Here is a 288358-nt window from a genome sequence, read left to right as displayed (position 1 = left end):
ATACTATGAACGCATATATTTGTTTTTTTGTTTCTCACCTCGATCGAAAATTCGCACCGCGTAGGCCGCGCAATGGCGGATCCAGAATTTTCACTGACAGGGTTCGAAAAATAAAAATGTAGTTACGGGATTTGAACATGACACCGCAAGGTGAATTTAGAACCACCTAAACCGGTGAACCAACCTCTTCTCTTGTGTTTAGGGTGTTCAAAACCTATATATGTGCATAAAAAAAATAAAAAATACCTTATATATACAGTGTTTTTTTGCTGAAGGTGACCGCCCTCGGCTGGCCCTAGATCTGCCCTTGTGGCCGTGCCTATTAAAAGAGGAAAGCATTCGTTGCAAAAAAAAAAAAAAAATCATTCTTAGGGTTTGAATCCAAAACTTCCATGATTAATTAAAGCAAAGAAATCTTACACATCCCACCACAAACTCTCAAATGCACGGATGGAGCAAATGATAAAGCTAGAGGTTCATCTAAGCCCAGTAATTTAGACTTAGGCCTTATATATGTATTAAAATTCCAACTAAATAAGTGCAAAAGATAAACTTTGAACCCACTGAATTAGATGTGATATAGTTGAAGAACTTCGATCTGAATTCATAAAGTTTAAATTTTGAATTCAAGGATAAAACGCATATAAAGTCAAAAATATAATAATAATGCTATGATGCTTTTGTAAGTGTCTTATTTCACGTAATGTAATAGTTTGTTTTTTAGCAGTAGGGTTGATTAGGTTACAACAGTGCTTTGGATTCGGCATTTTTGACCTTTTACCAATCTTACAAGTCTCTGTAGGAGAATTAAATACTGACTCTCACTTGTAATACGTAATAACACTGCAGTACGTACAGGCCCGGCATGCATATATAATTCTTCTAAATAATAATACTGTAAATTATTAGTACTGTTTATAACTTATTGGCTTCCTTTGATTGGCTTTTAATTTTATTCCAAAGCTACTACTACCCACTACATTCATTTTGTTCACCTAACAGTACTCTTCCGATAGAGTTGTGGGGTTAATTATGCAAACAAAATTCTTCTAAATTATTGTACTCCATTCCAAAGGTATAATAGTTCTGTTACGTCAGTTTTTCACCAAGTAAATATATTTAAGTAGGTAAATGGAAAGGAATTTGATGATATTTGAAAAAGTAGTATGTGGAGTTGAGCGAAAAAAGAGTGTTTGAAAATAGAAGTTGTGCACTACTTCGATGCATTTCACTTCAAAAAGTTGAAGTTTTGTGATGGTAAAAAAAAAAAAAAAAAATTACGTGAGAAACTCAACTTCAAGTTAGGGTGAAAAATTAACTACAATATATAATCTAATAATTTCTTGAAAGAAAAAAAATTGCATGTCTAAACTGGCTCTAAGAAGTTATGCAGAGTTTAAGAAATACTTGAGCATTCGGTTACTCTCTAATTTTTTAAAAAAATTTAAAACAATTTTATCATTTAGTTATTATAATATGTTATTCAAATTTCACTGTTTGTTAGGGACCTTTCCCTTTTAATTTTAATACCATTGGAAAGTTCCCCTTTTAGACCAACTTTAGTTCAACTTGGTCTTGAGGAAAAGGTGTTGCGTGTTTTCTGAGAATTTAAATATGCATCCAAGATATAAAAAATATTTACATAATCGAATAATTGTAAAAGTAATAGCCGGTAACTATAGTTGATATTATTAATTAGTAACCAAAATAAATGGTAAATAACCTGCTATGATAAATAAAACTAGTTTATTAAGTAAAATACAATTATCGCACTCTTCGTATATATATTTTAAAATTCAAGGGAACATTAGTAACTCAGTTGGTTGGCTATCGAAATTTTCACTTTGTTGGTGAGAGTTCGATTCCCCACCTTATAATCCTCTCCCTCATTTTCTCCTTCTTCTAGCCCCAATTTTTTTTTTTTGATAAAGTATACAATTTAAATTCATTCTCTAAAATAACTCAAGGAAAATAGATAAATAAAATTCTTTGAATATACATAATAGTGTGGATTCGTTAGCTTGACAACTTTTAAATCAAAAAGTGGGCAGCCACACTGTTAGCTTAATAATGAAAAGGATGTTTTACCTTTGAGATTTGACCAACGGTGTATACATACTACATAGTACTGTCCTTTTTAATTTCTTTTCTGTTTCTTTTGAGACAAAGTTAATACTACTATCTTGTAAGTAATACAGTATAAAAATTAGATGAAAAACACACCAATTAAAGAAAACATTTAGCATTCAAGATATCTAGTCTAGTTTCTAGGTATCAATCAAAAAATTGCATTTGTGTTGTCCTTAAGTACAGTAATAATATAGGATTACTAGTGAAAGATATAGCTAAAATTTCTTAGTGTTGTATTTCTACCAGCCACACATTCTTTTTTTGTTCCCTTCATCCACTAACAATATATTATTAAACTTTAAGTTGAATAACAGAAACAGATGGTGAGTGTTTGATCGAATTAATTGTATCACGTAGGAATAAAGTTCAAGTCCATTTGTTGATTCTTCAAAACGTTAATTGGTTCGAATCTCCACTTTGTTTCGTCCCAGTTTCTACACTATCATTGAAACTTAATCCATTATAGTTATATAATCAGTAGCATGGTATAATTTTTGCTAAGGTAATTCAAAATATAAAGAAGTAAGCACATGAAGAAGCCATAGAGATTTAACACTATTATCTATATATGAAATAATAATTTGATCTTGTATATACCGTATAATCTTCCAGCGAAAGACCGAATTTGAATAAACCTCTTGCTTCCCTTAGATCCGCCCCGATTATGATAGCATTGGTTTGAATTTATTACCATATAATTGAAACATTAAGCCATATATATATATATAGACACACACACTTTCTTCTTGTATGTGGAAACTATTTGAGTGATGACATTTCTTTTTTAATTATGTCATATTTTCTGTTCAATTTTTCCAATCATTTCACCTACTTCTGCCTCAAGTATTATTTCATAACAAGTATATCAAATTATTAATTCAAATATATTGTAGCTTAATATAGTCTATTCTACATTTGATAACTCTTTTTCTTTTTGAATTATGACAGAAGAGAGGTTCCTGCTCCTAACTTTCTTCTCGAGAAGTAAGAAATTGTGGTATATTACGAAAAAGGAAAATGATTAGAAGGGTCAATGAAATGATGAAACACATCTTAATGCAGGCATACAGTAATCTGTCCTTTTGCCTTTGTCGAATTCCTATTCATATAATGTCATGTCAAAAACTCTTATTCCGTCAAGTTCATGTTTGAAATTTTGATGAATTCAATATTCAAAAAAATTATCGATGTAATGCGCTAATGATATTATAAGTTTGGACTTAAACATTTATTTAAGTATTGTATTAAGATTTGAATATTAAATAATTAAAATAAGTTATTTTCTCAACATCTGATTTTATAAATTTTTTTATTTATAGTTTAATTAAAGTATAAATTTAAATAAATCCTAAATATTTTTAAAGTGGTGATAAGTGACGGTGGTGGTTGTTGGTGTCGACTAAGCGTACGTGATGGTTGATCAGCGGCAAATTTACGGCCCAAATTATGGTGCACATGAACTCATGGTCTCTCCGCAAAATTAGATATTATATGAACGTATTTTTTATAATTGATCTAATATTATTTGCTGGTCGTCATTGCTACGAAAAGGTTGGATGATGCACTTGGTTTAATGTTGAGTTATTGCTAGTAACAAGGAACGATTCTCACTTAATACTTTCGTTTTTCTCCTTTCTTTAGTGGTGCATCCATATTTTAGAAATTCTAAATTCTGACTCTGCGGTTGATGGTGGTGTTGACTGATTGTGGTGGTTGTTGGTAGTAGTTAGTTGTGATGGTAACTGACATTACTAGCTGTTAACAAGGGCGTTTGATGGTGGAAGTTGGTAACAACGACTAATGATTATGGTGTATCGTAGTGATAGTTTAAAGATGATGGTGATTGTTAGTGTAGTTGATGATATATAGTGGTGGTTGATGGTGATAATTGTAAATGTTGGCTAGTAGTGGTGACAGCTGACTATGATGATTGGTAACGACAGTGATGTGGCTAATAGTGATGATTATGAATGCAAGATGGATGGTGGTTGTTGATAATGGTGTACAACAAAAGCGATAACAATAGTAGTTAAATGAATAGTAGTTAAATGTCATCTTTGCAAAATTCCTGAATAAATAGTATCTTAATGACTTTAATATTTTCTACATATTTTAATCATTCAGACCTATTTATACACATTAAATAAAACACTTAATTTTGAGATCTACTTAGGAGTCGTTTGGACATGATTTGAAATCATGATATGAAATCATAATGATTTAAAGTAGAAGTTTTGTTTGGACAAGCAATTTGGATTTCTTAAGTTGTATGTTTTCTTATAGACATAAGAACCTTACAAGTTGTGAAAACCATCAAAACATTCACAATTCTTATTCAATCTTACCAAATGAGCAAATCATAGTTCATAACAAAATTAATACATTATTAGAAAGCCTTTCTAGAAGATATAACATTAATTGATCGAACTTTATAGTTCAATAAAAAAGAAAATTGAGCATGAATTGTAGTGTAATTATTCTTTAATATAATCTTCTCACATGGTATGGACAATCTCTTAATATACTACCAACTTGCAGATCTTTTAATATTTGATATAAATTGTTGGTAAATATATCTACCAAATTATGGATCTTTTTTACAAAATATAAACTTATGGGTCAAATTTTACGTTTAAAATTTTTTTAACTCATGATTTGGAATCCCAACTCACACCTTTTTAGAGAATTTGGGATTTGAAATCATGATATGAAGTTAAAGTTGAAATTTTGTGCAAATTGCATAAACAAATGCTGATTTGAAATTAAAATATAAAACTTATGAAATCATGATTTCATATCGCATGGCCAAACACCTACTTAACTAAAGATATTTCAGAAGAAGATACAACCACAAATCCGTTCAAAGGAGATAAATAGACTTTATACTTTTGATTCCTTGATGAAGCTTATGTACATAGGGTTATCCCTCTATTTTGTGAGGTTATATGGAAATCCTACCAATTATGTGATGAATGGAGCTTGTTCCGTTCAGGTAGGTGAGAACTGTTTCTGTACAACTTTTCTTTTTTGTGTACTTTAATGTTTATTCAATAAAGAGCATAATAACTGAAATCTGTATAATTTAAATTTAAATTTTCATTAAGTGTAAATCATGAATAAGGTCTTGGTATGTCTTTTGATCGCAAACATGCTGCTAATTAAGTGTACTATTTATGGGCACTCATACTTGACAGCTTTTATTGTCCCCCAAATCACCATATTGTTTAAACATATTTTCAAGAAAGCAAAGTACATGATATGTGGCCGTACTAGACATACATTAAATTTAACTCATCAAAAGAATTTCTTTTAAAGGCATTACATTATGAAAAGACAATATTTTCTGATATTTCATTGTGGTGAAACTCATCAAAAGAATTTCTTTCATTTTGGCAAAAATCATCAAAAGAATTTCCATATTTGGGTTGCTCATCATCATTAGCCATATGCTTCAATGATTACGAGAGGCAAACCGCAGTTTTTTCTGCATTAAAGTAGCAGATTTGTATCATCTCATTATATGTTAGTTAGAACTTCTTTCATATTTTCTTGACAGCAACGGTGTTCGAATTAATTTTCACGTATCATTTCATTTAAATTAAAAGTCAAAGTTATTATATAAGTCATACTTTAGCAACTTAATTATACATGTCTCAACAAGTTTTCTCACATGTGAACCTAATTTTTTTTTTATGGACTAATAAAAGATTTGAACCTAGGACCTTTTGCTTGCTTTGAACCCATGTTGAGATGTATGAACATCTTATCTAAAAGATTTAATTAGTAGGGAGAGCATACATTACGGTCAGAAAATTGCTAAATTTCAGACAAAATATCTCGTTGAAAACATTACCGATGAGCGAAATTCTGACAGGTTATCTGTAAAAAATTAGCTATTTCTGGTCGTGATACTTTAATTACTCAATCAATCATGTCTCAAACATTGATCATTGGGGTCCCTCATGAAAATCTTATAATTAGTCTTGCAACATTACCAAATTTGAGAAAGTTTCCTTAAAAAGAAATATTGGGAAAATAATTTCCAATATTATTATTCATGGCTTTCCTATGTTAGCTGGAGACTGTTGTGGTCAAAGAAAGACAATTAATTATGTTAATGTCTTGAAAATATGTGCCTTCTTCATAGTAGCAAATAGCTATAGGTTCTTAACCCTTTTGATTTTAAATTATTTTGCTAACATTTTTTATTTTGCCAATTGCAGGTGCTCACCATAACCAATTATTGTTTGCTTGAATTGAAACAAGAAACAGTTAAATTTGTCTTCAACGTCATTCGATATTGTATAAAAGGAAAAAATCCTAAATACATGCAGTACTAGCTAGAATAATTAAAGATGGCCTATGGAACAAGTAGACTTGCTGTTAATCTTATTTCATTCGAGACCAAGCTATTTGATTAAGAACAATTGTCTTTATGTCTATATTAACGAGAAACATATTGCTCAATTGAATAATTAAACACAGGGGTCAATGTAAAATGTATTAAGAAATCAATAAAAATATATATAAATATTAAATTTTGAACTCAATTATTAATATTTAAAGTCATTGACCTAAAGTCCAAAACTCATAAAATTCAAATCCTAAATTCGCCTCAAATAAAACACAACATATAAATGCCTATTAGAGGAAAGTAGGAGCATACGCACTATGTGTTCAAGTTATGGGCTCATCCAGACGTAATAATTTGGTTGCGATCTTGTAAATGTGTATTAAGCACAAATTATAGATTTCGAACTCAATAAATGTTTTGCTCTAAATCGATCTGATCATTACTAAGAAAATTATATACATATTTTCAGAATTGATCTAAATATTATCTACCAACCTCATATTCCAAAAAATAGGAAATCAATTCTCACTTAATACGTTCATTTTTTTTTTTTTTAATGATACACCTGTTCAAGAAATCCTGAATTCTCCTTTCAAAGACTAAACAAAAAGGGACATGCATACTAGCTAGGTACCACCAAACTAGACAAGTCAATAATTGTAAGATTTTGTCATGGCCTCATTTTTTTTTCTCTACTAGTGTATCATAACCACCATCACATAATTATCAGTCCACGTGATACAAAAATATAAAAGTACTTTTTTGTTACTCTTTATCTATGCATTGGTACGTCAACTGATCTCTTCCTCTTAAACCTTTGCACCAACGGGGCTGCTACTACTTTCTGCTTCTCTCCCTCTCTTTTTTTTTTTTCTTTTTTTAAACTTCTCTCTTTTTTCTGTTCTTTTATTTTTGTTTTTATTTCTATTTTAATTCACTTCCTTTGTCAATCTATAAAGTTTTTGTTTAAGCCCTCTTTGTATATTGGTGTCACAATTCAAGCCAATGATATTGGTGTCCGTTTATTAGCCAACTGACCTCATAAATTGCTCATTTTGACTACGCTGTCATCGAGCTCAAAAGCATGTATGCTATTTGAATTTGTGCTATTTTTTTCCTTTCCGATGTGAGATTTTCCAAAAATATCATGTGCACATATCTCCTTTGAAAGTTTGCCAACTTAAAAGTTTGCCAACTTAAAAGTTTACCGATCTTTCTTTTGATTAATCCTCATTAATTTGTCAGCTCAACTATAATCCCATCCCACTTTATCTATTGATGGGCCAAAAACGACCCATTTTGGGTCCGACCCGGCACTAATTAGGTACGCAAATATAGGTGAGTATCATTGAAGTTGAGGTAGGCTCATCATTCTTCAAAATTGCCAGAATATATATTGGTGCCTACCAAATGGATCCAAAATAAGAACAAAAAGATGTTAGATACTAATGTCATTGTCACAGAATCATTCAAGGAGGAAGCAGGATTTGAACTTAATGACTTTGAGTTGAGATTTTGCCAAAATTTATTTGATTATTATGTTCCAAATCAATTTTTTGTACTAGTTTAATCAAGGTTTAACATATATGCAGAGTTAGAGATATTGTTATAACTTACCAAGGGACCCATAACTTGCACTCTACATCCGCCCGTGGATATAATAGGCATTATAGCTTCACCGATCGACCATCACCAAAATTTGTGGTGGGGCGGTAAGAATCATATATTTTTAACTTCAGGTCTCGGATTGGAAATTTGGGATTGATGTCACCTTTGGTATGGATTGTTTTACTCTAAAATGGAATTTCGTCGCGAATGCAAATTAATCGGGCCATGAAACGAAAAAAGAAAGACTCAACCGGTCACTCCACATCCAAACAAAACCAAAAGGTAGGAGAGATCAGACTACTATAGCAAAACAGTAAAAGTTAGCCCTACAAACTGTCAACAGAAAGGAAGAAGAAATAATGTCCAGTTTCTTACACAAGAATCCAAATTGAAGTACCCCCATTTCTATGGCAAATCACAAGTACCCAATAGCTAAGAGTTACTATTGAAATTTCAGCTACGTACCACTGCATCTTTTTTCAGTTGAACAGTAAGAGGGAAATTGGATAAAAGAGAATGTTAATTAGCTAGAGAAAGTATTAAAGGAGATCATGCCCTAAATAACAGAGTTGGATTTATATAGAAGGAGCAATATACACCATCGACTACTTTGTGTTCAATTTTATATAAATACATAGTGGATCAATTTTAGCAAATACTTGCTTATATTAAGTTTGCATTTATTATCAATGAATATTACGTATTGTTTCTGTTCCAGTTTATGTGATATACTTTTCCTTTTTAGTCTGCTTAAAAAAGAATGACACGTTTTTGAATTTGAAATCATTATTTACGCTTCTCATTTTACCCTTAATGAGAAGCTTTTATAACCGTTACACAAATGTTAATTACACGTTTAAAGTACAAGTTTCAAAAGTTCTATCACCACACAAATATTATGACATAATTTTAAAAGTCTTCATTATTTTGTTAAACTGCTTGTCAATTCAAACTATGTCACACTACCTAACAACTACACCAAAGCTTCATGTCCTATTTGTAAGATATTAATCGATAGTCATAACCGAGATTAAGACAAAATATACAGAGATACAAACACATAATCTTGAGCTAAAATTAAACCAACATACCGTTAATTAATTCAACCATTGATATCAATCAGTTGTTAAGCCTGAAATTAACTTTCATGAACAACTAGCTATTAGGCTCTCACATTCCGGAGAATTTAATTGATGAGACGTCAATTTTTATCACCACCTATTCAAGAACAAATGCGCTAGAGTTTTTCTGATAGCTAGGAAAAGAAGGGTTGGTATATATTTATAGAGTCTACTCATCACAAGTGAATAATTATTGAACCTAGCTTATTCACAATAAAATACTCCGGCCACTTTGAGTCAAACCATTATCTTTTTCCGGTTATAACCAATTTACATAAGTCAAAATTTCAACACTATTAGTTTAAGAGAATTTAAAATTATATTCTGTACGTAATTAAGAGGGTAAGCTGACAACAACGAATTGTGACAATTGCAGCTAGGGGCCTATTGCCTCCCAGAGAGAAACAAAAACAAAAACTGCATCTGAGTGTGTGTCGGCTTATCAGATCAGATCAGATCAGAAAGAAGGTGCAGACTAGATATAACACAACACATACACTGATGGCTTGTAATTGAAGAGAAAGTGTTACATCCATGCACGTATAGTAGAAGTAAATTAATGTAATACACATACACATCTAGCTTCGAAGGTCAGTCAGTTTGCAGAAGGGATAGAGAGCCTATTAATTAGCTATAAAGCTAGCTAGACATGAGGGGCAAAGAGTAGTAGTAGTACTGAGTTTGAGTGGCCCATAATACACGCTGATTTAATTTCAGGTTCCATCTGCCCCTACTACTGCCTTTACCTGTCTGCTATTTTTATTTTTTGAATTTAATCTGATATTTGTTTTGGAGCTGAATTCATATCGGGAAGTCCTTTTTTTGGGTAAAGTACTCCTACCAAATATGAATTCATTCCCATAGGTGGAACACGAGCTGATTATAGAAGGACACTATTAGAAGTTCGCCTATTTCCCACTGCCAGAATCATTGGAATGTAGTCGGAAATCACTTTTTTCCAAGGTCATTTGGAGGGTTTTGCTTCCGTCCGAAATTAGCTAGTCACTTTAGATCGGTCAACAAAAAAATTGACTTTAGATCGATGATCTGGGCGGCGGAATCAGTTAGAATAGTGGTTCGAGGATTTTTGCGTGAAACTTTCCGATTACATCAATCGTAGTTGAATTTCTTAAAAAAGTAAAATAAAATTAAAAATTCTGAATCCGCCTCTGTCAATCAAGCATGCATAACCTTTGGTGGCATTTGTCTGTTGTGTGTGTATATATATATATATATACACACGCATTCTTCTTCCTTCTTCTGCATGGCATGCATGCATGGGTCTGATAACTGATGATCTTCATTTATTTGCTACTTGTACAATTTTGACTTGCCTTGCCCTGCCCTGCCCTCTCTGTTTTCTTATTCAACTTTTGCTGAGTTTCGAAATTTTAAACTGACCTATATAATTTCTTCTACATAACTTAGTCCCTAACAAGACAAATACACCATATTGCTATTTTGTACTAATTAATAGACACTTGTGGTCCGGCCCTTCTCCGGATCCCTCACATAGCGGGAGCTGAGTGCACCGGGCTGCCCTTTTTTATAATTTCCCACTCTTCTGAACAATGTTAATGAGCACTTGACTAAGTGCCATGTGACCAATACAAGTGACAGTTAAAATTCTTTTTCACATAATTTTCGACAGATCGAGTCAGTAATTAAAGGCTTGGCAAAAGTTTTTAAAAAGTCAACGTATGTTGAAGGATGGTCAATCAAACACTTTTTGTCAAAATTCTTGAACACGTTTGACAAAATTTCTTACTTAGCTACTGGTGTAAAACGCTACAATTCTAATGATCATGTAACAAACTAACAATTACTCCTAGGCTTTTTCCTTAGGAAGAAAACTAGAGTACATGATGAAAAAGAATTTCCTCTAGATCTCAAGATGAAGTGATTTTAACACTGAGGTACAATTTTGGTACAATAATTAAAATGAGTTGCATAATTGAGGGACCTACCAATCAGAATTACTTGTATAGAATTGTTTCATAGATCGTAAAAAGGCAAGATGGTGGAGATCTCTATGCTTTTTATTAGAGGTATCAGGAAAAAATTATTGGGTCGCATCCATCCATAAAAGGTGTTGATTAACCCATTAGCTTCTCCTTTTTTTTAGGACGGAGCTTCTCTCCATTTTTTCCAAGTTCTTATTTGGATGAGAGACACGTATGTTGCCTAAAAATTTGATAATCCCACATTTATTTTAGCTATATCTTTTTTTTTCATCAATAAATATATTAGTGAATTTTTTATCTCTCTTCCCCGGCTTCTTATTTTCTTAAGTTCTAACCATTCCATTAATTATATGTTCCACTATCTCCCTTCTCTTGCTAAAATTATCATTTGTTAGGAGAATTTTAAGTATCAATACTGCACTGGATCGAATTTGCTTAGATTTAATTAAATATATGGGGAGTTTTTCGTTGGTAGAATCAAATACAAAAAGTTGTACTCAAATTCCATAAGCTATACCATTACTAATATCTTGATTAAAGCAAAGAACTGGGATAATACTATGCGTTCGATTAAGTGCCAGAAGATGCACAACGTAAAAATTAAATCAAGATAGAGGAAAGAGATGGAATAAAATTATATGGAAATAGGAGTAATTATGGAAAAACTCAAAAATTTGTTATGAAAATATTTGTTATAAATCATGGTCAAGATTAGGGCTGGGCAAAAAATACCGAAAACCGAATTACCGAACCGAACCGGCTATTTCGGTATTCGGTAATTCGGTATTCGGTTCGGTATTCGGTACTGAAATATAAATTTTAAAATTTCGGTTTCGGTATTCGGTATTTACACTTATACCGTTCGGTACTTCGGGAAATACCGAATACCGAAATTAATACCAATATATACTATACAGTGTACACCCTAAACCTGAAGGAGTAAAGGGCTAAAGGCCCATTGTAAAAACATTTAAGTCTAGCCCAAATCCGTAAAAATCCCAATACTTCACCTTCACCTTCACCTTCACTCCTTCAGTTCACTGTAATCCCTATTCCCTAAGACCCTAACACTTCACCTTCATCGTCAGTTCACTTCACCTTCATCCCTAACACTTCACCCATCAGTTCTACTTCACACAATCTACCAAATCCAACTATTTTCACTCAAATGAACTCATTTTCTCACCTAAAAATCTAAGAAAATAGGGAAAAAGTAGACTACCATCACGCTTGAGAGTTTTACAGTGAACGACGCCGTATTGGATCAAGGATAAAGTGAAGATCAACAGAAATACTGAAGGTAGATGATGTCCATATCGAGCCATTTAAATAGGTAATCAATCACCTATAGTGAATATCGAATTTTCAATCACCGGAAGAAAAAAAAAAGTACAATCCGAAGAGCTAAACGTACATTATACAGAGGTGTATATAGTGAGATTTGAGAGAGATGATGAAGTGAAGAAGAAGATCTGTGTGAGAAAACAATGGTGAGATTCACTAATTTAAGCTTCTTTAATAGCTTCCCCTTGGAATTGGTTGATTAGAGGGTATACAATAATGGGTCGTTTTGATCTTGCAATTTTGTTGTTCTTTAAAATGTTGGTTTTTGGTACTTGCCCTGATAAATACACTTTTCCTTATGTGGCTAAAGCTTGTGCTGGTTTAAATTCTGTTAATTTAGGTAAATGGTTACATGGGATGGTACAAAGTTTAGGTTTTGAGGATGATGTGTTTGTGGGCAGTGGTTTTATTAAGTTTTATGCTGAGAATGGTTGTTTGGATGACGCTCGTCTTTTGTTCGATAAAATGACTCAGAGAGATAGTGTTTTATGGAATGTGATGCTTAATAGCTATGCTAAAGATGAAGAGTCAGTAAATGATATGGTTAGGTTATTTAGGGAAATGAGGAAAAGTGAAACTAAGCCTAATTCAGTAACATATGATTGAATAGAGTGGATTTATATCATAGGATTCATATTATTGATTGCAACTAATTTGGGATTGAGGCATAATTGATTGATTAATCACTTTAAGGGAGCTCTTCCGTGTAATGGTGTTCAAGATGTCTTCTATGTCTTTTTGTTCTAACCTGCTGTATATCTGTCTTACTTTCTCTTCGCGTACTAGAAGGCCTCAACTGGAGATGCGAGTTGTAACTTAGCCTGGCCAGTAGAGTGGGACGTATTCTTTCTTGTTCTTACTGATTCTTTTGAGCGATCTTATCATGCAGACATTTGATGCATATGTAATTGGAAAAGATGATGCCCCTGGAATAGTTGTGCTTCAGGAGTGGTGGGGTGTTGATTTTGAGATAAAAAACCATGCTGAGAAAATTTCTCAATTTGATTCTGGCTATAAGGCACTTATCCCTGAGTAAGACCCCTTTTAATGAACTTCAAGTTGATGAACATCATATCTCTCACGATGTAAGTTATTTCTTTTACTGAGAAAATATGCTTGTGTGGAAATGAGGAAAAGTGAAACTAAGCCTAATTCAGTAAATCCACTCTGTTGGCCTGTTGTTACTAATTACATTGACCCCTTACATAGTATACTTGCATTCTAATAGACTAATACAGTGGACTTCGACTTCAATATGGTATTACCGAATACCGTACCGAACCGAAGTTTGATTTACCGATTACCGAATTACCGAACCGAAGTTTGAAAGTTCGGTATTTGGTATATACTTTGAATTACCGAATACCGAATTACCGAACCCGAACTTTGAAAATACCGAACCGAATACCGAACGCCCAGCCCTAGTCAAGATCTTCATTTAATTAATAAGATATAAACCCTTAATTTTAACATAGGACATGTGTCTCTCGTCCAAGTAAGAACTTGGGAAATTGGAGAGAAAGGAAATTGAGATGAGCTCCATCCCTTTTTTAAACCCTACGTTTAACATTTCTTCTTACTATGTGTAACATATAAATGCATCATTAATATGGATACTCGGAAGAAGAAAAAAAGGTTTCCACCACAATATGGTGACTGAGGTTTTACAAAGAAAACGTTCTACATCTTTTAAAGAATATCTAGGTTGTGAACAAAAAGAATTCATCCGTAATTCGTAAGATTCTCGATAATCAGTGACTCAAGTCGTGGTTTTTGCAAACCCGCTTCCACAAGGAGAAGCCTGTAACTCTCCTAAATTAATATTTACAGTTAAATACTACAAGAGGTCGCGGGTTCATGCTCTTGGAATGAAAAAAATCCTGACAGGAAGCAGTTTTTTCCTTTAATGAATCTTCTGCCCATACCAGTTGATACAGGGGTGTTTTTTTCAACTTCACCACTGCACGACAGTCAGCGTCTCAGCCAACTTCAGCCTTCGCACACACGCTCACTTTTATAACACTTAGATTTAATTTCGGATCAAACACAATGAAAGGCACACACAGAGTTTACGAGCAATGCCCAACCTTTTTATTATCTCGCAGATATACAAAAGGACTCACGAATTTGGAGGCTTACAAAACTGATTCTTGCCTTAGCCAAATTCCTACAACTTATAGAACCTGCCAGGGGCAGCTACCAACAGTTACAAGGGGGGGGGGGGGGTGTGCATGGCATGTGCCAGCATTTACATTGGGATAATGACATATAGATTCTAGGCCTAGAATTTCGCCCCCATGCGGGCAGAGCTTCCAAAAATCATGCACAGCATTCGCGCATGCGCGCACCTAGACGCCCGTGCCGCGCATGGCCCTTCTGCATGTGCCGCGCGCGTGCCTCGCTCGTGTGCCATGCACCTGCCTCGCTCATGTGCCTCGCGCGTGCCTTAGCCTGATTTTCGCCTCACAGCTTCGCCCAACACTTAGAATCTTTTCCGCCCATCTTCATGCCAATGTCAGTCATGCCAACACCATGCCAACCCTTTTCCTTGCTCGTTTGCCTTGGCCCCAGCCAGCCCATGTCAATGCCCATGTCCGCTGGTGCCAACCCACTGCACGCATGCCCGCCTGGTGCCATGCGCCTGTCCGTGCCACTGACATTCATCAAGCTGCTTTGCCAACACCCAAGCACCTTGACTTAGCTGCATACCATGCCATCGGCATGCAACCCCGCACATTGCTTCAATACCCACATAGGCCACTGTCAAGGGGCAATGTACAAGCCCTTGACACCGCCCTCGCCTGCATGCATCTAGGTTCGAACTTGGGGGTCTAACAAACCACCCCCACCAGTTGAACTCGACGCCCTCGTCGAGGCTGTTTTCAAGTAGTCCTCCAATTGCTTGTCGAACTGCCAAAGTGACTTAGTCTTCTCCCAAGTAGCATCAGCTTCTTGCCTACCCTTCCATTGAATCAGAAATTCTGTCTGCCTATTCTTCTTGACACCAAGTATCTAATGATCCAGTATGTTTTCAATCTCAGCATCAAACTGTGTGCGCACCACAGCCGGCGCTCTCTTTGACTGGTTCCTGTCCGGATCAGCATCTTCGAAATAAGGCTTTAGAAAACTCACATGGAAGGTTGGGTGTAATTTCAACCTTTCAGGCAGTTTCAACCTATAAGCAACTTCACCAACTTTCTGAACCACTTAAAATGGTCCATCATATTTTGGAATCAACCCGCGGTGCCTAAACTTACTTGTAATCTGTTTCCAGATTTGGGGAGTAAGCTTGAGCAGCACCCGATCACCAACATTAAATTCCAACGCTCTTCTACGCTGGTCTGCATACTTTTTCATCCGCTTCTGGGCCTTGCGCAAACTGTCTTGCGCTTCTGCAAGCACTTCTTGCTTGTCCCTAACAAAACGATAGGCAGCAGGGCATTTCCCTTGAGTCTTCTGCTTGGCAACATCAAGCGGGGTCATAGGCTGTCTGCCTAGGACCAACTCAAATGGGCTCATCTCCGTGGCTGACGACTTGTGCAAATTATAGCAAAATTGCGCACTGTCCAATAAGTCCACCCAATTCCGCTGACTTGCTGTCACAAAGTGCCTCAGATATTCTTCCAACAAGTGATTAATTCTTTCAGTTTGCCCATCAGTTTGAGGATGGTTCGCCGTGGAGAACTTCAAATCAGTTCCCATCATATTGAACAATGCAGTCCAAAATCGACCTGTGAACCGAGTATCCCTATCACTGATGATATCAGCTGGCACACCAAAGAACTTAACCACATTTTTGTAAAACAAATCTGCAGCAATATCTGACGAACACACCACTGGGGCAGCAATAAAAACAGCATACTTTGAGAACCTGTCCACCACCACCATGACCGATGCCATACCGTTTACCTTCAGAAACCCACTAATGAAGTCCATCGAAACAGACATCCAAGGCCTTTCAGGAATAGGAAGAGGCTGCAGCAAACCTGCTTCCTTCTTACGCTCCGTTTTATCTAGTTGACAAACCAGACAAGTTTTTACATAAGCTTCCACATCATCTTCCATATTTGGCCAGTAATACACTCTAGACAGTAATGCCATCATCTGCTCAACACCCGGATGTCCGGCCCAAGTAGTGTCGTGCGTCTCTTTCAATAGTTCTTTGCGCAGTCCACCACCTTGAGGTACCACGATCCTCCCCCCTTTGAAATAGAGCAGATCGTCCTCGATCCAGTACCTCCTCACTGTCCCCTCTTGAACTTGACTCATTAATTTAGTGTATAATGAATCATTTGCAGCACATAGTCTAATTTTATCAATAAAATCAGACTCCAACCGCGAAATTGAATATATGGCAGCAAATACCTCCTTTCTACTCAAAGCATCAGCAACCTGGTTGTGCTTCCCTGGCTTATGCTCCCACATGAAGTCATACTCCGCCAAGAACTCTTGCCAACGGGCCTGCTTTGGACTCAGCTTGCGTTGCGTTTTGAAATAAGTATTGGCAACGTTATCTGTCCGCACCACAAACTTAGTCCCTAGCAGATATACTCGCCAAGTCTGCAAGCAATGCACCACAGCAACCATTTCCTTCTCATGAGTAGAGTATCGTGGTATCAAAGCGTAAATGGATCTACTCTATACCGACGTGTTTGACAACACGTGGTATCAGAGCCTAGATAAGCAAAGAGCTAAAGAAATCTGAATGTCAGTGCGGAGATCATGTCAAAGCCTAGATTGATGTTCTATGCTCAACGAATCGGTGGAACCCGATACTACTGTCTAAAGGAGATTGGTTGTGGGCAGTGATGCTAGAATTAGCTATGTCAGCCATGACCCATGACTTTCAGAATCATTCGCAGTCGTTGATTCCGCCTTCATCTATGTGGAGTGGTTCATTTTTGAAGCATCCATAAGTGATTGGAATATCTTTAGGGGATGTCTTCCATCAGCGAGTGTCCGTCAAGACGGAGGGACTTGAGCACTGCCTGAGGGCGTTGGAGTGTGTCCAACCTAGATGGAGCTTGTCCTTACCCGAGGGTGTTGGAAAGCGTCTGTGTTGAGGGGGTGGACGTTAAGCTGGGTAGCCAAAGATATGCAGGACAAATAGGCTTGGAGCCTATAGCATGGAGCAAGTGGGCTTCCAGTTAAGAGTGTTACGCAAGGTGAGAACCGAGCTAGTACAATATGTACCAAGGTGAGGAATCAGATCAAAGTGGGATTAGCGAAGGCCACTGAGTTGGACAGGGGTTCCCAAACTTGAGAAGGTAGTCTTTCAAAAGCTTGAACGTACCGAGGTACGCCGGACCGGAGCCGCGAGATGGTAGAACTAGAGAGAGTTCTAGCCATAGGCCATGAGTATTGAGATACTGCCGGGAGTCGGAGGACGGCAAGAGAGAGACGCAGTTTTGGGTGAAGAGCCTGGTTCAGAATTGTTGGCAAAGCCGGCATTTTGAGATGAGAAAGTACTTACCGAAGGTATGCCAAATGGGAAAAGGACCATGAGAGTATGGTTGACAAGAGGATGTCACATCGAGGGATGCCAACCTAGGGATGGTCATGAGGACCAAAGCGCCGAGTAGCGAATCCTGAAGGGATTGATTGTCTTCCAAAGTGGTATTCGGATCCTTGACCTAGCTAAAGATGCGAAGGGCAAACTGCGGTTGTGCGCCAATGCTTTAGTCTAATGTGGTTAGAAGGAGTTTCCAGGAGGAAATAGAATCCTAAAAGGTTGAAGGCCATGAGGGCCGTGGTGTGGTTGACTTGAGGGTCACCACGAGTTAGACACCAAGAGGGTGCAAGTGCGGAGGCACTTTCCAAGTGAACAGCGGAGCTGAAGTGCAGGAGGCACACTTGGAAGAAACTTGGGAGGAGGAGTGCGAGGGGCATGACTCCATTTTAAGAAGAGCTCAGGAGAAGGGTTCCGACCCACAGGATTAGGGAACCGCGATGTAAACCCCTAAGGGTGCAGACTTCGGGTATTCGTCGGTGTTGTATGTCATCGAGGACGATGACGATTTCGAGTGGGTGAGGGTGTTACGCCCTAGAGTTTGGGGCATGGCATCGCGCAGTCCTGATGGGCTGCATGAGTGTCAGCAGTGCAGGCGGCTAGGCTGACATTGGGCAAGGTAGGCAAGATTGGGCAAAGGGGCATGGCAAGAGGCAACAACCTTCTAGAGATGTTGCATGACATGGCCCATGAGTGCCAAAAATGTTTGACAAGGACTTGGGAGAAGCCCAAGGGCTTGACCATTGAAGGTCGGCCACGTGCGGTGACGAATGTCAGTGCCGTGCGTTCTAGAGCTAAAGATGAAGTCTAGGGATTTCGGGTGAAAGCCTTATTCCTAGAAGGGACTTATATATGCTTACCAAGTTTGGGGTCGTTTGGAGTTGTTCTACCTTAGGGCTTGACTTAGCCAAGGAAGCAGTGGCATTGTCGTAATTAGACAAAGCTTCCGAAGGCCAGAACTCGTTCCGTGATTGTGGGAATGAGATAAAACTTCATGGAAGTGTGAAGGAAGTCAAGAGGAGTAATTGAGAACAAACGGCACCTCATTTGGAGTTCGGATGACTGAGAAAGACTCATTGTGATTCTCTGGCAAAATCATATCTACTGGAGCCAGTTGGGTTTTTTTATTTTAAGCATATATAAGGGGGGTATACATGGTGACAGCCTACCAGCCCTCCCCGGGCGTGTCTCAAATTATTCAAAGTCCAAAAACAAATATCAAACACTGAGCAAAAAACACAATAAATTGTCTATGCATGATTGAATGGATGGATGGATGGATTTGATTTTTGACTCTCTATATTGACTGGCTGTTCCTTGTTGTATATAAAGAGACAACTGCAGCTGATAGTACTACTTGACTTCTCCTAGACCTCTCAATTGATATAATTTGTGAAACTCTTGATATATCAATCCACACAACTCAATAACCAAGTTCTCCTTACTATTCAAAATATTTAGCTTAGCAATATTTCTTAATTTTATTTCTATCCATTCCCAAGAAAAAAAAAAGAATGGGGTATGAAGTGCAACAAGAAAAATTGTGTGTTCCAACAGAAAATTATATTTTATGCCTTCTTAGAAAAAACACAATTAGCTTAGAAAATGTTTTTAATCAAATGCCTTCTTAATGTTGTTCTTTAATCAAATGCTTGTTTAGTTCAAATACACAATTCTTGCCCCAGATCAGGTGATGGAGAAAGAGTTCACTGCATTTGATTAAAAATATAAGACTTTACTTAATTTCTCCAGGATTATAAATTTATGAGAAAAACTAGTTAATTAACCCACGCGTCGCGCTGTCTTTTAGTTTTAAATTTCATTTTAACAAAGAAATAATCTAAGACTTGCATAAGCAAAAATAAAAAGTAAAAAGTATAAGGGAAAATACATATATGAAAAAAATAGAACAAAAGGCAAATCCAAATGGATAAAGCATTGCATGCCTCTACCTTTGTATAGTTTTGTAAAGTTGTGGAAGAACAATTGTCTTAATTGGGGAGAGAAGTTAAGCATTATTTTAAAGGAAAAAAAAATATATAGGTAAGAGAGAAGTTAAATATTATTTTAAAGGGAAAAAATATATAGGTAAGCTTCCTCGTTTTCTTTCCTATTTATGTTGTTCACAAATAATATATAAGATTATGCAAATACAGCATTACAAATATCTCTCATTAGTTAATTTCTTTGATAGAAATTTGATAAATTATTAATTCTTAATTATACTTTTTAATAACTGGACAAATAATGGGTAACTTTGCATTAAATATTTATAGGTGCTTCAAATTCATACTGAAAAGTCTCTTTAGAAGCATATTTTTTTGTTTCATTTCCTCTTTGTAGAGAGAAAAAGTGATGGTATGTAAGAGGCAAATCAAAATACTTTCTATGTATTTAGTAAATTACATGAACATAATATAATTAGAATTTTGACTATGCATGATTAAGCTCTTATGATGAAGGCATTGTTTCCAGTGAGAAACTTTAACAAAATTCCCACAAAATCAATTTAATCAGAGAAAGCGTTCAGCGTTGGTTCTGCTTATTTTCAAAAAACCCCTCAAGATGTGAGAAATCTTTGATCGGATTTAAGTTTCAAGTTGAAAAAATTAGAGATTTGGGTATGCTAACAGTTTGATAACATGAAGTACAAAAAGAAGATAAAAACGATCAGTGAAGAAAGGAAAAAATAGTGTATAACCTCGGTAATTGTGTTGCTAAAGCCTTTACAGAGAAATCATCAAAATAAACATACAATGGACCGACCCACTTTTGAACAATTGCCATCACAAAAATATTTTTAAAATATTTTTAGTGACAAAGCTACGCTAATGAGAGTAATTATGAATGGGGAGAAATTGATTGCTTCAGGAACGCTAGATGCCCTTGGAATTATTGGCATATGGGAGAAAGATGAAGTAATTAAAGGACATGACTTTAAAAAAAAACGGCTTTTAGAATTTTAAAAACAACAGATAAATTGGATAATAGAATAAAAAACAGAAATTTGATAGAAAAGATAAATACAAATACTGTTTTATATGATTAAAGAACCCCTCTTCCTCTTTTCTTTTTTAAAACTCATTATTACGTTAATTAAAAGGCCTAATTCGATAATAAGTAACTACTTGTAAAAAAATTAAGCAAAAGATAATAAAAAATAAATACAAATGACGGTCTAAGATGCTAGTACATCACTTGACAATGGTGTAACGACTCATCTTTATTAGGTGTTTACACCAAATCAATACAATCTACCATAATTAGATGATTTTTTGATGAAGTGGATATATATATTATTAAACATAATCAAGTAATAATCATACATATTTCAACACATGTGAGTGGCGGAGCCAGGATTTTCACCTAGAGGGTTCAAAAATATGAAGAAGTAAATACACAAAGAAGCCAAGGGGGTTCAACATCTACCATATATACATAAAAAAAAAAAAAAAAAAATCTTGTATATATGCTATAATTTTTCACCGAGAGGGTTCAGATGAACCCCTCGAGCCTAGCTAGTTTCGCCCCTGCACATGTCATGTATTTTAAATTCTAATCAATGAGAACACTCCTAGCCTCTTGGTGTGTGTATGGAGTAAAGGGAACAGAACGGTCCAAAGTTTTTGCCAAAGGAATTTGATTTTAAATGAAAGATGTACATAGGTATTTTTTTAAAAAAAATGTTTAATTGCTTTAAAAAAAAAAAAGAAATTTCATTATAAATAAACATAAATTCTATAGATTGAAGATGTAAAAAAAAAATTTACTCTATAAGGTCATTTAAAATGCAACTGTAAATAATCTTTTTATAAGAAAAAATAGAAAATAACCTTTTATAGAGGTTAAATATAGCGATAATGTAAGGAAATCTTTGTATTATCAATGAAAATAACTTACATAAATTTTGTTATATTTATATTTGTATACTTATAATAAAATGTTACATTCGTCTCCAACAACTTTCCACTCTAAGAAGGCTTACATTGTTAGCGTCCATTGGTTTGATAAGTCTTCTACATTCCCTCCTAATCCCGTCAGAAACAATCTCATTTGAAAAAGGTATATTAAACCCTCAAGAGTCTGACATAATATTAGCCATAATTTCTTTCTGCCAAGTCATATAATTAACATGGCTCATTTCTATTTGACTTTGAAACTTTTATTGCATGATAATCTGTCAAACAATTATGCAAAAAAAAAAAAAGGCAGCACGGGAAGCCAGCGTTAGTAGGGTCGGAGGAAGGGTTGTTAGTAGGGTCGGGGGAAGGGCCGCACCCCAAGAAATGTGATGTAGACAACTGCATTAGTGGTTGCTTCCACGACTAGAACCCATGACCTATATGTCAAACAATAAAGAACAAAATTAATTAAAATCCATCAGTAACAACAATACTAAACTCAATATAAACAGATGACGTTATCGGGAAATAACTATATTCAAACTCAGTATACAATCACATATCTATGGCAACAATAGTTAAATCAGATGAGGACAAGAAGAAATGTTGAAGGAATGACTGTAAGAAAAAGAACCAAGAATATTTATAAATTCATGAGGACAAAAAGAAACATGGAAGGAGACTTTTGGGCTTTCTAGTTGATAGGAGAATTTATGGATCGTTTCAGTTTATAGTGAACAGTTGTGTTGTTAATAATGTCTTTCCGTTGTAGACGTGTAGCATATAAGGTGACTTTTAAGTTCTTTCTAGATGAAGGAACTTTTAAGAAGTGTTGTTTCGTTTTTTTTTTTTTTTAATATAACACATATATGTTGGTTGGGGCGGGGGGGGGGGGGGAGGAAAATGTTAAAAATTTGAGGAAAAAAAATGCAAATGCTGGTTTTTTAGAACGCCACGTCATCGGGTCTTTATCCTGCAATTATATATATATATATATATCCTAGAAGCTTGCAGCTGTATGCCATCTAGAACTTCCTCTAGACCCTTTTCTTTCATAATAACATAAAGCTAATTACATTTTCACCTGTGATTTTACAAGTATTTAAGAATATTAAAACATGGAAAATGGTTCATTCATTCATTTCAAGCCATCAAGGTATGAGCTTCGTCAAGACCCTCGTCCTATTTTATTTAATATAAAATAATGAGAGGGAATATTGGACAAACAAAAAAGATTAATCCTCCATTGCCGATATTTTTACCAATTATTATAGCACAATATAAGAATATTTTATAGTAGAAACAAGTCAATTATCATATTTACTTTCTATTTCATATGAAGTCTAAATTCATCTGAATCTCAATTTTCCTAAATACAATCATTAAGTTGTTGTCAGTCCAATCGTAAATTAGAAAACGTTTCTCTATCTGACTAAAAATGATCTGGAACAAGCGGTCTATGGATGATTTGAGTTTATCAAGATTATTTGTAGGACCCTAAAAACATAGAATATATATAAGGCCCCATATAATGAATTGATGCCTTTTTTTTCTTCTCATTTATTTCAACAAGAAAGCTAAAGAATTATTACCAAAATAACAGAGAGGTCATAGTCATTACTAATGACTAGTGTGAAGTGCCACTTTGTGATGAGAAATTTTGTCTTTGTTGAAGAATTAATGTGCAATTAAGAATGGGAGAAGAATGTATCCGTACTTAGTAACAGAATGATTTGATTTGTTGGCTGAAAAATTATATAAGAAAATAGAATTAGCAACGAATAATATATATCGTTGGAAAACGAAAATTTGTCTATATATCTTATTTAATGACGGGTTATCAAATTTTTTTTGGCTATCACTAGCAACATACTAACAACGAATTTGTTCGTTAATTTTTTTTTTCTTATTGGAATTAGAGGCTGCCAAGTGACAACCAGACTATATCTATCAAATTTCTTATAATGGATTGCATTTAAAAGTTGTCTTATCGTTATATGTGAGAGTGAGTTGTCAACCCTAAGAAAAAGAAAAAGGTATAATCATTATACTTAAGAAAGCTATAAGCTTTTGCTTAAGTTGTTATAGAAAAGTAAGCACCTTTTAGTGGAAAATTCTGATATTTGAATTAATAAAACGCGCGCAAACTTGACACATGTCGATTAAGCGGTGGCTAGGGGCGAATTTAGTAACTAAATGGTGCACTTGGTTAATGGTTGAGTTATTTACCAAGAGGACTAGGGATCAATTTCCACTAAACTCACTTTTTTCCTTTTTTTTTTTTTTTTTTTTGGTGGTGAACCCATATTCTAAAAATCCTAGATACGCCTCTGGCAGTGGCCAGCAATCCGGCCGAGTACGTATATATTTTCACTCCTAATTCAGTAAATACTTACCCCCATCTAGGGGTGTTCATGATTCGGTTTGGGTCGGTTATTGATTAAAATCATAAGCAAACCGATTTAATCGGTTTTTAAATGTATAAAATCATAATCAAACCAAATAAAATAATAACCACCGGTTTGGTTTGATTTCGGTTTATAACTAGCAACCACGAGACTTATCAGTAAAACATTAAAAAGTTGAAAAAGACATGTCTTTTTTTTTTGTTCAAACGATAACTTTTATTTATAGTTTAAAGTGGAACATACATCGTAGAAACATTTTCACTATTAGTGATAGTGTAGTACTCAAGTTACCCAAAGTTGCTGAACTATTACATATAGAGCTATAAACTAACTTAGTAGTGGTTGCACCATTTTTGTCATCTTAATACACATACCTGTAAATAAAGTAGAGCATAGGAGCTTTTAGTTGTTACAAATATACATATTAATTAAACATAAAGACTACCTAAAATTAAAATGAAAATATATGAAATAAAAAAACTTTGTGTAATGATCCCAAACTTTGGGGCAGTACTTGCATTTTGCCCTCAATTCTCCCAGTTTATTAAAAAAACTTTGTGTAATGATCCCAAATTTCAGATGTTTTTCTATCATTATCCCCAAGGCTGAGTTGTTCTTTTCTGCTTTTTAGGAGGATTACCCACAGAATAAGTATTAGGGCATTACCATGTGCTTGAGTTGCAACAAATGTTGATGTTACTGAAGTATCTTCTATAGGAACCTCCAAATCTACAACCTCTGTCCTTTTCATATGAAAAATATTAGAAGTTTAGGACTCATTCAGATAAGAAAAAAGAAAGGTATAAATTCAAAAAAAAAAAAAAAACAACCTAAAATCAAATAGCTAACAAAGAAAGGCTAAAAATTTAAGTTAAAGACATTAGACTCTAATGTGAGCTTCTGTTAGTAGGTTTATACTTATCACTTAAAAGAGTTAAAAGACTTAAAGACATGGGCTTGGACATATTCTTAAAACCATGGGCCTTAAACAATCATGTGAAATAAGTAGACCAAAAATCAAATTAATGATTAAAAGGTATAAAATATTTATAATTATTTATGAAAAACTAATATTATACATATAAATAATTATAAAATTTATGTATATAATTTATCGGTTTGATTCGGCTATTTATTCGGTTATTTTTTAATAGAACCATAACCAAACCAAATATTATCAGTTTTTAAAATTTAAAACCAAACCAAACCAAATGTCGATTTTTTTATTCGATTTGATTAAATTTTCGGTTTGATTTTGGTTTTAACCAAAACCTTGAACAGCCCTACCCCCATCTATATTATCAGTAAATCAATAAATGAAAGACTCTTATCTTTTATATAAATACCCCAGACCTTGTTGTTGTTGTGCAAAAGTTAAATATATATCTTTCCTTTTCTCAGCAAGGGCCGTGTGAACGTTGACCCTAGCTACCACAAATTATGACACAAGCTCGATCACTTAGGTCGACTTTAGGCGGGCACCCTTCGAAGTGTAATGGAGATCACCAGACCTAGACTATGCATCTTCTTGATCTCCAATTGACATCGTCCAATTAAGTAAAGTGATATATATTTTCACACTTTAATTTAACAGTAACTTCCCAGATTAAATTTTTTGATCTGACATTTACTAAAAAATGTACTCCGTACCCCAAAAACTAGTTGAAAATGTATATATTATTAAACAAAATTGAGAAATAATTAAGCATAAATTTGTGGAAATTTTGTGGAGCTGAAAGATGAACTGCATTTTGCTCTGTTGCTTTTTGCATTACCACGCATGGAAAAAAAATCAAAAATAAAGTATAGACTTTAAAAAAAAAAAAATGGAAGTTCTATTTCTAAAAGTATGTTAAGGAACTTGAGTTCTTAACGCCATTTAAAACACGATTAGTATAAGCCCATTCTTATTGGGCCTTAATGTTCTTTACGTCTATGTCCAGCCAGTATGGGCTAATATACATAACTTGAGGCCCATTTCCTCACAATCATACAAGGTATATTGACAGGCTTATACATTCAATCGCTATTGATATATTTTTTGCCAAAAAATAGATGGGAAAAGGGTTAAATTTACCCTCTAAGTATGATTTATAGTTTAAATTTATCCTCCGTCAAAGTTCGGGATCAAATTTGCCCTCCTCGTTAGGATACTTGATAAATTTGCCCTTATATGGATGGAAGCATGACTTGGACTTCACAACACAAAAACATTAGCCACGTAGACTACACGTAAGCTCTCAACCCCAATTATTTTAACCCGTAACTCATTTCCCCATCCCATAACCCTAGTTCATTTTATTTTAAAAAGAGAAGAAATCACCCCCATTTGGGTCTTCTAAATGCACAAACCAATATCCCACCCGTTTCCCCATCTCATAATGCACAAGCCAGTATCCCACCAGCAAAAAGAGTAAACTTGAAGGTAAGACCCATATAACTCTGAACTAAATGAGTATCCCCACAACAAAAGAGGTAAAGCAGCTCCAAAAGCAAAGAAACTCGAACACCTAAACATACTTGCTTGTAAGAATCACCACCCTTTTAAGTTTGCTGCCAAATGCATGGAGTTAGTATTGCACTGCATGATACAGAGGTACTATGAGTACACCTAAAAGAGCAGCTTAACCCGATTTTTAGTGCAAATATGGCATGATACAGAGGTAATATCATTATATAGCATTGTGCAATCCAAATTATAAGATGTTGGATCATGATCACTTAATAATACAGCCATATTAAGTGATACTGGTTTACGCATTAAGAAGACCCTAATGGGGTGATTTCCTCTCTTTCTAAAATAAAATGAACTAGGGTTGTATGATTTTATGGGATGGGAAAACGGATTACGGGTTAAAATAATTGGGGTTGGGAGCTTACGTGGAGCCTATGTGCATCTGATGCGGCTAATTTTTTTTGTGTTGTGGAGTCCAAGTCATACTTCCATCCATATAAGGGCAAATTTATCAAGTATCTTAACGGCGAAGGCAAATTTGATCCCAAACTTTGACGGAGGGCAAATTTAAATTATAAATCATACTTGGAGGGTAAATTTGAACCTTTTCCCAAAGTAGATTCTTTTTTTTTTTTTTTTGCGGACACCAGCTCAGTTAAAAAAAAAAAAGAATTTCGCAAGGCAGAGGTTTGGATTCGCAAGGCTGCTTGAGGCAGAGTTTTGCATTCAAAACTTTGCCTAAGGCCTAACTTTGCTACGAAACTCTATCTTGCGATTTTTTATTTTTTTTACTGCGCTAGGATTCGAATCCCAAACCTCATGGTATTAGGCAAACACAAAAATTAAAGACCACCAATTTGAGGGACAAAAATTAAAGACCAGTGCCTTTGAACGACAGTTATGCTAAAAAAAAAATTGAGACAAGGACCGTCCAGACCAAGCCCATATTGGCATCCCAGCCCGTTGAGACAAATGTATTTAATGGGTTTTCTTGCTGAAGTTTAGATTTGGACCCAACTATTTCAATTTTAGCCAGTATCCGCAGCAGTCCAACAAAACCTACAGCAAAAATTTCCTTAATCATCATATTTTAGAAAATTTAACCAGTAAACAATATATAATTTAATGCATAATCTCCGTGAGTTCAACTAACCTGTTCACACGATCCGAATTATGTTTACATACAATGGAAAAAAAATTAAAATATATCAAGATTACACTCATTCCGAATGCACAATCCAAATTTTCTGCTACATAAGCCCACATAATGAACAATCCAAATTTTCTGCTACACAAGCTCACATAATGAAATTAGAAACCGAGAGATTTTGATGTGTCATTTAGGTATTTAGTGATCTACGACACATTTTTTTTCTTGATAATGGTTATATCTGAATCAATTTGGACACACCTCATTTATTTCATTGAATACATGTTACTTCTCGCTCACTGGATAACTATGTCTATTATTAGGCAAACATGAGAATATGAACATGAAATCTCATAGTTCTCCACCATTTTCATCAATTAACCACTAGATCATACCCTTAGCTACAACAAAACTCCTTTTTCATAAGATGATTTTCAAGACCACCTAGCAAAAAGAAATGCATTACTTGGAAAAGCGGTTTTAATTCGTGCACATCCACCAACCCACGAAGGATCACATGATAGACAAGCTGTCACTCTATGCTAATGAAAAGCAGTCAAATGTTAGTAGCAGATATAAGGGACCACAGCCAAAAATACGGTTAGGTAGCAAACAGCCCCACATCTAGAAAAGTAGAAAGCTACACTTTAACATATCAAAACAATGTTGGGACCAATTTTCAGATTTCAATACAAAAAAACAAACCGTTGACAATGGTATTTATAAGTTCACATTCCCCTTATCGATTAATGTCATTTTGAAACCAAGAATTTAGTTTTACACAAGGAAGCAACATACACATTAGAACCAAGGCCACCTACACAACCATCCATTCAATCGGAAGTATGGATAACGAGACCACCTTCTCCCTTCTATTCCTATGATGGAATAAGGTTGATCAATCCTCTCCATCCATTCAACCGGAGGCATACATTTACAACCATTCATTCAATCAGGAGTAAGAATAACGAGACCACCTTCACAACCATTTCCCTCCTATCCACGAGGCCACCTTCACAAGGTGGTTCGCTTGAGAATCATAAGAGTTCAAGACATGAAACATTCAAAACATAAAAGTCAGAAGGGAATGCATCAAGAATCACACAAAATTTATGTCAATCATATACCAATAGAAATGATTCTGCAGCCAATTTAACCAAGTTCAGAGATTTTAAAACACAACAATAATAACATAGCCTTAATAGGGATATAACATAAAGAGTCGGTTCATAATGCAAAATATATTTTTCATTTGATAAGCCAACCCCAAAAACAGTTACATAGATGTCACAAAGCCAATATTGTTACTCAAAAGTTCTTATTAAACTGAAAAGAAAAGCCTTACACATTATGTCCACTGCTAGACACTTATGTAAAACCCGTACTTGTCATCTCATTTTCAAAATGGAAATCAACAAAAACATAATCCGAAAACCAAAAACCAAAAACTTTGATCTAGTACTTGTAGTCCTTGACATGAAGGCTCTCGGAAGCACCCTCACTCAAGCTGGAAGCTCCGGCGTACTTTCCGAGTGTAGCCTCGGAGTTAGCCTTGCACCGGGTAAGGAATGCAGCTTGTGCCTTCTGAACATTCTCCTCTTTTCCACCCCACGCCTTTAGGGTGCTCTGTTGAAGAGCACGTCCAAAGGAAAAGGAAAGAGACCATGGCTTCTTGGTCTGGAGCTTGTTCATTGCGTTGAGGTTGACAGTGGCCTCCTCTTCGCTCTGACCGCCGGACAAGAACACCACAGCAGGAACAGCAGCAGGCATTGTGCGCTGCAAAGCACGGACGGTGCATTCGGCAATAACCTCAGGTGCAACCTTAGCGGAGTCCGAACCAGGAGTGACCATGTTAGGCTTCAACAAGGTACCTTCAAGGAGGACGTGGTGGTCATTGAGAGCCTTGTAGCAAGCAGCAAGAACACGCTCGGTGACATCAGCACACTTGTTAATGTCGTGGGATCCGTCAACAAGGATCTCAGGCTCAACAATGGGTACAAGACCGTTTTGTTGGCAGATAATGGCGTATCTGGCAAGGCCATTGGCGTTTTCATTGATGGCGAGCTGAGATGGCTCGTTCTCACCAATCTTGAGCACGGCACGCCATTTGGCGAACCTAGCACCAGCCTCATAGTACTTTGCGCAGCGGTCTGCGAGGCCGTCAAGACCTTGGGTGGTGGTCTCGCCATTGGTTCCAGGGAGCTCAACGGTACCCTTGTCAACCTTAATACCGGGAAGGACTCCGCCTTCCTTCATGACATCAACAAAAGGCTTGCCTGCCACCAATATCAGATCATTAGTATATGCAATACAAGGCTGTTTAAGCAACTTAAATGAAACAATAACTACTACTACTATACCTCAGTCCTACATAAATTGGGGTCGAGGACTACTAGGGCTGAAAAAGTGGATTAAAAAAAACAATTAACCATCCAATCCGACCCATTAGACATGGGTTAAATAACTGATTCTTTAAAAAAGGATCAAATATGAATATTATCCACTAAAAAGGATATCAAGATGGATAATATGGATATCCATATTATCAATACCCTTTAGTTCGCTTGTTTTATCAATATCAGATCATTAGTATAATGCAATACAAAACTGCTCAAGCAACTTAAATGAAACAATAACAGCCACTAGTACTACTACTACATACCTCAGTCCTAAACAAATTGGGATTTCTTCATTTTTGGCCCGTCAACCGGAATTAATTACTGGCAGTAGCCAAAATATACATAACATTTGCACTGGTGGTGTATACATTATGTATATTACATGTATTTTTATGTATACAATATGTATATTTATACATTTGTCGGCTAATTGTTTTTTTGAGCAGTCCAAAAATGTAACTATCCGTAAACAAATTGGGGTCGGCGACTACTATGTCTCAGTCCTAAACGAGTTGCATTTAAATTCAACAATAAGGTAAAATGCAGATCAATGCTAACAAATTAAGTTCAACAAAACGTACCTGCGGCAGTCTTCTGGTAAAGCGTTTCCTCGAACAAGATAACACCACTAAGGTACTGAAGACAACCGGGGGTACAGAAGAGAAGCTCACGGAGAGCCCTCCTGTTTGATTCTACGTTCTCGACATTGATGCTCGAGAGACGCTTTCCAATTGTTCCAGTGGATTCATCAGCAGCAAGGATACCCTTTCCAGGGGTTCCAATGTATGCAGCATTCTTGATAAGCTCATCTGCAAGTAAGTATTCAACATTTATTAACCTCTTAGCAAAATTGACAGAATTAATCATATAGCCACATTAGTCAAAAACAGTGTGTAGGCATTCAGATCCTAATCCTAATTTTCAACGTATGCAGCATTCTTAATAAGCTCATCTACAAATAATCACCACCATTTATTACCTCTTTGCAAAAATAACCAAATTGACATATTTAATCATATAGCCACGCTAATCAAAAGCATGAAGGCATTCGGATCCCATTATCCTAAGCCTAACCATTCTTAATAAGCTCATCTGCAAGTATTAAGCATTTATTACCCCTTAGCAAAAATACCCAAACTGACAGATTTAATAATATAGCCACACTAATCAGCTTTAACCAATAATAGCAAAAATATCCAAATTGAAAGATTTAATCATATAGCCACATTAATCAATAGCAGAGTGGAATCATTTGTTAAAAAAGATTTAAACTTTAACTAATTATTAGATCCAGAAACTATAATAAAATTAAATCTGGTCATGTTAAAAAGAAATTTAAGATTTACACAAATTAAACTAAAATATGAATAAACTACAACCTAATAAATCAGATCCAGCAACAAAACTCAAAATATTATTTAACAAAAACATAATTAATATAATTATTAAACAATAAATGAAGCATGTTAGAAACAAATAAATATAAATATGGGATCTTTACACAAATAGCCGATCAAAGAAAATGACCCAACAAGCAAGATCTAAACAAGAAGTAAAAAAAACAAATACCCATATGAAAAAACAAGTAGATCTATATAAAGAAACAAATTTTGGTTGAAACAAGGCAAGATTTGAGTAATTACCAGCGTACTTTCCCTTGTAGCAAGACATGATTAAGAAGGATTAATGAAGAAAAAAAAAGGTTATTAATGAATAAACTGAGGGGAAGAGGCTAGGTTTATATAATAGGGGAATAGTTGGTGGGGTTATTGAATACCATCGATGTTATCGAAAACTGCGGTTTTCTATTTTGACACTTTTGTCCTCTTACCTTTTTTATCTCCAAACCTTTGATTTTATTTTTGTTTCTCATTTAATGTATTTAGGCCCTGTTTGAAGTTGGAGTTGGAGTTGTGTTTGGCCGTAGTTTTTGATGAAATGTAATTGTAAAAAAGTGAAAAAGTGAAATTTTTTTGAAAAATAAGTTTTTTGAGTTTTTGGTATTCCGGAATACAACTTCAAGTTGTATTCGGAATTCTCATGGTCAAACGCTGATTCCGGAAAAAAGTGAAAAAAAAAAATCGGAATAAAGTGAGTAATTCTTATGGCCAAACGGGGGCTTAAATTCGGGCTTAGAAATTTTACTTTGAAGGGTAAAATACTTAGGGGAAAGATCACGGATTCTCCCTTAAACAAAAAAATTACCCACTCATACCCCCATTACTTTTGTACCCCAGAAAAAATTAAAAATAGTTACCCGAAATGCTCCCGAGTTACCCCAGTTATGATACCAAAATGTTATATAAATATATCGAGATGGTATCATGGAAGATTGTTCGGTCCTTCTCTTAATCCTCCATGATACCATCGTGGTATATAAATAAACTGAGACGGTATTATGGATGATCATGTTCGTATACCGTGATGGTATCATGAAGAACTGCTTCAGTCCTTCAATGAAACACTCCTCTATGATACAGTCGTCTAATGTACATATACCGTGATGGTATTGTGAAGGACTGATTGAGTTCTTCAATGAGACACTCCTCAAGACCATGATACCATCATGATATATAAATATACTGAAATGGTATCATGGAGGACTGTTTCAGTCCTTCAATTAGTCTTCCATGATACCATCATGATATATAAATATAATGTGATGGTATCACGAAGAGAAAGGGTTTGGCCGAGGGGTATGCCGGATAAATAATTTCAAGCGGTAGGGGGTAGAAGCGAAAATAGTTTGGAAGGGGATATGGGCGGGTAAATATTTTATATTTTGGGAGCAATTTGTGATGTTTTCCCAAATACTTACTAACAAAGAAGATTTATCCGGCCCGAACAAGATATTTTCAATTGAAGTACTTATCTTAGGACGAATGTACAAGCTAAGGTATAGTTTCAATCGAATTCAGTAACTTTTGCTAAATACCATATATGTGTTAAGAAATTCAAGTGATATATTTAATATTTGTGAAACCATTAACTCAAATAATCTGTGAATTCAATGGCATTCAAACTTATAAAATTTAATTTTTAAATTCGCATCTATACTTACCACTTACTAGAGTCTTTAGTACGTGAATTGGGATTTTTTATTAATCATTTTATTGTTTTCTTCTTGTCAACTCTTTTGAAGGAAAAAAGAGCAGATGTGTTACGAAATACTTTCTCCGTCTCAATTTATGTGATGTAGTTTAATTAAGCATGAAGTTTAAGAAATAAAGGAATGATTTTTGAATTTTGTGGTCCAAAATAAGTCAAAAATATTTATGTGGTATAAATCATCTCATTAAGCATAAAAGATAAAATTTAAAGTTAAATAATTGTCAAATAAAGAAATACTTATGTCATTCTATTTGGAAGTACTAAAATAAAAAGTCCGTCAATAAATTGGGATAGAGAGAATATAGTGAAATATTGTTATAAAGAATAGTACTCTAGTCGTTATTTAACTAAAATGGCATATAAATAGAATCTAAAGGAGTAGCACGGAAGAATATGCTAAAATCAACACCTAATGAAGCATGGACGTCTAACGTATTCATTTAAGATCGTATGAGGTAATAAAACAAAAACTAGTTATTTGATCAGGCAATTACATTTAGGGTTGTTCACAGTTTTGGTTAAAACCAAAATCAAACTGAAAATTTAACCAAACCGAATAAAATAACCGACATTTGGTTTAGTTTGGTTTGGTTTGGTTTTAAATTTTAAAAATCGATAATATTTGGTTTGGTTATGGTTATAGTAAAAAATAACCGAATAAATAACCGAACCAAACCGATAATTATATACATAAAATTTATAATTATTTATATGTATAATATTAACTTTTCACAAATAATTAAAGATATTTTATACCTTTTAATTATTAATTTAATTTTGGTCTACTTATTTTTAAGGCCCATGTCTTAAAAGAATATGTCCAACAATCCAAGCCCAACTCTAATAAGTCGTAAGCATAAGGGTTGTTTGTATTTTGAAACCTCTATTTGACTTGTTCTTTTGAATCTAAACTGCGTTGCAAGTTTGGTCCACCTGATTTGCCAACAGCGTGTCTTTCCCTCAATATGCAGCAAAGTTCACCCTTGTGGGCTATGAGGAAAAAAGAGTTTCATAAGAAATTTGAAGAATGTAGAGAGAGAATATTTGAATTGTCACGGCTAGTCATAAACCGAAAAACCGAACCAAACCGAACCAAACTGACAATAACCAAACCGGTGGTTATTATTTTACTTGGTTTGGTTATGGTTTTAGACATTTAAAAACCGACTAAATTGGTTTGGTTATGATTTTAACCAATAACCGACCCAAACCGAACCATGAACACCCCTAATTACATTAGCTTTAAAACCCAATTATGTCATAAAGTCATTTAATAAGAGGTAATTCATTACCTTTTTTCTTTTTGAATTCAAACTATCATTTCACTATTTATTTTTAAGTTTGTTTAGAATAGTTAATATTAAAAGATGCCCGTGAATTCGCATTGATTGGTATTCCTCGAGAATCTTACCAGTCCAGTTGATTAGTTATTCAAACTTTTACTTGTTAGTGAAGTTTCGATTTACTACTCACCCAACCCCACCCTGAAATCCCAAACATATAATGAAATTTAATATTTTTTTTTTTTTTAAAAAAAAGGTATCCCCTCTTCCAAGAAAAGCAAAGTAAGTAATTAATGACAAAATCAAGGGGTAAAACATAGGTTCTTTCCACAAATTAAACAGTGAAGTGGAGATAAAAACAATGGGCACGAGACAAATAGCTGGTGTTTTTGAGTGAAAACAACTTAAGCCCACAAAAATCTTGTGAAGAGGGGAACGACTTTTGCCATGAATTTTGTACTTTTTGTCGTAAAACGAAAAAAAGGGCTATGGTAATTTGTGGATTTTGATGGTAAGTAGAAACCAAGTGCTTACACCTAAAACGGGGGTTTAGGTCACTTCTATTTTCAAACTTTATGGTTGTGACAAGCTTGTTTTATAATTCTGATGTTCGAGTTAATTCGATTCAATTGTATCATTATAAATATCGGGTAATTTTATTCATTAAAATTTGGACATCACCTAATTTTTTTGTGTTCATTAAAATTTGGATTTGAAATCTCATGATTCACTACTAATTTTGTTGAGGATTAGGACTCACCTTTAAATAATTAAGGGACAAATCTTCATTGATCTAATTAGGAAAAAATTTCAAAAGAGTTTAAGTTTTATTAGTAATATAATTACATCAGTTAAAAAATAACTATAAGTAATTTTAATTAAAACTAACATTGACTGATAACTAGAATAAAACGTAAAATAATTTATTAGAATATGTTAAATTATACATATGATATGAAAAGTAAATATATTGTCAATCTGTATAATTTAAATTATTTTCGAAATGGTGTTTAACGATGTGTTTACGTTCTTTGAACTGACAGTGTATATATTTTTAACGTTGCTTAAAACAACAGATAACTTTTCATAGCAAGAAGGATATGGTAACTTGAAAATAGCATAATAATCTGTTACAGCCAGTTCACCTTAAAAACTCCGCCTGTGTGAGCTCGCTCACATTGCCGGTCCCAAGCCCGGATAAAGGAGGAGGGTTGCTGAGGGTCAATCGGAAACAGCCTCCCGACCCAGGTAGGGGTAAGGCTGCATACATTTTATCCTCCCCAGACCCCACTATTGTGGGATTACACTGGGTAGTGACCAAGACCAAGCCAGTTCACCTTAAAGATCAGGTAACAAATATAAGTACGCGATCAACATAAAGCCACAAGAGCTAAATCATAGAATTATTCAAGGCCGGTTTCTCATAACTAGCAATACTAACTAAGGCTGTATTTTATATACTTTCAGTAGCATTTGAAATTTCAGTATTCAGACAATCATGCTGTGGCATATAATTGAATAAAAAAACTAAAGTATCATTAGTAACGAATGGAGGAGATGTACTTACGTTTTTAATGTTTAATCACAGAGCTCACCTTTGTGTATTAGGTCTAAAGTTAGCAAGTCTAAATCAGATGATGACATGATGTGCACCAACAAGAATAAAGTGAAGCAATAATAGTAAACCTTTAATTTTCTAAATGCAAATAATATACTCAATTAGGAAAAATATTATTATTAATTAACAGACTTAAAGACAACAATAAAGCCCCTGATGCCTCAGTTCTCACCAACCAAAACAAATAAAAAAATAAAACTAAAAGGAAAAGACCGTTAGGAGAGGGGGGACCAAAGCATGATACATGAAAAAGGGTTATACTTTAAAGAAAACTATTTTTTTAATAATTGTCAAATTAGGCATTAGGCTTAACTCACACCCAAAAGCTAGCTCAAACGGGAGAGGATTGCTCAAGTCTTATAAGGAGCCCAGAGTTCTCATCCGTTACCGATGTGGTATATTCTCTTCACCTCCTCACGCCCAGACCCGAACATTTTTTTTTATCCTGGGTTCACTGTCTGGTCTGGAGCATGCACATTCATGGACCTGGAGCATTTTCACCCCAATCGCTCCGGGACCGGTCAATTGGTCTGGAGGCATTTTGCTCCCTCTTTTTCCGGGGGCTCACATCGAATCGAGTCTGGGCCTGGTTCTGATACCATGTCAAATTAGGCATTGGGCTTAACTCACACCCCAAAAGTCAGCTCAAACGGAGGAGGATTGCTCAAGCCTTATAAGGAGCTTAGGGTTTTCATCCGTCACCGATGTGGTATATTCTCAATAATCATTCATTATTCATACTCATTGACCCGATTAATTCAAACTTATTTCGCATAAGGTTTCATTAATTAAATGGAAAAGTGTTTCTAAATAGGAATTATTTCATTCTCAAGGCTCGAACCTGAAACCTTTAACTAATGGCACAAAGATATCATTTGTCTTACGACATATCTTGGTAGCAGAGGCGGAGCTACAAGCTTGTCTATAATTCGGCAAAATCCAATATCTTTGGTCCAGACTATATGTGTTTGTGTTTAAAGATTCATTTAATATTTATAAATAATTTATTCAGAACCCTGTAAGTTGTCTTTTTTAAAACTCAGAACTCATAAACTTAGAATTCTGGCTTCGCCTCTACTGGGATGGCTAACAGAAACTAATTATTAAGACTTAGATGATGTTGTTTCGAAAAAAAGAATATAATGCATACCGGATATTTACTTCAAGTAAATAAATTCATTTTACGGATTAAAAGTTTTATCGATTAATGATAATTAAGTGAGATGTATACCTCACTTAAATTTGTACTTTTTTGTGATTAAATTGATTGACAGATAATTAATGTTATATTTAAGAGTGAAAAAGCACAGAGCATGTTGGATCTTATAACTGATGCTTCGTCATTCTCCATGTTTCTGCATATGGGGCTACTACTCACTTTGATTTATTTTTTGAAAATAATTGAAGTTAGAGCAAAGTCAGAAGATGCACTAAATAATACAATAAATGATAAGTCCAATTGCTGATTGATAAGCGAATTTTAATAAGAAAATGAACAAGCATGAATAGTGACACACCTTTGTTTAATGGAAGTCTCCTAACACCTTTTTTAAGGGACAAAATTCACAATGATTGGTATTTAATATAAATTTTACAATTGCATTTATTTTCATCCGTCTTTCATGCGGGTTGCCTTAAGCGAAGCATTGCCAGGAGCACCTTCAAAGATTGTCATAGGATAAATAAGATTTTTTCACGCTCAACTAGAGGTTTCATATTTCAGTTTTAGAAATGAAAATATTATGAAATGTAGCGCTTCTCTCGTAATAGGTCTATCGTTGTGTGATTCAAGATTAATCGGGGCCCCATAACGAATACCAAATACCGAGTCAAAAACAAAAGAAAAATACTGCCAAAACAGTTGACAGGCGGATTCAACTTTTTAACTTGATAGGTTCGGTCTTTAGAGTTATTAATACCGTGCTCATTGTATTTTAAAATTAAGGGTTCAAATATACTTTAATATTTATTGAAGTTTTAGCAAGTATTCGCATATTTATTATGCTCCGCATCAAAAATATTGGTTTCGAATAAACCTGTAGCTACAGCTCTAGCTCTACCCCTGTCTATTTTAGAGGTCTCGGGTTCAAGCACTGGAAATGGAAACACATTCGATAGAGAGAGCATTACACCCAAACTACAATTTTTCGATGCAAATCCGGATTAATTAGGCCTCAAGCGAATATCACATACCGGGTGAAAAATAAAACTATATAAACAAATGGAGACATCGTATTTCAACACAAAATAGAGGCATCAAAAAGTGAAAAAGGGGGACATGTTCTCATTTTCATTTTTTTTTAGTTCTCATGCCCTCTTCAAATATTATGCAAAGTATAATCCTTCTATTTCCGTTGTTGTCTCGACATGTTGAGTATCATTCGCTTAAGATCTTGTTAACTTTGCCACTGGCGTCGAACTCAACACGTGAAAGCATAGGTATTAGCACTAGATTCAGATCTCTCACATTTTTTCTCTTTTTTTTGTTTGGTTTGTCCTTATAGTAAGCATTAATTTGGATTTGGGTTTTTCACGTCAGGGTGCTTCATTCTTGTTATGAAACGAGAATAAATAATATTTTCTTAAGTGGGGTGCGCCAGGCCAAGGCAATATTGCAACGCGAAGACAATGCATGAAGGACGCGGTAGCAACCTATTGAGATGGACATTTTCCCTAAAAAAAATTGAGTTAATATCGTATGAATCAATGACCCACATCTCATACATTAAATGGATAAAAATAGATAGCCAAAAGGTCGAGAAAGATATAGTAATATTTTGTCATTTGATTAATCAATTAATTACACAGAATTGCACTTTCACTTCCAAGGTATACTTGTAACTCAATTTACTTTCCCCTGAAGACCTTTGAACCCTCAGCTCCTCACACTTCCCTCAATATCAGTTAATAGGTCTCTTTCATGGCTTGTTGCAAGCAAGGCTCTGTCTTGAGTAGAAAACCAATGAGGAAGGCAGACCTCCTTTCATTTTTAGACATCGGTTACGCCAACTTCAGACATTTGGTATGAAATTTAAACTGCACAAGTGATGCGCAACTTCAAACTTGTATGTCTGAAAATTTTAACTTCAGGACCGGGTTTTTCAACTTTAGTCTCGTCGATTTGAAGTTGATTTTAAAGCAGCTAAACATTAAATACTTTGTAATTTTCGGCTATGCTTAAATAGCGGTCCTTTGAGAAACTATTTATGGACTTCGGCTGGATTTCAACCTCTATCTACAGCCTTCAATTGAAAATGTTTTTGACTCTAGAAATGTGGCCAAAAGGGCAAGGATTAGGCCATTTGTGAGCATCAAATTAAGGGTGGAGCAAAAACACTAATTTAATACAAGAATTGCAGGCATGAGGCAACAAGAAGGAAATTACACTCAATGATCTTGAAAACGGGTGGTCTTGAACTTTTGACACCCACTTGCGCAATGACAAACTTTCAAGGTCAGAAGTCAAAACTTGTTAAATTTAAAATAATGCCCATGAGACAAGCGAGGTCAAAAGTTCAAGACCACTCATCTTCAAGACCATTCTTGTAAGAGGGATAGGCAAGGCCTACATTCCAAAAAGAAAGAAAATCAAAACAAAATGGAATAATGTATCAACCGTGGCATAGCAGTAGAATCAGTATTGACATCAAAGTATTCAGGAACACAATTCAGGATCTAGTGAATTAAGTAAATGGTAAAGCAAGTGCACAACAAGTGAATCAAACAATGAAAACAATTTTTTTTTACTTATTCAACTGTATCAAGTCACACACTGAAAACCAAGAAAATGAAAAACTCAACAGGGAGGCATTCTTGAACAATGAAAAGTGTCGCAAGAGCTGCAAAGGTGAACTAACAAAATTGCACAACAACAACAACATACCCAGTGCAATTCCATAAGCGGAGACTGGGGACTGATGAGGATAGGATGTACGCAGACTTTACCCCTACCTCTGTGACGTAGAGAGGTTGTTTCCGGTAGACTCTACTCTAAAAAAAAAAAAAAAAAAAAGCAAAATCAAAGCATGATTTGAAAAGAAAAATATGACAACAACATAAAGATGAACAAAGCAAAAGAAGCTAACATGTAATAGTAAAAATTGAAGAATAAGATCCTACGATGTCAGAATTGAAAAGTGTCGGAGATTGAAAAGGAGGATGACGAGAATGAAGAGAGTCAGAAAGATTCTCCATTGGTAATTCAAAAATAGAAAGAATATAATAATCGCCATACGCGGAACCCCATCCCGCCCTTCCCCCCCTAAACCACTACTTCTTCATTCAGGTGGGAGGGGCTGGGGGTTGGGGGGGACTAGATTTATTACTTACCACTGGACGAGATTATTTTGGGGTGAGTGCACAAATAGGCTGCTTGGAGGATTATTGTTTAAATAATAGCCGAGAGGTTTATAAAACTTTTAAAATTTAGTCGTCTCATAATCAAATTCAAACGTACGAGACTAAAGTCCAAATTACGGGTCAAAAGTTTCAAATATTATATACGGATCTAAAATTGATCTTGCTGAAAATTAACTTCATACCCGTATGTCTAAAGTTAGGATTGACAAAGCTTAAGTTCATACCTAAAATATCTGAAATTAAGTTGGTATATCCATTTAAACTTTGCATTACTAACCCGTCTGTATGAACGTTGTACATAAAAAGATTTAACAATTACATATAAGACATTCCTAGCATGCTTAAAAGTGGAGCCCGGAGCCTAAAGGGTATAAAAATACACGGTTTTTACCAAAAGCGAACGTTAAAAATTTATTATACCAAAACGGGTATATCGTGGGCTGATCCACGATATACCCCAATTTTTTTTTTTTTTTTTAAATTATCAGAAAACGGAAAAGAAAAAAAAAATATTTACAAGTATAACGTGGACGGATCCACGTTATACAATATAAATTGTATAACGTGGATCAGTCCACGTTATACAATTAAAACTTGTATAACGTGGATCAGTCCACGTTATACAATTAAAACTTGTATAACGTGGACTGATCCACGTTATACAATTTATATTGTATAACGTGGATCCGTCCACGTTATACTTGTAAATATTTTTTTTTCCGTTTACCAAATAACGTTGTCTAGATTTAAATCATATTCGGTTATGTTATCAATAAAAAAAATTTATTGATTTTTTAAATTTTTAAAGCATGATTAACTCAAATAAATATTTTAACACATGCAAATAATTAAATGTGTTATATATGCGAACAGAAATAAAAAATTAAATATAAGTTAAATAAACGTCACACATTAACTAAATGGTAAATGTTAAATTACATACTAACTATTAAACTGCACAAGACATGTTATATATTCTTGAAAGAGTACATAAAGAAACAACAATTGTGCAAGTTAAGAAAAAACATAAAAACCAACAAGCAACAACAACTACTGATTTCTATCGGGACAGCGATTCTTGTTATGACCTGTTTGCTTGCACGTACTACATTTTCTAGCCATGCGAGCAGGAGCTATATCCATTTCATTCCTCCTTCTAGTTGTACTCCGCGCTCCTGAAGTTCGCTCGTATTCAGTGTTTGCAATTAAACTGAAGGGAGAAGGTGGCCAATATGCCTCATCACCCAACGGTGAAAAATTTTCACTGTACGTTTGCTTATAAAACATGCAACTGTAGTACTTGCTAACATAGGTCTTTGGTTGAATTCCGCGAATATCACAAAATTTAATTGCATGTGAACATGGCATATGATAGTTTCTCCACTTTCCACACGAACATTTTTTCCCTTCGGCAGAGACTTTATGTATATTTCCGCCCTTACCTTCGTGTGCAAATGTTAGAATCTCAAAGACCCCTTCAGTTGCATTGTATTGCTGCATGTCAGTATGCTTTAGGGACCTCTCCCAGTATTCATCAAACTTCTTTTCAACAGCGCGCGGCCAAATTTTTTTATCCGCAATCAACAAATCAGCAAGGGTGCTTCTCTCAACAAACCGATCAACAAGATTTTTAAACGTATAACGGACCATGGCAGTAACTGGCAATCCACGAGCTTTCTTCAATAAACCGTTATAAGATTCGGAGACATTCGTTGTCATAGCCCCCCACCTATGACCGTTGTCCTTATGCAATGTCCATTTTTCCTCCGGAAGAGCTTTTAACCACAAATACGCTAGAGATGACATTGTTTTGATTTGTTTCATCCTCATTTTATACTTCTTCTTCTGGCGCTCTGTAGCCGCCAACCACATTAGCTTCTCAAGGTCAGTATTGAGGAACTTTTTATTGAAGTTGCTTTTCAAATGCCGAACGCAAAACCTATGGTGTGTGGATGGTGGTTGTAACCAATCATGTGTTTGGACACATTGCAAGATTCCTTGATGACGGTCAGAAATAAGTCCAATTCCTTGTCTCTCACGAACAATATGTCTCCACAACAACACAAGGAACCACGTCCAGGACTCAAAGCTCTCACGTGCAACAATAGCATATGCAAGTGGAAAAATGTTATTGTTTGCATCAATTCCAACAGCAATTAGCAGTTTCATCTCATACTTACCGTACAGATGAGTACCGTCTATTGAGATGACAGGCCTGCAACTTTTGAATCCATCGATGCTTGGTTTATAAGCCCAGAACAGAAACTTGAAGATGTGTTCACCTTGCATTGTAGTTGATTGGTGCTCCCACTCAACAACGGTCCCCGGATTGAAATATTTTAAGGCAGCCATGTATCGGGGCAATGTGTTGAAAGAGGTTTCAAAATCACCAAATACCATTTCAATAGCTTTCTTACGCCCCTTTTGTGCTTTTCTATAACTAGGAGTAAAAAAATGCAATCCTTTTATTTTTTGCTGAACAGACTTAATACTGATGTATGGATCGACCATAATATATGGTATCAACGTAGTAGCAATTAGGTGACTGTTCAAATTGGAATGATCCTTTCTGTAATCATCCGTCAAACAACTGTGGCGGAGATCCGCTTTGCCTGCCTTCCACATACCACTTGAAATTTCTCTAAAACGGATCATCCACTCACACCCCAACATATGACGCTTGCAAATAACCCTCCAAAATTTACCTTTGGATTGATCACAAATGAACTCTTTCTTTTCTTTGAGACAATATAGTCTCACTGCGCCTTTCATTTCCTGCTTGTTCTGAAATAACATACCTAATTGCATAGTACAAGAAAAATTATCAACCCCTTAAAAATGGTCCAATAAATAAAAAGAATATTCATTGTCACCATACTAACCTGATCTGATAAATTCAGGTTTATTACAATCCCAAAGTGCAGATCGAATTGGACCGTCATCTCTCATGAAGGCAAAATCATCCGGGCCTTCTTCTGTGTTGTCCAAATATGGAATCGCATTAGAATGGTAGCTAACGTTACCATCACTCGGAGTAGTAATGTCTTCATCAGAATGACCATCACCATCAGATGAGTGATCATCGTCTGTTTCTGTTTGATCTAATGGAATATCACTATCTGACTTATCGGAGTGATCATTAGCTACGTCGTTATTGCTCACAATTTGTGTGAGCTGAGTCAACACGGGGTTTTCTTCAAAATCGTTACACCTACATAAATAAATAAAATTAAAATTTAAAAAGATTATATTAACCCCAAGGACAAATTAAAAAATAAAAAATAATCAAAATAACATGCCGATTACAAAATGAAAAATAAAAATAAAGTTATATTATAAAAATAGTGCATGAGAACAAAATAACATGTTGTATTCTTTTTATTTTCCATGAATGAACAATGAAAGACGTTAGTTAGAATTTGCAGTATAATAATTTACATAGTTATCCTGAAAGTTATATTATAAAATAGTACATGAGAACTAAATAATATGTTGTATTCTTGTGATGGTTAAACGCACAAAGACATTTAATAGAACGTAAATGAGAAAGTTTTCATAAAACATCATTATATTTACCTTTCTGTAAATGACTCTACTTGAGTAGGGTGATATCGAACTATACTCCCGCCATCTAATTCAGTTGTATCTGGAGCACTACTCGGTCCAGGAATATCATAGCTCTGCATAGTCCAACCAAAGTTATGTGACTGGCTACCAACTCGTACCATTGTTTCTTGTTGAAGTGTACCTCTTTGAAGCCCAATATTCATAGCGGGAAGATACGTAGTACCCCGAATATCAAACTCATCGTCAGTGGGTGCTCCAACATTAGTAGAGCGTTCAACAGTTGCATACATGTCAAGTGTGGCTATACTGATATGATTGCTAAATATGTCAGGACTTCGAAGAAATAACGATAAGGAGTCATCGTCCGAAATAAGAGTTTCCTCGTAAATGGGAAATCCCCTAGCTGTAATTGATGTTGGATATCGTCCAGTGATAACCACCGAAAGATTTGGATCAGATATGGCCATTTTGCTTATGAAAACATGTTGTAGACGATCGTATTTGAGGGAAATTGGAAAGCGCTGTACGGCTTCCGGACGACGGTTATATCTAACTGAACCTTCTTCATACACAACTTCCCCACCCCAATATAAATTAACTCTTACATAATTTTCCGCCATATGTTTTTCAAGAGAATACAGAAGTAGAAATTAATGGAGAGTGCAAAAGAGAAGTTGAGAGTTCTTAAAAATGAAGTCTACAATAGAGAAGTGTAGAATTTAGTGAGGAAAAACTAATGATTCACGGATTTTATATAAAACTAATGATTCACGGATTTTACTATTCGATTTTACGCAAAACACGCTTGATTTGACGATTACATGGCAGATTAGATGATTTTATATTTTGTAAAACGTTAATGATTCACGGATTTTACTATTTAATTTTACGTGATTTGACGTAAAAATAATTTGTCGAATCAATTACCAATCAATAATATGTTCATATTTTGTAAAACGTTAATGATTCACGGATTTTACTATTTAATTTTACGCAAAACACGCTTCATTTGACGATTGCATGGACGACTGCATGTATTGTGCGATTTTATAGGGAAAAATATCGTTGCAAATCGTTGGCTGGCCAAATTCATATGAATTGTAAAACGTTGGCTGGCCAACGTTTTGCAATTCATAAATTGTAAAACGTTGGCCAGCCAACGTTTTGCAATAATATGAATGGCAAAACGTTGGTTAGCCAACGATTTGCAATTGGCCAACAAAATTACAGCCAACGTTTTCAATTCATATTTGGCCAACAAAATTACTCCAACGTTTTCCAGCCAACGTTTTGCAATAATATGAATTGCAAAACGTTGCCAACGATTTGCAATTCATATTTGGCCAACAAAATTACACTCCAACTTTTTTCAATTCCATTTTGTTGCAAACTTTACACACATTAAATATGCAGAAACGAGGTGAACCAGAATTGAATAAAAATAGACAGAAATTGGCAAATAAAAATAGTAATTTTTCCCAACTTGAAGTTACCCACTATATAATAAAAATTTAATTTTTACAGTGTCCCTTTTTCCCCCCCGTGCCACACCGAGTTTGACGACGTTCTCGTTTTGATCTACGTTGGTGATCGTCCTCTTGTATCACACCTGTATCCTGTAAATGCCATAAAAAACATTGATTGTCTACGTAAAATCGGACAGCATCTCCCCTGTAACAAGGAGTTCCTCCAATACCATATACCAACACAAACAACCAAAGCAACCAAGACAAAACACCACATAACAACCACAAGTCTCAAAAAAATTTGAATTAAAAGCTAACCTGTGGCTCTAAAGTCTGTACATCCGGCACAAGAATGTGTGAGGATCCAACATCAAATTCCATGGGAGACTATGCAAAATAAATAATATTTTTTACGATTAAAGTAGCCATTACTTTAAACAAGATACAAGCTATTTGAGTGGTTAGAATACTCACATCGGTAAAACTCAGTCTCCTCCCAATTGAAGAGCTCTGTCCAGTGAATGCAGGTAAAGGCCCCTCAGTCATCCCATAAGAGCTGCTTGTCTGACCACTAAACTGTTGGGCCATAACTGCCAGGCTAATAGGCCCAGACGATGCGAATGCCTGAAAAGGCCCCTCACTTCTGATTACTGCTGGTGATTGAACCTCGGGAGCTAACGTCGATGAGCTGGACATAAAATCTATTATTGGGTGATATGCATCATCATCTGTATGCATCGTTGAGCTGGGCATATCTTGATCAAAACGAACCTCTTCCTCATCAACCAACTGGTGATCCACGGGAGTTCGACCCCGTCTGTTACCTGATTGGCGTCCTCTACCACGCGCCGCAGGTCTTGGTACATTAGGACGTTGATGACGAGGCACTTGCATAGTAGGCGGCTCAACATACTCTGCCGGTGGTGTATAATATGGAGCGAAACTCAACATCGTCCCCAGAGAGGCAGCAGCCATGGACTCTGTATTAATGTGGCTAAACATCTCTGCTATTTCCTTCACTTCATTAGACTTGGTTGGATCTTGGATAGTCTGCTGAGCCAACCTGTATGATTCTTGATGTCCTAAAGCCTAAAAAAAAATCGATATTTGATAGTGGTCTAAGACACATATAAAGACATCAAACATCTAATGGAATGTAATGTACGTACCAGTGCCTCATGTCTGCCTGCCATGTGTTGGTATCCTCTATCCACTTTATGCGCAGGATTTCCTATGAAAGTGCGCGAGTGACGTCGATACCAACAAAAATACTCTGATAGTGACTGTGGATCTTGAGTTTCATACTCGGCCTGAATTAAACTATCTCGACGATTTCCCCACAAAAAGTCTGTTTCTGTAAAATATTCTTGATCCTCCACTTTTATAGCATACCGCTTGTCACGTTTGTAATGAAAAGGATCAATCTCTGCACATGGACCCGGAATATGTTGCTTCCTACCAAATTGTCTGAGAACGCGGTCTACCATGTGCCACTCTCGATAGATCCCACAAATAAGGGGAACTTTCGCCATCCAAATATCTCGGCCACGCAGACACCACTCAGGGAGTCTGTTGATGATGGCCTCTGAATAAGGCTGCCACACAAACTACGATAGAAAGAACATAAATTACACATAAGCATAACTATTCTATCAAAACGCCATTAACAACCATAATTATGATAAAATACCTGGCCATCTATTAGGTTGTCCAATACATCCCTACATATGGGTAAAACATCGCGTGCCTCATTTTCGTGGGATTTACGATGAGTCCACCTTCGTGCAAGAGCCGTGTGTGGCGGAAGAGCCCTGCATGGTGGCTGCATCGGTATAATGCGCTCCCAAGCCCAAACCTATATTAAAAAATAAAAATAAATACATAAAAACCTTATAACTATCAAATAGGACAACCAAATAAAATTATATAATTTTAAAGGTCACGTACCTGCAATAAGGAAATGAATCCACACACATCCTTCGCTTTCCTCAACGAAGCACGGCATAAACAAGTATACAAATATGACAATGCAGCCGCTCCCCAAGCTTGTTCATTCATTGCTCTAAGGTCACGCATGTCAAGCAAATAATCTAAATTCAGTAAGTCACCGGACTTATCCGGAAATATCGTGCCGCCACAAAGCCATAGCAAGTACAACCTAACCCGCTGTTGCACATCAATTTCTGGGGTCTGATCTGTAATATCATCTAAGCCTCTAATATATTCAATTAATTTATGTACTTCTAACCTACTAACACCATTAAAACAATCCAGACCGGGTGCCCAACCAGTAAGCTCATGGATCAATTGTTGCCACCCACCAATATCGATATATCTAGCATTAAGATTATTCAAGGGATAACCATCAACAACCAAGCCAAACATGACCTCGATATCTTGTAATGTGATGGTCGCCTCACCTGTACGCAGATGAAAGGTGTGCGTCTCAGGACGCCATCTCTCTATAAGTGCAGTGATGACTGCCCAATCATATGATACACATCCTACCTCTATTACTCCCCTAAATCCACACAGGCCAAAGTAGTCAAGGATGCGAGGATGAAAAGGATGACGCCTCACATGCTTCCAAAATTCAGTATCCGCGCGGCGAGGAAACAGGCATCCAGTCGGTCCTCTCAAGGAACCATCCCACACAGCCTCTGAACGATGCTTCTCCTGGAGTGTTAACACATCGTACACTTCTGGCCCCGGATGTACGCATACCTGTGGAAACTCCATACCTTATACAAAAAAAAAAATAGGAAATCCAGATCAAGTTATTTGGAGTAACTCACTATTAAAAAATATATTGTATAACAATCCATAACAAAATATATTGTATAAAAATCCATAACAAAATATATTGAAGAAATTACAGGTTCTGCGGTCATAAATTACTATGGTAATGCATAAATACATCAAACAAAGCAACATTCACAAAAAGAGAGGAAAAAATTCGATTCTTTGACACATTTCACAATTCTTTTTTCCTGTACCGAAAATGTCATCATCGGTCTATTATTGGCAATATCCAGTTCCACAATGTTTCAACTTGTAAAATGTGGATTGATCCACGTTATACACTTATATTTTGTATAACGTGGATCAGTCCACGTTTTACGAACATCCACAATACTAACAAAAATAACAGCAACATAACAATTCCTAACAAAATATATTATTTAGTTATTCAGATCTTTTATATAAGAATTCACAAAAATAACAGTAACATAACAACAAATTTCTTCAAAAGTGCTACTAAACAAATAGGACCTTTTATATAATAATGCTTCTAACAATCATATTTTAAGTTCAAATTAAAATAACACAAAATAACAGAAACGTATTAAATAACACAAATAAAAAATAACAATTAAGATATATAAGAAAAACAGATCTATATCTATTATAAATATACAATATTATATGAGTTAGAAAAAATACCTCAATTTAAATAGCAATAATAGATGAATACGCTGGAGATGCTACTTCAAAAATTAGATTGTTTTGCAGGGTTTAAAAAAAATAGAGGAGAAGGAAAAGTAGAAGAAAATAGAGCTTCTGTAATTAATGGAGGAGAATTGAAGATTTTAGCAAGGGAATGAAGAAGACAACGAAGGGAATGAAGAAGCGGCGGAAGATTTTAGGGGGATGGGAACGAAGGTAAATAAATTAGGGCAAAAGGATCAGTCCAAATATACAAAATAAATTGTATAACGTGGACTGATCCACGTTATACAAAATAAATTGTATAACGTGGATCAGTCCACGTTATACAATTAAAACTTGTATAACGTGGACTGATCCACGTTATACAATTTATTTTGTATAACGTGGATCAGTCCACGTTATACTTGTAATTTTTTTTATTTTTTTTTTCGTTTTCGTTTTCTGATAATTTAAAAAAAAATAAAAAATTTGGGGTATATCGTGGATCAGCCCACGATATACCCGTTTTGGTATAATAAATTTTTAACGTTCCCTTTTGGTAAAAACCGTGTATTTTTATACCCTTTAGGCTCCGGACTCCTTAAAAGTGTTTTACAATATGTTAATGTCTGATTTTCGTGTTTAAAGTTCACCAAGAAGAAAAAGAAGCGAAGAAGAAGGTTGGAGTTTGCAAACGCTAGCTAAATTTTAAATCTTATAATTCTCAAAAATTGGATAGAACTTAGGACCCATTTGGCCATGAGAATTTTCACTTTTTTTTGAAAAATTATTTCACTTTATTTGGAAATCAACGTTTGGCCATGAAAGACACCTAAAATCTTGTTTTCACTTTCAATACATTCAAACAACCAAATATTCTTTGCAAAAACTATAACCAACACAACTCCATCTTCAACTACAACTCCAATTCCGACTTCAAAATTCCAAATAAAGTGAAAAATATTTGATTTTCATGGCCAAACGCCTACTTAAATAGAGATGCTCAAAGCAGATATTCAGTGCGACTTCTACTTGCAAAATGCAACTCTTATTTGGGCTGTCGAGTGGGTCATTTGCACTTTTATCCCTACTTTGTGCTGGTCTTTAATTTTGCCCTCCGGGAAAACAACTTTTTTATGGGGCATAAATTTAGATTTTCGCATCATAATATCTCATATTTTATGTCCCGCGCTTAGGGGTGTACAAAGGAAACCGCACCAAACGGAGAAAAAAACCTGACTAGTAGTTTAGTTTTAAAAAGAAAAACCCGATTACTATTGGTATGGTTTGGTTTTGACTAAAAAAAGTCAGACCGAATCAAACCAACCCGACATTACATGTATAAAATTTCAAAAATACTTTATACTTAAAAATATTTATTTATAATGTAATTTATAAATAATTCTTAAATCTTTTCATAGTTTTTGTCTTTTAACATATCATTTCAAGCTTGAAATTAGAATTTTGAATGGTGCAATAAATTTTATAGCTCATAGATATTAGTGACTCAAATCCCAACAATAATCAAATCAATACTAATGCTAACAAACGAAATTCAATTTTAACACTAGGAATGACAACAATGTTGGATATGTATTCTTTAGTTTTATATTGGTTAATACAATGAAAATACATAACTTAACTTTATTTTTTTCTTTAATATTTAGTCATGTAATTATTATTTATTAGTCGTGCTTATTTTAGCATGATTTAGTAATTTTAGATTATGATCGTTTTCTATATGCCTAATAAATTAGTCGTATTTATTGCAGCACGACTTAGTACTTTTAGATTATGATCATTTTATTTTATGCAATGTTATTACTTTTTTTGTAGAGAATTTTAGTACAATGTCATCTCTCATATCACAATTTGTGTTATTTTCTTAAAAAGTATCTTAATTAGATAGTCGTATCTTACTAGGACTAAAGAAATATTTGAAGTACAAATTATAAGCTTTGTATGAAGACTCTACCGAAAAAATTTTCAAAAAAACCCGAGCGACCCGAAGAAACCTAGAAAACCCGACTTTTGTTTGTTTGGTTTGATTTATGGATTTAAAAACCCAATGCAATTGGTTTTTTTTTGGTATTTAGAAAACCCAAACCTACCCATTCCATATACACCCCTACCGGCGCTCTTAAAGAACTTATGTCCCGCTAGCCATAAGTTCGATTTTGAAAGATAAAAATTACATACCAGCGCATTTGAAGGCCAAACCGTGCAATTTCTTCCTGTTGAGTTGAGTTGTTAGCCCAAATGAAACCTAATAAAGATGGCCCAACCACACATGAGTTTCACTCATTTCTTGGACCTTTTTGTACTTCGATCTCTACATCAGTAGCCTTTGATCTGCTTTTCGCGTAGAGAATAGTCATAATCTAGGATCAACTGTATCAATCTCTTTTTGCAATGAATATTTAATAAAATGTTATCGGAAAGGATTATTATTGTTTTTACCAAATGGTAGAAATATGGATAGGCTTCGCAAATTTCAATTTACGGCTTATTGAGGCTAATGTCTATAATTAAAAGAGGAGACATATTTTGAGTGGTTAACTTATTTACGTAATGGGGTTTGAGGACAAGCGCGGAAATATTTTCAAAATTTTAATCAAAGTTTCTAATAAAAACACTTTATTCTCGTGTGTTCATATGCTAAATCAAAACAAGTCATAGTTCAAGCGTCTAAATAAAATACATTGACAAAATTAAGAGGCCGTGTGTTTAGCCTCAAGAAAATTTACAAGATAAATGAAGCCCATATTATCCAATTTTAAGGTTCAACTATAATTGTATTTTGTCTTTCTAAACTGCTTATTAGTTTTTAATAGGTCTTTAATCATTCCAGACTGTTCGAAAATGCAGTTTTCCACCCTAGTTATTGAAGTTTTCAGCCATGTGTTCTGCTTTGATATGTTTTTTCGTGGGCGAGGTTTTTTTCTGAATCAGTCTCTCTACCTCCCAAGGTATGAATAAGGTTTGCGTACACTCTACCCTCCCCAACCCATTTGGTATGTTGTTATTATTCTCAAGCGTTTTAATTCCACTTCAAACAAGTCCAGAAGCCCACAAACATTTGATGTGTAGTTAGCAAATGAGGACAAGTTAAGGGGAAAATATTTATTCTCTCATTAATTAACCATAATTAGCTGATAAAAGTGTAAAATACACACAAGTCATATATTCATAAGATTTTGTGTATATATAGAGTGTGGATAAGTTTTGTCTGTGAAGAAATTTCGTACTACACCCTTCTGAAGTAGAATTTTGTAACTTTAGAGAACCATGTCATAAATTTGGTTAGAAAAATCTACACAGATAACTGAAGCCCATATTCTCCACCTTTTAGGTTCACATTAAAGAATCCTTTTTGCCCATCTCATGTCATATGCAGTTATTTTTTGTAACTTCAACTCCTACTTTATAGGGAAAGTTTACATCATATCTTTCAGCAATAAATTATCTTTAAACCCTTCTGACACAAGAATTTTCCATGAAACTGCTCTAAGATGTATTGCCAGATATGCCTACCTATTCAAATAAAAAGTTAATGCTAAAAATGCAAAAGAAAGGAAAATACTAAGGCCCCATTTGGACATGGTTTGAAATCATGTTTGGACATGCAATTTGAATATTTTAAGGAGTATTTTCTCTTATAGACATAAAAATCTCACAAGCTGTGAAAACTATCGAAACATTCTCAATTCTTATACAATCTTACCAAATGAGCAAGTCATAGTTCATAACAAAATTAATACACTAATTCATAACAACCGGCTCAAAATTAATACTAGAAGACCTTTCTAAAAATACAACATCAATTGATCAAATTTTAGCTCAATAAATAAAATTAAACTATGGGTCTTTTTTTTTACAAAATTAAAAGGTTGGAAAACATAAATAAAATTTGGTGGAAGTTAATGAGATTAGTAAATGATTGATGGGGGTAATTGTTAAAAATATCTACCAACTTATGGATCTTTTTTTACAAAATATAAACTTATGGTTAAATTTTATATTTAAAAAAAATGAAACCATGGTTTCAAACCATGCCTAAAAACACATGTTCAAACGCTGGTTTGAAACTATGGTTTCAAAACTCATGGCCAAACGCCTACTAAAGCATATATGTCATTTGCTCCATCTTGGGGGCCAAAGCATATCCACAACACAAAAATTTAAGAAAAACAGGGGAATTTTTTTTTTTTTTCTTTTCTAGCACCGGTAACTGTCAAAAATTCGATGTGTACATAATAGTCCTAAGTAATACTATTGAATTAGTTTGCTCAACTATGTTTATCCATAGATGGATAAAAGAAGAAATAGTGTAGAACGCAAACGGACAATGTTGCTCGGACTCTCCAAAAATATTGTCGCACTTGTATCGGATTTTTTTGCTTGTCCTTATGGCGAGGGTCTACCGCAAACAGCTTCTCTACCTCCTGAGGTAGGGTAAGGTCTGAGTATATTTTACCCTCCTCAGACCCCATTTTGTGGGATTCAACCAGGTATGTTGTTGTACTTGTATTGCATTCTTAAAAAAAATAAAAAAATTGACTAACTTTTAGAGGATTCAACTGCACCATCGACAAAAGAACAGTTGCAAAAAATATAGAAGACATGAAAACTAAAAATGCATTTACAGTTCCATATATGGATAATCAAACACCTTAATAATAACCAAGACCATTCCTTTCTTTCTTCAACAAAAAAGAAGAAAAATAAGATAAACAAGAAGCAAAGAACTAAAATGAAAACTAAAATATGGTCTCTTTTTTCTTTTTTGTTCTGAATTAATTAAGATTCTTACTAGCACATATCAACAAAGAACTCAAAAAGATGAAATCGAAAAGTAAAATTTCATTTACAATTCCATAATCTGCATAATCAAACACCTTATAATAATCATAACCATGTTGCTCGGACTCTCCAAATTGATGCCGCACCCGTGTCAGATTCTCCAAAAATGCACTACTCTTGGAGAATCCGACACGCGCCCGGCGGTATTTTTGAAAAGTCCAAGCGAAGATGAACAAGAAACAGAGAACTAAAAATGAAAACTAAAAACATAAGTCTTTTTTTTTCCTTCTCAATTAATCAGGATTCTTACTAGCATAAATCAACAAAGAAAATCCAACTTTTTCTTCTTCATTTTTCTCCAAATTCTTCTCTTCAAGCCACAACCTACTATCCAATCCACTCCTTGTCCTAAACATAAAAATTGCACATCCATTTTTTGGATTAAACAACCAGTCATGAACATCCCACATCATATCTACAACCAATGCATCCAAAAATATCGTCTGATTCCCTCGAAAATTCCACTTTAATCTCTTCACCTCTATGACACACTTCCTATCGATCGAGACAAACAATACTGCTGATGAATTCTTGAATCCCTTTTCTTCTGTGCTGCATTTGATCACTATGTCATGATATTTTCCAGCGTCACAAAACTTAGCCTTAGTAGAATAAACAGAACTGCCTGAAAAATGTTCACTTCTTGAAACCAATACAAATCTTGATTTTTTATCATCAAGATTTGATTTTCTTTGCTCAGTATCATGCTCCATGTCACCAAGAATCAACCCCACCTCTGAATTCACTAGTACTTTAACAAAAAACCCGTTGACCGGTTCAGGCCCCACTTCATATGTTGCACTTGAAAGATCCCAAAAAATTTTGAATCTTGAATTTAAGGATTCAGTAATTTTGGAACCTTTTGACTTGTCTGTTGTTAATATTTGCTTGTAATTCTTGGTGAATTTGTCACTTATACTGATTGAGAATAATCCTTGTTGTAATAGGCTGCACCATGTGATTTTGATCAAGAATTGCTTCTCTGTTGAAATTTTGACTTTGTAAATACAAGTAACAAGATTTTGCACTGAAGGAATATGATATAGTACTTGATTTGATGGATTTGAACAATATGAATCTGTTACTTTTATAGCATGTTCATTGTAACAACTTGCTATATTTCTCATTCTTGATGAAAAATTCCCAAAAAAAGAGTGGTAATATATTTGATTCTTGAGAACTAAAGGTAGAAAGAAAGAAGAAAAGGGGTAGTTTTAAAGTAATTTTTAGGATTATCCTTTGCTGTTGCAGAAAGGAAAATGGAAGAAGGAAAGATATTTTTGTAGGTTCTTTTCTTCTACAAACAGTTTGTTTCTTACTTGAAAGGGTGGTTTTAGTATGTAACTGAAAAATACCAATAGAGAGAAAATTCAGGTTTTTGGCCAGGTCATATGGTCATTTAATGAGGATTCTCTGACCTGAACAAATTGTAATATTTATAGGGATTTAAGTTATATATAATTATAAGGTCATTACTCATTCATATCGGGTGTTTACAAATAATAAAAAATGCAAATTTATCGTAGTTAAGTGATTTAGTGAAATGGAAATATACATTAATAATCGTGGTTAAAGAATAGTTATGTATGTTGCAACACCTGTTAGGCGTTCATTGATTTGGTGTAACCGCTCGGTTTGTGTAAGTGTATACCTATAGCGTAATGATTTTTTACAATGTCCATGTAACTTGTCACTTATCATTATTATAGATTCGAGTTAGTTTATATGCAATGTCACTATAAAGAATTCTTGTACCAACAGATTATTTTTATTTGTTATAGCAGGTAACATGTCTTAGTTTCAAAATTACAAATGTCATATTTTAGGAAAACTTATCTTTAGATTTCAGTTGAGTGACTTGACACTATAAAAAAATATTTTATGTTAGACGGTGTATATAATTTAACTCTAATAATTATCAAACACTACTATGAGATAGAGTTACCCACAAAACCTAAAACTTTGTATTTATATTAAAAGTCAGAAGAATAGCAGGACCTTATTAATTTCATAAATGGTTTCTTTAATGGAGTACTACTACAAATTCAGTGACAGTTCATCTGTTTAGTCTAAATAATTTTGTTTTCTGGTTTGACCTGATCTGATTCTACAGAAGTAGAGAAGAAAATGCTGGGGTGTTGTACTTTGTTTTTTAATTATTATTATTGTGCTTAATTTGTCCTTTTCTGTGACCGGGACTTACTATTTAATTTATAAGCTAATGTCAACTTATAAAAGAAACTAAAAATTAGAAAAGACAGATGGTTTAACAGAAATCTTTATTGATTACATGTGATCATCTTTTTTTTTTTTTAATTTTATTTTTGCGATTATCTAAAAGTAAAGACTTGAGCTTGAGACATATCCTGCGTGTCATATGAACAAGACTTAATTATATAAGCTAATTTTATTCCCATACCATAGTGTAGAGCTGTTGATAATAAAAAGAAAAAAATGTGATGTTGAGAGATGGGTCCTGTAATTAAAATTAGTGAGAAGGAACAACCAACTACAAATCAAGTAGGATATATATATATATATATATATATATATATATCAAGAAACTCCTTTCTCTGCTGACTAATTTTTATATTTTTAGTCTAGAATTTTATGCCTCGATCATAGAACAAGTATTTATATTATGAGATTATTAATAAAGTAATTGCAAGTAAATTTCTATGATTAATGTAGTTGGTAACTTGATAAAATATTAACTATTAACTAACATGTTATTATAGTCTAAATTAGGCTGATATCAATATGAAAAATCTATAATGTGGCAATTCATGTACTCTCTATATTCCAAAATAAGTGTCGCTTTTTCTTTTTGAGAGTTAATATGACTAATTATCGAGTAAATTTTCATCATATTATATCTGAATCCGTAATTCAGAAGTGCAATAAAAAATTGAATCCATCAAAGTTAATTTTGAATCCACCTTTTGTGATCGATGAAAGGGATGGAGGATTTCTTTATCACTCTATCAATATCAAAACTCAATTACTAAGAGCCTGTTTGGATGGGCTTATGCCTATAAGCTGCAAACAGCTTATAAGCTAAAAAAAATAAGTTGGGTAGTCTAACTTATTTTTTTTGGCTTATAAGCAGTTTTCAGCTTATAAGCTGCTTTAGATAAGCTAAGTCAAATGGGCCCAATTATTTTTTTGAGCTTATTTTAAGCACAAAATGACTTTAAGCTGACCAGTCAAACACTCAAAAAAACTAAAAACAGCTTATAAGCAACTTATAAGCCACTTATAAGCCAATCCAAACGGGCTCTAAGATGGTCCATTCTAAGCAAAACTGAATTATCAAATTTGATATCACAAATGGAAGATATAAAGATAAAAAGGAACTTTGGATTTATTTTTTTCTTTTGATCCAATTAAGATGTGCCTATCCAATTGCAGTTGAGAACATTAAATTTAGTGAAAATGAAAGAACATTGAGAAGTGGACTAAAGAATGGCTCCCTAGAGCTTGTGGCTTTTCCAACTAACTTCCACATATCTATTAAAAACGGATATACAACTAATATAATGTCATATGTTAGATGTTATGCCAATATTTTTTTATTGCAGGAGGATATATTAATTGGTTCATGAAAATACGGTAACTTGTCCCTGTTTCAACTTATATTATATGACGTAATTTGACTGGGCATGAATTTTATTTGATATGACGTATATTTAGCTAATGGACATAGTTATTTATTTTACTTTCTTTTTTTCCCCTCAATCAAAGATCAAACCAAAAGTGAATCGTGAACTGCCAATGGAGGCGGCAAATTTAATACTACACTAATGATATGTCCCATTGTTGAGAAGTAGAATGTTTCATTGCAACAGTATTAAGAAGGGACAATTTTAGAGGACCACCAACGTGGTATTCATTATTACAATTTATAACATTTTTTGCATTTCAGAAACACAACAATCACTTGTGAAACCTATTGCTCACAAGGAATATTATTTGCACGCTTCAACAAAAAAAAAAAGAAAAAAGAACCACAGTTCCCATGGTTATGCAGGGAAATTCTAGTGGTCAAGAGGCCATAATTTGAATCTTAGTATTACGAGTTCAAACTTTAGTAGCCTTCACTTGTTACTATGCAGATATCTTTAATTACGTTACAAATAACAACAACAACAACCACGATTCAATTCAAAGCTTGTTGGGATCGATTGTATAAAATCAATATTATTGTAAATGCTCCGTTTGACTCCATGATATTTCAATACGACTTGCTTCAAGATTCTGTAATACTAAGGATTCTCTAATCTACTTTACTAGTTGTATCTCTAATATGCTTACAATGAGATCTATATTATGAGGATTCAATTTCAGAAATAATAATATAATAAAGAAAAATCGTTCCCATGGCTAGTGGTCAAGAGACCAAAATCTAAATTCTGGTGTCACAAGTTCAAATTTCAGTAGCATCCTGCTTGATACAACATAGATAGATTTAATTATGTTACAATGATAATAATCACGACTCAATTCCGAGTTATTTGTGATCGACGGTATGAATCATCATTATCATAAATGCTATATTTTGGTCCATCATATTTCAATACTATGTAGACTTAGGATTATCTGACATTAGGGATACACTTTATACTTTAGTGGTCATGTCTCTAAAATATTACGAGTGAAACATATTATGAGGATTCATTATGGAATGACAAGTTTTAAGATAGCTTCAATTTCCTGCAATTTTCTTCTTTTATTCGGGTTTGGAATCGGCAACGTGAGCAGAGCAGAGCTATTCTTGTTCAAGAGGAGTTAATTGACACCCCTTCGTCAGAAAATTACATACACTGCGTAGATAGGTGAATTTTTATATTATATTTTTTGTTAAATTTCTTGGCTTCTTCGAATGTTTACTTCTTTATATTTTGAATTCCCTTAATGAAAATCTTGGTTCCGTCAATGCACAAGCAGAGTTATATATTAAAATGAAAAAACAAAATACACTAGAAAATTTTTGAACAAGGAATCAGTTATCTTGAAAAATAAACCGGAGACCAAAGTGGCAACCATCACTTAAACTTGAAGAATGAGTAGGACAAATAGAGAGAATATACAAAACTGGCATATATCAAATTTCCATGTAGTCAAATATCTAATTAGTCTTTGCTTGTTTCATGTCCAAAATGCAGTCCACTTGCCAAATATTTAAATGGCCTTGATTTATTAGATGTTTATGAGGGTTAGAGCAGAAAACAGACAGCCCTCTACTGCCAACTCACAAATTTCAGTCTATACTCTTAAAATAACTCAATTTGAAATTAATTAGAAACAAAACAATGCAGAAAAAGGAAAGATTAAATTCTTTGGCATCTTGTTTTGATATGATACAAGAACCGAGACTTTAGATGTCAAACTACTATAAATAGAAATACTCGTCGCAAACGTTTTCGACAGACTTTCAATCGAAAATTTGTGTGTTTCTAGTAATGATTACCCGTTAGGGAAAGCATTTTTTCTAGAAAAAATAAACAAAAACAAGGTGAATACAAACTAGCTCGAACATCATCATAAGTTCTGCTATCATGTTTGTTATCATCCAAATACAAAGATCATGATGGACAAACCTCTAATTTACTATGACATGATTTTTTTTTTCTAATCAATAAACTTCTGATTTACCGTGACATGATTTCATCATGCTTATATTTGTGTAGTACAAACACTTGGTAAGTTACTTACTCGACTAGTGAACCCACTTTAATAGAAGCAAAGAAGAAATCAAAAGATAAAAACAGTTTCTAAATACACAACTGAAATTCAAAATACAAAAAAAGCACTGAATGTATCCAAGAATTTTAATATATACTAGTCTAGGAGCATCTAAATCGAGTCTGAATACAAGGATAAGTCATAAATCTGAAACGAAAAAATAAAGAAAAGATAGATCATCCACCATCACGAATAGACTGCGGTTAGTTCACCACCGCCTCAAACTGAAATTATCTGCATAGAGCAGTAAGTGTCACATACAAAAAGAATCTAACCTGACCAAAATTTATTGATATTTTCAATATTAAATCTGGAACAATCATCAAGGTACCCTATAAGGAAAAAAAATGATTGGCAACTACTAATTATGCAAAAAGAGAAAAAAATAGTCTGAGTTTGTTACACAGCCAACTATAGTCCTGCAAGATAATTAAGATCCATGTGCTTAGTAAACATCATTAATTAGATTCCTACCTCTTTGTTGCTTGTAGTATCCAATTTTGCAAGTATCACCAATAGTTGGCCATAAAATATTGGATAGAGTAATGACAGTAATAAAACCTAACTAATTCATCATTCCTTCTTTTTTTTCAACTAATTTATTATATTCACAGGTTGGGTTGACTAACTAAATGCACTAAGATTCTTTTTCATCAACCAACAAGTAGGTCTAGGTCTCTAGTTAGTCAAGTTATTACTAATTAGTTATTGATTAACGGCAACGATATCTATGGCATAAGCAACAACGTCATACAACTTGGGGATAAAGAAATTAAGAAGTCACTACCAGTGGAATATTCATTTTCAGCTAGAAAAAAATTCAGAAATTTCTTCCAAAATGTCCGTGTTGTAAGAATTCATCGTGAAATTGGCTAGTTTATGATGGTTGTGAGCCTACTGTAACTTTTCTTCTTTATTCAGGCTTGGGACCAGTAATTAGTGAGCAAGCTCACACGGGCAGAGTTAAAAGGAGCAATACAACACGTACGATAACTTCTCAAGGGTCACCCAACCTAGCTAGTCTGTAACTCTCATCCTGATTTATTTGGGCTCGGGACAGACAATTTTTAGCAAGCGCATATAGCTGTAACTAAAAGTAGGGATGCAACTCAAGGATAACTTCCGCGGGGGTCACCCATCCTAGAACTACTCTCGTTTAAACACACTTAATTATTTTGTAGTTTTGATGGGTTACAGTGCGTTAGCCTTTAAGAGATTTTTATATCAGATAGAAAATATGGAGAACTTATAGTACTTTTTATTTTAATTTTGTACAGTATTGACATGAGATGAGTTTATAAACTGGGTGATATCAGAGGCGGATTCAGAATTTAATTTTTATAGGTTCAATCTTAAGATTTTTAGCATTGAACCCATTATATTTTTAAAGTTAAGGGTTCATATCTACTATTTATTACAATTTTAATGATTTTTTAAACATAAATTTAAGCTCCGTGTCGAAAGTTTGGGGTTCAATTGAACCCCAAACTTATAGGCTAGATACGCCTCTGGGTGATATGGTCCCAAATCAGGTCCATAGAGTTTCTTTTTTGACTCTTGGGCTGAAAGACTGTTAACCGGAAGACGAAGGATTTTACCGTTTCTCGTGAATTAATTAAGGTACACTTTAGCATCTAGTTATTTCCTCTTGATGAAATAATTTATAGCGTATAAAAATGTTTATGGCTTGTTTTAGATCACAATTTAAAAAAAAAATCTTTCTTTTTTAAACTTCGCATGAAATCAAACGCCCTAACCTGATAATTTTAGAAGAAGCAACCTCTCACTAATGGTCCAAATAACAAAATGGGCAACACTTTGCTTTCAAAATAATTTTTCTTCAATTCATCAGTATGAGAAATTAAATTTGGTCCATTTGCAGTTGTCTTTACACTTTTGGAAAAAAAACAAAGCACTGCAGTGAAGCCTTATATATCAAAAAGAGTTCTTGATTATGACTTGTACTATATATTCATAGCATGCATCTAACAGAATTATAATCATGCTAACAAAGCATGAACCAACTGGAGTAACTGCCAAGATATCAAAATCATTTGTCTCAACATCACCATTCCATTTACATGGTATGTTGCTTAGATCTTTCAAAATCTTTGTCGCACCCATATTGATCCGATATAATTTGGGTGTGGATATGGGATCCGATACTGAACGTGATTAACCTTACTTGGGTGATTTGACTGCACCTATGATCAAGAAGTATAAGTTGATTAGGTATTTGATTTAATTGTAAGTTTACATTATGATTTAAAATTGATGTAATCCTCCAACTAAACTAAACCACGAGAATTTGGAGGAACAAATTACGTGCATGCATCTATTTATTACAGCAACATCCCAATTTGTTCCATCCAATACGCATTTAGTTTGGAACTCTTATGTCCCAAATTTAATATTGAAATAATTAATTTCATAGGTTTCCTTGACTTTATGCATGTTAGAAGTGTGCAAATTTGATTTTGGAACTGATGTTTAAGCTATAGGCAAAGTTAATTTTTTTTTTTTTTTTTTTTTTTTTTGGAGTATACCTACTTAATTTGGAACTACTTCGGACATAAGGAATTGTAATTGCAAAAAATTGTGTTTGAAGTTTGACAAACTTTGCACATTTTTTGCCTGAAGTATGGCCTTGTACAGACATTTTTGTCTGGCTTGCCAAGGCCAACTTTAGACACATTTTTATTGAAGTTGTGAGCTCGGCAAGTCTAAACTTCAGACTTATAATGTCTACACTTCAAATATTTTGGCATAAAATTCAGGTATTTTGGCTGCACTTTTAGTCATTTCGACATGAAGTTTGGGTGAGCAATTCTTTTCCCACAAATAACAACTTCTTCTTCGAATTACAATAATACCACACGCCAATATCCAAATAGGTTAACCAAATAGTAAACAGTTAATTCGTCAGACTATTTGTGTAAAAATCCCCCAAAAAAGTTGGGGGAAAAAAGAGAGAAAGAAAATGCTAGTCTTGGGGCAAAAAGCGTATATGTACAGAGTAAGAGGTTATATTTACAGAACATGACGATACTCTTTAGTTTATAAAATATATCGATAGATTTCTTACAAAATCTATACGAATCAAGTAAATTAAAAAAAAGAAAATAAAACACAATAAATAATGCAAGGAAACTTCCCTTATTTTATCCATTTTTCTCTACCATTCAAAATTAAGAGATATTGTTCTCTGATTTTCTCCAACTTTTGCTCCCTTATTTTATCCACTTTTCTACTCATTCAAAATAAAGAGATATTATTCCCTAATTTTCTCCAACTTTTGCCTGAAAAGTCCATTCTAATCGGTTATTCTCTCATTCAAAATTCACCCATAATCAATTTCTCGGTATGAATCAGATTCATACAAAGTTCATACACCAGAAACACAAATATGTATAAATTTTGTATGCAATATGTCTAACTGTATAAATTCGTTATAATTTTTTATGTATGAATTATGTATAAAAGTTGTATGTTTATCTTGATTATGATAAAGTACATAAATTTTGTATAAAATCTTATCAAAGTGTGTATAAATAATGAGAAAGTATGTATAATAAATCTATAATTGATACAAACCAGATTTCATACAAAGTTCATATACCAGAAAATAAATATGCATAAATTTTTGTAATGATGGGAGATCGAGTGAAATAAAGCTTTGGCATGCCTCTATCTTCATCAATTGGGACCATTAGAAGATTAGAATAAAGTCTCCTGTATGGCCTTGCCTCCATTTTTTATTGGATAATTCCAAAAAGAAGGGATATTTATTATATAACTGCAAAGGGGATATATGAGTATTAATAAGGGCAAAAAACATATATGAAATGTTAAAATTGGTAGAGAATTGTTCATCGATGAAGCTGAAATCGTATCATACTAGGAGAGAAGATGAATTTTAGGTTTGAAAATGGTGTCTATTGTAGAGGGAGAGAAAGAGAGAGAGAGAGAGAAATCTTTTTGAAAAGAAGAAGAAGTTGATTGGTTACTATCTTAAAATTAAGCCCACATTTAAATATCAGATTCTCTTCCTTAAAAAAGAACCCAACATTCTAATTTTAAGCCCAAAGCTGATATACTTTTGTAATTTTATTGATATGTTTTGTAAATAAAAAAAATATCCTTATGTTTTGTAATATAGAATCTTAAATATTATTATTATTATTATTATTAAGTCATTTTCCCTTTATGGATCCTTGAGAGTGAAACATATATGGGCTATCACAGCCCAAATGGATGAAGCCCAGAGGGCTGAATTGATGGACTGCATAATCTTCACGGCATGCTGCTTTCCATAACGAGAAATCACACCATAAGACTATTTAATGCCCTTTATTACAAAACATATAATCATTTTTCCTATTTACTAAACATAGCAATAGTTTACCTAATTGTAGCAAATTTGAAAAAAAACGTGACCCTCTTGGCAGCCTTTAGTTTTTCTCAAAAAATAATTTTCGTTTATATAGGAAATTTCCCGAATAAATTATTCAAGCTCTTGTTCATATATCACTCAACTTTACAAATAAAACATTATATTGTTGTCTAAGTTTATAATAATTTGCAAAATTTAGACTGTCGTTTAACGTTATCTCATTAAATATTCAGTTTGTTCAGAATGAAATTTTAAACCATCGTTTAAAAGGTCTATAAATTGTAAAATAATTATTAAAAGAAAAGGTCATATATAAACAATTGTCCACTGAATTTTACGAGTGAAACATACATGGGCTTTCACAGCCCAAATGGATGAAGCCCATTAGACCGCTTTCAATCCATTGTTTTTGCGCGGAATGGCCTTCAAAAGCACTGGTCTTTAATTTTGACCCTCAAATTGTTAGTCTTTAATTTTTGTCCTTCGACTAAAAATAGGTTTCGGGTTTGAATTCCCGCGCAGTAAAAAATTAAAAGAAAATTCACAAGATAAAGTTTTCGATTCGCCAAGTAGAATTTTGGATTCAAACTCTACCTTAAGGTGGAGTTTGCGCTTTTTCTTAAGGCAAACTTTGTCCAAACAGACCTAATTTTGGCTAAAAATTTGTCATAAGGCAAATCTCTGCCTTAAGGCCTAATATTTATTCGAAATAAGCCTAATTTTGCTAAAAACGTCTGTGTTGTGAAATTCTTTTTTTTTTAATTAAGTCTGAATTTGAACCCAAAACCTCGGGATATTAAGAAAAATGCAAAAATTAAAGATCAACAATGTGAGGGACAAAAAGTAAAGACCAGTGCCTTTGAAGCCAATCGTGCAAATGTTTTTTTTTTTTTTTTTTTTTTTTTTTGTGTGTGGATTGTCCTTCATTTGGGGTGATCTTTAATTTTTGTCCTTCAAATTAGTGGTTTTAAGTTTTGTTCTTCGCCTAATATTCAAGATAAACAAAATTCGCAAGGCAGAATTTGAATAGGGAGAGACAAAATTTCTACCTCCTGTGTATGTAAATTCTGCTTTAAGGCGCAAAAGTTAAAAGACCAACAAATTTGAGGGCTAAAAGCGAAGGACTATCCTGCAAATGACCCCTTTCAATCACATAAATGATAATCCTATCTGAGTAGCCCATTACAGAAACCTCTTTTAACTGTTCGATAAAATGCCTCAAAGAGACTAAAAATTATCCAAACTTGTGTTCAATCCATGGGTATCTTCAGTTTGCTATTATAGTTTAACCTCAACATTAAAATAATGGCGTTGCAGTATAATTCAACTTGTCCATTTACACAGCTATGTCCAACTACAACTACAGCTATTATTATTCCAACACCTTCTACTGTTAATGTCATTTCTTTCAGATTTCAAAGAAGAATTAATTTGGGTTTTCTTTCTTTTCAAAATTTTCCTAAAAAGATTAGTTTAGTCAAGTTAAGTAAAAATAATTTTTGGGAAGATCCTGATGATGGTAGTCATAGTGAAGATGATTATGAACAAGAAGAAGAAGATATGGAAAATGGAGCAGAAAATGAAGTAAATGCTAATTCTACAAATGGGTTGTCTAGCAGCAATTATGAAGAGGAGTTTGTGAAACGTAAGGTTTTTTTTTTTTTTTTTTTTTTTTTTTTTGTGCTGTTTCCAATTGGGCACTTACTTGTTTAGATGGTTGTTACATATCGTTTCGTATGTTATTGTACTGTATTGTTTTGATTTAATACAATGTTTAGATAGAATGTATAGTTTCATAATGACGGGCATCAACAATCTGAAGAATAAACTTATGATATTACTATAAATAAAAAGTAGGGTAGGAGGTAGAGGTATTAGTAAAAAGGTATTGTAAAGGATTTAATAGGATTATTAAATAGTAATAATAAGTAAGAATAAGATAAGAAAAAAAAAAAAAAAAAAAAGGCAAAGGCCTGATCACACCAAGTCGGTCGTTACGTTAAATGACATTTTAATGGATTGACAATAAGATCCAACAAAATTTAAGTAACAATACGATGCAATACAATAGGTAACAATCATCCAAACAAGGTGTAGAACCGTTCATTTTCTTTGGCAAATTCTTGAAAAGTGATCGTTTATTCGGATTGTCCAAAGACAAGAAGGAAATTACAAACGAGGCAACTGAATCCTAAAGTTGAAAAATGGATAGTTCCAGCAAATGATGTTAATAAGTTATGTTGTATAATTTCTTCCAAATTTGGTTTTGTACCCAGGCCTCAGTTGGCAGAAGCTCTAGGATTGTCATTCTAGGGAAATAGTTTTTCTTTTTCCTTGTATCTGATATATTTTGAATCTCTAGTATCTGTGCTAGTAGTCTGGAAACTGGGGCGGATGTAGTGTATATGTTATAGTTTCATCCGAACCAGTAGCTTTGGTTCAACGCTGTATATGTGTGGGGAAAAAAAAACAAATTTTAAGTACAAATATTTAATTTTGGACCTTATGGTTGTTAACCTACTTCTAGCATTTGTTCTAGTAGTCTCAAAATGTTTCAGATTAAGTTATCTTATATCTTTTGAATCTCTTGTATCTGAAACTAGCATCTTCTTTTGTTTTCAGAGGTCGAACAGCTTTTGAGCCCAGAGGAAAGGGCAATTTTGTATCAAAATCAAACTCCAGAGCTGGATAAGATATCAACTGTAAGTTCCAAGGAGCTTCATTTGCCTCTGTATACTAACATCTTCCCTGATAAGTAAATTAGTATTCTTTTGTGCAAGCCAGGGACTTTCTATCCTTAGGGGTCGTTTGGATCAAATTAAGGCTATCCCAAGACTATAATGCTGGGATTGTTTTTTTGATCGATCCTATATGGGATATAATGCCAAGATTTTGGTATAAAATTCATACCAGTATTAGCTTATACCAATAATCAAACGGTGGATAAATGTGATCCCATATTTAATACCAGGAATAGTATCCTAGTATCCTATTCCCGTTAACCAAATGACCCCTTACTGTCTTAGATACTACCGACTAACTTTAGAGCTGAAGCCACATTATTGAAAAGAGATCTATGGATATGAATATATGATAATTAACTCACACTTTTGCTGGTTTCTGGAAAAATCCTGATACTCTTGGATGTGTGCCTAATCCAGGCAAAATGGAACCCTCTTCACACTTTTGCATTAGCAGGGCAGATACGATTTATGGATAGACTTCTAGAGGAAGGTATCGATATTGATGTTGTTGACAAGGTAAGATTCGTTGTATCCCTAATGTAGATAGTGTTGATTGACGTTTAGTACTTGTTCGTTCGTTGTGTTTTTAAGTAGTCATTGAGTTAATTTCGGTGACAGGAAGGGCAAACAGCTCTTCACCATGCCGTTTTTGGTAAAAAAGAGGCTGTCATTAGTCATCTTCTACGAAAAGGTGCAAACCCTCAAGTCACGGATATGGTGAGACAACACGTATTTGCTTTTCACTTTTTAAACAACTTGCTTAAAGTTTGATTGCATTTAGTCATATTTATATCTTTTTCACTATGTTAACAGGACGGTGTTACCCCGCTTCACTACGCAGTTCAAGTAGGAGCCATGCAAACTGTTAAAATGTTAATCAAATACAAGGTTGATGTGAATGCTACTGATAATGTAAGTGGATGCGCTTTATTCTATTTTCTGACATTTTCACCCCCCTGTTAGCTTAGGTTTAGTAATTCCTTCTTACAGGAGGGCTGGACGCCACTGCACGTGGCCATGCAAAGCAGAAACAGAGACATAGCCAAGATTCTTCTAGTCAATGGAGCAGATAAGTACAGGAAGAATAAGGTAAAATTGTAGGTGCTGGTGCAATCTCTACGGCTTAAGATGTTTGCACTTAAAAATCTTTCAGTACTAAAGTTATTCCAACATCATGATCATAGTATTCAGCAAAGATTGCCCCCACCCCACAAGAAATGCATTTGTACCGATGTGCTTATCAACGATAAAATATCCTGATTACAGCACAATTTTTGTAAACTACTTTGAGAAAAGATGGCAAAAGTTATTCAAAACCTATGTTGCTTGGACTCTTCAATAATACTGACAGGTGCGTGTTGAATCCTTCAAAGTAGTGTACTATTGGAGGATCCCACACAAGTGGGACTATATTTTTGGAGAGTCCGAACAACATAAAATTTCAACCGGTTTGGTCATCAGAATTTTTCACTTTTTCCGGAAAGTTATTTCACTATATTTGGAAATCAACGTTTTGGCCATGAAAATTTTAAATACAACTTGAAGTTATGGTATTTGAAATTTGAAAAACACCTAAAACCTTGTTTTCACTTTTTTCAATTTCAATAAACCAAAAAATTTTCACTTTATTTGGAGTTTGAAGTTGAAGATGGAGTTGTGTTTGGTTTAGTGATAAATATATGTATAAAAGACATGTATCTTGCATTCTTTCCCCTCGATGCTTTTTTTTTTTTCCCTTGCGTATGCATGTGAATATTTAATAACCCTTGATCATTTACGTTTCACAGGATCGAAAGACACCCCTTGATATTAGCCTTTGTTATGGCAAAGATTTCAAGTCTTATGATTTGGCAAAGTTACTGAAGCTCGTTCCTGCTAATAGAGAATTGTAATTGGCTGTTCTCTTGGAACGGTTCTTCCAAATTCTCAAGAAGATCAGAACCTATCTTGACATCAACGTCTCAACACATATTATCAAATTCTTGTGCATTTCTGCTTCCAACAAAGAAGAAACAGTCATTTCTAGCCAAAAAGGAAGTTCATTAAACTTGTCAAGGGGATACAGCGAAGCACGATCTACAAGTCAGATCAACTATCAGACATGCAATCACTGGAACTGTAAAATATTTGCGCAATCGAGTAGTCAAGTCTTGTAACAGATTCGTAAAACATAAATTTCCTTATGGTATACATATCTCAAAACTGATTTTAGCACACTCTAGCATCAAGGAATTGGAAAGTCGTAGATTTCCCAGTTAGGTTTAAGAAAATCGGGCAATTTGCAGGATTGCCCTTCGCTGGGGCTGGTCTATAATTTTTACCCCTCAAAATCCCGTGCAAATTCTGCCTTAAAGGCAGAAATTCTACCTTCATACAGAATTTGCATGGGCAGAAATTCTGCCTGTACAGCCCAAACTTTGCTGGATAGATTTGTCAGAATTAATTTTGCAAAGTCTGCCTTGCAATTTATTTTTTTAAACTGAACTGGAGTTCGAACGCACAACCTTGGAGTGTTAGGCGGGGGGTAAAATTTAAAGACCACCAATTTCAAGGGCAAAAATTAAAGACCACCCCAAATAAAGGGCAATCCGCACAAAAAAATAAAAGAAAATCTCCTGTTTCATAAACGTAAAGCCCAACAGGAATTATCTGCAGCAGTTTGTTCCCATTCACAATGCTAATATGGACGTAACTCATGGTTTACTTGCGACCAACCAACCATATCATAGTTACAAGGCAAGTTAAGTGTTTGCGATAAATAGATTACACAGGTTATAGTAGATACTGCAGAGCCACAATTGTTATCTCATCAAACACGGCCTATAGCATTGAACTGGCTGTGATGTGCTACACATCGTTTGATCAGTGCTTTGAATAAAAGGAGGTTCACTACAAGTACAAAACATCTAAGGCGAAGCATTAGTTGATTATAAAGAAGGGGTCAATCTCCGCTTGCACAACCTTTACAGCCGCAATGGACACATTCTATAACCTTCTCCTCCCTTAGATGCTTTGGAACACGGCAGACACAGGTTGTTTGAAAGTTGTGATCACGCGGTTGCATGCACCTCAAACAGCAGAGCCGTTCATAACCAGGCTGTAATTCAGAGACAAAACAATGAGAATTGACAACAAAGTCATTATATACACAACAGCAGAAAGGGTCACCCCAAGACCCTTGCATCCCCCCACCGACCCCCCCCAAACACTGGAGAAAAGTACTAAACAAAAATCAAAACAGAAACACAATCAGAAAGAAGAGAGATATACATTGGGATATGTTACATGAACAAGAGTTCCCCACAAAATGAAAATGATGTCAGTGCAACAAGAAAAACAAGAAAAGCAAATGTGGCACACAAAAACTGAAGCAGAGAGGCTTACCTTTTTCCATTTTGCAATCAAATTGCGATCCGCATATCCTTGATCCATGCAGAACTCGTATAATTCCTTGGATATCTCTTTCCTCCTGTGATAGAGATCAAAGATATACCGGCTCTTCTGATGAGCAATTTTGAAAATAGGCCACAAAGCCTCACATTTTCTTTTCCCATCATGAGGATCATTCTCAGCTGTAGCAGCAGTCAAAATATCGAAGTTAAGGAGATGAACATCATTTTGGCTACACAGAAAACAACAAACACTAAAATAGATTCATTAATTGAAGTGACAATACCTTCCCTCATTTTTGCTTGTAGTTCACTAAGAGTAGGTTCAATCAACTCCCATCCTTCTGGATATTTGACACGGTTTGTTTTTACTTTAGGCATGACCTTAACTGCACCAAATGCATGTAAATGTAAGACTTGCTGATAAATGACCTGAACTGCAGCAAATGCATGTAACTGTAGAACTTACTGACAAATTTACTATTCATCTCAACTTCTTATTTTATTAACTAGGATTGAGTCAGTCAGAGAAACACAGCACATAATAATTTTGGTAAATGGTAGAAGATGCTCGCATAATTGAGTTCCAAAGCATCGTTTGGCCAACAAAACCAAACTGATATTCTTATGTGATCATGAAACGCTGCTCAATCCATAATCTAGTAAAATTACATGAATAGGCTTTCAGTTTCAGTATTTCATGCATAAAATTCAAGTCCAGTCATGCTGAATTCTGTGTTACAAATTCAAGCAAATTACAATTGAAGGGGAACTTGTTCCAAACGGGAAAGGAGAAACAAGTGATAATTATTGCAGCCGACATGATAGAAGAAATATATGCTGGCTGATATTCGTTTCATTTTTCTTTTGTTTCTTTCCCTTGTTACCAAATACACAAAGCAAAGTCGTTTAACAACTGAGAAAAGAGGCTACAGGGGAGTACATACAAAAAAAATTGTGATCTGCTAGTCATCACTGCTCATAATTAACACGACAATAAGGCAAATTAAAGATAAAAGTTTTGTTTGTTATGACATCCCTAAGGCATAGATGATAATAAGATAAATAAGCATGCCTCATAAAGTATGTAATGTCACTGTACTTTCTGGATTTCTCCGCAAATTAGCACTATTACAAGGTAATAGGTCATAATAAGAAAGTCATCAGTTGCACCATTACCAAAATTAACATGTCATACTAAGAAAGTTGAGTGCAGGGCGAACAACCTAGCAATGATACAAAGATTTACTATCATTTGGCTTATTAGCTGTGCACATGCCCAGTTATAGTTTTTGAGACAATTCACCTCAGAGTATCTGCATGCAAAGTCAACAAAGAAAATGTCGGGTTTTGTAACTAAGACAAATCAAATGCAAATAGGATATTAGGGGTGGGGTCAGTTGGTTTCGTTTGGTTTTCCAGAAGTTCGGTTCCTGAAGTTAATTTGGTTTCAGATTGTTCGATTTTTAAATGTTCGGTTCGGTTCTGTTTTTCAGTTTCCCGGTTTGCATAAGAAAATCAGCAGAAAATAAGGTAGGCGGTTCAGCGAGTTGTGAAGTGAAAAAATGGTGATCTGAAGACTGAGACACAAAATGAAAAGACCATAAAGCAATTCAACGTAGGAATAAGTATTGAATGGATCAGACTATCAGAAAAGTAATAATAGTAACAATAGCAGTCTTAAGGAGGAGACTGGTTCACACTTAATCAAAAAAAAAAAATGGTTTCCTAGTTGCTTTATCTCCGTTTCCACACTTGACTTATTGTTAATGAATCAGACTACGAGAAAGTAATAATAGGTAGTTGGGAATGCAAGGATGACGGATGGCAGCAAGCAGCTATCGGCAATCAGCAGCAGCAAAAGCGAAAATGGTTCTTGGGATTGGAAGAACAAGAACCCTAGTGTAACAGTGTAATACTAATCTAAAAGGCCTCAGCAAATTTAGCTTACTTTAGGCTTAGGTCACCCAAGCTTGGGCTTCAGATCTGAGGCTGGGGAAATTGGGTTTGGCTAATAGAATTTTAAAAATTAAAGACTAACCCTAGAGGAGCCAAGCAGAAGCTCTTTACGCACTTTGGTTAAAAACGAACTGGGAAACAGAATTCTTGAAACTGACAACTAAATTGAAATAACAAAATTTTAACCGTGAACCGACCAAATAAACTGAAAACCAAAGTTTTCAGTTTGGCTGATCGTTTCGGGGTTTTTTCAGGTTTAACCCACCCCATTCATATCAAGGTAAGACTTGAAAATTAGCAGAGCAGCTTGTGATTTACTAGAACTTGGCACGGTATTACGAACTTACAGATCCTTTCTATTTTTCTTCTCTTAATTATTTTTTTATGCCCTGCAAATATAATCTAAAAAGCAACGGATATTTTGAAATTCAGCCTCTTCCTAACCTTCTACCCTAATTCACGACCTCCATAACCAGTGACGGATCCAGGATTTTCACTCAAGGTGTTCGACAAAAACAACAAAAGCTAATTATAAAAAATGATGTTGTCCCTGAAAATCGAACCTAGGATGCTCGAGACAATTTTGAATACCCTGGACCACTTGAGCTAACCATTTGCATTTGTTCAGGGTATTCAAAAGTTAATATATGTACATTGGGTCTATTATACAAGGAGATGGGGATATCGACGAGGATGTTTTACATCGTATTGGTGCAGGGTGGATGAAATGGAGGCTCGCCTCCGGAGTGCTGTGTGACAAAGTGCCACCAAAACTTAAAGGCAAGTTCTACAAAGTGATGGTTAGACCGACTTTATTGTACGGGGCGGAGTGTTGGCTAGTCAAGAACTTTCATGTTCAAAAGATGAAAGTCGGGGAAATGCGAATGCCGCGATGGATGTGTGGGCACACTAGGAAGGATAGCATTAGGAATGAAGATATCCGGGACAAGGTGGGAGTGGCATCGGTGGAGGACAAGATTCGGAAGCGAGGCTGAGATGGTTTGGGCATGTGAAGAGGAGACGCTCCAGTGCGGAGGTGTGAGAGGTTGGCTATGGACGGTTTTAGGAGAGATAAAGGGAGGCCTAAGAAGTATTGGGGAGAGGTGATTAGACAGGATATGGCACAGTTTCAGCTTACTGAGGACATGACCTTAGATAGGAGGTTTTGGAGGACTCAGATTAGGATAGAAGGCTAGGTTGCTTATCCTTTCACCATAGTAGTTGTAGTTTTGCTCATTCGTTTATTGCCATTTGATTTCTGCATTTGATTTCTGCTTATATTTGTTAGGCCTTTGTACTTTGTTTATCTTATTTATCTATGGTAATTAATGCTCCTTTCTATCATGACTTTCTCGCTTTTGTTATTCCTCGTTTTCATATTGTTTTTGATATGCTTGGTCCTATCTGACCTTTTGTCTTGTTTTCCTCTCTTGAGCCGAGGGCCTTTCGAAAACAGTCGCCCTACCTTTCAAGGTGGGAGTTAGGTCTGTGTACACTCTACCCTCCCCAGACCCCACAAGGTGAGATTCTACGAGGCTTGTTGTTGTTGTAAACACAGAAAATCTACCCTATATATACACTGTAATTTTATGTCCTCAGTGAATCCTCTTGCATACTATATATACACTGTAATTTGTCTCTTATGGAAAATTAGGGTTTCCCTCGGTGCTTCAACATAACCATAATCATGTCTTATCTCATAAACCAAATTACCTAAAATTGCGATTAACTTTTTTACTGCGATAAAGCCGGCACTAACTTTTCCTCCTTTACATTACAAGTGCATAATTTATCAAAATCCACAGGCCAAAATCGAAATGCAGAAAAATAGTAGTAAAATGTTACTACTTCCAAATTTCAGAATATTTAAGTTTTAACTTCCTACAAATCTCAAAATTCACCAAACAAACATTGTGACCTAAGTCTGTTCCAACTTCCAAAAAAGGAAACTTCTGATTCACACAAAAATAGCAAAATTCCACACGCAAATTGTTCAAACAAAACAAAAGCAACTTACCGGTGTCGAATAATAACTTCCGATCAAACTTAACGACAGTGACGGGAAACTTCGATTTCTTACAGAGGGGAAAGGAACGTTAAGTTTGGGGAAAGGCTAGCTATAAACATTGCAAATTCAAGTCGGATCTGGAGGGTAACCCGAATCCGGATACTATTTGACCCGTTATCCTTTTATCTTTTGGTCATTGGCCTCTATTTTTGGGCTGGTCTTTTCACTTTTGACCCTTACGGATTATTTGTTACGCGGATTAAATTATTACAGGATTATAATTTCTGGATTAATATATCTTACCTGGGAGGTAGAATAAAATAATACTAAGCTTGATTAGATTAGATGAGATATCCAAGACTAAGATTGGGATAAATTTTAGGGAAAACAACACAAAACATCCCTAAAATGTGAAATATTTACCCGTCCATGGCTCCTCTTAAACTAATTTTGTTTCTTACTCGACCGACTGAAATAGTCCTCCATGATGTCATCTTAGTATATTTTTGTTTCACGATGGTGTCATGGAGGAATGAGGAGTGTCTCACTGATGGACTGAAGCAGTCCTCCACGATGGTCTCATAGACGGTTTTTTGAGAAAAGTGCGTCTTTTGAATAAATGGATATGATACCATCTCAGTATATTTATATACCACGTTGATATCATAATTTTGGGGCATTTCGGGTAAATAGTTTTAGGGGCATGAAAGTAAGAGGGTTATGGACGGGTAATTATGTTGTTTTCAAGGGGCAACGACGTTCTTTCCCCTAAATTTTATACCTTATTTGGTTGAAGTAAATTTATACCCTTCAACGAAACAAGGTATAAAATTTATCCCAAACTTATTCTTGGGATATCCACCTTATTCAGGTATAAAATTTATCCCAAACTTAGTCTTAGGATATTCACCTTATCCTGCATACTAACCGACTCCTTATAACAGATAATTTTTTCACAGGATGTAAGTTTATATTTTTGTATCATAATATCCGTCAAGTTATGTTCCGCATGACTTTTACCCTTAAAGAACTTATGTCCCACTAGACCTAAGCTTGATTGCTAAATCGCACAAATTAAAATCGGTAAAAATTAAAGACCAGTCAATTTGAAGGACAATTCGTGCAATTTCAACTTTCTCTTTTCTTTTGGGGGCTTTCATATAGAGTCACCTTCTCATCGAGGCGAAAGGAACGTTGGGTTTTAGGGAAAGGCTAGTTAATTGCTTTGTTTATAAACACTGCAAATTCAAGTCGGATCTGCAGCTAAATAGATGGTTAACCCAAATCAGGATACTATTTGACCCGTTATCCTTGAAGAAATTGCACGGTTCTCCCTTCAAATGTGCTGGTCTTTCACTTTTGCCCTTCAAATGGGCTGGTTGGTCTTTAACTTTTGCTTTTGAAAATGGATTTATGTCTATCGGGCATAAGTCCTTTTTGGCGCGATGCATAACTTATTGAATATTATGATGCAAAAATATAAATTTATGTCACACGAAAAAGTTATTTGCGTTGACCGGCAAAAATTAAAGACCAACAAACACAAAAATAGGGCCAAAAGTGCAAATAACCCTATTTGCACAACTTCATTTAAGGGGAAAAATTGACGTTGGCAAGCCAGACTGTTTGAGGTAAACTTTTGTAACTTCCACCGTGCATGCCTGATAGACTCCGAAATGGCTAGACTTATAAATTTATCCATTATTATTACTGCTTACATAGTGTTCCCAAAATCAGACGTATAAATATTTATCCGTTATCATATTTTTATTTTATTTCACAAAATTCGATTTATAAGTTTTTATCCATTATCATATTTCCATTTTATTTCACACAACTTTCACTATTCTCTCTGCCTCCTCTCAAAGTCTCAATATTTCTCTCAATTTGCAATCTCTAAAATACTTATCTCTCAATCTGTATTACCGTACTTTGAATCCGTTCTAATGATAGAATAATACTCCATATATATGACCAAGTCAGTCTTACATAGAGCTAAAGCTATGCATTGCAACTGTTAATTTAAATAAATCAACCAAAATGCCTCTGGTGGCTGTGAGACTTGCAAAACCAGTTTAAGTAAACTTACCAACAATTTAGACTAACCAGTATGTTACCCACATTTTACCTGTGAATACCTATATTCCTACGGTTTGAATATGGGTTGAGGCTCAAATTTTACCCATTTATAATATCACCCATACGACCCATAAAAATATGAGCGGATTGGGCAGGTTGACAAAATATGGGCTCATTCTGCAGCACTACACTGGATAAAGGAAAAGGTAATTCCGCAATCTGACTGAAGAATATACCGCATTGGAAGAAACATAACCATGTCGCTTAGTTCACTAGAGCAAATGCATGTTCAAAATTGGATTAGATTTGGAAGCCAACTGTACCTGTAAACTGTAAAGAAACAAGACCTACTCCTCAAAGTAATACAAAGCCGCTGGAATTAAAACCGAAAATACTATGCGACTTACTAGTGTATATTTACAACTCGCTACGCAAATTCAGTCATCATAATCAACATCCCTGAATGGAACAAATGGTATCAGAAGTTCCAGCTACGGTCATCTCCTTAAAGAACCGTAATTCCTAGTTACCTGCAAAGAACATTAGTCATGCACACCATGTTTCAAATTAGAAAACTTTGCTTTGTAAGGTGAGGTAAAATGCACAACTTTTTGAATGCTCAGTGAAGAAGAGACGCTTAAGCGTGTTACTTATCACTTGTCATGTGCAATTTCCCTAATTAATTTGCACCTTTTGTCAACATCAGAATTTCTTGAATATTTATCAATAACTAAATGGGCCCGACATCTGATATTTAAGTTCGGGCAATTTGCAGGATTGCCCTTCGCTGGAGGTGGTCTGTAATTTTTACCCCTCAAAATGGTGGTCTTTAAATTCTGCCTGTGCCCATGCAAATTCTGCCTTAAGGCCCAAATAGGCAGAATTTTGCAACCTCTGCCTCGCGAAAATTCTGCCTTTCGATTTTTTTTACTGAGCTGAGGTTCGAACCCACAACCTCAGGGTGTTAGGCGAGGGGCAACACTTAAAGACCACCAATTTGAAGGGCAAAAATTAAAGACCACCCCAAATGAAGGGCAATCCGCGCAAAAAAAAGTTTAAGTTCCAGCCTCCTGTACCTCAAAAGGAGGAAAACTGCACAAGTTTATGAAATCTTTGATCTCTCATCAATTCTCCCTATAACACAATTTAGATTTTATTTCTTCAAAAATGAGCCACTGGAATCTGATTAGAAACTTCATTTGAAGTAACTGAATGTATTCAGGTAATCATGCCTAATGATGAGATAAACTCAAGCCCCTATATTAGACTACAGAAGCATAATTATAAAGACATAACTATAAGCACACTCAAGAAGAAGCAAACAGCAAAATTCAACTTAAACGGGATAACATTTTCCATGGAGAAGAATATTTTACAAAGTTTTATTTGTCAAAACAGTATAAGCATTGCCTTTTAAAACAGCTAAATTCAATCCATATATACTTTCTGATACATCACTTACCCGAGGTCGAGGTCGAGGTCTAGTTTCTTTCTTTGCCATGTCATCATCATCATCATCATCTTCATCTGCATCCATGAGCATCCTTTGAAGTGAAGATGAGGAGCTATCTGATCTTTTTCCCCTTTTAGCCGCTGTTGCTGAAGCTCTGCCCCTTCCCCTTGGAGCAGCCCTTTTGCGTCCTTTCCCCTGGACTGTCTTATCATCATCCTAGCAATGGGAGACAGCATATAAAGGCGCAATTATGTAGCATACAGCAAAAGGATGTGAGACAAAAAAATTATGATAAATCCAAGAAATACTTTTCACCAACCAGTATTTGCAATTTTGATGCACACTATCCAACAAAAAATCACAGGGGAAAACAGATTCAAACTAAAGTGGTTATCTTTATTATAACGGCACTGGTTGTTCAGTAGTTCAAAGCAACTGGAACTCCTCCTTACTCTAAATGCAAATGTAATCACCACATAACTGGCAGCTGAGAAGCACAGCGGTTAAGTGGGCAAATGTGGACTGAAGAGTGAGTCGGAGTCTCCACGGATCATCAATAGATAGAATAGGCATCTGTTGTCTTCCTTCTTTCTCGAATATAAGTTCTTTTATTCATGTTATTAATTTCTAACTTCAATTCTCAGGCAACGAGAGGAGAGCCAGAACTTTGCAGTTATCAACTTGTGCTAAGGTTTTTCGTTGCCATTTCTAACACTTCCAATCTTTTGCTTTCTATTTTTCAACAGTGTGAGTAATGCTGGCGTTGATGGTATAAAATGCAATGTAATGCTCATATAGGACCGCAATTAAACCGTGTGCAAGTTAAGTCCCTTTACTTGTTTCCAATATTCTTTTTTTTTTTTTTTTTTTTGAATCTTCCCTAACACAGCTTTCTAGACCAGGAAGAGAAGTGATTGGGGCAAGAAATGTATTCAATAAGGAAGATAGGACATACTGAGCTTTCGTCAATAGCATTAGTGTCCTGCTTGGCATCTTCATCACTTGAAGGAGATTCCACATTCTCATCATCTTCGGCAATACTTCGCACTGACGCAGATGCAGCAATTGATGCAGACCTGCAGCAGCAAACTTTATGTAAAGGACTTGTATGACATGGAGTAATTGCAAAAAATGCTAACATTACCTAGAATTGTAGCAAATTCTAAAGCAGATGCAAACTGCTATCAGCTATTTTGACTGTGTAAAATTTTATTTGTAAACATTGACCCTACAAAATGTTGAAGACGGTGCTTCTTTTCTTTCATATGAAGATCCTTTGTTTTATGCAAACATTTAAAAGATGACAACTTAATCAGTCTTTCAAAAAGAGATGACAGCTATTTGACTGCTCTTGATGTGATTTCATATTCAGTAAATAATTCCTACTTTTAGGAAGTGTTAAAACTCCACAACAATTAAGTTATAGAGTAAGAAATGAAAATAGATCAAACTTCTAAGTAATTACAAGTTTCTAAAGAAGCAAAATCGAAAAAAGCAGAATTGTTATCCATATATCGTAAATTATTGATGAAAGTTTAAGTTTATATAGGAATTAAAAAAAATGAATGAAAAAAAAAAAAACAATAAAACATGAAAATGCTAAACTATCAAAACTTTCGTAAGAAGTAACCGTAACTGCTTATTTGCACTGATCAAAGCAAAAATATTATTATTGATTCGCTTATTTAATAAAAGCAGCAAAGAATTTTATCTGCTTCTGCAACTCAAAGAGCGTGAAGCATCTTTATGATGGGTATTCTTTTGTCGTACTATTAGGCAGCTTTTGTGTGACCAATGGCACCCCTATTTGCCCAAGGCGAGTGTATTCAGATTCGATCCTGCTTTCTAATTCTTAGTAAGGTACATGTAGTTTTTAGATCAGAAATATAATGAAACTTCTATCAATGCTTGATGCTTACAACAGCAACTAGCCACATAGGAACCCTTTTGATGCCAAAGACAGCAAGAGACAAGCACAACAAAGAAAAAACCTCTGCATGTGGAATATTTGTAAAGAAGACTGGATGCAGTACGTTAAACTGGAGCATCACTACTAGGAACCCAGGACAAACCTCTGTGACTGACGGAATCCCAGAGATGCATCAAGGGTTGTCTGCTTCAAGCTATTGGAAGCCCTTCCTCTGCCTCTACCTCTACCCCTTCCCCTTGAAGAGGTCTTGCCAACTTCAGAAGTATCACGAGAGGATCTAAAAGATTGAGATGACTCTTTCCTTCCTTTTCCGGCAGTAGACTTTGAGGCGGAGGGCATAGTGGCATCCTCATCATCACTAAATGAAACTGCTGATCCTACTCCAGTACTTTTGCCTCTAATATCCTGAGAACCAGTACAATATCCTTAAACATTATGGATCAGATGCCTTTGGATTATACGTCTATTGGACAAAAAAAAAATGGACACCGACTCTATAAGATCATCCTCAGCTAAAAAATACAAGGAATACCTCCAAAGACTGTCCACTAAAGGAGAAAGGTTGATCATCTTTATTTCGTGCAGCTCTTTGTTTGACACGTTCCTACAAAAGCCATATAATAATATAATGCTTCAGACCATTACATACCGGTAATGATATTGTGCAACTCACAAGCCCAAAAGAAGCTCACAATGATCAGTACAATCAAGAAAAATAGATGTCAATATGTAAAATTATGCAAAATAGTGAATCGCAATCATAGAATGTTTGGAAGAACTTTTCCACCCGTCTATTCCAAGCAAAAAGCAGTACAGCTCTATTCATCATCCCAAGACTGACGAATTCCATCTTTGGCTAATTTTTAACAAGCAATACATGTACTATTTAAGTTGACTGGACGTGACCAAGCACATGCAAATTGTTCATGTCATTATGAACTGTGTAGTGAACAATCATGAATGGATCTTAAGGGCCAGACTTGAAGGCCATCTTTAACTGTGTTAACCTAGATTGCAATGTCTCCCTTTTTTTTTTCCGATCAAGTAAAGTATTTCATTAATAATAACAAGGCCGAGATGGCCATATACAAGATATATACCCAAAAAGGGAGAAACCTACAAAATATGGTTCTCTCCAAAAGATACCCAATCCTCTATACAACTAGGAACTACATGGGTGCATCAAAAGAAAATAGGGAAACGAAGGCTACTCCTCTATTGAGAAAAGCTCATCCCCACCCCTTCAAAAGCTCTCCTATTTCTCTCTCCCCAAATGACCCACATTAAGGCAAAAAGGGTAACATTCCAAGCCTTTTGGCTTCTTCTCCAAGCTCCAGTCTTCCAACTGAACATCAACTCCTTCACGGATCTCGACATCACCCATGAAACGCCGAACCATCTAAAGATATCCCACCATAGCCTTGTTGCTAGATTGCAATGCAACAAAATGTGATTTACGTCCTCACCTGTCTCCTTACCTATGTTACTCGGACTCTTCAGAAATATAGACGGATGCGTATTGGATCCTCCAAAAGTAGTGTATTTTTGGAGGATCCGACACAAGTGCGGCAACATTTTTAGAGAGTCCAAGCAACTTAGCTCCTTACAAAGAAAACACCAACTGATGCAGACAACCTTCCGTTTCCTAAGATTCTCTGCCGTTAAAATCATCACCCCACTAGCAGATAACCAAGTGAAGAAGCACACCTTCCTCAGCACCCTAGGAATCCACACCGAATCAAAAGGAAAACTGTCTTCCATCCTAACCAACAACTTTTCGTAGAAAGACTTGACAGAAAACAATTTGTTGCTCCCCACCTCCCAGCACATAGCATGGGGTCTATCAACTGGCCCGCATCGCTTATGAAGTACGTCTAGCAATCTCTGAAACTTATTCACCTCCCAATCCTGGAAATCCCTCTTGAACCTCAAATCCCAAAAAGTCCCATCCCCTTGTGCTCCCCTAACTTGTTGAACGGTCATCTCCCTTTGACAAGAGACTCTATACAACATCGAGAATTCATCTTTTAGCACTAAACCTCCACACCACTTATGCCCCCAAAAATCTAACTCTACTCCCATCCCCAACCTTAAAAGTAATGTTATCGATAAAAGCACCCCACCCCTTCATTATATTCTAAGATACTGAATGGGTGCCCAACCTATCTTTCCCCAATTGAAACTGTGAACCAAGAATAAAGGGAAGAAAATTGAGAAGGTACAGGCTCTTCTTTAAGGGAATCTTGATATGTAGACGACTTAATAGAGTCCCAAGTATCAGTTCCCACCATGCAACCAAGGGTGTGCCTAGTGCTCAGTGAAGTGGGTACAATCCTTGGAGACCAGGGTTCACATCCCAACAATGACAAAAAAGACTAGGTGATTTCTTCTTATCTGCCTCAACCTTGTGGGTAGAGTTACCCATATTTGTACTGGTGGAAGGTATCAGGTGGAGTAGTCGAGGTGCATGCAAGTTGGCCTGTACACCACCGTTAAAAGAAGAAGTATTTGTCCCCGCCACTACAAAAGCAGCACATATTATCTCAAGGTAAAAGAGATAAGATTCTTACCTCTAAGCACTCTCCAACTTTTAAAATTATATCATCTTCTTCAAACTTCACGTCATCTGAATCACGAGCTATTTTGTTCTGTTAAGAAATCCTTCAGACTTAGTAACGCACAATTAAAGTAACAAATCTGTAGGAGTAGAAGAAAATGGAACGTAGCAACATCCCTGATTATAGCGACTACCACATAACAAATTGAAATACTCACTCGAGTTTCCTCAAGGTTGTATTTTATACAAGAATGAAAAGCCATTTTGTCATCCTTGTTTACAAAATTGTGCAGCGCAACATCCAGATCGCTGACTGGAAGTACCTCCATTTTCTGTAGCAAAAAGTCATTATTAGATAGCTCCACAATATTGATAACAAATGAGGACTTTGATGTGCTGTTCTCAGCATCAAAATGCTGTGCACTTGTGCTTGTTCTTATCAAATCTTCTGTTTATACACTGATTGCGAGAGTTGAATTGTTTTACTGTTACATACATGCTTTTCTTTAACTGCTAATTGGATATATTATGTGGTAAACAAGGAAAACCACATTTAATAGACTAGAACTGGGTGAACAGGGGGTGGGGTGGACAAAGAGAGAAAATTTCATGATAATTGATAAAAATGCCCAATTGGAAACTTCGCCGTGCTGCCAAGAGAACATTCTCTTTTACTTTAAGGAAACTGGTTTCCAAAGAAAACTCTTGTGAACTCAAAATATAAAAGCATTATATGCTTCTGTTTTGGATATAAGACAATGAAAAACCCAAATGCTGAACTATTAAAAAGGTGATTAGGGACATCCGAATGAGAAGTTTTCAAACTTCGACTTGATACCCACCAAATTGCTCTCAGCAACTAAAGCTTCAATGTTTTGCTGATTCAATTCTTCAGGGCGAAGCCGCTCAGAATCGTCAAATTTAGCTACAAGAAATAAAGAAATGTTCATAAAGGTGGTAATGAAAACTACGGTAGATCACGATATCATTAAACAAAAAAGAATCAAATGTAGAAGCTTGGACAAGAAGAATCAGGGTATCCAAAATGATAGATGAATTATCTTTTAGCATTACAAGTACCGCATCTGCATTACAGATGGTCAAATAATTTAGAAAGCCCAGAAGGGCAGCCCGGTGCACTAAGCTCCCGCTATGCGCGGGGTCCGGAGAAGGGCCGGATCACAAGGGTCTATTGTACGCAGCCTTACCTTGCATTTCTGCAAGAGGCTGTTTCCACGGCTCGAACCCGTGACCTCCTGGTCACATGGCAGCAACTTTACTAGTTAAATTTAGAAAGCCCAAAATGGTAAAAATATCTTGAGCAACTATAAGATAATCTATACCAATCTCCTAAGATGAATTGTAAAATTTCCTCTGGATAAAATGAATGTTCCATTTCAACTCGGAATAAGCACTGATACAAAATTGGAAGTGTAAATGGTCCTGTTCAACATGGAATAACCACTGATACGAAAAGTTGAAAATGTCTATTATTTAATATCAAGCAAGGGGGGACTTTCGAGCCGCAAGATACTGTTTGTTCTCTAAAAATCTAGGGAAAAAGAAGTTGAATTTAGAAGCTTATAACGGTTTTGTGAAGAATTTCAACATCCAACCCGAAACCTTAATGCAATGGATGGAGTAGTCCAAGACCTTTTACACCCCATTAAATTCCCTTACATACCCAGTGTGACATTATATGATTCAACAGTATATAGATGGTATAAGTTTCCTTCATGACAAATTGGAGATTATCTTATGACAGTCTAAGATGGATAACTGAAGATTCGTTTCAGTAGAGCTAATGTTGATAGGGCATCAAAGCCCAGATGTGCAGAGTCTCCATGACATGAATGAATTAAATTTGGTCAAGTTATGAGCAATATTTAGATTGCGCCGTAAAAATGATCATACGGTCACTTAGGCAGAACTAAACCATTAAATTGTGAAACACAAAATACAGTCATCAATGAAAAGCCATGGAAAGGGCGAGACTACTGACCCAAACTTGCATGGGGAGAAAATGTAAATAGATTCGTCACTCCCAAGAAAACAGTAAATTACCTTCCTTGCCAACCCTTTTTGAAGATTTTGAGAATATGAGAATATCCTGTGGATTGGCAACCTATAAATTTGAAAATGTCATGAACAGTCTTGAATGCATCTCTCTAGAGAAAAGACAGGATTCGCAAAAAGCGATTAGAACCCTGATCTAGGAATAAGTATAAGAAGTACCTTTCCCACATATTTTTGTCCAAACCTTTGAGGATTTATAGTCATAAACCCAGAGTAGTCTACCTGTCAGATTAGTCATCCAAAAAGGAACATGAATTTGGCACTAAAATAAAAGAAGGGAGAGGGGCAACAAATAAAAAGTGAAACACGTCACATGAGAAACCCACCTTTACTCGAACTAAGGGTAGCTTTACAGCAGATCCATTATTAGCCTTTTGACTAGATCTTTCTATCAGCTTTCTGACCTATCGCAATCAGAAGTGGTTAAAATGCAATCATGGTCATAAACTTCTCAATAAAAAGAACAGAAGATAACAAGCGTACAAAAGGTTTTTCATATAATATCCTGGACAAAGACAACGGATTGAAGGAGGAATATACATACTACTTTATCCAAATGTTCAAGAATCGAACTCTGATCGTTAGGATCAATATCAGGTTCATCCTTCAGCACAACCTGTACCATGCATCATAACAAAAAAGGAATTTGAAATAAATCCTTTGTGTAGGGATGTAGTTACAAAATGAAGCTACCTCAGTATAGAGGATCTGGTGGATAAAAGAAGCTACCTCAGTATATTCAAAAGGACGCACTGAGTTCAGAGGTATCTTTGTTGGACGATATTGATTTCCCTAGGTAAAGTAGAAACTATTACTCAAATATAAAAGCATGGCCAACACAGAAAAAAAGAGTTAAAGATGGAACTCATGAAGTACAACCTTAATTTCTAATAGGAGTACATGTTTTTGCTTTGATTCACCCTCAATAAGTGATGTCGCAACAGAAGAACCTGGCTGAGTAATGTGAAAACCCATACCTGGAACCTCCTGTAAAAAAGATAAGCTTCAATTGGACCATACTTCACAGGAAGCGGAAGTAATATAAAGAGCGAGTACAGAAATTGAGAAGCTTCAGAATTACTAGCACCTGAGGATCCACCAAACATTCATGTTCGTGACCCCATACAATAAAATCCAGAAACCGAGGCAGGAAATGCTCATTTATTGCATTTTTTGGATTTGCCTTTACTCTGGAAAATGTGGCGAGAAAACAGAAGAACATTATTGCTCAAACAAAATTGTCAATCGTTCTACTAAAACTTGGCACAGATCTTCAGCAGGTAAAGAAAAGAGATTTTCAATTATTATCATCAGTATCTTAACTAACCTGTTTTGGTGAAGTACCAAAATGTTGAACCAGTCTGACACTTGACACCCTTCCTGAGCCTCAGGTCGCATCCATTGAACGGCATGTGGTGTCTTCAAGTAACAAAAGAAACACAATTAGAATCTATTCTTATTAAAGAGGCCAGACAGATCTGAAAAGGAACTAGAAACAATACTTGAAACATTCTATTCAACCGTTCATCTCTGATATTCCCAAGACCATAAAGAGCTATTGTTGTTAAACCCTGCAAAGCATGTAGTTAGAACTAAAATCATGCTTCAAACTCAGCAACCTCTTATTGAATATATGCACAAGCGGACCTTCCTCATAAGAATAGGGTAGAGAGCAATCTCCCCAACACCAGAACCACCAAGATCCATTTTACCAAAATAGTTAACAAGATTGCATGCGGAAAGGATATCAACGGCAGATAGGTTGTCCTGTAACATAAGTGGACCAGATCAGCACGTACGAAAGAAGATAGTAACTCAATTTTTTTTATAAAGTTTTTTGGCCAATTGATCCATAAGAATAATTTTAAAATGCTAGTCCAATCAGTAACGTTGGTGTCCACCTCCGCATTAGCTTTATCTTGAAACAGCACAATAAGAGTTGTTTTAGTTCATTACCACAAAGATGCAGACAAGTACAATCTCCAAATAATCAATAGTAAATCTTCCCTGCAAAATCAGATATCCATCCTCCCTTTTTTACTCCATCCCAAAACAATGTTGAATTTCCTAAACAAGGATCGTCAGTAAATATTCTACATAGTACAAAGTCATGCCCACTTTGACGCTTTTCCATGCACCTATTTTCACTTCTCCGTATCCAATTAAAGTTTTTCTTTTAAGCCTTAACAATGTTCATAATGACATTCAATTAAGAATTAGAAAAATGGAGAAACATGGTCAGTGAGGATTCATATAATCTCCAACTTGTTTGGGACTGAAGCGTAGTTGTTGTTGTAGAATCAATACGAGAGGTGTGTTATTGCAAGGATCCAAACCACCTCCTAAGGGTCAGAACCCAATTTCTAATAAGAGAAAAAATGTGAAGTCTAAAGCACCCATATGAAAATTAGAGACAGAAAAGAATAAGGTTCGCAACTCAAAATGATGAATCTCTTTTACATGTAAGCTACTTGTTAGTAACTTTCAAGAACCCGAGTTATTTCCATTGTAACATTTCAACAAATTCATTTCCTGCAACAGGAGTAACTGAGGCCCATAGATGTTGTCCATCTTAAATACATGAAAAGATAGGATTCTTAGACAAAAATAAACAAAATCCATTTCTGTAGTTATTGTCTCTAGTTGTTTTGTGTACATTCTTATTCGTTTTTGCACAAAATTAGCATCTCGCTTTTCAGCAATACATGGTTTCCCCTGCAAAGGAGGATGAATAGCTACAAGCCATCTTTCGAGCAAGGTTGATTTGGCTATCTCATAATTAATTTTTAAAACAACCACATTGCACACCAACAGGCAAAGGTATGATCACAAATAGTCCTGCTGGTCAATGAATAAAAAAAGTAAAGAAACATTCACAGAGTCCATACCACACCAGCTGGATCGTCATGATTGCCATGAATGCTGAAAACAGGCAACCCCACATTAAAGTGAGGATCTTCATAATTTACATGACCAAATCTGAATAAGACCCACAAAAGATTAAAAATGAAGAAGAAGAGAAATTTACTTATGCTAACAAAGAAGTAAATGTGAAGGAACTTAAAGGGAAACATTAAATGTAAATCACATTTTCAGATGAACTTTGCAGGAAAATCCTCTGATAGAACATAGAAAAGGAGAAGCAGAGGTTAAAGAAGAAGACGAGAAGAATTTCAGATAAACTAACTTTGCAGCAGAATCCTCTGGTAGAACGTAGAAAAGGAGGATGAAGAAGAAGAAAGCATATAAGGACTTTTCATACTTATCAAAAGGAAACGAAAATGAACAAAAAGAGGCAAAGCATGACAATTAGAGGAAGAATAGAGATTACAAGTTAGCAGAGTTCAGATAAATGGTTATTACAGGTTAGCAAAGTTCACTGTCTGGTCACTAACAACTTGGAATTGCACTGGTCGATCATTGAGACAATAACGGCGAAGAATCTCAATGGCTTTCACCAGTGTTGACCTGGATGGCTTATTCTCGTGAAATAGATCACCACCGAGAAGCACAAAGTCCACCTAGAGCAAAAGTAAAGTCAATATAAGTGATACGAATACATGTATACAGAATAACTGAAATGAAATTTGCATTTAGAGATCTTCTTAACTATATTTCAATGTAGACATTAACACTAATCTATGTCCAACAGAACATAATCCACTGGCAAGACGCGGGCTATTTTTTAGAAAACCATTTTCCTAAATTCATGCCTTAGTTATCTAAAATTAAGGAAAACATTCTAAAATTAAGGAAAACATTCTCCTATTAGAAAAGACAGTACAACAGAACATGCAATAGTATTTAGGTCTTTCAAAAGGACAAGTCATTTTATACTACTTCCTCCAACCACCATTGCTTGGCTCATACTGCTACTTAAAACAATCCTCAGCGACAGATCACAGTCGCTTGTTGCCCACAACTGTCACTACTCGCGGCCAATTTTAGCCACCACCCAATCACTTATTACAATGTGCCACCATCTTATCTCCGCCACCTATCATTGCAATCAGAAACAACCAATACGATCTCGCCTGCCCTCGAAAAAGCACAAAGTGCAGTTCACTCATGGCCACCAAAATACTTTGAACATAACAGGGGGAACAATACAGTTAAGGATGGAATTGAAAAGCATTAGTGATCCTAAATTTCCCTATATCAGTTTGATCGATACGTTACATTTCTAGAGCATGGGAAAGATGAAGAAACAAAATGGTGAAAACACTCGCCATTCAAAGTTACCCTATCGGTCTGACTTGCATGCTTTTGTGTTTCTCCGCAACAGCAATTCACGGGAAGAAACGGTCAAGTATTTACTAGATTCCAACAAAATCTTATAATTAGTTTTCACTCCTTTATGGTAAACAGACCACAGATAATTTGCACAAATAAAGAAAAAAATGACTGGGGAGTGGAATGTTAATTCCACCAACAAATACAAGCGAAATTGTCAAACCGAGTGACGAAGAGAAATCTGTTTGCCTGCTTTTTCTCCGCGATTGAACATATCTCTTCAAATGCCTGAAATGAATCATGCCTACGTACTTCATCCTTCTCCATATAGCCCAAATGACAATCTGTAGCAACCAGGATCCTAATGGTGTCACTCGCCTCATCCCTGAAAAAAATTTCCATTTTGTTGCAAATTAAAATTCAGATACTAAAATACTCAAGTAAATTCCTACAAACTCAAAGGAAAACAAAATCCAAAATATCATATACTCAGAAATCAGGCATTTTTAAAACAAACTGATCAATTAAACTCGAAATTACTTTTAGAAAATGCTTAATTTCATAGATTGCAATTAACAGAACATACTAAAAATTGCTATAAACTACTTAACACGCATTATATTATTTTTCCTTCCATTTTTGTCCATAAATTCACACTGCATATACTAAAAAACTTAAGTAAATTCCTATAAATTCAAACGGAAACAAAATCTAAAATATCATAAACACAGAAAACCAGGCACTAGTAAAACAATTGATCAATTCAACTCGAAAATGCTTAATTTCATATACTACAATTAACATAACATACTAAAAAATGTTGTAAACTACTTAACATGCATTATATTATTTTTCCTTCCAATTTTTTCATTCACATTAATATACTTAAGCTAGCGTTTGGCCATAGATTTTGGATCAGATTTTGAAATTTATCTACAAATATCTGTTTGGCCATAAAATTTGATCAGATTGAGAAAAAATATTTTCAAGTTCCTAATTTCACTTCCACTCACAAATTCAAAAAATTTCCAAGTAAAATGCATGTCCAAACACAGCTTTAAGTTCCAAAAATCAGAACCTCATAAACTCAAATTTTCAAGTTTCAACTTCAAAATCTATGGCCAAACGGAGCCTAAAAAACTCAAGTAAATTTCTACAAAATCCAAAATATCATAAACTGAGAAACCAGACGCTTGTAAAACAAACTGATCAATTTAACTCGAAATCACTTCTAGAAAATGCATAATTTCATATACTACAATTAACTGAACATACTACAAATTGCTACAAACTACTTAACGCGCATTATATTATTTTTCCTTCCAATTTTTTCAGTAAATTAACATTGCATATACTAAAAAATGCTTAACGTTTCAGTATATATCAGAAACCAGGCATTTGTAAAACAACTGATCAATTCAAAATGCTTAATTTCATAGATTTCAATTAACATAATATATTAAAAATTCCAATAAACTACTTAACACGCATTATATTATTTTTCCTTCCAATTTTTTTCACATTGTTACTACAAATTCAAAGCCAAACAAATTGATCAATTCAACTCAAAATCACTTATAAAAATGCTTAATTTCATATACTACAATTAACATAACATACTAAAAATTGCTACAACCTACTTAACATACTTTATATTATTTTTCCTTCCAAATTTTACTTAACACACTTTATACTATATGCTTAATTTCATACTACAATTAACAGAACATACTAAAAAAATTGATATAAACTATTTAAAACTTAATTTTGCTTTTTTTTTTTTTTACCTTGAAGAATCGTCCACTTGATCGAAGATTAACTCTTATATTCAACTCGAAATTACTTTAAGAAATGCTTAATTTCGTATACTGCAATTAACAGAACATACTAGAAATCACTTAAAATGATTAATTTTATACATTGCAATTAACAGAACATACTAAAAACGGTTACAAACTACTTAACAGTTAACACACATTATGTTAATTTTTCCTTCATTTATTTTGCTTTGTTTTTTTACCTTGAAGAATCGTCCATTTGCTTGAAGATTAACTGTTAACCTGCAGTAAAAAAAGGAAATTATAGAAGAAACCCTGGCTATACGTAAAAGGAAATGTAAAACATGTATTAGTAGCAAATTTACTTTGATGTATTTAAGTAAGAATTAGAGAGTTCAGGTTTGAGAAAGAGTTGCTCTTTGTCGAAGAATAGCAGAAAGGTCAAGTTTATATATTGTTTTTTCAAAAGCTAAATGCAATTTATAATTAAAAACGTAATTAGTGAGCAATTTACAACTAAAAATGTAATTAGTAAATTACTTCTTTAAAAAGTATTTTTTTGTTAAAAGTAGTTTGTATTTGATCAATTAATTTAAAAAGTACTTTTAAGTAGCAATTAGTGTTTGGCTAAGCTTTTTAAAAAGTGCTTCTAAGTGTATTTTTTTCAAAAGTATTTTTCAAAAAAATGCTTTTGGGCAAAAGCTATTTTTTTAGATTATGAAAAAACTGCTTCTGCTACTTCCCAAAAGCACTTATTTTCTCCAAAAAGCTTGGCTAAAACACCTTATTTTTAAAAAAATAAGCATTTATTGAAAAAATAAATACTTTTGGAAGAAAAATAAGCTTGGCCAAACAGGCTATTAGTTGCACCTGAGAAAAATGTTAAATATCACACACGATAAATGTTGTATTGTTTTTTTTTCTTTTTTCTTTTTGTTTTTAGAAAAATGCTACTATTTTTTATTTATTTTTTGAAAACTTTATAAATTTTTTGGTTTATATGGTAAATCAAGTTGAAAAATCATATCCTTAAAATGAAAGTAATATCAATAGAAAATTATTCCATAATAGTGAATCCACTTGCAAATTAAAACAAAATTTAAAGTATTATGGTAAAGTTAGCTGGAAACTCGTAACCTTGAGATAGCAATAACACAAGAACAACATAGAGACAAAAAACAAATTAAAAACTTTTAGGTGATAATAAACCTAATTTATCAAAAAACTTATAAAGTTTAAAAAGAAAATTCATCCTGTCAACCAATCTGATCCTTGAAATTCGCTTATGACATGAATTTAGTTTTATTTATTTTGTTCTAATTAATTTTTTAGGTTTTTTTTTTATGTAATTATAACAAAAAATAGAAGATTGAAGAGGTGATAGAAATATCAAAAATAATGTAGGTGTACAAATTGCAAATATTGTCAAATTTGGGGGGTTTGTTTTCGAGAAAAATATTTCGTGTCATGCCACGTGGCTTGACGCAATTATGGCGCATAAAATTCACACACTGACCAATTTCATTCGGGTGATTTTAAATAAGGAATATTGTAGTTAAAGGATGCAGTTACATACCTAGAATTTTATAAATTAAGTATTTCTCAAGACTTAACAATATAGACCAATTAATATGGGTATTAATACTTTTTTTTTTTGTAACCAACTTGTATTATTTACCAAAAGTGGACGTTACATCTCAAACAAAGAACAAACAACAACATACCCACTGTAATCCACAAGTGGGTATGAGGAGGGTAGAGTTTACGTAGACCTTACCCCCATCTTGAGGCAGAGATGTTTTTTGATATATACTTGGCTCAGAATAAAGCAATAACAAAGCAGGTCAAATAGAAAAAAGGAACAATGACTACAACAAAACAGTATGCTAAACGAAGAACAAGAAACAGTAAACAGTAACAGAAATCGAAGGACAAGAAACTACGAAAGAAATACTACGACTACTAGTAAGGAAGAGTAAGCGAGACTGTTATATCCCGCATTTTTGCATGTTCGGAAAAATTCGAAATGAATTCGACTTGTAAGAAATAAGGCCATAATTTGATTTTTTTTTTCAATATATGGGTGTTGTTCATGAAATGTTGATGTGGAAACATGGAGGAAGGTCAAGGGCAAAATGAGAATTTTAGAAATTAGTTTCGGGAATTACAAATCAAGACCCATAACTAATTGGGCTCAAAAACAAAAAAAGGAAAACAACAGGCACAAACAAAAAGGGGTGGCCGGCCATGGCAATGGGAAAAAGGCCCAAGCCCATTATCAAGAAAGACCAATTAAAATAAATAGAATGGGCCATTCTTTCTTCAACACAATAGAAGTTTCAAGAACAAAAAAAAAAAAAAAAAAAAAAAAAAGAGAGAGAGAGAGCACCAAAGAGGCATTCGGCCACTTCAAGAAAAAAATAATTGTGGAGCTCAAATCTTTGGTTCAAAACTCACCTCTTTTGAATTCCTATTAAGTTGGAAACCCTCTTCAATGTGATACAAATTTGGAGGCAAGAAAGTACTTTTTTTATCAAGTGAAAATTCTTGAAAAAGGTAAGAATTCTACTATTTTTATCTTGGAAGAATTTTATATATATGTTGTAGTATATGGAAGTGAATGTAAAGTATGAGAATTTTGTGTTATGGGTATGTGGGTGTGTGGCCGAAAATGGGTAAATGGAAAGGGATGATCAAAATTTTATTTATTATGTTAATTGTGTTGTAATAGCCTTTTTATGCAAATGGAAGAATTCTAGTTCTAGTTGGCATGAAAAATTTGTTGTTAAGTTGTTGTCGGAAAGCATGTGATGTTATTATAGATTATGTAATTATGAGAATGGAATTGTTAAAGTGCAAATTTCGGTTGTTGTTGAGGAAATTGGAAGATGAAAAATGTGTAGTGAATGTTGTGTCGAAAGTTGGAGATTTCGGATGAATTCTAGTCTTGGTAGGATTTTTGTATATTTTATAGAATGGTATGAAATGCCTTGAAATGCTTTTGAATGATCTTGAATTGGTAATGAATGTGTAAGTGTCGATATTGGCTTGAAAAATTCGTAGTTGAATTGAATGTCGATGAATTATGTTGAAAGGAAGGTTACTAGTGTTGGAATGCATTTTAAATTGGTTTTTGATTGTTATATCCCGTATTTTCACATATTCGGGAAATTCGAAATAATTTTGACTTGTAAGAAATAAGGCCATAAATTGATTTCTATTTAAAATGTGTGTGTTGACCATGAAATGTTGATGTGGAAATATCGAGGAAGGCTAAGGGTAAAAATTGAAATTTTGAAAATTAGTTTCGTGAACTACAAATTATTTAATCAAGCAATTGGGCTAGAAAAAAAAATCATAAATGGAGGCCCATTTAAGGGGCTTGGCCGGCCAAGGCAAGAGAAATGAGCCAATCCCATGTATTAAATTAAATTCAAGATTTGTGAATAAAAGGGAAGGGTCATGAAACTTCTACACATTTGATCATTCAAGAAAACAATTGAGAGACAAAAAAAAAAAAAAAAAAAAAAAAAGGGCCATTCAACCGTGAGAAAGAGAAAAGAAAAAAAAAATGGAGCTCAAATCATTAGTCCAAAAATTCATCACTTGTTGAATTAATACTAAGCTCAAGGTCCTCTTCCATGTGATACCAATTTGGAAGCAAAATAGTGCTTTTGTTTTCAAAGAAGAGAATTTGGAAAAAGGTAATAATTCTACTCTTTTTAGCTTTGAAGAATTATATATATATATATATATATGTTGTAGTATATGGAAGTGAATGTAAAGTATGAGAATTTTGTGCTATGAATATATGGGTGTGTGGCCGAAAATGGGTAAATGGAAAGGGATGATCAAAATTTTATTTATTATGTTAATTGTGTTGTAATAGCCTTTTTATGCAAATGGAAGAATTCTAGTTCTAGTTGGCATGAAAAATTTGTTGTTAAGTTGTTGTCGGAAAGCATGTGATGTTATTATAGATTATGTAATTGTGAGAATGGAATTGTTAAAGTGCAAATTTCGGTTGTTGTTGAGGAAATTGGAAGATGAAAAATGTGTAGTGAATGTTGTGTCGAAAGTTGGAGATTTCGGATGAATTCTAGTCTTGGTAGGATTTTTGTATATTTTATAGAATGGTATGAAATGCCTTGAAATGCTTTTGAATGATCTTGAATTGGTAATGAATGTGTATGTGTCGATAGTGGCTTGAAAAATTTGTAGTTGAATTGAATGTCGATGAATTATGTTGAAAGGAAGGTTACTAGTGTTGGAATGCATTTTAAATGGTTTTTGATGTTATTGGTTTGGTTGTTGGTATGGTTGTTGATGAATTTGGCCGAGTTTAATTCTCGGGGATGTTGAATTTACAGGGGAGGTGCTGCCGAAATTTCGGTAGACAAATACTAATTAGAATTAAAAATTCTAAGTACTAGTAATTTTTGGAAATTGGTAATATTATTGTAGATATTGGAGAGCCCGAGACTTGAGTCGGGATTTGTTTGGCAAGTGATCGAGATTTGGTAGTGAGCGATCGAGGTATGTAAAGCTTATCGTTCTCCCTTTTTGGCATGACCCTTATGAAATAACTGAATGACATATATGTATGCTCCAAAGAAATATTCGACTCTTAGAGCCACTAGGATGGCCTATGTCTTTGATTTCCATGAAACCATTCCATATGACTTGCCACATACCTATGATGTTTGAAATATTAGTCGGTACGCTTCGGACATGGTTTGGAAAATATTTGATACGGCCTAAGTTTGAATATGTATATTTTGAATATGTGCATATGATTTGAGGCTCCGTTTTGAAGCACTCGATAATGTTATTTGAAAGCTCCTTAATGTAAATGATACTAAATTTTCAGAAAATGACCTATGATGTGTTTTTCGAAAGTTTTGTAATCTGAAAGTTCGTAACTTTTGTATACTAATTCTGATGGACTCGATGTTTATCTTGAGCCTCCTAATATCAGTATGAATATGTAATTAATTGTCGAGTCTTGGAATTCATTTAAATATGTATATGCATACGATTTCCGCACTACTCCGCTCGTGCCCATTACTATGATGTCGTTCGCCGGATCCCGGACCGGTTTTGTGATCGTGCGCACTATGTGATATTCGGTAGTATGATGTGTTACGGTTCCTGAGACCTCGCTATAGGGCCGGGTACCGCTGATATACGGCGTTATGATGTGATATGGCATACGGTGTGTTCGGATGATATGATATGTTCGGAGATTTATACGGGGATTTGAAACTTTCTGGAGTATGATGTGTTGTGGCGCCAACGTCGGAGTGGCGGCCACGTTCCTGAACCTTATGCATGATTTTTATTTGCATGATATATATATACACATACTTTCTGTACAGATTTTGGATATACCCATTCTGTATCCGTACTCTGTACTCCCCACTTTGGTTATGATTCGGATTTCTGTATTTCATGCTTTGCATACTCAGTACATATTTCGTACTGACCCCCCCCTTTTTCCTCGGGGGGCTGCGTTTCATGCCCGCAGGTACGGACGATCGTTTTGGTGATCCTCCAGTATTCTGCCACTCGGATTACTTCTTTTGATCTGGAGCTCATACTATTGGTACATACCTTCTGTTATATACATTCTGTATATATGACTATTTGGGTACGGCGGGGCCCTGTCCCGTCATATGTTCTGATATGTTTTGTAGAGGCCTGTAGTCATATTTGTGGGTCACGAGTCACGTTTGTTTGTTTGTGATTATGATCTGCGTCTTAATGCAGCCCCGTTTACTATTATGGCCAAAACGGCCCAATCTGTTTGTATGTGTGTGTATATCTGGGCGATGTCTATTCCGCCAGCTTACTGGATTTGATATGATGTTTTCGTACGGGCGACCGCTTACGACGACATTTGTTTTCAGTATTTGCTTAAAATGACGTATGTTAAGTTTGACTAAGTCTTTGATATGTTGATCTGGCACGTAAGTCTGTTTGGGTGTCCAAATAGGGAGCCAGTTGCGGCCCACGAGGCTGGGTCGTGACATTGATGTTATTGGTTTGGTTGTTGGTATTGTTGGTATGGTTGTTGATAAATTTGGCCGAGTTTAATTCTCGGGGATGTTGAATTTACAGGGGAGGTGCTGCCGAAATTTCGGTAGACAAATACTATTAGAATTAAAATTCTAAGTACTTGTAGCTAATTTTTGGAATTGATAATATTAATGTAGATGTTGGAGAGCCCGAGACTTGAGTCGGGATTTGTTTGGCGAGTGATTGAGATTTGGTAGTGAGCGATCGAGGTATGTAAAGCTTACCGTTCTTCCTTTTTTTGGCATGATCTTTATGAAATAAATGAATGACACATATGTATGCTCCAAAGAAAAATTCTACTCCTAGAGCCGCTAGGATGGCCTATGTCTTTGATTTCCATAAACTATTCCATACGACTTGTCACATGCCTATGATGTTTGAAGTATTAGTCGACACGTTTCCGGATCTGGTTTGAAAAATAATTGATATGGCCTAGGTTTGGACATGTATATTTCGAATATGTGCAAATGCTTCTAAGACTCCGTTTGAAGTGCCCTATAATGTTATTTGAAAGTTCCTCAATATGAATGGTACTAAATTTTCAGAAAATGACCTATGATGTGTTTTCGAAAGTTTTGTAATTTGGAAGTCCGTAACTTTTGTATATTAATTTCCGATGGACTCGATGCCTACCTTAAGCCTTTTAATATCAGTATGTATATGTATTTATCCGTCGAGTCTTGGAATTTATTTAAATATGTGTATGCATATGGTTTCCGCACTACTCTGCTCGTGCCTACTACTATGATATCGTTCGCCAGATCCCGGGCCGGTTTTGAGATCGTGCGCACTATGTTATATTCGGGAGTATGATGTGTTACGGTTCCCGAGGCCTCGCCATAGGGTCGGGTTCTGCTTATATACGGCGTTATGATGTGATATGATATATGACATGTTCTGATATTGTGATGTGATATGATGATACGATATGTTCGGAGATTGTACGGAGATTTGAAACCTTCTGGAGCATGATGTGTTGTGGCGCCAGCGTCGGAGTGGTGACCACGTTCCTGAGCCTTATGCATGATTTTTATTGCATGATATATACATATACTTTATGTACAAATTTTGATATACCCATTCTGTATCCATATTCTGTACTCCTCACTTCGGTTATGATTCGAATTTCTGTATTTCATGCTTTGCATACTCAGTACATATTTCGTACTGACCCCCTTTCCTCGAGGGGTTGCGTTTCATGCCCGCAGGTGCAGACGTTCGTTTTGGTGATCCTCCAGTATAGGATACATATTCTGCCACTTGGATTACTCTTTTTGATTCGGAGCTCATATTTTTGGTACATATCTTCTGTTATATACACTCTGTATGTATGACTATTTGGGTACGGCGGGGCCTTGTCCCGTCATATGTTCTGTTATGTTTTGTAGAGGCCTGTAGTCATATATGTGGGTCATGGGTCATGTTTGTTCGTTTGTGATTATGATTTACGTCTTAATGCGGCCCCGTTTACTATTATGGCCAAAACGGCCCATTTGTCTGTATATGTGTATATATCTGGCGATGTGTATCCCGCCAATCTATTGGGTTTGGATATGATGTTTCTGTACGGGCGACTGCTTAAGATGATATTTGCTTTCCGTATTTGCTTAAAATGACGTATGTTAAGTTTGAATGAATTTTGATATGTCGATCTGGTACGTAAGTCTGTTTGGGTGTCCAAATAGGGCACCAGTCGCGGCCCATGGGGCTGGGTCGTGACAGAGACAACGCTCTACTATCCACTAACTTTCTACCATAATTCGCATCCTCCACGACCTCTTCTCTAAGATCATGTCCTCATTAAGCTGCAACTGCGCCATGTCCTATCTAATCACCACTCTCCAATACTTCTCCAGCCTGCTTCTACCTCTCTTGAAGCCATCCATCGCTAACCTCTCACACCTCTGCACTGGGCTATCCGCGCATCTTCTCTTAATATATCTGAACCATCTCAGCCTCGCTTCCAGCATCTTGTCCTCTATCAAGGTCACTCCCGCCTTATTCCAGATATCTTCATTTCTAATCTTATATCACCTAGTATGCCCACACATCTACCGCAACATCCTCATTCCCGCAACTTTCATCTTCTGAACATGAGAGTTCTTGAATGGTCAATACTCTACCCTATACAACATAGTTGGTTCCCCCACTCTGTGTAACTTGCCTTTGAGTTTTTGTGGCACCTTCCTATCACACAAGACTCCGAATGCAAGCCTCCATTTCATCCATCCCCGTACCAATACGATGTGTGACATCATCGTCAATCTCTGCATTACCTTAGATAATGGACCCAAGATACTTGAAACTTCCTTTCTTTTAGATGACATGTGTACCAAGCCTTACTTCCAGGACCGTCTCCCGTGTCACGCACCGGGCTTACACTCCAAAAGAAGAAAAAAACTGAGTTGTGGCTACTCTACACAATATCTACTATCTATGATCCCATTCACTATTTCTAAGGATAAAAATTCACATTCCTTCGTATACTTCGTATTCTGGCCATGTTGCTGGATTTTAAGTGGATCTCTTGAATCATCATTCTGCTCACATGATCAGGAATCCTCAGCTGCTCGTTGAAAATTCTGCGATTTCGTTCATGCCAAATATAATATAAAGCACCTTCCAGTTTCATGCTATAAACATCCACCTTAGCACTTCTACCTTTCATTCAATGAAGTGTTCACTATAGTTTTTTGTCACTCATGAGTCCTCATTTGTAGAGCCTATCTCTCGTGTGGGTTACCAGTGTCAAGTTGATCATTCATTTAGGGGGTCCAGAATTATTGCATACAACTTGCTTTCGTCCACATTTGGGAAGTTACCCCTGAACTTCTTATAGAGCAGTTTGATGGAACAATGTGGCGTGCTGAGTAACACCAATCTTATCAAAATACTAGTGTCGTCCGGCCCGTGCTAATCCCGGGCCCAACCTAACGTATATTTGTAGATATTTTTATAATTTTTCTAGGGAAAAGGACATGTATGGCCGGTCGGCCATAAATAATCACACCCTCTAGCCCAATTTTTCCCAAGCCCAAAATGTAGCAATTAAACTAATCTCATCCATTAGCCAAAACTTAAATAAGACAATTTTCAAATAAAAACTCAGACACAAAAATGTTTGATGTGTCATTTGTGTATAAAACATGTATCAGTACCTATCTGTAATGTATAGAAACTGTATAAAATATGAATCACTAAGGTATGTATTATTTTTGTATATAATATGTATCATTTGTGTATATAATGTGTATCAGCACAGTGCAACTGCCCTGTAAAGAATAGAAAATTGTATCATTTTTGTATATAATATGTATCATTTTTGTATAGCAAGTGTATATATAATTCCAGCATGTGTATATAAACTGTACCAGTCTTGTATAAAAAGTGTACCATACGTATAAAAAATGTATTATAGAAATCGAATCATTGTGGTATATAATATGTATCACTATTGTATATGTTAAAAATAAATATCATATCATTATTGTATAATATGTGTATAATAAATGTATAATTAACGTATAATATATTTATAATAAATGTATGATTAATTCCAGCATATGTATATATAATGTATAATTCTTGTATATAAAGTGTATATATAATTCCAACATATGTATATATGCTGTAGCATCCCTTTAGTCGTGACTTTTACAAAAAGTCTTTTTTTTTTAAGCGCCTGGGCTGTTGGGTCGGTCAGCCTTGGCATTATTTTGGGCAGACCGGCCATTTTTTGGCATTATTTTGGGCCGAACGGACATCTAGTGGAATTAAGCCCAAACAGTAATTAAATGTGGGATTAATTTGGCTAAATGGACACACAGTGTCTTTTTACCATTTTTCTACTCTTGCTTATTTGTTTTTGTAACATCAGTTTGATACTTTCTAAATACTTTTAAAATATTAAAGTACTAAAAGGTATCTGAAAGTAAAGGAGAACATTTTCTTAGATTATACATTATATTTTTAAATAAAAACAAACAAATGCATGCATAAAACCTCTTCTAATTTCTATTTTACTGAAATTTTTTGATATTGTAGTTTCTGATGATCCAAATCGAGCTCACTTTTTTCTTCCAAAACTAGTCTAGTGAAGCTCGTGCTGAGCCCGGGCCCAAGATCAAGATAATAATGCACTTTATAATGTTTTTAATTAAAAAAAAAGAAGTTGTGTACGTTTCTTAGACATAACTCTTTTAAAATGATCACTTCTTAATCATGTATTATTCATTAGTTAAGTTTTTTGACCATATAATTAGATAATTTACTAAAGAATTGTTATAAGAAAGCAAAGCAAGTTTGCTTGGGTTAAACAGATATCAAAGAGACATAGATATATATAAAAAAAAAAAAATTAGAGACATAGATAACTTGATGTTTAGTAATATAATTTAAAGTATGCGTAATGATTTCAATTTGACTATAGTCATAAATTGAAAAGGACATTTTTATATTTTATGAATTTGTGAGCATATAATTTTTAATTAGAGGTAGAGTTTTGCTATTCATTGATTAACTACTCATAATTTCATGTGACGATGGTTTATGCTAAAACAAATATGGTGATTAAAGTCTAGGTTTAGATGAAATTCAAAATAAATTGAATTCTTTGAAACAAAATTTAAGAATTGATTTAGTTTGTCATTAACTCATTGATGTTTTATTCTTAAAAGAAAACTTCCTTACTCAACCAATTAAAGATTACATGATTTCTGACAAATTAAATTGTTTGCAAGAAAAGAAAGATGCGATTATCAATATTTAATAAATATGGGATTGAGGAGTTAATCACTTGGTAAGCATCTTTTCTCTTTTCTATCCCACTTAATAAAAGCAAATTGAATAAAATTTAAAGGTTTTTTTCTTTTTATTTTCCAAGATTTTAATCTATTAATTGTTAAAAAGTTTTAAAATATATTTTCTATTGTATAGCTGTGTTAAATCATTAAATTTAACTTTCTATTTTTAGAATAACCTTTTTTTTTTTTTACTAAAAATAAGATCAAGAGAAATTTAATGGTAATTTAAGAATTACTAAAGAAAATTTGATCGATAGAGTACTCTTCTGGTGCCAAGTGAGTTCTTCAAAGTTATTATCAACACTATTTTATATTATCTTTGTGCATAATTATTTTTATTAGATGACATCATCATTATTAACGAAATTTTTAGCATTTTTAAAGGGCTCAAAATTGATTATATTGACCAAATTGATTGTGTCAACCTAAGTAAAAATGGAATAAAATAGGGACAAAAATAAGACATAGAAAAAAGATATGCTATCAAAAAGGGTTTCAAAGTATCTTGATTTATTGGAATATACTTTCATACATGAAGTAATAAATAACAACTCTAAGGACAATTTGAAAGAGCAAATCAATTTGGTTGGGCCAACCAAATAGTTACAATGTAACTAAGTACTACAAAATTCATTACATTGCCCCTTATATATAGTAGTAATATGCATGTTAATAAGTACTTTCATGTTTTCCTCTTTTTTTCCCTTCATTTAATGAACTTTTTATGGAATCCACATGTAGTAATAGAATTTTCATGTTGAACTTAACAGTTTTGTTCTAAATTATATAAAATATTGATTATCCCTATTTAGCAAAATATTTTAATATTAAAAAGTAAAAGATATATGTTTTGCAATTGTTAAGTATTATTATTGTTTAGAGATCAAATTGTATTTTCGTTCACTATAGTTTTTTTCAAACATTTTCATAACATATATATAAATTAACGTTTTATAGTTACTCTTTTTATATAGTTATTTATTAGATAAATTTTATGTTAACAGTGTGCGCACGTAAAATTAGATTAATTAACTATCATACCTTGGAATATATTTTTCTATTGAGACGGAAGGACCATAATTTACGTTATTGATACCTTTTTAAAGTATTTAACAATGATATAAGTTATTTCCATTTACTCTTTTAATTTAAAACTTAATCCTTGATACGCTCAAATTACACCTATTAATGGCGTAAAGCGGACGTTGTCAAATATAGTAACCCAACAAGGTTGGGGTCGAATCCCACAGGGAATATGGAGAGAAAAGAGTACTAATCGTATGCGATACCGGTCTTTAAATGCTTTAATCCTATTCCGAATAGTTTGAATTGATTTTTGAATAATGTAATTTAATACTTTGACTTAAAATGTAATTAATGTGAGAGAGAGAGAGACTAAGGTTGTGTTCCCCAATTTGATTAGATATTATGCTTCAGGTTTCAAGGTGATATACTTCTAATGGTTGTTCTATGAATATGCACTTGGTCTCTTAAAGACTTCTTAATGTTTCCCAACAGTTAAGCAGTATTTCCTCTTTATGATTCTTCCGAATATAAAAGAGTTACAATCGAAGAGCGACCAATAATGCCAATTTAGACTTATTCTTATTCCTAAGTTAGTCTATTAAACGAGGGTTAACGCCTCGAGTCATTGTTATTCAATCTTACCAATATTGACTCTCTTTCCCACGAAAAGTCAATATAATGGCTTCGGCTAATGCTTGCAATCATTACCCAACGTTACAACTCAAAGATAGAATAAATAACAACAACCATTATGCATATATCATAAATAGAAACCCATTCACATAATACCCATCATGGGATTCACAACCTTAGAATTGAAATTAGCTACTCATAATGTTTCTTGACAGAAAAAGCTTAAAGATTAACATAATACACTTACAATACTAATACAAGATGGAATGACAGTGAAGTTGTTGCCTTAAATGCTCCAACCACTTCAAGATTAAAAACCTAGGGTTTATGCCTCTAAAATAAAATCTGAATTATGAATTAAAACCCTACATTATGTATTTATAGAGCCAAAAATCGCGCCAAGTTTCTGGACAAAAATGCCCTTACGCCGCATTGTTACGGACCGTAACTCAGGTTACGGTCCGTCCTTCATTTCGTCATTTGACCACTTTGACGTTACGGCCACCATGCGACGGACCGTACCCTGTGTTACGGTCCGTCCTTCTGAAGCGTAAGTGGTGACAATTACTTGGCAACTCTCTGGAATTTTGGATGATGTTACGGTGAAGGGTTACGGACCGTAACACTAAACCGTAACACTGAAGGTTTTATTGAAACTCTCTGGAAATTTAGCTCATGTTACGGTGACATGTTACGGACCGTAACACTCCACCGTAACACTGATGGTTTCAATGAAAACTTTCTGGAAATTCAGGCCCTGTTACGGTTCAAAGGTACGGACCGTAACATGAGTTACGGACCTTGTTACGGTCCGTAACATGAGTTACGGAGCGTCGCTTAGCTCCAATTTGTCCGTTTTTTCAGCATTACTTCTCATTTCCGATCCTTAGTTAATCAACCCTATAAAACACAAAAATAACATAAGAAACAATGTAAAAACACTTAAAATCAAGCAACATGTCTAGTTACAAAGGCATAAAATATGCTAAAATTCACGGCACATCAACACCCCAACTTAAGCTTTTGCTTGTCCTCAAGCAACTACAACAATACTCGCTATTAACACACGACATCTTAGCAAAATAAGAGTGACTACGGTGGGTTTGGCATGTGTTTCTAGCACGGACTCTTCGATCCAAGAAAAATATTTAGGCTCTTATCCATCTCCTGTTTGTGACACAAAACGCACATTTCAGAAAATTTTCAATTAACTATGCAACCTCAATTAATGACACAATCATAGTACGGGGGTCTCTATGCACATGAATTTCAACTTCCGGAAAGCCAGTTACTTTGAAACCTACAATCCTTATGCCCTCACATAGACCAAAGAATGTCCCAACACACATTTACGACATAAATGGGACAGAAGACTAAAGAGACAGAAGAACACTCACACTCACAAAGAAATTTGCATACCATGCGTGCACAAACCATAAGCTTGCCTTTATTTTTCATGCATTCAACTCTGAACAATTTGATCGTGATCACATTAGGACTTTTTGCGCTTGTAACGTTGGCTTAGGGACGGGTAGGATGAATATTTGGGTATCGGTGACTCACTCTCCTCGACACTTCTTTTTGACTTCATTCATCATTCTTCCTATCATTTCCGACCCTCCATCTTTAGCGTGGATTTATTTAGAACTTATATACCTATATATATATATTTTTTATTTTTTTTTATATCCACGCTGAATTATGTCCCTTTATATTCGTGATCGCCCCCAACAGGCCTTTGGCCTCATTTTCCGCATCTTGACTTATCACCCCCAACTTAGGCTTTTAGCCTCATTTTCCGCACTTTTGACTTGTCACCCCCAACTTAGGCTTTTAGCCTCATTTGTCATTCTTCCGTGTCAAGGAGGGACTTGGTGCCAAATGGGATTATTCACAGAAGGGAAATAGGTTAGTTCATGGTTAATCGAAGAAAAAGTCTATAGGCTCAAAAATGGGAGACTAGGGATCATTTTCTGTACGGGCCAGGATCATTTAAGATACTTGAGGGTTAATACAAAGAAAGCCTAAGATCACTTCACAATCAAATTCTCCTTAGAATTCACGCACGACCAACCGGGCAAGTTCTAGATTGTAAGCATCATATGCAAATAGAAGCTAAAAACTCACCACACAATGGTATCAGGATTGTTTAAATATTCCGACTTCATTTCCGTTTGAAGATTTCATATGCATAAACACCAGTTCTTTGCAATGTCATTAAAAGAACCATACATGTCAATATCAACAACTCATTTTTGATGTATATCACAAATTATTTTTCGGAGGGATATCATTGAACTTGTAAAAACCATTTATATCTATGCTAGAAACACGGACCACTACCACTTAAGTCATCATTACTTTACTTCTATATTAAACATCCTAAACATGCTAGGTTTAACATACACATAGCATTCTTTGGGAATAGAAACACATAGCAAAGAACAGCCGAAGAACGTCCTAACACATACTTGCTAATAAAAATAATACCAACAAAACAAAACAATAACAATTGTCTTAAACACATGCTTATTATCACAATTTTGGGATAAAATACCCATCAAAACAAAAATACTAAAAACAATCTCCAGTATACTAAAACAGCAATCCCAACAACCAATCAGTAAATACTACACCCCCAACTTAAAAGCATGCATTGCCCTCAAAGCATCAATATAACGCATTAAAAAAATGGAGGGCCTCCCTGGAGCGCACTAGGCACTCGGATCTGTCGCAGCATCATGGGGTGGAGCAGTGGGTGGGGGAGAAATACGGTGAGCCGGCTCAATGGGCTGAGCTGAGCTAGAAGTAGCTCCTGCGGTGTCGGAACTTAACCGGGACTCCTGGCGGATTCTTTTCAAAGTACGCCACTCCTCTTCCTCATTCTGTGGGCGCAACTCAGCATATGGATCAAGACTTTGGAGAATGGGCTCGAGATCTGGCGATGCTCTGTTTCGCTTCCCTTTGTCCACAGAGGGGATATCCTTCTCCAACTCCTCGTCGTGCTGTTCCTCAACCGTGTCTTCGTTGTCATCATCCCCTAGCAGGCTCTGAACCGGTTGGTATAGGCTCTGTACCAACTCCGTGTGTACTTTAGGAACCTGGTCTGTCGCCACAGCCATTTCCTGGGCCTTCAATTTCTGCATATCATCCTTGGCAGACCGCAACTCACTCCGAATAGCGCCCAATTCCAATGTAGGGTGTGTCCTAGTCAGCTCAGTCATCCTGCATTCAATACCATCTATTCGGGAGTGGATTTGTAGGTGGTCCGCAGCCATTTGTTCTTTTATCGGTCGCAGCGCTGCATCAATAGCCCTTTTTGTGTATAATTTTAGCTCAGTCATGATCTGCTTGACCTGCCTATCTGTGCGATCCGCTTGCAGGACCACTGCCCCAAAATTGTCCCGGTTGAACATCATTTTTCTCGCAAGCTCGGGTGGGACTCCTGGTATTGCCTGCGGTGGTGCTGGGCTTGCTCCAGTGGAAGAGGTAGGACCACCCGAAGTAGGTGCGGCTGGAGGTGGCATAGGCTGTGTAGCATGATCAGCCGGTGGAGCCTCAGAATCTGTGGGCTGATCCGCAGCAGCTCCCTCTTCACCCATGATAGCCAAGGGTATAACATCTGACCCCGTAGGCCCCTCCGGCACCTCAGAAACCGATGCAGAGGGAAACGAACCCTGGCTCAACACCTCATCTTTCCCCTTTGTGATGTCATAAATATGGCTGGCAATCACACTGTGATCGATATAGGGTAGGGGTTCTGGTTCTGCACGCAAGCATAGTAGCGTAAGCAGGCATGGATGAATGAGGGAAGTGGCCGGCTGGGTGGCTCTCTCTCGGAGGTCTTCGGCTATCAGTCGTCCGAAGTTGATCTTATATCGCGACATTATGGAAGCCACAAGAACAGCCATGTCTGGAGTCAAATAATTATCTGATTGGGTAGGACGGATGCGGAACAGAACAATTTGCCACCAAAACTTTGCCTCTGGCGTTAGGGTGTTTTTCCAAATCCGCGTGGTGGCTGTCAACTTTGGCACTATGGCCCATTCAGGACCTGTTGTCCGTGCAATAACAGAAGCTACCCATTTTCGGACGGGGATTGTATCCTTCTGTTCAATTTTGTAGGCAAACTCCCCTTCTTCCGCTGCTGTAGGCTCTATATAATCTTCCCCGAATAGTGTTTTATTTATAGCCGATGGAGAGACATCTATCTTCTTTGTCCGGAATACAACCTCATTCATTGCCGGTACTTGAGTTGCTCGCTGCCCTTTCTTCACTACTTTGAATACAGCTGCCCCATATGAAGCGTAGAATTCCCTAACAAAAACCGGTATGTAGGACCCAACGGGGTTTTTCAAAAACTCCAACTTGTGGAATCGGATAGTATCACTAATGCCGGGATATCCTTCTATTCCATCGAAGATGACATTCCGTTCCTCGAAAATACTCCGCCTTGGGTCCATTCCCTCACCTTTTTACCCGCTCACACCCCTTGTTATACAAATCTTCAGATCCCTCCACATTAAACCGGAGGATCTTCTCAGTCATAGCTTGCAGCCAAATGTCAAGTTTCCTCCTTTCCTGTTCGCGCTCTTTTTCGCGCTCCTCCGCAGTAGGCTGTCTAATGGGTGGTTGAGGTCGGTGTGTTGGTGTGATAGCCCGCTGGGGTTCACTTTGGCTCGACGAGCTCGACTCTCTCAACTCCTCAGTCGAGGAGGAACTTTCTGATTGTGGGTCTGGTTGGCTGGGTGCAACTGGTGGGGGTGGCTTGCTAGGTGCGACCGGCCTCTTTTTAGGCCTGGCGTCCTTGATCAGATCGTCGTCGCGCAGCCGTGAGGTTACCTTGCTTGCAGCACGACCTTTTCCTTTTTGCGCCACCTTAGGTGAAACCTTCTTTGATTGTCGTGGTTTACCCATACCTGTGGAAGGAAAAGTTAGATATGATGTACGAGAAGTTGTTAAAAAAAAAAAAAATTAGACACCTTATGAATTTAAGTTAAGGACTTTAATTAGGCCAGGTACCGTAACACAGTCGACGGACCGTCGATGGTGTTACGGGCCGTATCTTCAACCGTAACTCAAATGGTTCAATTAAGCAAAGGGACCGTAACACAGTCGACGGTCCGTATCGTAGGATACGGTTCGTAACGTCTCACCGTAACATGATCAAAATTTCCAGAAAAGTTACTGGAAATTTGAGAGGTGTTACGGTATGATGTTACGGTCCGTAACACCTCACCGTAACGTCTGTCAAAATTCCAGAAGGTTTTCATGGAATCCATCGATGTTACGGTGTGGTGTTACGGTCCGTAACATAGGATACGGTCCGTAACATCCCACCGTAACATCAGCCAAATTTCCAGAAAGTTTTCATGGAAATTATCGGTCTTACGGTGCGATGTTACGGTCCGTAACGTACGTTACGGTCCGTAACACATAATGACGGGCAACGGATTAGCAAACAAATGACTTGGCCAAATTTTCTCGTTTTAAGCACGAGGCCAAGATTTTCGACTTAATGTCCCATGGGTATGTTGTAAAACAATATTATATCCCCTCACATGCCTCGGGTTACTCAGACTTCACCCGGTTTTATTAAAGTTTTCATTGGGGACTTTTATCGAACAGTTGGTGGGCAAACCGATTTAGTAATTTCACAAATGAAACCTTTAACCGGATTTGCCCTCCAATTCAGTGGGAAGCAATTGCTTGTGCCCACGAATCTTTTAAACAACACCAATACCAATCCCAACCCCCAACCATTGTCAAATCCCCCATAACTTATCAATTGAAATTCAAACTCAATCAACACAGCCCAAAACACGAATTTCAACGCATATTATACGAAATTACTCATGAGCATCATAGAACTCGCATTGATAGCTAAAAGAAAAGAGCAAAGACATGTAATACCTGATCGTTGGCGATTGTAAGGATCAAAACTCAAACTTACAACAGGGATTGTGATAAGAAGATAGTAAAGAGATTTTTAGAGAAATATGGGGGAGAATGGAAAGATGAAGAGAGGAGGATGTGAAGAAGAGAAGAGAGGATTTATGAGGGAGAGGGAGTTGAAAAACGTTGTAAGAATCATTTTAATTTGAAATGGGAACCGTCGGTAATGTATTTAAACATTTCCGACAATTACGTTACCTGTTACGGACCGTATCCTGAGATACAGACCGTATCTTGTGTTACGGTCCATCAAACGACCCCGTTTCACTTATTCATTAATGACCTGGCAGTCCAATCGACGGACCGCAACTCGTGTTACGGTCCGTATCACCTGGCGTAACATGTTGAAAATTTCCAGTGAAGCCCAGATTTTGTATCAAAGTTACGACCCAGTGTTACGGTCCGTAACACGTACGACGGACCGTAACTTGTACCGTAACACTCTTCCTCATCCTTCAGTGATTTTTTTATTTTTTTTTGCCTGTTACGCTTCATGATACGGACCGTAACATGAGTTACGGGCCGTAACATGGAGCGTCTCGCCTTGGATCACTCAGCAGTTATTTGGTCCCTTCAGTTCTCAAAATCCCACCACATTAGCACATCAACAACACAAAAGAATACAAGGAAAATACAAACTTTAAACTACTTACAAAGTAGTAAATGTGGGTTGCCTCCCACACAGCGCTTGGTTTAACGTCACAGCTCGACGTGGTACCTCATTTTCGAGTTCAGCAGCCATATTTCAAACGATACCTATCCACGACCTTACCATCATCAATACACCAATGGTAATGCTTCACTCTTTGTGCATTCACCTTAAAAGTCCGAGTGCCATCCTCGGATTTCACCTCAATGTCGCTTCCATTTGGGGGCACACTCACAATTTCAAAAGGACCAGACCAACGGGACTTTAACTTGCCTGGAAAGAACTTCATGCGTGAATTGTACAACAAGACCAAGTCTTTTGGCTGAAAATCCCTTTTTAGGATCTTCGTGTCATGATAGTATTTCATCTTTTCCTTGTACAGTGTTGCACTTTCATAGGCATTATACCTAAATTCATCCATCTCGTTGATTTGAAACAACCGCAGCTTGGTTGCTTCATGCCAATCCATATTCAGCTTTTTCAATGCCCAAAGGGCTTTATGCTCAAGCTCAATAGGCAAATGACATGCCTTCCCAAATACCAACTTATACGGTGAAGTCCCTATAGGCGTTTTGAATGCCGTGCGATATGCCCATAAAGCATCATCCAACTTTTTAGATCAGTCAGTGCGATTCACATTGACCGTCTTTGCCAAGATGCTTTTTATTTCTCTGTTTGAGACCTCAACCTGACCACTCGTCTGAGGATGATATGGAGTGGCAACCCTGTGATGCACGCCATATTTTTCAAGAAGATCAGCAAATGGTTTATTGCAGAAATGAGATCCACCATCGCTAATAATAGCTCTAGGAGTGCCAAATCTAGTAAAGATGTTCTTTTTGAGAAACGCATTGACTCTCCTACCATCATTGTTAGGCAAGGCCACCGCCTCCACCCATTTGGAGACATAATCCACTGCGACAAGAATGTATTTCAGGCCGTAGGAGCTCACGAAGGGCCCCATAAAATCAATTCCCCATACATCAAATAGCTCCACCTCAAGAACAAAGTTCATCGGAGTTTCATGCCTCCGACCTATTGTACCCTGGCGTTGGCATTTATCACAAGAGCGTGCCAACATATTTGCATCACGATAAATGGCTGGCCAGTAGTAGCCACACTCTAGCACCTTGGCTGCTGTTCGATTTCCACTGTGATGTCCACCAACTGGAGAATCATGGCACACTTTCAAAATGTCCATCACCTCAGATTCCGCCACATATCTCCGGATCATATTGTCAGCACACGTTCTGAATAAGTAAGGCTCATCCCAACAATACTGTCGGCAGTCTCTCAAGAACTTCTTCTTTTGATATGTCTTCAACTCTTCAGGAACGATGCCAGTTACCAAATAATTGGCAATATCGGCATACCATGGTGCCACATCATTGGAAATGACCAAAACTCTTTCATCCGGGAAAGTGTCATCAATATCTAGCACATCACTCGGTCTCCCTGGTGCTTCAAGTCTGGAAAGATGGTCAGCTACTTGATTTTCTGACCCTTTCCGGTCTTTGACTTCAAAGTCAAATTCCTGTAGCAACAAAACCCATCTTATCAACCGAGGCTTAGCATCCTTTTTCGCCATCAAATAGCGCAATGCAGCATGGTCAGTGTGAACCACTACCTTGGCACCCAACAAATAAGCCCGAAACTTTTCAAAAGCATAAACAATGGCAAGTAATTCTTGCTCCGTTACTGTATAGTTCAGCTGAGCTCCATTCAATGTTTTGCTGGCATAATAAATTGGGTGCAGGATTTTGTTTAGCAGCTGACCAAGCACAGCTCCAATTGCAAGACCACTGGCGTCACACATTAATTCAAAGGGAAGTGACCAATCTGGGGACACAATAATAGGTGCGGAGATTAATTTTAGCTTTAACTCGTTGAACGCCTTGATGCACTTCTCATCAAAATTGAATTTGGATTCTTTTTCTAGGAGTTTGCACATGGGATTTGCAATTTTGGAGAAGTCTTTGATAAACCTTCTATAGAATCCGGCGTGCCCCAAGAAACTCCGAACTCCTTTTACTGAAACGGGCGGAGGGAGTTGTGAAATCACATCGATTTTAGCTTGATCAACCTCAATCCCTTTTTCTGAAATCTTATGGCCAAGGACAATGCCCTCCTTGACCATAAAATGACACTTCTCCCAGTTGAGCACGAGGTTGGTTTCCTCACACCGTTGTAGCACCCGATCAAGATGACCCAAACATTCATCGAATGAATCTCCCACCACAGAGAAATCATCCATGAAAACTTCAAGAAAGTTTTCAACCATATCAGAGAATATGGACATCATGCATCGTTGGAAGGTAGCTGGTGCATTGCAAAGACCAAATGGCATCCGGCTGAAAGCAAATGTCCCATAGGGACAAGTGAAAGTAGTCTTTTCTTGGTCTTCCAACGCAATGTTGATCTGGTTGTATCCTGAGTACCCATCCAAGAAACAGTAATAAGATCTTCCGGCTAGCCGATAAAGCATTTGATCAATAAAAGGCATAGGGAAGTGGTCCTTGCAAGATGCGGTATTCAGCTTCCGATAGTCCATACACACTCTCCAACCGGTAACAGTCCTTGTCGGAATCAACTCATTTTTAGAGTTAGGGACAACAGTGATGCCCCCTTTCTTTGGCACACACTGAACTGGGCTTACCCATGGACTGTTGGCAATCGGGTAAACCACCCCAGCATCTAACCACTTAATAATCTCCTTCTTCACCACCTCTTGCATCGGTGGATTTAATCTTCGCTGATGCTCAACACTCGGCGAACTTTCCTCCTCCAACTGTATTCGGTGCTCACAAATTCCGGCGGGAATCCCCCGGATGTCTGCAATAGTCCAACCCAGAGCTCTTAAATGCTTCCTCAAGACTACGATGAGTCTTTGAATTTGGCCCTCATTCAGAAGTGATGACACAATAACTGGAAGAGTAGCATTTTCTCCAAGAAATACATATTTAAGATGGGATGGCAGTTTCTTGAGTTCCAGTTTTGGTGGCTCAATAATTGATGGTTTTGCTGGAAGAGTTGTTCGTTTCTCTAAATCAAGAGACAATTTCTTGGGCTCATAAGAGTAAGACCCCAGACCTGTGAGTGAATTCACTGTCTCATTATATCCCTCCATTTGTTCGGCATCAAAATTTACCAAGATGGCCAACAATGCTTCGCTTCCACGTCGGAATGAAGTCCATATTAATGATCTCCCACTTCCACGTCGGAATTTCCATTTCCTGCAACAGTCCACCCGGTTTCTGATGTTCAATTTTGACCTGTTGACAATTGGGACACTGGGCGACGAACTCTGCGATATCCCGTTTCATGCCATCCCACCAGTATAAGCATCGGAGATCATGGTACATCTTTGTAGACCCAGGATGGACCGAATAGCGAGCATAATGTGCCTCGCTCATAACCTGCTGCCGAAGACCTGCAATATCAGGTACACACAACCTGCCCCTGAATAATAAAGTCCCGTCCGGAGTGAACTCGAACGGAGTCTTCCCCTTATCATAGGCCGTGTCTCTGTATCGTGCCAAAACAGGATCTTCATATTGATGCCGCTTGATATCTTCCTTAATAGATGACTCAGAAACCCCTCGGACAGAAATCCGTGTACCTCCAGAATCGGCCAGACGAACCCCAAGATTAGCCAACTGATGAATGTCACGTACTATCTCTCTCCTGTCTGGCTGTAAATCTACCAGGCTGCCCATAGATTTCCGGCTAAGCGCATCTGCAACAACATTAGCCTTGCCCGGATGATACAGAATATCCACATCATAGTCTTTCAGGAGCTCCAGCCACCTCCGCTGCCGCAAATTAAGCTCTTTCTGTCTGAAAATATACTGGAGACTCTTATGATCTGTATAGATATCAACATGAACGCCATATAAATAATGTCTCCATATCTTCAGGGCATGGATCACCGCTGCAAGCTCCAGATTGTGAGTAGGATAATTCTTTTCATGCTTTTTCAATTGCCGAGAAGCATAAGCTATAACTCTGCCGTGCTGCATCAATACACAGCCCAATCCCACACCAGAAGCGTCACAATAAATAACATATCCATCGGGTCCCTCTGGAAGAGTCAGAACTGGGGCTGTAGTCAGCTTCTCTTTCAGCAACTGGAAGCTTCGTTCACAAGCATCAGTCCACTGGAACTTGGCTCCCTTCTGAGTTAGCCTTGTCAAAGGCGCTGAAATCGAAGCAAACTTTTCCACAAATCTTCTGTAATAGCCAGCTAACCCCAGGAAACTACGTACCTCTGTGGGCGTCGTGGGTCTGGGCCAATTTTTCACGGCCTCAATCTTCTGTGTATCCACCCGGACACCATCAGCTGCAATAATATGCCCCAGAAATGCCACTGAAGCCAGCCAGAATTCACATTTAGAAAATTTTGCATATAATTCCTGATGCCGAAGTACCCCCAATACCGCTCTCAGATGATCTGCGTGCTCTGCCTCGGACCGAGAATAAACCAGGATATCATCGATAAATACAATTACGAACATGTCTAAGAATGGCCTGAATACCCGGTTCATTAAATCCATGAATACCGCAGGAGCATTAGTCAGCCCAAAAGACATAACTCTGAATTCATAATGCCCATATCTGGTCCGGAATGCTGTCTTAGGAATATCGGCCTCCCGTACCCGTACCTGATGATAGCCAGACCGAAGATCTATCTTCGAAAAATACTTGGCGCCCTGCAACTGATCAAACAAATCTTCAATTCTGGGGAGGGGGTATTTATTCTTTATGGTTACCTTATTCAGCTGTCGATAATCAATACACATACGCAACGACCCGTCTTTCTTACGCACAAATAATACCGGGGCTCCCCAAGGCGAAGTACTGGGTCTAATAAAGCCTTTTTCTAACAGATCCTTCAACTGCTCTTTCAGTTCTTTCAATTCTGCCGGTGCCATTCTGTACGGGGGAATAGATATCGGCTGAGTATCTGGAAGCAAATCAATAGTAAAATCTATCTCCCGCTCTGGAGGAAGGCCTGGAAGCTCTTCTGGGAACACATCTGGAAATTCATTAACCACGGGAACTGACTGAAGAGTCGGCGTTTCTGCTGTCAAGTCTTGTACCCTAACCAGATGATAAAAATAACCCTTTCTGATCATTTTCTTTGCCTTAAGGTATGAAATAAACTTACCTTTCGGCGATGCTGTATTACCGGCCCATTCTATAACTGGCTCCCCAGGAAACTGGAAACGAACTACCTTATTTTGGCAGTCAACATTAGCATAACAGGAGGCTAGCCAGTCCATTCCCATAATAACATCGAACTCGACCATACCTAACTCCACCAGATCTGCCTTAGTGTCACGGCCACATACAATTACGGAACAGTTTTTATATACCTGTTTTGCTACAATAAAGTCCCCAATCGGTGTGGCTACCTCAAACGGCTCTATAGGTTCAGATATTATACCAATTTTACAAGCAACCAGAGGCGAAATATATGACAAAGTCGAACCTGGATCAATCAATGCATACACAGACCGAGAGAAAACCAATAATGTACCTGTAACGACATTTGGCGATGCCTCCTGATCCTGGCGGCTGGACAGAGCATAGATGCGGTTCGAAGGACCGCTAGTACTAGAAGCTCCACCACGGCCTCTGCCGCGACCCGCTGGTGCTGAAGTACCTGGCCCCGTAGGGCGCATAGCCACTGATGAAGATGAAGACCTGGCGGCTGATCCGGTAGGCTGCGCTGCACCACCCGAACTACCCTTATACGGGCAATCTCTCACAGAATGGCCCTGACGGCCACAAGAAAAACATGCACCGGTGGCTCTGTAGCACTCCCCAGGATGGTATCTGCCACAATAAGAACACTGAGGCCTAGGCGGCCTCGTCTGACCAGAACCCCTGTCTGTCCGCGAACCTGAAGCCCTGGAGCTCTGACCTGCTCCTGAATAACCTGGGCTATCAAATCTGCGACCTGTAGGCTGTGGAGGTGCGCTCTGAGCCGGCTGGGATAGATGTCTACTAGGCTGCTGCGGCTGCTGAGGCTGCCTGCCCCGAGAATCTCCAGAATACCCAGATGATCTGGCCCTCTTGGGCTGTCTCCGATCCTGGCTCCTATCAGGCTGACGCTCCCTATGCCGGTCCTCCATGCCCTGGGCGTGGGCCTGAATCCGGGCAATATCCATGCCGGGCTGAGCAGCCAATACTAAACAGCTGTCGACAAAATAACGGTCCAGCCCCATAATATACCTGTGCATCCTGTCAGCCATAGTAGCTACCACAGCAGGTGCGTATCGGGCCAATGAGTCGAACTCCATACTGTACTCTCGAACACTACGACCCCTCTGTCTCAGCAATAAGAATCTGTCAGCCTTGGCTCGCCGTAGCTCCGGAGGCAGAAAGTGGCTAAGAAAAGCCTCAGAAAAATCATCCCAAACTGCTGGGGGAGCGTCGTCGCCTCTGGATAACTCCCATGACTCGTACCAATTTGCCGCTATATCATACAACCGGTAAGAAGCCAATGTGACTGACTCTGTCGCGGAAGCATTAATAAACTGTAAGGTGCGCCGCATCTTCCTGATGAACTCCTCGGGATCCTCCTCGGGCTTTGTCCCGAAGAACTCTGGAGGGCCACAAGTCAAGAACTCACGGGCTCTCGAACTGTCACGCCTGTAAGCCCGGTCACCTCCCAGTCCGTGCCCCTGAACCTGTCCTGCCACAAGTCTAGTCAATAGCTGGACTGCCTCTCTCATAGTCTGATCCTCAGTCCCTGGCCGTGGAGCTGGAGGCTCAGGTACTGGAATATCGGGAGCTGGCGGTGGAGCCGCCCCTCGACCTGCAGCTGCTGCTGCTCCAATCTCCTCTACATGTGGCGGTGTGGAAGAGCCCTCTGCCGGGGGCAAAACATCAGGAGCAATATGAGCATGGGCCCTGGTAACCCTCTGGGCCCGACTAGTCTCTCCCGTAGCCGTTGCCTTGGCCTTTTGGGCCGCTGTCGCCTTTTTTGGAGGCATAACTGCAAATGTAACAATTTGTTAGGGAGGAATCATCCTGATAACACAGTTCTATCGCACGATCTAAGACAGAAAGAAGGGTAGTATCCTAAATGCCCTGTAGCCTCCCGTCTATAGGTGTGGTGCACAACACACCGATAAACAAGACTCTACTAGACACGGTCTGTAGACATTCCGAGGACGAACCGCTCTGATACCACTTTTGTCACGACCCAACCCCGTAGGCCGTGACTAGTGCCCGATCTGGGCACTGAAACGCATTCTAGTATATGGCAGAAGCCAACAAGGCTTTATTCTAAATTTAGATAATTTCCAGAAAAATTTCGGCAGAGTTTCCTTTGTTTTACGGACTATCCCAAATACCCTGCACGCAGAAAATACCAACAAAGGCCTCACAGGGCCAACAAAGCAACATCTAAATATATGCGGACCGGCCGCCGCGACGAAGGGGATCGCCCAAACACAACACATACACATATCTGTACAGAAAGATCCCAACCCACAAACATGTCTACAGACCTCTAAATGGACCAACAGAATCATATGGCGGGACAGGGCCCCGCCGTACCCATGAACGAGAATATACACATATAGAAGTGACAGACTGTACCAAAAGATGGCTCTGAATAAAAGAGCGCTCCAAATGGCGGAAAAGATATCCTAGACAGACGGATCGGCAAACCTGTCGTCAGTACCTGCGCGGCATGAAAACGCAGCCCCCGAGGAAAGGGGGTCAGTACGAAATATGTACTGAATATGTAAAGCCTGAGTTGCAGAAACAAAATCATAACTGGTATAGAATGTACAGAAAGTAAACAGAAAATACAAGGTATCAAATATATATTTTCAAAACATGCGGAGTGTGTACAGAAACATATGTCATATCAAATCCGGCCCCTGCCAAGGGACTCGGCAGACAGAACGTGGTCACCCTCCCGACGCTGGTGCCACAACACAGAAGAATCAGAATAGGGGCATAACCCCATAACACAATATGTCATATCAGATGGCCATAGTAAATCATATCAGAACAAACGTACATGGCACAACATACTCCACAAACCCATGTACGCGTATACCTGCCCCCTCACATCGAGGCACGGCGAACAATGCAGGGGATTACGCTTGACAACATATCCTGGCCCGGGCTCAGTGTGGGAATCATTGGGGCATCCACGAATAGAGTAGTGAGAAACTAAATGCAGTTAAAATATCATAAATATTTTCAGAGACTCGATGAGGCATATTAATGACAAACACATCCAATGAAGTCGGACGGGATCATAATAAAAGCATTTCGGACATCATAATAAATTACAGAAGCATAACCTTCCTGAAGTCGTTCCGAGTGTCAAAATAATTTATCAGACTTAATAGAATATTTAAAACCATATTCGTTAGGTAATAAAAAGGGTAGTCGAAACGTTTCTTTCAAAAATCGTTCGAAAAGGAGACTTTAGTACATTAAGGGCAAAACCGGGAATAGCGGGCCCACCTCGGAACAAGCAAGGCGGTGGGCTCAAATTACGCCCTTTAAGCTTATGGGGTCACCTATAAAGGTTCTACGGACATTCTATAGCTTTTCAAGGAGTTTAGAGAAAGTTTGCATAATTTCAGGAAAGCATATCAAAATGGTTCAATTCTACTGAAGGAAAAACTGAGATTTTCTCTTGCGGATTCCGATGGCCAAGAAGGTCTTTTGAGGCCCGAATCCGATCCTAAAACACTTAGACATGCCAAAAGAAGGATCGGGGTAGCTTTACATACCTTTTGAGCTTTTTAAGCCTATCCAAGCTCACTCTCTGTTTCGTCGAAAATCTGCAAATGGTCACATTTACCAATTGTAGGTTATAGATGCTACAAGTTCAATTCAACTCTTATTTGTCTACCGAAATTTCGGCAGCACTTCCCCTATACATATAGCACCCCCGAGAATTCAACTCGGCCAAATCAATCAACAACAACCCAAACAACAACATCAACATCAACAAAGAACATTAAAAACACAATTATCCTTCAACTAGTCATTTTTCTCACAAGTTGACATAACCTTCATTCTAACCCAAACTTTCAAACTAACATCATTGATTTCACATCCATTATCACTCAAGATCATCACAATATAGATTTAGAGACATTTCATATCATTTTCCTTAAGTTATACACTCGATATACATAATATACAACTTTCCGCCATAGTCATAATTTATCCAAAACTCCTAATCTTTGGCATACGTATTCATAACATGTTTCCTTCTTCCAAGTTCATCAATACTTGTCATAATTAGCAACCTAATAACTTCATTTTCATAATGTCATAAAATCGTACTAAAACGACATAAGCTTCCATATTTCATTTCGATACAAACTTTTATCATTCTAACTTCATTTACATTACAAGAATCTCAATAACACAACTAACATACTAAACAAACTTAATCCATTCCATTCCAACTTCAACATAGTACACGGCCATATGCCCTTCTATCAACATCAACTAAATTCATGCAACTTTCAATTCCTATATGCATTTCACACAACCACAACTAAGATATAACATGAATTCTATACATTGTGGCTATACAACATATACATACTCACGGCCATATAGCTATAACACACACCCACTTTGCAAACTTCCATTTCTTCACACAATCAACTCATTTCTACATACTACAACACAAACAAGACTTCATAACACAATAATAAGGGATAAATTCTTACCTTTTTACTCAATCTTCTTCACTTGAATATAAGGTCAACTTGAAGGAACAAGACCTCTTTCTTCCAAACCAACTACACCAAGTTGAGAAGGGACCTAGAATTAGTAGGATTCCAACAAGAAAATAATTTTGGAGGCAAGATTTGGAGGGGGTAATTTTTCTATGCCAAACCCGAAATGGTCTCTAGTGTTGCTCTTGTTCTTGTTTTTCTTTCCTTGTCTTATTTTTCTCTTGAACCTTCTTAAGAGTTAAAGACTAATATTCACTAATTAGCACATGGGAAATATCTTAAAGGCATGGGTTTGGGCCATATCAAGAAATGGGCCTCATTGTGCTTCTTATTTTTGCAAGCCCAAATGGCTACAAATTTTATTTTTGCAATTCCCGAAACCAATTTCCGAAATTCCACGTTTTGCCCTTAGCCTTATCCCACACTTCCACGATAATATTCTTTCATACATAACTCTTATGTTCAACAAACTATCAAATTTAACCTTATATCTCAAGAATCCAATATTTATCGAATTTTTCCAAACGTGTGAAAACACGGGATATAACATCCTCCCCCCCTTTAGAACATTCGTCCTCGAATGTAAAATTAATCTTATAGGGTTGGAAAATAACTTGGGGGAGTTTCTAATTATAGACAACACATATGACATACGATTGGTATTAAAATGAAATTAAGTAGGGATTCAAGGTTACCTGTGGGCATAGGGAACAGATGAGGGTATTTCTTCTTCATTTCCTCTTCGGCCTCCCATGTCATTTCCTCCCTATTCTCGTTCCGCCACAGTACCTTAACAGAGGCTACATCCTTATTACGGAGCCTCCGTACCTGACGATCCAAAATAGATACAGGCTGCTCCTCGTACGATAGTTGCTCCGTCACTTGAATATCATCTGCAGGGAATATTCTGGAAGGGTCACCGATGCACTTACGAAGCATAGAGACGTGAAATACCGGATGTACCGCTTCCAAGTCAGATGGCAAATCTAACTCATAGGCGACATTTCCAATTTTCCGCACGATCAGATAAGGCCCAATATAACGCGGACTAAGCTTACCCTTTCTGCCGAACCGCATTACGCCTTTCATAGGCGATACCTTCAGAAATACCCAATCACCAACCTGGAATTCCAAAGGACGACGCCGTTTGTCAGCGTATGATTTTTGTCGACTCTAGGCTGCCAATAGTCGTTCCCGAATAAGTTTCACCTTATCAACGGCCTGCTGGATCATATCAGGGCCGATTAATTCTGTCTCGCCAATATCAAACCAGCCGATAGGTGACCTGCATTTCCTACCATATAAAGCCTCGTACGGAGCCATCTGGATGCTGGAATGGTAGCTGTTATTATAAGAAAATTCAATCAATGGCAAGTGATCCTCCCAGCTACCTCTGAAATCAATAATGCAGGCCCGCAACATATCTTCAAGCGTCTGGATAGTGCGCTCGGCCTGTCCGTCACTCTGAGGATGGAAAGCTGTGCTCAGGCTCAGTTGAGTCCCTAATCCTTCCTGAAAAGATCTCCAGAAGTTCGCTGTGAACTGAGCACCTCTGTCAGTGATAATAGATATAGGAACTCTATGAAGCTTCACTATTTCTTTAATATAAAGCCTGGCATAATCCTCGGCGGAATAAGTAGTTCTGACGGGGAGAAAATGGGCTGATTTTGTCAGCCTATCAACAATAACCCAGATGGAATCATACTTTCGTGGAGTGCGAGGCAACCCTGTAATGAAGTCCATATTAATGATCTCCCACTTCCACGTCGGAATTTCCATTTCCTGCAACAGTCCACCCGGTTTCTGATGTTCAATTTTGACCTGTTGACAATCAACTCATTTCTACATACTACAACACAAACAAGACTTCATAACACAATAATAAGGGATAAATTCTTACCTTTTTACTCAATCTTCTTCACTTGAATATAAGGTCAACTTGAAGGAACAAGACCTCTTTCTTCCAAACCAACTACACCAAGTTGAGAAGGGACCTAGAATTAGTAGGATTCCAACAAGAAAATAATTTTGGAGGCAAGATTTGGAGGGGGTAATTTTTCTATGCCAAACCCGAAATGGTCTCTAGTGTTGCTCTTGTTCTTGTTTTTCTTTCCTTGTCTTATTTTTCTCTTGAACCTTCTTAAGAGTTAAAGACTAATATTCACTAATTAGCACATGGGAAATATCTTAAAGGCATGGGTTTGGGCCATATCAAGAAATGGGCCTCATTGTGCTTCTTATTTTTGCAAGCCCAAATGGCTACAAATTTTATTTTTGCAATTCCCGAAACCAATTTCCGAAATTCCACGTTTTGCCCTTAGCCTTATCCCACACTTCCACGATAATATTCTTTCATACATAACTCTTATGTTCAACAAACTATCAAATTTAACCTTATATCTCAAGAATCCAATATTTATCGAATTTTTCCAAACGTGTGAAAACACGGGATATAACATCCTCCCCCCCCTTTAGAACATTCGTCCTCGAATGTAAAATTAATCTTATAGGGTTGGAAAATAACTTGGGGGAGTTTCTAATTATAGACAACACATATGACATACGATTGGTATTAAAATGAAATTAAGTAGGGATTCAAGGTTACCTGTGGGCATAGGGAACAGATGAGGGTATTTCTTCTTCATTTCCTCTTCGGCCTCCCATGTCATTTCCTCCCTATTCTCGTTCCGCCACAGTACCTTAACAGAGGCTACATCCTTATTACGGAGCCTCCGTACCTGACGATCCAAAATAGATACAGGCTGCTCCTCGTACGATAGTTGCTCCGTCACTTGAATATCATCTGCAGGGAATATTCTGGAAGGGTCACCGATGCACTTACGAAGCATAGAGACGTGAAATACCGGATGTACCGCTTCCAAGTCAGATGGCAAATCTAACTCATAGGCGACATTTCCAATTTTCCGCACGATCAGATAAGGCCCAATATAACGCGGACTAAGCTTACCCTTTCTGCCGAACCGCATTACGCCTTTCATAGGCGATACCTTCAGAAATACCCAATCACCAACCTGGAATTCCAAAGGACGACGCCGTTTGTCAGCGTATGATTTTTGTCGACTCTAGGCTGCCAATAGTCGTTCCCGAATAAGTTTCACCTTATCAACGGCCTGCTGGATCATATCAGGGCCGATTAATTCTGTCTCGCCAATATCAAACCAGCCGATAGGTGACCTGCATTTCCTACCATATAAAGCCTCGTACGGAGCCATCTGGATGCTGGAATGGTAGCTGTTATTATAAGAAAATTCAATCAATGGCAAGTGATCCTCCCAGCTACCTCTGAAATCAATAACGCAGGCCCGCAACATATCTTCAAGCGTCTGGATAGTGCGCTCGGCCTGTCCGTCACTCTGAGGATGGAAAGCTGTGCTCAGGCTCAGTTGAGTCCCTAATCCTTCCTGAAAAGATCTCCAGAAGTTCGCTGTGAACTGAGCACCTCTGTCAGTGATAATAGATATAGGAACTCTATGAAGCTTCACTATTTCTTTAATATAAAGCCTGGCATAATCCTCGGCGGAATAAGTAGTTCTGACGGGGAGAAAATGGGCTGATTTTGTCAGCCTATCAACAATAACCCAGATGGAATCATACTTTCGTGGAGTGCGAGGCAACCCTGTAATGAAGTCCATATTAATGATCTCCCACTTCCACGTCGGAATTTCCATTTCCTGCAACAGTCCACCCGGTTTCTGATGTTCAATTTTGACCTGTTGACAATCAACTCATTTCTACATACTACAACACAAACAAGACTTCATAACACAATAATAAGGGATAAATTCTTACCTTTTTACTCAATCTTCTTCACTTGAATATAAGGTCAACTTGAAGGAACAAGACCTCTTTCTTCCAAACCAACTACACCAAGTTGAGAAGGGACCTAGAATTAGTAGGATTCCAACAAGAAAATAATTTTGGAGGCAAGATTTGGAGGGGGTAATTTTTCTATGCCAAACCCGAAATGGTCTCTAGTGTTGCTCTTGTTCTTGTTTTTCTTTCCTTGTCTTATTTTTCTCTTGAACCTTCTTAAGAGTTAAAGACTAATATTCACTAATTAGCACATGGGAAATATCTTAAAGGCATGGGTTTGGGCCATATCAAGAAATGGGCCTCATTGTGCTTCTTATTTTTGCAAGCCCAAATGGCTACAAATTTTATTTTTGCAATTCCCGAAACCAATTTCCGAAATTCCACGTTTTGCCCTTAGCCTTATCCCACACTTCCACGATAATATTCTTTCATACATAACTCTTATGTTCAACAAACTATCAAATTTAACCTTATATCTCAAGAATCCAATATTTATCGAATTTTTCCAAACGTGTGAAAACACGGGATATAACATCCTCCCCCCCCTTTAGAACATTCGTCCTCGAATGTAAAATTAATCTTATAGGGTTGGAAAATAACTTGGGGGAGTTTCTAATTATAGACAACACATATGACATACGATTGGTATTAAAATGAAATTAAGTAGGGATTCAAGGTTACCTGTGGGCATAGGGAACAGATGAGGGTATTTCTTCTTCATTTCCTCTTCGGCCTCCCATGTCATTTCCTCCCTATTCTCGTTCCGCCACAGTACCTTAACAGAGGCTACATCCTTATTACGGAGCCTCCGTACCTGACGATCCAAAATAGATACAGGCTGCTCCTCGTACGATAGTTGCTCCGTCACTTGAATATCATCTGCAGGGAATATTCTGGAAGGGTCACCGATGCACTTACGAAGCATAGAGACGTGAAATACCGGATGTACCGCTTCCAAGTCAGATGGCAAATCTAACTCATAGGCGACATTTCCAATTTTCCGCACGATCAGATAAGGCCCAATATAACGCGGACTAAGCTTACCCTTTCTGCCGAACCGCATTACGCCTTTCATAGGCGATACCTTCAGAAATACCCAATCACCAACCTGGAATTCCAAAGGACGACGCCGTTTGTCAGCGTATGATTTTTGTCGACTCTAGGCTGCCAATAGTCGTTCCCGAATAAGTTTCACCTTATCAACGGCCTGCTGGATCATATCAGGGCCGATTAATTCTGTCTCGCCAATATCAAACCAGCCGATAGGTGACCTGCATTTCCTACCATATAAAGCCTCGTACGGAGCCATCTGGATGCTGGAATGGTAGCTGTTATTATAAGAAAATTCAATCAATGGCAAGTGATCCTCCCAGCTACCTCTGAAATCAATAACGCAGGCCCGCAACATATCTTCAAGCGTCTGGATAGTGCGCTCGGCCTGTCCGTCACTCTGAGGATGGAAAGCTGTGCTCAGGCTCAGTTGAGTCCCTAATCCTTCCTGAAAAGATCTCCAGAAGTTCGCTGTGAACTGAGCACCTCTGTCAGTGATAATAGATATAGGAACTCCATGAAGCTTCACTATTTCTTTAATATAAAGCCTGGCATAATCCTCGGCGGAATAAGTAGTTCTGACGGGGAGAAAATGGGCTGATTTTGTCAGCCTATCAACAATAACCCAGATGGAATCATACTTTCGTGGAGTGCGAGGCAACCCTGTAATGAAGTCCATATTAATGATCTCCCACTTCCACGTCGGAATTTCCATTTCCTGCAACAGTCCACCCGGTTTCTGATGTTCAATTTTGACCTGTTGACAATTGGGACACTGGGCGACGAACTCTGCGATATCCCGTTTCATGCCATCCCACCAGTATAAGCATCGGAGATCATGGTACATCTTTGTAGACCCAGGATGGACCGAATAGCGAGCATAATGTGCCTCGCTCATAACCTGCTGCCGAAGACCTGCAATATCAGGTACACACAACCTGCCCCTGAATAATAAAGTCCCGTCCGGAGTGAACTCGAACGGAGTCTTCCCCTTATCATAGGCCGTGTCTCTGTATCGTGCCAAAACAGGATCTTCATATTGATGCCGCTTGATATCTTCCTTAATAGATGACTCAGAAACCCCTCGGACAGAAATCCGTGTACCTCCAGAATCGGCCAGACGAACCCCAAGATTAGCCAACTGATGAATGTCACGTACTATCTCTCTCCTGTCTGGCTGTAAATCTACCAGGCTGCCCATAGATTTCCGGCTAAGCGCATCTGCAACAACATTAGCCTTGCCCGGATGATACAGAATATCCACATCATAGTCTTTCAGGAGCTCCAGCCACCTCCGCTGCCGCAAATTAAGCTCTTTCTGTCTGAAAATATACTGGAGACTCTTATGATCTGTATAGATATCAACATGAACGCCATATAAATAATGTCTCCATATCTTCAGGGCATGGATCACCGCTGCAAGCTCCAGATTGTGAGTAGGATAATTCTTTTCATGCTTTTTCAATTGCCGAGAAGCATAAGCTATAACTCTGCCGTGCTGCATCAATACACAGCCCAATCCCACACCAGAAGCGTCACAATAAATAACATATCCATCGGGTCCCTCTGGAAGAGTCAGAACTGGGGCTGTAGTCAGCTTCTCTTTCAGCAACTGGAAGCTTCGTTCACAAGCATCAGTCCACTGGAACTTGGCTCCCTTCTGAGTTAGCCTTGTCAAAGGCGCTGAAATCGAAGCAAACTTTTCCACAAATCTTCTGTAATAGCCAGCTAACCCCAGGAAACTACGTACCTCTGTGGGCGTCGTGGGTCTGGGCCAATTTTTCACGGCCTCAATCTTCTGTGTATCCACCCGGACACCATCAGCTGCAATAATATGCCCCAGAAATGCCACTGAAGCCAGCCAGAATTCACATTTAGAAAATTTTGCATATAATTCCTGATGCCGAAGTACCCCCAATACCGCTCTCAGATGATCTGCGTGCTCTGCCTCGGACCGAGAATAAACCAGGATATCATCGATAAATACAATTACGAACATGTCTAAGAATGGCCTGAATACCCGGTTCATTAAATCCATGAATACCGCAGGAGCATTAGTCAGCCCAAAAGACATAACTCTGAATTCATAATGCCCATATCTGGTCCGGAATGCTGTCTTAGGAATATCGGCCTCCCGTACCCGTACCTGATGATAGCCAGACCGAAGATCTATCTTCGAAAAATACTTGGCGCCCTGCAACTGATCAAACAAATCTTCAATTCTGGGGAGGGGGTATTTATTCTTTATGGTTACCTTATTCAGCTGTCGATAATCAATACACATACGCAACGACCCGTCTTTCTTACGCACAAATAATACCGGGGCTCCCCAAGGCGAAGTACTGGGTCTAATAAAGCCTTTTTCTAACAGATCCTTCAACTGCTCTTTCAGTTCTTTCAATTCTGCCGGTGCCATTCTGTACGGGGGAATAGATATCGGCTGAGTATCTGGAAGCAAATCAATAGTAAAATCTATCTCCCGCTCTGGAGGAAGGCCTGGAAGCTCTTCTGGGAACACATCTGGAAATTCATTAACCACGGGAACTGACTGAAGAGTCGGCGTTTCTGCTGTCAAGTCTTGTACCCTAACCAGATGATAAAAATAACCCTTTCTGATCATTTTCTTTGCCTTAAGGTATGAAATAAACTTACCTTTCGGCGATGCTGTATTACCGGCCCATTCTATAACTGGCTCCCCAGGAAACTGGAAACGAACTACCTTATTTTGGCAGTCAACATTAGCATAACAGGAGGCTAGCCAGTCCATTCCCATAATAACATCGAACTCGACCATACCTAACTCCACCAGATCTGCCTTAGTGTCACGGCCACATACAATTACGGAACAGTTTTTATATACCTGTTTTGCTACAATAAAGTCCCCAATCGGTGTGGCTACCTCAAACGGCTCTATAGGTTCAGATATTATACCAATTTTACAAGCAACCAGAGGCGAAATATATGACAAAGTCGAACCTGGATCAATCAATGCATACACAGACCGAGAGAAAACCAATAATGTACCTGTAACGACATTTGGCGATGCCTCCTGATCCTGGCGGCTGGACAGAGCATAGATGCGGTTCGAAGGACCGCTAGTACTAGAAGCTCCACCACGGCCTCTGCCGCGACCCGCTGGTGCTGAAGTACCTGGCCCCGTAGGGCGCATAGCCACTGATGAAGATGAAGACCTGGCGGCTGATCCGGTAGGCTGCGCTGCACCACCCAAACTACCCTTATACGGGCAATCTCTCACAGAATGGCCCTGACGGCCACAAGAAAAACATGCACCGGTGGCTCTGTAGCACTCCCCAGGATGGTATCTGCCACAATAAGAACACTGAGGCCTAGGCGGCCTCGTCTGACCAGAACCCCTGTCTGTCCGCGAACCTGAAGCCCTGGAGCTCTGACCTGCTCCTGAATAACCTGGGCTATCAAATCTGCGACCTGTAGGCTGTGGAGGTGCGCTCTGAGCCGGCTGGGATAGATGTCTACTAGGCTGCTGCGGCTGCTGAGGCTGCCTGCCCCGAGAATCTCCAGAATACCCAGATGATCTGGCCCTCTTGGGCTGTCTCCGATCCTGGCTCCTATCAGGCTGACGCTCCCTATGCCGGTCCTCCATGCCCTGGGCGTGGGCCTGAATCCGGGCAATATCCATGCCGGGCTGAGCAGCCAATACTAAACAGCTGTCGACAAAATAACGGTCCAGCCCCATAATATACCTGTGCATCCTGTCAGCCATAGTAGCTACCACAGCAGGTGCGTATCGGGCCAATGAGTCGAACTCCATACTGTACTCTCGAACACTGCGACCCCTCTGTCTCAGCAATAAGAATCTGTCAGCCTTGGCTCGCCGTAGCTCCGGAGGCAGAAAGTGGCTAAGAAAAGCCTCAGAAAAATCATCCCAAACTGCTGGGGGAGCGTCGTCGCCTCTGGATAACTCCCATGACTCGTACCAATTTGCCGCTATATCATACAACCGGTAAGAAGCCAATGTGACTGACTCTGTCGCGGAAGCATTAATAAACTGTAAGGTGCGCCGCATCTTCCTGATGAACTCCTCGGGATCCTCCTCGGGCTTTGTCCCGAAGAACTCTGGAGGGCCACAAGTCAAGAACTCACGGGCTCTCGAACTGTCACGCCTGTAAGCCCGGTCACCTCCCAGTCCGTGCCCCTGAACCTGTCCTGCCACAAGTCTAGTCAATAGCTGGACTGCCTCTCTCATAGTCTGATCCTCAGTCCCTGGCCGTGGAGCTGGAGGCTCAGGTACTGGAATATCGGGAGCTGGCGGTGGAGCCGCCCCTCGACCTGCAGCTGCTGCTGCTCCAATCTCCTCTACATGTGGCGGTGTGGAAGAGCCCTCTGCCGGGGGCAAAACATCAGGAGCAATATGAGCATGGGCCCTGGTAACCCTCTGGGCCCGACTAGTCTCTCCCGTAGCCGTTGCCTTGGCCTTTTGGGCCGCTGTCGCCTTTTTTGGAGGCATAACTGCAAATGTAACAATTTGTTAGGGAGGAATCATCCTGATAACACAGTTCTATCGCACGATCTAAGACAGAAAGAAGGGTAGTATCCTAAATGCCCTGTAGCCTCCCGTCTATAGGTGTGGTGCACAACACACCGATAAACAAGACTCTACTAGACACGGTCTGTAGACATTCCGAGGACGAACCGCTCTGATACCACTTTTGTCACGACCCAACCCCGTAGGCCGTGACTAGTGCCCGATCTGGGCACTGAAACGCATTCTAGTATATGGCAGAAGCCAACAAGGCTTTATTCTAAATTTAGATAATTTCCAGAAAAATTTCGGCAGAGTTTCCTTTGTTTTACGGACTATCCCAAATACCCTGCACGCAGAAAATACCAACAAAGGCCTCACAGGGCCAACAAAGCAACATCTAAATATATGCGGACCGGCCGCCGCGACGAAGGGGATCGCCCAAACACAACACATACACATATCTGTACAGAAAGATCCCAACCCACAAACATGTCTACAGACCTCTAAATGGACCAACAGAATCATATGGCGGGACAGGGCCCCGCCGTACCCATGAACGAGAATATACACATATAGAAGTGACAGACTGTACCAAAAGATGGCTCTGAATAAAAGAGCGCTCCAAATGGCGGAAAAGATATCCTAGACAGACGGATCGGCAAACCTGTCGTCAGTACCTGCGCGGCATGAAAACGCAGCCCCCGAGGAAAGGGGGTCAGTACGAAATATGTACTGAATATGTAAAGCCTGAGTTGCAGAAACAAAATCATAACTGGTATAGAATGTACAGAAAGTAAACAGAAAATACAAGGTATCAAATATATATTTTCAAAACATGCGGAGTGTGTACAGAAACATATGTCATATCAAATCCGGCCCCTGCCAAGGGACTCGGCAGACAGAACGTGGTCACCCTCCCGACGCTGGTGCCACAACACAGAAGAATCAGAATAGGGGCATAACCCCATAACACAATATGTCATATCAGATGGCCATAGTAAATCATATCAGAACAAACGTACATGGCACAACATACTCCACAAACCCATGTACGCGTATACCTGCCCCCTCACATCGAGGCACGGCGAACAATGCAGGGGATTACGCTTGACAACATATCCTGGCCCGGGCTCAGTGTGGGAATCATTGGGGCATCCACGAATAGAGTAGTGAGAAACTAAATGCAGTTAAAATATCATAAATATTTTCAGAGACTCGATGAGGCATATTAATGACAAACACATCCAATGAAGTCGGACGGGATCATAATAAAAGCATTTCGGACATCATAATAAATTACAGAAGCATAACCTTCCTGAAGTCGTTCCGAGTGTCAAAATAATTTATCAGACTTAATAGAATATTTAAAACCATATTCGTTAGGTAATAAAAAGGGTAGTCGAAACGTTTCTTTCAAAAATCGTTCGAAAAGGAGACTTTAGTACATTAAGGGCAAAACCGGGAATAGCGGGCCCACCTCGGAACAAGCAAGGCGGTGGGCTCAAATTACGCCCTTTAAGCTTATGGGGTCACCTATAAAGGTTCTACGGACATTCTATAGCTTTTCAAGGAGTTTAGAGAAAGTTTGCATAATTTCAGGAAAGCATATCAAAATGGTTCAATTCTACTGAAGGAAAAACTGAGATTTTCTCTTGCGGATTCCGATGGCCAAGAAGGTCTTTTGAGGCCCGAATCCGATCCTAAAACACTTAGACATGCCAAAAGAAGGATCGGGGTAGCTTTACATACCTTTTGAGCTTTTTAAGCCTATCCAAGCTCACTCTCTGTTTCGTCGAAAATCTGCAAATGGTCACATTTACCAATTGTAGGTTATAGATGCTACAAGTTCAATTCAACTCTTATTTGTCTACCGAAATTTCGGCAGCACTTCCCCTATACATATAGCACCCCCGAGAATTCAACTCGGCCAAATCAATCAACAACAACCCAAACAACAACATCAACATCAACAAAGAACATTAAAAACACAATTATCCTTCAACTAGTCATTTTTCTCACAAGTTGACATAACCTTCATTCTAACCCAAACTTTCAAACTAACATCATTGATTTCACATCCATTATCACTCAAGATCATCACAATATAGATTTAGAGACATTTCATATCATTTTCCTTAAGTTATACACTCGATATACATAATATACAACTTTCCGCCATAGTCATAATTTATCCAAAACTCCTAATCTTTGGCATACGTATTCATAACATGTTTCCTTCTTCCAAGTTCATCAATACTTGTCATAATTAGCAACCTAATAACTTCATTTTCATAATGTCATAAAATCGTACTAAAACGACATAAGCTTCCATATTTCATTTCGATACAAACTTTTATCATTCTAACTTCATTTACATTACAAGAATCTCAATAACACAACTAACATACTAAACAAACTTAATCCATTCCATTCCAACTTCAACATAGTACACGGCCATATGCCCTTCTATCAACATCAACTAAATTCATGCAACTTTCAATTCCTATATGCATTTCACACAACCACAACTAAGATATAACATGAATTCTATACATTGTGGCTATACAACATATACATACTCACGGCCATATAGCTATAACACACACCCACTTTGCAAACTTCCATTTCTTCACACAATCAACTCATTTCTACATACTACAACACAAACAAGACTTCATAACACAATAATAAGGGATAAATTCTTACCTTTTTACTCAATCTTCTTCACTTGAATATAAGGTCAACTTGAAGGAACAAGACCTCTTTCTTCCAAACCAACTACACCAAGTTGAGAAGGGACCTAGAATTAGTAGGATTCCAACAAGAAAATAATTTTGGAGGCAAGATTTGGAGGGGGTAATTTTTCTATGCCAAACCCGAAATGGTCTCTAGTGTTGCTCTTGTTCTTGTTTTTCTTTCCTTGTCTTATTTTTCTCTTGAACCTTCTTAAGAGTTAAAGACTAATATTCACTAATTAGCACATGGGAAATATCTTAAAGGCATGGGTTTGGGCCATATCAAGAAATGGGCCTCATTGTGCTTCTTATTTTTGCAAGCCCAAATGGCTACAAATTTTATTTTTGCAATTCCCGAAACCAATTTCCGAAATTCCACGTTTTGCCCTTAGCCTTATCCCACACTTCCACGATAATATTCTTTCATACATAACTCTTATGTTCAACAAACTATCAAATTTAACCTTATATCTCAAGAATCCAATATTTATCGAATTTTTCCAAACGTGTGAAAACACGGGATATATTCAGAATGGGGACTTCCTCCCCTGCTTCTTCCTCGACAATATCATCCAATACATTAGGCTGCGCTTCTTTTTCAACAATTGGTTCCTGATCAATTGGCTTTTTATTGTCACCCTGAAGTATTTTTCCACTTCTGGTGCTAATGGCAAGTACATTCTCCACAGAGTTCACTCCACTACCTTTTGGATTAGGAACTGTATCACTTGATAATTGTCCCCGTTGAGGAGTATGCACTTCTCGGGAAAGGTCTCTGAATTGCGCTTCAAGCTTCTGAATGGAAGCTGAATGCGATAGTTGGACCTGGGACATTCCCTTGATTGTGCTCTCTGTTCTGTCTTGATTCATCAGCATTTTCTGCATCATACTCTTCAGTTATGCAGAATCATTAGACGTGTTGCCAGCAGAGTTAGTAGCTGAATTATCTCTCCATGGCTGGGAATTGGATGCTTGCCCCCTAGGTGGAATGTAGGGGTTAGAGCTCTTGTTGCCATAATTATAGTTATTGTAATTCCCTTGATTGGGATTACCCTGATCAGTTCTTCCATAATTATTTTCTTGGTAATTTTGTTGAGGCCTTTGCCATGGGTGATTACCGGGACCTTGGTAGTTTTGCCGTTGATAACCCCCTTGCGAGTTATTGACATAATTCGCATCCTCATATTGTGGCTGCCCCTCAAGATAAGTTTCGTCAGAAACTTGATACATTCCTGGAGCATGAGGTGGCATCTCATCGACAGCATTTACACATTTGGCCTCTTTCTCCATAAGCCTTTTGGATAATAAATCCACGGTGGTTTGCAATTGAGCGAACGCATGATCTCGCTCATGATTTTCTTTGGCCACCGCGGCCACAGAGGGACTACTATATGATAGGATTTCGCTATCACTCGAATGCCAGGCTTGATTATGGGTAGTAAGCTTGTCGAGCAACCGGGTGATGTTGACAAAGGATTTGTCCATGAAGCATCCCCCAGCTGCAGTGTTGACAGCTATTTGATTCATTGTATCTAGCCCCTTGTAGAACTTATCTGTGAGAATTGCATCTGGAAATCCATGAGTCGGAGATTGAGCTAGATAATATTTGAACCTCTCCCATGCAGCATATAGTTGTTCCCCTGGAAGTTGTTTAAACCCAAAAATCATATCCCGAAGCTCAGCCTTTTTGCTGGGTGGGAACCATTTTTTTAGAAAGATATTGGCCAGCTCATTCCAGGTATGAATAGTATTGCTCGGGAGCTTTTCATATCATTCCCTAGCTTGGCCAGCTAAGGAATATTTGAAAACCCGCAGTCGCAGTGCATCAGCAGGAACATCACCTTGAGATTGTTGGGAACATACATGCACGAAATTCTTTAGGTGTCGAAGTGGACAGTCCTCCGAAGAATTTCGGAAATAGCCTTCAAGTTTCAATAGCTGATAGATAGAACTATCAATTTTGAAATTAGCATTTCCTGTTCTCGGGGGAACTACAGCAGAAGCATAATCAGCTTCGTCGATGAATTCTGCAAATACATTCTCATCCTCCTCTTCTTCTGGTGCAGGATGGTTCACTTGGATCCCCCCTTGGTTCCCTTGAGTGCGATGGGGTCTTCCAGCCATGTTCACCTGGTTCACTAAAACAGCAAACGAGGTGTGATGGAATAGAAAAAGTTTTAAAGAATAGTACACAATAATTAGTAATTTCTGAACCGTATTCCCCGGCAACGGCGCCAAAAATTGATACGTTCAAATTACACCTATTAATGGCGTAAAGCGGACGTTGTCAAATATAGTAACCCAACAAGGTTGGGGTCGAATCCCACAGGGAATATGGAGAGAAAAGAGTACTAATCGTATGCGATACCGGTCTTTAAATGCTTTAATCCTATTCCGGATAGTTTGAATTGATTTTTGAATAATGTAATTTAATACTTTGACTTAAAATGTAATTAATGTGAGAGAGAGAGAGACTAAGGTTGTGTTCCCCAATTTGATTAGATATTATGCTTCAGGTTTCAAGGTGATATACTTCTAATGGTTGTTCTATGAATATGCACTTGGTCTCTTAAAGACTTCTTAATGTTTCTCAACAGTTAAGCAGTATTTCCTCTTTATGATTCTTCCGAATATAAAAGAGTTACAATCGAAGAGCGACCAATAATGCCAATTTAGACTTATTCTTATTCCTAAGTTAATCTATTAAACGAGGGTTAACGCCTCGAGTCATTGTTATTCAATCTTACCAATATTGACTCTCTTTCCCAAGAAAAGTCAATATAATGGCTTCGGCTAATGCTTGCAATCATTACCCAACGTTACAACTCAAAGATAGAATAAATAACAACAACCATTATGCATATATCATAAATAGAAACCCATTCACATAATACCCATCATGGGATTCACAACCTTAGAATTGAAATTAGCTACTCATAATGTTTCTTGACAGAAAAAGCTTAAAGATTAACATAATACACTTACAATACTAATACAAGATGGAATGACAGTGAAGTTGTTGCCTTAAATGCTCCAACCACTTCAAGATTAAAAACCTAGGGTTTATGCCTCTAAAATAAAATCTGAATTATGAATTAAAACCCTACATTATGTATTTATAGAGCCAAAAATCGCGCCAAGTTTCTGGACAAAAATGCCCTTACGCCGCATTGTTACGGACCGTAACTCAGGTTACGGTCCGTCCTTCATTTCGTCATTTGACCACTTTGACGTTACGGCCACCATGCGACGGACCGTACCCTGTGTTACGGTCCGTCCTTCTGAAGCGTAAGTGGTGACAATTACTTGGCAACTCTCTGGAATTTTGGATGATGTTACGGTGAAGGGTTACGGACCGTAACACTAAACCGTAACACTGAAGGTTTTATTGAAACTCTCTGGAAATTTAGCTCATGTTACGGTGACATGTTACGGACCGTAACACTCCACCGTAACACTGATGGTTTCAATGAAAACTTTCTGGAAATTCAGGCCCTGTTACGGTTCAAAGGTACGGACCGTAACATGAGTTACGGAGCGTCGCTTAGCTCCAATTTGTCCGTTTTTTCAGCATTACTTCTCATTTCCGATCCTTAGTTAATCAACCCTATAAAACACAAAAATAACATAAGAAGCAATGTAAAAACACTTAAAATCAAGCAATATGTCTAGTTACAAAGGCATAAAATGTGCTAAAATTCACGGCACATCAATCCTACCTTAAGTAAAATCTTTGTTAATTACTTATGTTTGCTAGCATATACAACATAAAATTACAGGAGAAAATACTTTAAAAATAAACTTAAGTTTAACCGGTCGAACAAAAATTTTAAATAGCAAATGAGAAATAGAAAATAACATCAATAAATAATAAATAATATTATAAGAATAATGTATAAATAATAATTACTCCTATATTAAAATAGAATTTGAATAACAAGATACTTCTTTAGTGTCTATAACAAATTCTTAAATAAAATTATAATTTGAAATAAGTTTAATAACATTTCCACAAAAAAGAAATTACTACTTAATATAAGAGCCGATCGGCTCTTTTGGTCGTCTTCACAAGGACTAAATCGGAATTACAGTGATTGATTTGAATTATCTTATGAATTACACGTGGCTGCTATTGTAATTAGTTTTGTTGTCATCATTCATTTTGTGAGTACCACTCTTGGGTGGGCTTTTGTTATGGGCCCTTTATCAGGTTTCTTTCTATTTTCCCAATACTCCTTCCGTCCTAATTTATGTGGTATCTTTCGAATTTTGAGATTCAAACGATTTTTTTGTTGATCATATTTTTTCATATATCCTTTTAAATATTTTAAATTATAAATTATTATGATTTATATTACTTTTTACGTAGTTTTCAAATATGTAAATTTTATTTTTAAAAAACTTAAAAATTTCATGTCCGAATTTACGGTCAAACTAAAAAGATTTAGTTTTTACTGTTTTTATATTCAGAATTTGGGGCCGGGCTTAGTACGGGCCTCCCATAACTAGTCAAATATCTATGAGTGTGGTTTGTGGGTCTATCATCTTTTATAAGACATTATCATTTAATAGTGGCAAGTAAAAAACCCCTAAAGTTCTTAAAAATTACCAAAATGTGAGAAACTTACAAAGTCATAACAACTTCAATTAGGGGTAAAAGAGACCAAAAAACTCATGTGAGGAGTACAAAAAATAAGGATTCTTCCTTATATATAGTAGTAATGTATAGTCCGGGATACTTGTTTTGGCGTAGTCCCCACACGTGTTTTTCGTTTGTGTAGTAGCAATGTATTCACTTAATTCATAGGTTGTCTTTCTTCAAGCACAAGTTTTCGAAGTGTTTGCTCCCTGCAACTTTGTTCCATACATACATGTCTATCACATTAAATCCCCCCTGTTGTTCTAGGTAAGCACACTGTATTTCATGCTAGAAGTGTTTTTTTTTGGATAGACTAGCAGGCTCATTCCACATAAAACATCAACAAGTAGCTTCAATTATCTTCATAATCTTCTTTGAAATGATGAAAATTTGAGCTCAATAAATTAGAATAGCAAATAGTATGCTTTTAATCAACATTAATGCGCCAGCATAGTACAAGAATTTTGAGGACCATGAGATGATCTTGCCTAGCATTTTTCAAGTAAGGGCTGTCATTGGGTAATTGAAACTCTTTTAATGCTAAGTGGCACACCTAAATATCTAACAGATAAGTGAGGGATGGCTAAGTGGTTAAGCACCTCCACCCACGACCGGTAGGTCCTAGGTTCGAGTCACACTGGAGGGGAAGTATGGAAACACTATAAATCCTCCTAAAAATGGGAGGGGAAAAAAAAATAAAAAAAATAAAAAAAAAATCTAACAGATAGTGTACCACGAGGGATACCCAAGTATAACTTCCTTTTCAGTAAGGGGGAACCCCACCAAAGAATATAACACTCTTGGACTTATTGACATTCAATCCAGAGGTTAGAGAGAAATCCTGTAAGCAGTTATATAGTAGTTGAATAGAACATATGTCATCCCTGCAAATACACTCTTCATTTATTATTTCTTAAAGCGAATGCAAAATCAATTGTGAACAAGTAATTAAGAGTGAACAGAGGGAGTAACAATTGTTATACTTTGTATAAAAAAGTTAAAGTTGTTAGTAATCTGTATCTGGAAAAACCAATTTAAACAGAATCTGGAAAAAAATTCAGAAACATAAAAAACCAGAAGAACAATATATGAAAAATATTTGTAGGAATTAAATCGAGCCCACTGAATGCACAGTGTATCCTTAAGGAAATTATTCCCGTCAATGTACCCGAGGTTGTATGGAATATATCCTTCTAGGATAGAACGATTTACTCACCGTAGTAGCAGTACTGCAAACTTTGGTGACAACGAACCACTCAAAGGCTGTAAAATCACACGAGAATTTTATGAAATGTAGAAGAAGAAGATTAAAGAATTCAGAAATTTCGTAAGGAAAAAATCTGAGGACAAATGACTGGCGAGAAAATTAATTAAATAATTAAAACTAAATAAATTTGGTCCAGAAAGATTATCAATCAATCAGATCATTTGACCGAATCGGAATCCGAGCCGAGCGACGACGACAGCGCGAGGGGAGGTCCTCTTCTCAACTCTTTATGAGCTAGAAGATGTGCTTCTCTATATAACACAAGAACTTTCCTTTCCACTACCAATGTGGTAGAAATGTTTCTTCCGTAAAGCAATAAATGAACAATTCAAAATTTTCATTTTCCCTCCACATTTTCTTCCCCCATTTCCCATTCATAACACATTAATGCCCAACAATAGTTGATAATATACATAATCGTGTCAAATGGGTGTTAAAAAATCAACTTAACTGATCGAACTGTGTCGTACCAAAACCGATTATTATGTGTCTTAATAAAATTGTAAATTTCTTCATAAATTTATAACGATACCGAATAATTAGGTAATCAGAAAAAATACGAAACCTTAACGAATAAATTAATATGTGTAAAATATATTTTTTATATTAAATTTTAAAATAATGAAACGTTAAATTTTGTGCCTTGGCCTTTGGGTGATGAAAACGGCTACAAGCCATAGTGAAAGTCTCAACTCTAAAACTTATTATGCTATTGATATTGAAACTAAATTAGTTTTAGCATCTTGAGTTGTAAGCTACAAGGTATATTCCAATGTTTTTGAGCAGTAAGTTACAAGGTATTAGGTGTCTTTCCTCTCGTATGATTTAAATTTTTCTTATCGGGTACTCAATTTTAGTAGTTTTTTATTCCCATCTTGATTAACTTTTTTTCCGCTCGCCTTATCTAGATTAGTTTCACGAGGCTCGTGCTAAGGCCAAGCCCAAACTCAAGATATAAAAGTAGTAATAGTTTAACCAATGAAGTATATACTATGCATCATTATATTTTTTCACTACATAATTAATATAATTTAGTACCCTTGGTAAGTTTTCATAATTATTTCATATGTTTCAATTTGTTTGTACTTTACTCTGTGTGAAAAAGATACCTATTTTTATTTGGCAACTCTTTAATTACAATTTTTCACATTGCATTTGTAACACCACAAGATTAAAGGACATTTTGATACATTATAATATCTATAATTTAAGATCATAGTATTCAAAAGTTTCTTTTTTTACTTTCTTAAACTTCGTGTCAAAGTTAAAATTAGATAAACAAATTAAAAAGGAGAAAGCATTAAAGTTTCTCAGTCACCTAATTAGATAACCTTAAAAAAAAAAATTATGTATGAAGAAGGAAGTCTAGCATGAAAATTAGCAAATTCCAAAGGGACAAAAATGAATTGACAGTCTGTAAGTAACATTTAAATTATATAATATAATTACAACTCGGTTAAATCATAAATAAAAAATATTGATATTTTTACGAATTTGTGAGCATTTAATTTCTCTATTTATGGATATAAATAATTATTTCTTTTGGTATTTATTAAGTTTCAATTTCACTCATGATATTTCACGTGATAGCAAGAGATTATTCTAGTTAAATGTGGTAATTTAAGCTTAGTTTTAGATTAAATTAAGGGAGAAAACCAAATTCATTAAATGAATCTCAAGAATTAATGTAATTCTCTATTATGCTTAAAATGTTAATTCTCACTGCAATTTATTGTACTTTTTGCATAGTTTTAAAATATTGGTCTAATTTAATTTAGCTTTGAGTTTTAGTTAAATTTACTTTCGCGAAACGAAAAGTACCACATAAATTAAAACAGAAGAGAATAATTAGTAAAAACTAATAAATGCTCCAGTTGGAAAAAAAAAATGTGGCTCCAAAGTTGCCTAAATTTTATCAAAAATGTAACTAATAAACCCCTAGGTCAATATTATATAGAGTTTTTAGCTTGTTCACACCCCTTAGGAAATCATTTGCTCCTAGAAAGTAAGAATTATTTTCATTAAATTGCCCTTAATTAAATAGTATCAATTTAATACAATTTCTTGGTAATTCACACTTCCAAACAAGGGTAAATTTGAATAAGAAAAAAACTACTTCTTCTGTCCCAATTTATGTTGCACAGTTCAGATTTCGAGAGTCAGACAATTTACTTTTGATTGTGAATTGGCCATGAAATTTTTAAGCTTTTTGAAATAAAATTTACAAATTTAAAAACTATATAAAAAGTACTATAAATCACAATAATTGATAATTAAGAATATTTAAAAGAGATATGAAAAAATTACGGTCAAAGAAAGACTTGTTTAAATCTCAAAATTTGAAAGGTGCCTGTCCAAAAAGAGTATCTCTTTCTATATTTAGTAAGTTGACATTATAAACATCCTGCATTGCAAGTTTGTATCCAGAAAATTTAAAGGACATTTAAGTACATTGTACACATCTTTAATTTATGACCACAATATTCAAAAATCTCCTTTATTTCTTAAACTCTATACTTAGTTAAACTAAGATACTTAAATCGGGACAAAAAAGTAAAATATTATTTATTTTAAACTAAATAATAAAACTAAAAATAGCCACAAAAAATGGACATGAAGGAGAAAGGAGCCATAAAGATTCACAGGAACTTACTAAAATATCTAGAGGGTATACACTAAATACAAAGCTCAAGTAAGGGATAAACTTGAGGAAAAAAACAATGAGTGCAAAAATGAAAAAGAAAGCAGCCACGTGTAGAAGCTTGGTGGATTGTATTGGCATTGTGAGGACGACAAAGTTGGAGATTTTGCTTTACTTTACTTTACTTTACTACTATTACTATTAAGAAGAGTTAGTCCAATTCACTTTCTTGTCGTCCGTTTAATTAAAAAAACAATTGTGGGACTCATATTGTGGGCCTCATATATATTAAACAATAACTAATATTAAGAAGAATTAATCCAACTCACTTTCTCGTCGTCCGTTTAATAAAAAAAAATTGTACGCCCCATATATATTAAATAACAATTAATATTTAAAAAAATGTGGGCCCCATAATTCTAATATATACACTCTTCTTAATAGTAGTAATATATATCCGTTCCAATTTAATAAAAAAAAATTTGTGGGCCCCATATATATTAAACAACACCTAATGTTAAAAAAATAGTGTAAATTAATAATGTAAAAAAAAATAAATGTCACCCATATTAAAAAACCAAACAATATTCATGTAATTTCCAAAATATCTTATTAAGTCAATAATGATGGGTTCATTGCCACGTGCGTATTCATAGCAAACACTAATATAATAAAGTTTTAAATACGGAACACAAATTACAATGTTATATTAATCGTGTTTTGAACATAGTATCCCATATTGACAAAATCAAGCAATATATAAAATAAAAAAAATGAATCCCATATTAAAAAAACAAACAATGTCAAAAAAAAAGTGCAAAAAAAAATTGTGGGCCCTATAATTCTAATATATATATATATATATATATATGTGTGCATAAAAATATTGTAAATTAATAATGTCAAAAAAAAGTGCACCCCATATTATATATATATATATATGCATAAAAATAGTGCAAATTAATAATGTAAAAAAAAAAGTGCACCCCATATTAAATATATATATATATGCATAAAAATAGTGCAAATTAATAATGTTAAAAAAAAAGTGCACCCCATATTAAAAAATCAAACAATATTCATGTAATTTTCAAAGTATCTCATTAAGTCAATAATGATGGATTCATTGCCACGTGCATATTCGTAGCAAACACTAATATAATAAAGTTTTAAATACGGAGCACAAACTACAATATTTTATTAATCGTGTTTTGAACATAGTATCCTATATTGACAAAATCAAGCAATATATAAAATAAAATAAAATAAAAAGTGAATCCCATATTAAAAAAATAAACAATGTCAAAAAAAAAAGTGCAGACATTGTATTCGTAGCAAACACTAATATAATAAAGTTTTAGATACGGAGCACAAATTACAATGTTATATCAATCGTCTTTTTTAAAAATAGTATATATATATATATATATATATTATATGCATAAAAATAGTGCAAACTAATAATGTCCAAAAGGGTGAGCCCCATACTAAACAACACCAAGCAATATAAAAAATTAAAAAAAAAAACTATATAAAGCATGGGTTTAGACCCATGCTTCGTCGTCCGTTGTCCCTTAAAAAAAAAGGGCGGGCCCCATACTAAATAACACCGACCAATAAAAAAAAGGAAGAAAAAAAAGTGGAACTCACCATCTCCAAACTCATGGGAAAAAAAAAGTGGACCCTATATTATCAAAATCAAGCAATATAAAAAAAAAAGGTGAACCCCATATTAAAAAAATATAATGTTAAAAAAAGTGTTGGGTTTATATTCGTAGCAAACACTAATATAATAAGGTTTTAGATACGGAACACAAACTACAATGTTATATTAATCGTGTTTTGAACATAGTATATGTATATATATTATATGCATAAAAATAGTACAAACTAATAATATAAAAAAAAAAAAAAAGTGCACCCCATAAAGGGTGAACCTCATACTAAACAACATCAAACAAATATAAAAAAATATATAAAAAAAAAATAACTCACCATCTCCAAACTCATGGGAAAAAAAAAGTGGACCCTATATTATCAAAATCAAGCAATATAAAAAAAAAAGTGAACCCCATATTAAAAAAATATAATGTTAAAAAAAAGTGTTGGCTTTGTATTCGTAGTAAATACTAATATAATAAGGTTTTAGATACGGAGCACAAATTACAATGTTATATTAATCGTGTTTTGAACATAGTATATGTATATATATTATATGCATAAAAATAGTACAAACTAATAATATATATAAAAAAAAAAAGTGGAACCCACCATCTCCAAACTCACTATAAGAAAAGTGGATCCCATATTAACAAAATCAAGCAATATAAAAAAAAAAAAGTGAACCCCATATTAAAAAAAAAAATGTAAAAAAAAAGGTGCAAACTTTGTATTCGTAGTAAACACTAATATACTAAAGTTTTAAATACGGAGTACAAACTACAATGTTATATTAATCATGTTTTGAACATAATATATATATATATATATATATATATATATATATATATATATATATAGTGCAAAATAATAATGTCAAAAAAAAAACGCACTCCATATTAAAAAATCAAACAATATTCATGTAATTTCCAAAGTATTTCATTAAGTCAATAATGATGGATTCATTGCCACGTGCGTATCAATCCATTAGTGACAGCAAATGAAATTGCTTTTCTTCAAAAAGTTAAGTAGTCAAACCATATAGTTTTCTTTCTTTTTTTATATTAGCCTGAGATCTAATCTAGATATTAAACTGTTGTATTTGTTATTCCGCCATGTTATTTATTTGTTATGTTCACTAAAATAAATATACTTAAAATATTTATATTTTAAAATAAGATAGAATTTAATTACTTTTATTTTTATTTTTATTCTCTTTAAAAAATATTAATAAATTTGCTGATTTTGTATTCATAGCAAACATTAATACAATAAAATTTTAGATACGGAGCACAAACTATATTGTTATATTAATAGTGTTTTAAACATAATATATACTCTCTCTCTCTCTCTCTATATATATATATATAATTACTATTTAAAGACAATTACATACACATAAATGCACTATAATCTAAAGTGTTGGGCCCGTCTAGTTCATTTATATATAGTACTAATTTTTTCGTCTTAGTTTAATCTTATTTTAATAATTACAAAAGCATCAAAACCCAATCTGTAACCCGACTTGACCCGCCACGTTGTTTGACCCGACACATTCAACAGAAAAAACTAGACGGCCTGCAAATGCACAGTATTACGAAAAATGGCCGCTTATGTTTTTAACTTTTCATCTACCTTCTCATTTCTCCATTCATCTACCTTCTCACTTCATTTGTTACAAAGCAAACCATCATAATTTAGTAATTACAAAAGCACCCAAACCCAATTTATAAGAAGAAATTGTACAATTTTCCCTTCAAATGGACTGATCTTTACATTTAGCCCTCCACATAGACTGGTCTTTAAATTTTGCCCTTCAAATCAAAATTATACCTAGCTGACATAAGTTCTTTAACCGCATATACATAATTTGTGAGATATTATGATTCGAAAATATAAACTTATGGCATGCGAAAAAATTATTTGCCTTGAGGGGTAAAAAATAGGGATAATTTCAATAATATACAATCCAACATAAAAAATATTGCATCCACAGAGTCATATTTTAATTTACATCCGCATAGCCAACTTTATTTTTTTTGCAACAGTATTTATACGCACGATGTACAACATTATACACTTAGGGGTCGTTTGGTTGTAAACAAGTAATCCCAGGATTACTATCCTGAGATTAATTATCCTGGAATTAGTTATTCTACTCTCCCACATGAATAAAAAAAAAACACTACAATCCCGGAAGAATTAGTTATACCACGATTCTATCCCAACCAAACGTGGAATAAACTCATCTCAAATTTAATCTGAGATTTATTTATCCCTTATCCCTTGTACCAAGCGAACCCTTACCATAGACAATATATAGACCTTGTGTAAAAGTGTATAATAATGTATAGAAGAGTCATTTCTAATGATTTTTTCTCCAAATAGACATTAGTGTACCAACACAAAATAGGGACAAAAGTGCAAATGACCCAATTCATAACGCAACATTATAACCCGACACGTCGTTTGACCCGACCCGTTTAACAAAAAAAACTGCAGCTGGCCTGCAAATGCTACAGTATTAGGAAATGAACTTTATGCGTTATTCTTATACTTTCATCAACCCTTTCATTTCAGCCAGTTTTCTAATAATTCTTCACTTACTCTCCCTTCAAGGAATTCCACAAGTACTCTAAAAACTCCTTGTTTTTACATTCCAAAGCTCTTCGATTTTTTTTTTTCTCTCTCTACATTCGAGAAAGTTCTAGGGTTTCTTCTTCAAAAAATGAATTATCTTATATTAAGGCGGTGATCGCCGCTAATTATTAATTATCTCAAAGATCGCACATTGATTCATCATCATCATGTTCGAAGCACATGTAATTAACACTCTCATTTTCTCACTTCAGTTTACTTTTTGTTTAAAATTTGTACTCTATTTATTCCTCGTTAATTGAATTGTTTTCACTGATTAAGGTTTTGGAAATCATGAGGCGAATTACTTTCATTCTGTGTGTGTGTTATGAATTGTTCAAAGTTTGTACTGTATTTATTCCTTGTTAATTGAATTGTTTATAGAGTTATAGTTTTTCATTTGTGTTATATGCTTCTTAGTTTACACCTCATTTTACCTGTTCTATGTGTTGTTTAAAATTGCTCAAAGTTTGTACTGTATTTATTGATCGTTAATTGAATTAGTTTTATCATCATGTTCAAAGCGCCTGTAAACAAACTTTCATTCTCACCTTTTTTTTTTTTTGTGTGTGTGTTATGAATTGTTCAAAGTTCGTACTGTATTTATTCCTTGTTAATTGAATTGTTTTAATTACCAATGATTCATCAACATGTTCGAAGCACATGTGAACAAACTCTCATTTTCTCACTTCATATTTTTTTTTGTGTGTTATGAATTGTTCAAAGTTTGTGCTGTAGTTATTCCTCATAAATTGACTTGTTTTTAAAGTTATACTCCCTCCGTTCACTTGTACTTGTCACGTTTTGCTTCTTGATAGTCAAACTACATGAACTTTGACCAACAAATGTATTTTTTGTTTTTCATCATATTAATATGAGAAGAATTGCAATTTATAGTATTTTTCGTATAGTTTTTGAACATCTAAATTTGAATTTAAAAAAATGAATTAATCTAATTCAATTTAGCTCCGAAGATTAGTCAAATTGACTTCTGAGTAGCGAATGCAAGGAGTAGTTTTTTCACCGATTAAGGTTTGGAAATCATGAGCGAATTAGTTTCAGCCTATTTTTCGAGTATGCATTCGAAGTAGTGGATTTTTCTTAATGCCAGTCATTGGTCTACTATTTACTTATAGCTGTTGTGTTATGCGCTTTTAGTTTACACCTCACTTTACTTTTTCTTATGTGTTGTTTAAATTGTCCAAAGTTTATAATTAACTGTACAATAACAATTTTAGTGTGTAAATAATCTATTTAAACAGAAGGAAATTCATTTTAGTTCCTTATCTTTAGTATAGGGCACATTGTGATGGAACTAGCATACACTCTTTTGTACTTACTATTGTTTGTACTATTTGCATCTACTTGATGTCTTTAGTGTAATCACTTCATAAAAAAATTTATGCTTTCTAGTAAATTGTATTTGATAGAATCAAGGGAAAAGTTAAGTATAATGTCATGTTTAATTAGTCGTTACTATTTTTTTCCACTTTTTCTTTTGTATTAGCTTTCGAGCAATAATATGTACATGGTGTACCCATTCAAAAGATAGTTCCCTTTCAAAAATAATATGTACATGATGTAGGTTCTGCATTTGCTTCGAAGATATCTTGGTGAATATGTCCATGGATTGTCGGCAGAGGCATTGAGAATCAGCGTATGGAAAGGTATATTCATATTTTCTATTTCCTGTTTGGTATTTAAGTTTCCAATTCAATTTGCTCATTCATGTTATATTAGATTGTAGCTGAAAGGCTGGTAATTCTTTCCTTCTCTGATGAGATAAGTAGTTTATTGATTTGATGAGAAAAATTCAGTTAAGAGGCAGGTAGTTCTAATTTCCATGTGACAAGTGTATCATTCATCCACTATGGTCGACTCCACTTTAACCCTGGTCTCTGATTTATTCTTGAGCTTTAGTGATTAGATCTCAAAAGGCTAGTTCACTTATGCTTTTGATGTGTTGGAAACTCAATCCTTCTGTTTCGAGGTCATCCTGGTTGGTCTAGACTTAATATATCGTAATTTTCTAGAATCTACTTCATTGCAAAATAGCTACGAGGTTATGGTGGGATATCTTTAGATGGTTTGGCGTTTATTGGGCTATGCCAAGATCCGTGAAGGAGTTGATGTTTAGCTGGAAAAGTGGAGCTAGAAGAAGAAGGCACAAGGCTTGGAATGTTACTCTTGCGTTAATGTTGGTCATTTGGAAGGAGAGAAATAGGAGAGCTTTAGAAGGGATGGAGATGAGCTTTGCTCAATTGAGGAGTAGTCTCCGATTCCTTTTTTTCTTTTGGTGCACCCATGTAGTTCTTGTTTGTATAGAGGATTGGGCGTCTTTTGGAGAGACGCATATTTTGTAGGTTTCTCCTTTTTTGGTATATCTCTTGTATATAGCCAAGGTGGCATGTTTATTATTCAATGAAATCTTTTACTTGATCAAAAAAATAATTTATATTGTAATTCTCTAAACGTAGATTGGATCGTTTATTGACATCGAGGAACAAATGGTACACTCTTTTTTTGCAACATGTTTTCTCCGATGTTTTCCACTTCTATTTTCTGGATCCCTTAAAGGTAAAGAATATATATAGGACTCCCATTAACAATCGACAACGCTTCCTAAAATATCGCTTTTGACCCCACTCCCGCAGGACTGCACATTGCCCCAAATCCCCTTGCACCTCATTTCTACATTTATGAAACCTAGCTGCTAACAAGAACTCTCATTTCTTTACCTCCATAAACTCCAGTTTTCTTTCATATCATAATAGAAAAATCCCACCGCATTACCCAACCCGGGGGTAAACTAATATTTCACCCATATTTCTCCTCGCACACTCCTTATAATGCTATCCAACCTTCTATTTTGGTATCCTCAAGACAAACGATGTAAACTCTGCATTTTCTTAAACCTACCTTGATGATGTCCCCTTTGTTTTGTTCATTCACCCCTCTTACATTCCAAGATACGATCTTAACATCTATACACAACTTCTTTCCTTTCCCCATACAAATTCTGTTCCAGTTAGGCAGGATAATCCGGCGGAGCACCCCCTCCCCAACCTCTATCACTCAGCCCTCTTTCTACTTCTAGATCTCCTTTCGTACACTACAATCCTACTATTTCCCCCTCCTTTTTAATCCATTTATCTGCTCTTTGACCCAATTATAACTCTTTAAATGTCATGCAATAGCGGCAGGACTCTATCCTCCTTCCCTTCAAATGATACACCTAAAAAAGCTCCCAAAGCACAAACACTTCTTGCTCGCCTATACGGAAAGACTTCTTTTCCCTTCAACAATTTTTTTTTGAAACTGGTACTATTGTATCCCTCAAGATTAAGGATATGTTGGTAACTTCCAAAAATCAACAAGGAGTGTAAATGAAATAAAAACAGATTTACAAGGCTCCAAAAAATTCTACAAGATCTTGTACTTCCTCTATAAAACTCTTTACACCAAAAACAGAAAGTTAAAATTCCTTTTCACTAATTGTATGAATTGAATTTGTCTTCAAAACAACTACCATTCCTTTCTCTCCATACAGTCCAAGACTAAAGAACAGAGTCCAAGTTTGAGCTGTAAATTTGCAGTGAAGAAACAAGTGGTTATTGGTTTCCCCAGTTTCATGGCATAGAAAACACATGGACACAATTGGCATACCCTTTCTATGAAGTACTTCACAGGTGAGACAAGCTCTTTTAGACACCATGTGAAGCATTTCACCTTGGTTGGTAGGCCATCCAAATCCTTGGCCACCTTCTATTTTCTGCATTATTCTCTTTTTTATATATCTTATTGACTGAAAAAGCTCCATCCATAGTATGTCTCAATCTAATGGTATCTAGCTCAGTGGAGGTGCTGGTGAAGCCTTTAACATCCTTCAGTAGTGTTGCCACCTTCTGCACTTCCCAATCATTCAAATGTTTCCTAAAGGTAAGTTCCAACCTTGGGAGGTCCAGTGTACTGATAGTGACATAAGGATTGTTACATAAGACAAATGAATTAGGGAAAGAGTCCTTTAGAGGTACCTCACCAATCAAGACACCTTTATGCTACTATCTCCTTGCAATTTTGGCCATAAAGCTTTGATTGTCCTTTACACCCCCACTCAGTAAGAGTTAGTAACCTAATTTGAACATCAATGATTTGACTGACCAAATTTGTGTTGAATAACTTTCCTCCACAAAGCTTGTTCCTCCCCACTGAACCTCCATAGCCGCTTCATCAAAAGACATCTATTTTGTATCTTCAGGTTTCTAATGCCCAGGCCTCCCTGGTTCTTGCTCAGTTGTGTTTCCCAGTTAACTAGATTATAACCTCTGCCCTCTTTGTTACCTTCTAATAGAAAATCTTTTCTCAATATTTCTAGCTTCTTCATCACACTGGTAGGAACGGGAAAAAGAGACATCACATAAGTTGGGAGGGAGACCAAACAGAGTTTATCAATGTGATTATGCCCCCTAAGGATCGGTACCGAGCCTTCCACTGTGTTAATTTCATCTCATTCTTTTCCACAGTGCCATCCCAAATCTCCACTGCCTTGTATCTACTTGCTAGGGGCATGCCAAGATAGACAGTTGACAATTTGTCCACCCAACAACCTAGAATATTAGCTAAGGTCTGAATGTGTGCTACTTCTTTTGTGAGGAGTAAATTGCTTTTTCTCTCGTTTACCCCCAAACCAGAAGAAGCTTCAAAGACCGCTTCGACAATTTCTAAAGGCACGACACTCTACTCCATGATTGAATTTTGGCACTTATCGACACAACCATCAACCTTGGAAAAATTCTCTTCAACCGTCAGTAATTGGGTTTTTGATTTGCTGCTTCGTACATTACTAGCTTGTTGGGTGTTGGCATCGGATACATGGTCTTTTAGAGTTTTGAGTGCTTACCCAAATCTAGAACAATCCTTAACCCTAAGGTATCCTATAAAATATTTTATATTCTTAACATGTATAGAATTTCATGTCAAAAAGAGATGCTAATCCAACAATAATGGAGTATACAAGAGGGGGGGGGGGGAATGCTTTGGGATTTGAGATTTAGGAGGAACATGCAAGATTAAGGGGTGGGGAATTTCAAAATTTGGTCGAGTTTCTTCTCAAACAAAGAACTTCATAGGATGGCCAAGATGTATGGATAGTAATCAGGGAATACAGAACACAAGAACTAGAATAAAAAAATGTGATTTATTGGTAATAGATCGTGCAAGAATCTTAAACACAATTGCACCAATTAAGATGTCCGTATGGATAGGACAAGACTCCAGAATATGGTAGTTTAAATCTGAAATTGCATATCCAACTAACTAGTCCTAATTACATATTTATAAATAATACAATAGGATAAGATTAACATCAGACAACTATAAACTAGGGATAATAAATTGCTGGAGTAGTTTCAGGAAGCAGTTGGTTGACAGTTTCTCCAGGTGTACACTTCAAAAACTGCAGAAGTTGCACTTCATTAAGACTCTTCAATTCTTTATCCTTATGTCGATATTTTCTCCTAGAGTAAGTCTCAAGAGGTGGCTCAGTATCAATGCACCCCCGCTGAAAAGATGCCTTGTCCTCAAGGCAGAAAAAAGGAATTGAACAACAAGCAAGTCATAGTCTTCGCAGCTAGCCTCTTCAACAGGTCGAAGACGCCATTGAATAAGTAATTCCAGAGTTGGCACTTCCAATTCTTTCACCTAACGATGCGATAAAACTTTTTCAGGTTCCATCATGAATTCCAATTCACTTGATAGTGGTAAGGTGGAGGGGACGCAATATCTGAACAACTACGAGCAGGACGAAGCAACGAGACGTGAAAAATAGGATGTACCTTGGATGTTTGAGGTAGCTGCAATTCATAAGCAATAGGACCAACTTTGCGAACAATTTTGTATGGGCCAAAATATCATGGAGAAAGCTTCTCATTAGGATGTTTGGCTAAACTCTTCTGTCGTTAAGGTCGTAAACAAAGAAAGACAGCATCACCCACATTAAAAAATAAGTCCCACTGCTTGGAGTCAGCTTGAGATTTCATTTTGGATTGAGCCTTCATGAGATTGGAGCGTGGGGCTATTAACATTTGTTCTCGTTCCACGAGTTGCTATTCAAGTTCACCGATTTTAGTTTCTCCGTGGACAAAGGGATGCGAGAGTAGTGGTTCCCTCCCACACACAATCTGGAAATAAGTCATATTGGCTGAAGAATAGTAGCCACGGTTGAAAGAGTATTCAACCCGAGGTATATACTGAAGCCATGATTTTGGCTTGTCGTGAGCAAAACAACGCAAGTAAGTTTCAAGGCATCGATTGACCACCTCCGTTTGACCATCAGATTGGGGATGACATGAAGTACCCATACAGAGTGCAACTAAGGCGAAAAAGTTCCTTCCAAATGCACTTGTGAAAACAACATGACGATCCGAAGGAATAGAGCGAGGTAAACCATGCAACCTGACAGTCTCTTTACAGAAGACAACAGCCATCGTTTTAGCCTTAAAGGGATGAGATAAAGCAAGAAAATGGCTGTATTTGCTAAATTTGTCCACCACCACAAGAATAGTATCGAAGCCATTTGAAGGAGGAAGTCTAACAATGAAGTCTAGGGAGATATCCTCCCAAATTTTATTAGGAGCGGGCAAAGGCAGCAAGAGATCAGCAGGCGCTAACGTTTCATATTTATTTTGCTGGTGTATCAACCAATTCTAGACAAACAACTTAACATCATGCTTCAAATGAGGCCAGAAAAATTTGTCGATATCCTTTTGAGAGTTTTTATGTAACCTTCGCGCCCTTCTGTTGGAGAATCATGTGACTCCGCTAAAATCTTGGCTTTAAGCTCAGGATAATCAGGAATAACCCACCGAGATTTGTAGTAAATAGTTAGCAGACAATGAGAAATCGGGATGAGCCGACGGATTAGAGGACAGTTGATCCCGAATTTGCTTAGTGTGTGGATGATGAGCAACTTCAATTGCTTCTCTCAAATCATTGAAATCTAATGGAAAATGCATCACCAAAGTAAAAACATAAGCATGTTGAGGGCAGCAGGATAAGGCATCAGCTCTTTTGTTTTCACTTCCCGACTTATAGACAATAGTGAAATCAAATAGCGTTGCTGTTCAGCTTAAGAAAGATTTTTGGTTTTTTTGTAAAGCGGAATGCTCCTTTGACTCGATAATTGAAGTATAGCATTATGAAAACTCTTTAAGAACTTCCATAAATAACTTTATCAAGGATTTTGAGAAAACCCGACTTAGGCTGCAATGGTCGGTAGTGACAATAAAATGCCGGCCCAAGATATAGTGCTTCCATTTTTGAAGTGCAAGGACCAAAGCCAACAATTCGCGATCATAAGTAGATTTAATGCGATTAGAAAAGGAAAATCCCTTACTGAAATGGGCAACTGGATGGTACTGTTGTAGTAAAATAGCCCCTACTCCATCAGATGATGCATCACACTCAACTCAACTGTTGAGTGAAGTTGGGAAGAAGAAGCACCGGTGTTAATGTCAAGATCCTCCTAAGATTTTGGAAAACCTCTTCTACTTTTGCATTCCAGAAAAAACATCTTGCTTGGTCAATTCCGTTAAAGGACGAGCGATGATTCTATAGTTCTTAACAAAGCGCCGATAATAACCCGTGAGACCTAAGGATCCTCGGAGTTCTTTGACATTATTTGAAACAGGCTATTCCAACACTGCTAATATTTTTTCCGAATCCACGGCAACTCCATCTCGGGAAGTCACATGACCCGAAAAACCAACTTGGTGCTGTCCAAACAAACAATTTTTTGATTAGCGAAAAAAGAGTTGACAGAAACAAGATGTAGGGTTGTTTGAAGGTGGTGTTGGTGTGTTTTGAGGGTCGGGACTATAGATTAGAATATCGTCAAAGAACACTAGGGCGAGTTTTCTAAGGTATGGCATGAAAAGATCATTCATGGCAGCTGGAAACGTGGATGTTTCATTGGTGAGTTCAAAATCCATTACGAGAAACTCATAATGGCCTGAATGAGTACGAAAGACAGTTTATAGACATCATTAGGTTGGACACGGATTTGATGGTATCCTGAACGATGATCAATTTTTGAAAAAATTGTGGCTTTATGTAACTCATCTAGCAACTCATCAATATTGGGTATGGGATATTTGTCAGGAACAGTGATTTTGTTAACGCTACGGTAATCCACACAACCTCCAAGAATTATCTTTCTTTTTCACTAGCAGAACTGGGCTAGCAAAGGGGCTTGAACTAGGGTGACTAAAAATGGATTCTAATAAAGTAGCAACTTGGTTCTCAATTTCAGTCTTTTGGCCATATGGGTAACGATAAGGTTTGATGTTTGGAGGTTTAGAATTTGGTAACAGAGGAATAGCATGGGAATGTGGTCTAAGTGGTGGAATGGTTCAGAAAACACAAACTGAAATTCATCTAAAAGTGTTTGGATTAGATTACCTTGATAACATGTTAAAAGATTGAAGGGAAGCCGTGGCGGAATTTCTCGATCTCACCCCTTGCAGTTTGTAATGTTTCCCTTGCTAATTGAAAATTATGAACATATCCTTCCAGTTAAGTTTGAATAGTATTGAGAGAAGCTAACCATTTGATACCAAAAACCAAATCACCTGTCTAATGGCAAAAGGGTAGTAATCCTGAGTGATGGTGGACCCTGGCAATTGAATTTGAAAATTCCGACAAACTTTATTGCAGCGTATGATGTCCCAATTCCCGATTTACACACCAGTTGGAACTATTTTTACTGGAAGTTTATGCTCCTCTACAATGGATTCAGCCACAAAATTATGTGTGGAACTATTATTAAAACCATTTTATGGTTGATTTCACCCTGAAGCTTCATTGTAGCACCCACTGTCTATCCCAAAATGGTATGGAATGAAAATTTCAGCAATATCAGTTTCTTGAGGCTCGCCCATGTCTGTTGTATTGACCTCGTCAACATCTTTCAATTGATTTCCTCCTGTAAGCTTCATGAGAGGTAGTTTCGTAGATTTGCATCTATGACCGAGTGCAAATTTCTCATGGCAACAATAACAAAGTCCATGTGCCATATTTCTCCTCTCTGTATCCCATGTTCGCGTTTGAAGAGGTTGATAACCGTCTGGGATTGAAGACACATTGCTGAGTGAATTTTGATGTGTAGAGGAAGAAGTAGCATTGTTCTGCTTGTTCTTAATAAAGTGCGATGGGTTTTATGTAGTGGGTCTGCTGGTTGGGGTCGAATGAGCTCTATATTGCTGCGAGTTGGGCCTAATTTATTTTCAAATTCAAGCGCTAAACTTACAGCCATATAAACTGTTCAGGGCTTGTGAATCCTGACATCAGATTTAAGATCCTCTTTCAACCCATTCAGGAACACACCTAAGAGCTAAGTTGCTCGGACTCGGGTGCGGGTGTCCGACTGGTGCAGTTCTAGAGGTCGGATCTTTCATGATCTAAATCTTAAGATTCGGGGGGTACGGATCCAGGTATGGATACGGGTGCTGGGATTCAACTAAAAATAATTCAAATATCTAAATATAAAGTTATAATAAATATGCCCAAATTATAGTGGATTGTTTAGAAGGAAAAGAATGCACGAATTTTGAGAGCAAGTTTGAATGTGTAATTATTATTAAGTATAGATGCATCTCCTTAATTTTTTTGGTGTGACAGGGCTATTGCAATGATGTAGAGGTGTAACATGGCCATTGCAATAGCCCTAGCTTTTGTTTTGATTTCAGAAATCATTGTCTGTCTCAAATTTCTCTATCGATTTTGGTCAAACTACCCAAACTTTTCTGACCAAATTGGGTACGGATCCCATACCCACACCCACACCCACACCCCGGTCGTGTCAACACGGTTACGGCAGCGAAAATGAAGAGTCCGAGTAACTTAGCCTAAGAGACAGTGATCTGACCAGTTCGTGACCTGAACAAATGCTTAGCAAATTCTTGTCAATACTTCTGTACAAAACTTATTTGCTGAATGCTACAAAGATGTTCGTCCGGATTTTGGAACTCTGCAGGTCCATAATTTTCATGCAATGCTTTAACAAACTCTTCCCAATAAAGCAAAGTTCGTTCACGATTTATCCAAATGAAGAGATCAAGAGCATCGCCTTCCAGATAGATCGCTGCGATGTCAACTTTGTGTTCCTCTGGAGTTTGATAATAGCAAAAATACTTTTCTGCTTTCAAATCCATCCACTGGGATCACCTCCTTCTAATCTGGGAAAGTCCATCTTTGTGTGTCGCCTCCAGAAAGGAATTTTTGGCCACGCTGGACTATCATTGTCTTCTTCCTCTTCTTGCCAAGTGGATTTTCCTCCATTAAGGGTTCTGTGACTGGTTTCGTTTTGTTGGGTGAGGTCAGTCCGGGCTTTCGATATAGCAACTTCTGTTGCCAGCAAATCAATCGTATTTAGTTTTGATGCTACGACAGATAATTGCTGGACAAGAGTTTCAACATTGGGAGCGTCTTCTTGAGAATTAGAAGATCTGGTATTGAACATGTTTGATCGCACTGCTTTGATACCAAAACTGATAGTAACCAGGGAATAGAGAACACAAGAACTAGAATAAGAAACTGCGACTTATTGGTAATAGATCGTGCAAGAATCTTAAACACAATTACACCAATTAAGATGTCCGTATGGAGAGGACAAGACTCCAGAAAATTGTAGTTTTAAATATGAAATTGCATATCCAACTAACTAGTCCTAATTATATATTTATAGATAATATAATGGGATAAGATTAACATCAGACAACTATAAACTAGGGATAGTAAACTGCTGGAGCAGTTCCAGGAAACGTAAGGTCGTATGCATTAGTTGGTGTTTCCTATGCAAGGAAGCAGGTGAGGACGTGGATAATCTTCCGCTACATTATAGTCTAGCCACAGGATGATGGTGGGATTTTTTCTTGGACAATGCCAAGAACGGTAAAGGAGTGCGGAAGGAGAAGAAGGCACATGGCTCATAAGGTGGCTCCTTTTGCTTTGATGTGGGTCATTTGGAGAGAGAGATATAGGAGAGCTTTTGAAGGGATCGAGATGAATTTTGCTCAATTGAGGAGTTGTATCTGATCCGTTATTTTCTTTACCCATTCCGGTTTAGAAGACTGGGTGTCTTTCATGGAGAACCATATTCTGTAGGTTTCTCCATGTATACTTCCTGTATACGACCAAGTTTGCCTTTTTTATTAATGAAATCTTATTTACCTGTTAAAAAGAGTTCTTCTTTGCAACTGCAAAAAGCTGCAAGTGGGGATGGCACACTTCTAAAACATTTTTTTTGAGCCTTCCCCGAAAAGTACATTTTATATTATGTGAATTTAAGGCTCATTATTGTGCTTATCCGAACTGTGTGGTAGCATGCTAAATTATTTATAAATTCACCTTCATCTGTCAAAAACAAAAAGGGGTTTCACGTCCTAAATTTCTGCTGGTATCCCCTGTTACAATCTTTCGTTCTTTTTATAGGTGATGTGGTTCTCAAGGACTTGAAATTGAAGGCAGAGGCTTTGAATTCGCTGAAACTACCAGTTACTGTCAAAGCTGGTTTTGTTGGAACCATAACTCTGAAGGTATTTTGATAATTGATTTCTTTTCAGTTACTTTTTGGTCACTTTCTAGCAAGTCAATCATCCTTGTTTAAATTATTTTACTTAATAAATATGCCTTTATGAATTTCGTGGTTTATAGTTCTCATGCATGCTTCTTATAGGTTCTGTTTGTTTCTGCTTTTCTTGTTATACCTGTTGTAGTTACTCACAATTTTATTTTAATTGTGGTTATATGAATCTTAGTAATTACAATTATGATGTGCTCACCGAGGGTACTTAATTTGTGATTTCTTTGAGAGGTTTCCTATCTTTTCTGTCAATACAAAACTCGTTGGAAACTTATTTGCATATGTCCAGGTATTAGGACTATGAATCTTATATACCATTTTGATAGGTTAAAGTAAATGGACCTGGGGTCTTATTCAACTATAAAAGCTAGCTCATGGGGTGCTGATTTTTTTTTTTTAATGATAATGTTACTGTTACCATTTTCAAAAAAAGGTTTGCTCATGGAGTGCTAATTACCCAAGGCCAAGACCATATAAGCACGCAACAACGTATTCCCTCAATCAGTTGAGGGAGCCTTAAAACTCCCCCGACCATATAAGTTACCACTGATCAAAAGAAGTTTTGCTTTTTATGTTGTTTTATCTTTTTATTAAGTTACCAGTTTACCATTTATGTACACCAAAATGGTAACAAAAGCATTTATAAATTAGGTGCGTGGATCATTTTGCTTTTACAACAGTCGCTTTTTTCCTAGATGGTTACATCTCATGTTTTTTGCTTTTTAATATCACTTTCTGTCTGAATACAGGTTCCTTGGAAAAGTCTTGGCAAGGAGCCCGTCATTGTTCTTATTGATAGAGTCTTCATTTTAGCTCATCCTGTTGATGATGGAAGGTCTCTTAAGGTAGGACGCACACAACATTTGTTGATTTGATTGCAATGATGTATGGCAGCCTTTATTATTTGAAATCTTTGATGTTCAGAAAGCATAAAATTTTAAGTGGTGCAGAAAATTAATTTATGTTTACATTTTTGTTCTCATCAGGAAGAAGACCGGAAGAAACTTTTCGAGGCAAAACTTCAACAAATAGAGGTGAACGCTCGTTTTATGCAATCCTTTATCAAATGCTTTTGATTATTGTCAAAGGCTCATATTTAGTTAGACTTCTTCTCATAAATATATTTAGTTTGACCTAGTACTTCTACATGTTTATTTTTCATTCTGATGATACGGGTCAAATTAACCTTCAGTTTGATTACTGAAGCAATGGGATGGATTAACTACTATTGGTGTAGCGATGAGATGCAACAACAACAACAACAACATACCTGGTGTAATCCCACAAGCGGGGTCTGGGGAGGGTAGTATGTACGCAGACCTTCTGTTTCCTGGACAGCGATGAGAGGCAATTGTTCAAAAAATTTTGAATGCATGTTCACCCTCTTCCTTACTCCCACTTTATGAGAAAGAGAAGGGTTAATGAGAGAATAAAGTAGCTTGATTGTTCCTCAAGCTTGGTTGGGAATTTATAGTACAATGTACACACATTAGGTAAGCTTATAAATTTTTACAAAATAAATTCCTAATCAAATCCCTAAATCTAGATCAAATCATCCAAATTAATGCCAATCATAAAAAATCTTAGCACTTCCCCTCAAGCTAGAGCGTACATATATAAGCTCCAAATGTATTCAATCTGAGGTCCTCTGAGAGTTTTACTAAGAACTTCTGCCAACTGATCATTCAAGCTAACAAAAATGGTGGCTACGCTTCTGGAATCAATCTTATGTCTAATAAAATACAGTCCACTTTTATATGTTTTGCCCTTCATTAAAAACAGGATTTGATGCAATGGTAAGACGGCTTGGTTGTGGCATATTAGCCTCATCTGTTTGACCTCTACACACCTTAACTGGAGCTATTGTTTTAACCAGATAAGCTCAGAAGTAGTAAGCGCCATAACTCGATATTCTGCTTCTCCACTAAATCTGGTGACAACGTCTTGCTTTTTACTTTTCACCTCCCAAGTATTGTTGACCTGGAGAGCATTCATTTCTTGAGCGTCACATTTCCAAACATGTATAAAATCTCATTTAAAAAGGGATGTCGGTTCAATGACTATGGAGTTTGCAAGAGGTAGAAGTACATTGGCTTTGAGGTTTAGAAGGAGTATGCAAGATTGAGAGTTTGCTGAATTTTAATGTTTGGTTGAATTGCTTTATAATTGAAGAACAACACCAGATAGCCATGATGTATGGAGATGAGGGGTGGGGGATAACGGCGTCTTTTCTCTTAAGTCCTGTTATGAGAAGCTTCTGATTAGGGAGGAGTTAGCATTTCCACATATCTCAATATGGATCTCTAGGGCACCGAGGAAGGTGTGTTTTCCACTTGGCTAGCTGCAAAAGAGATGATCATGACGGCAGAAAATTTGAGGTAGAGGAACATGACTTGTATCAATTGGTGTTTCATGTGCAAAAACTCAGGAGAAGATGTGAAGCACCCCTCTTATATTATTTATAGCATGTTGCTTGTGTTGTGAAATTCTGAGATGGTTTGAGATTGAGTTGGTGATGCCTGGCACATGGAAAGAAATAATGTTTCGTTGGACTTTTAGAGGACGGAAGATATTGGGTGTTGCTCCTCTGGCACTTATGTGGACCATATGGAGTGAAATATGAGAGATTTTGATGGAGTAGAGAAGGATTTTGTACACTTGAGGAATAACAACTTTAAAGACTACCAACTTTTTTAAAGAATCCCTTGGCTTCTTTAAAGACTACCAACTTTTTAAAGACTCCCTTAGCTTTTAAAGACTACCAACTTCTTAATGTGAACGGGTTTTGACCCTTCAAGCTCTAGTGCCTTGTGGATGCGTACAAAAGCTTTCAGTTTTCAAACATTGTTGTGTAAAGTAGCTTGATTGTTTTCTGTTGATTGGATAACATGGGAACAGGACTAGAGGATGATACAGTCATAGAATTGTGATGTAATGGGGATTGAATTATCTGGAATGATGAATCTAACATTGATTTGAATCAATGGTTGCTGTATTCATTCGTATGCTGGATCATACCACTGCTATCTAAAAAGTTCTGAGAATATTAAGGGATGTCATGGGAAAGGAAGAAAAACAGATGAGAAATTCATTGATGCAAGTTCACAGATTTATTGTGACAAGAACAATCAGATATATAAGAGTTTATTGGAAAACAAAAGTGGGAACTGAGTAGTTGGAGGGTGAGGATAACTATGTGACTAGGCGTTCTTATAAATAAGCACAAATGATTGAACAGAGGAAAGGATGTTACATTCCATTTTTGCCTGTTGTATGATAAGAATCGGAATAGTTGTGCAACTCCTTTGACATTCTTGTGTTTTGCAGAATACTTGGCAATATGGATACATGTGATGGATGATAATTTTTATATGGTGTTTTCCTGGGGTTACCCCTTTTCTCCCTGAAATTTTGTTTATCTACCCTCTCACCTCCCCCAAATTTAAGAAAAGGTTGCGTTGTAGTGTCTGCAGTGTGGTTAAGCTTTACTTTAACTTCCTAAGTTTATCTCTGAACGACACCTTTTTATAATGCTAATTCTTGAGTAGTCTCTTTTTACATCGATGCTTAATGCACACCATGCAGGAAGCAGAATCAGCCACCCTCGAGGCATTATCAAGATCAAAGTTGGGAAGTGTATGTTCTAAAACTCTGCCTATTATTTACAAGTTGAATTGATTTTGATGGTTGACATTCATGTTTCACTGACTCCTCCCATTTATCCTTTTTTTTTTCAATTTACATTGGATAATCTCATTTCAAAAAAATTTACATTGGATAATATCTTCTACCATTAAAGCCAATGCAATAACATCTTCTAAATAAAATCTGTTTGACGTTAAATGTGTTTAGGCATGTGCTTTTGGGTTCATAAATGGATGTCACTTGACCATCATACATTTTTTTGTGTGCTCGTTCTGTGTCATTTGATGCATCTTAATACTTCGGTTTGTATTGTGGGATGTAACATTGGCCCCTTTTTGGAGTTCGTACATTGGGCACCATTAGCCTCCCCCCCCCCCAAAAAAAAAAAAAAAAAAGAGCTCGAAGATACTCTTACAGTTGAAATATTGACGAAAATAAGAGCATGCCTATAAACTGTTACACGTTTCGATATTAAATATGCGAGAGGATGCAAATCATTTGATTATGCGTTGCAAAATTGTCAATCTCTGGGATCTAATGCTCAGTATGTTTGGTATTTCCTACTTAATGCCCCTTGACCATTGAAGAACTTTAGTGGTGTTGGAACCTGAAATGAAGGACAGTGATTAGCAAACTATGATTTCTTCTAGCAGTTATGTTGAAAAGGTTGGAGAGTGGAGGCCGGAACAAAGGAAGTCAAAAGGCTTTTGCCTTTTAACGTGTTATAATGATTCTTTGAGCACCACTGTGGTTGCTTTCTTCACTATGATAGTTAGTAGCTTTAAATGAATGTGGTAGGAATAAAGAACATCTGCACCAAAACTAGCATTTTTATCCTCTCTTTAGGATTTATTCTTTGAATTTGTATCCAACTGCTGTATCTGATTAATTTCTCTGTAATATTTACTTACATCGGCAAATTCTTTATCTTTGTTTGATATTCGCCGCTTGCGAATCAGGTGTTGAGTTGCCTGAAAATTAATATTACTCTTTCCATTAACAGTCCCCTGCTGGAAATTCTTGGCTTGGGTCATTAATTGGTACTATAATTGGAAATCTCAAGATTTCAATTAGCAATGTCCATGTCAGATATGAGGATTCTGTCAGGTTTGTTTGTGTCAGTTGTTGATGTCTTTCTAATCTGAGTTTAGTTTCACTATTTCTTTGATTGTATTATATCTCCATTATTTAGTCTTTTAATACTGTGATACTTTGATTTATAACTTCCATTCTTAGCTTGGTCTGCTTTTCTTCTTTTGCATATAATGGGTGGCCACAAATTTAGCAATCCTGGACATCCATTTTCTTGCGGTGTTACTCTTGCAAAGCTTGCAGCAGTTACGATGGATGAACAAGGGAATGAAACCTTTGATACAAGTGGTGCTTTGGATAAATTGCGTAAGGTACGTTGTTTCTCTTTTTCAAGAGAACTGACTTTCTGGTCAATAAAATGGTAATAATCTGTCTTAAAGGTCAGAGGGAAATAAAGTATTTGTATATTATAATTGGCATTGTTGTCCATGAGCATCCCAATTTTGTCTGGTTTGGTATATTGTTATTCCTTCTCCTCTTTACAGAGAGGTATTTCATATTGCCATAAGGAGAGTAGCAAGAGTATTTCATAGATTGGCACAATTATTTATTCAAATACAGGATTAGATTTATTTCAATTATCGATTCATTTTTTCGCCGAAGAAGAGAACTTTCAGAGAAGTGGCAATATTGCCGTCACTCGGCATCAATAAGTCCGAGCTAATACTCTTGAAAGTGCTTAGGGATGACGTGGATCTAAGATTGGATTTTAGGGAGACTTATCTGGTGGGTTGATTGGGTAGCTGAATTGTGGAGTGAGCTGCAAACTCAGGATGAGTGACATACGAGAGGTATTTCATATTGCCATAAGGAGAGTAGCAAGAGTATTTCATAGATTGGCACAATTATTTATTCAAATACAGGATTAGATTTATTTCAATTATCTATGCATTTTTTCGCCGAAGAAGAGAACTTTCAGAGAAGTGGCAATATTTCCGTCACTCGGCATCAATAAGTCCGAGTTAATACTCTAAAAAAATGCTCCCAGACACAGATTCCCAGGTAAGCAAAATAGATCCAGATCTGATTCTCTCTCCTCAGACCACCATCACAGCCCTCACTCCAGCATGACTCCAGCTCTCTCTCTCCTCCATAGCCTCCATCTACAGCTTTTTCTAGTTCTTTTGCTTTCTCTCTCCTCCAAATCTTTTCAGATCTACCCTCTGTCGACATCAGCGACCTCTGACAGTGCTGGATAATTTTTCCGGCGACCTGTCAGTGCCGGAGAAAAAAAAAAAAAAAATCAAAACTCCGGCGACCTGAGTTGCTGCCGGCAGAATCACCGGTGACATCTGACAGTGACGGCGACCACATCAATCAACATAAAACTCCTTCAGTTTCAGTGACTTTCATTAGAAACATGCAGGGCTCACACCTTTTTTTCATCAGTGGGGATAAATCCTTTGAACTCAGGAATACAGGGGATAAATATTATAACTGGTTTTCATTAATAGAAAGGGGCAAGAGATATACAAGCAAGATCAATATGGATATTCAGAACCTGAGATGGGTGTGCGAAGCGCTTATTCAAGCATCAAAAGGCACTGGTCGACTATATAGAAGGTGGGGTAGAAAACAACAACACAATCTTTTCAGAGTTTACCAAAATTTCAATGTTTATGGTAGATTTGTTCGCATAGAGGTTTGGCATGGTTCATCTAAAGCAGCAGTGATAATCCCTGAGATCAGCCTCAACAGTGGATGGTCAGATATTGCGAAGAAAATCCTTCAATTTCTGAAAGAATTCAGCGAAGCAGAGCCACTGCTTCCTCCTCCCCCATTGACAAAATCTTATCGTGCAGCTGCTAGCATTGACAGATGGCCAGATATAAGTCAAGGAACCAACAAAGGAGAATTGAATGGAAAACATCCTTTGCACAGAAGCTTGGTTGGCACCTTCAATGATCCATTTCATCACAGTCCCAATCCCGAAACTATTCAGAAATGGTTCATTAGTGGATGGAGAGTTACTGCTGGCATCAAAGTCATACCTTTAGACCACAATCAGTTCCTCTTTGAGCTTCCTTCCAGGCAAGAGGCAATAAGGGTAAAGGCAGGGAATTGGTTCTGGAACGGAAGACATCTTTCTTTATCTTGGTGGTCGCATGACATTTTCTCATTGCAATCTGGTAACTGCTCGGAAAACATATGGTTGAAAGTTTTTGGAATCCCTCTAAATGCTTGGTCAATGGATACTTTTGAACATATAGGGGCTCGTTGCGGGGGTTATGTCGGTGTTGATGAAGATACGAAGAACAGGACCCACCTGATCTGGGCTCGCATCTGCGTCAAAAAATCAGCTATGAAGTTTCCGGCAAGTTTGAATTTTGAATTTGATGATAGGATCTTCGAATTGCCAATAATTAAGGAAATCCGGTCTTTTTCTTTACATGCTGGTCCTTCAACTGGTTTGCCCGAGGTTGGTAATAAGATGGGATCAAATTCTCTCTCAGCTCCACGTGCTAATACCATTAATGATTCACGTGACACACGTGTGGAAGAACCTGTGGAGAAAAGAAGGAATTCGAAGGATTTAAACACAAATGGGCCGACCTTATTCTCTTCTAATAGTCAGGGTAGTAAGAAACACTACAAAGGGAGAACTTCATTAGCTTTGAACAACGGTTACTACACTAAAGGCCCACTTACAAGCAAACACTTCAAGCAACACAAAAAGAAGCAAGTGTGGAGATCATCTGTACCAAAGCTGGACCCATGCTGCTTCAGAGCTTCATCTTCCTTGAATGCTTCATTCTCTTTTGATCCTTTTGAACTAAAAATTCAAGCTTCTAGTCTCAGGGATTTAGAACTCATGGAGGGGACACTGTCCGAGCCTGAAGCAGATGATGAAGCGGTTCACGCAGGGCACTCGATGGACCCACATATACCCAAACCGATATTCTCAGCACTGTCAGTTTCAAATGAATCTGACTCTGGTATCTCATCTCAGTCCTACAACAGTTTTCTTCCTTTGCCTTGGCATGATCCACAAATTCAAACTGTTGATATCCCTGATGTGGTGGAAACCTCAAAATGGACGAAGTTGACAATGATGAAGGCTTGCAAAGTGTTGGGGGTAAATGTTGCTGGGTTTGAACACGAACTTCTGGGAATTATTCTGAGAATGGAGGAAAAAAGAAAAGTGCAGATTCTTGAGCAAAAAAATAAAACAGGAGAATTAAAGAAAGGGAAAACCAAAGCAGTTACTGAACTTAAAAGATTGGATTGGGGTCTCCAGGACGGGAGTGGGAAGAAAGAGAGGGGCAGGTCTCAAAAGGCTCATTCCAGATGAGAGTTAAAACACTCAGCTGGAATGTGCAGGGTCTTAACAATAAAGACAAGAGAAGCACTTTGAAATCTCTTATTCACAAGTGGGGAGTTGATATTATTTGCCTGCAGGAAACCAAAATAGAGACATGGAATCCATCTCTAATCAGGCAAATTTGGGGAAACAGATGGATCTCTTGGGCAGAAGTCAAAGCAATTGGTACCAAAGGTGGGATATTAATAATGTGGGACAAAAGAGCTTGGAAATGTGTTGATTTTGAAGCAGGAGCCTTTTCTTTATCATGTAGATTCGAAAGTCTTGCTGAGGATTTCAAATGGGTTTTTACTAGTGTTTATGGCCCTCATACCAATCCAGAAAGGGAGGATCTTTGGCTCGAGTTAGCATCTATCAGGGGATTGTGGTCTGACCTATGGGTCATAGGAGGGGATTTCAATGTGTGCAGATTTGTGGGGGAAAGATTGAACTGCGTTAGAAGATCAAGGGCGATGCTGGGCTTCTCCAACACTATTCTAGACCTGGATTTGATTGACCCTCCACTTCAGGGAGCACAATTTACCTGGTCAAGAGGGGAGGAGTCTCTCCAAGCCTCTAGAATTGACAGGTTCCTTATCTCAACAGAATGGAGCGAGATGTTCAATACTATCAAACAGTACCCCTTGCCTAGAGTTTTTTCTGATCATAAACCAATTATCCTGGAAAGTGGAGATTGGGAGACCACACCTTCTTATTTCAAATTTGAAAACATGTGGCTTCAAGCTGAGGGTTTCATGGACATGATAGAAGGATGGTGGATTTCTTACACTGTATTAGGCACCCCAGACTTTGTGCTAATGCAGAAACTAAGGAATCTCAAGAAAGACATTACTAAATGGAATAGGGAGGTCTATGGAACAATCGAGACTCAAAGGAACAAGGCACTCAAAGAACTTTGGAAGCTGGACCAGTTAGCTGAGCTCAGAGCTCTCTCTACAGAAGAGAAAGGTCAGACATTGAATCTCAAACTTGAAATTCAGCAAATAGCAACCGCTGAAGAGATCTCATGGAGACAAAAATCAAGATGTTTATGGTTGAAAGAGGGGGATAAGAATACAAAGTTTTTCCAAAGAATGGCCAACTCTCATAGAAAGGGCAATACCATTGACAGACTCAAAATAGGGGATGAAGTAATTGAAGACAAAGGAAGGATCAAGGATGGTATTCTGGAGTACTATCAACAAATTTACAAAGAAACTGAATCTTGGAGACCCTCAGCTGTCTTTGAAGGTCTGTCAAGTCTCAACACAGTGGATAAAGAGGACCTTGAACTTCCTTTCACCGAAATGGAGATTTTAGAAGCTCTCATGACTTGTGCCCCTGACAAAGCTCCAGGCCCTGATGGTTTCACTATGGCTTTCTTTCAAAAATCATGGAACTTCATCAAAACAGACCTGCTAGCAGCTTTTAATTTCTTTCATCAGAACTGCCAAATGGTGAGATCATGCAATGCCTCTTTCATTGCTCTTATCCCAAAGAAGAAAGGGGCCGCAGAGCTTAGAGATTATAGGCCTATAAGTCTTATAGGCAGTGTCTACAAATTGCTGGCCAAAATTTTAGCTAAGAGGCTCGGAAAAGTGGTGGATTCCTTAGTTTCTGGACAGCAGAGTGCTTTTCTGAAGAATAGACAGATCACTGATGCATCTATGATTGCCAATGAAGTGCTAGACTGGAAAATTAAAAGTGGTGAGACTGGGATCCTATGCAAATTAGATATTGAGAAAGCTTTTGATCATCTCAGCTGTTAGCAAAGGCCAAAGAACTTCAGTGGATTCAAGGGTTCCAAGTGGGCAGAAATCCATTGTCCCCTTTCCTCTTTATCATTGCGATGGAAGGATTATCTCAGCTGTTAGCAAAGGCCAAAGAACTTCAGTGGATTCAAGGGTTCCAAGTGGGCAGAAATCCTTCCACCCCAGTCTCAGTCTCTCATCTACTCTATGCAGATGACACCCTTATATTTTGTGGAGCTGATTGTCAGCAGGTCTCTAATCTCAACACTACCCTCATGATCTTTGAGGCCATCTCTGGACTTCATATCAACATGCGTAAGAGCACTATATATCCAGTGAATGAAGTGACCAACCTAGAAGCTCTTGCTGATATTCTTAGCTGCAAAACAGGCTCCTTTCCCACCACCTATTTGGGACTTCCTTTGGGTGCTAAATTCAAATCATCTGGGATATGGAGTGGGGTCATTGAAAGAATGGAGAAAAGACTAGCCACTTGGAAGATGCAATATCTCTCATTGGGTGGCAGGCTCACCCTCATCAAAAGTGTCCTAGACAGCATTCCCACTTACTTTATGTCACTCTTCCCTATGCCAACCTCAGTTCTAAAGCAAATTGACAGGCTTAGAAGGAAATTCCTATGGGAAGGTAACAGTGTTACTCATAAATTCTCTTTGGTCAAATGGCAATCAGTTATTCAACCCAAAGGCCAAGGGGGGCTGGGGATTAGAAATCTTAAGTTTCATAACAACAGCCTACTCATGAAGTGGCTTTGGAGATATGGTCAAAATGAGGCAGGGTACTGGAAGGAAATCATCAAAGCTAAATATGGTATTCAAGACCACTGGACTGCAAAGAAAAGCAATGAACCACATGGTGTTGGAGTATGGAAACACATCAGTAGTCTCCAAGAGGAATTCTTCCAGGCTGTCTCATTCAAGGCTGGAAATGGGCTCAAGATCAGATTTTGGCAGGACAAATGGCTTGGGGACACTTTAGTAAAAGATTTATTTCCCTCACTATTTCTGATAGCTTCTAACAAAGAAGCAACATTAGCTCAATATAGAGTTAACAACTGTTGGACACCAATTTTAAGGAGAAACTTACAGGATTGGGAAGTTGATGATTTTCTTTCTCTATTAGAAAGTTTGGGACAAAGTACTTTGGTGGCAGATTTTCAGGACAGAATACTCTGGGGCAATTCTAAGGAAAAGATTTTCACTGTGAAGGAATGTTACAACAACTGGTGCTCTCAAAATAGCCTTTTAGAGGTTTGGCCTTGGAAGCTTGTATGGAGAACCAGACAGCCTCTCAGAGTTACTTGCTTCACTTGGACTGCACTGAAGGAAGCATGCCTAACACAAGACAATCTTAGAAGGAGAGGTGTAATAGTTGTTAACATGTGTACCATGTGCAAGCAGACCAATGAAAGTGTCAACCATCTATTTTTGCACTGCCCTGCAGCAGCTAGCCTCTGGTTTTTCTTCTACTCTATGCTTGGTCTACAATGGGTAATGCCCTTCAACATCAAAGATGCATATGCTAGCTGGATACTCTGGAGAGTTGACAAATCCATTAAAAGAATTTGGAGAATGATCCCAGCAGTAATTTTTTGGACCCTATGGAAGGAGAGAAACAACAGATGCTTTGAAGGAATCTCAACTCCTATTTGCTCTCTAAAGTCTAGGTGTTTAGTTAGTCTTTTTAGTTGGCATTTTTTTGCCCCTGTAAACAATGTGGGTAACTTTCTAGATTTTATCAGCTCCTTTTCTCTAGTTCAGTAGAGATAGGATATCTTTAGATTGTTCTACAGGTTTTGCCAAGCCTGCCAGCTTTTCCCATCTGTAACCTTGCATCTTCTTGATGTTTTACTAATGAATTTTATTACTTTACCCAAAAAAAAAAAGTCTGAGTTAATACTCTTGAAAGTGCTTAGGGATGACGTGGATCTAAGATTGGATTTTAGGGAGACTTATCTGGTGGGTTGATTGGGTAACTGAATTGTGGAGTGAGCTGCAAACTCAGGATGAGTGACATACGAACCTAAGGTATCGAAGTTTGTGTTTTGTGGATACTTTTTTGTTTTGATCAAGTAAATAAGATTTTACTAACAATGCTCACAAAAAACTCCCGCATACAAGGATAATACCAAAAAAGAAAACCTTACAAAATCATGTGGTTATCTACGAACGACACCCGATCTTCTATACCTACCGGAACCTGTACACCAAAAGGAAATAAGGATAAGTGGCTATTCCTCAAATGAACAAAATCCTTCTCTATTCACCAATGTTTTCTTATTTCTCTTTCTCCATACTGGTCACATATGGGCTCATGGAGCAACATCCCACACCCGACGTGTTCTGTTCTGTCTACTAAAAGACCAGCTATACAACACTTCTCTGACTGTCTGACATCATCCATTGTAGACCTTACCAACAAAAATTTTCCACCACAAGCAAGACGCTATCCAGCAATGTAAAAGGTGATTTTTGGAATACTTAAATACTTGTATTGCAAGGATTCAATATATCTAACCCAACTTTCTGTGTATTTCTAAATTTATTTGAGTGGTCAAAAGTAAAGGTAGATTTGATAAAATTCTCCCAGAAGATGACTGCGTGGTTGAGCCATCAGAGTAGGTACCTTGGAGGTCCCAGGTTCAGATTCTATCTATGATGCTCAATATGAGCCCATTTACTCTGGCTTTGGTCTCCAGAATTATCGTCCCATGTACTTGTCGATCATAGGGAGCTACCTGGTGGATCAATAAATGTGTGTGCAAGCTGACACGGACTGCATCATCATAAAAAAGTAGATTTCATAAGGTTGTGTTTTCCCATACAAGACTATAGAAGTCGATCATCCAAGGGGATTCGGTTCTCAAGAGATCTCTTAATATGTTTCTAGAACATACACTACAGTCTTCTATAGTGTTCCTATGACTGATTGGCATCTCCTAATGTATTTCTAGCCTTTGATAGCGTGCTTAAAGATAGGTCAGTTGGTCTTGGATAGCGTGTTTGCTGAATTACTCTGGGTAACTTTAGGAATCCCCGAGTCCCTTCCATGATATTCTATTGACTGATCTTGAGTGAGATGGGAAGACCCGCCTCTTCTATCTCAGAATACTTGCTTATTCATTAAAGCTTCATTTTTACTTAAAACAACAATAACAACAACTGATGTAGGTTCTCCCGTTTAGTTTACGGCTTGTATAAGGGGTTCCCTACAGTTGTTAATAAAATTATTTACCTTATCAAGGAAAAACAACAACTATGCCTCAGTCCCAAACAAGTTGGGGCCGGCTATATGAGTCCCCACTTCTTCATTTAAGGTCTTTTAATATTTTGAATGATTCATATATAATAATAATAATAATAATAATAATAATAATAATAATAATAATAATAATAATGGAGTTTCTCTAACAATTCTAAAACCTAACCTATCCTCAACTAGTAGATATCACCTATATGAATCTTTTTCTTCCATTGTGGCCTTAGTATCAAGGATTTGTAGGTCTTTCAATACAACTTCCTTCCATGTAATCTTAGGTCTACCCTGTCCCCTTTTAACATCTTTACTTACCATAGTTCCACACCTATAGTCCGGTGCATCTGTAGGTCGACAGAAACCATGTCCAAACCATCTCAAGCGACCTCCTCGCATTTTATCTTCGATGCGTGCTACTTACACCTTCTGGCGAATGTTATCATTTCTAATCTTATCTAGTATGGTACGACCACACATCCATCTTAGCATCTGCATCTCTACAACACTTAACTTGTGGATATGTTGGGACTTTTGCAGCCCGGCATTCACTACCATATAACATAGCCGGTCGTATGGCTGTTCTATAGAATTTAACATTCACTTTGGTAGGTATCAGTCTATCACATAATACTCCGGTAACACTTCTCCACTTCAACCATCCGGTTTATATCCTATGAGTAACATCTTCATCTATCATTCATTTTTCTTAGATTTTCTTACATAAGGTTTATCTTGTTTTGTGCTCTATTATTTGAGAACATAGTATTTTTCCTTGTAGATGGTAAAGCAGACATTAGATTCCCCTACTTAGTGGCTACATTTTGTGGTTGCTTTTGTTGGAGCATGCTACCTACCTTAAGCGGTTGGATTTCCTGGTTTTCAATTATAAATGTGTTTTTAGACTTGCAAAGGATGATGGTCATGATTGCTGAACTAAGTGCATTTTTTCCACTTATAGTTGGTGCAACTTGAAAGGCTTGCCATGTACCATGATTCAAACAGCAAGCAATGGAAGTTGGACAATAAATGGGAGGATCTTACTCCAAAAGAATGGATTGAGGTACATTCACCTTTTACTTTTTGTCGTCCTATGACTATGGTTAGGAAGTGTGCACTAATGCCTGTGACTTGCATGTTAATGTTAGCCATTGGATAGGATTCATGTCCACTTCCATGGTATTCTCTCTTTATTCATTTCTAATCCTCTTCTTGTTGCTCAGATATTTGAAGATGGTATTAATGAACCTTCAAATAAGAGTAGAAATTTATCTGGATGGGCTGAAGATCGCAACTACTTGGTGTCACCAATTAATGGAGTCCTCAAGTACCATCGACTGGGAAATCAAGAAAGAAATGATCCTAATGTTCCCTTTGAGATGGCTTCTCTGATCGTCAGTGATGTATCTTTGACAGTTAATGAGGTGCTAGTCCTTCACCTTGTTTGGTTGCAAAATCTTTCTAAATATTTTGTGATAAATGCTGCATTTTAAGAAATGACCATTGAAATGCAATCCGTCAAAAATATAATGCATGTAGACACGCTTTTATTTTAAGAAATGACCATTGAAATGAAATGCAATCCGTCAAAAATATAATGCATTTAGACACGCTTTTGCGTCATACACTCCCTAGCGCCTTTACTGTGTTTTGAGGCACCCTGTTAATTTTGTTTGTACCATAAACCACAGCTCTTGAGTCTTTTTTGTTCACGTTCTTATTCTCTGTCATCTTCAATCATTATCTTTTATCATCGATTTATATCAATTCCCTAAACCTTTACCCTAAAGCCGACATAAGATTCTTTCTCTAAATCCCGAGTAGTTGCTTTAGTTTCCCCTAACAGAAGAATAAACAAGGGTATCCAAGGAATCTGGAGCCTACCTTATCTGATGTAATTGTCATGTTGGCTTGGAGGGGTTGCCATTAATGTTTTATACTTTTCTTTCATTCTCTTGTTTAGAAGACCTACTGTTTCTATGAATAAAGTTTTGGGGTTTTCTACCTCTGACCATTATCAAATTTTTACCCGAAAACCGAAAACTGTGACTTGATCCCATCTAATTCATCCCTTTACTTTTGCCTTGCACTCAAGAAACTTCTTAGTGATCCCATTTTCTTTGGTTTGCTTGGTGAAATAGAGAAGCTCCACTACCTTCCCAACATCAAATGGAAGGAAAAAAAAATAGAAAGAAACTGATGTTGTCTGCTAACAATGATTGAGTGCAAAAAATGTCAACCATTACAGGTTCAATATCATGATTGGATAAGACTTATGGAGGTCATTACAAGATATAAGACATACATTGAAGTTTCTCATTTGAGACCAATGGTGCCTGTTTCAGAGGATGTCAGTACTTGGTGGCGTTATGCTGCTCGTGCAGGATTGCAGCAGAGGAAAATGTGGTAAGTGTTTGGTGGTCATAAATGATCTTTTTGAGAAAATGGTGAGTATGAAAATTGTTGCACAAATTTTGCTTGAAATGATGACCGAATGATCCAGCTTCACATCAAATTAACATCTGCTCAAGTTTGTCAACTAGAGATTCTGTATCACTAATCATTTCCTCTTTAAACCAAAACGAAAGCAAAAATATATTGTTGTTTTATCTTCTGCACCTTCAAAGCATCTAACATTTTTTCCAAGTAGTCCACAAAATAATGGCTGGGCTATAGTAGTTAGGTCAAGACGAAAGGCAAGGAATCCTAAAAGGAAAGTATGCTGTCTACTAAGCTAAAATGATCGGTCTTGGGACCAAAGTGCAGTCTCATACATTCATTTGATAGGTGTCAGGCAAGAAAGAATCCCAATAAAAGGGGCCAAAAGGAAAGAGAAACAACCAAGAACTTAAACGAGCCCCAAATTCTTTCAGCTTATCTTGTGTCACAAATTGATCCTTATATAAACAGACTAGCTGGAAGTATTGGTGTCTCAATCCTTACAAATGAAACTAACCAAGAAACCAACTCTATTGATAAGCCCATAGCAAATCCAAACCCACAAATGAAAACAAAGCCAAATGAACACCAAGGAAGAAAAGAGTCAATTGCCTCAATCCAGAAACATAGCTAAATAGTCCCACCCGATTGTCCAAATAGACCTTTTTCATCCAAGCCCAAATAAAGCACTATGAGAGTAAGAGAGTCATTGTGATTGGAGATGACAGATTTGATACTTCACAGCCCTAGTTTCTGGCAGCTAGCGCTCAAAGGTTGCGACTCATGTCAGTGAGAACTCTTGAGAATGGGAACAGAGTAAGGGATTTTTGTAAAGGAAATGACGTGGACGAGGAGGTGACATCAAAGGGTAGACTACTAATTCATAAGGACGGGTCAATGCTTATTGGAATTTCAACATCAGTCCTTTCACAATAGTTGAAAACTCTTTCTTTACCAAGATGGAAGAAATTAAGGAATCGTGTGATTGTTTAGAAGAATTGAGTTTTCATCGGAGGTGATAACACGAACTGTCACTTGAACTGTTGACATTTTCTTAGTGAAGAAGAAGGCATGTTTCTTCACTTGGCTAGCTATTAGAGGGGTGATCTTGACTGCGGAAAATCTTAGAAAGCGGAAGGTTGGCTGCGTCTTTATATGTGCAAGGAGGTGGGCAAACACGTGGATCATCTTCTTCTTCATTGTGGTCTTTCCATGAGGTTATGGTGGGCTATGTTTAGGTGGTTTGGTACTTCTTGGGTTATGTCAAGAATTGTGAGAGAGTTGATATTTAATTGGAAGAGCGGGAGGAGGAGAAGACGTAGATCATGGAACTTGGTTCCCCTAGCGTCAATGTGGGTGGTGTGGAGAGAGAGAAATAGTAGAGCTTTAGAAGGGGTAGAGTCGAGCTTTTCTGATTTGTAGCCTCCGATCCGTCGAGCTTTTCTCATTTGTGGCCTCCGATCCCTTATTTTCTTTGGTGCCCTCATAGAGTCCCCAATTGTATAGAAGACTGGGTGGAGTTTGTAGAGGATCATTTCTTTTTGTAGATGCTTTACCTTTTGGTATACTCCGTATATGCCCGGTTTTTGGCCATGTTTATGGATGAAAATACGTTTACCCCATCAAAAAGAAAAAAGAGAAGAAGAAGGCATGATGAGATAAATAGATGATATCATACAGATTTTGGTGGCCCTTCTGATGATAGTTGGACCAGTTGGCTGCTATTTAGATTTGTTGCATGGACAGATGTTACTTGGAGGATCCAGAGAGTGGAAGGAAAATCAGAGCAGATAGGAATACAACACCGTTCTACCTTTTTTCGGGACAGTTTGCAGTAGTTAAAAAAAAAAGGGTTATGTTAATATAAAGGGGTATGGGGACCGGGGAGTATGAAGAGATCTCTTTTTGTAGTTTTGTTTGAATTCTACTTTTGGCTTAATGAGATTTTTTTTTTCAAATATAAATGGTAAACTAGGGAGTGATAGAAAGCCGAGGACCCTATATACGTCTATATAATAAGTAATTTTGACACCACATTGATTTTATCTAATGATTATTCAGAGAAAATCATGATTCGTTAATCCGGATTGGTGAAAGCTTTTCAAACATTTTGAGGACACTTTATCTTTGCTTAGATTTTCCCGTCTTAAATGAATTATGTCGATCTGTTGTTTATATTTTCATGTTTGTTTGATCAAAGTATTTGTTTGGTTGTGCACTTTTGCAGCTATAGATTCTCATGGGACCAAATTCAGGCCCTATGTCATCTTCGTCGGCGTTATGTACAATTATATTCTGATTCATTGCAACAGCTGCCGAATGTTGATACCTCAGAGATCAGAAACATTGAGAAAGATCTTGATCCTAAGGTTATTTTATTATGGAGGTACGTGACACAATTTTCTTCCTATTAACAGCACGTTTTAAATATTTTTCATGTTTCTTGATATTGGAATAACTGGTAATTAACTTTCTTCTTTTTTGACTTTTATTAGTGTCCCCCATTCTCTTTCTGTAAAATTCTCACTAAGCTGATAGGGGTCTCTTAGCTTGTAGTATACCACAATGTTTCTTTGTTTTGTTTTCAGTTATTGCATATTTTGGGGGTGGGGGTGAGAGCGGGGGTTCAATTTTTTAGCAGAAGAATAGAAGAATAGAAATCCACGTACACATGTATACAGTCATAACAAACTTCAAATAAAAGTCTAAATCTCTAAAAAGAGCAATTGGCCATTTACATTAGTTGGAATGTCAGACATGCTCCAAAAATGTACCGAAAACATTAAGTCCTCAACGGTGCATGAAAGAGCTGTCACAGCTCATTCAAAGTGACCTAAACATAGAAACCCTCCGCACAAGGTTCCTCTATGGACACGAATCATGATGGGAGTAAATGGCTTCTCAAAATATATCGGTTCATGCTTGGAAATGGAAATCACACACGTTCGGCTCAATGTGGTGCTGGGAGTTGGTTCCTGCTTATATTCAGTAGTAAATATAAAGACGGCGATAGTGGATTTACTGGTGAAGGATATTTATGAAACATCTTAGGATATATTGTTTAGGAGACATATTCTTGGAAACGTGAGAAGTAAAGTATCTTCTTCATAAAATATGTTAGTGTTGAGTTGGTCTGTGGTTTCTCTACCTATTCATTTTCTTTGGTGGATTCCAATCTACTGGTTGCTGCTGCACTAGGAGAATAAGCTACGCAGATGGAAATAAGGGTGCATGTAGAGAATAGGCTTAGCAGATGGAATCAAATATTCATGTAGCTGATCCAAGCCAATTTGGCCACGATTTGATCGAAAGCATTGACATACATGAACCTACATTAAAATGTCAAAGCAGTATGCCCCTTGTAATGGAGAGGGCCAGTGACAATCTTGAGGTCCAGTGACAATCTTTCTTCGTGAAGTCCTATTATGAGCCCGTTTGAATGGACTTATGGCTTTTGGCTTATTTTTGTCATTTTTGCTTAAAAACAAGTGCTTAAAAGCACTTTTTTATTTTACCCAAACACTACAAAAGTGCTTAAAAGTTATTTTGGCGTAAAAGCACCTAAATTAAGCCAATCCAAACAGGCTCTATATTTGCTTGATAAGAAAGTAGGATGGCAACCTCACGTAGAGAGATCTTTGGAGATGGGTGCTCCACAAAAGTAGCTTTATTTGCTAGGTTTGTTGCATGGGATGCACAATTTAAGGAGGGGATATGTGGTGTTGCATGTAAGAGAAGGGTGCGGAGGACATATATCATTTGTTCCTTCATTTTGAGTTCATGTTGGTATTAAAGAACGTTATGCTCATTGTTTAACATTTCTTGAGAACTTCCTGGAATAGTGGCACAGGGAATTATTAACCTACTTGTGTAAATAAGTGAGAAGTAGGTGATGCACCTACTTGAAAGTTGTGGACCAAATTATAAGGAAGAGAGAGGGGCGGTCTTAGGGCCTTATAAGGCCAAGACTTGACTGTAGCAGCTTGGAGATTGGACAAAAGGGGGCGAGAAAAAAAAAGTTTGGAGACTAGCTCCTTTGTGCATATATTGGATGATCTGATGAGAGGAATAGAAGAGTGGTTGAAGGAGTTGAGAAGCTGGTGTGAAAAATCCTTTTGTTTTTGTGTGAAGAAAGTCTTACTTTTTGGATAGATAGTTGGATATATGTATTGAAGTTCCGTTCTGAACATTATGGAGTATAATGTTTGGCAGCATTCATGAGAAGAACAAAACAGATCTCCTTTCTTTTGATAGAGTTGCATATCGGGATCTCAAACTTGATTCTTTTTAAGATATATTGTTAAATTGCTAATCAACATATAAGAAGCTTGCTTATTTATACTAGAGGATTTCTTAAATTGGAATGTTGGTGCCAATGGTGATACTCCCTTTGCAAATTATTGCCTTTTGGTGTACAACCCAAAAATCAGTTCTCAGCCTTCTGAATCCTTGCCTTCTTTCAGACCTCTTGTATTCACCATATTGTTTTATCCTTGAATGCTCTGAAACTTCACGTAAATTGTATTCAGTTTAATTAATGATAACATTTCATGATTTGTTGGATTGTCTTCTAGGTTTCTTGCTCATGCAAAGGTTGAATCTTTGAAATCAAAGGAGGCAGCTGACCAAAGAATGCTTAGAAAGAGAAGCTGGTTTTCTTTTGGATGGTTGGTCATAAACTATTTTGTATTTTATGTTTAACAGTTCTGTATTTGTTGCTCATTGTGACTGATCTTTTCCCGATGTTATCTTAGTTAACCTTTGACACATTTAGATTTTTTTGGCTTGTAACTTTAGGAATACAGCTACTGCAGATGTGTCTGCAGGGGACACTTCTGAAGAAGCAGAGGACCAATTGACTCGGGAGGAATGGCAGGCAATCAATAAATTACTTAGTTACCAACCAGAGGAGGAATCGGTGCTGCAGCATGGAAAGGAAAATATGATCCAGTATTTGTTAAATGTTTCTATCAGTAGGGCAGCCGCAAGGATAATTGATATAGATCATACAGAGATTGTTGGCGGTAGATTTGAAAATCTGTGTGTGTCTACAAAGATAAAGCATCGAAACTCCCACTGCGATCTGACACTGAAATTTTATGGATTGTCCGCTCCTGAGGGTTCCCTTGCCCAGGTCTGTGCCTTTTTAAATTTCATTTTTCTGAATGGTCGTAGTTAACTGTATATGTCAATCTAAAGTACAGCACAAGGTGTCTGTATAGCCTTTTAGTTGCCTCTTCTTTTCGAGTCATGATGTGATTAGAATGTTTTACTAGATCCCGTGGCTGATGCTACCTCTGATAAAGCTGGAGATATTTGGTACTTGAGTTCCTTTCCAATCATCTACCTGTAGTTCACTTGTTATTTAGGTTCCTTACGCGATTCTCATTGTGAATTTTTCTCTGTATTGTGTTTTGTAATGCCAGATATCCTATAATTGTTATAAAGTTTTGTAAAAAGAAGTTACCCTTTTTGCATATATAATCCTGGATCTTTTTCCCCACTGGTGGTGTCTGGCTAGCTTGCGTGCTCCTCGATTAATCCACCATTTACCTGCTATCTTTGATAGACACATGCACTGGGTCACACTGTCCACCAAGGCTTGATATAGAGATGGAAAAAAATCATCTATTATTTTTTAACGCTGCTGGATTCGAACCATGGTGTCTGGCCACACACTTCGGTGCTAGAGTCTTCGCTTGACTTGAGCATGAATTTGCACTTGCACATTTTATTATGGTATTTGTGTTTTAGAGCTTGCATGTTTGAGTTAAAATGGTTTAGGGTTAGAACTCTTATGTAGAAATGTTAACATGGAAATATATTTGTTCTTGGTATTCAATTAGGACTTAGGCGTATTAGAAAAGGAGAAATAGATACACTTCGATTGAAATGAATTGCATCATTTCTTTAGTAGGCGGTTGGACATGAATTTGAAATCATTGATTTGGGTAGAGGTTGATTTGAAGTTGAAATTTTGAGCCCGTTTGGATTGGCTTATAAGTTGCTTATAAGCTGTTTTCAGCTTTTTTGAGTGTTTGGCTGTCCAGCTTAAAGTCATTTTGTGCTTAAAATAAGCCCAAAAAAATAATTGGGCCCATTTGGCTTCGCTTATCTAAAACAGCTTATAAGCTGCTTTTTTTAAGCCCATCCAAACAGGCTCTTTGTTTGGACATGCAATTTGAATTTCAAAGTTGTATTTTTTTCTCAATGAAAACCCACAATTTGTAAAAATCATCAAAATTTACCCAACTCTTATACAATCTTAGCAAATGGGCAAACTATAGCTCATAAACAAGGTATCGGAATATCGTATGGCGCCACATTAATAAATCACATATCTCCGTGCTCCTTTCTATAAATAAATGCTTGCTTTGCAATTACATGCTATTACAAACTTTCAAATACACATAATTTTGCAAAGATCCACTGATTCAAGAAATCAATAATAGTAGTAACTAGCTATTGTTTAAATATAATCCTCCCGCATAGTACATACCATCTCTTTACGTTGAGCATGGGTTTTTTTTTGGCAAAATTTAAAATTATGGGTCTTTTTCTACTAAATATAAACTAGTGGGTCAGTTTCAATGTTTTTTAAAAATAAAATCACAAACTTAGAATTGAAAATCTACCTTTTAGGTGAATTTGGCATTTGAAATGAAAATTTCAAATTTGAAGTCCAAATTGCATGGCCAAACGGCCCCTTAATCCGTGAACCTCAGAAGAGTTTTCTTTAATATGTTTTTGTGCTGTAAACTCGGTTATTATTAGTGATTGTACTTCAAACAGAATGCTATCAGTAATTTGCTCCCAAACTGAGGCAACTCCATTGAAATAACCTTGTGTTAGTTCTATTATCAAAATGATCTGAAATTATATGATTTAATTCTGAGGACCCCGCGCATAGTGGGAGCTTTATGCACCGGGCTGCCCTTTGAACAGCACAAAAAAGACAAGAAAGCGGAAGCAAATAAGTCCTCATAAATTGGTACATGGCATCACAGGAATGCACCAGCAGTAAATATTTAAATGTAATTGTTCTTTTTTCTGCTAAAATAAATAAATTATGATAAATTCCTTGAGTGTTGAATTTGTTTGGACGTGCCCATCTAAGTACGCACTAACGTGAATAGGGTGGAATGGATATAGACGGTTATATAGTTGACACCAATTAATTTGGAATTGATGCGTCGTTTTTGATATATTTGTTTTTTGCTATACATATGAGCAGTTGACTGATTAGCGGAAGTATTTCTTTGCAGAGTGTTGTTAGCGAGCAGAAAGTGAATGCTCTAGAAGCTAGTTTCATACAAGCACCTTCTGGGGAAAATGTTGACTGGCGTCTATCTGCAAGAATCTCTTCTTGCGATGTCACGGTATTGGGTTATGCTTTCGTTTCCTGCCTGTTTGTTCTGATGCATGTGAAATTTTCTGTTCATTTTGCATTGTCTGTGTCAAAAAACTTTGCAAGTTGGAAGATTTTGAAATGTTTGGCATATAGGTAACTTAATTCCATGTAATATGAATATTTACTAGTAACACGGCACGTGCGTTGGCACCCAGGTCATACAGAAGAAAGATAGTTTCAAGTATCTTGGGTCTATTATACAAGGAAATGGGGACATTGATTATGAAGTCACACACCGTATTAGTGCAGGGTGGATGAAATGGAGGCTTGCCTCCGGAGTGTTGTGTGACAAGAAGGTGCCACCAAAACTTAAAGGCAAGTTCTACAAAGTGGTGGTTAGACCAACTATGTTGTATGGGGCGGAGTTGGCCGGTCAAGAAATCTCATGTTCAGAAGATGAAAGTGGCGGCAATGAGAATGCTGTGATGGATGTGTGGCACACTAGGAGCGATAGGATTAGGAATGAAGTCATCCGAGACAAGGTTGGAGTAGCCTTATTGGAAGACAAGATGCGGGAAGCGAGGTTGAGATGGTTTGGGCATGTGATGCGGAGAGATGCAAATGCCCCAGTGCGGAGGTGCGAGAGACTGGCTAGCGACTGTTTCAGAAGAAGTAGAGGTAGGCCGAACAAGTATTGGGGAGAGGTGATTAGACAGGACCTGCTTACCGAGGACATGACCTTAGATAGGAGGGGTATGGAGGACTCATATTAGGGTAGAAGGCTAGTAGGTAGTCGCGTTTATCCTTTCTTACGAGTAGTTTTATTACTTTATAGTTTCTTGTCTCTTGATTTCTGCGAGTATCTGTTGATTTATAATGACTTATTTACTTTCATTGTTTTCATTTTCATAATTGCGTTGATTTGTTTGCCCGCATCTGACCTTTCATATGCTTTTTCTTGAGCCGAGGGTCGTTCGGAAACAGCCTCCCTACCTAAGGTAGAGGTAAGGTCTGAGTACACTCTACCCTTCCCAGACTCCACGTTGTGAGATTCACTGGGTATGTTGTTGTTGTTGTTGTATTTGGATAATGAGTTGAGGACAAACTACAAAGCAAAATGGCAAAATAAAATATTATGTAGTTTGATTTAAAAAATTTTAGGCACCCACTGATAAAAAAGTTTACTTTATAAATTTGAACACCCTTAGTTAATTTTCTGGCCCGCCACTGGGTTCTACCCTCTAGTTGTCTTATGTAAATTAAACTTCCGAAGGGTGGAAATTAAAGAGAATTCAGAAAGTAGAACCCGCTTTTATCGCCACTTTCTTGAAGGTATAAATGTGAAGAAGAGAATTGTCACGTCCCAAATCGAGGAATGTGCGGGCACCTACCTGTTTTCCCACGCGGTAGGTGAACCCGTCCCTTAACTAACATTCGAATAACAATAAAGTAACCCACCCAACATATTTATCTAACAAGTCTTACATAAATAAATAAAAAGAGTGCGGAAGTAATACATAATCCCAAAATCTGGTCTAGGCCGTACAAGAGCCACTACATAACTAAAAGTCTGAATACATAGTCTCAAAATGAAATACTTTCTCAGAAATAGCGAATAAGACAAGTAAAATGAGAGGAGTCATCCGGGCTGCGGATCTGGCCATGTGCTCGCCCTAGATGCTCGTCAACGATGCCTCGGGAGTCGGTCTCGAGGAGAAGAAGTCGATCCAGCCACGTACTCTGCACTCATAAAAGAATGCAGCAAGGTAGAATCAGTACAACAACACGCACTGAGTAGACATCATAGGCCGACAACAGTTAGCCAACATATATGTAAGTAACAGACTGAAATATAGATATGCTCACAAACAAGTACAACCAACACTGTCCAAGATAAACAAGTACAACCAACACTGTCCAAGATAAACAAGTACAACCAACACTGTCCAAGATAAACAAGTACAACCAACACTGTACAAGATCGGAATCACAATCACGAAATACCAAGTTCGAATGTCACCACAATTATAGTACAAAGTCCAAATCCAACAATACGAATATGTAAATATGAATGCAATGCAATGCAATGATACACACACGCTCCGGGCGGAATACCTCCACGCCTCGATAGTCATGACCCATGGGGGGCCCGCGAAGTCCATGTACCTGATGTGGCGCACAACCCGATCTAATATCTGTTGTGGAACGTGCAACCCGGTCCAATATATGTTGCAGAACGTGCAACCCGGTCCAAATATAGCGGAACGTGCAACCCGGTCCCAATATGCAAGTGGGAGTGCATGCATGATATCAAAGTCAACAAGAGTATATCAATGCCAAATCGTGTTACACATGGACACATATCACAATAACACTCTCAATATCATAGCCTTCCTCTTTACAAGACAATACCCAACATATGAGAGATGCGGTTTCACAATCATCATAAAACAACTAATCATCAAGTCTAGTATCACACATGTGACAACCAGCCAATAGATCATAACAAGGCAACAAGCCACAATCAAATAACAATACCAACCTAAGTAATCCATCTTAACTTCTTACCCGAAGGTGTACATGCTTTCTCCAACAATCACTAACTGTACATATGCTTCGCTAACCGAAGTCTAACCATAAGGTAAACCGTAACCTACCTGGTAGCTGAGCAGGAGCCAAGAACAATCACACCTTTGCTTTGCCTTTTTGTAGCGCTTCCAAATACTCAAAGTCTAAGAAAATTCGAATTCTATATTAGAAATAATGAAGAACAAAGGCCATATTGCTATATTTATCTTTCGAATCAAATTCAATTATGGAGAAAGGGGAAACGAGCCTACAAGGGTAAAACGGTCATTTTGATAGTGAAATATGCAATTTCAACGTTCTAGGAGTTTAATCCTACTAATCAATCGCTAAAATAACTCAAGAATGGATCAATTTCGAGATTCAAGTGAAAAGCCCCAATTTGGGTATGGACCCTAATTTTTCAACCTTCAAATTAATCAACATAAATAGAAGATTCAAGCCTATTAGCTATGAAATCATCAAATCCAATGATTAGATTAGTCAAACCCACCTACAATTTCCATTTAGAAAGACGAGAACTCATTTCAAGAAGTTATCATCAAAACCCATCTTTTCTCTTAGATTCTAATAGATTTCTAGCATGGATTTAAGCTTAGGAAGGTTAAAATAATGAATGCTAGGTTAGGAGACTTACCACAGAGAAGAATCAGCCAAGAACTCTTCAATTTGCCTCAAGAATGCTTAGGAAGTATTGAATGAAGTGATAGAGAGCTAAGGGTTTTATCCTAGCATTTAATGAATCTGGAAACACGCTACCCCGCTGCAACTGTCACCAGTCCGCTACCATGGGGTCGCTACTGCGGATCCGCCACAGCGGATTCAGGTCCACTGTGGTGCCCTAATCGAATATCAACTTTCCGCTATAGCGGGTCCACTATGGCGGATCTGGTGCTGCTACAGGGACACCAGACACCAAAATTTCTGGTTTTTTATCAATTCAATCCCGAAATCCAACAATCACCTGAGACCTCCACATACAAACCAGACATGCATTCACACATAAAAACATGCTACGGACTCACTCGTGGTCTCGGAATTCCCAACGGAGGTCTATTTGACCGGGTCAACACCCAATGGCCAAATACCACCTTTCCAACCAATAACCCAAAACGCTCTCAAATGCCTTGGGAATCGAACCGAACATCTCATCAATTCACAATCAACCATCCGGACCTCTCGGAATCGGCGGATTCCCGAAAAAAGTCAGTTTACTCAAAAGTTAACTATTGGTCAAAAAAAGTCTGTTTACCAAAAGTAAACTATTGGTCAAACGTTTTTCACTTTAAAGCTCTAATTTGCACAAGTCATCACAAACCTTGCCCGATCATCTCGGTAACCGTACCACCCATCCCCGCGGGTTTAAATCGTACACATAGGGCTCGGGGAAGGGTCAACGGGTATAAAAGGGTAAAAAATGCTATAACGACGAAATGGGTCGTTACAAGATATCAACAACTTGATACGTCGTCTTGATAAATTTGCAAAAGTAAAATCATCAAAATGCTGTATGCTTTATGCGTTCTTTGTCAAAAGTGGAGGTTGCCTTGTATAACCAAACCATGTTGAGTGTATTCCTCATGTGATAAGATCTTAAATCCACTGAATTAAATCATGAAAAAGAAAGATATTGATCAGGTACATCATTTGTCCAATCTAGCAGCATAATCCGTCCAATCTTTGTGGGAAACTTATTTGTGAAGTGCGGTTTTGCTTTCCTTCGTAAAAACATAGACTGTTTGAAAGGTTGTGATGTTTACTGAAGGAATATGAAGGGTTTACGGCTCTTTTGGCTGGGGCTTTTTTTAATGAGTTTGGTAACTAATTTTTTAGTAAGGGTAATTAGGTAATTTTATTTTATAATTAAATAGGTTGGGGTATTTATGTAATTTAACTTTCAAGTTAGGGAGTTCATGCTTTTAATATAATATAGATAGATTCTTTAATTTAATATGTTTAAACTTTTGAGATTTCATTCTCAGAGTTTAATTAATAGATGTGGTTTCAGAATTTAAGGTTCCTTCTTATATTTGTCACCCTAGAATTGCTGGATACTATTGATGGGGTAAAGGTTATGTGATTTTAAATGGAATTTTCTTTTGTCGTGACTACTGCCATGTGGTCGAGATTTCAGTTGATTGGATTTGAGTTAAAGGAGCATTAATGTTGTGGAATCCCTGCTTGGGTTTTTTTTATGTAATATTCTATATTGTTCTGATGCTTGAAAGTTTTCCTCTTAATGAATTCTCTGGGTCTAGAAAAAGAAGAATGGATAAGGATGTAGATGTGGATGTCAGCCCTTCCTCACTTTTATTACTGTTTTGTTTGTCTTGGTACTAGAGGCAGCAGGGACGTATGATTGTTTGACAGCCCAGTTGAGAACTTTCTTAGCCACTATATTGCTTTATGTTTTGTTGGTCGTGGTCCACTATTGACTGTATTGGCCTCCCTCAACGCGCTTTACTCCATCTTATTGTTTTGATAAACTTAGTTTCATTAATATAATAGTAAAATTCCTGTATACTAGATGTACCACACTATACACCTAATCTGGAAATGTGGTAAATGATTAACAACCTTTCTACCCCCCTGCTCATGAAACTCCAGCTAGCGTATATATCTTTTTATTTTTCTCAAGATTCTGCCTTTACGATTGCTTAGCATGCTGTTGGCCATGTAAAGAAGCTGGTGTGTTTCGTGTTTTTGGAATCCACACTGAGAGGTAAGAGAAGTCTGTCACGTTCCTTCTTAGTTATGTCGGATGGATGATCATTCAGATCAATCTTTGTCCTTGTCATTTCGAATTATAGTTGTTCATAATCAAGATATTTTATTTGTAGAGGAACCCAAGTAAGTTGTGAAGTTCTTCCATCTCTCAGCCTGCAAATTTCTTCTGAATTTTGTGGTCCCACAGAACTCTTCCTTCCTGCTCTCTGCATATGTGGACGATTGATTTCGTCTTCTGGCGAAATACCATGTATGGCAGGGAATGCATTGCATGAGGAGGCATCTCCGCAGAACCTCTGTCTCCAAAAAGCTAATTCTAGTGTCATCTCCCTCTTTATACTAGACATGTCTGTAACAATTATCCCATATATTCATGATGCTTCTCCACAAAAGGCTACTCCATTTGGTCCGGGTATCTGGTTTCTTCCAGCCTCTTTGTTGTGCCCCAATCATGTCAATGATGATATTCTCCATGAAGTGTCGTTAGTCCTCCAAACGAAATCTCTAAATTCATTTGTTCACTAAGGCTCTATTGAAAACCTGTATAATATGAACCCCAGCCCCTTTATGAGCGATTTTACCACATTCTACTTTATGAGATGGTATTTCTTCACATTAGCTGGTATAGTCATAAATAACAAAAGCAGTAGGTATAGAGGCTAGATAATGTTACACTTAATCAAATTAAATTTGGTTTCCGCCTTCCCCTTTTTTTTTTTGATAAAGTAGTTTCATTAATCAACAAGGCCAAAATCGGCCGTATACCTCTGGTATACCAAAAAGTAAAGAACCTACAAAGAGATATGGCTCTCTACAAAGGACACCCAATCCTCTATACAACCAGGAACTATGTTCATGCACCAAAAATAAATGAGGGATCTGAGTCTTTACCCCTTCCTATAAATATCTTTGGTCATTCTGCTAGTTTTTTCTTTACTCTGTTGCTGGTTTCTGAACTGCAGAATCTTTGAGGGTTGCACTTAGCTGTAAGTAAATCCTAAGTTGTAGGAAGCGATCCTAGTTACACCTGACGACACCAGTCATCTGTTCTATGTTCTCCAGCTTGTCCGTTTTATAATCTCATGCTTCTTTAAATTTACCTTCAAAAATTATAGTATTATGTGTCTCAACTACTGAATTTGAACCACCTCGACATTACATTTGACTAGTTTTTCATCTTATATGGAACCTCTTTCGGAATTGATATTATTGGTGTCTAAACTGTTAACCTAGTTAAGCATGGCTCTTAATTCGTTATGCAAAAGATGAAGTAATCTTAACATATTAAAACATATAGTCAGATGACTGGAAATTATGATATAAGATCTCTTGTAAATTAACTGGGATCTTGTCTATTCTTTGTATATGGGTGGTATCCCCTTGGGTGCTTATTCTTTTGAATTTACTTCTGTTTATCATTAAGAACTGATTGGGAAAGAAAAAAGGAATTTTAGTTTTGCAATAGTATTAGGGCCCTTTAGGCCACGATCTGAAATCATTGATTAAAATATAGGTTGCTTTGAAGTTGAAATTTTGTTTGGACATGCAATTTGGATCTCAAAAGTTGTATTTTTTTCTCATAAACATGAAAACCCCACAATTTGTGAAAACTATCAAAATTTCCCCAGTTCTTATACATTCTTTCCAGATGAACAAACCATAGTTCATAAACAAGGTATCGGAATATCCTAAGGTGCCGCATTAATAAATTGCGTATCTCCATGTTCCTTTTATAAATAAATGCTTGCAATTACATGCTATTACAAATTTCAAATACACATAATTTTACAAAGATCCAATGGTCCAATAAATCAACATTAGTTTTTTTTTTGAATGGGTAACAACTTGCGTATAAACAAAAACTCAGCACCAATAAATCAACAATAGTAGTGACTAACTATTCATTAATATAATATTCCCACATGATACATACAATCTCTTCACATCGAACATTAGTCTTTTTTTATAAAATTTAAAATTATGGGTCCTTTTTATAAACTATAAACTTATGGGTCAACTTTTAGGAGAATTTGGGATTTGAAATTGAAGTTGAAGTTTTGTTCAAATGTCATAAACAAACGCCGATTTCAAATCAAAACTTCAAATTGAGCTCCAAATTGCATGGACAAACGCCTACTTAGTATGGACAGTGGAGTGGATATTGTGAACAAACAGTAAATGATGCATCTCTTTGTCCCCTTTGTTAAACTGATTTTCTTCCCTGTCATCTCTGTCAGATTGAGACATACTTGTCCCAAGAAAAATAACATGCATAAAATAATAATAATTATGTGTTGGATTCCATCTCCAATTCACAATTTTGCATAGGCATTGTATTGGTTCTCATGTCAAGGTTGTTATTGTCTCTTTTATTTTGTTTTTTTGTTAGTGCATGTGAATATCAAACAATTTTAAATCACTTATCTTTCGAAATTACTTGACAGGTTTTCAGGGAAACCTATGACCGGTTTTTAGAATTTATGAAAAGGAGCAGTGCTGTTAGCCCTGCTGTAGCATTAGAAACTGCAACTGTGTTACAGGTGATCTTTTCTGAATATCCAGTATATTATGTTTTACTGTCATGTAAATGTAGCATTTTGTGAATGAAGCTAATCTTTTGTATCTAATTTCTAATGTAGAAAAATATTGAAAAGATGACTCGCAGAGCTCAGGAGCAATTTCAGATGGTACTCAAGAAGCAAAGCAGGTTGCTTAATTTGCTCTGATTTTTCCACTTTTTCCTTGTTCTAACGTAAAAGATGTAATGCCCGATGCGCAAGGGCTATATATTATTCTTTTTCTGCGTAATGTGATAGGGGTAAATGCATATCCTAGATCATATATGTTTCCTGGCAAAAGTAGTTGGCAGCATAAGCCTTCCTATGATGTCTGTCGTCTGAATAATTTTCAGCATAAGCCTTCCTATGATGTCTGTGGTCTGAATAATTTTGTGTGCTTTGGAACAAGCCTTGTGTATGATTTTGAGAAGTTTGACTTAATTAGTTTATTGCTTATTATTTTTATTTCCTTTTGCCTTGATTAATCAGAAAATTTAGAACATTAACAATGTTACATGAGAGTGAATGTTCGGTCTCTAAGGATCAACACATCCGATTGATGAAACCTCAACAACAATATACCCAGTGTGGTTCTACAAGTGGGGTCTAGGGAGGGTAGGGTGTAATCCTTACCCCTACAATGTTAATATTGTTCTGTAGTTGTATGAGATTGGACAAAACAAATAATCGCATTGTAGCACACATAAATGAGAAAATGAAATGCCTCAGACTGTTTAATCATGTCTTACTAGACCTTTGCGTGCTTTGGTCCATTGGTGTGATGAAATGATGATTGAAGGTGGTGATGATTGATGACAAGACCTAAAACCACATGGTGAAAAGTTGTATCTGTCGACTATTAATGCAAAACTTAGCTAAGAATGGGACAGAATGGAAAAGCAAAGGATTCCAATATCAACTAGGTGTTATTATTGTTGACACTCTTCCATTAGGCCATTTGTTATCAGGACCATTTTCAATTTGAAGAGTTTTATATCTGCATAGGGATAACTGGAATTTAGAGAATTCCTATTTTGGAAAATCTCTATTTTTTTTTTTAAATGCAAATTATTTTGGGATCATTTGGTTCACATGCTACTTGTGAAGATTACAAACCAGCGGTTGTATAATATATATTCGGTGAATAATGATGCGGGATTGCTATGAGGTGAATATTATTATAGGAATTGTTATTTGCTGAATAATGACACAAGGAATGTCATCCAAGGATATGACAGAGATATTATAAACGCGACACCTGTTAGAGTTCTGAAATTTACATTATGTTTTGGGAAAAGAATAGAAAGAGAACTGGAAACGTCTCCTGGAATATGCAAACAACCTAACATTCAGTTTTTTCCTTTGAACCTTTTTTTTTCCTAAATCCTGTTTTGAATTCCACAACTTTTAGTGGATTTTTTTTAGTTTGTTCTCTTAGTGGATTTTTTTTTTCAGTTGATATTTTAACTACTTTACCATATTTTCAAGCAACTTTTGCTCTTTTGGTTAATTAAAAATAGAAAGTAAAAGACGGGAAAATTGCCAAGTGGAAAGGGCCCTCCACCTCTAACCATGAGGCTTGGTGGCCTGATGCCACCAAGGGACCAAAACGGGTCAGCTGCTCTTTGACTCCTATTAGTAGAAAACCATAATTTTTTGTAAGGTTTTTTACTTTTGGCATGCTTCTGGTATTCGGGTGTATTTTGTCCCTTTTTATGAAATTTTATTACTTTATCAAAAAAGAGTTGCTGAAAATTAGAAAGTACTCCCTCCGGATCAAAAAGAGTGTCCATTGAGCCATTTGCACACCCCTTAAGAAAATACTATCTCCTAGAAAAAATAGGTAATTTGACTAAACTGCCCCTAATTAAATAGGTATTGGGATTTGATCACATAGCGCTTAATAGGGGCAAATTTGATCCGGAGGGAGTGCCAAACCTCATTTTGATCCGGAGGGAGTGCCAAACCTCATTTTGATCCGGAGGGAGTGCCAAACCTCTTTTTGATATGGAGGGAGTGCCAAACATACAAGAGTATAGTAATGTAATAATCCATCTGCAACTAAAATAATTTCTTTTAATATGCTATTTACTACATATATTAATCCAACTCCTCAGAGTTTAGATTCATAGAATTGGCCACTTCTTGTTGAGATCAATTTGTGTATCACTGTTTTGAAGTGCACACTTCTCTAAAGCGAATGGCTTCGCGCATCCAACGATGACCCTACATTTTATTGCTTTAAGCGATGAAGCGATGACTTTTACTAACATCGTATCTGATTGACAATTCAGTTCTTATGGTTTAGTTCTTGCTTCTTCGAGTGGATTATTCTTTGGTGCTGATAACTTTGTTTCTCAGATTTTCCCTTGATATTGATCTCGATGCTCCAAAAGTCAGAGTTCCTATTAGACCACATGGCTCCTTGCAATGTGATAGCCATCTTCTGTTGGATTTGGGTCATTTTACTTTAAATACCAAGGTATGTCATGTTCAAGAAGCTAAGTTGTTTTTATACTATACAAAACCAATTAGCACGTGTGTCTTGGATATAGGGTGATGGCCTGCTGGGTGATCAGAACCAAAGTTTGTATTCTCGTTTCTATATCTCTGGAAGGGACATAGCAGCTTCTTTCACAGACTGTGGTTCTGATAGTCAGGAGTGCAGTTTGTCATGTCAGCCTTCGGCATGTCATAACCTGGAAGATTCCAAGAACTTATGCTCTCTTGTTGATAGGTGTGGAATGGCTGTTATTGTGGATCAGGTACAAAATAATGTAGTTTATTCTGTTTTGTCTTCACGATCAATGCCTTTAATTAGCAGTTGGATTCTGATGTCCTCTTCTTGTGGTTGCTTAATTTTGTTACTGTTTATCTTTTTGTGAAGATTAAGGTGCCTCATCCCGGCCATCCATCAATGCGTGTTTCTGTTCAAGTTCCTAAATTTGGCCTTCACTTTTCACCGGCAAGATATCGCAGACTGATGGAGTTGTTAGACTTACTCTACCGAACAATGCCAGATACCGAGCAGCCTGCTATTGAAACTCTCCCACCAGAATATGCCCCATGGTATCCCCCTGATCTTGCAACTGAGGCTCGGATCCTTGTTTGGAAGGTATGTAGGTGTTGTGTGAATTGCAGCTACTATATTAATCAAAGGCTTAATATCGTTAACTTTACTTTGTTTTATTGATTTAGGGGATTGGCTACTCAGTTGCTTCATGGCAACCATGTTATCTTGTGTTATCTGGTTTATATCTTTATGCCTTGGACTCTGAGGTCTCCCACAGTTATCTTAGATGCTCCAGGTGCATATTTAAGATTTTTGATATTCATTTTCCGGACTTTTCTCTGCCTTTCTTTCACCTCCTTATATGGAAGTTGTCTTGAACTTGTTTTTGTCATTTTGAATCCTATAGTATGGCCGGTAAGCAAGTACATGAAATTCCGCCTGCAAACATCGGAGGTTCCTTTTCCTGTATCAGCATCAGTGCCAGAGGCATGGATCTGCAGAAGGTATGCCAGTCTCCTCATTGAAATTCTTCCGCAACATATAGATGGGCATGAATAAAGGTCGTGGAAGGTGAGAGAAATCAAGAATCAAGAGAAAATGTGGAGTCAAAAAATGTGTAGCAACTATTTGATAAAGCATATAAAGAGAAAGACAGCACTTAACCTATTGCTCTATGGAAGTTCTCAGAGAAAAAATCATCTTACTATTAGACAGTCAAGTAATCTTAAAAAGAGGTCTTGTGTGATGAAAACCATATTTGAAGAAAATCCTATAATTCAATCGAAATTGGTTCAATGCAATTTGGAAGTCTGACAAAAAGTTTGGGCAATTGTAGTGTAGTTCCGAGACCCTTCTACATCAAAAAGAAAAGAAAAAGAAAAATGGGGTAAGAAATGAAGGGGACACAAGTTGATACATGGTTAACAAGGGCAGCCCGGTGCACTAAGCTCCCGCTAAGTGCGGGGTGAGGGGAAGGCCGTACCACAAAGGTCTATTGTACGCAGCCTTACCCAGCATTTCTGCCAGAGGCTGTTTCCACGGCTCGAAACCGTGACCTCCTGTCACATGGCATCAACTTTACGAGTTACGCCAAGGCGCCCCTTCAGTATATACATGGTTATAGAAGATAAAACTCACTGCACCACAATCTAGGCTCTCCAATTTGTAAGAAAATGATAAGTAAGTGAAATGTTTAAAAAGCAATAAGACGAAGAAAAGGGTTCTATCACCACCTTTGGGCCTATATCATTATGAATGCTAATATTGTGGCTAAATTTATCCTTAAACCCGGATTGTTCCTGCATGTACAGGATGAATAACACTCTTTCTTATTTATTGTAAATCCGTTGTTAATATTGTGGTACCACCACCAATGTGTTTCTTTTGTTCTTTCTGCCATGTATTTTACTTTTTTCATCAGGTTCTGAGTCCATGTGCAACTGTTCTTCCTTTTATGTCTTGTACTTTTCTTCATTAGGTTCTGGAGTGCTCTAACACCATGATAATTGAGTTCCGTGATGAGGAGATGAAAGCTACTTGGCTGAGAGAACTTACAAAAGCCACTTATCGAGCTTCTGTATGATTATACAAATAATGTTTATTGCTTTTCTCATTCTTCCCGGTCTTACTTCCTCTAACCACCTTAAAACTCAGTACCTTCTTTACATGTCTTTGGTTTTAGGCTCCTCCTCCTATCGACATACTTGGAGAACTAGGTGATGGTGTAATGGAAATTGCCGAATCTCAAGCTGTCAATGCTAGGACAGCAGAGCTTGTTGTTAATGGAACGCTGATTGAAATGAAGTTATCAATATATGTAAAGGTTGGTTGTCAGGATTGTCGTCCCTGCTAATCTTTCTTTTGTCCAGTTTTCGTAGAAGTATTTTGCTTCTACTTGGTTCTTTGTCCTCCCTCTTGAGGATTTAAGTAGTTGTATCTACAAAGTCTTATGCTTCTGCTATTTCGTTTCCCATCAAATTTGCAGGCTGTTGATGATCTGGCAGAGAGACTTGATGAGACACTACTTCTTGACGTTCTTGCTGCTGGTGGAAAGGTTTGTCTGACTTCCTATACATTAGTACAATATCTAGTTCTGGTTATCTTTATTCTGTTTGTAATTCAGAATTTGTTTAGGTTTTGCTTGTAAATTATTTGCCAAGGATGTCAGTATTTGGAACCTAGCCAAAGAAAAAATGTGCATCAATAGGAGAAATAATTTTTTTTTTCCCCGGCCGGGGAGGTTGGGGGGGGGGGGTGGAGAGATTTCAAACAGTTGTCCATTGATGCATGGTTGATGAAATGAACCAAGAGTTGCTGCTGCTGTGTGAAAGTCTTAGAAAAATAATCCCTTCGGAGAGTATAACTAAGTTCGCTCCGTTTTACTTAATTCATGAAGGACTTTGCCTTTCTCCAGGTCAACGTCTTTGAAACCTTATTTTCCTGTTATTTGATCAAATCTTCAAGTCCTTGGTCAATCAAGATGCCTATGGTGTTTTTTGAATTCCTTTCTCTTAAGTAAGGTTCTGCTATAGTACTAGAACCACGGATAACTTCCTATAGACGGTCTTTATAGATTAAATAGTGATGATTGAATAACTGCATGGATTGATTAGCCATCCCACCCGCAATGACTTAAGCATAACATTGTGGGTGTGTGCTGTTGTAAAAGACAACAATGAGTAGCGAAATCTGAAATGGACCTTTATAAAAAAAGTAGTGAAATCTGAAACGGGAAAATGCTACTTTATTTAAGCACTTGAAATTCTAGAAGTTGGTCTTATATCGTTAAATGTGGTTTGTGTCAGAGGCCATATACTTTTATAAAGTCATCTTGTCTTTCTGTCTGAATGAATCACTGCACTTTGCGCAACATAGATACTTACATCCCGCTGCTGTCCTTGTGTTTTGTTTTGCCATACATTTTACAGTGAAAGTAGATAATGTGTTTGCAAAACCTGAGTGGTAAAGGGGATCGTGGAACGGAACTGCTAGGTAATAATAGTCTTTGCTAAGTCAGTATTTTAAGGAAAAGGAAAGAAGGACGAGGGTAATGAGAGATAGTTCTAGGAATTTTCTCCTGTGAAGCATGGACTTATTTTAAGGTGGCAGAGTAGGCCTGGTTTTAGCATAAGCTTGGATGAAGTTGAGCTTGCCTCAGATTGTCTGATTTATCTAGGCAAGCTAAAGGAGGCGGTAATTTTTGAAATGAAAAGGGGAAGAAAAAACCTGGCTGGACCAAACAATTCTGGAGGCTTAAGGGCCCAATCTCCACCAAACCTACTATTTCTCAGTCTCCCCAGACTGAGCTTAAGTCCACGATGTCAACGGTAGCTGATATTAACTCTTGACCACCATCTAGAAGCCAATGATGAAGCTAAGGAAAGGAGCCATCCTCTACGCAGACCAAGACCCACAGTAGGGATAACCTCACCATTGGTGAGTGACTCAGACCCTGTGTGCTCATCGCATGCCTTCGGCGACTGTCTTTCTCTTCCCCGGTACGATTCCGGTGTTCACAGGATACATGATTCGACAGAATTGAGACATCCAAGCGGACCAAGCTGGTTATGGGGAAAGCATGCAAGACTTTCGGAGTTATAGTGGGTTTGAACATGAAATTCTTAACATGATCCTGAGAATGTAGCAGAGGAGACAACTTCAATTGAAAAATAACGAGCTATGGGAGGGGAGATAAAATCTAAATAGCAGGGCAAAACTGATGATAAAAAGCTGATATGCATGTGAATTATGATTGGGGAGAAAATAAGACAAGGAGAAGGTAATACCATTCTTTTTCCGGATGAAATTCAAAGTTCCCAGCTGGAACATAAGGGATTTGTGAAATAAAAGGCACGGGATAATATTATTAAGATTCGTAACGCTATTGTGTTAACTGCACTAGCTCTTTGGTTCGTGGATGTCTGACAGAACACTACTTTGCATGTTATGTACTCAGTAGAGACTCTAGTGTAGTGGACTGTTCTCATTTTCATGTTGGACGATAACCCTTATCAATGTACAAATTGTTGTTATGTATGTAATTTAAAATTTATGTTGGATCAGCAACCCTGTTGACAATTTAGTTTCAAATGCTGTCTTGTGAAACTCCCTTCACAATTTAGTTTGGACCAGTTAAACTGAAAATCATCAGCTACTGTGCATCTTTGTGTTAGAAATTGAACATTAAATATAGTTATATTCTTTACCAGGTGCGTGTACTGCATTCAGAAGGTGACTTGGCAGTAAAGATGAAGCTGCACTCTTTGAAAATTAAGGATGAACTTCAAGGTTCTTTATGTTCGGCTCCCCAATATCTGGCTTGCTCTGTTTTAATGGATCATGGTGCTGCCAGCTGCCCTGACCCCTTAGAACCTCATGGGAAAGAGCAACCTTTGGCGGTAATTGAAGAGGATGATATTTTCAAAGATGCCTTGCCAGATTTCTTGTCCTTTACCGATCCTATTGAAGCTACGACCCCTGAGAAGGAGCTATCAAGGGGAAGAAGTCTTGCTAGTGATATTTTCTATGAGGCACGGGGGTCTGATGACTCTGATTTTGTCTCTCTAACATTTACAACGCGGCATCCTGATACTCCTGACTATGATGGCATAGATACGCAGGTAGAATACTTGTCTTAAACATTGCTTTCTTGAAGAGGAGTAAAAGCTGGAGAGATTCCTTATACCAAACTTCACTTAACTGTTGCCTTTCCCTTCGAAATTTTTTCAGATGAGTATTAGTATGTCGAAGCTGGAATTCTTTTGCAACAGACCTACTCTTGTTGCTTTGATCGATTTTGGCTTTGATCTGAGTTCAGGAAATAACATGGTAACTAGTAAAGATCTCCCGAAAGATCCCGATGAATCTTCAGTGATCAAAGAGAAAACAGAAGAACTGGGCCATACTCATGTCAAAGGGTTGCTTGGTCGCGGAAAAGAACGTGTTGTGTTTTTCCTAAACATGAATGTTGACAGTGTTACAGTGTTCCTCAATAAGGAGGACGGTTCTCAGCTTGCTATGTTTGTGCAAGAAAGTTTTCTGCTGGATATTAAGGTGGGGCCCTTGCATGATATTAAATTTGTATTGCTTTTAGCAACGTATTACTTTTTATCTCTATCGAATTTTGATTGGTCATTTAGAGACATTCCTGTTGGATTCCCAACCATGCGATCCCAGCTTTAAAGTTTGTGCCTTTTCATTTTTTGTCTTGATATTTTACTTTTATATCTACTAGGTTCATCCAAGTTCTACTTCCATAGAAGGAACCCTTGGGAACTTCAGGCTATGTGATCTAACACTTGGCTCAGACCAGCGATGGGGTTGGCTATGCGATATTCGCAATCAAGGCGCTGAATCACTCATTCAGGTATTCAGTTATTCTCTGAACTTCACACTACCACTTTTTTATAGATGAAAGTCAGTTGTCCAATTTCCCACGTAATTTCTTGCAATCACTGGCTGATATGTGTGTCTATATATATAAACATATATGCACACACCCCCCCCCCCCCCCCCCCCACACACACACACACAGAGGGGAGAGAGAGAACATGAGAACTTTGAAGGGGTAGAGATGAGTTTTAGTCAGTTGAGGAATATTCTCTGATCTCTTATTTTCTTTTGGTGCACCACATGTAGTTCCTTGCTGTATAGAAGATTGGGTGTCGTTTGTCGAGAATCTTATGTTTTGTAGGTTCTCTACTTTTTTTTGGGATAACCTTTTGTATGCGGCTGATTTTGGCCATTTCATTAATGAAAATATATTTACTTGATATATATATTGAATTTGGGTTCTGTCATAGCTACCCTTTTGTTATATCTCTTTAACATATATTTTTTATTACTTTGTACTAAGATGGTTTCTCCCCTGGTTCAGTTTGTATTTAAGTCTCATAGTACAGGAGATGACGATTATGAAGGATATGACTACAGCTTGCGTGGTCGGCTTTCAGCAGTTCGTATAGTTTTCCTTTATAGGTTTGTTCAAGAGGTAAGCGTTTTATTTCTTTTAACATATTAAACTTGCTCTTTCCTTTTGCTTCTTTGTGACCTAGCATTTCTTGAGAAGGCTTTGGTCTAGTTATAACTTGTGAGTATTCTTACTGTCAAGCTCATTAAACTTGTATGCTGCTATTGCGTACCTGTAAACTATACGGGATGCTTTCTTTCAGAACAGACACAAAAGAAAATAATCATTCTTCTTTGTTTGAGAGGTGAACATGCACTGCACATGGAACTAGAAAGAGCTAGACCAATTTTTTTTTTGTCCTTTAGCTTTCCTGAAGTCCAGAAAATTATGAATGCAAACAGAATTAGATATCATCAACTGGTGAAACTTCCCAAGTGGATGTCAGTTAGAAGATAAGAGTTGTTAGTTTTTTCCTGTGTGTATATATGCTTGGATTTCAGACGAGGTAGGGGTAGGCCAAAGAAGTATTGGGGAGAGGTAATTAGACACGACATGGCGCAGTTACAGCTTACCGAGGACATGACCTTAGATAGGAGGGTTTGGAGGACCCATATTAGGGTAGAAGGCTAGTAGATAGTCTCATTACCCTGCCTTATTAATAGTCGCATTATCGTAGTATAATTTCTTGTGCTCTAATTTATGCTATTATGCTATTATCTGTTATTTCCTGTGCTTTGATTATTCTATGTTATCTGTGTCGGTTGCGTTACTTCATTTCATTTCCATATCGCTTTGAATCTCTTAGCCGTATCTGACCTCTTTTTATGTTTTTATTGAGTCGAGGGTCTCTCGGAAACAGCCATCCTACCTTGGTAGGAGTAAGGTCTGCGTACACTCTACCCTCCCCAGACCCCACGTTGTGGGATTTCACTGGGTTGTTGTTGTTGTTGTTGTTGTTGTATATATGCTTGGATCTGTTTAATCAATGAGGGGGATACTTTTGTGTTGTGTATGTCTGCATGAAATTTTCTGACAGATTCATGCTTTTTTAAACGTGCAGATTACTGCGTACTTCATGGAGCTTGCAACTCCCCATACTGAGGAAGCTATTAAACTCGTTGATAAGGTTGGGGGGATTGAATGGTTGATTCAGAAATATGAGGTTGATGGCGCCTCTGCAATAAAGCTGGACCTTTCACTCGACACCCCACTTATAATTGTCCCAAAGAATTCCAGAAGTGAAGAGTCAGTCCCTATCCAGCTAATCTTTAATTATTCAAACTCTAGCTTGTCTATTTTATGCATGTGCCAATTTAGAGTTGTCTTTCCTGGAGACTAGGATGCCTAACATTGAATTTCATCTTCCAGCTATTTAGTTATCCGAACTTTGGTTTGTCTGCATTTTGCATTTTTCCTTTAAGAGTATTTTCTTTCCTTGAAACTGAGATGCCTCACATTTAAATAGGAAATGATTTGGAGGAATAACTTTGATAATTTGGACTCTTTGTTTCTTTTTTGCTGATTAACAAGAAATCCCCAAGTGTCAGCCGGTGCACGGCTCGATAATTGCTTGATAATGGGCTTGTTCCTCACCCTTCCCACTTACATACCTGGCTTTTAGTCTGCAAGCTCTGATGTGCGTCTAACCCACATATCACTTGCTGCGCTCTTACCACTGAACCAAAGCGCTGGGGGCCTTTGATAATTAGGACTCTTACAATAACTTCGTTGCATGATGCTATGCTATTTTGTGTGTACATTGATATTGATGTGCTTTTTGGCTTTTTGCTTCCAACTATCTGACAATATACCACCTTATTACTAATTCCTGGAGTACTTGAGCTAAACCGAGCTGTGCTTAGCCCAATGATTTTATGATCTAGAAGAGATGATAATAGGGCAATTGTGGAGGATGATCTTGCTGTTTTGCCGTTTCTCGTTCATTAGTTTTGGTTTATCTTGCAAGAGCTCCTTCTAAAAAAGTTACAGAAAGTCTTAGTGGTTTCCAGAATCTGGCACTACCAATGCCCAAAAAAATGAGGAAGTTATGACAGAAGGTTCTTACTTTCAATCAGGAATACCTTGTTATGCTCAGGAAAGCATGGTATTCCCTTCTCTATGTACTTCTTTGATGGTGATGCAACATAAAATTCCTGAATTGTTTCCTTTAGCAATTTAAAGTTGGAATGTCGTGGCATCTGTGGCTCACTGGTAACAATTTTAGAATGCCATTTAAAACATCCTCTTCACCGATTAGTGTAGACAATCCCAACTATTAGTGTCTCTGAAACTTCTAACTCTGACAATTTAATTCAACCAATCAAGGTCTATTTGTCTCTACCGAGGCCTTGGAACTAAGTTGATTCTATTATAGCTTTCTCTCCATTCATAAAATTCTCACAAGCTTATGCACATCTTTTTACCTGTTGCTTCTTTATCAGCCTTACTCATCATTGTTCTTCTTAAGATGACTCTTGTTTGTTTGACCCATTTTTCTGTGTTTTTAATTCTTCACTGCTTTTGGTTGCCTTATGCTCTCTCTATCAATTTTCATAAAAAATAAATAATGGGAAGTCCCAAAAATGAATCTATTGATTCACTCCAATTGGTTTGAGGGTCGATGATTTACTTCCTGTGCAAATTCTTTTACTACTTTAATTTCATAAATAGCTTTAAGAATATGATACCAAAAAGTGGAGAATCTACAACATAGTATGATTCTCTACATACGACACTCAGTCTTCTATATACACTGGAACCTAATGGTTGCAATAAAAAAAGAAACTAGGAATGAGAGAGTATTCCTCAATTGTATATAGGCGTTCTATATTCCATCAAAAGCTCTCCTATTTGTTTCTTTCCACAGGACCCAAATGAGTACTAGTAGGATAACATCTCAGGCTCTTTTACTTCTCTTTCTTCTTCTAAATTTTCAGTGGGAGAGTGCCTCTGTCACTGTGCTCGGTATCGGCGATTGCATCCTGAAACATTTTCAAAATCTCATACCACAACCGAGTTGCCACGACAATGTAGTGGGAAGCGGTCCACATCTTCAACTGAACATTTGCAGATGAAGCACCAGTTGACATATCCAATTCACCTTTTCCTCAAATTTTCAACTGTCAATATAATTCCCCTCGCTACCAACCAAGTGAAAATACACCTTTTTTGGTGCCCTAGGAATCCAAACTGATAAGCGTGGAAATACTCCTTCTCCTTTGCTAAAAGCTTATGATAAAATGACTTCACTTAACTAACCATCTCTTCCAACCCTCCACATGAGTCCCGACTTAACATGAGATATTGCTGTCTCTATCATCCAGCCAACTGACTAATTGTGTGTGCATATTTTTTAACTAAAGCAAGAATAAGGTTCATGTAAAATATTTGCATACAATTTGATGTTAGAGGAATTGAAGCTTCCTCAGCTGACCATTGCCACTATGTTCTACAAAGTGGTGCTTGCTCTTTCCTCGTCTTTTTCCTGTCTTTTTTGTTGAACATATATTTTGCTCTTTGTAAGCGAACGGATTTTAGCAAATCTTTGTATGCTTGAATGAAGTACAACGGTGTGAATTTTTTTTGGATTTAGCGCTTGTGGCTTTTGTTTTCTTATGCTGTCATTTGTCTCCCAGTTAATTTTCAAAGACAAATATGTTCCCTTTCTGTGCAGTTTCATGCAACTTGATCTTGGCCATCTGCGTGTCCAAAATGAATTTTGTTGGTTTGGCTTTCCTGAAAAAGATCCTTCAGCTGTCCATCTCGATATTCTTGATGCAGAGGTACTTGATTTCTGCTTTTCATGGTCAACAATCCTGGAATTAAACGTAGAGCTTTCTAAAATCTTCTGTAACATTTCAGATTCTGGGGATTAACATGGCTGTGGGAATTAATGGATGTATAGGCAAACCAATGATACGTGAAGGCAGAGATATACATGTTTATGTTCGGCGCAGTTTGCGAGATGTTTTCAGGAAGGTCCCAACATTTGTTCTGGAAGTAAAGGTTGTGTTCTGTCAGCAACCTTTCTATACGTGGTTTCATATTACCTTCTGTGTAATATAAATTTCTTAAGATTGTTTACTGATATTATTTTTCTGAGACTCTTATTTATTCGTGGCTCATTGCTTGTTATTTTATATACAAGTCGGTTTACCATTATTTGGCTGTTGCTGGGCAGAGGTTTCTTGGTTCTGCATTTGCTATTTTCCTCATTTTCATAAGAGCCCAAAAGTTGATACTTCTTGGGGTTTTAAATACGGTGTTTGATTCCTTATGTTATAAGTCTTAATGTTTGTTTCGAACTTTTCAAACAGGTTGGATTGTTGCACGGCATGATGTCAGATAAAGAATATAATGTCATTCTTGATTGTTTCTACATGAATTTCTCAGAGAATCCGACACTTCCACCTAGTTTCCGCAGCAGCACATCTGCTTCAAAAGATACAATAAAAATGCTAGCTGATAAAGTGAACGTAAACAGTCAAATACTCCTATCACGAACGGTTACCATAATGGCTGTGGAAGTGGGCTATGCCTTGTTGGAGTTGTGGAATGACGCTCATGAGGGGTCATGCTTGGCTCATGTTGCGGTTAGTCATTTTATATGTGATACTAAATTATGATATGTACAGTCTCAACATCAAGGTCTTTGTTTGAGCTTAATCTGCCATTTAGCTTCTTTCTTCTCTCCCTTCCTCTTCTGTTTTTTCTTTCAGTAGCAAGTTGTTTGGTCATTGTATCATTGTATCCATGTCACATTTTACCTTACTGTGGCCTGCTTAACTGTCTTTTGCAGCTTGAAGATCTTTGGGTGTCATACCGAATGACATCATTATCTGAGGCTGACCTTTACATTACTATCCCAAAGTTCTCTGTTTTAGATATTCGCCCAGATACAAAGCCTGAAATGAGGCTGATGCTTGGGTCATGCATTGATGCTCATCGACAGAACTCTCCTGAAACCGATGTTGACTTTCCAACTTCAACAATGGTTGTGATGGACTGCAGATGGAGATCAGCTTCCCAATCATTTGTTCTTCGGATACAGCAGCCTCGTATTCTTGTTGTACCAGACTTCTTACTATCTGTTTGTGAGTTTTTCGTGCCATCTTTGGGAGCACTGACTGGTAGAGAGGAGATCATGGATCCCAAGAATGATCCAATTAGTAAAAACAACAGCATAATCCTGTCCGCTCCTCTTTATGAGCAGAAAGAGGATTTAGTATTATTATCTCCCAATAGACAGCTAGTTGCGGATGCTATAGGGATTGATGAATACACCTATGATGGTTGTGGAAAAACAATACGCCTGACTGATAAGGTGGAAGAGAAGGGGCTTCATTCATCAGGAATACAACATATTATCATTATTGGTCGTGGCAAGAGGCTGAGATTTGTGAATGTGAAAATTGAGGTACCTACAATCTACCTCAGTACTCTCTTGGAAAATTTCAATTTAGAGAGCATCCCTTATGCAGCACTGAAACACTTTTGTTTGTTGACTTGTTGCCTTTGTGAATACTGAAAGTTGATGATCATCTTTCCTAGTCATGGAAAGCTCTGAGTCCTTTGAAAATGATCTTGTGCCTATAATATGTTTATTATGCAGAATGGGTTGCTTTTAAGGAGATATACTTACCTAAGCAACGAAAGCAGCTACTCGGTCTGCCAAGAAGATGGTGTTGATGTAACCATATCTGACAGTAATTCTGACAATGATGAAAGTATGAAGTCCATGGATGAATTGTTGTATAATTCAGATGCTTCTGACTTTGACCCGAATGGATCAAGTAAAATACAAAGTTACAGTTTCGAGGCCCAGGTAAATTAATTATTTGAAAATTCTTTCTGTGATCTATTATATATTTTTGTTTTTCTTCATATGTAAATTGTGATTATGACATTACAGTGTTAGCTTATGTTTATATATTTCCAGTTGTACTTTGTGATACAATTTTCATTATTAGCATCATTTGCGCACACTGAATAGAATTGGGTGCCTAACAACAAAAAAGTAAATAATAAATAAACAAAGCAAACATTGTCCAACTTTAAGACCTACCACCTGAAAACTGTCAAGTAATATGGTATGGAGTTAGTGCTGTTGAAGAAGCTTCAGATAGCATAAAAAGTTTTTCCATCCTTTTTTCCTCACCTTCGGTCATAAACAGTACGTTGTGGGGGCTGGATAATTGTAATCTGATATCAATTAATTCCCTTCAAACACTATTCATGTTCGATATTTTATTAGTAGGACTTGTTTTACTTCTTCAACTTATTATCTTGTTATTCCATTGATTTTGTTTGCAGAGCAATACCCTCTTTGATAAATTTCTGGTAACATCATGATGAGCATATATATATATATATTTTTTTTTTTTTCTTTTTTTCATTTTTCTTTTGCATATATGTTTCCTTCTCTTTTTCTACCACTGCTTTCTTGTACTCTAGTTACCATTGTTACAGCTCACTGGCTCTCGTCAGCTCTTAAACAATATCATTCTGGTTCTTAACTTTTTCTTTAGATTGAGGCATAGTTGATTGATTGTTATATTGCCTCTCGCAGGTTGTTTCTCCTGAGTTCACATTTTATGATAGTAGTAAGTCATCTTTGGATGACTTTGCTCATGGTGAAAAACTCCTCCGGGCGAAAATGGACCTTAACTTCATGTAAGATCCTTGTCACTGAAAGCTATCTTTATTTTCCAGTTTTTCTTTCAGTAAGTATGAGCATGTCACTGGAGGCCAGTAGATTTGGCCATGCTGAGGTGTAATAGTTAAGTTACACATGTCATAGTTTAATTGGTAGTTTGATGTTTGCCCTAATATATTACGTATAATGAGGAGGTAAATCATCAGTATAGAGATCCAGTTATTTGCTTGCATGTATATCCGATAACAGCTGATTTTGATACTAAGAATGAGATGATTTCTTTCTTCTCTCTCTGTTCCTGCATGCTGTCAGGCACTTTTAATATCATACCATTTGTTTCACTATATCCTAAACTCTATCAACACGGTCTGAATGCTGAGAAGCTCATTAAATGTAGCGAACAGGCGAATAGCACTTTGAGCAACATAGTTATGTACCTCCTTCATTTTCCAGATACTTATCGATTTGATGCAACAGGTATGCAGCAAAAGAAAACGACACATGGATCCGGGGACTGGTAAAGGATTTAACTGTTGAGGCTGGTTCTGGTCTTATTATTCTTGACCCAGTTGATATATCTGGCGGATATACTTCCGTTAAGGATAAAACAAATATTTCTTTATTGTCAACGGATATATGTGCCCACCTTTCTCTTGGTGCTGTCTCCCTTCTACTCAATTTGCAGAATCAGGCGACTGCTGCTTTACATTTTGGGAGTGCTGATCCCCTGTTGCCATGTACTCAGTTTGATAGAATTTGGGTTTGTCCCAGAGGTATTTCTTTTTTCCATTTCTTGTAAGTTTGTTTTCGTTAATCTTTTCTGTTATAGATCTTGATGTTTGATTCTGTTGCACTTCTGCAGAACATGGGTGTCTTAACAACCTCACATTCTGGAGGCCCAGAGCACCTTCGAACTATGTTACTCTGGGAGATTGTGTCACATCGAGGTCAGAAGATCCATAAAATGTGCTTGCGCTCTGTTTATCGACAGCTTTGTTTGCGAATTCGAATGCAATATTTTCATTGAGTTGATACCTGATTCTTGGTTAATTTTTTATTGGAGGACGTCAGATTGATGCTTCCATTTCATCTGGTTGAGTTGAAATAGGATTGATAATGCTATGATTTCAGGGATAATGATTTCCCCCTGCTCCAAAGTGATCTGACATAAAATTTTGATACCAGTGCCAACTTGGTGCTGATGAATACATATGTTACCTTTCTCAAAAGAAAAAGTGCTCTGATATAATTCCCCACATAATTAGAGTTTTAGCTGAAATAAGAAAACTTATGTAATAGTTTATTCTATTCTTTTTAAACATCGTGCTGGTGGTACTGCATAATAGCATCCAAGACGCCTGGATAACTATGGGCAAGTAAAGCAGACTTGTAATCTGTTGTTACATCAGAACCAAAAGAATAATTACCATGCATAGAATAATAAATAGTTAAAGCAAAAAATGGAACTCTACTTTGCTGGTTGAGTACTGATATTTACAAAAAAATTGTTGACAAGGCCCTTTTTTGAGCCGAGGGTCTATCGGAAACAGCCTCTCTACCAACAAAGGTAGGCGTAAGGTCCTACCCTCCCCAGACTCCACTTGTGGGATTACACTGGGTATGTTGTTGCTGTTATTCTTCTCTGAGGTGCTTAATTTTGCTTCTGGTTGTCCATTGCTTGTAGTCTAGGATTAAACCATGAACCTTCAGTAAGATGTTTGGTTGTAAACTGTGAAATTTTTCATTTAGATGTTTCCTCCAGCCATATGCCCTGAAGTATCTTTTTAGTCATTAGAAGTTCAATTTCATTTCAACTGTCATGTGGAGTTTAACACCTTTATGAAACATAGTAGCTTTTTTGTTTGATGTAGTTTATTTTTGGTATTCTTGTGCCATTTAACTGCTTCTACTGTTACCTTTGCGAAGAGCACGTTAATGGATAGAGAAGCTAGAATTATGTTTGCTTTTTGCTGGAAGAATTTTAATGTCTTGCCTAATTCATATCGTTTCCCCACTCTCAGTCCCAATCCTCCTTCACAAGCAGTTGTTGCTGTGAGCAATATGTATGGGCGTGTTAGGAAGCCACTTGGCTTCAGGATGATAGGTTTATTTTCTGACATTCAAGGATCTGAGAAGGCGCAAGATGTTGATGATTGTTCTCTTTGGCTGCCCATTGCCCCACCTGGATATGTCGCTATGGGTTGTGTTGCTCATATAGGAACACAACCACCTCTTAATCACATAGTTCATTGCATACGTTCTGATCTGGTAACATCAACGAAGCTTTTGGAATGTATCTTCAGCACTGCTGCTAATACTACACTCACACCAGGTTACAGTATTTGGCGTTTGGATAATGCTCTTGGGTCATTCTATGCCTATGCATCTAGTAGTCATCCTCAGAAAAGCTGTTGTTATGATCTGAATAATCTTCTTCTTTGGAGCTCAAGCTGGTACACTTCTTCATTAAAAGTACCTACTGTTGATCTAACAAGTGAGAGCGAGCACCTGCATCACCAGACAAGTAAACAGAGTGCAACTTCATCAGGATGGGACATCATCAGATCAATTTCTAAAGCAACCTCTTGTTATATTTCAACCCCAAACTTTGAGCGAATCTGGTGGGACAGGGGTAGTGATCTTCGACCTGCAGTCTCTATATGGAGACCTATAAGACGTCCTGGTTATGCAGTACTGGGTGACACTATTACTGAAGGGTAGATGTTTATTTTTCTTTCCTTTCAGTTGATATTCTTTTCCTACTATACACCAGTACAACCTTTTTTGACATGTGGGATCATTCCTTGTTTCAGCTTAGAACCACCTCCCCTGGGTATAATCTTCAAGGCCGACAACCCTGAACTTTCTGCAAAGGCTGTGCAATTTACAAAAGTTGCTCATATTGCGGGCAAAGGACTGGAGGAAGCTTTCTTCTGGTACCCAGTTGCTCCTCCTGGTTACGCTGCTTTGGGATGTGTAGTAACACGTAGCAGTGAAGCACCCGATTTGGATAACTTTTGCTGCCCAAGGATGGATCTTGTTAGTCAAGCTAATGTCCTTGAGATGCCCATTTCAAGATCTTCAGGCTCCAGGGCTTCTCAGTACTGGAGCATTTGGAAAGTTGACAATCAGGTCAGAGATACTATCTTCTGGATGACCCTTTTTTTAATAGCATCTTAATCATCATCAATTTTAGTATCTGTTGCATTGTTGCTATATCTTCTCCTGGAATGTGTACTTCCTTGACCTGCTGCTTACTTTCCTTGATCACACAATCATTTTGTACTGCATTGCAGGCTTGCACTTTCCTTGCTCGCTCTGATCTGAAAAAACCTTCTAGTAGATTGGCATTTACTCTTGGTGATTCAGTGAAGCCAAAGACAAGGGACAACATAACAGCTGACATGAAAATCAGATGCTTTTCTGTGACTCTATTGGACAGCTTATGCGGAATGGTCCGCAGCCCTCAGAAACTGTCTCTTTACCTATATGATTTTTCTCCTTTTTTGTCTGTTTATCAGGGCATTCATGTATTACAGGTAACACCTCTTTTTGATGCAACAATCACTAATATTAAGCTTGCAACACATGGGCGACTAGAGGCAATGAATGCTGTTCTCATTTCTTCAATGGCTGTGTCCACCTTCAACACGCAATTAGAAGCGTGGGAGCCACTTGTTGAGCCTTTTGATGGAATATTTAAGTAATATATTTCACCATCCACCCTTTGTCATTTTGTTACTATGTTGACTCCCTTTTCTTCTGTTGCTGCTTTACCGCAACTGTTATTCTTCATTTTGCAGGTTTGAGACATATGAGACCAATTTACATCCGCCTTCCAGAGTTGGTACAAGGGTGAGAGTTGCTGCAACCAGCATTTTGAACATAAATCTGAGTGCGGCAAATCTTGATGTATTGGGGCAAGCTGTTGAGTCATGGAGAAAGCAGAGAGAACTCGAGAAGAAAGCAATAAAGATTAAGGTGACAATGTGTGATGCTCAAGATATGCTTCAGCTACTGTTTATGTTTCAGTTTCTGATTATTTCTAGCCTCTACAGGAAGCTCGTCGTGGGGATGCACATCAAGATAATACTAGTTTTGTGGCACTTGATGATGATGATTTTCGGATGGTGGTGGTCGAAAATAAACTAGGGTGTGATATGTACCTGAAAAAAGTTGAGCAAAACTCAGATGCATTTGAGTTACTGCCTCCTGATAATTCTGTTTCTGTATGGATTCCACCTACAAGGTATTCTGATAGATTAAATGTTGCCAATGAATCAAGGGAACCTCGCCGTTATGCTGCTGTTCAGATAGTTGAAGCCAAGGTTGTCGACATACTGATTTCTATGAGTGGGGTTTGCTGTCAATGAACTTTAGTTACTTATGAGGTTCTCATTTTGTTTCTCTTAACAGGGTCTGCCTGTCAATGATGACGGCAATAGCCATAACTTTTTCTGCGCTTTGCGCTTGGTTGTGGAGAATCAGGATTCAAATCAACAAAAGCTTTTTCCTCAGAGTGCAAGGACCAAATGTGTGAAGCCACTAATTACTAGAAAAGATAACGTGGATGAAGCCACCGCTAAATGGAGTGAACTCTTCATATTTGAAGTTCCTTTGAAGGTAATTGGCTGAATGGAATAAAGAGAGATGTGTACTTCTACAAACTTTCTTTTGCATAGTAAACTTTCTTGAAAAATAGAAATAAGAGCTGAAGGCGAGAACAAGGTGTCCTTAAAAAAGATGGAGGATATGTATAACAGTTCTAGTAGAGCCTTACCATATCTTTGGAGGTCTTTCAAGGCTATTCCTGAACACCATAAGGTAGTCTTAAACAGAATGCTCAAAAATGTGCTCTATCCCATGAAGAACCTGAAGACATGCTCCTACTTGGAAACATTCTCAATTTTGTTTCAGCCCAAATCCTCCACCTGTACTGTGAGCATTACGTTCGTTTTGGAACTTCCGATAAGCATTTGCCATTCTTGTAATCAATCTTCTATTTTCTTGTAGGGGCTGGCAAAACTGGAAGTAGAGGTGACAAACCTTTCTGCAAAGGCCGGAAAAGGTAACGTGGTGCTTTGAAGATATAATTCTTCCGTCTAAACTCCTTATCTGCTTGATTATTCAAGGTAACTGAAAATTTAGAATTTGAAACTCCCTCCGCATATTGATATTATGCTTTTAGTAACATATATGGTGTATCTCTTGTTTTGTATTTCCATTTTTGTCTCAGCATGCACGCCAAAGAGATTAATCACTATTAGAGCTTTCTGATTTTCATATCGAAATTGAAGGGGAGAAAGCTTTGTTTTGCAATTTTGCTTAGATTTGCTATAGCTTAACTGAAAATGAAAGTTTCTTCCTTTCTGAGGGATTATTCATCAGAGAAATGCAGTAGTTTGCGGAACTTGAAACTTCTTTGCTGCAGATAGTCTCATAATTTGGAGTTTTTCTTTCCTTTTATGCAAATAGTCTCATAATTTGGACTTTTTCTTTCCTTTTACTAGCTAGTTTTATCACTTCCAGTGCACCTTAGCCTCCCTCATTCTACTCCATCTGTTTAACAATATCTTTTCTTGGTCATGCTTTCTATAGTATTTTGACATGGCTTCTTCACTTCCGTTATTTCCTTGTCTGAACTGATTTCATTTGCTTTTCCTTGAGCCGAGGGTCTATTGGAAACAGCCTCTCTACCTCCCAAGGTAGGGGTAAGGTCTGCGTACACTACCCTCCCCAGACTCCACTTGTGGGATTACACTGGGTATGTTGTTGTTGTTGTTGTTGTCTCAGAAAAGCTAAATAGTAGGTTGACTTCTTCAAAATTCAGATCAGCAAGGCTGGATTTTAGTTTTTATTAAATTATAATTGCTTGATTCTAAAATTTGCTGTTTGCATATGTTCAACATAGGTGAGGTTGTTGGTGCGTCGTCATTTTCTGTTGGACATGGTCCAAGTGTCTTAAAGAAGGTTGCTTCACTCAGAATGCTACATCAGGTGTCTGACGTTGAAAACTTTGGATGTTATCCTCTACGAAGAAGGGTTAGTTGCACTGCTTGCTTTTTTGTCTTTGTTCTTATTTTATTCTGTCATATTGGAAATTTTATTGTGGTCAATATAACCTCCTTGTGTGCTCATATTGATATCATTTCTAGGGTCAACTTAACAGTAATGACACAAATTCTTGCGGCTGCCTTTTTGTCTCAACGTCTTACTTTGAGAAGAAAACGGTATTAACCTATGAAAATGACGAGGGAGAAAAGACTGGTGCTAGTGATATAGGGTTTTGGGTAGGACTTACACCTAAAGGTCCATGGGAGAGCATCCGCTCCTTCCTACCCATGTCAGTGGTTACCAAAACATTGGGAGATGATTATGTGGCTTTGGAGGTTGTCACCAAAAATGGAAAAAAGCACGTAATTTTCCGGGCTCTTGCTACAGTTAGCAATGATTCAGATATCACATTGGATATTTCATCATGTCATGAGTCCATGATTCATACTCAAAATCTGTCTTCAGAAGGTAGAAATTATAGCATATTTGTTGATGAGATTTTTGAGAATCAGCGGAATCATCCAGTTTCTGGTGGAAATGACCCAAGGCGGTGGAGCACTAGGGATTTTGCCTATTCCTCAAATGTTAGTATTTTTTGACTTACTGTTTTTAGTTAATGTTGATTAGCTTTTGTTGACCTTTTCCTCTTCTATAATGAAGGACTTTTTTGAACCTACCCTACCTTCTGGGTGGAAATGGATATCGTCTTGGACTGTTGACAAATCTCAGTTTGTTGACATTGATGGATGGGCCTATGGACCTGATTTTCAAACCTTGAGGTGGCCACCAAACTCTCCCAAGTGTAGCACAAAGTCAGCTCACAATAGTGTTCGTCGAAGACGTTGGACTCGTACAAGGCAGCAAGTTAAGGAGAGAGGTGCAAATAACACAGACAAAATTGTTACTAGTCCTGGTTCTTCGGCTATCTTACCTTGGAGATGCATCTCCAAGAGCTCTAACCACTGTTTACAAGTCCGTCCATGCCTTGGTTATTCTCAGACTCCTTATTCATGGGGTTGTCCTATTGCTGTGGGCTCTGCCTTTGCCTTGGGTAAGGACCAAACACCTATTGAGAGCAGTACACTTTCTCGACAAAATACTGGAAGGCATGGAAACAAGATACCTATTTCTGCACTGAAACTAAACCAGCTTGAGAAAATGGATCTACTTTTATGTTGTCCTGGTGGCAGTGGTAAGCAGCTTTGGCTCTGTGTTGGGACAGATGCATCAGTTCTTCATACAGAGCTAAATGCCCCCGTTTATGATTGGAAACTTTCAATTAGTTCTCCCTTGAAGTTGGAGAATCGGCTTCCTTGTGGAGCTGACTTTACGATCTGGGAAAAATTAAAAGATGGCAACACTGTAGAGCGACATCGGGGTTTTATGGCATCACGAGAGACTGTGCACATATATTCTGCTGATGTGCGGAATCCTATATATCTGATGTTATTCGTTCAAGGTGGTTGGGTTATGGAAAAGGTAGATGTTCTTGAAGTAAATTTGTGCATTTTTGTGCTTTTGGATAATACTTGTGTCCTCACTCAGACACACACATGCACATAGCATTTGTTCATTTTAACAAAAGGCTTTTGTTTGTAGACCTGCTCTGATCTACTTTTTTCCTCCATGCAAACAGGACCCTGTACTCATCTTGGATCTTACGAGTAACAATCATGCGTCATCATTTTCTATGGTTCACCAGCAAAGGAAAAGGTTTGTATCACTTTACGTGTTGCTAGAAATATATGCACCAAGAAATGGCACCAACATTCTTACTGCCCTTTCTTTTTGTGTTTGGTCACCAGAAATGGACATTGATATAGAACGTGCGAAAATATTTTAAAGAAACAAATGAATAAATACATCAAATTATCAATTGTACCTCAAACTGTAATTAGTTGGGGTTGGGTCTATTAATCCTTTGTATCATCATCTCTAAAATAAATATACATCATACCTATTATAATAAAAGTTCATTCATTATAGGGATGCGGAGAACTCTATCGATAAAAAAATAAGTGGTAAGATAGTTTACCATGATGTACTTGGTGGTATAGTCGAACAATAGCATTATTAAAAAGAAAGAGTTTAGCATGATGTTCTGTCAAATTATCCCCCATTGGAGAAATACTCTGAATTTTTTTAATAAGATACAAAAGATACAAGGCTCATTAACAGTTTTATTGAAGAAGTATGCCTAAGCATAAAACTCACCCTAATGCAAAACGACTTAGGCAGGAAGCAAAGTAAAAACGCCAAGAGCTTTAAACAAACAGGCTTCCCTAGAGAAAAGCCCAAAAAGATCACATGTTGGATCTTTGCTCTCTTTTCTAGTTTTATTAGAAATTGTTTTATATTATTATTTTATTATTATTATTATTACAGCAAAAAGAAAACATTCTAGCATAGAAATCAAAATAGCCTGCAAAATAGTGATTTTCCTTGTCATGAAAACTGTTAAGAAAATGGACATTGAGCCTAACTCAACCTCAAAACGAGCTCATGAGTTCAGGATTGCCTGAGAACATATAAGGAGACAACAATTCATTCCCTCAACCAATATGGGGCACTAAACACCCCTTCCTCCACATATCAAGAACTAGACATCTGGTGTCGGGGTGCAACATTGGGTAAAGCATTAATAGAGATGTGTTTAGCTCTGATACCATGTTAAGAAAATGGATATTGGGTCTAACTCAACCTCAAAAATTAGCTCATGTGTTTAGGGTGCACAAGACCATAAAAGGAGACAACATTATTCCACCAACCAATGTGGGGCATTTAACAAAAGCTAAAGTTAGATATTACCTTTATCCTTTTGTTAAAATTAACAGAATTTTGATTGGATGTGTTTAGCTCTGATACCTATGTTTATTAAATGTTTTGGGTTTGAATAAGAAAATGTTCATTCTTCATTCTCAATGCTATCATATGCTATACACATCCCTGCAATAAAGTCCAAATAGAAAAGTCTGGTTCGAGCATGTGAAGAGGGGCACAGGTGCCTCAGTGAGGAGGTGTGAGAGGTTGGCGGTGATAGGTTTGAGGAGAGGTAAAGGTAGACCGAGGAAGAATTGGGGAGAGGTGATTAGACATTACATGGCACATGTCCTACTCACCGAGGACATGACCTTAGATAGGAGAGCATGAAGGTCGAGGATTAGGGTAGACGGTTAGTAGTTAGTAGAATGTTTTCTCTTTTCAAAGTGGTAGAGCAGGGTTCTACACTAGAGCATCTATTTGTTCCCTTACCAGTGTTGTTAATATTATGCTAACATTATCTTATGCTTATGTTTTATTACTACTGTGTTTCTTTTTACTTTGGCCATCTTTAATATTTGCAATGTTAGTACTTATTCCATATTTTCATCATAGCTTTTACTCTTGCATTTCTTTCAAACCATTTTCTGAAAAACGATTTTATTGAGCCGAGGGTCTACCGGAAACAGCCTCTATACCCCCACAAAGGTCTGGGTAAGGTCTGCATACACCCCACCCTCCCCTGGGTATGTTGCTATTTGTAGTAGAAAAGTGGGGCTTGATACTCCTTGCTCGATCATATGAATAATCTGCATTAGTAATTGCCAGTGAGCTTTTATGTTCCTATTGACCTTTAAGAAAAATAATTTGCAAATGATCTTAGTATTCTGAAGAGGAGCTAATGTGCTTCTCACTTTTTGATGAAGTAAGTAGGATATCGTTAAAGGCATCAAGCAGATACAAAAAGATTACAAAACAAAAGTTTGTCAGCTTGTATATAGTTGAAGTACTACAAAACTAATGAGTTGACAAAATCCAAAAAAAAAAAAAAAAAATCAGAATTAGTTACAGGGGAAAGGTTAGCCCAATTAAAGAGGCTAGCCAAACATCTAGCCTTACAAAAATCCAATTGAAGTTGATACACCATCAAAGCATCTATATGGTAACTTTGTGCCTCTCCTTTCCTTTTTTTCCTTTTTTTTTTTTTTTTTTTGAAACTGGTAATGATGTATTCCTCAGCATTAAGGACATGCTGGAGACCTCCAAAAAGTGTTAAAGTCAGCCTAAATTACAAAGAACCTAAAGGATCAACTAACTGTTCAGCTTCCTTCTTTTCCTCTTCCTCTGTGAATCAGTGAGTGTGACATGAGTGAACCCATTTGCAGAAGCTGTTTCATTAGGTGGGTTTTCAATCCAGTTTCAGGAGTGACAAAGCTAGACCTCAGTCTTTCCATTACATAGAAGCTGCATTTCTTACATAAGTTAATTTATAAGGAAAAAGCTATGTTTCTATGACAAGTGGGAAATAGGTCTCTTTGTGCGTATGAACACACACACACACCCCATGATTTCCTCAGAAATTATCTCTTGACGGGAGACTATGTGATACTAATTTTGTATGGACTGGGCCTTGTACAGGAGGTTGCGCGTCAGTGTTGAACGTGACATGGGAGGAACTACTGCTGCTCCTAAAACTATACGGTTCTTTGTTCCATATTGGATTAGCAATGACTCGTTCTTGTCTTTGGCTTATCAAGTTGTGGAAATTGAGCAATTGGAAAGCTCAGATGTAGATTCAATTTCTCTCTCCAGAGCAGTTAAATCAGCTAAACTAGCACTGAAAAATCCCCCTACTTCAGTGAGTAGACAGGTTGGTGCAAGGAAAAACATTCAAGTACTTGAAGTTATTGAAGATTTGAGTCCAACTCCCAGCATGCTTTCTCCACAACACTATGTTGGCCGCAGTGGTGCCATGTTGTTCTCATCGCGTAATGATGCCTATCTTTCATCACGGGTGGGCATTGCTGTCGCTCTTCAGAATTCTGAGAACTTCAGTTCTGGGATATCTCTTCTTGAGCTGGAAAAGAAGGTAACCTAGATAAAGTTTGGGTTATTCACAATGGATAAAATTACGGCTCTCAATAAACTTGGCTTTCCTGCAGCAACGTGTTGACGTCAAGGCCTTTGGTGTGGATGGATTTTATTACAAGCTTTCGGCGGTGCTGCGCATGACTTCAGACAGAACAAAGGTATCCTCAATTGTGTAACTCCTTGTCGTGTTGGCTGGTGCTTAGTGGTGAATAGGCTGCATGTTATCTGTCCTTTCAAATTGTTTTCAAAATGCATGTCATTTTACCAACTTTGTCGCAAATGTATTTCGGCTAGCCCAATCATATAAGGAAACCAGCCTAGAAAGTTTACGCGAAGTTCAAACTTCTTGATGAATTTTTCTTGTACAGAAGGGCTTCAATGTGGTTTTGTCCTGTTGTGGAATACTTTAATTCAATAAAACCATAGGCAAAGTTATTGGATGTGAATGTTCTAAGCTAAAGTCTTGGAAGTTGCAACATATGCTTCATGAGCATTCTGTCATGGAGGGTGTTCCTAAGCTTATAAGCTAGTCAAACTGGCTATAAGTACTTTTATCTACACGTTTGGTAAATACCCAAAGTGCTTATAAGCCAAGTACTTATAATCTATAATCAGTCAAAAGCCATAAGTTGGTCGTCCCCAACTTATGGCTTTTCAGCTTATAAGCACTTTTGGTTTGACCAAGTCGTTTACTATTTTATTCTAACATTTTTTTTAATTCTCTAAATTCCCTTCCCAAACAAGATCACAGACTTCCTCTTCACCCCATATCCATTGTTCCTCGTTTATCTTTACAAGGATACTTCTAAATTTATGTTTTTGAAAAAATAAAAATAATGGGTATTTTAGTCATTTTAAGTTTTTAACAAAAGAACAACTTATCAGCACTTTTTTACCAAACACATTTTCTGTTTATTTTCAGTTTCAGCACTTTTATCTGAACACATACCTGTTTATTTATAAAATCAGTTTCAGCACTTAAAAATGTTTTTCAGCACCGACGCTTCTTAGCGTTTTACAATCAGCTAACCAAACAGGCTCATAGTCGGATTCTTTGTAATATCCATGTTTTCTGAAATAGCTGATCCTTGAAGAGGTCAAATGAAAAGGAATGACTGAGATGTCAATTTCATATTGAATGATTGATGGGATTCATTTGCAGGTTGTGCATTTTCAACCACATAGCTTATTCATCAATAGGGTTGGATGTAGTGTGTGCCTGCGTCAGTGTGATTCTCAGTCAGTAGAATGGATTCATCCTACAGATCCTCCAAAACATTTTTCATGGAAGTCTAGTAAAGTGGAACTCTTAAAGGTCTGTAAATAATCAACATTCTCCTTGCCGTTATTCATAGTCTTCCTCAATGTTAAAGTAAGTCTGTTTTTTCATTCTTATGATCCATTTTTATTCTTCTTTCTCAGTTGCGGCTTGATGGATATGATTGGGGTCTACCATTTAGTGTTGATACTGAAGGTGTTATGTGTATTTGCTTGACAAATCAGACCACTCGTAAACTAATGCATCTCAAGGTTGAAGTGAGAAGCGGAACAAAAAGTTCACGCTTTGAAGTTATAATTCGACCAAATTCCTTCACCAGTCCTTACAGGTTTGACTGTTATCACATACTTCAGTTGTGATCCTTCTTCCTGTTGGAGTTTGACATTTAATCCTTGAGTTGTGTCATTAATTTCTTCTGTTTGAGGTGTCGTGTTGTACTTCATTCTAGTGATAGCACCGCGATGTTTGGTGTTGTCTTCAATAATATTGGATGAGTTAGAAATTCCTTACGTTTCTAAGCTTGAGATAGAATGTCACCAATGATAGATACCAAGGCTTGTAAAGCTAGTCTCTTTTTCTTCCCATCCTTGGGGAACTTGGATAAATTGGATTTCAATATAGTTGGATGATCTCAGGTTCATCTCAATAGATGTTCTTATCCTCTCTTTCCCTTTCTCTTTTTTCTTTTCCTTTTTTCTTTTTAGCAGCAAACAATAACTTTGGTATTCTGTTTGGGTCCGGTTAATTCTCCCGATTGTAAACCGTCATTTTTATTAAGTTTGTTGGTTCATACACAGAAAAACAAACTTGTTGAATTAGCCATCTGGACTAGAATAAAGATATGGACAATGTGTTTTCAACTCTAGAACTGGAGAGTGCTGCTTTATTTATTATGCTCTAAAATTTCATAAAGTTAAATATTCATTGTGACGAGGAGACATGTCATTCTTTTTGGTCTTGCTATTTCTCCTCCTCGTTTCAGATCACATGGTTTCCATTGGCATTTATTTAATGGATGGCAGGATATAGGACAGTTAGAGTTGACCATTGACTTCTTCTAACATTTTATCTTTCTTTACTTTCAGTATCATTAAATTTATCAGATTCGAATATTCTGTCATGACCTTCTCTGACAATTTACTAACTAAATGTGTTTGCAGGGTCGAAAACCGTTCATTGTTTTTTCCTATACGTTTCCGGCAAGTTGATGGTGCTAATGAGTCATGGAAATTTCTTCCTCCCAATGCTTCAGCATCCTTTTCCTGGGAAGATCTTGGTCGACGACGATTGTTGGAAGTCATGATTGATGGATCTGATCCTGCAGCATCACTGACTTATAATATTGATGAGATATTTGATCATCAGCCCATCCATGTCTCTGGAGGACCTAGGAAAGCTTTACATGTCATTATCCAAAAAGAAGAGAAAGTTAATGTAGTCAAAATCAGTGATTGGATGCCTGAAAATGCAACCTGCACTGTTTTGAATAGAAGTCCTTCTTTACTACCCTCTTCTGGAACTAGTTCTGTGTCACAGCAAACACTTTCTAACTCAGAGAGTGAATTCCATGTCATTGTTGAGGTCGCGGAGCTTGGATTATCATTTATTGATCATACACCAGAAGAGATATTATATATGTCAGTGCAGAGTCTTGTGCTCTCATATTCAACAGGATTAGGGTTTGGAGTCAGCCGGTAATGATATATTTGTGCCTTCTATTTAAGCGATGGATTGTATACTATTTTACTTCTTTTCAAACTTACAATAATTATCTATGAAGTTATCTATGAAGTTACTGATGTAGCAGATCATACATTTTATGATTCAGGTTAAAAGTAAGAATGAGGGGTATTCAAGTGGACAATCAATTGCCTTTAACTCCAACCCCAGTTCTCTTCCGACCACAGAGAGTTGGACAAGAGAACGATTATGTCTTGAAATTTTCACTGACGCAGCAATCTAATGGATCATTAGATCTATGTGCATATCCATACATAGGTTTCCAAGTTAGTAGATGAACCCGTTCCTCTTTCAAGAAAAGACTTCTCCCTTATATTCATTTTTGCTTTGCATAGTGTTGCTAATATCATGGGGCAAATTTCTTTCAGGGACCTGAAAATTCTGCATTTTTAATTAAGATTCATGAACCAATAATTTGGCGACTTCATGGGATGATGCAGCAAACCAATCTTAGTCGATTGTACGATACAGAAACTACTTCAGTGTCTGTTGATCCCATAATACAGATTGGGTAAAACTTCAGTTCATTATGCTGCTATTTAGTTTCTGAGGTGTCCTAAGCTTTTATTATAGAAGGCCTTTTCTTATTGACAGTGTTCTCAACATATCCGAAGTTCGCCTGAAGGTTTCTATGATCATGTCCCCAACACAACGGCCAGTGGGCGTTCTTGGGTTTTGGGCTAGTCTGATGACTGCACTTGGAAACACTGAAAATATGACTGTAAGCATTTTCTGGTGCTTCAACTCAAAGATTTGAATTTTTTGGTTGCTGTGTTTTAGTGGTTATAATTCTGGGGTTCAATTAGGAGTCCTAGATATACAATCAGGAGTCTTAATGTTCTTATTGAGCTAGCTTAAAAACTAATTGTAAAGATAGACCTATATAACTTATCAAAAAAAAATACTGAAAGATATAGACACCTCTAAGTCCTAGGACCTTTGAATCTTTTATTAGAAAAACCTGCAACCTTTTCATATTTGTATTCTGTCATTAAGAAAAATTTTGTGCTCATGTATTTGCTTTGCTCAAATGAATCACTTGATAACAATTTATTCTTGGTCACCAACCATTTCAACATTCAGCTAGCTTGGTAATCATTTTGTTCCTCAATAGTAGGACCGTTATGTATGATTGTTTTCTTAACATAGAGGTCATATCATTTCCTGGCGACCGCTTTGTAATCATAACTGTTTAAGTTGGATTTTTTTGGTGTGATTTTTCTATATTATATCAGGTGCGGATAAACCAAAGATTTCTGGAAAATATATGCATGAGGCATAGTGTTATGATTGGTAGTGCTATTGCGAACATCAGGAAGGATCTTCTTAGCCAACCTCTCCAACTACTGTCTGGCCTTGATATATTAGGCAATGCCAGTAGCGCACTTGGACACATGAGTAAAGGTGTTGCTGCATTGTCAATGGATAAGAAATTTATTCAAAGTCGACAGAAACAGGTTCATCAATGCGTAACTTTTCTCTAAACTCTCTGTTATTTTCTTTGTGGGTTTTGCAAAAAAATGCATGGAACATTATCTCTCAAACGGCAATATAGTACCAAAGACATTCTAGCTTTTGGAAAATTTGTTTAAAAAAAAAGGAATGTGTAGAAATAAGAAAATGCTGCAATTGAACTCTGATCAATGAGGTGATGCATGACAACTTAACATGGCATTTAGCATGGCTCTTTTTATATGACTTTCTTTACAAAAATTCATCTTTTTGCTGTCCAGTTACTGAATAACAATTATTACTTGATCATGGATTTACAGGTCATATAAATCTGCTAATATTTAGAAAACATAAAAGTTCATTTTTACCATATCTTTAATGTGCATGCTGAACCGTCGATAAGCAGGAATGTGTAGGAACAAGAAAAAGCTGCAATTGAATTTAATCAATGGTGCACCACAACTTAACATGTTATTTAGCAGGGCTCTTTCTATATGGTTTTCCTATGTCAAACTTCCTTAATCTTTTCACTCCAGTTACTGAAGAGCAACTAATGTGATTCGATCATTGATTTACAAGTCATGTGAAATTGCAGAAATTTATAAAATCTAAGTCTTCGATTTTACCTTTTCTGTAGTGTGCACGTTTTCCTCTCTATTGACATTGTAACACTACCAGGAAATGTCAATTTCCTCCTGAGTGTTATGTTACTACATTATACTTCCATTTATGTTGCGGAAATTTAAATTCTGTTTGGTTCTCATTCTATCTGGTCATTCTTTTGTTTCAGGAAAGCAAAGGTGTGGAGGACTTTGGTGATGTTATTAGAGAAGGTGGAGGAGCATTTGCAAAGGGTCTCTTCCGAGGTGTCACTGGAATTTTAACGAAACCTTTGGAAGGTGCCAAAGCTTCAGGAGTTGAGGGTTTCGTACAGGGTGTGGGAAAAGGGTTAATTGGTGCTGCTGCTCAGCCTGTTAGTGGTGTTTTGGATCTTTTGTCAAAAACAACTGAAGGTGCCAATGCTATGAGAATGAAAATAGCATCCGCTATTGCTTCTGAAGATCAACTCCTTCGAAGGAGGCTGCCTCGAGTGATAAGTGGTGATAATCTTGTTCGACCCTATGATGAGTTTAAATCACAAGGACAGGTAGAGAACTTGGCTGTCACTTTGCTGGAGTGTCTCTTGCTTTCCTCTTCTTTCCTACTTTGTGGAATTCCAATATGCTTGAACATGAGATTTAATAAGGAAAAACAGCAAAATGCTACACATTAATTAGGACAACCTACTATGGACCCTTGCTTCCTTTCTTTCCTACTATTTGACATACCAATATACTTGATCATAAGATCGAATAGGGAAAAGTACCAAATATTCGAGGCACAGAAAGAGGAATAGTACCAGTGGTGTAAGTCTTAACTGAGTTAGTGGGAATTATAAGCTCCCTGCACTTGGAAATAATGGTAGATGATAGGTCCTTCCCATGGTCAAAACATTGTCGAGCAGAGAAAGTATGGCGTGTTAGATGTGCACAGTAAGATAAATGAGAGAATTGAGCATGAATCTTCTTGTTAGTCAAGATTGTTTTCTCTTAACTAGTTGAATGTAGAACAATCTGAAGCTTCGTGTTGTATCAATTTTGCCACAGAAAAAAATAAGCAATAATCTAATACATGTTGCTGAGATTTCTTCATAGCCACGGTATAAGATTCAAATAACAGAAGTCAACATCATTTCTCAACAGGGAACAAGTAATAGAAGAATCTCTAGATGTTCGTTAGGAACCATGCTAGTAGCCGTAAATTTATCAAAATGTTTTCCCAGTGATGTACACATGTTATTTCATCTCTTTAAACCTTATTTCTAGTGCAAACAAGAAATGCATCACTAATAGCAGTATAGTTATCTAAGTATTTTCGAAGCTATATATTATGGACACATTTTATTTCTTTCTTTAAGCCTTATTTCTAGTGCAAACCAGAAATGCATAATTGTGTTAATAGCTGGGTGCAAGCGCAAATATTTTCAATGGGAGTTGCATCTGATCGGCTGATTAATTATCTGAGCTATTAGTTTATGGTAATTCTGCAGTTACTCGGACAAAGTGTAAACTTACAGTATAGGTCAGATAGCTCTATATGTAAAAATGCAGATAGAACTGTTGGTTGCTACCAGATCTGAACTTTCGTCTATATGGACTACAAGAATGAAGTCTTTCTAACGCTTCTTGTCGATGTTTCCTTGTTCCTCGTGTCTGCTTATTACTTTTTATGGCCTTATTTGTGGGTTAAGATTTACAGTGAAGTATAAACTAATAGTTATTCTCTTGCTTCTGTGAAGGCAATCTTGCAACTTGCAGAATCTGGATCATTTTTTGGTCAGGTTGACCTTTTCAGAGTACGTGCAAAGTTTGCCTTGACGGATGCCTATGAAGACCATTTCATGCTGCCCAAAGGAAGAATAATTCTTGTTACTCACCGGAGGGTTATTCTGTTGCAAGTAAGTGAATAAAGTCAATTCACTTGAATAATAGAAAGGGGATTAAAACTCTTTTGCCATCCCAGCATCTGAACCTTTATGTTCTGCACAATTTCGTGCACTTGTCCTCATAAACTGAAAATAGTTTCTACCTTTTTGTTGCCAGCAACCTTCCAATCTTATTAAGAAGTTCAATCCGGCTAGAGATCCATGTTCAGTTTTATGGGATGTCCCCTTGGATGACCTGGCGACAATGGAATTGACTCATGGAAAGAAAGATCTTCCAAATGGTCTCCCTTCACGGCTTATAATGTATATGCAAAGTCGATCTCTGGAGGCAAAGGACCAAGTTCGTGTCGTAAAGTGTCATCATGAATCTAATCAAGCATTTGAAGTTTATTCTTCTATCGAGCAAGCGAGGAGTGTTTATGGACCAAGTCATTCAAAGGTATATGCTTTATGATTTGTGTAAGAAAGTAAGTGCAACGAAGGACTAAAGGCACAGCTGCAAATAAGCTACTGTAGTACTTTGGAAGATGCACAACAATGTGATTATTGCTGCTATTATTTGTCTATTTATGTATATATGTTTGTGTAACTCGTTTCTCCTGATGTTCAGGCATTGGTTAAAACAAAAGCGATTAGACCATATTCTCCTTTTGCTGATGCGGCTAGCGGTGAAGGAATTTACACCTGGTCTCCTCAACAGATACCTGCTTCGACTTTTGGAACCAGTGAGCAGTGAAGGAGTACACAATGATGGTAGCAAAAATGAAGGATGTTATCACCAACTAATATCATTTCAAGAAAGCTATCATTTTCCATGGCTAAAATAGCAGAATCCTCGCAAGGTACAAGCGGCAACAATCAGGACTAGTCATCATTGTCAAAGTGTAGAAATGCATGTATATATGATATATATCTGTGTGTCAGCCTATCAGTAGGTGTGCTAGAAGTTTTAGGAGCAGATAGTACCCCGGAAACATGTACAGCTTTTCTCGTCCCTTTTAAACCTATACTTATACTATAAGTAGGTGGTGGCCTGAAATCTCATAAGCCGGAAAAAAAAACATGCGACTAAGCTTCACCATCTCCATTGCTTAGTAATTGTATGCCTCCAGTAACCCGAATATTTCCTTAGATATACGTAGTCTATGTATCAAGTCAGAACTGAAATGCTCAATAAGGGAAATTATTATAGCAATTCCCTTCTTGTTGACGTATTTCTCAGCAGTTGTAAGTGAATTTCATTTCAAGTGGATTGTTTGTTATTTTGCTGTCCCTTACAAATGTGTTATTTTATACCAGTTACTCCTCTTCTGGAATAGTTTAGGCTAGAGAAATGCACTGCCATCTAATAATACATTGAATGCTATGGGGGATACCTACTTTTAAAAGTAATATCTTGAAATAGTTTTATCCGCATATTGGCGATCCATGCAAGCATAACCATAAAACTGCAGCAAACACAGCATTATTTATGCGAATTTATACATAAAACTAGCTAAACGCTGTTATTCGACTAAATTGATGATTGAGGATCGTTTATGTTGGATTTTGGAGAATTGTTTCAATTCGAGATCATTCGGTGCAAACTTGGGGTGATCTGAATTATATTGCTGATTCAAAGAACACCTTTTCTAACAACATAGAAAAATCATGTAATTTTGACGGGATTTGTGAACGATTTAACTAGATAGGTAGAATGCTCATAACACAAAATTATGTCAATATAGCGGGATTTCGAAGCACAAAGTTATGACAATAGGGTGAGATTTGTGAAAAGCTTAACAAAATAAGCAGAATGAATATAGCGCCTACTCTGTGCCAATCCGGCTAGATTATAGCACAAATCATGTCAATCTAGCGAAATCGTAAACAATTTAATAATATATGTAGAATGAACAAACACATTATTGTTCTATTTCTAGCAGTTTGGGAGCATATTGTTCTATTGATTAAACATAAGCGCATTTACGTGTCAAAAAGCAAACATAAGGCAGAGTTGTTCTATTTTCAATAGTTCAAGGGCAATTTGGCCCTTTTCCGTTAATAAAAACATAACCTACATCATAACAAAACATTTGCTTCAAGTTGCTAAACGTCATTCTGACATTCTTGCCTTGGTCGCAATCCTTATTCAATTTGACAAAATTAACAAAGCATAAAATTAAGTTGCAAAAAAAGAATAAGCAAAAGCAGTAAAAAGGAGGAAAAATTAAAGTAAAACAAGAAGCATAGATCTTTTTCGACCCTCGCCATAATAATTTTTTTCATAACTATGATAATCGGACCAGTTTGTGCACACCTTGCCTAATTCCACGAGTACCTACTGCCTCCCACCAGTACAGATACTTAGTAAATCTGTTCACCAAGCTAGGACATATGGGAAAAAGTCACCTAATATTTTCGCCTCAGCTAAAATTTAAACTTAAAACCTCACGGATAAACGATATGTCCTCCAAAATGTATCAGCTAAATAAATCAATGTGTCACGGGAAAATCAAGTAGTAACTGCAGTAGTCGGGCATGCTATGTAACTTTCATTCTTGTGATGTGGAAGAAAATTCCCATATTCTCAGCATTTTATATGACATGCGTATAATTACAAGGGGTGGATGCCGAGGATACATCCTAACCATATAGTGATACAGAGAGCTTTACTAGAAGTCTAGAACAGCTCAAATTCTAAATGCCCTTTGGAACTATACTCTAAAAACATTTTGCTCTTCTCCTGATAAGCTACTTCTGGAAATCCAATGTCACAAAGTTCAGGTACTTCTGGTGGAATGGCACAACGTATCAATGCCCAGTTCAGGCCGTCGAAGAAGGGATGTCGTTTAATCTCAGCAGCTCCGGTTTCCGTTCCCAATCGACTCTCAGGCTCCTTCATGAGAAGCCCTCTTATTAGATCCCTCGCCTGAAAACTAACAAGCGGGCTATCGGGAAATCTAAGGTTCTGCATGACCACATTAGCTAAAGTTTCTTCATTTCCGGCACCTTTAAACGGTGTCTTCCCATATAAAAGCTCGTAAAGAAAAACACCTAAGGTCCACCAATCAACAGCACTCCCGTGGCCCTCACCTTTAATGATCTCAGGAGCCAAATATTCATGTGTACCAACAAACGAATTGGACCGCGCTTCTGTTGGCTCTACAACAAGCTGAGGCAATGATCTTTTAAAAGATGCAGCTTCCGCTTTTACCCTTCTTGCTCGTGCATTGGCAGGTAAAATTCGAGGGCTAAAGCAAGAAACTTGACATGAGGGTCCCGCACAAAAAGGATCAATGCAGTTGGATCCTGCGCATGGACCAGAGATCCGTGGGGCTTCTACTCCCAGTGAAGATGATTTTAGAAGAGTGGCGTTAACTGAACATCTGAGTGAAAGGTCAAAATCAGTAAGCATGATGTGACCATCTTCCCGGACTAGTAGGTTTTCTGGTTTCAAATCCCGGTATACGACTCCAAGCATATGTAGATACTCCAGAGCAAGGAGGACTTCAGCAACATAAAACCTGCAATTACCATGAGTTAGAAGGTACTCACTACTGATCACTAAGGGGTGTTTGGATGCTGGTTAGGAAGTGAATTATCATGTACTAAAACTAGCATAACTAATATCATATTGTTTGAAATAGACCACATAGTTTTCTTTTCATTCTTAGACTAGTCAAACACCTTCATATAAATTGGGACGAAGAAGAGTATACATATTACCACCCCGAGTACAAATCAAAAGAGAGCAAAGACACATGCTATGTTTATGGTGAAGTAAACCTTTTTCCTACCAAAGCTTCATTGTAGTAGTTTTAACTTTTAAATGGAGCATATCATACCGTGCTGCTGCTTCAGGAAAATTTCTGCCCGGTTGCTTCTGCCTGAGTACATGCAAATCACCACCTGGACAAAACTCCATAACTAAGCATGATAAATTATCTGATGTAAACTGCGCATAGAGGGTCGGTAGAAAAGGGTGATCTAGCAGTCTCAAAATCTCCCTTTCCGTTTGTGCCCTCGGAAGCTTCTTCCTTCTCGCCAAAAATTCGTTATCCATAACTTTTATTGCAAATAAGCAGTTAGTTTCCAGCAGCTCAGCGAGATACACTCTGCCAATGTCTCCGCAACCGAGCTTCTTCAATAAATTGAAATGACTTAACCCTAAGAATCCGTGACGTTTCCTCACCTGATTGATAGCCTCCCACCTTCCATCTTTGGACATGTGGGGCCTATTGCCGGTACTGGACCCACTTAAATTGCTCTCGTCACTGATAGTCGTGCTACAACTGTAATCACCAATACTACTCTTTGAGCTCTGAGAAAAGTCCCCTTGCTCTCTAGATTTTGATGCCTTGTTGACTTTCAAGACTGGGCCATTATTGCCGAAGCCTGGTTTAGTAGCATGATATTTATTGCTATTTTCACTTGCTCCGGTGGCTGTACATCCAGAACCTTGAATTGCAGGTTCCTTACCAGACTCGTTTCCCACATTCTTGAGAGCACATTGACATTTTTGACAGACAAGTTGGTTAGGTGATTCCATTGGACCATTTGCTTCATAGGTGAGATTTAAAGTGCCGGATGTTACTGTTGCTTCCGGTTTTGCTTTCTTCTTGACAAGGGTCTTGTTCTTGACTGCTGGCTTTGATTTGCTCTCCTTGTTGTTTCTCGTGGCACTGGATGAAGAGACATTTTGCAACACGGCTTTTCTTCTCAGCTTAGGAGCTTTTTTGTTCGCTATTCTAAATGATGTATCCACACTTCTACCGGGATTATGCTTATCATTACCAGAGGTAAATGAAGATGAGGATGCAGCTGAAGTTGGGACTTCTTCCTTATTTGACACAGTTCGTGGTGATGTAATCTCATGATGCTTCGACAAAGACGAATTCTCCTTTTTCTGGCGAGGGGAGTTAGAACTCAGAATAATCGGTGCTTCAACCAATCTAGGAGAAGACAGTAAACTTTGGTCTGGTAATCGAGACATCTTCTGTGAAGTGCTTGACGTGCTTTCTGCTGGCACCACCCTCTCTTTTCGCCGCACAGTTGACTCAGCAGACATAATAACTAGTTTATCAACAAGTCTAGGTGAAGATAAAGTGTTTTGGTTTGGTAACCTCACCTTGGCTTGTGTAAGCTGTTGAGAAACTTTTTTACCGGAGTTTGGGACATTTTCTTCGGGAAAAATTCTCTCGTTTTGCTTGGCAATGGACTCTGTACTCTTAATAGTCTGTTTATTAACATATTTAGGAGAACAAAGGGTACTTTGACCTGGTGACTGAAGAGAGTTAGACGAGCTTTCTGCTGGCACTATTCTGTTATTTTGGCGCATTGAGATGGATGGCTTAACAACAAGTCGTGGAGAAGAATGGGGACTATGGTTTGCTGATTTAACATACAGTTCTTGGTGGTAATGCGGCACTTTGTTGAATATTCCTGAAGTGCTTTCATCTTGTACTAGTCTTTCACTTGTATCTGCAAACCGGTAAGAGCTTGTAATCCTTCCAGGGTCTAAAACGCTAGGAGAACCCGGTGGCTTGGATAACCGCTTCATTGTAGCCATTTCTGCCGCCTGCGAAATGCATAAACCCCGTAAGGCCTGCTTTAGAGAAACTGGCTCGGAAAACCCAATTCCTGGAGAATGAGATCCACCGCCCCTCATTGGCCTTTTCGAGGCATCTCTTCTCACGTGATCCGACAAATCAAGACTCTTTGACGATCTTAGATTGATGGATTCAAAAAGATGATTGATATCATCCTCTAAAAACTTATTAGGTCCTTTTCTAACCAAAGGAGGCTTCTGTTTTCTGCCTCGTTCTCGTACTTGAGGAGACCTTTCAGAACGTTGAAACAAATCCAGCTCATCTTTCGCCTCTATAATTTCACAGCTACCCGAATATGAACCCATCACTTAGAACTGGTCAGACAAATCACAGCGCTCTCAGCAACCAGAAGGTAAAAGGATTAATTTTGGAAGTCCAAACAAAAGCATCCAAATTTATATGATGTCACATGTAATCCAAATTTTCAATCCCTCCATGTGCTCAACTCAATCATGCTGCTATCTACCATTTAACCTGTTATGATAATTGAATTCTATTATGAAGTAAGTTAAGTACCAGCTAGTATATTCCTTACAAATCAGAATCATCGCCATATAAAATGCTTAGAATAAATGCGCAAAAGAGGTAATATAAAACATGCCGATAAGAAGATGGATGACTATCAAGCATTTCATTTAACAGAAAAGACGCTTGTTGAAGAGCTTGGATATAACTTCTCGGGAATAACTGTAAAGAACCCCAATTGCTAAGATCTCAATAACCATTGGCCAAAATCTGAGGCCAAGATTCCACATAGACCCATAGTAAACTTCAAATGATTTAGATTTCTCAAAGAACTCTTAGGCAGTGTGAATAAACTAGCTTTTGATCAAGATCCAAAGTGTCCGTAGAAGCCTAACTTAGCTATGAAAATACATCAATACTCGATAGCATAGATCCATTTCAATTGAAGTACACCAAAAAAGTTCAGAATAAGATAAAGATTTCAACTTTCAAGAAAAAATAGGTTCAATACGGGATGTACTATTCAACTTCCACCATTTCTGCAAGAGAATTGAAACAAAAAAAACTTTCAAACCCACAAATCCAAACCACCCACCTTAGCTAACCACCCATCCTTGAAAATAAAAATAAGGAAAATACTAGAAAAATGAAGAATAACAACAAGAAAGCCAATGAAAGTCCAAAAGAACTAAATGCAAAAACTTTTGTAAGTACAGATTACTTGCCCATAAGGACACAAAAAGGGAAAAAACTTGCAAGTTTCAGTACAAAATAATGCAAGAAAATAAAGGTAGTATCTTAGAAATCAATGCAAAGAGGTTCAACTCAAAAGACCCGCTACAATTAAACAAAAGGGTATCCAAAACTATGAATAAAAAGTTCAAAGCTCGACAAAACTAGCAAATCAAGAAAAAATGTAGCTTAGAAATCAATGCAAAAGAAGGTTTTAACTCAAAAGACCCACTGAATTAAGCAAAATGGTGTGCAAAACTATGAACAAAAAGTTGAAACCTCAACAAAACTAGCAAATCAATAAAATATGTAGCTTAGAAATCAATAAATATGTAGCTAAGAAATCAATGCAAATTTGAAGGTCAGCTCAAAAGACCTACTAAGATTAAGCAAAAGGGTATCCAAAACTATGAATAAAAAGTTCAAAGCTTTACAAAAACTAGCAAATTAAGAAATATTTAGCTTTTAACAATGCAAATTAGAAGGATAACTCAGAAGACTAAGCAAAAGGGTGTTCAAAACTACTAACAAAAAGCTCAAACCCGCACAAAACTAGCAAATCAAAAAAATATGTAATTTAGAAATCAATGCCAGGAAATTTATAACACAAAATACCCACTAACATTAAGCAAAAGGGTGTCCAAAACTGCTAACAAAAAGTTCAAAGCTCAGCAAAACTACCAAATCAAGAAAATATGTAATTTAGAAATCAATGCCAGGAAATTTATAACACAAAATATCCACTAACATTAAGCAAAAGGGTGTCCAAAACTGCTAACAAAAAGTTCAAAGCTCAGCAAAACTACCAAATCAAGAAAATATGTAATTTAGAAATCAATGCCAGGAAATTTATAACACAAAATACCCACTAACATTAAGCAAAAGGGTGTCCAAAACTGCTAACAAAAAGTTCAAAGCTCAGCAAAACTACCAAATCAAGAAAATATGTAATTTAGAAATCAATGCCAGGAAATTTATAACACAAAATATCCACTAACATTAAGCAAAAGGGTGTCCAAAACTGCTAACAAAAAGTTCAAAGCTCAGCAAAACTACCAAATCAAGAAAATATGTAATTTAGAAATCAATGCCAGGAAATTTATAACACAAAATACCCACTAACATTAAGCAAAAGGGTGTCCAAAACTGCTAACAAAAAGTTCAAAGCTCAGCAAAACTACCAAATCAAGAAAATATGTAGCTTATAAATCAACTAACATTAAGCAAAAGGGTGTCCAAAACTACTAACAAAAACTTAAAAGCTCAACAAAACTAGCAAATCAAGAACATGTGAAATGTAAATAAGACATTACCTGCACAAAGTATGATTCAATGAAAGATCTAAAGCTCAAAACTTCAATAAATTACAAAAAAAAAAAATGGTTTTAGATTCTCAAAGAGTGAAAGGAGAAGTAGAAAGGGTATTGTATGTTTATGCTATTTCGGTGGACAAAGAAAGGGACACATTATTCTTTATTTTTTATAAAACAAAATTCTAATTTCATTTTCATACACTGAAATTTTTTTCTTTCTTTCTGTGTTTATTTTTTCCTAACATTATGTGGTCCTTCTTCAGAACATGGGGTCCACTACCTGGGGAGGTAGAAAGTGGGTCCCACGTATATCTTAGGATTCTTTTTTTTATATATTTTTTTTTATATTTTTTTTGGTTAAATACAAACTTTGCCCATATTTTTAGTAAAGGGGTAATAGCACTTTGGTTCCAAGGTTATTGTACAATTTTAATTTTGATCTTCTTGATATCTGATGAATAAAATTTAATCTTCAATTAGTTAAAATTTAAATATTTTATATATTATATACGGATTATTTTTGGAACTCATTTTACTGGTCGGCTTTGTGTCTTGCTACACTTAACTGCTACGCCAAAACAATAAGAGTTGACTTATTAAGGGAGTCGAATCTAAAGTGGAATGGTATGACAACAGAGCCTCAGAATCGGATCATTGATTTCTATGAGGCTCGAAGATTGACGAGTTAAAGTTATTTGGATTTTATAGATACAATTCGTGATATTTGAACTGAGGATGTTATTTTTTTGGTTTCTCATAAGTATTTGGTGCCCTCATCGGAGTCAGACTATATCCCGATTCGCGCCGAGTAGGGTCCCATTTGGGAGAAAGCGCTTCCTACCAAGAATTTGGTCTCATTTGGGAGAAAGCGCTTCCTACCAAGAATTTAATGAGGATGTTATTTTAACAATACTCCAGTGATACGTTGTGTAAAGCACTTGACTACTAGTACAAATTCAACGTAACAATGGATAATTAAGTAGTGGAGTGGTTGATAATTATGATAAATTTGTGAATATTTACAAGCAAATGGATCAAAAGTACGCATTTCAGCTAATTAAGTGCAAAATGTACTTAATTAAATATCATAAGGATCAAAATTACATTTACCAGTAATTGAGGGATCAAGATGCCATTAGTCGTTCATTAAATATTGCAATTAGATGATTAATTTAATAACTTTTGTTTACCTAGAGGATCAGTGTATAATAAGTTATTTGATTAAAGTAAAATTAAAATGTTGTTAGCAATCTTATTTGGTAGGCCACTAAGGGATAAAGCACGTAGTCACAACGTGCTTCATCTCTAACATTTTGCTTTGAAAATAATAAATAAATCTTACTTTCTTAGGATGCTCTAGTCCTTCAATTATTTAATACTTGAATTTCATTTTTAAATCTCTGTGCTCCAAGTTTGTTATTATTAGAGATCCCGTGTTTTAATAATATGATATTTTCCGTCTCAATTTATGTAGCATACTCTTTTTAAAAAATTGTGAAGAAAATCATATTTCTTATTTAAAAATAATATAATTTTTTATTTTTATTTTCCCTTAATAAGATATTATAATGATACAACTATTTGTAATTTCTTTTAGAACACTAATTTCAGTAGTCTATTATTTTTTTTAAATACGGATTCAGTCAAATATCGCCACATAAATTGAAGTGAAGAGAGTACTAATTTCTCATCTTAGGCATATTCTGTAAAATTGTTTTACTGCCAAATACTCTTTGTATTTACTAAATTATATTGACTTTATTATTACTAATCAAAAAGTCAGATAATTATGTCAATACAACTTATTTTCTTTTTCTTTTTCTTTTTTTTTTGGGGGGGGGGGGGGGGGGGGGGGGGAGAGGGAGGAGGAGTGTATAGTACTTATTAAGCAATTTTCAATTATTTAAATTTTATATGTTTAAGTTAAAATTTAAATTGAATAATAAAAAGATTGACTCTCATATTCTGAACGCACTCATTCTTTTTTGTATCGAAATGACTATAATTTTCATGTCCAATTAATTTCTCTTTCTTTAAAAAGGATTTTCTCAATCAATTTCTTATTCTAAATTTCATACTAGTTAATAATATTCTTATGAAAGTTTTAAATTATATTCTGTGATTCATAAATGTTTTCAAATAATTTTATAGTGCTGATATTTATATTTATATCTAATATATTTAGTATTTAGAAAAATATTTACTTGCCATAATATTAACTTTGATTGTTAGTCACACTACTTTAGCAATATTCTTCTTTCACAAGTTACAATTATTTACTCTTTTGTTCAAAAAATTCATTCACCTTTTGATGGGAAATTGGATACTTCCTTAAGTAATTGCAAATAAATGTATAATTGTCAATAACTTAGTACTTTACTCAAGAGGTTTAAGAACAGCAGGCAAATGTTGGTCTCTTCAAACACTATAGATTGGAGAAAAATTGCCAAAATATATTTTTAAGAAAAAAAAGAGAGAAAGAAAAAACAGCTCATAGCTATTAACAAGCTCAATTATGAAACATTTATGAGATCTTAATTTTAGCATTTAACTTCTTCTGGTTCAAACTGAATATTTATTGATGCTACTGTAATTTCAATCTTTTGAAACTAAATAGCGGCGGATCAGTAGCTAAAATTTATGGATTTTGTCAACCCCTTATTTTCCATTAACCTCTTAATTCACTTATGTTATTGCATTCGCAACTTATATATATATATATATATATAGAGTAGATTTCTTAACACATACAAAATTTGAGTCAAAGTTAACACAATCTATATTTGTGGGGGAGGGGATGGATATAGAGTATTATTATGGGTACAAAGCTTATTTGACAAAATAACTAGACGTATGAGATATGGTGGGAGCTAGGAACATTCTTTTTCAAAAGTGTTCTTAGGTTCCAGCTTTGGGATGGAAGAAATTCTGGTAAAGAGCGTTTCTCCTTTTAATGGATCTTACGTGACATAAGTATGAATTAATAGGGGCTCTTATGCATGTATCGCACACCGAGTGAAAAGCTAAAAAAAGATGAACTAATTATTAATTAAGAGGGTGTTCCCCTTTGATGGATCGTACACTGCGTGAATTCAGATTAATCAAACTCCGATGTGGCTACCTGGCATCAAACGAAAAACTAAAAAAAAAAAAAAAAGAATTAATAAAGAACATTTTCCCTGTTAATGAGTTTTATGCAATGCGAATCCAGATTGATCGAGACCCGAATGTAGATATTGACCACCAAATGAAAAGCTAAAAAAAACTAATTAGTACTATCGCAAAGGGATAAAGAAATTTCTAATTGGGAGCGCTTTCCCTCTTAAATGAACTCTATTTGACACGGTTTCCGACACCAAATGGTTAAACCAATATACTTACTAATTAGTACTCACCTAGAAAGAAGAAAAAGTAAGTGTTTGTACTTATTGAACGAAAGAAGAGCGTGTTAATCAATTATCAATTACTCCATGCACCAAGAAGCTGCATGATTGTGGAGGCTTTTGATGAATGACATTATACTATATGATTTGATTTCTTAAAAAATATTTAGCTCCTCCAAAGTTGGTGCTTAGAGCAATTATATCTCCTCTCTTTTCTTCTACACTTTTCTCTCCCCTTAAACTTAGCGTATCATATCACAACAAGCACAACCTACTCATTGTACTTCATATTCTAGACACTAATATTTTCTACAATAATTATTCAAAGAGTTTATGATTCTGAAATGTGTTGATTTAATGCTGCTCTATTATTTATTTTGAATTTTAGAGTATTTGATAATATATTCTTAAAATTACTCATTTTACTTGCCACTAGGATTTTTCAAACCAAAACTTAAAAAGTATATAAGATCTATTTGCGATCTCTTAAACATATATTGCCTTGTTTCTTTGTTTATAATAATTTGTTAATCTTTTTGTTTTTTTTAACTATTTGGTATCCAAATTCAATTACTCCACTAATTTAGTTTTGCTATGTTTAGGAGTTAGTGCCTACTTGACCAAGAAGTACTCTCTGCTAGAAATTTCTCATTTTTCAAGGCCAGAACCCAAAAACTGTGATCAAGAACTGAGAAATTTGTCCATTCCAGCATATTTCTAGGCATAGACGAAATAAGGCACGACCAATATTTTACTTTGTCGCGATAAATTTTTTAAGTACTATTACTATCCCAATACATGTGTTATAGATATAATTATTGCATTATAATTTCTACATTGCTAATCTCGATATTTCAATTCACGGCTTACTAGTCTTTATATTATAAATATCTGCATTTTACAATCCAAGAATTATTTTTGTTGATTTTTCACTTAGTGTTCAAACATGAGTTGAGCTTAAATGGAGAAGGAAAATTTAATATAGTCGATCTCAATTTGCTTGATAAGACATAGTTATTGTTATGTGGTTTTTTACTTGGTGTTTGGTGTCAGTCCTTGGGGGACCGATTAATCGGAATTTGCATCGCACAAGACGCATTAAGGCACTACTAATAAAATTGAAAGTGGCGACGGATAAATTCTGTAGCGAAACAACAAAATTTGTCGCTAATATAATTTTAGTGACGGATTATCACAATTCTGTTAGCTAAGAGAAAATTTGCGACGAAGTTTGTAGTTAATTCCATTTTTTCTTGTAGTGAGGGAGAAACGCTCTCTACAAATTCTTTTTATTTCATGACTCAAATTAGAGTCTTGAAATAAAATCACACAAATATTTATGATTTATTTTAAATTATAAATTTTAAAAGTACTTATATTTTTTTCTTAAATTTCGTTTCTAATCAAATATCACTGCATAAGTTGAGAAGACAGAAGTAGTAAAATTACTTACCCCACCAACCAAAGTCAGCTCTTTGATTTGCCAGTCATAATATCATTTATAAATTCGGCAAATTTGTTACTACAATTGAAATTAGTATTTTTCCTTTTTGTATACATGAAAAAACTGTCGACGTTGGATCTGAAATAAACATTAATTATGCTTCATAAGACAAACCATGTTGTACAATTATTTCTCTACTTTTTTTGAAGTGTACAGAATACCTTTATGAGTCTTTTTTTAGTTAGATCTATTAGAAACATGTAGCTTTCTTTAATTAGTTTTCTTCAACTATCCACCTATAGAAATTCGCATTTATAAAATAAAATGACCCTTTTCCTTATACTCTTCCAATTTAACATCTCATTTAAAAGTTCCAGTAATTAAAGAGAGATTGCTTATATTAATTTACTTTATATACTATGTCTTTAACACGTTCCTTCACACAAGAACCTTGTTCTTTTTCATAGGTTAATCAAACATATAAAAAGAAAATTGATAATGAGTGACGTTAAGATTCGAACTCGAGACGGTTATATGCTCTATTATCATGTTGAAGCATACATACATATGATCATTTCAGCCAAAACTTGGATCATTAGTGATTGAACGCTTTCTCCTTTAATGGTCAATTTAGTGTGAATTTAAATTAATCAGGTTTCAAAATGAATACCGGATATATAATTGGTGATATTTTTATTTTTTTTCAAAAAAGGGAGGAAACAATGTCAGAAGTAGCAGTTGAGGGGATGAGGTGTCTATCAACATCAGTACAATTTATTTATTTTTGGCTGGTTCTGCCTATTTTAGGCTTTTACACGAGAGAGAGAGAGGGGTAAATATCTCAAAAGCTCATTGAATTTGGAGAAATTATGTAGTAAAATTATTAAACTTTGCTATATATCAATAAAATCACTTAACTTTGGCCTATTATCTCATCAAATCACTCAACTACATATGTCATCAAAAATATTTGACATGACAATATTAATTAATTATTTTATGCCATATAGACGTGGGCCCCATAATAAAATAAAATAAATTAATATCTTTATATCCACACCCAATCACCAACCCTTCATCCAAAACTCATTTTTCCCTTATCTATACCTTCTTCTAACTGTTTCCTTAAAAGTAGGTTGGATCAAAATAATTACTTAAATGTTCACTAGTTGTACAATTAAAGAAGTTAAAAAGTTTTCAACTCCAGAAAGAGAAAATAAATGTTCCAATGTTAAAGTATCAAACTTAATAGCATTTTTCTAATAATACAGATTAAGGAAATTTGATACTTAATAACATTTTTCTAATAATACTGATTAAGGAAATTATAATCATCTCAGTTCTCAAATACTTGTACAATTCTTACAAAACAAAAGGATTCAATCGCGCGTATTCAATCTCTTTCTCACTTTTTAAATTTTTAACTCCTTTTTTTATGAGAACTAGGGGTGTCAAATTTGACCCAAAAGGTGATGGCCCGCCCAACCCGCCCAAAATTTTATGGGTTGGGCTCAAGATAATTTCATACTGGGCTGATTTTAGCCCAACCCAACATAACCTATTTTAAAGTGATCTCCAACTTAGCCCAATTTTAGCCCATTTTTAAGATTTACTTAAATTTGGATTTATTGCTTGAGATTTACTTTTTTTTTTTTTTTTTTTTTTTTTTATGTATACACTTTTCTTGTATCATGTATCTTATAAGTTTGTGGTATGTTTAATATGAAGGGAAATATTTTTCACGAAAAATGTGTTTTTCTTGAAAATATTTACCACGGAAAATGTTTTCCTCAAAAATATTTTTCACAAAAAATCCGCGAAAATATTTTTCGCGAAAAATGTTTTTCTAGAAAATAGACCATTCAAAAAAACTAGGTCAAGTTGGGCGGGTCATGACCCAACCCATTTTTAGCCCATTTCAGCGCAACCCATTTCAGCCCAAGTAACTTTTGGGTCAATGTTAGCCCAACCCATTTATTATCTCAGCTCATTTTAATTGGGTCAATTTTAGCCAACCCGCCCATTTGACACCCCTAATGAGAACATTTGGGGATTCAAGAAACAAAGAGAAGAAAAGTGGAGAGAGAACAAGGGAAAGGGTTTTTAGATGAAACCCTTGTGGGTTGGGTGAGTGGATGTGGGTTTAAAGATATGAATTTATTTTATTTTATTATGGGGCCCACGTCTACATGACATAAAATAATTAATTAATATTTTCATGTCAGATTTTTTTGATGACATATGTAGTTGAGTGATTTTATGAGATAATAAGTCAAAATTGAGTGATTTTATTGATTATACCAAAATTTAATAACATTACTACTTAATTTCTCAAAGTTCAATGATCTTTTGAGATGTTTACCCTAGGAGAGAGTCACCTTTTGGTGTGTATCCCAAAAGGCTTAAAACCAAATAAGACTGACTCGTGAGGTTTCAAACATAGTATTGCTTCTTTCATCTCAATTCATTTGATGTTTTCGTATATTAACAATAAACTTATAGAAACTACGTAGTTTTTAAAGGTTTGAAGAGTAAAATGACAAAACTAATTAATCCTTATGTTTAGGATAAGTGGAAAGCGGTACCTTTTAAATATATTTTTGAGCAGCTTCATTCCTTTAAGCTGGTAAAGGCGGACACTTTTAGCATCCGTAAAATATTTATGCTTGGTGTAAGGTTAAAGTGGTGCTTTAAATATATTTCTAAACAATTTTAATCCTGTAAGTCAACCTTGATTGTTAAATTTAATAGGAACTATGAAAAAATGTACAGTAAAAACTTCTTGAACAATTATTCTGTTGCAAAAATTTAAAACCTAAATTTGCGATAGTTATTTTTATAAAAGCTAGAACAAATACCATCTAATGTTCTCTTTATGATTAGGTGAAAAGTGAACTTTCATTCATAAAAATGGAGCTTTTAACGTCAAAGGTTGATTTAGCTGAATTCAAACACACACACACACAAAAACTAAGATAAAAGATGTTCCTTTGATTTAGTGACTAAATTGCTCCAATTTTTTTTTTATAAAAAAAAAAAAGGATTTTGGTGCTATTGTTTTTCAAATCATTTTAGGACCACTCTAAGAGTTCTTGACGAAAAGAAAATATATGCAAATCATAAAAAGAGGTTCAACAAAAGCAACCTGTGCTGCTAGAACATTAATTTATAGTAGAAAAAATACATTGTATCTTCTTTACATTGTGGAACATGTGTCCATGGAGGGGAGCCTACCAAATGGCTAATATGATCAACAACATCCAGCAATCATCAAAGAATTACAAAAAAGAAAAAGCAAATATAAAATTGCCCATGCTGAAAAATGAAAAAGTCCATGATATTAGTGGGAACTCAAGGAATTAAAGTTGTCTTTTCGTGTATACAAGAATTTTGAATGTGGATTGAGGGTATGGATGAATTAATCATCATACACATTGCCCAATTACCCAATAGATCTAGAGCCCGTTTGGATTGGCTTATAAGTTGCTTATAAGCTGTTTTCAGTTTTTTTGAGTGTTTGACTGACCAGCTTAAAGTCATTTTGTGCTTAAAATAAGTTCAAAAAAATAATTGGGCCCATTTGACTTAGCTTAAGCCAAAAAAATAAGTTAGACTACCCTAACTTATTTTTTTAGCTTATAAGCTGCCAACAGCTTATAGGCATAAGCTCATCCAAACAGGCTCCTAGTTGTATTTTATTGCTAATTCATAATAAAGGGGAAGCCATGCATCAGGTTTAGTGATTTGGTGAAATCTAAAGATATAGTGATTAGTGAACCGCTTTTTTCCCCCCACATCTTCTTCCACGAAAATTCAAACAAAACTGAACTTGAATGAAACTGAACAAGATAACTCCCCTCGAGAGAGAAATTTAACTATGCCCCAACGATAGGGTAAATTTGTAAATGCTTGACTTTCCTGTTCAACTTAGTAGCACAAGCTTTGCTATTCAAGTCGAAGATATAGACGAAAGAAAACGATATCGAATGATCGATTCAAATTAAGTGCATTAAGCTGGGAAAAAAAATCAGTAATAGTATGCCAAGATCACCAAGGGTACCGTGAAATGGGTAAAATTTATTGGCTTTTAATTAGAGATATCGTATTCGAGCCTTGAAAATGCAATAACCTCTTGATAGAGAGTGTTTTACTCCCTTGATAAGCTTATCCGACGCGAATTTGAATGACTCTAGTGAGTTTGATATACCGGATGTCTAAAAGGACATATTCTACTTGTACATTCTTTTCCTTTTTCAATTCCTTTTAATGAAGAAAGAAAAAAAGATTCATGTCTCATGTAGCCCTATGACGAAGGAAATGGTGAGCATGTTGCCTACATGGTCATCAATTAAATATAGATAAGTTAGAACTTAAAAGTAGTCATAGTTGGTGGCTTTCTTAAGAATGAAGAGGTATGTGGCCCTTTATATCAAGGTACCATGTTCAATAATTGAGGGATTGAGAGACTTCTCGATTCGAAATTAATTAGTTTTTGCTTCTTATAATAGTGGAGACGTAAAATATAAGAAAAATACTAAAATGCTTACTATTTAACAACGAAATCGAGTGGAAATTTACTAATAGAAATCTTAAACTTTTATTCTTGAAATGTAAGGTTTAATTATTTATAGAAACTTTGTACTGTGTTCTTTCTCCTTCTCCTATCCTTAGTTGCCCTTTTGTGTCATTGAGTGTTCTCTTTTTCCTTTATTTTCTAGGGGAAGATTTAGACAAAGGAATTCAAGCTAAAGTGAAGATTTTCAACTTTTCCCATTTTATTCGTTTTGCGTTTTGTGTGTAACATTACTGAGATATAAACTGTCAAGTGTCAAGCGAATAAAAGTTATTAATATGAAGAATATTTTATTTTATTCAGTGTTAGAACCAGCTTACCTGATGAGTACAATCTTCAGTTTCCACCATGCAGGTAGCTAGACGGTTCAAGTTTCATAAAGTATTCTGTTATCTTTTTTAGTCTCCTCCCCAATATTATATTATAACATTTAAAAGTAGAAAGGGTTAAAAAAGGTCTATCTTTGACAAGATGATATTATTTTGACATGACCCAAAAGAGGGTTGTGAAAGAACGACGACATTGCAAAGCATAGCAACAAATGATTGTGACCAGTTAGAACGTACTTTTTGTTTTTTGGCAAATATAAAAAAGATATATACATGCCAAACGAAGTGACAGATCCATCTAACTTTGCCCCACTATATCAACTAAAATACAAAATATAGAGAGTAGAAGAGAGTCAAAATAACCCCTTGGTTTCACTTCTTATGTTACCGTGGAATGGGTTTTTATTTTTGTAGAATTGAATAGGGTTGATAGAAGGTTGACGGATTAATGGTAAGTGCTCATTCATTTTTAATCGGAAGTTTCAGTTCTAGCTTTGAAAGTGAAATCCACTGATAGGGAACATCTTATTCTCAAAGTAGAATTTTTCATCACGAATGTAAATTAATTGGACCCTAATACTTGCATTGGACATTAGATATGAAACAAAAAAAAAATTGAATAAGAATGTGCCGCATCTGACAATTTTTGGGAGGCAAAAAGGAATGGACATATTAGCAAATATTACATTAGAGAACTGGGAAGAGCATTACTAATAAAATAAGTTAAACAAAAGACTGATTAGTGACAAAAATTAAATTAGATTAAAGACACTTCTTAGAGTTTACCAAACTCTTTCAAAACATCAGTCATTCTATACAAGTCTATAGTGTGGATGAACATCTAAGACGACTATACAAAGCCAGTAATAGAAGAAATTATATTTTGGGACTGACGCGGTATTATTGTTGAACATTTATAATCATTAATTTTGCTTCTGATGCTTATTTAATGACTATTTGATTTCCTTTAATGTAAATCCTTGGAAACATTTTTTATAATTAAAAAAAAATCCTGACTATACTTTTAATATTATGTTCCACTTCCTGACCAATTCAAACCAATTCGAATATCATGTTATTCATATATAATTTCTAAGTATAAATTAATATTTACGAGGATATTTTGTTTCCTTTTGTACTAACTTTCTAGTTCTCTTCCTAGAGAAAATTAGCAGTTGACCTGGCTTAATTCTTAAAAGTTTAAAGAAAAAGGTAGGAAAGGGAATATTAGAAGAAAAAGTAGAGAAGGTAGTTGTGGTCTTGATGTATCAATTGTCGAAAAGTAGTATAACTATCACTTTCGTGAGAATTTAGCTTTGGGAAAGAGAGGGTTCATGTTTGTGTTGTGACCACAATATATTTGTTGGTCCCCCTCTCAAGATATACAAAATTCACAAATAATGCTTGTAGGATTCTCGACTTTCACCGATTAGGGGTGTCAAATGAACATATTTAACTGAAGTTGAGCTGATTAATACTATACTTTAAGTTAATAAATGGATGTGTCAGAAATTACTTGAACTGAGATAAGTAGGATAGGAATGGGGCAATATGGGCCATAATCTAACTCGCCCAACTCTTTCCAAATTTTTACTTCTTTTTTTATAATTTATTTAATTATACTTAATAAAACTCTTTTTTCTTCGTTATAACTTATAACTATATATAACATATCAAACAAATAAAAATATGTTGATAAAGTTTCTCATGGGTCAATTTGACCAACATATTTACTTAAACAACCAGCTTTTAGATGAGTTATATTAGGCGGGGCAAAATGCGCTAAGTTAATAGGACCCACCCAAATTTGAGCGGGTTCACCACTGACAGGTGTGGTGGGATGAATAAGATTCCGATAAACCTAACCAAAAGCTTTCGTTCAAGACTTTATGGATGAAAAAATTCCTAGTAAGAAGCATTTTCTTCTTTAATAAGTCTTACGCGGTACAAAGATAAAATTAGTGCTATAATTTTTTTAATTTAACAGGACTTTTATAGGTTTCTCATTATTTTGTTTCGCAGTTCTCTATATTACTTACACATTGCATATTTGTTTTGAGGATGTTGTTTCGCCACTTGAAGCTCTTTTTTCTTTGCTGGTTTGGGGTGGGGTGGGGGTGGGGGGGGGGGGGTTGCATAGAAGCCTGCAATACTGCAAAATTCAACAGTGAATATTTTAGTTTTGGTTTTGTACATTGGTACTTGTAGGAGTTTACTGCTCTTTTGTACTAAGTAAATTTCATAGGCACTACAAAAGTTGTGATGGAGTGATATATAATTTATCAGAGGTCTCGGGCCATGAGTATTGAGTCGTTTACCTCTCAATGTCGAATTTTTCAGTGCGATTTCGAATTTAATCAGATCTCTGTGCAAATATCAGACACGAGCAGGAAATTAAACTTAAAAAAATCATGAGGAAAAATATCTCAAAGGAGGAATTAGAAGGCTCTAAAAGGTCTTTGCATGTGGTCCTGAACTATTTAATGCATCTGTCCTATGAGAAAATTGGATTAAAAGGAACTTTTACATTGAATCCTAAGTTCATAACGTTTTATGCTTTCTTGGAAAAATGAAAGGGAAAAGACTACGAAAGTGGAGAGGAAATCTAGAATATAAGATGATGAGGAAAAATGACGTTTTTCCCGAGTTTAGTCAAGAAAATAATGATTTTTTTTTTTTATATGAAACCATTTTATTTTGTATCGAACTATATATGTGTGATTGATAGGATGGAAAACGTAACATTACTCCATAAAATGGACTTATTTTAAGAAAATGCTTTGATTAAATATAATATTGTTAGCTTTTATGATAATCTGTTTACAATAACTTTCTAGTATAGTGGCAGCTTTGCTTAATCAGAGCAAGAATGTTAGTATAGTTAGTGGCAGTTTGAAGTTTCATGCAAATTGCTTAAGTGTTAGACAAATGAATTTACTTCCACTTATTTTTATCTTAAATAAGTAATACGTTAAATGTTTCAGGACTAATGAAAATTAGATGACGATTCTTTAGATCTGACCAAATAATAGCTTCATGTCTCTGTTAAACTTTCTTCACAAATGTGTATGCTTGTTTTGTCATTTTGTATTTCAAGTGCTTTGATAGTTTATTTTTATGTTTACTTTAATGAATTGACAATTGTACTTCGTACATGTTCGATGGTAAAAATGATAGAATAGGCCTCCCACAGGTTATTAGAATTTAGAGGTCATATACCAAATTCAGACAGCATAACATGCATATTTTTTTTTCCTTACCTGGTACTCGATATTTGTATTAAGACTCGATTAAATCTGAATTTTTATCGAGAAGTTTCACTTTAGGATTAAATCGCTTCCTAGCAAAGTCAATTCCACATACTGAGCTCAATCCATACTTATCGTTCCACCACAACTTTTATTAATTAGCAGCAACTTATGTTGTTTGATCTATAATTCTAGTTAAGCTATCTATTTGGTTACGTGTGGACTAGTTTCATCTTTTTTGCGCGGATTGTCCTTCAAAGGCACTAATCTTTAATTTTTTACCCTCAAATGGTTGGTCTATAATTTTTACCCTTCGCCTAAAAATTCATGGGTTCCGGGTTCGAACTCTCACTCAGTCAAAATTTAAAAAAAGTTCGCAAGGAAGAGTTTTGGATTCAAACTCTACCTTAAGGTAGAGAACTCTGCCTTATAAGGTGCAACCTCTCCAGAGTTTGCTACCTTAAGGCAAACTTTGTGTTATAAGGTAGCAAACTATGCCTTAAGGTAGAGTTTTGCATGCAAATTCTGCCTTACGATTTTTTTAAAAAAAATTTGACTGAGCGGGGTTCAAACTCGGAACCCATAGATTTTTAGGCGAAGGACAAAAATTAAAGACCATGCAAATTGCTCAATAGTTTTGCAAGAGTTCCATTTATTAAAGGAAAGTAGCTCGGGGTAAAGTCTAGCCCAACATCCCTTTGGGCCAAAATAGTAGCCTAAGTCTGCCTGACATTTGAAACCATTTGATGAAATTTATTCAGAAAAGTGTTTTTGAAAGAAAGAAATCATGTTGGTAAAAACTTATTTGAACTGAGTGTTTATAATGGATCATATTAACTTATCACGGTTAGGTGATTTAATAAGGTAAAAATACATTATAATAACCACCATTTAGTGAAAGAAAACACGTCATGCATTATTGATATGGTATAAATACTAGTACGCGTAAGTTTTTACCAATTCTATTTGGATAGTTATAGTAGGATTTTTTTTTTTTGGATAGTTATAGGTGTTAAGATTTTTTTTTTCAATTTGTTTTTATGCAAAAAGGCCTCCAATAAGTTAGTAATTAACCAAAGGCAACTTTTCAGAAACTTTTCTTCAAAAGTGTCCCCATAAATATCATCTTAGTTTTCAAAAAATTGGGGGTTTTCATCCATATAGGAGTATAAGTGTTAAGTTTGAAGACGACTGAGGTATTATTCAGCCACAATGTGTAATGGAGGATAAAGTTAACTAATAAAACAAAGTGGAGGGATATATTTGACCTTTTACCCGATAATAAAGGCATTAACTTAATAGTTGGATGCATTTCCTATTCTGATGCAGTGCTATGTTATGAAACTTTTTTTTTTCCATTTATTTAAAGTTTATATCCTTACCTGAAACATTAACGACTGCCAAAATGATGTTTATGTGACCTATGTTGTAGCCTGAGATAGATATACCACAACGATGAGTTTGCAAGAGCATTTGATCCCCTGGGCTTTGGTTCAGCATTTTAATTGTTACTTGCAAAAAATTGATTGTTAGTTATAAATATGTCTGACCGTTAGATGGAAAAATTAGCTATAAGAGTTGATGACTGTTGTCTGACCGTTGAAGTGTGTGATCATCTCATCTAAAAACTTAAGCTATTAGAGAAAGCACACTTTTAATATTTAATTATATTCTCAACAAGCCCCCTCACGACGGGCCTGATTTTTTTTCATGGATCAAGCATGTGAAAATTCTTTTTGATACTAGGTGGCAGTGAGATTCGATCCCTCGACCTTTAGCATGCTCTGATACCATATTGAAGCGTGTAACCATCTCATCTAAAAGCTTAAGCTATTAGAGAGATCACATTTTTAATACTTAATTATAATCTCAACACGCTCTCTCACGTGTGGGGCTGATTATTTTTAATGGACCAAACACATGGAAGATCTTTGTGTAATGGGTGGCGGTAAGATTCGATCCCAAGACTTTTGGCCTGCTCTAATACCATGTTGAAGTGTGTTTCAATGTTTAGCCAAGCAAATTATGCCAAAATGCAATATGTCCTACAGTGGAACCCCGCCTTTTGTGAGTCAACACCGTATATATGCATAAATCCTACTAAACAAATTTTTTTAATCCACGGCCTATGGCCGGCGAATGCAACTGCACATGGTTTGTCATTATTAACACCACAAGATCGCAATGATCAGCAGATTGTCATTAAGGATGTAAGCGCTTGAAAAGCCATTTTTATTTATTTTAGTATTTTTTTATAATAAGCATTTTTCATATTTTTGTTTAGACATCTAAAATGTGATTTTTATTCTCTGCAGATGTCTCGGGTGATCCAGGACCAAAATTTGGTAAGCAATCTCCGTCATGTTTGGCCTAGTGTAGTACGCTTGAATTCAAATGAGGATTTTTGGAAATATGAGTGGGACGCACATGGTTTTGGTATGAAGACGCAGATCGATGTTAAAACCTACTTTGAAGCAGCATCAAGGATACATTCTACCAAAATTGCAACAAACAGAAAGACTAATCTGAAAGACTACTTCTCTAATGCAGGAATTCAGCCAGGACAAATTGTTAAAGCGCAAGATATTGCAAATGCTTTGGTCCTCATAATTAGGGGCATCAATATCAAATGTTATAATAATGGAACTCATAATTTTATGAAGGAAGTTATCCTTTGCTTGGACTCGCCACTGCACAACTTTGTCTCATGTGACCTAAGGAGTGTAAGTGTGAGAGGAGGGGAGAACTACTAGATCCTTACATGAACAAATAAGCTAGCCTTTTCGTCAGAACTTGCACATGGATCTACCAAATACAAAAATCTTTTTTTTTTTTTTTTTTTTGCTTATTTCATAAATTTTAGGTAAAGCTTATGGTTCTTAAGATTCTTTCATTAAAAAAAGATTCAACTTTTCCGATTTGATTTTTTTTTAAACGGGTTTTAAAAAAAATCAAATTTTCAGTTTTTTTTTTTTAAATATCCATTTTTCATTTTTTTTTAAGAAAATTTAGTTTTTCAATTTTTTTTTAAAAATTGCCACGTGAGTGAAAAGAATTTAAAAAAATATAAAACAAAGAAATATACATATGGTAAGGAGAGTGTATGTCACTCTTCCATAAGAGAGTAGATATCCAGATTCAAGGTGGTAACTATTCCGTTTTAAAAAAGTTCAGGGGGGTTATAGGACCTCTCAAAAGGCAAAGTGTGTAGTAGCAACTGCGATCAAAGGTTAGGGGAATAATAATGCCTTATCCCTTTTCTAAATAAAAAAATATAACACTTCAGCGACATGCTTCGTGCGAGAGCAACGACTAGCAAATCTAATCTTCCTTTAACCTACCAAACTTATAAATAAAATTCTTGATCTTCACCTAAAATGATTTTAAAACGTTAAAATAAACGTAAAGAAATTAAAGATAGTATGCGGAAATCACTTGGGAATGTGCTTGTGACACTATGTATTATTATTATTATTATTATTATTTGGTGGGCCGGGTAAGTAACTTGAGTACTAAGAGCCTTTTTCTTAGGGAAGAGGACAGAAATGGCCAATCGGGTAAAACTAATCCCCCCGACGGCCCAAGTTTCCCCAAATCCAATTTGTAGCCACCCCAGCCCATTTAATACAAAAAAAAGGGACCTAAAGTCGCCACTAAAAGTTAGTTGCAAAAAAAAGGACTTATTGTGGCAACTTTAGTCGCCACTAAAGATCAAATATGTATAGAAAATGTATCGAAAGTGTATCATGCATATAAAATATGTATCATTGTTGTATAGAATATGTATCCCTACAATGTATGTGTAGAAAATGTATCATAGGTTTGTATCATTGTTGTGTAATTTGTGTATAATAAATGTATCATCAACTTATACTCACTAATCATACATATATTATACATGACTATGTACATTATACATTGATTATACACTAATGATTCACATATTATACGTATTCCATACATAAGTATAGAAATGTATCGTTGTTGTATAATTTATGTATAAACTGTATCATTCTTGTATAGAAAGTGTATCATACGTCTAGACAATGTATCATACATATAAGTATATAAAATGTATCATTCTTGTATAGAAAGTGTATATAAACTGTATCATTCTTGTATAGAAAGTGTATATATAATTCCAGCATATGTATATAAACTGTATCATTCTTGTATAGAAAGTGTTTATATGTATAAAAAAAATGTATCATACATATACAGTAGTGATACATATTCTATACAACATTGATTAATCCCAAAACATGTATAATATGTGCATAATAAATGTATAATCAATGTATACTTACAAATTATACACATATTATATATGTTTTGGGATATTTCTTGAAGGCTCAATCAACATATAAATATACAGATATTATACATGTTATGGGATATTTCTTGAAAGCTAAATCACTGTATAAGTATACACATGTTATACATATTTTGAATTTTTTTTGAAGGCTTAATATGAATTTTGATCTTTAGTGATGACTTTTTGATCTTTGCTTGCCACTAGAAAGTCTGATTTTTCTGTACCAAGCCTTTAGTGGCGACTCTTTTTATCTTTTGTGGCACAAAAAGTCATTTTTTTTATTTTTTTATTTTTTAAATGTGTTTGGGCTGCTGGGCTAGCTAGCGCGTGGGATTACTTTGGGCCGAAAGGCCAGTTCGAGGTATTAGGTCCAAACGTGACATTACTTTGGGCCGAAAGGCCACTATGTGTCCTTTTCCCCTTTTCTTACATTTTTTTTTGCGTAGATTGCCCTTCTTTTGGGGTGGTCTTTAAATTTTGTACCTCATATTTGTGGTCTTAAATTTTGCCCCTCATATTTGTGGTATTTAAGTTTTGCCCTTCGCTTGAAAAGGTGGGCGAATACCTAAAGTTCTCGGTTCGAACCCCACTCAGGCATAAAATAAAAAAAATAATTTCGAAAGTCAAGGCTGGGAGGCGTGTATGTTGGATCCGGCATACACTCCTCAAGGAAAAACTAAACTTATGCCCGATCCGACATAACTAAAAGTTTGCCTTATGGGGCAGAACTTTTCCTTAAGGCATAGACTTTGCCTTATAAGGCAAACTTTTAGTTATGCCTTAAGGAAAAGTTCCGCTTTATGGGGCATACTTTTAGATATGTCTTATGGGGCAAACTTTTAGTTAAGGCATAACTAAAAGTATGCTGATAAGGCGGAACTTTTCCTTAAGGCTGTTACACCTCGGAAATTCCGGATTTGTTGCCTAGTGAATAGGCTAATGTGAGCTCAAGGTGATTTTGGAATCCTTGCGAGATTAAGGGAAGTATTAGATAGCTTAAAGTGCGCACCATAAGACTTCAAAGTTTTATGAATATGTGAAATTTAGTTTGTTGAAGGAAGTGAAATATAAGTCGTGTTCGGAAAGGTTTTCGCTATAATTGAGCTAATATTATTTTGGTAATGTCTTGAGGGGCTACTATAGGGCCTATTGTATGGTTAATGAAGTATTATGTAAGTGCCAAGAAGGTTCCACGAGGATTGGAAGTCAAACGAATCAACGAGAGAAAGTTTCGCAAAACTGGGAGTTATACGACCACTTATACGGTCCGTATAAGGGGGTCCGTATAACTTGAATTTTATAGAAAAGGTCTTTTTCTTGGAGGTGTTAGACGGTCCACTTATACAGACCGTATAAGTGGTCCGTATAAGTCCATCGGGCTGATTTTTATATTTTTTTATAAATAGATGGCTCTTGTTCTTTTATTTCATTTTTCATTTTCCACAAGTCTTGAGAGCTCCAAACCCTTCTCCAAGCTTATTCCACTCCATCCCAAGAGAAAACAAAGATCAAGAGACAAGAATCAAAGTGTTCATGTGTTAGAAGGCTTCCTAGGGTTAGTAGACTACAAGAGATTCTTGGGTATTGAAGCTAGGGTTTTCACATAAGTTGATAGCTGCTCCAAAGCTCATTCCTATGAGATAAAAGGTTAGTTTTCATGCGTATTTCATGTTATCATGGATGCTTGGTTGTTGAACAACTTGGGTAGAAGAAGAAAGTAGAAAATGAGGGCCAAATGTAACTTTTAGGATGTTTTGAGTAGTAAGCTAACTTGAGTTATGATTCTTAGTATGATATGGGTATAATCTTGTTATGGAAGGTAGAAATAGTGATGAGGAAGCATTGTATGAAAATGTGCTAAGAATGGGTGTGAAGTTGTTAGTATAAGTTGAACATAAGGATGAATTTTGAAGACTCAATGGAATGTGATTACTTGATTATGATATTATGGATGTTATTGTGGTTGTTGGGAGTTGTTTTGTAATATGGTGGGAGTTGACGAAATAGGGGAAATGCTGCCCAATTTTCATTAGATCATGAACTATTCTAGTTTGAATTTAAGAGTATCATTAAGGCTTAACTATGGTATGAATCCTTCTAAATGTAGATTGTTCAAGCTTCGACGGTGAACGTTATGCAGTTAAGAAGACAAAGAGGTATGTAAGGCTAACCCTTCTTTCATTAAGGCATGATTCCTTTGCTATATACCCTTTCATGAGTTCCATAATGTCTTCCAAATAACTCTATCTCTAAAGTTACTAAAGCTCATGATCCTCGATACTTTCACGATTCTATTGCCTCTCTAATATGATAGTTGGTCCTCCAAGAATAGATGTAACGAAAACGATGATAGTAATGATGTTGAGGATACCTATGGACTCTCATGTATACGTGTCTAAGTATGTATGACTATTATGTAGCACCGAGCTTATATGGCCGGGTATGATACTTGTAGCGCGCACACCACTGCAGTTGGGTACGGATAACACTGAGCCTTGATAGGGCCAAGTATGTATAATCACCGAGCCTTGCCATGGTCGGGTATGTGAAACACCAAACCCTCATGGTCGAGTATTATACGAATACAAATAAATATATGTATATATACGTGAGTAAGCATTAGAAATGGAAGGTCCCCATGAAAGACAAGTAAGTAAATATGATGATGGCCACTAGAGGTACAAATGGTTCTATTACCTCCTGATTCTTCTATCTTATGGTATTTCTTATGCTTCTACTATGATGTTGATTATGCTTTACATACTCAGTACATTATTCGTGCTGACGTCCTTTTGTTTGTGGACGCTGCGTCATGCCCGCAGGTGGCCAGGGAGACAGGCTTGATTCATAAATTTCTTGTTCAGGGACTGCATGGAGGAGCTCCATTTCATCCGGAGCTACAGTTTTTGGTATTATTCTTTTGTGTACATATATGGGCATGGCGGGGTCCTGTCCCGCCTATATGATGCTACATACCCTTCTTAGAGGCTCGTAGACAGTTGTGTATGGTCAGATATCTTGTAGCCTTGTCAGCTCATGTTTTGTATATTATTTTGTTAGCCTCGTCGGCTTGTGTACATGGACATGGGCATTGTTTATTGATGATGATAGAAATGTGTCGTTGCCCGATGTGATTAGTATTGTTGATGTACGGAAAATCATTAGTAGGCCATGTGGCTCACCTAGATGAGAATATGAATGTACGTTAGGAGGTGCCCGGTGGGGTAGCACCGGGTGCCCGTCATGGCCCTCCAGTCGGGCCGTGACAAAGGCATAACTAAAAGTTTGCCTTGAAAAGTAAAATAAAATAAAATATATGCCTCAAGGCAAAGTCTGCCGAAGGGGGCAGAGCGAAATTCAAACTTTACCCTTCGATTTTTTTTAAAATTTTGACTGAGCGGGAGTTCAAATCCGGAACCCATGAATTTTAGGCGAAGGGCAAAACTTAAAGATCAGCAATTTGAGGGGCAAAATTTAAAGACCACCCAAAAAGAAGGGCAATGCAGAATTGCCCTTTTTCTTATGCTTTGGACAAATTTGGTTTTGACCGAAGAAAATATCTAATTATTATTCTTCAAAATAAAAAGTGGAAGTACTATATAAATAGTTCCAAATATTTATATGGATGGTTTAGTTAACCGAGATATTTCGGCTTAATCCAATAAAGCACACCCTAAATACGAGTTTTTTATCACTTGATTATGGAATTAGTATAAATCCTAAAGTGTTTTGGATTGGATACTTAGTACTACTGTTTATGTAATTCATATTTATAAAGGTTTGTAATCAAAGTCTAAATAGGTTTTCTATTCCTACTTAAATAGGGTTTTATACTATTATAAATATGGCTACTGTGATGAGATTATGAGTGAATCAAATCAAACCTTCTTTCCTCCTCCTTTTATAGTTTGCTAGACTTCTCTATATAGCCATTGTTTTCAATATGGAGAGAAAAATAACAAGCAAACAAGTATGGAAAAATTACAGAACTATTAGTGGTCATTCAGGATGGGTACGATCAGTTGCAGTAGATCCTAGTAATACTTGGTTTTGTACAGGATCAACAGATCGAACTATCAAAATATGGGATTTAGCAAGTGGTAGGCTAAAAGTCACGTTAACAGGTCACTATGAACAAGTAAGAGGCCTTGCTATTAGCAATAGAAACTCGTACATGTTCTCAGCAAGTGATGATAAGCAAGTTAAATGTTGGGACCTGGAAAAAAATAAGGTAATTCACTCTTTTAATGGTCATTTAAGTGGTGTTTATTGCTTAGCTCTTCATCCCACAATTGATGTGCTATTCACAGGGGGTCGAGATTGTGTATGTAGGGTTTGGGATATTCGAAGCAAAATGCAAATTGGTACTCTGTCAGGACATGATAACACTGTTAGCTCTGTTTTAACTCGATCAACGGACCCTCAGGTGTTGACCGGCTCTCATGATTCAACTATAAAGTTGTGGGATATTAGATATGCTAAGACGATAACAATGCTTACTCATCACAAGAAATCTGTTCGAGCAATGGCTCAACATCCGAAGGAAGATTATTCTTTTGCTTCTGCATCGACTGATGGTGACATAAAAAAACTCAACCTTCCAAAAGGGGAATTTTCGCGTAATATGCTTCCGGAACAGAAGACAATAATCAACACGATGGTGGTTAATGATGAAGGTGTAATGGCCACGGGAGGTGACAATGGGAGTTTGTGGTTTTGGGATTGGACAAGTGGTTATAATTTTCAGCAAACTCGAACTATGGTTCAACCTGGATCGTTGGACAGTGAGGCGGGTATTTATGCCCTCGCGTTTGATGTAACTGGCACGAGACTTATAAGTTGTGAAGTTGACAAGACCATCAAGATGTGGAAACAAGATGAAATTGCCACACCAGAAGTATGATGTAACTATTTTTTTTATTACTACTACTTTGTGCGTTAATGTTAGTACGAACAGTACTTTAGTTTCAGGTTTCATGCAGTTTGCTTAATTTCTAGACTAAAGCGATTCACTTCCAGGTTATCTTTGTTGCAATTTTTTTTTTTTAAAAAGGTTGGTTAATGGTCGTAGTTTTTCTAATTGATTTCTGTACTTGTTGATCTTGAGTGCTTGTCTTTTGTTATTAACGTTTTTTTTTTTTCAATCTTAAAGTGAGTATACTTTAAAATGTTTTAGGACTAAAGAAAAAATTAGGTGATTCTTTAGATCTGATTAAGTGACAGCTTCATGTCTCTGTTAAACTTTATACTAATGTGTATGCTTGTTTTGCTATTTTGTATTCCAAGTGCTTTGAAGGTTATAATTATACTTGGTACACTTTCTACAGTGGGTAACAATTATTAAATACATTGATTCTCTCGAAAGATCACAATTGTCGTGCCAGCAAAAAAATATTAATGATGAGAAAAGAATTTGGTTATGCGACTAATATTCTACTATTCTACCCAAATCTGATTTGGAAGAGTTACAATGCATAAAATAAAAAATAAAAATAAAAAATACGGTAATAACATTCTCTCTCTCTCTCTTTATATATATATATATATATATATGCAATCTTAACAAGAGAATTACTATCAATAATAGAGAAAATAAATAATAAAATCTATATTCCACAAAAATAAATTCTAGAAAGAAATAGAAAAAAAGAGAATTCAAGAAGCCACCAATATCAACATAGCCTCCCACATCTTATTAGAGGTCCTATACCAAATTTCAGCAGCATGACTTAATGGTGCTTGATCTGTAATTCTAATTAAGCAAATCTAGTTTGGTTGTTGTGTGGGTTAGTTTCACTACTAGAGAATCTCTATTTTCCCATTGAATTTTTCACCGAAAAATGATCACTGATTATTTTTTACTGAACTTCGGTAGGAAAAATAAAAAGATTAGTGTTTTCACATGAAAAAATTAGAAAATTTCTCAGTATTTCAATGGGAATTTGTTTCCTACCATGCATTTTTTTAGTGAGCTAGTCGGTGGGAATGAGGTGGGAAAATCTTGTTTTGTAGCACAAATTTTTCACTAATATCAATGGTTAAAACCTCAGTTTCTAGTAGTGTTTTGTAAGAGTTCCATTTATTTAGGGAAAGTAGTTCGGGCTAGAGTCTAGTCCAACCTATCTTTGGGCCAACATAGTAAGCCCAAGACTGCCTGACATTTGAAACCATTTGATGAAATTTATTTAGAAAAGTGTTTTTGAAAGAAGAAATATAAGCGTTTTACACTAGATCATCTTAACTTATCATAGTTGAGTGTTTTAGTAAGGCGGAAATATGGAATAATTAACCAATGGCTAGTGAAAGAAGTATATGCGCAAAGACATGTCATGCATTTATTGCTTTGTTATAAGTATCAGATATGAGTAAGTTTTTACCAATCCTATTTGGATAGTTTCGGTTTTAAGATATTTTTTTCCAAATTATTTTCTGTTTTTGTTTATATGCAAAAGGACTCCAATATTAAGTTTGTTATTAATCAAAAGGCATTTTTTCAGAAAGCTTTTCTCCAAAAGTGTCCCTGCAAATACCATCTTAGTTTTTTCAAAGACCCTTACATGGACAAACAAGTTAAGTCTTTTCCTCAGAGCTTGCACATGTGATCCCTACAAATAGAAAATCTTTTTTTCGCTTATTTGGTAAATTGTTGGTAAAGTTTATGGCTTTTGATGAATCTTCATTTACCACCGAACTCCTAATCCATTTGTGGTACTGCATTCACAGTTCATTATGTATGTATATTTATTGAATATGTCAATACATATGTAGGATATGATTAAAGTAGTTAAATTTATAGAACCAGTACAATAAGTTGTGTGTCTGCCCCTGATATAATATGATATGGGTAAATAGTTGTTTACACTTAATTGAATAACTAGTTTTAAGAATCAATAAGCCAAGTGAAAATACATATCACTTAATCATGATTAAGTGTTAAAAAGTGTATAGGCAAGATATATGTCTTACATTAATTGATTTGGTGTAAATACCTGATACATTTTTTATTTTTTTTTACCATATGATGACTATGCGAGCATGAAGTAACACAAATTCTTTATGCTCACTATGGTTGAGTTTTAACAGTCTATATGCAATTACATATGCATCTAATTGGTTTGATGTATGTGCTAAATAAATACGGATAAGCTTTTTAAACATTCAACCCCTAAAGGCTAACTCCAACCAATTCATTAAATAATCAAACTTCTAAGTACTCATATGGAATATTTCTATAACTGGACGATATACATTCATCTTCTGGAAGTTTCAAGATCCAAAGTGCCTATGTACGTGGATTTCATAGTTATTCAATAGTTTACTCTTCTCCTCCAATAAATAGATATCCATATACAAAAATCTTCATGTTGATCATGACTAGACTATAACTCATGGTTTGCTAATTTTTGTTCTTTTACACGATAAACTCTTCAACTTACTGGGTCTGTTAGGCTTAAATGCTTAACATATGGTTATGATAATGAAATCAATGCCAAATTCATAATAATTTCCATGTGCATTTATATATCTTATGTTGATTGCGAGATTTTTTTTTTTTTATTACATCAGAGAAAAAGGGAAGGAAATGATATACTACGAAATACCAATGATCGCAAGATTAAAAAATCTTGACTTTTCGATCAAATTAGATCAATAATTTTTACGTATTAGTTTAACTCGATGTTTAACCAGTCTAATTAGTTCAAACTGAATACTCATGCAGAATTAGCAGCCACTTGAGTGGGATCATAGAAATGCTTTTATTTTTTATAAAATATATTCATATTCCTCAAAAAAATTCCTGGTCAAACTTTTCTTTTGACTTTTCTTGGTATGGGTCAGCCATTTACGAAGGCTTTGGAGCTGGTCACCTTACTATTATACCTTTCACACTTACATCACAGTTTTCCTTAATTTCTTTATTACTACTAAACCGATTAATTTAAATTAGCATTATATAGGAAACATTAAAAGAAAACCGCCACCGGATGAGTCAATTCTACCAGCCTATGCTGAATGCGATTTGATTAAATCCACCCTTGGCTTGAGGAGCATTAGAGATATAATTGAACGATACGTCACTCATTGCGTCAATTTACGTTATTCAACAAAGCAATTAAGCTTCCTAATCATCGAAGATCGATCTCGTAAACGAATACTAAAGGCACTATTAATCGACTTTCTCAATCTACAATCTAACTTTAGAACTAGATTCTACAAAAAAATCAAAGCTCCAACCCAAAATTTTTAATTATTTGAAAACGAAGAGGACTCGAGGTGTCATATTCCTTCTCGTCAAATGAAAAAGGGTTTAATTTACATTATTTTAGTGGTAATATCTGGGGGGTTGATACTTCACAAAGATCCATTTCATACTTTGTTTTCCAAAACTAATAATATACCTTTCACACTTGACCATTTCCTTTATTGTAGCATTCTTTTGTCTCAACTCACAGTCTCTCACCAATGACGTCAACGTTTGCAACTTTTCCAAATTTCTTAAAGACAAAAGTGTCAAACCCCATTGAATTTTGAATAATAGCCCAAAAAGTCATTAAAATAATTTTTTTAAAAAAAGAGCACTGCTCATAAATTAAATTTCCACTTGTTTACTTTATTGTAACAATTTCGAGAAGAACACTTTTGGATAGACCCTAATCATTTTGTTCTCGAAGCCTGTACAATAACGATTAAAAATTTGAGCATTAGTTAGACATAGATAAGAGCAAATATTATAGTTAATTCATTAAAGTTTATTACATTTTACTCAAAAACGTTTACTTTGTATCTTTTTGTGTTCTCAATATCTTGTATTACTATATTATACTCTACGAATAGAGAAATGTTGATCAACTTGAAATTGCAACTTAGAGGAAAAATTACAATAGATTTTTACTTGCAACTAATTTAGAGCATCAACTTTATGACATGTGAAAGTTTAAATAAAATTGTTAATATGAGAGGTTTATTTATATTCTTGACAAGATTTAGAAGGAATTGAAGTTCGACATCTCTCGAGTGACAGAATGATTTATTTTGAAAATTGTTGTGTAATGTTTCTTAAGATTAAATAATAGTAATATTTGTTGGTGGGTGAAGGAAACATTCTAGTCAAATTCAGACATCGTCACAACTCACATCTCTAAATATAGGAAACCAGTACCATACTTCTCATTTTAGGCAAGTTTTCATGTTCATAGTCCCCTCCCCCCCCCCCCCCCCCCCCCCTTTTTTTTTTTTTTTACTCTTTTTCAAGAAACAAAATGTAGTACTAATTAATAATAACAAAAAAAGACCAACATAAAAAAAAAAAAAACACACATTTCTACTAGTGCCTGTAATATTTTGGATCGTTTGAACAAATTAAATGCTCATGTACTTTTATTAACTTTCACATAAATATTTACCAATAATTACATTTTAAGCAATTCAATTACTTAAATATCATTTATATATGTAAATTACATTTTAAGTAATATAATTATGTAAATATCATTTATATCGCCAGACCCCACATTGTGGATTATACTGGGCATGTTGTTGTTGTTGTATCGTCAGAAGTTTATCATAAATATTCACATGTAATTACATTTTAAGTAATTTAATTATGTAAATATCATTTATATTGTTAATTAGACGTTTATCAGAGATATTTACCTATAATTACATTTAGCTAATTTAATTATAAATAACATTTATATTTGTAATTACATTATAAGTAATTTAGTTATGTAAATTTATATCTTCGTTGTATATAACAACTTATATATTATATACTATTAATTTTCTTACCCAAAAAATTATATTTTGTCCCATAAAAGAATCACATTTCCAATTTGACTTGATCTTCTCCTCTAACGAAAAATTTTATGGCGGTAAAGGCTCAACCTTGTCAGCCCTCTATGTTCTTTTCTTTTTCTCTCCAGCTCCTTTCTCTCTCTATTTCATCTTCCCTCCTCTTTTTCATAGTCTATTTTTTCATTTGCTAAAAATCAAATAAGATAAATGGATCAATACTAACCCAAATATGATTGATCTTTTTTTTGTCAGTGTTTGCTACTCCTAATATGCCTAAAAGACAACTTCATAAAGATTCTAGAGAACCGTTTGGCCATGAGAATTATTCAATTTTTTTCGGAATTATTTTTCACTTTATTTGAAAACGCGCCATGAAAATTTCAAATACAACTTGAATTGTAATTCTGAATTTCAAAATACCTAAAACCCCTGTCACTTTTTTCACTGTCAGTAGATTCAAACAACCAATAATTCTTTGAAAAAATTATAACCAAACACAACTTTGTCTTCAACTCCAATTTCAAAAACTCCAAATAAAGTGAAAATATTTTATTTCTATGTCCAAACGCCTTTTAATCTTCTTTTCTTTGTGATTTTAGATTCGTAACTTAAGAATTCTAACAAGTATAACATCACTGTAAAATTTTCAAAGGAATTTTATTTATTTCTTTTGTAGACTTTTGTGATTTGAATTTTTTTTGTGATTTTTCTACCTTTCGTTGCAAAAGTCTAAAAACAAATAAACAAAAAGTCTTTGTGTTTTTCACAAAATTAAAATAAAAATAAAAATAAAAATGTGATTGTCTATAATCCTACCTTTCATTTCAGAAAAGAAGTATTAATACTACCATTATATATCTTGTGTCTTCACAAATCCACTCGCTTGACTCTTCTTTCCCATTAATTCTTGTACCCCATGGGAAAAGAGTTAATTGGATCTTTTAAAGTTCCATTTCACATCTCAAGAAAACAAGTCTAAAAAAATGTCAAATAGATAAATTTTGAATGATAAACACAAAATCTAAATTAACAGTAATTATTAGATAGACGCCAAAGCAATGAGAAAATTTAACAACTATAAAATGAAGAAAGATAATTAAGTGCTTATGATATTAAGATATTATTACACATATTAATTTATATAGATCTATTCAGGATTTCACTCATTAAGTGATTATAGGATTAAACAAAAATGCACTTAACAGTTAAGATTTGAATGGTTAAGATTCAGACCCTAAAAACAAATAGAAATAATGACAAATCTGAATAAATAAAATTAAATTTTCATTTAAGTCTAAACAAATGAGGTCTGAGTTATTCTTCTAATCTCTCTAAAAGCTTTACTAGCTTATCCCGAGGAAGTGAAAGCACACCAAAGGTATTCTAGAGCCTCACTTGTTGCTGTCAAACTTCAAAATAAATAAATAAATAAAATTGGTTTGATAATTTTGTAGTGATGTTATACTTGTTAAAATTCTTAAGTTACAATGCGCCACGTGTATATTCCTTATGATTTGTACGGCCTTCCTCGTCTCATCATCTCTAAACCAATAACAAATCACCATCAACCTAATGCAATTGTATCCATTATAAATATCAGTCCACATTCATCAATTCCTTAACAGAACTTCATTTTTGCACCAACTAAATTTATCAATTAATGTTATCATAAAAAATTACCTCTAATTGTTTATTACTCCTATAAGTAAGCTGTAAATATATTTTGTATCATTAGGGGTCTTTTGGTTCGCGGACTATATCCCAGGATCATAGTCATGATATTATAATTTTTGGACTAATTTATCCTACCTCAAGGGTGGGATAAAATAATACCTAGGTTGATGGGATAAAGTAAATTAAGTTTAGGACAAAATTTATACTTTATTTGGTTAAAGATATAAATTATTCCAGGGATAAATTTATATTTCAGCAATAGGAAAATTTATACCTCCAACATATGTGACACACTAAAAGAACGTCAACTTTCTATATTTACAAACAATTTAACTTTATGAGATAGATTTACAACCACACAAATATCTAAGACTTATTTTGAATGAATCATAAATTTTAAAATAATTTCTTTCTTCTTTAAACTTTGTATCTACTAAAATAGTGCCACATAAATTAAAACAAAAATAGTATAATTTTATCTCAAACTTAATCGAAAGATATCCAACTTTATCCGATGAACCAAACCCCCCGTTAGTGCATAAAATTTAAATTCATATACTTATATTGCCTTTTTACCATGAAAAGAAGATCATATTCCCAATTTGACTTGATCTCTTCTCTCTAACTGTCGTGGCGACAGCACAGTCAGCAAATCACACGGCAAATGAAGTGCCACGTGTACGTTCCTTATTGACTTACTCGTCTCTTCATCTTTCTCTCCCATTAAGCCAATCACAAATCACCATCTATCGTATCCACTATAAATATCAGTCCACATTCATTCATTCCATATCATAACTCTTCATTTTTCTTTCGACAAAACTAAAAATCTTAAACTAATTCATCAATGGCTGAGAAATCATTTAAGTACGTGATCGTCGGTGGCGGTGTTGCTGGTGTGAGTATCTCGCCGATCAAATCCTCCGTTAATTAATTACTGATGATTACAGCTTTTTAGTTTCTAATATGAATTAATATTTGAGTTTACGTGTTTTGACTCTTAGTTTCTAATGAGTGAGATTTTTGATCTACTATATATTTTTTTTTTGCTCGAAAAATTGGCTTTAGGACACTAATTTAGATGTGCTATATAGTTTGCATTAGATCTGGAAGTTAGCATAGTGAAATGACTTTTGGATTCTGCAACAAACACATATACTGATACATACACATATATAATTGAGAAATCCTCGAGGATAGTGGTGCGCGGTTCCAAGAGCGTCTCAATAAAATTAATGGCCAAACATATACACATATATTTCAGTTTTTGCTGGTGTGAGTATAGCGCTGATTGATGTTCTAGATAGTTCACAGTAGATCTGAGAGTTAGCAGAGAGAAATAGTGAATGACCTTTGGTTTCTATATCTGTACAGTAATGAAGCTGATAAAATCGGTGTGCTTTTCATGGAGGAGTTCTTCCTCTATATATACAGGAGGCTACACAAAGTGTAGTTGAATACAAACTCTGTAAGCGATAAACTATACTTGGTATTATCCTTCCTCTAGATAAACTATACATATGAATTCTAGTTAAATACAACTAAACAAACGTGAGGATAAGCTCACTGTTGAGATGTCCTAACATGATCCCGCAAGCTGAGCAGTGGCTGTGCAACTGTAAGCTTGGAACGAAGGAGATGAAACCGACAAGAAGGAAGGCTCTTGGTAATGATGTCTGCTAACTGATCCAAGGAATTGATGTAGCGAACGTCCAGGTCTTTCGAAGCCACCTTCTCTTGGACAAAATGAAAATCCAATTCAATATGTTTGGTTCGGGCATGAAAAATAGGATTGGCAGTGAGGTAGCTCGCGGACAGATTATCACACCATAGCGTGGGAGCTTGAGAAAGAGAGACACGAAGCTCTTGAAGATGATGTTGCATCTAGGTAACTTCAGCAGTAGCCGCAGCTAAGGCTCGATATTCAGCCTCGGTGCTGGACCGTGCAACCACTCACTACTTCTTTGAGCTCCAGGACACTAAGTTGGGTCCAACAAAAATGCAATAACCATTAGTATATCGCCGATCATCTGGGCCGCCAGCCCAGTCCGCATCTGAGAAGGCTTGAAGCGCTAAGGAGCTAGTTGAACGCAAGTGCAAGCCGAGGTCCATGGTAGCCTTTAAATAACGCAACAAGCGCTACATAGTAGTGAAATGAGTTTCCGTAGGTTTATGCATGAATTGGCATAATTTGTTCACATTATACGATACATCCTGACGCGTGATGGTTATATATTTGAAGAGCTCCTATCAAGCTGCGATACAATGACGGATCAGAAAATGGTGAACTCCCATGTTGAGACAATTGAAGTCCTATTACCATAGGTGTGGCAATTGTCTCGCACCATCCATATTGGCACGAGCGAGGAGTTCTCTAATGTATTTGGACTCAGTAAGGGTCAATCCAGTGGCCTGATAATGTACCTCAACACCAAGAAAGTAGTGTAGCTTACCAATATCCTTTATAGCAAAGGCATTAGACAGTTGAAGAACAAGACTTGCAATGAACTCATTAGAACTTCCTGTAACAATAAGATCATCTACATAGACTAAGATAATAGTAATGTGGCCTTCACAATTGTGGATAAACAAAGACGTATCGGATTTAGAAGGCACAAAACTGAGTTCAAGCAATTTCGAGTTGAGCTTCTCAAACCATGCCCGAGGTGCTTGTTTAAGGCCATAAAGAGCTTTGTGAAGCTTGCACACATGGTTTGGATATTTTGGATTAGTAAAGCCAGAGGGTTGAGACATGTATACCTCTTCATGTAGTTGCCCATGTAGAAATGCATTTTTGACGTCGAAATGCCGTAGCGACCACCCTTTTGACAAAGCTAGAGACAGAACCACTCGGATTGTTATAGGCTTCACAACGGACTGAATGTATCGTGATAGTCCACTCCAGCCTTTTGGCTAAATCCCTTTGCCACTAAACGAGCTTTGCATCGCTCAATGAATCCATCGGGATGGAGTTTCAACTTAAAATTCCATTTGCATCCCACAACATTCTTTGTCGCGAAAGAGGGGACAAGGGACCAAGTACCATTTTGCAGGAGGACGTTGTACTCTTCTTGCATAGCCTTTCTGTATTTCGGGTTTTTGTTGGCTTGGGTAAAACATGTAGGTTCAGGTGGCAAGCTAGATGGAGGCAAAGAGTATTTTGTGGCAATATGAGCTTTTGGAAGTTGAGATTTGGCTTTACGCCTGGTTACCATGTGATGAGGAACAAAGGTTGTGGTTTGAGCTGCCGGTGTTTGAGGATTACTAGTAACGATGGGAGTTTCATTAGCTACTGGAAGATCAACGGTAAGGTTAATAGGAGGGATAGAGGAAAGCGAAAAATCAGACGGGACTGAATGACACACCGGGGAGTTTGTCGATGGACTTGGCGATGAAGGAGCTGATGAGTTTGATGACGGAATTGGCGAGGCAGCAGCTGCTATCGAACTATCACTGGCAGCAGCTGCTACGGACTTATCACTTGCAGTAGTAGGTAGAGAAGAAGAATTACAAGGAGCAATGACAGGCAAAGAGGACACGACAGTAGAGTCGGAGGTCGGTGCGCTACTGGGAGTTGAAGATGAGCTAGCAAAGGGAAATTGTAACTCGTCAAAATCACATGCCGAGAGACATATTCGACCACTTATGACATGTAAACATTGATAGCCCTTGTGATGTCCACTATACCCCAAGATAACGCATTGTAAGGGTCGAAATGCTAGCTTGTGAGAGTTATAGGGATGAAGGAATGGGTAGCACGCGCAGCCAAAAACTTTCATGAATTGATAATCAGGAACCTTTTTGTACAACTTCTCATAAGGTGAAACATTAGTGAGCGAGAGTGAGGGGATACGATTTATAGTGTAAACTGCCGTAGCAAAGGCATGATCCCAAAAGGTGAGAGGAAGGGAGGCGTGTGCGAGAAGTGCTAAACCCATTTCAACAATATGACGATGTTTTTTTTCAGCGGTATCATTTTATTCATGAGTATGGGGACAAGAGAGCTGATAAACGATCCCTGCTTCAGCAAAAAAGTTGGATAATTTCCTATATTCGCCACCCCAATCAGATTGTACCACTTTTATATGACGCTCAAAGAACTTCTCGACTTGAGTTTTAAAGCGTAAAAATATGGTATAAACCTCATTTTTGGAACTCATAGGAAATAACCATGTAAATTTGCTAAAGTCATCAATGAAAGAAACACAATAACGAAATTTATTGCTAGCTAACTGTGGAGCAGGGCCTCATACATCAGTGTGGATCAATTCAAGAGGGCAAGTAGCACTAGAACTAGAAATAGAAAAAGGCAATATGTGACTCTTGCCATATTGGCAAGAAGAACAAACAAATGACCTAAACGACTGTGACATAAATCAAATGATTGCTTGGACATATGGAACACTTCTAATTTATTTGAGGGAGAGGGTTGGTTGAGTAACTGGGCAGCAAAGAGACGATAAATGCCATGCTCAAGAGTCCCGCGTAGTAGTAATTTCCCCGTTGCCCGATCCTTCACAAGACAAACGACGGTGAAACTCAAATATAACATCATTATCAGTAGTAAATTTTGTCACACTAAGCAAATTCTTGGTAATTTCAGGCACCAGTAATACATTAGTTAGACGTAAATATCGACTAACTGTAGGTAAAGTAGCATTACAAAAATGAGAAATTGTCAAACTTGTGCTATTATCGACATGAATTTGATCAGTTCCCAGATACTCTCTTCTTACCGCCATGTTCAGCATATCATTAGTTAAATGATGAGTAGCCCCAAAATCCGGATAACAATTTAGGTCTCCAACCTTGGAAGGTTGTGCAATGAGAGCAGCCATGTGCGACTTGGATGGAGCTTGATATGCATGATCGAAACGATGGTAGCAATTTAGGGCCGAGTGACCAAACTTATTGCAAACTTGACACTGATTTTGGTTGGACGAGTTGGTATTGCGACCCCGACCTTGTCCTCGTCCAGATCTGCCACCATAAGCCTGATTGTTATGGACATTAGTAGGCTTCTTAAATGAGTTATCATTCTTGGTATTGCTGGATTGTCTAGCAGACAAGTTGACTTGGCCCACACCTTGTTCCAAACTTGTCATCTGTTCCAAACGATACTTATGACTTAAAAGCAAGCCATGGAGATCGGCTAATGAAATTAGTTCCGCACTAGCAGTGACTGAGACAACCAGGGCATTATATTTTTGCCCAAGTCCTCCAAGAATATATAAGACAGGATCATCAACAGTGACAGGGTGTGCTGCGACGGCGAGATTATCGTACAAGTCTTCATCTTTTGAAGGTATTCTACCATGGATGCTGCAGCCTTAGTTGTATTATCCTAGCCTTGGATTGCGACGCAAACATTGTCTCAAGCGCTCACCAAACCGTCTGAGATGTTGTGCAACCGACTACTTGGGCTAAAATCCCTTCGCTAAGGGTGAAGTTGGTCTTGTTTGATCCATAAACTGTACGATGGGTTGATAACCGCGCCAGTTGAGGTTGCTTCAGAAAAGCTATGCGAAATTACCTTTGGAGGGCATTTGTGCGTACCATCCACATATCCCTCAAGTTCATAACCCCTTAGAACTGGGAGAATTTGTGATTTCCATAAGATATAGTTATTACGGTCCAATTTGAGAAGATGAGACTAGTTAATGTTCGTCGCGAACGACGAAGGATTTTGGGAAGGGGTTTGCGAGGTGATGCTGGTAATGGAGGGAAGTGTCATTGTGAGACGTGAGTCTTCGCAAGGCTCCGATACCATGACAAGGTTTAATGAAGCTGATAAAATCGTTCTGCTTTTCATGGAGGAGTTCTTCCTCTATATATATATAGGATGCTACACAAAGTGTAGTTGAATACAAACTCTCTAAGAGATAAACTATACTTGGTATTATCCTTCCTCTAGATAAACTATACATATGAATTCTAGTTAAATACAACTAAACAAACGTGAGGATAAGCTCATTGTTGAGATGTCCTTACACACATACACACAACACTTACACTGATGCACATACATTTTTTTTGCTGATAACAGAGAAACTCTCGGTTCTAGACAAACGTAAATACATATATTCAGTTTTTTTTCATTTATATTTTAACAATCAAATGTTAGATTATGGAGTCTGAAAGCGAGAACGTTGTTGTAGGCGAGTTTATCACCTTTCAATGTTTTGATTTGCTTCGAAATGGAGTGAAATGCTTTGAGTATGAAGTGATAATATATACTCCCTGTGTCCCAATTTATGTGGCACCATTTCCTTTTTGGTCTGTTCCAAAAAGAAAGTTTAGAAACAATTTAACTTTATGAGATGATTTACAACCACACATGTATATAAGGCTTGTTTTGGACTGCATATTTCAAAAGTATTCCTTTCTTTGTTAAATTCCGTGCCAAGTCAAATGGTGCCACATAAATTTGGACGGAGGGATTATATAGACACAAACACACACACACACACATATACGTTGTGTGTGTAGGTGTGTTTATTTTTCATGTAAATTGTTAGATTCTGGATTGTTGAGAGCTAGAGTGTTGCTGTGTGTAAGTTTATCTCCTTCATTATTTTGGTGTGCTGTTGAAATTGCATTGCTTCAAAATGGAGTTGGAGGCTTTGAGTACAAACTGATTTGGATTGTTTTTTGATGATTTTGTCTGTGAGAATTTTTGATGTTCTATATAGTTCACAGTAGATCTGGAAGTTAGCATAGTGAATGACCTTTTGCTTTCTGCATGTGTACACATATACACAACCCATACACTGATATACATACACACAGATAGATGTATACATATATTTTTTTTCTTCTTATAATAGAAATCCTTGAGGGACTGGCGCACGGTTCTATACATACATAAATACAGGTTTTCCTTTCTATTTTGATAGTAAATTGTTAGATTATGGAGTCTGAAAGAGATAATGTTGTTTATCTCCTTTCAATGTTTTGATCTGCTCTTGAATAGTCGATTTGCTTCGAAATGGAGTTAGAGGCTTTGAGTACGAAGTGATAATACATGTAGACACCGACACATATCCGCACATACAATTTATGTGTGTGTGTTCCTCCTTTATTTTTCAATGATCAATTGTTATGTTCTGGAGTGTTAGAGCTAGAGTGTTGTTAGGTAAGTTTATCTCCTTCATTATTTTGGTTTGCTGTTGAAATTGAGCTGCTTTATAATGGAGTTGGAGGTATTGAGTGCAAAGTGATTTGAAAATGTAGAACCTAACCTGTTGTCTTTTGGAAATATCGGGAGTAAGAGATATGGCATAATTATTAGGAATTGGCTGAAATAAAGGATTATAACAACTCCTCAAAATGTTCTAGTTGTGTTTCTGAACTCTTGTAGGAACAAATCTTGTTGTATGCATTCAGATTTTAGAACACGTGGTTGTAAATGAATTGAACAAGTTTGGTTGCATTTGCAGGGGTATGCTGCTAGAGAATTTGTGAAGCAGGGAGTTAAGCCTGGGGAATTGGCTATTATTTCCAAAGAGGCGGTAAGTATTTTGAATCGTTTTCTTGCCTTCACTAATACAATTGTAAATCATAGTTGTATTGCTGCTTGTGTTACTTCATTTTGGAGAAGGGAACATTCATTTTGACTTCTGGTTAATATCATGTATCATTGGTCTCTAGATTTTTCCTTGGTATTCCAATTAATTTCTATCTATAACAATCTCTAAAATTCTGTTATGTTGATGTTATAAGCTAATTTTTCTTCAGGTTATGCTTGTGAATTGCCAAATACTATTCATCCACGGTTTCATAGCTGATATGCAAGAATGTTAGTGTCCCTTTGATATATGTTTGTCAACTAGGAAGAAAAAGTTCCTAATCCTCTACCATTTACTTATACATTTGTGTACCTTCTTCGCTTTTGGAGTTCCTGATCACACCTCTGTTATACACAGTGTGCTAGGCTATGCCCCCCCCTCTCTCTCTCTCTCTCTCTCTCTCTCTCTCTCTCTCTTTTGTATGGTTTTCTGCAACTTATCCACTCTAACACCCATTCCTTCCGATTTGTATCTGACAAACTTTCCTTCTTTCAGTAAAATAGTGTTAAGACTTGATCTGATTGCTAAAATTGTTTTTTGTACCTCAGGTGGCTCCTTATGAACGTCCTGCACTTAGCAAGGCATACCTTTTTCCTGAAGGCAAGTCTTCTCTTTCCTTGGATAGTTAATTTTGATTGTAGTCTGTGGCTGTATGGACTTGAACAAAGTTGTATTAGATAGGATTACAGAAAATGCATATATCTTTTTCACAGTTAAAGTCCTTGTACACACATTAGATTTTTTTTTTTTCCTTATAGAATTATTATTCACCTACCAGCAACCAGAAAAACAAAAAAATTGAAAAATAGTTTGAGCATGATTTGGCATAAAAAGCTATGTCGAAAAGCTGCTGGACATTTATTCTCTCATGTAATTGACCTGGTACCAGAAAACCTCTTTCCTAACATCTTATTATCTACCAGGAGCTGCTAGACTCCCAGGGTTTCATGTGTGCGTTGGAAGTGGAGGAGAGAGACTGCTTCCTGAGTGGTATGCAGAGAAAGGTAATAATTTCTTTGTGTTATGCATTATTTGCAGACATATGATCATGCATGACTTCTGTCAACTTTACATAATGGTCGTATATCTTGTTGAAGACACTTCTCTTATGAATCCCTAGTGAATCATATGGTCTCGTCTTGCAGGCATATCGTTGATACTGAGTACAGAAATAGTGAAAGCAGATCTTGCTTCAAAGACTCTTGTTAGTGCAGCTGGGGAATCTTTTAAATATGAAACACTGGTTATCGCAACTGGATCCACTGTGAGTCTCATTGAACTGTGGTTGTGTTGTGTGTTATTACTTTTTGTCATCGGCCAGTTCAGTAACTTCTTGTTTTGTGTCTGTTCAGGTTTTGAAGTTGTCAGATTTTGGTGTACAAGGTGCTGATTCCAAGAACATCTTCTACTTGAGAGAAATTGATGATGCTGATAAGCTTGTGGAAGCATTAAAAGCTAAGAAAAACGGAAAGGCTGTAATTGTTGGGGGAGGGTACATTGGTCTTGAGCTTAGTGCTGTAATGAGACTGAACAACATTGAAGTCAGTATGGTTTACCCAGAACCATGGTGCAGTGAGTAAATTGCTTCTAATCCCGCACTGCATGCATAACAGGAAACGTTAAACTGGTTCATGATAGTCAATTATGGAGAAATATATTGTCCTGCTTTACTGTATTCTAATCTTACTGTAATCCTTATGCTTTTGCAGTGCCTCGGCTTTTCACAGAGGGCATAGCTGCATTCTATGAAGGTTATTATAAAAACAAGGGAGTCAATATCATCAAGGGTACAGTGGCTGTTGGGTTTGATACACATCCAAATGGAGAGGTTTTTCTCAAGACTGCACCATTTTGAGAAATCTTGTGGAGCTTTAGAGCATTACCTCACAGCATTCTTGTTTCCAATTTGCAGGTGAAGGAAGTCAAACTTAAAGATGGGAGAGTTCTGGAAGCCGACCTAGTAGTCGTAGGAGTCGGAGCAAAACCACTCACGACGCTATTCAAAGGCCAAGTTGAAGAGGAGAAGGGAGGAATTAAGGTGTGTGTTCACCGTTCAGTACTCATCCTTCTAATAAGTTCTGACTTGCATGCTTTTCGATAATTTTATCATATTCATGGTTAAATCATTAAATATTTCTGCATAATGGACCAAAAATATTTAAATAGTTCAGTATAAGCTTCAAAAGTAATTGAGAGCAACTGAGTGATTCATTGAAGGAATAGATCAATGGATTCCAGAAATTCTGGTGCTGCTTCAGGCAACACAAAGAAATGAAGCAATCATGCATGAGAAATTGGATCAAATAGTGGAAATCCTTGAACTTGTAGATAAGGAAACAGCATAGTTTTCTTGTCGAACCAAAGCTGTGTGCTCGTCGAGCTATAAGCTGTTTGTTTATATCAGAATTAATGCATTATGTCATGTTCCATTCGAACTTACTGAACTGCAGTACTTATGCTGAGGCTTCTATTTTGCAGACAGATGCGTTCTTCAAAACAAGTGTACCCAATGTGTACGCTGTGGGTGATGTTGCGACTTTTCCTATGAAAATGTATGGTGATATTAGAAGAGTTGAACATGTTGATCATTCTCGCAAATCTGCTGAGCAAGCTGTCAAGGTATGTGACAGCTCCCTGATGCTTTCCAATGTTAATGGAAGTGCTATATTATCATCCTACGTATAATATGTTATTCTTTACTGGGCAACTATGAGTCGATGACTCAACTCTTATGACATAAACTGGATGTTTGAAGCTCACTGCACGTGTAGATTAGGGTGTTCAAATACTGAAAAACTCTCCTGTGTATATTTTTTATAGAATGAGTACAAATATGTGAAGTACAACCTTAAATTACACTCAACACCGGTCGTCCTTTTCAAGGTTTATACTGTCCAAGTATTCTTGAGTTCTGCAGATCTTTTTCCCGTATTTTGCTTCCACTGTGTGACTTCTTAGAACAGATTTCTGCAATGTGCCAGTGTCTTTCGACTCTGTCAATCACCTTTTCTTATGAAGTAAAATTATTAATGTTACTACTCTGTATCAAATAGTGGTAATCTTTGAACTTGTTGATAAGGAAACGTGCATTGGTTTTCCTTGTCGAGCTAAAAGCTGTCTGTTCTTGTCTCTATCAGAATTACAGTGCATTACCTCATATTCCATTTTGAATTTCGGCTGTGTGCTAGTGTCTTTCTACTCTGTCAATCAACTCAGTCAAATGTAGTCACAACTTACAATTCCCGAACTTCATGTTTTCTATGAAGGAAAAATATTAATGTTTTGTATGTTTATTGTGCAGGCAATTTTTGCCGGTGAGCAAGGGAAGTCTGTCGATGAATATGACTACCTTCCATATTTCTACTCCCGTGCTTTCGATTTGTCTTGGCAATTCTATGGTGACAACGTAGGAGAAACAGTCCTCTTTGGTGATGCTGATCCCAACTCTGCAACTCACAAGTTTGGAACATACTGGATCAAAGACGGAAAGATCGTTGGTGCATTCCTTGAGAGCGGTTCTCCTGAAGAGAACAAGGCAATTGCTAAAGTTGCAAAAGTTCAACCCGTTGCTAGCTTGGATCAATTGGCACAGGAGGGCCTCAGCTTTGCTTCAAAGATCTAATTGCTACATATATTGGATTTAAAACAGCCCTTTGAAGTTTCTGCTTCTATACAATGTTGTTGTCGTTTGACATTTTTACGTGGCTGGTTGATTGGTTAAATATGATACTTCTTTATCTGAGTTTAGTTGCAGAAGATTACCCTTGTAAGGCATATACATATACCTTAAGGAGTGACATCTCTGTAAATAACGGAATGTTGGATGCTATGGTTTGTGCGATACTCTTGCCCAGAAAATATGAGCATCTATTTGCTTGATTTTGTTATGCTTATTGAATAAAAATACGTAGTTAATCACTTTGGTTACGTTCCAAGTGATTGCTGCTCCCTCCATGCAATTTATGTGGCACTAACTGCTCCCTCCGTGCAATTTATGTGACACTATCTTCTTATTAGTCCATCCAAAAAAGAAAATGACGGAAAAGGTCCAAAAATACTCTTAACCTATTGAAAAAGGCTCATAAATATTCTCCTTCCACCTTTTGGTCTAAAAATATCCTTAAGGTTTGTTTTTGGTTCAAATATACCCCTCAACCTATTGAAAAAGGCTCATAAATACCCTTCTTCCACCTTTTGGTCTAAAAATACCCTTAAGGTTTATTTTTGGCTCAAATATACCCCTCAGATTTTTTAAAATCAGATTTTTTTTTAAATCTGGAATTTTTTAAAAATTCCGTAATTTAAAAATTCCGTAATTGGTCAATAATAAAATTCCATAATTTAAAAAAAAAATCAGATTTTTTAAAAAATTCCGTAATTGGTCAATAAAAATCCAGATTTAAAAAAAAATCTAGATTTAAAAAAAAAAATCCAGATTTAAAAAAAAATTTCCAGATTTTAAAAAAAAAATCCAGTTTTTTTTTTTTAAAATCCGACTTTAAAAAATCTGAGGGGTATATTTGAGCCAAAAACAAACCTTAAGGGTATTTTTAGACCAAAAGGTGGAAGGAGGGTATTTATGAGCCTTTTTCAATAGGTTGAGGGGTATATTTGAGCCAAAAACAAACCTTAAGGGTATTTTTAGACCAAAAGGTGGAAGGAAGGTATTTATGAGCCTTTTTCAATATGTTAGGGGTATTTTTGGACCTTTTCCGAAAAAAAAAAATGACGCCTTTCTACATTTAAATCTAATTTAACTTTACAATTCACATTTTACCCTTAATTGCATGCTTTTATAGACTTCATACCTAGTTAATTATACCACATAAATTGAAAAGGAGGACTAATAAACCAAATATAAGTGAAATGAACTGACACCTTGTTAATACACGTGAACATATTATTTAGTCTTCTTTGATCCATACCTCTCTTAAAGTTTTTTGCATACGGGTTTTGCATATTCTATCCATTGAAAAAGATATAAATTACCATAGCATAAAAATATATATTTAGAAATTGGAAGCGTCAAATCCATTTAATGTAAGTTGATTTACGTTTAACACAAAGAGCACTTTTACATATATTCACGACATCCTAAAGGTAAATGTGAAACTATTGTTTACTTTGCATAATTGTAACTACTACACGTTGTCTTAATTCTAAAGGCAAGAAAAAAGTTGTATTTCAACAAGAAATTGAACTGTTGAAGTTCCAATTGCCAGAATCTATTGTTGTCCTAACAGTAAACGAGCCCTCGCAACAAAATCACAGAATCGATCTCGTGTTGGTTTATCCTCAGCAGCAGCCACCAAACCAATAACCCTTCAGTCTAATCTTGTTTCTCCTCTGCCTCTGCATGTATAACTGTATAACAATGCGGCTTTCACATTACAAGTGAAGCTTAAAACATTAAAAGAAACCACCAACCTCCTCTATGGGATGCTTTCTCATCACCTTCGGAGGTAATCTAATAGATAAATGAACAGTAAATATGTCCCAGCATTAATTTTGAGCTCTCTCCTCTTCATGTTTTGGACTCTAAACAGCCTATTAACTTTTTGCCATAAGGTACGAGCACATCTCTGCCAGGAACTCAAATAATCTACAAATATATAGGCCAGCATCTCATAGCTTTATACTACCAATTTTTCTTCATCTAGTCCAGGAACTGCAACATCTTCCCTCATCATGCAATGGTAATCATCTCCGACCTGTGCTCCAGCTTGATTAAACAGTTCAACGACCGCAGGTAACTTTCCATAATACCTCTTCAAAGAATCAACCAAAAGGTCACCAGCATGCGGGTTTCGGACATGCCAAACATATACAGTGGAGAGAAGATCATCTATTGTTGCCTCTTGCCAACCATGCTGTCCATCCCTCATCTGGTGCTTGAAGGCTTGACATTGTCTAACCCTATGACCCTTTGGCCCAACTTGCACCTCAGGACAATATCCACATGTTTGAACGGGATACTTTTGCATGAGCTGTATGGCTCCGGTACGCATAATCTCCCAGGCTTCAATTCCTCGCATGGCGAATCCTGGAGAAATGATATCAAACTAGAAGGTTCGTCATACCATCAGAAATAGTAATTCTTTTACATACTTGAAGCTCATGAGAGGAAATTACTTGGGATGTATTTCAACATAGGAAAATCCAAATTGAAAACGGCAACAATTATAAGAGAAAAAACTGTAGTAACATAAAGACGAACCTTTTATGTCATCATAGTGTAAATTCAAATATTTTCCATCTCCACTGAGTTTCTTCATAGTTTCCTTAGACTTAGAAGTTTCTATGTCCTTCCAGGACAAATCATCCTTTGGAAACCTCTTCTCAAAATCTAAGAGTTTTCCAGCAACCCGGTAAATGGGGAACTTCCTTCTTCGGGTTGGGTATTCAGGTAAATCCACACCAGCCTGAATGCACAATTCCACGAGGGCTGGGATGCGATCAACTTCAAGTCGCTCATTATGTGAAACAGCTCTTCCCAACCTGTCATAGAGATGAAAAGATTCTACAACAGGTACTATATGCTCTGCATCCCCTCTTTGCCATGTATGCTCTTTGTTCTTCTGACTGCCGCTAACATCGCAAGTTCTAATCTTATGTGGTGGATGACCGACATGAACTTCGCTACAGAAGCTGCACAAAAGCATAGAGATCACAACATAGTCATGCATGCCTCACTTTTTGAACAATTGAATTTCATAGTGAGTAGCTGAGAATGTTCCATCTATTACGCTCTATTTTCAAGTCTATTTCATTTCAGTACTTACAATTTGTCAATACAAATTACTTCATTATTTCAACTTCAACTTGAAATCTTATTTGCAAATTACTTAACTATGTGGTTCATTATAATATACTTCAACTTAAAATAGAGAATTTGAAGTTGAGACTATTTGTGAAGTATAACAGTTGGTGGTTTTTACTTTTCACTCACAAAATTCTTTCACTATAAAATGAATATCACATTTGACTATTATTAATCTAATTCTCAATCTACCACAAAGATATGCTCTGCTAGATAAGCTTAGCAGCTAAAATTTGGCATATTTTCTCCGGCTTAAATTTGATTAGTTGCACGAAATTTGGCCAAATGCAAGTTTTGGATGCAAAAATGAATCTCTCTCCGCAAAAATAAATAGGAATTTCCTCCGAAATCCTGGAAACACAAGCTAATAATTGACTTCCGGAAGCTAAGACCTGATGAGCAACTGGCATTAGCTCTTTAACTAATAGCCCATTTTCCGGTGGCCTTAGTGCAACTTCACGTACCACACTTCTCTCTTGCTTGTCCAGCCTTTCAATTTTCCCTTGTTTGGTTGGTCAAAATATTTTGGAGAATATTTTCTCTACGAAAACAAGTTTTTTAAAAATGAGGAAAATGACTTCCTTAATAGAAGTAGGGAAAGCAAGTTCCATAAATGCCATTCCAAGTTCATTGTCTCCTCCCCGCCCACCCAACGCCACCAACCCCCACCCCTTGACCTTCCCCCGCCACCCCCGAACCCCCACTCCCCACCCTACCCCACCCCTATTGTTTTTTGCTAGATCACATATAAATGCTTTTGGGATAATATTTTTTGCTTACTTACCACACACTAGAAAATAAGTAAAAAAACTCACTTGTTTTCCAAGAAAACATTTTCCTTCACACCAAACACATCCTGAATATTCAGCATATTTTCTCCATGCTTCTGTTCTAATGATTAGTTGCAAGAAAGTTGGCTTAAATTGCAAGATTTGGATGCAAAATGAATCTTACCTGCGAAAATAAATAGGAATTTCCTCCGAACTCCTGGAAACACAAGCTAATAATTGACTTCTGGAAGCTAAGACCTGATGAGCAATTGGGATTAGCTCTTTAACTAATAGCCCATTTTCAGGTGGTTTAAGTGCAACTTCACTTACCACCCTTCTCTCTTGCTTGTCTAATCTTGCTCTCCGCTTAAGCTCATTAATACTCGTCACACATGATTTTTTTTCAGCCCTTTTTAGCTTTCTCCCCACCCTCCCAACGCTCCAACCCCCACCCCTTGACCATCCCATCCCCGAACCCCCACTCCCACCCCATCCCAACCCCATAGTGTTTTGCTAGATTACATATAAATGTTTTTAGAATAATATTTTCTTGCTTACTTACCAAACACTAGAAATCATTTTCTTTCATACCAAACACACCCTTAGCTAAAGATTCAGCATATTTTCTTCATGCTTCTGTTCTGATGATTAGTTGCAAGAAAGTTGGCTTAAATTGCAAGATTTGGACTTCAAAATGAATCTTACCTGCAAAAGTATATTGGAATTTCCTCGGAAATTCTCGAAACACAAGCTAATAACTGACTTCTGGAAGCTAAGACCTGATGAGCAACTGGGATTAGCTCTTTAACTAATAGCCCATTTTCAGGTGGCCTTAATGCAACTTCACGTACCACCTTTCTCTCTTCCTTCTCCACTCTTCCTCTCCGCTTAAGCTCATTAATATTCGTCACCCATGGCTTTTTTTCAGCCCTTTTCAGCTTTCTAGGTAGCGCTTCCAATGCTGTTGCACTTGAATACAATAGACCAACATTGCCTAGCTCCTTTATAGTGGATAATATTGCGTTGCCACGAAGATTTAAGGCTGACCCAACTAACCTATGAAACATTCCGTCGGGCTAAATAATGTGAACAACAACAACAACAACAATGAAAAATCCAGTGTAATCTCACGGGTGGGGTCTGGGGAGTAAATTGCTTCTAATCCCGCACTGCATGCATAACAGGAAACGTTAAACTGGTTCATGATAGTCAATTATGGAGAAATATATTGTCCTGCTTTACTGTATTCTAATCTTACTGTAATCCTTATGCTTTTGCAGTGCCTCGGCTTTTCACAGAGGGCATAGCTGCATTCTATGAAGGTTATTATAAAAACAAGGGAGTCAATATCATCAAGGGTACAGTGGCTGTTGGGTTTGATACACATCCAAATGGAGAGGTTTTTCTCAAGACTGCACCATTTTGAGAAATCTTGTGGAGCTTTAGAGCATTACCTCACAGCATTCTTGTTTCCAATTTGCAGGTGAAGGAAGTCAAACTTAAAGATGGGAGAGTTCTGGAAGCCGACCTAGTAGTCGTAGGAGTCGGAGCAAAACCACTCACGACGCTATTCAAAGGCCAAGTTGAAGAGGAGAAGGGAGGAATTAAGGTGTGTGTTCACCGTTCAGTACTCATCCTTCTAATAAGTTCTGACTTGCATGCTTTTCGATAATTTTATCATATTCATGGTTAAATCATTAAATATTTCTGCATAATGGACCAAAAATATTTAAATAGTTCAGTATAAGCTTCAAAAGTAATTGAGAGCAACTGAGTGATTCATTGAAGGAATAGATCAATGGATTCCAGAAATTCTGGTGCTGCTTCAGGCAACACAAAGAAATGAAGCAATCATGCATGAGAAATTGGATCAAATAGTGGAAATCCTTGAACTTGTAGATAAGGAAACAGCATAGTTTTCTTGTCGAACCAAAGCTGTGTGCTCGTCGAGCTATAAGCTGTTTGTTTATATCAGAATTAATGCATTATGTCATGTTCCATTCGAACTTACTGAACTGCAGTACTTATGCTGAGGCTTCTATTTTGCAGACAGATGCGTTCTTCAAAACAAGTGTACCCAATGTGTACGCTGTGGGTGATGTTGCGACTTTTCCTATGAAAATGTATGGTGATATTAGAAGAGTTGAACATGTTGATCATTCTCGCAAATCTGCTGAGCAAGCTGTCAAGGTATGTGACAGCTCCCTGATGCTTTCCAATGTTAATGGAAGTGCTATATTATCATCCTACGTATAATATGTTATTCTTTACTGGGCAACTATGAGTCGATGACTCAACTCTTATGACATAAACTGGATGTTTGAAGCTCACTGCACGTGTAGATTAGGGTGTTCAAATACTGAAAAACTCTCCTGTGTATATTTTTTATAGAATGAGTACAAATATGTGAAGTACAACCTTAAATTACACTCAACACCGGTCGTCCTTTTCAAGGTTTATACTGTCCAAGTATTCTTGAGTTCTGCAGATCTTTTTCCCGTATTTTGCTTCCACTGTGTGACTTCTTAGAACAGATTTCTGCAATGTGCCAGTGTCTTTCGACTCTGTCAATCACCTTTTCTTATGAAGTAAAATTATTAATGTTACTACTCTGTATCAAATAGTGGTAATCTTTGAACTTGTTGATAAGGAAACGTGCATTGGTTTTCCTTGTCGAGCTAAAAGCTGTCTGTTCTTGTCTCTATCAGAATTACAGTGCATTACCTCATATTCCATTTTGAATTTCGGCTGTGTGCTAGTGTCTTTCTACTCTGTCAATCAACTCAGTCAAATGTAGTCACAACTTACAATTCCCGAACTTCATGTTTTCTATGAAGGAAAAATATTAATGTTTTGTATGTTTATTGTGCAGGCAATTTTTGCCGGTGAGCAAGGGAAGTCTGTCGATGAATATGACTACCTTCCATATTTCTACTCCCGTGCTTTCGATTTGTCTTGGCAATTCTATGGTGACAACGTAGGAGAAACAGTCCTCTTTGGTGATGCTGATCCCAACTCTGCAACTCACAAGTTTGGAACATACTGGATCAAAGACGGAAAGATCGTTGGTGCATTCCTTGAGAGCGGTTCTCCTGAAGAGAACAAGGCAATTGCTAAAGTTGCAAAAGTTCAACCCGTTGCTAGCTTGGATCAATTGGCACAGGAGGGCCTCAGCTTTGCTTCAAAGATCTAATTGCTACATATATTGGATTTAAAACAGCCCTTTGAAGTTTCTGCTTCTATACAATGTTGTTGTCGTTTGACATTTTTACGTGGCTGGTTGATTGGTTAAATATGATACTTCTTTATCTGAGTTTAGTTGCAGAAGATTACCCTTGTAAGGCATATACATATACCTTAAGGAGTGACATCTCTGTAAATAACGGAATGTTGGATGCTATGGTTTGTGCGATACTCTTGCCCAGAAAATATGAGCATCTATTTGCTTGATTTTGTTATGCTTATTGAATAAAAATACGTAGTTAATCACTTTGGTTACGTTCCAAGTGATTGCTGCTCCCTCCATGCAATTTATGTGGCACTAACTGCTCCCTCCGTGCAATTTATGTGACACTATCTTCTTATTAGTCCATCCAAAAAAGAAAATGACGGAAAAGGTCCAAAAATACTCTTAACCTATTGAAAAAGGCTCATAAATATTCTCCTTCCACCTTTTGGTCTAAAAATATCCTTAAGGTTTGTTTTTGGTTCAAATATACCCCTCAACCTATTGAAAAAGGCTCATAAATACCCTTCTTCCACCTTTTGGTCTAAAAATACCCTTAAGGTTTATTTTTGGCTCAAATATACCCCTCAGATTTTTTAAAATCAGATTTTTTTTTAAATCTGGAATTTTTTAAAAATTCCGTAATTTAAAAATTCCGTAATTGGTCAATAATAAAATTCCATAATTTAAAAAAAAAATCAGATTTTTTAAAAAATTCCGTAATTGGTCAATAAAAATCCAGATTTAAAAAAAAATCTAGATTTAAAAAAAAAAATCCAGATTTAAAAAAAAATTTCCAGATTTTAAAAAAAAAATCCAGTTTTTTTTTTTTAAAATCCGACTTTAAAAAATCTGAGGGGTATATTTGAGCCAAAAACAAACCTTAAGGGTATTTTTAGACCAAAAGGTGGAAGGAGGGTATTTATGAGCCTTTTTCAATAGGTTGAGGGGTATATTTGAGCCAAAAACAAACCTTAAGGGTATTTTTAGACCAAAAGGTGGAAGGAAGGTATTTATGAGCCTTTTTCAATATGTTAGGGGTATTTTTGGACCTTTTCCGAAAAAAAAAAATGACGCCTTTCTACATTTAAATCTAATTTAACTTTACAATTCACATTTTACCCTTAATTGCATGCTTTTATAGACTTCATACCTAGTTAATTATACCACATAAATTGAAAAGGAGGACTAATAAACCAAATATAAGTGAAATGAACTGACACCTTGTTAATACACGTGAACATATTATTTAGTCTTCTTTGATCCATACCTCTCTTAAAGTTTTTTGCATACGGGTTTTGCATATTCTATCCATTGAAAAAGATATAAATTACCATAGCATAAAAATATATATTTAGAAATTGGAAGCGTCAAATCCATTTAATGTAAGTTGATTTACGTTTAACACAAAGAGCACTTTTACATATATTCACGACATCCTAAAGGTAAATGTGAAACTATTGTTTACTTTGCATAATTGTAACTACTACACGTTGTCTTAATTCTAAAGGCAAGAAAAAAGTTGTATTTCAACAAGAAATTGAACTGTTGAAGTTCCAATTGCCAGAATCTATTGTTGTCCTAACAGTAAACGAGCCCTCGCAACAAAATCACAGAATCGATCTCGTGTTGGTTTATCCTCAGCAGCAGCCACCAAACCAATAACCCTTCAGTCTAATCTTGTTTCTCCTCTGCCTCTGCATGTATAACTGTATAACAATGCGGCTTTCACATTACAAGTGAAGCTTAAAACATTAAAAGAAACCACCAACCTCCTCTATGGGATGCTTTCTCATCACCTTCGGAGGTAATCTAATAGATAAATGAACAGTAAATATGTCCCAGCATTAATTTTGAGCTCTCTCCTCTTCATGTTTTGGACTCTAAACAGCCTATTAACTTTTTGCCATAAGGTACGAGCACATCTCTGCCAGGAACTCAAATAATCTACAAATATATAGGCCAGCATCTCATAGCTTTATACTACCAATTTTTCTTCATCTAGTCCAGGAACTGCAACATCTTCCCTCATCATGCAATGGTAATCATCTCCGACCTGTGCTCCAGCTTGATTAAACAGTTCAACGACCGCAGGTAACTTTCCATAATACCTCTTCAAAGAATCAACCAAAAGGTCACCAGCATGCGGGTTTCGGACATGCCAAACATATACAGTGGAGAGAAGATCATCTATTGTTGCCTCTTGCCAACCATGCTGTCCATCCCTCATCTGGTGCTTGAAGGCTTGACATTGTCTAACCCTATGACCCTTTGGCCCAACTTGCACCTCAGGACAATATCCACATGTTTGAACGGGATACTTTTGCATGAGCTGTATGGCTCCGGTACGCATAATCTCCCAGGCTTCAATTCCTCGCATGGCGAATCCTGGAGAAATGATATCAAACTAGAAGGTTCGTCATACCATCAGAAATAGTAATTCTTTTACATACTTGAAGCTCATGAGAGGAAATTACTTGGGATGTATTTCAACATAGGAAAATCCAAATTGAAAACGGCAACAATTATAAGAGAAAAAACTGTAGTAACATAAAGACGAACCTTTTATGTCATCATAGTGTAAATTCAAATATTTTCCATCTCCACTGAGTTTCTTCATAGTTTCCTTAGACTTAGAAGTTTCTATGTCCTTCCAGGACAAATCATCCTTTGGAAACCTCTTCTCAAAATCTAAGAGTTTTCCAGCAACCCGGTAAATGGGGAACTTCCTTCTTCGGGTTGGGTATTCAGGTAAATCCACACCAGCCTGAATGCACAATTCCACGAGGGCTGGGATGCGATCAACTTCAAGTCGCTCATTATGTGAAACAGCTCTTCCCAACCTGTCATAGAGATGAAAAGATTCTACAACAGGTACTATATGCTCTGCATCCCCTCTTTGCCATGTATGCTCTTTGTTCTTCTGACTGCCGCTAACATCGCAAGTTCTAATCTTATGTGGTGGATGACCGACATGAACTTCGCTACAGAAGCTGCACAAAAGCATAGAGATCACAACATAGTCATGCATGCCTCACTTTTTGAACAATTGAATTTCATAGTGAGTAGCTGAGAATGTTCCATCTATTACGCTCTATTTTCAAGTCTATTTCATTTCAGTACTTACAATTTGTCAATACAAATTACTTCATTATTTCAACTTCAACTTGAAATCTTATTTGCAAATTACTTAACTATGTGGTTCATTATAATATACTTCAACTTAAAATAGAGAATTTGAAGTTGAGACTATTTGTGAAGTATAACAGTTGGTGGTTTTTACTTTTCACTCACAAAATTCTTTCACTATAAAATGAATATCACATTTGACTATTATTAATCTAATTCTCAATCTACCACAAAGATATGCTCTGCTAGATAAGCTTAGCAGCTAAAATTTGGCATATTTTCTCCGGCTTAAATTTGATTAGTTGCACGAAATTTGGCCAAATGCAAGTTTTGGATGCAAAAATGAATCTCTCTCTGCAAAAATAAATAGGAATTTCCTCCGAAATCCTGGAAACACAAGCTAATAATTGACTTCCGGAAGCTAAGACCTGATGAGCAACTGGCATTAGCTCTTTAACTAATAGCCCATTTTCCGGTGGCCTTAGTGCAACTTCACGTACCACACTTCTCTCTTGCTTGTCCAGCCTTTCAATTTTCCCTTGTTTGGTTGGTCAAAATATTTTGGAGAATATTTTCTCTACGAAAACAAGTTTTTTAAAAATGAGGAAAATGACTTCCTTAATAGAAGTAGGGAAAGCAAGTTCCATAAATGCCATTCCAAGTTCATTGTCTCCTCCCCGCCCACCCAACGCCACCAACCCCCACCCCTTGACCTTCCCCCGCCACCCCCGAACCCCCACTCCCCACCCTACCCCACCCCTATTGTTTTTTGCTAGATCACATATAAATGCTTTTGGGATAATATTTTTTTGCTTACTTACCACACACTAGAAAATAAGTAAAAAAACTCACTTGTTTTCCAAGAAAACATTTTCCTTCACACCAAACACATCCTGAATATTCAGCATATTTTCTCCATGCTTCTGTTCTAATGATTAGTTGCAAGAAAGTTGGCTTAAATTGCAAGATTTGGATGCAAAATGAATCTTACCTGCGAAAATAAATAGGAATTTCCTCCGAACTCCTGGAAACACAAGCTAATAATTGACTTCTGGAAGCTAAGACCTGATGAGCAATTGGGATTAGCTCTTTAACTAATAGCCCATTTTCAGGTGGTTTAAGTGCAACTTCACGTACCACCCTTCTCCCTTGCTTGTCTAATCTTGCTCTCCGCTTAAGCTCATTAATACTCGTCACACATGATTTTTATTCAGCCCTTTTTAGCTTTCTCCCCACCCTCCCAACGCTCCAACCCCCAACCCTTGACCATCCCATCCCCGAACCCCCACTCCCACCCCATCCCAACCCCATAGTGTTTTGCTAGATTACATATAAATGCTTTTAGAATAATATTTTCTTGCTTACTTACCAAACACTAGAAATCATTTTCTTTCATACCAAACACACCCTTAGCTAAAGATTCAGCATATTTTCTTCATGCTTCTGTTCTGATGATTAGTTGCAAGAAAGTTGGCTTAAATTGCAAGATTTGGACTTCAAAATGAATCTTACCTGCAAAAGTATATTGGAATTTCCTCGGAAATTCTCGAAACACAAGCTAATAACTGACTTCTGGAAGCTAAGACCTGATGAGCAACTGGGATTAGCTCTTTAACTAATAGCCCATTTTCAGGTGGCCTTAATGCAACTTCACGTACCACCTTTCTCTCTTGCTTGTCCACTCTTCCTCTCCGTTTAAGCTCATTAATATTCGTCACCCATGGCTTTTTTTCAGCCCTTTTCAGATTTCTTGGCAGCGCTTCCAATGCTGTTGCACTTGAATACAATGGACCAACATTGCCCAGCTCCTTTATAGTGGATATTATTGCACTCCACATTGATTGGCTCCTCCCCACCCTTCAACATACCCCACCCACCCCCAACCCCACCCCTTTATACCCCATCCCCACTACACCCACACACCCACCCCTTTATACCATCCCCACGACACCCACAACCCCACCCCTTTATACCATCCCCACGACACCCACACCCCTATGCCCGAACTCATCTTCTATAGAGTTTGTCTAGATTATATACAAGTACTTTTTGGACGATATTTCCTACTTATTTACCAAATACAAGAAAATAAGTAAGAAAACCACTTATCTTCATACCAAACACACCCTAAAATTCGGAATATTTTCTCCATGCTTCTGTTCTAAAACCTAGGTCCGTTTTACATATGATTAGTTGAAAGAAAGTTAGCTTAAATGCAAGATTTGGAAGCAAAATGAATCTTACCTGCAAAAATAAATAGGAATTTCCTCCGAAATCCTCGAAACACAAGCTAATAACTGACTTCTGGAAGCTAAGACCTGATGAGCAACTGGGATTAACTCTTTAACTAATAGCCCATTTTCAGGTGGCCTTAATGCAACTTCACGTACCACTTTTCTCTCTTCCTTCTCCACTCTTCCTCTCCGTTTAAGCTCATTAATATTCGTCACCCATGGCTTTTTTTCAGCCCTTTTCAGCTTTCTTGGTAGCGCTTCCAATGCTGTTGCACTTGAATACAATAGACCAACATTGCCTAGCTCCTTTATAGTGGACAATATTGCGTTGCCACGAAGATTTAAGGCTGACCCAACTAGCCTATGAAACATTCCGTCGGGCTAAATAATGTGAACAACAACAACAACAACAATGAAAAATCCAGTGTAATCTCACGGGTGGGGTCTGGGGAGGGTAGAGGTTACGCAGACCTTATAGGTGGGGTTTCAGAAGGTACATATGTTGTTTCTGATAGACTTTCGGATCAAAGAACGATGAAAAAGAGGCAGCAGAGACCACAACAATATAATAAGCTAATCGAGGCTAAAGAAACAACAGGTAGTGATAAACAAGAATAATACTAATACTCTGATAAGGGCTAAATAATGTGAACAACAACAATAAAAAAAACCCCAGTGTAATCTCATGGGTGGGGTCTGGGGAGGGTAGAGGTTACGAAGATCTTATAGGTGGGGTTTCAAAAGGTAGATATGTTGTTTCTGATAGACCCACGGATCAAAGAACGATGAAAAAGAGACAGCAGAGACAATACCAAGATAATAAGCTAATCGAGGCTAAAGAAACAACAGGTAATGATAAACAAGAATAATACTAATACTCTGAGAAGGACTAAATAATGTGTGCTACTGAAATTTCTCCAAGTTTATTTTGAATTTTTCAGTTAGGAATTATAACAAACAGTTGATGTGCGGATGGGTTGAGCAGCTTAAGAAAGAATAAAATGGTATGAAACAAGAGAAACCATTATATTAGTGTAAGATTTAAGATCGACCCAACTCGCCTATGAAAACATTTGTTAAGCTAAATAATGTGAAATACTGAAATTTCTCAAAGTTTATTTCTTGAATTCATCAGCTAGGCATTTTAACAAACAGTTGGTGTGCATACTAAAGATTTACAAGTGCTAAGACTAAAGTAAGCGGTTTTTTTTTTTTTTTCAAATAAAAGAGATTATTTTAAATTAAATAATAATAATAAAAAAAAGGACTGACCAAAATTGGTCTATTCTTAGTTCGGTTTATTTAAAAAGTTTGATTGGAGTTTTGACCAAAAAGCTCGGCCTGTTTCTCAAAATATATTTTTAAAGATAAAAATCGACTTAGCTTGGACGGTTATACAAAAAAAATATTTTTTGCAGAGTATTTAAACGACATAGCTCAGTCGATCTTTTATTTTTCCAGCTATTGGCCCAAAAAAAAAAAAACTGATCAAGTTCGATTGGTTTTATTAAAAAAGAAAAAGATTTTGAATCAGAAAGACCGACTTGATCAATATTTCGGTCAGTTTGAAAGTCAATCGGTTTTTTCCGATCGGTTGTGTCGTATTTGTAATAGTAATTTTTGGTAGTCATCCTCAGTTTTAAGCATTTTTTTGCGCGGATTGCCCTTCTTTTGGGTGGTCTTTAAATTTTGCCCCTCATATTTGTGATCTTTAAATTATGCCCCTCATATTGCTGGTCTTTAATTTTTGTCCTTCGCATTGCAACACTGAACGTTCACGCAGAAATCATGAGGTTCTGAGTTCGAACCCCCGCTCAAGCATAAATTAAAAAAGAAAACTGCAAGGCAAGGTTTGGGTCGCGTGTATGCCGGACCCGGCATAAACTTATGAAGGAATTACCAAAGTTATGCCGGACCCGGCATACTCATGCCTTATGGGCAGACTTGGTATAAGTATGTCGGGTCCGGCATAACTTTGGTAATTCCTTCATAAGTTTATGCCGGGTCCGGCATAACTTTGAGATCTCATGTCAACATTTTACAGATTTTTAGTGACATCAAAATGCTCTATTAAAATTCAAGTGATTTTTGTGTCAATGTGGCCTAAAGACTTTCTTTGCTACATTTCCTGTATTGGATATATTATAACTGCTCTTGTTGATATATTATGGGGTAGTGTTAGAAAAGAGTAGTTGTCGTGATTTTGTTCCATTATATCTAAGTCTAGTTTTTCATGAGTATTAACACTATGATAATTGTTGCCAGCATTTGCATAACGATGAGTGGAAGAGGCCACGCACAAAGTTTTTACCATGAAGCCTTTTAGTTCTGTAATAATATTGGAAGGAGGACAATGAAATTCTTCCTAGGTACCCTCATCCGGTGGGGGCATACTTTTAATGGGCAAACTTTTATGCCGGACCAGGCATAAACTTGTGAAGGAATTACCAAAGTTATGCCGGACCCGGCATACTTATGCCAAGTCTGCCCATAAGGCATAAGTATGCCGGGACCGGCATAAGTTCGGTAATTCCTTAACAAGTTTATGCCGTTGGGGGCATACTTTTAATGGGCTAACTTTTATGCCGGATCCGACATAAACTTGTGAAGGAATTACCAAAGTTATGCCGGACCCGGCATACTTATGCCAAGTCTGCCCATAAGGCAATGCCGGGTCCAGCATAACTTTGATAATTCCTTCACAAGTGTATGCCGGTTGGGGCATAGCGAATTTAAACTCTGTCTTGCGATTTTTTTTTTAAATTTTGACTGTGTGGGGGTTCGAACCTGGAACCCATGGGGTTTAGCCGAAGGGTAAAACTTAAAGATTTCAAATATGAGGGGCAAAATTTAAAGACCAAGTTTTAAGTCCATTCTTTTAATTGGACCAAAGATGCTCCACTTTATCAAAATTGATGGACTAAAGATACTCAAGATCATATTTAAAGAATCAAAATAGATCTAGTCTCGTAAATAAGGGATAATTTGGCTAGTTTGGTGGGAGGGATTAGAAAAATAATTTTAGTATTAAATCCCACGTAATATACTACTACGAGGTTAGAGCAATTAGATAAAATAATCTCTTTATAGCTAATGCTGCATTTATTGGCCATATTAAAAAAAAACTGATCCCCACATAACTAGGAGCGAATTGAGTGCTTGCACACCCGTTTATTTTAGCAAAAAACTCATATGTAGTGAGATTAGTGTCTTTTTATGTGACAATTTCACAAAAGTTTCAATAAATATTAAATTTAATATATAATTTTAAAAGTATAATAAGTCTAATATTAAAATCTGGTCGAATTCATCAAGCTAAAATGTCAGATCAACTTCTGACATGGCTTTATGCCATGTTTGTTTGACAGTATTAAGCAATACATATATTTCTTTATGCTAAAATCTATGTCATTATTTTATACGAAACATACGAAATAAAAGCTTGCCTTTACTAAGGCACCAGATTGGTTGAACCTACATTAGCTAACACAAAGATCATGAAATTAAATTCCATTCACAAAAAAAAAAAAAAAAAAAAAAAAAACAACAACAACAACAAATCGCACATAAAGGAAGCAATGTATTATAATCCCACATAGCTAACGTGCGATAAAACCATCCCTAACTATATATGGACTTATTTACACAAATGGATCACATCAAAACCAACTACAAGTAATTAATATTCTTAATTATGGTAAAAATCATCTAAACTAAGTAAGAGTCTTAATTAAGATAAAAGTCCTAATTTAGATAATACTCTTAATTATCGTAAGACTTAAAATTTAGACCCAAAACACGATAATTTCTTTTGATAGAACAAAAAATGTAAAACATAATTAAGAGAGATGAAACAATATTTGGAAAGTAACTGATTGCTTCTTATTTTACATGAATCTAAAATCAAATTCATATGTCCTAAATCATCATTCACCTAATCAATATAGTAACGTATTCAATTTAAGATTATTCTAATTTATAGATTATTTTTTTCCTATTTAAATAATAAAGGACTAATGAATCACAGCCACGTAGACTAGAGGAGGGACTAAACTAGAAAAAGGAAATTACAACTTGGGTGAAATCTGTAATTAACTAAACTATAAGGGTCTAACTGTCAGCTTATACAGTAAGTAACTAACTTACCAACCCCATTTAAGTAACGTATTGGTACTCCTTTCGCAGCACCCTGTACAAGTCCCATAAGCTCACCAAAATCTAACAAGATTTCCCAAATCACATCAAATATCCCATAATATCTCACAAAAAGAACAACAAAGTACTTCTTTAAGATCAACTCGACATATCAAAGTGTTGTCTGACGTTCTTGGCGATCAAATATATCGAGAAATACGTTACTAACAGTTCTTGAATCACGTAGAAAAATTAGGAGAGAAGAATCTAAGGGAATACACAGAATTGTACGCGCAATCAGAGTTGTTTAAGATGAATTTTAGCGAAGGAGATTTTGAACTGAAGGAAATTCAAAGGCTGGAAGGACACACTGGTAAGGTTTTAGGTATTGCTTGGAAACAGGATACTGGAATTTGGGGTCGTCCCTTAGCGATTGCTTCGTGGAGTGACGATAAAACTGTACGAATTTGGGAAGAGAATTTCTCTGGCATTTTGGAGTGTAAGGTTTGATTTCTTCTTTCATTTGCAGGCTTATTAAAGTATGATTTGTTTCTTGGATAAGAAAAAGAGTCCACTTAGAAAATCAAGAAAAAATTAACCTTCTTGTTCTAGATTTGCTCCTATTAAGTGTTATATGATCAAATCCCAATGCCTATTTAATTAGGGGTAGTTTAGTCAAATTATCTATTTTTTTCTAGGAGTTAGTAATTTCTTAAGGAGTGGGCAAATGACTAAGTGGACTCTTTTTTTGATCCGGAGGGAGTATTAGTCACTTTTGGGGTGTGTTTGGTATGATGGAAAATGTTTTCCAAGAATTTTTTTTCCCAGAAAATAAGTGATTTTCCTACTTATTTTCTTGTGTTTGGTACGCAAGTTGAAAAATGTCATTTTAAGAGTATTTGCATATATACAAAGCATTTGAATTTGGAGTGCAACTTCTGGTGAGGTGTAGGCGGGATGGGAGGTGGGGTAGGGAGGGGTAGGGGGTAGATTGGGGTACGGGGTAGAGTAGGTGTGGGAGTGGGTGGGGGCAGCCAGGCAGGTAGGGGAGTGGGTTGGGGATAAAACCGTATATATTTGGGAACAGAACTCTCGGGCTCTTTTCAGTGTAAGGTGTGATTTCTTTTTTCATTTCCAGGCTAATTAAAGTATGATATCGTTTGTGATGGAAAAAACTGCACTTTTTCTAAGTAGGCGTTTGGCCATAGATTTCAAATATTTTTCACTTTATTTGGAATTTATGGAGTTGTGTTTTTCCTAAGGATATTTGGAATGATGTTCATGTTTAGATATACTTAAAAATACAACTTTAAAAGTGAAAAGTGAGTTGGAAAACAGGTTATAAGCCATTTTCCAAATTTGAAATACCACTTCAAGTTGGATTTGGTATTTTCACCAAACATATTCAAAAGGAGAGATATGATTAGGACCGAAGATATGTAGGGCAAGGTGGGAGTGGCCTCTGTGGAAGATAAGATGAGGGAAGCGAGGCTGAGGTAGTTTGGGAATATGAAGAGGATGTGCGCGGATTCACCAGTGAGGAATTGTGGAGGAGTTGTGGAGATGTTGGCTATAGTGTGTGTTAGGAGAGGTCGATGTAGGCCGAAAAGGAACTGGGGGGAGGTGATTCGGCAGAACATGGCACACCTCTAACTTACGGAGGACATGACCCTAGATAAGAAGGTTTGAAAGTCGCGGACCAGGGTAGAGGGTTAGTAGGCAGCCGAGTGTTGCAGCACTTTTATGTAGGAGAGACAGCGGGCATGTCCCCTTTCTCCTTATTTAGTACTAATATATCTAGTATTCACATTGTATCTTATTCTTCTTTTATTATTATCTGCTACTGCATTTGTTTTGTTTATCTTGTTTATTGTTGTCGCTATTTCCCTTTCTACCCTGCTTTGATTATACTTCTTTTGAGCCGAGGGCAATCGGAAACAACTCTCTACCTCATAAAGGTAGGGACAAGTTCTGCGTACATCCTACCCTCCTTAGACCCCACGTGTGGGATTACACTAGGTATGTTGTTGTACTGATTTTCAAATAAAGTGAAAAACTTTGTCCTAGTCTTGGACTACACGTACATATTTATATATGTTCTCCATTTGTGCCTTTATTCATTTAGTCTCACGCTTTGTTTGCGTTTTGCGCTTAAAGCCCCAAAGGACCTTTTTTTTTTTTTTTTTTTGTGCGTTTTTCGCCTTTCAATAACATTGCTTTCAGCATAAGGGAGGTGCGATTGAGGTTGCCTATAAAGAGCCTCATAAGGCGTTGTTTATATGGTGGAATGAAAGGTGGTGCTATACCACCATTCAACATAAATCAAATACTAACCAATCAGTTAGTGAGTCTGAGCAGTAACATCTGAGGTAGGCTGCTAAGCGCATGTTTACCACCTCTGTTTGGTGATCAGATTGACTGTGCTAGGCGGTGCAAGTACTTAGTGTCACTCCCTACATAGGATCTCTATGTTTGATTCCTTCCCCTCAAGTTTACCCTCTTTCAGTCATCTCCTTGGATAAGTTACATGGGCAAAGCTCCCTGTGTGGATAGGGAAGAACACTGGCTACTTTCTTTTTCTGCAAATATTTCGATTTCATTACTACCTCTTTCCACCCAACATTGTATCCAACCTTTAGAACAATCATGACACTCTTTCTTTTCCCTTATTTGGCTACAAGCTTTCTCTGTGATGTCAGACCATTTGGTTCTGGCTATGAGGTATGCTTTTCTTTCCATTTGTCCAAGTTGGGAAAGAGAGATATTCCTCCAATAGAGGAATTAATTGAATGGTCTCGTTGACCAAATTCCTCTGTTAAGTTTCTTTTATCAGGAGTTATTATTTACTTTTGATGAGTTGATTAAATTACTCTGGAAATGTTTTCCTCTATGTTCCTTCTTTATTCCTTCTCTAGCACTCTTTCCATGCTCAAGAAATTAAAGTGTCCTTTATTCTCAAGCTATTGTGACTATTTGAACCTTTAAACAAATACATAAAAAAGAGCTGTAATAACTCTTAGAAGGAAATTTTGCAGGCTGTTTTGGAGGAATCACATGGACGGAGTGTTAGATCGTGTGCCTGGTCACCGCCATGCAAATTGTTGGCAGTAGCTTTCTCTGATGCCACCACTGCCATTTGGAAAAATGTCGGGAATGCATATGAGCGTGTCTACACTTTGGAGGTACAGTTGCCATTTTGATTCCATATCAATCATATTGATTTCGGTTGACATTTATTACTCCAACTCTAACTACAACCTGTGCAAAGTAGGCAAAACTAGTATCTTCTATCTGCTCATATCTGTATGTATTGCAACATAAACTTCAGAAACTTGTCAGTAGAATACGGAATATGTTACTATGGAGTGTTTTGATTTGGCTTATATTGATTTGTGATCCTAATTTTAATGGACTTTTATATTTGAATTTTTTCCATTTTCCTTAATAGGTTATAAATCTACTAAAATCCGCTTTCTTATTTTTCTTACGCCGATAATGTCCAGGGTCATGACAATGAAGTTAGAAGTGTTTCCTGGAATACAAAAGGGGATCTGCTGGCAACGTGTGGAGGTGATAAGTCAGTTTGGATATGG

General features: G+C 36.5%; 15 protein-coding genes, 1 long non-coding RNA gene and 2 other non-coding genes across 25 annotated transcripts in view; 9 read left to right on the top strand and 9 right to left on the bottom strand.

Annotated features, from left to right (window-relative positions):
- Positions 1–25741: 25741 nt before the first annotated feature.
- LOC132634572 (U1 spliceosomal RNA) lies at positions 25742–25901 on the bottom strand. The gene has a single exon (XR_009580276.1). It is a non-coding gene; the product is annotated as a U1 spliceosomal RNA (small nuclear RNA).
- Positions 25902–29175: 3274 nt separating this feature from the next.
- On the bottom strand, positions 29176–32144 carry LOC132629888 (fructose-bisphosphate aldolase 6, cytosolic). Its single transcript, XM_060345296.1, has 3 exons — positions 31988–32144; positions 30926–31153; positions 29176–30221 (listed from the first exon to the last, which is right to left on the bottom strand). The coding sequence occupies exons 1-3, from the start codon at positions 32013–32015 to the stop codon at positions 29401–29403; spliced, it is 1077 nt and encodes a 358-aa protein (XP_060201279.1). The 5' UTR covers positions 32016–32144; the 3' UTR covers positions 29176–29400.
- Positions 32145–45548: 13404 nt separating this feature from the next.
- LOC132629887 (serine/threonine-protein phosphatase 7 long form homolog) lies at positions 45549–48470 on the bottom strand. The gene is made up of 6 exons (XM_060345295.1): positions 47696–48470; positions 47439–47603; positions 46918–47355; positions 46223–46837; positions 46067–46135; positions 45549–45898 (listed from the first exon to the last, which is right to left on the bottom strand). Exons 1-6 carry the CDS (start codon positions 48131–48133, stop codon positions 45794–45796), a joined length of 1830 nt encoding a protein of 609 aa, XP_060201278.1. The 5' UTR covers positions 48134–48470; the 3' UTR covers positions 45549–45793.
- Positions 48471–54020: 5550 nt separating this feature from the next.
- LOC132629886 (uncharacterized) lies at positions 54021–55448 on the bottom strand. The gene has a single exon (XM_060345294.1). It carries the CDS (start codon positions 55165–55167, stop codon positions 54274–54276), a length of 894 nt encoding a protein of 297 aa, XP_060201277.1. The 5' UTR covers positions 55168–55448; the 3' UTR covers positions 54021–54273.
- A 9858-nt stretch (positions 55449–65306) lies between these two features.
- Positions 65307–69136, top strand: LOC132629884 (ankyrin repeat domain-containing protein EMB506, chloroplastic). The gene is made up of 7 exons (XM_060345290.1): positions 65307–65823; positions 66801–66880; positions 67340–67438; positions 67541–67639; positions 67736–67834; positions 67913–68011; positions 68710–69136. The coding sequence occupies exons 1-7, from the start codon at positions 65484–65486 to the stop codon at positions 68812–68814; spliced, it is 921 nt and encodes a 306-aa protein (XP_060201273.1). The 5' UTR covers positions 65307–65483; the 3' UTR covers positions 68815–69136.
- Positions 69137–69605: 469 nt separating this feature from the next.
- Positions 69606–74475, bottom strand: LOC132629885 (protein BUD31 homolog 2). Of its 2 annotated transcripts, XM_060345293.1 has the most exons (5): positions 74288–74475; positions 71538–71627; positions 70599–70700; positions 70307–70494; positions 69606–70019 (listed from the first exon to the last, which is right to left on the bottom strand). In XM_060345293.1, the coding sequence occupies exons 3-5, from the start codon at positions 70690–70692 to the stop codon at positions 69864–69866; spliced, it is 438 nt and encodes a 145-aa protein (XP_060201276.1). In that variant the 5' UTR covers positions 70693–70700; positions 71538–71627; positions 74288–74475; the 3' UTR covers positions 69606–69863. The 2 variants fall into 2 exon arrangements, with proteins under 2 accessions (XP_060201276.1, XP_060201275.1); XM_060345292.1 differs by lacking the exon at positions 71538–71627 and having other exon boundaries at positions 74288–74473.
- Positions 74476–76286: 1811 nt separating this feature from the next.
- Positions 76287–90852, bottom strand: LOC132629882 (double-strand break repair protein MRE11). Of its 4 annotated transcripts, none has more exons than XR_009578447.1 (24): positions 90750–90852; positions 90627–90666; positions 88856–88991; positions 87737–87894; positions 87262–87352; positions 86021–86140; positions 85876–85944; positions 85701–85792; positions 85461–85563; positions 85253–85360; positions 85103–85165; positions 84918–84989; positions 84700–84777; positions 84533–84595; positions 84362–84422; positions 83140–83222; positions 82516–82629; positions 82311–82388; positions 80273–80344; positions 79883–80145; positions 78766–78886; positions 77820–78026; positions 76765–76887; positions 76287–76629 (listed from the first exon to the last, which is right to left on the bottom strand). XR_009578447.1 is itself a non-coding variant. In XM_060345288.1 (23 exons), the coding sequence occupies exons 2-23, from the start codon at positions 90641–90643 to the stop codon at positions 76855–76857; spliced, it is 2202 nt and encodes a 733-aa protein (XP_060201271.1). In that variant the 5' UTR covers positions 90644–90666; positions 90750–90852; the 3' UTR covers positions 76631–76854. The 4 variants fall into 4 exon arrangements, 2 of the variants coding, with proteins under 2 accessions (XP_060201271.1, XP_060201272.1); XR_009578446.1 differs by lacking the exon at positions 76287–76629 and adding an exon at positions 76631–76687; XM_060345288.1 differs by lacking the exon at positions 76287–76629 and having other exon boundaries at positions 76631–76887.
- Positions 90853–96607: 5755 nt separating this feature from the next.
- LOC132633646 (uncharacterized) lies at positions 96608–98099 on the top strand. The gene is made up of 2 exons (XR_009579721.1): positions 96608–96671; positions 97671–98099. It is a non-coding gene; the product is annotated as an uncharacterized LOC132633646 (long non-coding RNA).
- A 34858-nt stretch (positions 98100–132957) lies between these two features.
- LOC132634500 (small nucleolar RNA R71) lies at positions 132958–133064 on the top strand. The gene has a single exon (XR_009580219.1). It is a non-coding gene; the product is annotated as a small nucleolar RNA R71 (small nucleolar RNA).
- Positions 133065–144154: 11090 nt separating this feature from the next.
- Positions 144155–221284, top strand: LOC132629881 (uncharacterized). Of its 2 annotated transcripts, none has more exons than XM_060345285.1 (63): positions 144155–144412; positions 145813–145894; positions 155715–155818; positions 156615–156710; positions 156852–156899; positions 159451–159501; positions 160514–160617; positions 160796–160913; positions 169886–169987; positions 170148–170348; positions 171173–171330; positions 173591–173749; positions 175938–176030; positions 176161–176497; positions 178629–178742; positions 186472–186567; positions 186667–186734; positions 188947–189067; positions 189141–189350; positions 189473–189700; positions 189784–189893; positions 190005–190101; positions 191076–191174; positions 191280–191420; positions 191583–191651; positions 193807–194217; positions 194327–194650; positions 194832–194963; positions 195474–195587; positions 196567–196751; positions 199180–199288; positions 199368–199511; positions 199823–200098; positions 200305–200922; positions 201118–201330; positions 202075–202178; positions 202639–202934; positions 203024–203108; positions 204183–204878; positions 204975–205293; positions 205458–205616; positions 205701–205864; positions 205965–206142; positions 206220–206489; positions 206578–206784; positions 207175–207229; positions 208073–208203; positions 208317–208799; positions 208876–209694; positions 209852–209928; positions 212614–213064; positions 213138–213224; positions 214229–214381; positions 214489–214673; positions 215506–216039; positions 216174–216351; positions 216454–216596; positions 216680–216806; positions 217321–217542; positions 218328–218684; positions 219876–220034; positions 220180–220461; positions 220633–221284. In XM_060345285.1, the coding sequence occupies exons 1-63, from the start codon at positions 144398–144400 to the stop codon at positions 220756–220758; spliced, it is 12594 nt and encodes a 4197-aa protein (XP_060201268.1). In that variant the 5' UTR covers positions 144155–144397; the 3' UTR covers positions 220759–221284. The 2 variants fall into 2 exon arrangements, with proteins under 2 accessions (XP_060201268.1, XP_060201269.1); XM_060345286.1 differs by lacking the exon at positions 144155–144412 and adding an exon at positions 144878–144892.
- Positions 221285–222536: 1252 nt separating this feature from the next.
- LOC132629880 (protein kinase G11A-like) lies at positions 222537–228270 on the bottom strand. Of its 2 annotated transcripts, XM_060345284.1 has the most exons (3): positions 228124–228270; positions 223850–226087; positions 222537–223528 (listed from the first exon to the last, which is right to left on the bottom strand). In XM_060345284.1, exons 2-3 carry the CDS (start codon positions 225916–225918, stop codon positions 222685–222687), a joined length of 2913 nt encoding a protein of 970 aa, XP_060201267.1. In that variant the 5' UTR covers positions 225919–226087; positions 228124–228270; the 3' UTR covers positions 222537–222684. The 2 variants fall into 2 exon arrangements, with proteins under 2 accessions (XP_060201267.1, XP_060201266.1); XM_060345283.1 differs by lacking the exon at positions 228124–228270 and having other exon boundaries at positions 223850–227322.
- Positions 228271–237354: 9084 nt separating this feature from the next.
- On the top strand, positions 237355–243853 carry LOC132634041 (ribonuclease 3-like). The gene is made up of 4 exons (XM_060350358.1): positions 237355–237362; positions 237827–237877; positions 240690–240771; positions 243416–243853. The coding sequence occupies exons 1-4, from the start codon at positions 237355–237357 to the stop codon at positions 243851–243853; spliced, it is 579 nt and encodes a 192-aa protein (XP_060206341.1).
- A 5505-nt stretch (positions 243854–249358) lies between these two features.
- On the top strand, positions 249359–251086 carry LOC132634034 (protein pleiotropic regulatory locus 1-like). The gene has a single exon (XM_060350355.1). The coding sequence runs from the start codon at positions 249359–249361 to the stop codon at positions 250316–250318; it is 960 nt and encodes a 319-aa protein (XP_060206338.1). The 3' UTR covers positions 250319–251086.
- A 6540-nt stretch (positions 251087–257626) lies between these two features.
- LOC132629879 (monodehydroascorbate reductase) lies at positions 257627–268331 on the top strand. Its single transcript, XM_060345282.1, has 10 exons — positions 257627–257782; positions 264324–264395; positions 265001–265052; positions 265376–265456; positions 265598–265716; positions 265805–266024; positions 266162–266280; positions 266365–266490; positions 266931–267071; positions 267754–268331. Exons 1-10 carry the CDS (start codon positions 257732–257734, stop codon positions 268072–268074), a joined length of 1302 nt encoding a protein of 433 aa, XP_060201265.1. The 5' UTR covers positions 257627–257731; the 3' UTR covers positions 268075–268331.
- A 1151-nt stretch (positions 268332–269482) lies between these two features.
- Positions 269483–273185, bottom strand: LOC132629877 (APO protein 3, mitochondrial-like). Its single transcript, XM_060345280.1, has 3 exons — positions 272748–273185; positions 270670–271100; positions 269483–270495 (listed from the first exon to the last, which is right to left on the bottom strand). The coding sequence occupies exons 1-3, from the start codon at positions 273107–273109 to the stop codon at positions 270086–270088; spliced, it is 1203 nt and encodes a 400-aa protein (XP_060201263.1). The 5' UTR covers positions 273110–273185; the 3' UTR covers positions 269483–270085.
- A 109-nt stretch (positions 273186–273294) lies between these two features.
- On the top strand, positions 273295–275492 carry LOC132629878 (monodehydroascorbate reductase-like; the record flags this gene model as incomplete). The annotated part of the gene is made up of 4 exons (XM_060345281.1): positions 273295–273441; positions 273526–273651; positions 274092–274232; positions 274915–275492. Coding segments are annotated over 4 exons (735 nt in total), but the record flags the coding sequence as incomplete, so codon positions are not given.
- A 1151-nt stretch (positions 275493–276643) lies between these two features.
- LOC132629876 (APO protein 3, mitochondrial-like) lies at positions 276644–282075 on the bottom strand. 2 transcript variants are annotated; one of them, XM_060345277.1, is made up of 3 exons: positions 280642–282075; positions 277831–278261; positions 276644–277656 (listed from the first exon to the last, which is right to left on the bottom strand). In XM_060345277.1, the coding sequence occupies exons 1-3, from the start codon at positions 281001–281003 to the stop codon at positions 277247–277249; spliced, it is 1203 nt and encodes a 400-aa protein (XP_060201260.1). In that variant the 5' UTR covers positions 281004–282075; the 3' UTR covers positions 276644–277246. The 2 variants fall into 2 exon arrangements, with proteins under 2 accessions (XP_060201260.1, XP_060201261.1); XM_060345278.1 differs by lacking the exon at positions 280642–282075 and adding an exon at positions 279910–280251.
- A 2642-nt stretch (positions 282076–284717) lies between these two features.
- LOC132634025 (protein CIA1-like) overlaps positions 284718–288358 on the top strand; it is a 15540-nt gene continuing 11899 nt past the window's right edge. The window contains exons 1-3 of the mRNA XM_060350349.1: positions 284718–285269; positions 287801–287947; positions 288269–288358. The exon at positions 288269–288358 is cut by the window's right edge and continues 123 nt beyond it. Coding sequence (XP_060206332.1) covers positions 285078–285269; positions 287801–287947; positions 288269–288358 — 429 coding nt within the window. The 5' untranslated portion in view covers positions 284718–285077. The remainder of the gene's footprint in view (positions 285270–287800; positions 287948–288268) is intronic.

The sequence above is a fragment of the Lycium barbarum genome, chromosome 3 (assembly GCF_019175385.1).
Source record: "Lycium barbarum isolate Lr01 chromosome 3, ASM1917538v2, whole genome shotgun sequence".
Classification (NCBI taxonomy): domain Eukaryota; kingdom Viridiplantae; phylum Streptophyta; class Magnoliopsida; order Solanales; family Solanaceae; genus Lycium; species Lycium barbarum.
The sequence above is the reverse complement of the archived record's forward strand: the minus strand, read 5'-3'. Positions and strand labels throughout refer to the sequence as shown.

Bases quoted from the DNA above. Each gene is read 5' to 3' on its own strand.
- LOC132629888 (XM_060345296.1), bottom strand. From the start codon at position 32,015: ATGTCTTGCTACAAGGGAAAGTACGCTG. The intron at 31,154-31,987 runs GTAATTACTCAA...ACTTACTTGCAG, and splicing joins CTACAAGGGAAAGTACGCTG to ATGAGCTTATCAAGAATGCT. The intron at 30,222-30,925 runs GTACGTTTTGTT...TATTGGTGGCAG, and splicing joins TTACCAGAAGACTGCCGCAG to GCAAGCCTTTTGTTGATGTC.
- LOC132629887 (XM_060345295.1), bottom strand. From the start codon at position 48,133: ATGTTTGGCTTGGTTGTTGATGGTTATCCCTTGAATAATCTTAATGCT. The intron at 47,604-47,695 runs GTACGTGACCTT...TTTTTAATATAG, and splicing joins GATTCATTTCCTTATTGCAG to GTTTGGGCTTGGGAGCGCAT. The intron at 46,136-46,222 runs GTGAGTATTCTA...TATTTTGCATAG, and splicing joins GGAGACTGAGTTTTACCGAT to TCTCCCATGGAATTTGATGT.
- LOC132629886 (XM_060345294.1), bottom strand. From the start codon at position 55,167: ATGAGAAATATAGCAAGTTGTTACAATGAACATGCTATAAAAGTAACA.
- LOC132629884 (XM_060345290.1), top strand. From the start codon at position 65,484: ATGGCGTTGCAGTATAATTCAACTTGTCCATTTACACAGCTATGTCCA. The intron at 67,835-67,912 runs GTAAGTGGATGC...TCCTTCTTACAG, and splicing joins ATGTGAATGCTACTGATAAT to GAGGGCTGGACGCCACTGCA. The intron at 68,012-68,709 runs GTAAAATTGTAG...TACGTTTCACAG, and splicing joins ATAAGTACAGGAAGAATAAG to GATCGAAAGACACCCCTTGA.
- LOC132629885 (XM_060345293.1), bottom strand. From the start codon at position 70,692: ATGCCTAAAGTAAAAACAAACCGTGTCAAATATCCAGAAGGATGGGAG. The intron at 70,495-70,598 runs GTATTGTCACTT...CTGCTGCTACAG, and splicing joins ACAAGCAAAAATGAGGGAAG to CTGAGAATGATCCTCATGAT. The intron at 70,020-70,306 runs GTAAGCCTCTCT...TCTGAATTACAG, and splicing joins TGATTGCAAAATGGAAAAAG to CCTGGTTATGAACGGCTCTG.
- LOC132629882 (XM_060345288.1), bottom strand. The intron at 84,990-85,102 runs GTAGCTTCTTTT...TGCATGGTACAG, and splicing joins GTCCTTTTGAATATACTGAG to GTTGTGCTGAAGGATGAACC. The intron at 78,887-79,882 runs GTTTGTCCTGGG...TTGCTGCTGCAG, and splicing joins GGATTCCGTCAGTCACAGAG to GTCTGCATCAATTGCTGCAT.
- LOC132629881 (XM_060345285.1), top strand. The intron at 204,879-204,974 runs GTAGATGTTTAT...TCCTTGTTTCAG, and splicing joins GGTGACACTATTACTGAAGG to CTTAGAACCACCTCCCCTGG. The intron at 213,065-213,137 runs GTAACCTAGATA...GCTTTCCTGCAG, and splicing joins TTCTTGAGCTGGAAAAGAAG to CAACGTGTTGACGTCAAGGC.
- LOC132629880 (XM_060345284.1), bottom strand. From the start codon at position 225,918: ATGGGTTCATATTCGGGTAGCTGTGAAATTATAGAGGCGAAAGATGAG. The intron at 223,529-223,849 runs GTATGATATGCT...TGGTAATTGCAG, and splicing joins TTTCCTGAAGCAGCAGCACG to GTTTTATGTTGCTGAAGTCC.
- LOC132634041 (XM_060350358.1), top strand. The intron at 237,878-240,689 runs GTAGCTAGACGG...ATAACTTTCTAG, and splicing joins CTTCAGTTTCCACCATGCAG to TATAGTGGCAGCTTTGCTTA. The intron at 240,772-243,415 runs GTTAGACAAATG...TATTCTCTGCAG, and splicing joins TTCATGCAAATTGCTTAAGT to ATGTCTCGGGTGATCCAGGA.
- LOC132634034 (XM_060350355.1), top strand. From the start codon at position 249,359: ATGGAGAGAAAAATAACAAGCAAACAAGTATGGAAAAATTACAGAACT.
- LOC132629879 (XM_060345282.1), top strand. From the start codon at position 257,732: ATGGCTGAGAAATCATTTAAGTACGTGATCGTCGGTGGCGGTGTTGCT. The intron at 264,396-265,000 runs GTAAGTATTTTG...TTTGTACCTCAG, and splicing joins CTATTATTTCCAAAGAGGCG to GTGGCTCCTTATGAACGTCC. The intron at 265,053-265,375 runs GCAAGTCTTCTC...ATTATCTACCAG, and splicing joins GGCATACCTTTTTCCTGAAG to GAGCTGCTAGACTCCCAGGG.
- LOC132629877 (XM_060345280.1), bottom strand. From the start codon at position 273,109: ATGTTTCATAGGTTAGTTGGGTCAGCCTTAAATCTTCGTGGCAACGCA. The intron at 271,101-272,747 runs GTAAGATTCATT...GCTTTTGTGCAG, and splicing joins ATTCCAATATACTTTTGCAG to CTTCTGTAGCGAAGTTCATG. The intron at 270,496-270,669 runs GTTCGTCTTTAT...TCATTTCTCCAG, and splicing joins ACACTATGATGACATAAAAG to GATTCGCCATGCGAGGAATT.
- LOC132629876 (XM_060345277.1), bottom strand. From the start codon at position 281,003: ATGTTTCATAGGCTAGTTGGGTCAGCCTTAAATCTTCGTGGCAACGCA. The intron at 278,262-280,641 runs GTAAGATTCATT...GCTTTTGTGCAG, and splicing joins ATTCCTATTTATTTTTGCAG to CTTCTGTAGCGAAGTTCATG. The intron at 277,657-277,830 runs GTTCGTCTTTAT...TCATTTCTCCAG, and splicing joins ACACTATGATGACATAAAAG to GATTCGCCATGCGAGGAATT.